The 243,793-nt window shown below is 37.8% G+C and overlaps 1 protein-coding gene and 1 pseudogene across 2 annotated transcripts; both read left to right on the forward strand.

The window, feature by feature from the left end:
* Positions 1 to 31,375: 31,375 nt before the first annotated feature.
* Positions 31,376 to 41,877, forward strand: LOC132376112 (acyl-protein thioesterase 1-like; annotated as a pseudogene).
* A 3,820-nt stretch (positions 41,878 to 45,697) lies between these two features.
* Positions 45,698 to 242,543, forward strand: ME1 (malic enzyme 1). Of its 2 annotated transcripts, XM_059941724.1 has the most exons (14): positions 45,698 to 45,860; positions 84,856 to 84,989; positions 89,153 to 89,302; positions 127,215 to 127,290; positions 129,514 to 129,675; positions 145,844 to 145,947; positions 200,377 to 200,486; positions 212,160 to 212,257; positions 214,016 to 214,129; positions 227,756 to 227,861; positions 229,268 to 229,410; positions 231,173 to 231,346; positions 236,828 to 236,926; positions 240,893 to 242,543. In XM_059941724.1, the coding sequence occupies exons 1-14, from the start codon at positions 45,783 to 45,785 to the stop codon at positions 241,058 to 241,060; spliced, it is 1,716 nt and encodes a 571-aa protein (XP_059797707.1). In that variant the 5' UTR covers positions 45,698 to 45,782; the 3' UTR covers positions 241,061 to 242,543. The 2 variants fall into 2 exon arrangements, with proteins under 2 accessions (XP_059797707.1, XP_059797709.1); XM_059941726.1 differs by lacking the exon at positions 236,828 to 236,926.
* Positions 242,544 to 243,793: the final 1,250 nt, after the last annotated feature.

A 243,793-nucleotide genomic window follows, 5' to 3' on the forward strand; every position in this document is an offset into this window, starting at 1 on the left:
GGAAGAGTTTGAGAAGGATGGGTGTTAGCTCTTCCCTAAATGTTTGATAGAATTCACCTGTGAAGCCATCTGGTCCTGGACTTTTGTTTGTTGGAAGATTTTTAATCACAGTTTCAATTTCATTACTTGTGATTGGTCTGTTCATATTTTCTATTTCTTCCTGGGTCAGGCTTGGAAGGTTATACCTTTCTAAGAATTTGTCCATTTCTTCCAGATTGTCCATTTTATTGGCATAGAGTTGCTTGTAGTAGTCTCTTAGGATGCTTTGTATTTCTGCGGTGTCTGTTGTAACTTCTCCTTTTTCATTTCTAATTTTATAGATTTGAGTCCTCTCCCTCTTCTTCTTGATGAGTCTGGCTAATGGTTTATCAATTTTGTTTATCTTCTCAAAGAACCAGCTTTTAGTTTTATTGATCTTTGCTATTGTTTTCTTTGTTTCTATTTCATTTATTTCTCCTCTGATCTTTATGATTTCTTTCCTTCTGCTAACATTGGGTTTTGTTTGTTCTTCTTTCTCTAGTTCCTTTAGGTGTAAGGTTAGATTGTTTATTTGAGATTTTTCTTGTTTCTTGATGTAGGCTTGTATTGCTATCAACTTCCCTCTTAGAACTGCTTTTGCTGCGTCCCATAGGTTTTGGGTCATTGTGTTTTCATAACCATTTGTCTGTAGGTATATTTTGATTTCATCTTTGATTTCTTCCGTGATCTCTTGGTTATTTAGTAATGTATTGTTTAGCCTCCATGTGTTTGTGGTTTTTACATTTTTTTTCCCTGTAATTGATTTCTAATCTCATAGCATTGTGTCAGAAAAGATGCTTGATATGATTTCAATTTTCTTAAATTTACTGAGGCTTGATTTGTGATCCAAGATGTGATCTATCCTGGAGAATGTTCCATGTGCACTTGAGAAGAAAGTGTAATCTGCTGTTTTTGGATGGAATGTCCTATAAATATCAATTAAATCTATTTGGTCTATTGTGTCATTTAAAGCTTGTGTGTCCTTATTAATTTTCTGTTGGGATGATCTGTCCATTGATATAAGTGAGGTGTTAAAGTCCCCTCTATTTTTGTGTTACTGTTGATTTCCTCTTTTATAGCTGTTAGCAGTTGCCTTATGTATTGAGGTGCTCCTATGTTGGGTGCATATATATTTATAATTGTTATATCTTCTTCTTGGATTGATCCCTTGATCATTATGTAGTGTCCTTCCTTGTCTCTTGTAACATTCTTTATTTTAAAGTGTATTTTATCTGATATGAGTATTGCTACTCCAGCTTCCTTTTGATTTCCATTTGCATGGAATATCTTTTTCCATCCCCTCACTTTCAGTCTGTTTGTTTCCCTAGGTCTGAAGTGGGTCTCTTGTAGACAGCATATATATGGTTCTTGTTTTTGTATCTGTTCAGCGAGCCTGTGTCTTTTGGTTGGAGCATTTAACCCATTCATGTTTAAGGTAATTATCAATATGTATGTTCCTATGACCATCTTCTTAATTGTTTTGGGTTTGTTTTTGTAGGTCCTTTTCTTCTCTTGTGTTTCCCACTTATAGAAGTTCCTTTAGCATTTGTTGTAGAGCTGGTTTGGTGGTGCTGAATTCTCTTAGCTTTTGCTTGTCTGTAAAGCTTTTGATTTCTCCATCGAATCTGAATGAGATCCTTGCCAGGTAGAGTAATCTTGGTTGTAGGTTCTTCCCTTTCATCACTTTAAGTATATCATGCCACTCTCTTCTGACTTGTAGAGTTTCTGCTGAGAAATCAACTGTTAACCTTATGGGAGTTCCCTTGTGTGTTATTTCTCTTTTTTCCTTTGTTGCTTTCAATAATTTTTCTTTGTCTTTAATTTTTGCCACTTTGATTACTATGTGTCTCGGCGTGTTTCTCCTTGGATTTATCCTGCCTGGGACTCTATGCGTTTCCTGGATTTGGGTGGCTATTTCCTTTCCCATGTTAGGGAAGTTTTTGACTATAATCTCTTCAAATATTTTCTCGGGTCCTTTCTCTCTCTCTTCTCCTTCTGGGACCCGTATAATGAGAATGTTGTTGTGTTTAATGTTGTCCCAGAGGTCCCTTAGGCTGTCTTCATTTCTTTTCAGTCTTTTTTCTTTATTCTGTTCTGTGGCAGTGAATTCCACCATTCTGTCTTCCAGGTCACTTATCCATTCTTCTGCCTCATTTATTCTGCTATTGATTCCTTCTAGTGTATTCGTCATTTCAGTTTTTACATTGTTCATCTCTGTTTGTTTGTTCTTTAATTCTTCTAGGTCTTTGTTAAGTTTTTCTTGTATATTTTCGATCTTTGCCTCCATTCTTTTTCCAAGGTCCTGGATCATCTTCACTATCATTTTTCTGAATTCTTTTTCTGGAAGGTTGCCTATCTCCACTTAATTTAGTTTTTTTTCTGGGGTTTTTTCTTGTTCCTTCATCTGGTACATAGCCCTCTGCCTTTTCGTCTTGTCTATCTTTCTGTGAATGTGGTTTTTTTCCCACAGGTTGCAGGATTGTAGTTCTTGCTTCTGCTGTCTGCCCTCTGGTGGGTGAGGGTATCTAAGAGGCTAGTGCAAGTTTCCTGATGGGAGGGACTGGTGGTGGGTAGAGCTGGCTGTTGCTGGTTGGCAGAGCTCAATAAAACTTTAATCTGCTTGTCTGCTGATGGGTGGGGCTGGGTTCCCTCCCTGTTGGTTGTTTGGCCTGAGGCGACCCAACACTGGAACCTACCTGGCTCTTTGGTGGGGCTAATGGTGGACTTTGGGAGGGCTCACACCAAGGAGTGCTTCCCAGAACTTCTGCTGCCAGTGTCCTTGTCCTCACAGTGAGACACAGCCACCCCCTGCCTCTGCAGGAGACCCTCCAACACTAGCAGGTAGGTCTGGTTCAGTTTCCTGTGGGGTCACTGCTGCTTCCCCTGGGTCCTGATGTGCACACTACTTTGTGTGTGCCCTCCAAGTGTGGACTCTCTGTTTCCCCCAGTGCTGTCGAAGTCCTGCAACCCAATCCCACTAGCCTTCAAGGTCTGATTCTCTAGGAATTCCTCCTTCCATTGCCGGACATCCAGGTTGGGAAGCCTGACGTGGGGCTCAGAACCTTCACTCCAGTGGGTGAACTTCTGTGGTATAAGTGTTTTCCAGTTTGTGAGTCACCCACGCAGCAGTTATGGATTTGATTTTATTGTGATTGTGCCCCTCCTACCGTCTCATTGCGGTTTCTCCTTTTTCTTTGGATGTGGGGTATCTTTTTTGGTGAGTTCCAATGTCTTCCTGTTGATGAATGTTCAGCAGTTAGTTGTGATTCCGGTGCTCTTGCAAGAGGGAATAAGCGCACGGTCTTCTACTCCGCCATCTTGAACCAATCTCCAAAACATTTGTCTTTTTAAAAAATTGATCTGTAGGACTATTTACAGTTTTAAATACTAATCCTTTATCAAGTATCTGCCTTATAATAAATGTAGTCATTTTGAGGTTTGTCTTCATTTAATTTATGGTATCTGTTGATGTACAGAAGTTTTAAATCTTAATTTAGCCTAGTTTATGAATCTTATCATTAATGATATGTAGTTGTAAAATCTTGCCTAAAATCATCGTTTCCTAATCCAAGATCATAAAGATATTTTCCTATATTTTCTTCTTAAAATTTTAAAGTTTTTCTGTTCACATTTACATCTTTTATTCACCTGAAATCTGTTCTGGGGAATGATATGAAGCAAAGATTGAAATATAATTTTTCAGTATGGACAACCAGCTCTTCCAGCATCCTGTCCCCAGGAGTCGGTAGTTCCTCTGTTAGATAACAAGCTTCCATATATGTGGATCTATTTATAGACTGTTCATCAGTCTAGTTGCTCTCTCCCTGTACTAACCTACTCTGTCATAAACCACACTGTCCTAATTACAATAGCTTCAAGATATGAGATACATGATTTTTTTTTTAATTTTTAAATTTTTTATTGAACTTTAGTTGATTTACAATGTTGTGTTAACTTCTGGTGTGCAGCAAAATGATTCAGTTATATATATATATTATTTTTTTCTTTTTCATTATGGTTTATTATAGGATATTGAATATAGCTCCCTATGCTATACAGTAGGACCTTGTTGTTTATCTATTTTATATAGAGTAGTGTACATCTACTAATCGAAAACTCCTAATTTGTCCCTTCCCAACCTGCTTTTCCCTTTGGTAATCATAAGTTTGTCTTCTATATCTGTGAGTCTGTTTCTGTTCTGTAAATAAGTTCATTTGTATCATAGTTTAGATGCCACATATAAGTTATATCATAGATTACCTGTCTTTCTCTTTCTGACTTCATTAAGTATAATAATTTTTAGGTCAATCCATGTTGCTGCAAATGGCATTATTTCATTATTTTTCATGGCTGAGTAGTATTCCGGTATATATACTGCAATATATATATATATATCTCCCATCTTCTTTATCCATTCACTTGTCGATGGACACTTAGGTTGCTTCCATGTCCTGAATATTGTAAATAGTGCTGCTTTGAACACTGGGCTGCATGTATCTTTTCAAATTACAGTTTTCTCTTGACATACAAGATGCATGATATTTTTAAAAGTGGGTCCCTTTTGTTCTTCCTAAAAATTATTTTGGCAATTCCTGGCCCTTTGCTCATGTACATGGACTTTAGGGTAATATGGTTTAACTTTCATCAAAAGTAAAAGCCCATTGGGAGAACTGATGTCTTTATGTTATTGAGACTTCCCATGCAAGAACATTTATTTCTTTAATAGCTTTCAACAAGTTTTTCATCTTTCTATTATAAATGTCTTACACACTTGTCAATGATTTGTTTGTAGATAACTTACATGTTTTGTTGCTGTTATAAATGATATCTTTAAATGTTATATTTTTGAACTATTTGTTGCTGGTTTGGGGCATGCAGTTGGTTTGCATAACCATTTACCTGTTGGTTCCTTTGGATATTTTTATGTAGAAAAGCATATAAGTTGAAAATAATGATGGTTTTATGACTTTTTTTCTAATCTTTATATCTCTCTTAGTTACATAACAGCTATATATTATATGTGTATATTACTATATATAATGTAGTATATGGTATACAAATATATAGTATACAGTATATGGTATAGTATACCTATATATATGGTATTACTATAGCAATATTATATAATAATATACTAATTATATATATTATATATAATTATATATACAGACACTATAAGTAGAAAAGGGCTAACTTGTAAAGGGCTATCTGTGATTATTTTTAGTGGTAAGTCCAGGAGCTGGTTTAAGTAACTGTATTCAATAATTTACTATTAGAATTAGACCTGTAAATACATTTCAATATTTGCCTGAAATAAAATTGAATATGCTGTTTATCAGGATCCATTAACTTAGGCTCTGCACTTTAAGTCAGTTTTCCAGAAATGGTAATAAGTTTGTATTGACCCAATACAACTTTGCCACTAAGTGTTCCTGAGGACCAAAGACATAGTATTAGGTACTAAGTATAAAAGTATAATGCAAAGATCTGGTTGCAGGTCCCCCAAATCAGCAGATTCAAAGCATGGACATTATTAAGGGCATACACATCATGTGCATTTACACATTTCACATTAAAATAAAATGTTAAGGCATGCTTTTTAAAAATTATTTTTAACTGCCTTTATTGACCAACTGCTTTTCCCAAGCACGTCAAAAAAAGCATTCGCTTCTACTGCTGACCAGGGCTACATTGGGGTCATAATTAGTACACTATTGATTGACGTAAAGTCTAAGCCGCAGACAAAACTCCAGTCTTCAACATTGTCTCTCTTGTTTGCTTAGCTCAGCAGCCAGCCACCAACATGTATAGAGGAGCTTTGTGCAAGCACCGATTATCAAAAGGCTGTGCTTTCATCCACACCATTAATTTCTGAAGCCAGAAGACAGCATGGTGAGTGCACTGACAAACACTACTACAGAGAATCCCAGGACAAATAATCCTAGGAGAGATCAGCTCCTCTAGGATTGAACGAATCTTCATTCCTTGACCTGGGCACCTGTAGGGTGTGTCAAGTATAGTACGAGGGTAAATACTACTAGTGCTTTAGAGGTAGACACTACCTTTCATCACAGAAGTTCACATTTTTCATTAGATGCTTTCCTTTGTCCTGACAGCACTGCAATGGGGTACATAGTAATTAATTCATGTTTTCATTTTCAAATAGGGACACCACACACAAAAGGAGCCCACTTATTTACGCAGATTTTCCTACGATTCTACAAGTTCCAGTCTTACTTAATCTCCTCCACCAGGCACACGTATTCAGAAAGTTCTGGTGCCGTCAGGTTCACCAGACCCTGCTTGTGACCCTCCACATGTCTGCTGTCTGCTGCTGTCTCTCTGGAGATGATGTTAAACAGACTATTTTGTGTTATCAGCATCATAATGACAAATACATTAAATTGACTAAAAGGACTCTTTGAACTCTAGCCAGAATGGACAAGTTATATGTTACAGGGGGTTCTATGAATTACGTTCATTAGGGTTATTCTCTGTGACTGGTTCCATGGGATTGTCTAAATGAAAATGACTTGGGCTTAGAGCAGCCATAATTAGGAGGGAAAGGAAGTGCTGAGAACTTTCTAAATCAGTGTGAAGACAGTGGTAGAACAAAAGACACTAAGAGCTGGGAGGAACATTGGAATTCATCTAGTCTAAATGCTCGTTTTACAGATTAAGTAATAGCCAACATGTTTCTCATCAGGAACACCACTGGCGTTTGGGCAGGACAGTTCTTTGCTCTGAAGGACCATCCCACACATTGCAGGATGTTTAGTATCCCTGGCACCTGCCCACTAAATGCCAGGAAGCACCAGTCATTATGACAAGCACGATTCCCCTGCCAACTTCCCAGTGGGCCCTCCCAGAGGGAGCGGTACCCTCGCTGTTGAAAACCTCTGAGCCAAATTGCTCAGAGACAACCAGGAAACCCGTGCTAACACAACTGACTCACTGACAGCTCTTCTGAGACTTTACTGTGTGTGAGAATCAACAAGGGATCTTGTTAAAAATGCAGACTCTGACTCAGGAGGTCTGGGATGGAGAGTGAGATTCTGCATTTCTAACCAGCTTGTAGGTGATGCCGAGACTGTGAGTTTGCAGATCCCACTTCGAGTAACAAGGGTCCAAGCATCTAAATCAGAGGACGTCTGAACTGTCTTGGTGTCCTTACCAGTTCATTTACCACCCAGAGTTGTGGCTTCGGAATTCCACAAATGGTACCTGCTCTCTGTACAAGCTTCTCAGGAGATCGGCTCTAGCTTTGTCTTGGGGACTCTGCGTCTGATTCTTCTCCTGGGTGACCTGATGGCAGACTCTGCCTTTACCTCTCTGCACAGCAGGCTTCAGACTATTTTTTTGTTTGTTTCCAGAGCCTGATTTTATGTAAGTCCCTCTCTTGGAGTCTCATACCCTCACCTGTCCAGCCGCAGCTCCTGGAAGCCCAGCTGAGACCAAAACCAAGGCGGCCGCTTGCTAGGTGAGCTGGCGGAGGTGGGTGGGTTCTGGGAGAGCCTAGGAGCTGTCATTTGTCTCAGTGATGGAGCTGCCCAGAGCCTGGGTTTCCTCACTCCTGCTTAGAGATCCTCCCCAGTGGTCCATGTTCTCGTTTCCCTTCTATTCCTGCCATTAAGTGAAACTATGTGTCAGTCGGTATATCTGTTTAACTCACCAGGAAACTGCCACCTACTCTGCTTTAGCAAGAAGGCTCCTCATGGACAAGCTTCCTGGTTGAAGTGCAACGTTGAGAACTCTTGCAACGTAGAACAAATGGTATAATGAGAAGTAAGTTCCCACAGGCATTGTCATTGATTTTTTTTTTCCATTCCTGGAACTTGGAAGTAGCTGATGGGAAGATTTGGAGATGGCTTCATCTCCACTGGTGATAAAACAAAGTTCAATTACTAGTCACAGAAAATCAGCTCTATATTCTCCCTTATCTTTTCTGGTTCCCTGCATCCCTTTTCAGCCAAAGAAACAAGCCAGAAGGCCATCCATGTGGGTGGGTAGGCATTTCATGGGGAGCAAGCTTCTCTGAAAGTCCATAATATCTGTCTTAGCCTGGGTTCCCCTGAAACCAGAGTCTGAGACAGATGTTTGTGTGATGGTAGAGTATTTGAGAATGGAGATTCCATGGAGAAGCAGGGCAGACAGAGGGAGTCAAACAGAAAGTGAGGGGAAGAAAAATAAGGATAATTATCAAGTCAGCCCCTGGTACAGGTGATGGTGCTGGATTCCTCCTGGACCCTATGAAGCGACTTGAGAGCTGTCTAACTAGAGGACAAAAGGAAGAAGCGTTTACCTGTCACTTCCCACTCCCCATTGGCCAAGGGTGGGCCCACAGGTGTTGACTCCCCTGAACTTTCAGGTTTTGCAGGTGTGAGTGCCCAGCAAGTTCCCAGAGGACCTCAGAGCTGGTCAAAGTCTGTGAGGAAACCTAGAGCAGGAGGTGGGGTTGAGTGAAATTTTAAGTGGTGCCTAAGAGGCAATAATCCTTGAGACAATGGAGGATACTAGAAACAGTTCTGGGAGTCCTGGGAAATGGAGGTATCCCCCTCGAAGTGTCTTTGGCAGACCAAGCACTGGCTCTTGTTTTTATATGGGAGCTGTACTTTCTGAAATTCACGCTTCCTACCTGCATTCTGTAACCCTGCATTGTCACAGCAAGGGCCCAAACGGGGAGTCTGGAAATTTTAGAGAATTACAGACAATTTAGACCATTTCCCAAGTGTTGGTTTCTCATCCTCAACTTTGAGTTTGGGAACACCGACCATAAAAACAGCTTTGGAAAACTGGATAGGTACATGCAAAAGAATGAAGTTGGGCCCTACTTACACCATAGACAAAAATTAACTCAAAATTCATCAAAGACCTAAACATCAGAGCAAAAACTATAAAGCTCTTACAAGAAAACAAAGGGGGAAAACTTCTTGACAGTGGATTTGGCAGTTATTTCTTGGAAGTAACACCAAAGACAGGCCAAAAAAAAAAAAAAGTAAAAATAGATAAATTGGACTACATCAAAATTTAAAATTTCTATGTACCAAAGGACTCTCAACACGGAATAGAAGAAAATATTTGTAAATCATATATCTGATAAGGGGTTGGCATCTAGAATATGTAAAGAACTCCTACAACTCAACAACAAAGAAACCAACAACTCAATTTAAAAATGGGCAAAGGACTTGAATAGATACATCTCAAAAGAAGACACATAAATGGCCAAAAAGCACATGGAAAGATGCTCACCATAATTTATTAGGGAAGTGCAAATCAAAACCACAATGAGATGCCACCTTATACCCGTTAGGATGGCTACTGTATTAGTTTGTTATGGCTGCCATAACAAAAGACCACAGGCTGGGTGGCTTAAACAGTAGAACTTTATTTTCTCACAGTTCTGGAGGCTGGAAGTTCCAAGGTGTTGGCAGCTTTGGTTTCTTGTGAGGCCTCTCTCCATGGCTTGCAGATGGCAGCCTTTCACTCTGTCCTCACTTGGACTTTTCTCTGTGTGTGCACATCCTTGGTTTTTCTCTGGATGCCCTAATCTCCTTTTCTTATGAAGACACTAGTCGGATTGGATTAAGGCTCACCCTAATGGCTTCCTTTTAATTTAATTACCTCTTAAAGGCCCTATCGCAAAATATAGTTACATTCAGATAATCATATTGGGACTTCAACATATGAATTTTGAGGGGACGTAATTCAGCCCATAACAGCTGTTTTCAGAAAAACAGGTGTTGGCGAGGGTGTGAAAAAATTGGACCCCTTGTGCATTGTTGGTAGAAATGTAAAGTGATGCAGCTACTGTGGAAAGCAGTAGAGTGGTCTTCAAAAACTTAAAAATAAAATTACCTTGTGATCCAGCAATTCCACTTTTGGGTATATACCCAAAAGAATTGAAAGCAGGGTCTTGAAGAGATTTTTGTACACACATGTTCATAGCAGCATTATTTACAATAACCAAAACGTGGGAGTAACGCAAGTGTCCATTGAGGGATGAATGGATAAACAAAATGTGATATATACGTACAAAGGAGCATTATTCAGCAATAAAGAGGAAAGAAATGCTGACATGTGTTATAACATGGATGAACCTTGAGGACATTATGCTAAGTGAAATAAGCCAGTCACAAAAAGACAAATACTGTATGATTCTACTTATATAACACAGTCAAATTCATAGAGACAGAAAGTAGAATGGTGGGTGCCAGGGGTAGTGGTGGATGGGAGGGCAGGGGATGAATGGGGAATTGTTGTTTAATGGGTGTAGAGTTTCAGATCTGCAAGTTGAAAGAGTTTTGGAGGTTGGTTGTACAATAATATGAATGTACTTAACACCACACTACTGAACTCTATACTTAAAAATGGTTAAGATGGTAAAGTTTATGTTATATATATTTTGCTGAAATTGAAAGTAGATAAAACAAAATAAACAAATAAAAATATCTATGGAGGTGAGAGAGGAGGAAAGCCATCAGAAAATGGGCGGGGAGTTGGATAAACGGATGAACGAACATGAGCAAGTGGAAATTTTTAAGCTCTTATAAAACTGTTTCATTACTAGATGAGGATGATTTAAACTACTGAATTTTGCTGATACAAACATAGCTGTTAAGAAATCTGTTGCAAAGGCAGGAACGAATGCTGTAAATCTTGATCTCTTCCCCAGGCTTTGCTCCTGAGGCCATGCTACACAGTGCTTAGAAGCAGACAATGCACTACAAGGGCAGTGAAAAGAAGCGTCCCTAGGGGTTCAGGGGCCCTCTAGCTACTGCTGCACAACTACAGTGTTCTCTTTAGGCACTGCTGGTGCAGGAGCCTAAAGCACTTTGCCAGTAAATTAGCGATGAGAACAGCATAAAGATGTCAGCTTGCGAGCCATTCAAGCAAATTGAAAAATCTGGAAAGATGGTTACACTGGTGGTAGCTGTTAATGCACAAAGTCATGCCTCTAATGCTAACCTTATGTTACCTAACATACAACATCTTTGACAGCCACCAGAAACCAAAAGTCATTGCTCGTGTAAAGCAGCAGGGAAGTGGGAAAGACAAAACCCTTAAAAAAATTTTTTTTATGTTTTGAACGGACTGATTTTCCATTTGGATTTTGCTGATGTCTCTGTCCTCTGCCATTTGCTCGTAAGATTTTACAGATACTCTGTAATCTTCTCCAAAGATGTAAATAAGATAGTATGTAATTTACTTTAATTACATATTATTAACTTTTAAGTTAATCAATTTTTATAAATAGATAAGTAATGGTTTTTCTGACTGATAAAGTTATTTTATAATATACACAATAAATGTTAGCATTTATGAAGCGTCTAAAAGAGATGACAAAGCTCAGAATGAAGGGAAGAGAAATTCACTAAACACTTCAGTTCCTACTAAACTCAGAGTTGTTACTATGTGTTTTTGTTTAAAGCAGTTATTCCCATTGTTTTAAAAGTTCTTCATGACCTTAGTGTTAGGAAAGATTAATCCCATTTAGCAGAATAAAATTTTTATATAAAATGTAAAATCCAGTTTCGAGCATTGGTTTTTAAGAGACACAAATGTACTTGAGCATGTACAGATAACAGTAACTACGATGGAAGGGTCTAGAATCATTTTATGTGCTAAATGATTAACAAAGCTAGCAATACTAACTTAGAGAAAATTTGAGAGACAGATGTTCATGTTAAAATACTTGAAGAGTTATTGGGTAAAAGATAAATTATATTTCTATGACATCAAAGGTAGAAATATGGCTGCTGGATAGAAATGAGACTAGAGAAACATTTTGGCTATTTTAAAGATAAAAGTTCCTATAGCTAGTAGGAATTTTTTAAGTCACATACTAAGGTCTACAAAATGTAATTTTTTTTTTCTAAGTCTTAACAGATTTTATCACAAGTCCCCAACTGCAGGGGAAAAAAATTCATTTCAAGGCAAATTAGATCAGTTCAAGATTCCTCAGAAAGGGAGCCTTTTTCTTCCTGCAAATGCACCAAGCCGTGCGCCAGAGCACAGAGATCGGTCAGGGAGTCACAGGCTGGCCACGCACAAACCGTAGATGACGGGTCCTCGGGGGCTGGGGCAGTGGTGGCTCCAGATGGGCAGGGCCAGGGAGACTTAAAGTCTTACCCTCTTTCTTTTTCTCCAGCCGCCTCTCCCTTCCCTCACTTCAGAGGATCTTTACATATTCAGGAGATGGGAGGAGGCAAGGTAGGGAGGAATTGGGTCCCTTATTCATCCAGATCCTTCTTGAAGAATTTGATATTTTGAAGTCTTGTTTTGTTTGAAGCCACCCATTTGAGGCAATGGAAGCTTCAGACTGCACTTGTAGTGGCTCCATTGGGTGAGATTCTTGAGGTGAGAGGAGGGAGGAGAGAACCCACCATAAATGGCAATAAAGTTTTCCGCAACTACCATGAGTTGGTGCTCAGTATTGCCAAACATTGTTCTAGGCACTTTGCATTTCATCCCTACAATAGCCCTGCATAAATAAGATAAATATTATTTTATAACCGTAATAATACCCTTATCAATATAAAACAAAGCATCATCACTAACATCACTAACATACAGCCCACAATTAAATTTCCCCTGTTACCCCAAAAGTGATTTTATAACATTTTTTTAAAAAATCCGAGAGCCAGTTAAATTTCCACATGGCATTTGGTGGTTAAATTTTTTTTTAGCCTATGCTGATGATAATCTCTGAATAAATTACTATATTGAAGGTTGCAAAATGCTGATTTTAAAATGATCATTCCTCCTGTACTTATTTGCTATTTAAAAGAATAATCTTCATATTTGTTTTAAGCTATAGAAACAGCACAAAATTTTTTTTTACTTTTTCTAAAATTTATATTTATTTTTGGCTGCACTGGGTCTTCCTTGCTGCGTGCGGGCTTTCTCTAGTTGCGGCGAGCGGGGGCTACTCTTCATTGCAGTGCGCGGGCTTCTCACTGCGGTGGCTTCTTATTGCGGAGCATGGGCTCTAGGCGCGTGGGCTTCAGTAGTTGTGGCGCACGTGCTCAGTAGTTGTGGTGCACGGTCTTAGTTGCTCCACGGCATGTGGGATCTTCTCGGACCAGGGCTCAAGCCCATGTCCCCTGCACTGGCAGGCAGATTCTTAACCTCTGTGCCACCAGGGAAGTCCCTTTCTAACTTTTTTTCAGGTGGTTTTCCCCCGCAGCTTTATTGAGGAATAATTGACACGCAGCATTGTATAGGTTTAAGGTGTAGAACATAATGATTTGACTTACATACATCATGAAATGATTGCAATAGGTTTAGTGAACATCCATTGTCTCATTTAGATACAGCATAAAAGAAATAGAGAGAAATTTTTTTTCCTTGTGATGAGAACTCTTAGGATTTCCTCCCTTAACAACTTTCATTTATAAGGGACAGCGGGCTTCCCTGGTGGCGCAGTGGTTGAGAGTCTGCCTGCCAATGCAGGTGACGCGGGTTCGAGCCCTGGTCTGGGAGGATCCCACATGCCGCGGAGCGACTGGGCCCGTGAGCCACAGTTGCTGGGCCTGCGCGTCTGGAGCCTGTGCCCCTCAACGGGAGGGGCCGCGATGGTGAGAGGCCTGCGCACCGCGATGAGGAGTGGCCCCCGCTTGCCGCAACTGGGGAAAGCCCTCGCAGAGAAACGAAGACCCAACACAGCCAAAAAATAAATAAATAAACAAAGTAAACAATGCCTTAAAAAAAAAAAATTCTTATAAGGGACAGCAGCGGTGATTGTCTTTATCATGTTGTACATGATACCCCTAGTACTTATAACTGGAAGTTTGTATGTTTTGACCACCATGATCTAGTTCTCTTTCCCTCCACTCCCCCTTCTCTCGTAGCCACTAATCTGATCTCTTTTTCTATGAGTTTATTTCTTTGTTTTTGAAGTATAATTGACTTACAACAGGTGACTATTTTAATTGCATTTTACAGATGATGAAAGTGAGGCCTACAAGATTAACATCATCAGTATCACAGCTTTAAAGAAGCAGAACTGGGATCTGAAACTATAACTGCCTCATCCAAAGCTTGTAAGTTAATATTTTTGGTTCTACTCTGTGCCCCTAACTGCTGTATGTACTAGGAATAAATCAGCTTTAAACCACTATGCTCCCTTAGAATAGACTGTGTCAGAGAATTGAAAATTCTTGATCACCAGAGGCATTCAGGCAAGAATAGAAAGCTTTTGGCTGAGATAGTTTCTATTGGACAGTAATCTGTAGCATTCATTTCAAATCAATAAAACATTAAAGCTTGAAGGAAATAATCATTTAATCCAACCACCCACGACTCAGAAGCATAATTTTCCTCACAATTCCATAAAATGCTTATTAGACTTTGGGTGCCTAGTAATATTTATGAAACTGCACTAATACTAAGACTGCCACGGAAACTGGGTATGGTTATACTTCGGCTGAGCACGAAGCCAATGAAAAAGATGCCTTTCCAAATGAACAGCAACAATGTCTGAACAGTGTTGGCTGAATTCTAGAGTTGCTTGACCTGTTGTAGGGTAATATTCAATCTCATAAAAAGGAGAATTTTTCAGAGTATACGAGCCATGGAGATTGGGCGTAAGCAAACCATGGCCGAACTGCCTACTGATTGCGACAGGCCCAGCCTGACACTCTTTGGGGATGTGCCGTGAGAGACTTGCTTCAATTACACAGTAATCATAAATGGCTCGATGTGCCATAGCTTCACATGGGCCATAGGAGCGATTCTACTCCACCCTCCTATCTCCAGAAGTGAGTGACAGCTAAGAGTCACTGCATTTACTACAGTTGCTGCATAATAAGGCAGGAATGCTCCAGGAGATGACTTATACTTCTGCTCTCTGCCTTTGTACTAGTGAGTGTACTGTTTCTATTACTGGCATATGGGGCACTAACTGATTTGAGAAATTGACAAATACTTTTGAAGATTACAACACCATAAAACATAAAACATAATGGCAAGGTCTGTCTCCCTGGCCCCATGATATTTATAAGTGTGACTAAGGGCCCATTTGAAAATACAGCATGTAAAATGCACATATGTAATGCATAATAACAACTACCATTAAATGTAATAAATAACATAGACAACTATATTCCCCTCATCTGCCCATTTGCCTAAAATGTTGCCATTTTGTGTTCTGTGTTCCTTGACTCCTAAAGGTAATGTGTGTAAATATGGTTTATATGTTGATGACTCCCCACTGGACATCTTGAACTTGAACCCTTTCCTGAATTCTAGATTTATACATGCAGGGCCACCTCCCCAAACCTATTTTCCCCTAGAAATATCCCTCAAGCCATAAATCAGTGTCTCCCTTTCCCAACATCTAATCCATTCACAAGTCAGTTCCCCTTTCAAATATATCCTGAATCTGTTCATCTCTATTCAGTCTGTTCATCTCTTCAGTCTTTTCCTTTCTACTGCTACCACCCTAGTACAAGCTTCCATCACATTTTCTCCAGATTTTTCTAATACATTCAAAGCTGCTCTCCTATTTCCACTCTTGTCCCCTACCATTCTTTTTACACAAACAAGCAAAGTGATTAAAGATAGATAGATAGATCATTAGATAGATAGATGATAGATAGAGATTGTCTACTTTGTCTCACCAGCATTTTAGGCTCTTCAAGGTGATGCTATTCCCTATCTATCTATCTATGATGTTCTCACTGCCCTGCTTAAAATCCTTCCCGAGTTTCCACTTCACTTAGAATAAAGCCCTAACTCCTCACCACTGCCTCTAAGGTCCCATGTGACCCGGCTCTCCTTCTCCACATCTCAGCCCACTCCCTGCTAATTCACTGTGCTTCAGTGACTCCTTTCTGTTCTGTAAACTCACCAAAACTATTTCCACATCAAGGCATTTGCACATGTGCCCTCTGTCCAGAATGCTCTTCCCCCAGATCTTTGTATGACCACAGGATCATTCAGGCTCCAACTCAAATGCCTGTTCAAAGAGGTCCCCTGAGCTCTACCCCTAAAGCAGATCCCTCCCGGCCCGTCACACTCTATCATATCACCCTGCTTGGACTAACTTACAGTAATTTTTTATAAAATGTTCTAACATCTTATTTCCTTACTCACTTATTGTCTGTCTCCTACCATTAGAATGTGAGCCCCCTAAAGGCAGAGATCTATCTGTCTCGTTCACCACGTATCCTCTGGGCCTAGAACAGTGCCTAGAACGTGGTGGGCAAACAATGAGTATTTGTTGAATGATTTGGCTTTTCCTTAGAGCACAAAGTGTGTTTCAAGGTAAAATACCTAGGCGGGGTACCGAGTCCATTTGCTTACCTACAATAAAAGATGCAACCCAAAGACAGAGATAGCAGAGGACTCGTCATTTGCTTTTCTAATAAACTCCTTTCTCAGCATCACTCAGTCCACTACTATGAATTAAATTTCTGTCTCTTGGGCATTAGTGATAATAGACATCTCAGTTTCATTGAGACTGACTCTTGCTTTTCACAAAACATAATTCTGGACAATTAGGTATTTTAGAAATAGTGAAAAGTTAACAACTTTCCTTTTATTCTTCAAGGCCTCTTCTTGACTAGGCCTCAACCTTTGCCTCTAAGAAGTGTAACTTTTAGCACACATGGTTTTATCCATCCCTCACACTAAGAGACTTGAACAAACACTAACATAATTTCTATTAGCTCAGGGCTGTGTTCCTAGGATGACAACCCCAGTCCCCTTAAGATGCCATGCCTGGGAAAACTCAATACTGCCTAAAGAATTTATTGTTTGTTCTAGCAAAAACCTGACAATAGGCCCCTGACCGCACTTTTCTTAGAGCACTGACTTTAGAAAACATGCCATTGTAAAAAATCCTTTCTCTGTCTCTTTGAGATTGTATCTTCTACAACCCAGGAATGTCTTTGTCAAGGATCTGGGAGCCATCCCTTTAAAATGCAATCATCAAGCCCAGGGTGCTCGTCTCCCAGACCCCGTGGGAGAATAGGAGCCTACCTTCCATAGATGCCAGTTCGCAGACACAGATGGCCTAATCACATTGACCAAGCCCCCCTAATGTCCTTCAGTAATTCTCCTTTAGCACCTCCAGCATTTAAAAAGCCTCATGCCTTTTGTTTTGCTGAGTTTAGTTCAGTTCTATAGTGAAGTCTCTCTCCCCTACTGCAGTAGCTCACGTAAAATCTTTCTTGCTACTTTTAACCAGAGTCTGGTGAATAATTTCTCTTTAACATCATGAACTAGCTCGTTATTCTGTGTGGTATATTTGGCTCTATTTTAGTGTGGAAGGATTCTCACAGATTGTGTACTTCATCTCGCCAGCATTTTAGGCTCCTCAAGAATGGTTATGAACACTGTTTTCACTGGGCTGGGAGATGGACTCAAGTGAGAAACTAGAGATGAATTTCTATCTAAAAAAAGGAAAATGATTGAGCTACGCCCTGAAGCAATGCCCAGACACCTATGTCCCCAAGCCTCTCTTGAAAATCTAAATTCAAGCCACTCTGCCATTCCTTTTATTATGTCACTTGGGTCTTGCAGTCTTGAATGACTGTGGGGACTCTAAGTCAGCAGACAGTTGGATATAGGGTCTGGGGCTCGGGAGAGAAATTTGGGCTTGGAGACACAGAGTTGAAGCAATGAACTTTCAGATATAAACTGAGTAGATAAAGATTACTCAGCAAGAATGGGTTGACTGAGAAGAGGGCCAATGACAAAACCTCCCAGGAGATATCAATATTTTCAGAAAGGGTGGAGGACTGTGTTTCCCAGCTTTAAACGTATAGGAGCACCCATAGAAAATAGCATCTGTATGGCACAATGCAGGTAAACTGTAAGAGATTTAGGGGTGTCTATATGGACTTGGTGAAATTGTTCATTACTTTCTGTATTGGTTTCCGAGGGCTGCTGTAACGAAGTACCACAAACTGGGTGGCTTAAAAGAACAGAAATTTATTGTCTTACGGTTCTGGAGGCTTTAAGTCCAAAATCAAGGTGTCAGCAGGGCCATGTTCCTTTTGAAACGTGTAAGGGAAATCTTTCCTTACCTCTTTCTTGCTTCCGGTAGTTTGCCAGAAGTTCTTGGCTTTTTTTTTTTTTTTTTTTTTTTTTGTGGCTTGAAACTGCATAACTCGGCTATCTGCCTTCATCATTATCTGTTCTTCCTGTGTATCTCTCTGTCTTCATATGATCATCTTTTTGTAAGAACACCCATCAGATTAGGGCTCCACCCTACTGCGGTATGACCTCATCTTAACTAATTATATCTGCAATGGCTCTGTTTCCAAATAATGTCATATTCTGAGGAAATGGTGGTTAGGACATGAACGTATGTTTTTGTGGAGGGAAAAAGAGTTCAATCCATAATAATAACTTCTTTATATACCATAACTATAATAAGAAGATAAAATTAAAAGTAGTAGGAATGCTAAATATTGAATTTGTAAAATATTTAATATCAGATTTTGTTTGAAATGGATATATTTTCCTTCTAATTATATATGATCTCTTCAATTTTTTTTTTTTTCTCTTCCAAATCCCTTTGAATGAAGCCATGGGCAGTAGAATATACAACATGGCTTGGATACACAACACAGCAGGGCCTAGATAATGAGATAATTTCCCCACATCTTGGGGAAAAGAATGAAATGTACTTCTTTATGAACACTATTTCTAAAATATAAACTCACAACATTCTCCAGGAGCTAGAGCCCAAGAGTTCCCACGGGGGATCCATCATCCATCAGAAGCAGTCTCCAGGGAGGGGTAGGGAGTTTCTCCATGGCCAGGAGAGGCTGCAGTAGCCCCCGCCTTGGCTGGGAATGTGAGGCAGTGACAAGCAGCAATGAGGGAACAGATCGGGTGGCAGCAGTTTGGGGCAGATCTTCAGCATCTTCATCACAAATCCCCGGTAGGATCCAATTGGTGGCCTTGCCAGTGGGGCCAGAGAGGCGGAGGGGGCCTTTTCCTTCATGGAGGCAGAGAATTTGCTTGAAGGGAAAGAGGAGGGGGTGATGAGGAATGGGGGAGGGCATGGGGGCTCACAGAGTCTGCAATCTTGGCGACCTCAGCTGGACCACAGCTGTGGCGTCAGGAGCAGGTTAAACCCGGCCGCTGTGGGCAGGAGGATACGGAGCCCAATCACTGACAGGTTTGGGAAGTTTAGGTTCATATCTGTTGCAAAGTTTCGCTCTACCAGCTTGGCATCCCAGGGACTTGCAGAGCTGGAGTAGCCCTGGCTGGAGGTGCTTTTGTTGCCGCTCCAGGCCAGGGGCCTGCCGCCTTGGAATCCATGGTCCTCCCGTGCAGCACAGCTCTGTGGGAGCTGGACATGGTGGCTCTGTGACTTGTGGCACTTTGGCTTGAGAATCAAAATCAGTGAAGAGGTAGATGGAGGTGTTGCTGGATTTCGGGCCTCTCAGCTGGTACAGGGTAGGATCAGGGCTCTGGATAATACATGCCATTTAGTCTTAAAACAGACATGGTTTCTTTCCTCTGCTCAGGGAATTTGATTCTCATATTCTTTTTATTTTTTTTTAAATAAGTAGATGGCAATTTAAGCTTTTATTTTTTTTTAAATTTATTTATTTTTATTTATTTATGGCTGTGTTGGGTCTTCGTTTCTGTGCGAGGGCTTTCTCTACTTGTGGCAAGCGGGGGCCACTCTTCATCGCGGTGCACGGGCCTGTCACTATTGTGGCCTCTCTTGTTGCGGAGCACAGGCTCCAGACGCGCAGGCTCAGTAATTGTGGCTCACGGGCCCAGTTGCTCCGCGGCATGTGGGATGCTCCCAGACCAGGGCTCGAACCCGTGTCCCCTGCATTGGCAGGCAGATTCTCAACCACTGCGCCACCAGGGAAGCCTGATTCTCATATTCTTGATTATTACCAATGGTGAGAAATGTTCATGCAAATAGGTAATAAAAATTTTTATAACCACTCAAAAATTTATGATGGTTAAAATTATATTGTACATAAAGAATCCATCGGCCCTTCCTTTTTTTTTAAAATATTATTACTTTATTTTTATTTATTTATTTTCATTTGGCTGCGTTGGGTCTTCATTGCTGCGCACGAGCTTTTTCTCGTTGCAGCAGGCGGGGGCTACTCTTTGTTGCGGTGCGTGCTCTCGTTGCGGTGGCTTCTCTTGCTGCTGAGCACAGGCTCTAGGCGTGCAGGCTGCAGTAGTTGCGGTTCACGGGCTCTAGAGCGCAGGCTCAGTAGTTGTGGCGCACGGGCTTAGTTGCTCCGTGGCATGTGGGATCCTCCCAGACCAGGGCTCGAACCCGTGTCCCCTGCATTGGCAGGCAGATTCTCAACCACTGCGCCACCAGGGAAGCCTGATTATTTCTTTTATGTACAGTAGTGTGTATATGTTAATCCCAAACTCTCAATTTATCCCTCCCCCTACCTTTCCCCTTTGGTAACCAGAAGTTTGTTTTCTATGTCTGTGAGTCTATTTCTGTTTTGTATATAAGTTCATTTGTATCATTTCTTTTAGATTCCACTTATAAGTGACATCGTAAGGATATTTGTCTTTCTCTATCTGGCTTACTTCACTTACTATGATAATCTCTATGTCCGTCCATGTTGCTGCAAATGGCATTATTTCATTCTTTTTCATGGCTAATATTCCTTTGTATAAATATACCGCATCTTCTTTATCCATTAATCTGTCGATGGACAGTTAGGTTGCTTAGATGTCTTGGCTCCTGTAAATAGTGCTGCAATGAACATTGGGGTGAATGTATCTTTTCAAATTATGGTTTTCTCTGGATATATGCCCAAGAGTGGGATTGCCAATCACATTTTCTCTTGATGAACAAGCCTGCCTTGTTAGGATGGCCATCCTGCAGCTACCTTGGAGACTTACTAAAAGTGGAGTTGGCACTAATATACCTGAAGATTGAACTTGGTCCTCTGATTGCTGCTCCCGTAAGAAGGAACCCCTCCCTACCTGGCTTCCCCACCACTGCCAGCTATAACTTGAGCTGTGTACTCCCCTCTTTGGGCTGCTAAAGTTGATGTGCAACTTGGCCTTGGAAGTGAGTTCCGTGTCGCCGGGAAGGAGAGAGGCACACTTTCAGATCCATTCTTCTTAGTGGCCTTCATAGGATCACAGAATAAAAATGCTTGTAATGACAGCCATCAGCTAGGGGGTTCTGTACTTCCAGGCACCGTCTGGGTAAAGCAATCAATATCTCTTTGCTTTCTGCCTGTTGGAAAGTTCTGAGGTAGAGGAAGTTAAGTCCTTAAATGGGCAACTAGTTAAGCAAGAGAAAAAACAAAGGAGTGTGGTGTCCCAGAAACCAAGGAGAGTGTAGCCCACAAAGTCAAGTGCTGATGACACTCTTGGAAGGTAAGGACTGAAAGGTTTCCACAAAGAGGTCGTGGGACTACTATACTACTCCTTGGAGGGGGTAGTTTCAGTCAGTGGTAGGAGCCCAAGCATAAACTGCCACAGGTTACAGAGAATGGCAGTGAGCAGTGGGGATGGTAGAGGCAGACATCTCTTCTACAAGCTCTGCTTACTGCTCAGTGTCTCTAAGCCTCCTAGTTTGTTTTGTTTCATTTTTGTAAAGTGGGCAAACATTAAAACCCATTCCCACAGGATTGTTGGGAGATTTGAAAGAATTAACATGAAAGCTTTCTGAAAATTATAAAGCACCGGAAATGTATATCTCTACATTAGCAGGCATCTTTAGTTCTAATGAAAGTTTGTGATTGCTCCATGCCGACCCCTACTCCCACCTCCACCCCCAAAAGCCATCTCTTTTCAAGTCTAGCTTTCTTTTTTTTAAAAAAGGGTGGTGGGCTTCCCTGGTGGCACAGTGGTTAAGAATCCACCTGCCAATGCAGGGGACATGGGTTTGAGTCCTGGTCCAGGAAGATCCCACACGCCACGGAGCAGCTAAGCCCGTGAGCCACAACTACTGAGCCTGCATGCCACAACTGCTGAAGCCTGCGCCTAGAGCCCGTGCTCCACAACAAGAGAAGCCACTGCAATGAGGAGCCCATGCACCACAATGAAGACCCAATACAGCCAAAAATAAAAACAAATTAATTAATTAATTAAAAAAAAAAAAAGGTGGTGAACCAGGAACAAGAGCTGGGTGGTGTCAACATTTCCTGACCCGCCTTTGGTGCCCAGGTGGTAATGGAAGGAAATGCCCTGAGATGTCATGAAGAAAGGAAAGAAAATTCCTTCAAAGAGCTGTCTCTCTCCAAACTATTGGATTTACTCTCTGAAAAGGAAGTGTTTTTGTATTAATAGTGATTCAGATTTGGCAAAATGCTGAGAAGAAGCCAACAGACATGATGATTAATTCCTTGAAATTTGCAGAGAATATAAACTGGAGGAAGGGCTGGGAGTGTAGATTTGGGCTAGAAGTGGCCTTGGCTGGGCCTGAAAATCCTAATGGAAACAGATCACTGGAGGGACCCACCTGAGAAGCCAGCTCCACCATTCCAAGCCTAGGTGGGGCTTACCTTGATGTTCAGCTAGAGAAAGAGTATGTTCCAGAAGAAACTATTCCTAGATCAAAAAGCTTGGCTTCCTTTCCCATTGTGTTTTCATGGTACAGCCGTTAAGCTGGGTAACAGGTCTGTGTAGCATTGAAGCAGTATCAGGCATAGCTACATGTAACTGTAATTCTGTACCCTTCAATCCTGGAATTGTATTTACCTTTGCAATCGAACCATTTCACCTTGTGCACATAACTGTCTGATTGCCTAGGTAGACCATTCAACAGGGGGTTGACCTTAGGAAAAGAATATCAAAACTATTTTCAGTATAAACTAAGACAGTAGTTTGAATGACTATTTTCATTTTCTGAAAACTTCCTTCAGAGCAAAATTGCACCAAAGTTAAACAGGCAAGAAAGACTTTATTCAAGGCTATTGCGTTAGGGAAGAACTAACTCTGAATGTCAGAACTAACTCTGAACCCAGCTTCACTGGAGAAGGGTAGGTTTTTTAAGGGTTGGGGGAGCTGGAGAATGTTAGGGAAAGTCATAGGCCATCTGTGTTTGCTAAGTGGCTTTATCCAAAGGAAGAATAAACTCCTCGTACCTTTATGACAGGAGGTGGTTTTGCAACTTGGAAGAAGGTACCCACTGAATTTAGGCTCCTACCCTCCCAGGGAACTGGGAGATAGAGGTGCTGTCTCCTTTGATGATTACATTTTAAAGAGATAGCTCCCAGGTCATGGAGGAAGATATTTCTGGATTGTGAAACTGGCAAGAGAGTTTTTAAAGGGCATCTCTAAGGGACAGAGAAATAATTTACAAGTTTTCTAAAGACAGTGATCTAAGAAAAGGGAGGACGGGGACCCGAGAATGAGGAAGAAGCCTATCTAAAGTTTAGTCTGGCTGAAGGAGATGTTAAGGCTACCTTAGTCCCTGGTCACATGATAAATGATCATTGAGCAAAAATTATTTCACTATTAAATCTAATTACTCAATTGTATATCAAGTCCACTTTTGTTTTCTCCAGTAAAATTGCCATCTGTTCTAATTGTTGCAAGCCTCCAATTAGCACTGTCCAATAGAACAATCCGCAATGATGGAAATGTTCTGTAGTCTGCACTGTCCAACTCAGTAGCCACTAGCCACATGTGGCTACTGAGCACTTGAAATGTGGTTAGTGTGACCGTGGAATTGAATTTTTAATTTTAACTGATTTAAATTTAAATAATCACACGTGGCTAGTGGCTGCCATATTGGGCAATGTAGCCTCCAAATCTATCTCACCCTCATCTTATCAGCAGAAAAAAATGCTATCAAATGTAACATCTATGACTGTATCATTCTTCAAGGAAGAATTATCAGTGGAGTATAGGGATACTTATACTCACTTTGCAGGATGCTGGTAAGAATGAAGCCAGGTACTGTATGTAAAAGTGCCTAGCAAAATGCTTAGTGTAAACTAGGTACCCAGCAATCTTAGTTTCCTTTTCAGTCTCCTTCAGGGGGCATGTAATGAATCGCCGCAGGGTCTTCACCATTTAGAACATAGTGGTAGGGCCTTGATTGTGTGGGTGTTACAGGAGCAGGTGTGTTATTGTTCGTCACCGTTACAAGGCACAGATGCTCTTGCTGTTTTGTGATCTACAAGATGTTACTTAATCTTGGAACCAATCTCCTCTTTTTATTGCCGCAAATAAAAATGCCAAAGCTTAAAATTAGAAATTGCAAGCATTTGTTCTTCTCTTTCTGAAATACCGTATGCACATATATATGGAATCTAAAAAAAAAAAAAAAAAATGGTTCTTAAGAACCTAGGGGCAGGACAGAAATAAAGACGCAGACGTAGAGAATGGACTTGAGGACACGGGGAGGGGGAAGGGTAAGCTGGGACGAAGTGAGAGAGTGGCGTGGACATAGATACACTAGCAAATGTAAAATAGATAGCTGGTGGGAAGCAGCCTAGCAAATGTAAAATAGATAGCTGGTGGGAAGCAGCCGCAAGGCACAGGGAGGTCAGCTCAGTGCTTTGCGAACACCTAGAGGGGTGGGATAAGGAGGGTGGGAGGGAGACGCAAGAGGGAGGAGATATGGGGATATATGTATATATATAGCTGATTCACTTTGTTATAAAGCAGAAACTAACACACCATTGTAAAGAAATTACACTCCAATAAAGATGTTAAAAAAAAAGTGCTAAATTCCTTAACTTGAAAAAAAGAAAAAGAAATTGCAAGCATTTGAGCTACTCTCAAGACATTTAATATTATCTATTATTGCACAATGTTATTGATGCACTCTTTTCCTCAGAAGAATTAAAGCAAACAAAAACTAGAAAAATACTATATCAGAACATCTGTACTCTGAAGATTCCTCTGGTGTAAAAACATGATTTTACATATTATATGTTTTTAAAAGAACTTATCTCTTCTATGGAGAGTGAGTTATATAATTAAGAATGTGGGATACACAGAGGAGGAAAGGAGTAGCATGTATAATGGGGGAAAGAGAATGCTTTTGGCAAATCTTGGCATAATGCAATTAGCCTTAGTCTGAAGTGAAGATGCTCTAGGCCCCGCCATCAGGAACTCCACATTATTAAGCTATGGTCACACAGCTGGTTTCTCCCACATACTATGTTCTCGCCTATGTCTGAGCTGGCTTTTTCTCCACTGTTAATTACTGTCGTGTATTTTCACTTGTTTTCAATAGTTCCATCTTAATTTTCTCTTGGGAACTGTACAGTGGTAAGTGGCCTCAAGAGGTGGTAAAATTTTTATAACTTGACCAGGGTGTTTATATGAAAAGTAATTATTTTGAATGACCTACCCTTACTCTTTTTAATTCAAGACTGGAGTGTTGTATTCAACAAAAAGTAGAATAGTGGAACCCCTTTCTCAGATCCCATCACATTGCCACTTAAGAATAAATGAATTGTAGCAGTTTATTTCATAATTGGTTTGAATAGGGAGGTGTCATATACTGCCTTTTTATTCTGAATCTTATGCCAAGAAGATATGACCCATTTCTCAACAGCTAAAAATGTGTACTGCAAGCAAAATGTTCTTAAAACAACTCAGATTTACACAATGTAGAAATGATAAGGTTATAACTTGTTAACAAATAATATTAAAGCAGATCCCAATAATCCAGTTAAGATATTTAGTGTATACAATTTCAACTTACACTTTTCAGAGTCATGTCTATAGTGTAATGTAAGACACAACTATTCAACTATGTTTCCTTTGCCAGAAGTTGAACATATAATACAAAGCAAGGAAGGAAACTAACATTTGCCAGGCAACTTCTATATGCCAGGTGCGCATATGAAAAGGACTTTTAAAATCCAGTTTTGTAAACCCATTTTTAGTTCTCATCTACCTGACCTCTCTCCTCTACTGAATTCACTTGACTTTTTCACTTTGAACCATTGCATGATTCCTTTGGATACCACAGGTCACCTTTATGTTGGAATGATAGACTAAACAGGCCAATATTCTATATTCTGCAAATACATTATAACTTGCTTTCACTCAATTTTTTATATCAGTTAAGAAGCATATTAATTTCACATGAATAGCTGCTGAAATCACCATAACCTTTTAAGAAAATTAACTGGGAATATCCTTATCTACGAGCATTAAAAAGCTAAACCAAAAAGAATTAGCAAAAAATTGGGAGGTTGGGAAGTGCTTAAGATTTCTGAAAAAGATCTCTCACAAAGTTAGTCACTTATGATCTTTCTAGAGGCCATGATTTATTGTTTTATCTCTGCATCATAACTAATCTCTTTTCAGAATATCTTTTGTCCACAAATCCAAAAGTAACTCCTTTCAAACATCTGAGGCAAACATTTCTGATTAATGAAATATTCATCAGACATTGACACCTTAAAAAACTTTAGTACTTGATTAAAAAAAAAACCATGATTCTTAATATATTCAAGGTATAAGGTAATAGTATCAGCTAATCCTATTAATGCTAATACTGTAACAGGTAGACTTATTCTTTCCAAGAATGACTCCTGGGACATTTCCAATGTCTGTTTCCTTTTTTCCATTGTTTGACTCCTTTTCAGAGTTCATTATATAAGCTCTGATTAGACATTCACCCTGAACAATTTATGAGATTACTACACAGTTTTCTTACTTTACTGAAAACTTTCCATTTTATAGTTTCAAAGATTTGGGGTTTTTTTTCCTAAGGAATTATCACATTTGAAACACAAATATATTTCACGTTCCACACCATCCAGCTAGGAATAAAGGATAATGTCTCAGTAATTGTGTAAATTCACATTCTTGGGTTCCAAGCAACACTTTCAGAAAAGGTTAACGTTCTCTTTTGTTATTTCCAAAAGAAAGAAATCCTGTTGTAGAATAATTTCCCATCATGAATTACATCATGGAATCAGACTCTTACAGTTGGATCGAATCCAATATCCCACCCAATGAAAGAATCCATTATTTAGTATAACTTAGCACCCTGATGGATGGTCATCTAACCTTGACTTAAAGTCCACCTGTGATGGGAAACTCATCATAAAAACCTTGTTCTGTTTATGGTATAGTATAAAGCCCACTGGTTTTGCAAACAGACAGGCTGGATTACAATCCCAGTTCTAGCAACATGAGGTGGGGCAAAGTTACTTAGCTTCTCTGAGCCATGTCTTTGCCTATTTCTGGCATATAAGTGCTCAAAAAATAGCTAATGACAAACTATAAAGACAAAACTGGTTAATGTAAAGTATGCTCAGTGATTGATCCCCACAGAAAAAAAATTTTTTTTCTTCTGTTAAGCCCAAATCTGCTTCTCTGTAAATTAATTCATTCAATAAATATTTATAGGAACACTGTTCAAGCTACAGTATCTAACTGTGAACAAAGCTGAAGGGACCTTATTCTCAGGGAAATTATATTCTAGTGGGAAAAAACGGACAAACAGACAAAAATTAAATGAACTAAGTTTACAGGGGAAAAATTAAATAATAGATAATGATACCTGTTATACTGAAAATTAAAATAGGGTTACATACGTGGTACTGGGTGGCTACATCAGGCAAAGTGTTGCTGAGGAAGTGTCACTTAAGCTGAAATCTGAATGACAATTCTTCTACTCCTTGTCCTAATTATGCTTTCTGGAACAGTCCAGAAGAAAACCTTTCAAATTGTTGAAGGCAGCTAACTTGTCCTCCATTAGATTTTTCTTCTCCAAGCTGAATATCACCAGTCCCTCCAACTATTCCTTATATAACATGATTTCAACAAAAAATTTCAACTGGGAAGACTCCGATTTTATCAACGTTGTCTTTAAATGTGTGCCTAGAATGAAAACAATACTCCAGATGTAGCCCAAACGACATGGAATACAGAGACAGCATCTCTTCCCTTCACCTGGATTCTGTACTTCACTCCTGGGACATAAATTTGCATTATCTTTTTTTGTAGTGACTATAACCCAATACTAAGTTGTCATCAACTAGAAGGACTTGGTCTTTTCCACAGGAACTCCCCTCTGGACACCTTGTGCCCTTCCTATGCTACACAGTTTTTTCTGTACTAGAGCTCTGCGGTTTACCTTTGCTATCTTGTTAGTTTCAACTAATTCTTCCTGCCTCTGGAGAGGTTTTTGCTTGTTTGTTTTCGGATTTTTTTTTTAATTAATTAATTAATTAATTTATTTATTTTTAGCTGTGTTGGGTCTTTGTTTCTGTGCGAGGGCTTTCTCTAGTTGCGGCGAGCGGGGGCCCCTCTTCATCGCGGTGCACGGGCCTCTCACTATCGCGGCCTCTCTTGTTGCGGAGCACAGGCTCCAGACGGGCAGGCTCAGTAGTTGTGGCTCACGGGCCTAGTTGCTCTGCGGCATGTGGGATCTTCCCAGACCAGGGCTCGAACCCGTGTCCCCTGCATTGGCAGGCAGATTCTCAACCACTGCGCCACCAGGGAAGCCCTGTTTTCGAATTTTTTAATTGAGGTATAGTTGATGTTCAATATTGTGGAGAGGTTTTGAATCTTAATTCTCTCCTCTACTATCTTAGTTATGCTTCCAATCTCCATGTCATTCATAAATTTAGTTAATATGTTGCTAGGCCTATAAAATGGGCATCCAGCAAACACAAAAAAATTTCAGAGCCATGCTAATTTGTTCAAGAAATATAATTTGCCCATGAGAAAGAAAAGTCACACCACAATGGATGATTTCCTCCATCATCCATGTTTTCTAAATTATCTCTATTAGGCATGAACTATTATTATAATTTAAAGACATTATAAAAAATATATTTTACATTACTTTTTTAAAAGGTATGCCTGCTACAGTTTCATCTAAAAAGTTGAAGAGTGTTAAAGAAAAAAGACAATGACAGAGCACTGTGTCATTCTATTAGAGAGTTCTGTCCTGGCTGATACAGGGCAGTTAATTTATTATTAGGACTGTTAATATAAACCCAACTCTTCCTGGGCCATAGTAACATATTACTAATTGTATTAATACAGTAAGGTAGCAACAAAATGAGGATGCAGGCCTTTGATTCCATGTCCTCATATCTGTTATATTCTCAAAAAAATGAGATTATCTGGTGGAATTTCTACTTCTTAGATTAAAAGTAATTTTCTCAAGAATTCATGGAAATAATGATTAACTGTTTGAATCAAACAAAAAAATGTTCTTTTGTGCTATAATGTATACTTCAAAAACTAAACAAAAGAGTTTAGAATTAAAACTTTGAAACTTGGCATAAAATGAATACTTGGAGGACCAAGAATGCATTTCTGAGTGTGGGAAAGCATTTGCCTTTGACAAAAATTTAGAATAAAAAAAAATTTGCTGGGTGAGAATTCATCCTTATTCAGAGAGAAATGGTTACATGATGTTAATAATTGTTTTGATACAGTGTACACATTGACCTTGAGAAGTTCAGTTTGATTTGAATTTTTATCTATCCCTTTATTTCCCTGAAGACCTGACACTTGAATCTGATTCCTGTTTTGGAAAATTTAGTATGTGCCTTTTTTCTAAAACTTGCCAGCGAAGCAGACACGATCAGGTCATTGTTTTAATAACATTATCCTCTTTTCTCCATTTCCCAGGTCACTTGCTGATCTCAGGGCAAGAGCTGAGATAGAATGTGATGGGTGGAGCTGTGCCATTGGCTCGGGTCAGGAAAGGGGGAGAGGACTGAGATGAAGAACTTTTTTTGGTTGATAATACACAGCAATGTGTTTCTAACCAGTTTCCCTAGAAAGAAAGCATATGGTCTTGATGAAGACATTTCTTATGTCATAACAGATCTCATATCAACGACATTCATTGATTTTGACTAAAACCTAAGGGAGGAAAAGTGTCAGTCATTCTGCATGTTACTACTTAAAATAGAAGTTAGAGAAAGTCCTGGGGATGTGCAGTCCCTCTGTCTCTTCAAGTGCAGGTGAACAAACATTTCTTGAACTACCATGCCCCAAGCACTAGGCATTCAAAGATTAATGAAATGTATGTCTTGCTCTCAAAGAGCTCATAATCAAGCAGCAAAGAGATACACTTAAACAGATTTGACTTGGAGGTAAGCACAATAAAGGTATGCCCAGATTACTGTATGATCACAGAGGGGATTCCTAGAGGAGGTGATCCCTCTAAGCCCATAATATAAACTTCTCAGAGAAGCATGTCCATCTCTGTTTCTCCAGCATCTGGCCCAATACGCAGCCCATAGCGAGTGCTGCATAAATATTCGCTGGACTGAACTGAGTGTATTTTACTGATGTTAAAAAGTTTTATGAAAGATCAGAAGGGCTGATTTATGGTGAACTGTATATTTCCATGAAAGCTTGAAAGAATTCAGGAAAAACCTGCTTATTTTCTCCACAACGCTTATCACACCAAATATAGTATACATTACTATTTATTGTCTTCCACCCCCTTACCCTCAGGAATGTGAACTCCCTGAGGATGGGACTTGTATTTCCATTGCCTAGAACTGTGGCTGGCATCTAGTAGACACTCAATAAATATTCGTTGAGTGACTATGGAGCTCAACACTAGTTACAATGAGGAAATGGACAGTTTAAAAGAAAATTCAATAAATTTTGCTTTACTTTTTTGTGTGTTTATATGAAGCAAATTCATGAGACTCTGTATGAGAATTCAGTGCCTAAATTCTTGTTGCCTAGGGCAATGGTTCTTGTTCTTTTGAGAAGCTCATGAATGCTATTAACTCCTTCTACAGAAAATGCACAATCACATCAAGTTTTGACATCTATAAATATACAAAAATATCTGGTTGAGAACTCTTGACCTAGTGAGAAGGGGAAGTTTTTTAAAAGAATTGACTAGACTGTTTTATGGATTTGTTTATTTTTTGGAAACAGTTGTAATGTCCACCTATCATGGCCCTTTATCTTAATTTATTTGTAAAATGAGAGTTATGAATGACAGATGTGTCAAACAAGCTATATTCCATGATATTATCTAGCTCAATACTGAAGCATATTTTGGAAAAATATATTGTTTATTTCATTTTGACTAGCTTTAATTTTGTTTAGTCAAAAAAGTGGTTTTGATATGTCGAATGTTCAGATATAGCATTAATCAGTGAAAACTAGGCAATTATTTTAAAATGCCTATAAGAAATTTCTCCATCCCCCCCCCCCATTTAAAAAATCTTAAAGTACAAAATAGACCACATTTTATTAAAATAAAAACCACTAACCCTTGGAAATTGTTATCCAAAAGTGTTGAGATCTGCAAAAGCTCTGGAATTATAAAGAATTTCCCATATCAGGTGTGGTAGGCAGTCTCTCAAATGGCTCCCAAAGACACCTACCTCCTGGTATTCACACACTTTGTGCAATCTCCTCTCCCTGAGTGTAGACAACCTAGTGATTTGCTTCTAAAGAATCGAATAGAGCAAAAGCGATGGATGTCGCTCCTGAAATTTGGAATCTCATGCTGTGCTCTCTCTCTCTCCGGTTCTTCTTGCTCGTTCTAATGCAGCAAGCCGCTGTAGTTGCCTTGCCCTGTGCGGGGTCCCACACAGCCAGCAAGGCCAACCAGAAACTGAATCCTGCCACCATTCACCTCAGTGAGCTTGGAATCTGATCCTCCCTGGTCGAGTTTTGAGATGAAAGCAGCCCTGGCCATCACCTTGACACAGCCGTGCGAGAGACCCCGAACCAGAGTATCAAGCTAAGCTGCCTTCAGATTCCTGCCCCACAAAAACTGTGAGATAAAAATGTTATTTTAGATCATTCAGTTTTTTGGTAACTTCTTACACATTAATAGACAACAAAATACATCAAGAACTACCTTATCTACTGTCAGGAAGACGCTGATGTTGTAACTAAAATGTTAAAATGGCCTTTAGGGTAGATGTCAATAAATCAGTAGTATTTCATAGTAAGGGGAGCATATTTCCAGCAGAACTATCCTTACTTAGATCTCAGTTCACTCATTTTTTAAAAATTATCTAATTTTATGGTTTTCCAACAACATTTTATCCCCCCTAAGTTTTGTTTGTAGCATTTCACTTCTGTTTCATTTTAATAAGTTGAATAGGTAGAAATATTAGCAACCTATTAGAAAACTAATAGATTTAATTTTTGATGGATTTTTAAAAACATTTATTTTATTGAAGTATAGTTGATTTATCAATACAATGTGTTTCCAGTGTACAGCAAAGTGATTCAGATATATATATATATATATATATATATTCTTTTTCCATCATGGTAGATTACAAGATATTGCATACAGTTCCCTGCGCTATACAGTAGGACCTTGTTGTTTATCCATTCTCTATATAATAGTTTGCATCTGCTAATCCCAAACTCCCAATGCATTTCTCCCCCACCCACCCTCCTCCTTGGCAACCACAGGTCTGTTCTCTATATCTGTGAGTCTGTTTCTGTTTCATTGATAAGTTCATTTGTGTCATATTTTAGATTCCACACATAAATGATATCAAATGATATTTGTCTTTCTCTGTCTGACATTTCACTTAGTATGATAATCTCTAGTTCTATCCATATTGCAGCAAATGACATTATTTCATTCTTTTTTATGGCTGAGTAGTATTCCATTGTATACATGGACCACATCTTCTTTATCCATTCATCTGTTGATGGACATTTAGGTTGTTTCCATGTTTTGGCGATTGTAAACATAGGGGTGCAGGTATCTTTTCAAATTATGGTTTTGTCCAGATATATGCCCAGGAGTGGGATTCCTGGATCATATGGCAATTCTATTTTTAGTTTTTTGAGGACCCTCCATACTGTAAAACTAATAGATTTGATAGTTTCATTAAATGACTGTATAGAAATAAGGAGATACCTGAAAAAAACATGTAACTATTATGTTTATAGATAAATTTACATTTATTGATGGTTTTGAAATAATTGGAGTGTGGTAAATATTTATTTATAAATTTCTAAAAGGAATCTCTCTAAGGAGATTTCAAGTTTAGGCTGGGTTTATTAAGTACTCTAGTTCCTGTAAGAATATTATAGATCATAAAGATTGTCAGGAGTAGAACTGGGAAACAAAAGGAACATAAATTCAAGTAAAATGTATCACTAAGGGAAGAAATAGCTCTTTCCTCTGAGTTTGGTGAAGGTTTTAAAGCAGATAATTTTGAAAAATATTATAAAGCTGTATCTTCCTTAAGATGTGGGAGCTAGGAGTAGGGCATAGGAAAAAGTGGGATCCTTAGGTACAAGAGGTACAAGAAAATTAAAATACTGTGCTTCTCTCTGCTGTTCTTTAACTGTTCAGAAACTACTATAAGGCTTCAAATTTATATGACTTTGTTCTTATGCCCTTTTACTTTTGCTATGTACAGATCTATTATGAAGAATATATACAGATTGGAGGAAGATATTGTGATTAAAAAACTATTTTATTCTCATGAGATAGATTTAATGTCTCTCCAACAGATATTATCAGGAAAATTGCAAGCAAAACTATATATAACAAAGTCCAGTTGATTTAATATTTGTATTTTCTCCTACTATGTATCAGTTTCCCTGTAGACAGGGCTAACAAGTCAAGTACGAATCAACTCTGGGACATGACCTGTACAACTTTCAATCATTTATTCTCTGACAAACGTAGAGCTGTTTCTGAACTTAATTCCAAAAGCTTGAAGGCATTTTGGTATACTCCTTTTAACAGTGATTTGTATCATTTTGCTCTAACTTGGCCTGTGTTCCAGAAGTTTACTCCATTTTTCTGCTCAGCATAGACTTCATTTTTTGCTCCCTGTTTTTTTTTTTTTTTTTTCCCCCATTGCATCAGTAGTGGTTTAGTAAAGCATAAAGAAAGGCAAGGTAAGGGCTGAAGAGGGAGAGTGGGGGATTATTTGTTGTTTTTGTGCAGGTCCAGCTCACCTGATAGAACTTGATTCCTGCCTTGCTATTATTCTCCACCACAGGAAGACAATGGTAAGGGCATAATGGCCTCAGATCTTTCCAAAGCCTAGTTTCACTGCATGACGGAGGCAGGGGAGGAAAGTGCTCTCAGAATCCACCTTTTAACCTCCATTAGCCACAGATGATAAACAGGCTGTCGGGGGCGGTGGGGGGGGGAAGCACAGGGAAGGTGATTGGTTGCTTCCGCCAACTTTTTTGGCGTATGGACCTATCCCCCAAATCTGAATAAGCACAGGGCTGGAAATGCACTATTTCATCTAAGGTTTATATCCCTCCCCCCATCCCTACCTTTCTCCTTTAAGCCTGGTTATTTTCAGAACCCCATAGTGACTTGTGACTTAATAACTCTCCTGCCGAATCTATACGATTTTTTTCTCCTGCCCCCAAATTCCCAATTTTCCTTCAGAAATTAGATCATGTCTTTAGGAAAATGATTTGGTCCTGCTGTTTCCACTGCAGCAAAATTTATTTTAGTACTCCACAGTTCCACCCTGGCCTACGTGCTTTCTCCCAAGTCTCTTCATGTGTCATGAATGAACCTCTTGTGTAACTCTCCTGAGTACAACCTTTCATACACATTTTCTCCCTCTCCCATAAACCAGGAGGTCTGGAGCTCTGCCACGGTATTAGAGCTTCAGCTTAGGACTAGATTTGAAATGCCAGGTTTCTGGTGACATTACAGATTGATAGTTGGTGCCTAAGGCTGGCTTAGTTGTATTTCTGGCAGTCACTGTATGCTAACCGCTAGATACAGCCCACGAGCTTCATGTTAACAAAGTCGATGTGTTTTGAGTTGCTCTCCAAAAACACAGAATATTCTGTCTCTTAAAATTCAAGTTAAATAAGGCAACCAAATAAGGCTAGCCCTTTTATGGGTGTGATTTTTTGATTCATTATTATTATTATTATTTTTTTTAAAGCGGAGATGACTTTTTTTTTTTTTTTAAAGCTTCTTTCTTTCTTTCCTTCTTTCTTTCTTTCTTTCTTTTTGGCTGTGTTGGGTCTTCGTTTCTGTGCGAGGGCTTTCTCTAGTTGCGGCGAGGGGGGGCCACTCTTCATCACGGTGCGCGGGCCCCTCACTATCGCGGCCTCTCTTGTTGCGGAGCACAGGCTCCAGACGCGCAGGCTCAGTAGTTGTGGCTCACGGGCCCAGTTGCTCCGCGGCATGTGGGATCTTCCCAGACCAGGGCTCGAACCCGTGTCCCCTGCATTGGCAGGCAGATTCTCAACCACTGCGCCACCAGGGAAGCCCTGATTCATAATTTTTTATAACATCTGTTTGAGCTATACAGGCGAATAGTTTCACACAGTGTCAGAAATGAACGGCAATTTTCAAGCACTTACTCGCTATTCATTAAAAGGAGAAATTTAAGTGGTTTTTTTGGAAACATTTCTTGTGATTGAAAAACTTTACTTGAAATTCAATCATATTTAATGTGTATTTTCTCTAACTTTAACATCAAGTTTTTCAAAACATGAAGCAGATACTAAGAAGTAAAAAAGCCACATAATATTGTCATTTACAGAACTGCTATTAGCATCATGTTATGTTTGGAAATCAATTATTTGTTAACTAAATTCCACGATAATCTGTTATTTGGGTGAGTCTGCATTAAATGGTAAATTCAATATATAGTGTTATGAAAAATGGTTACATTTCTACACAGTTTTTTAACTTTAAATTTTAATCTTTTTTTTTTTTTTTTGGTTTGTTTTTAGTCCAGCTTTTTCAAAGTTAGAAGAGTAGGGTGGATCCGCACAGGTGTTTGGCAGAGGAGGGTATTATGAAATTTATCCTCCCTGTCTCAGAGTTGCATTATGTAGTTGGCTTCAGTGCCTCCTGGCAAGCAGAGATTTTAGAGTATCCATACTGTAAAGCAGCATATGCCAAATTGTCATCTTAAATTACCTTCAGAACAAAAGAAAAAAATCGAGATTCCTAAATTTTTACAGTATATTTGTTTTGTTTTTTTTTAGTTTTTTTTTTAACATCTTTATTGGAGTATAAGTGCGTTACAATGGTGTGTTAGTTTCTGCTTTATGATTATAGACACCCCTGGGTATGTTCCAAATTTTAAAGTTTTGGTTTTTTCTGAATATAAAAGTAATTATACAAACTTCAAACACTACAGAACTGTAAAATACAACAAGCCATCAACAGTTTGGGAGCAGATTTTTCCAAATTAAAAAAAGAGAAAACTCCATTCGGTATTCAGTGTTCAGTATTACTTTTAATATGGTATTCTTACTAAAACTAAACCAATACGTGGTTCCAACAGGCCCAGATGTCTTTGGTTTCTAATATGTAATTCTTTCACTGCTCCTTGTTAACAGTCTATGAAACTAGACTAATTTAGTAACCTCCTAACTATTTAAGATAATTAAGGTATTGTAGAGTAGTGCATTATGGCTAATTTAATATTCTGGCACTAATATATATATTTTCTATGTACTGTCATTTTTCAAAGTATTAAAAGAAAATATACCTCATTAAATCAGATTGAAAACAACTTAGAAAGCACTTTGAAATCTTGTAATATTCAGAATCATCATCGGTGACTCCAAAACCTGGTACACTGAAGATGTAGTAAAGGTTGGGGGTCTGTATCTAAACTGAATTATAGTTTACCCTCTAGGCTGCTTTTCTAGAATACGTGTTTCTTGTTTCCTTATGCACATTTTTTATTGGTGTGAATACTTTGTGTCAAGTGTACTGCCCACTGCATATTTTAGATGAACTAGTATCTAAAAAACGTGATGGGAACAAACCTTTTAATAGATCTCTTCACACGCCTATGTGGCAGGTTGTATTTTCCAAATGGCTGCAACAAATCTCCTATCACACAAGCTCTTCTTACAGTGTGGCTTTGGCACTCCTCCCATTGAGACAGGCTTTTGTGACTGGATCAAGAGAGTATGGAAAAGTGACAATCTGTGACTTCCAAGGCTAGGTAATCAAAAGCAAAAGCACTTTTTCTACCCTGTTCCCTGGAATACTTGTTCTGGAAGCCTTCAGCCTCCAAGTAAGCAGTTTGACTGCTCTGAGGCTGTCATGCTGTGAGGAACCCAAATTAGCCCACAATGAGAGACCCCATGGAGAGAGCCTGATAGTACTTGAGGTGGGGGGAGAGAGAGAGAGAGAGAGAGAGAGAGAAGTGCCTGGACAGCCTCCAGCTACTCTAAGCTACCCACCTTTTCACTGGTTGTTTAACTGCAACCACGTGAGAGAGGCTGGGCTGGCACTATCCTGCTGAGGCTTCCCAAATTCTCACGTGCAGAAACCATGAGAGAGAATGAAATTGTTATTATTGTTTAAAGCCACTAAATTTGGGGGTAATATGTTACATATCAATAGATAAATGGAATACCCTACAAGCTTTTCCAAATTTCTCATAACATAATTTCCCTGCTTCCCATAGAATCTGAGTAGCTCTACCACTCCTCAATCTAGGAAAGAGGTTTGGACCAGTGCGGGTACAATGGCCAATGAGAGTGGTCACCTGTAGCATGCAACTCAGAAAAAATGGACCGGGATAGAGAAATGATGTGGTATGGAAGCTGTTCTGTGGTGATATCTTGGAAAAACCAACAAATCAGGGGAACTTCCAGGGATTCAACTATATTTTGAAGCAAATTCATCTCCAAATTTAAAAACATGAAATTTAAACAAAAACAAGTGATTTCAAATAATATTTACTTTGTTATGAGAGTAAAAAATACAAGAAGAATCTAGTACATTAGATAAGCCTACAGAATTAATACTCAACACTTGTCAAGTCACTTAATTCTGCTTTCTAATGCCAAAACGTCTAAGTGCTGAAATTCTAACTAAGAATCATATCCTTAGGACACTCCAGTTTCTTCTAGTGATGGTGATGGGTAGCGTTTTCTTTTTAAAAGTTCAAACTAAGTACATAGAGTAGTGTGCCTGATTTATTCATCTTGTTGGTTTTCATTTGATAACTATTCATATAGTGCTTATCACTAGTCAGGCTAAATCATCTGAGGAAACAAGGGGAGGTAAGTAAGTTAACAAGGGCACACAAGTTGGAGATGGCAAAGCTGGAATAGAAGCCCAGGAATTATGGTTCCAGACTCTATATTCTAACCTACTACTTAATCATCAGGGAAATGCAAATCAAAACCATAATGAGATATCACCTCCTACCTGTTCGAATGGCAGTTATCAAAAAGACAACAAATAGCAAGTGTTGGTGAGGCTGTAGAGAAAAGGGAACCCTCGTGCACCGTCGGGAGGAGGGAAATTGGTGCAGCCACTATGGAAAACAGCATGGAGGTGCCTCCAAAAATTAAAAATAAAACTACCATATGCTCCAGCAATTCCACATCTTGCTATTTATCTGAAGGAAACAAAACACTGTCTCAAAAGAATACATGCACCCCACATTCACTGTGGCATTACTTACAATAGCTAAGACATGGAAACAACCTAATTATCCATGGATGGATGAATAGATAAAGAAAGTGTGATCTATATATATATCCACATTATATATATATAATGGAATTATTCAGCCATAAAAAAGGAAGGCAATCTTGCCATTTGCAACAAACTGGATGGACCTTAAGAGTGTGGTACTAAGTGAAGTAGGTCAGACAGAGAAAGACAAATAATGTATGATCTGACTTATATGTGGAATCTTAAAAAAAAAAAAAAAAACGAGCTCATAGATACAGAGAACAGATTGGTGGTTGCCAGAGGAGGGGGGTGGGAGAGGTGGGAGAAATGGGTGAAGTGTTTTCATTTTTTGTTTTAGTTTAAATAAATTGAATTTAAAAAATCATACCAACGAATGACAGAGTTGCTATACTAAAAAGCACTTGGAAGCAATGATACAGATTTATTCATGACAGTGATGGGGGTTGGTTTTTATCTAGATTAATTGATAAAAAGCAAATGTAAGGAAGTAGTAAAATTTCAATTCAATGAAATTGAATAGCAAAAATATTGAACTGGATCTTTTTCATAATAGATGTAACTTTAGGTTTTAAATAATACAAGACATGCTACTAATGAATGGATACTTTATTGACAGTAGATATAATTGTACAGGATGATAAAACATTATACAGTTGTACAATCCAAATGAGTATTCCTTAGAGAACAGCCTCAACCAAATTTATGCCATTCTATAGGAATATAGTAAACGTGAATTTTTCAAGAATGATTTGAAAACTGAGGATTATTTGAAAGGCTATTGTGCCAACCATTGCAACAATGAACTTTCTATCTCCAATTCTGATGGCTCATTAATTATTTCCAGATAGATCTTTTGCCAAAGATGAAGAGATCTATTCCCTTTATGCAGAAGGCTTAAAGGAGACAGTCAAATTAAAAAAATACATGTGAAAGAAATGTGTGTATAAATAAATAGATCATGAAATAAGTTAGAAAAGTTGTTTATGTGGAGTTTTGGAACATGGAAGTGTTGGGTTTTGCAGAAAGGACCAAAAGATATAAAACCTCCACTGCCATGGAGTTGACATGTTAGTGGTCATGGTAGTGAGATGACAAACAAATAATAAGTGAATTGCATTCTATATTTAAATATAAAAAGTTATATGGAGAAAAATTAAGTAAGGAGGAACCATAGAGAGTAAAGAAGGTGGGTGAAGGAAGAATAGCGACTGCTGTATTCCATGGAATGGTTGGTGGAGGCCCCAGATGAAAAATGACATTTGGGCAAAGACTTGAAGGGATTGAGGGAGCCATGTAGATATTTGAGGGACAAGTGCTCCAGAGCAGGAACAGCAAGAGCAAAGGCCATGAGGTAGGACTGTGCTTATCCTATTTGGGGAAAAGTAAGGCAGTCACAGTCAGTTAGAATAGCGGGAGAGGGGGGAGGAAAATAAAGGTAACAAAGCCACAGAGATAAAGGGACTGGGGCAGTTCCTATGGGGCCTTGTAGGCCATGTAATGACTTTGACTTCTATCATGAGTGAGGTGGGTGCCATTGGAGAATTTTGAGCAGAGGACTTAAATTTAGAACTAGTCCTTATTTTTAATTTTAGTATAAAAATGGGAACTATATATTGCATTTGGAAATATTTCTGTGATTTTTTTTTTAAGGCACAGGTTGTATGAATGTCCTTTATTTATGCAGTGAGATAAAACAATTATTATTTCAAACCAGATGTGACTGTAATTGATTCTGCCTTTTAAAGAAAGTGACATAGTTCATATCTATTGAGAAATAAATCTTTATATCGCTCTTCTATTTTCCCAGGGCATACTGAAAGAGAATTCTACTCATGGAGTACCGATTTGGAACTTGTCAGACATTTTATGCAGAAATATGTTTTAAAAACTTCAGGGAAGTACTCTTTTATTCTTTGTATGATATTTCAGCCATTATGTGTTAATGGGCTTTTAAAGGCTACTGTGGAAGCATTTGTTGTATTATTTCTGTGAAAAAAATGCAATATGATTGACTTACATATGATCTTTAGGAACACAATTCATTACCAATATGGAAACTGCCTACACAAACAGGTAGAAACAGGTAGGTAATGTTAATGATCAACCTTCAGTAGACCAAAGAGTCTTAAATTTTTCAAATGGGGAAAAGAAATATATTTGATTTTAATTTAAATATAAAACTCAATTTCATTATGAAAAAACTTTTAAGTATGTTTGCGGCAACTTGGTTATATGCATCTACTACTTCAACTGTAAATTTTATAAAACCTAAGTACAGAAAAAGCACTTCCGATAAAAATTTGGTGTCAAAATTGAGATGCACGGTGTGTATAAAATACACATTAGATTTCAAACACTTAGTACCAATCAAAAAAGTAAAACATCTCATTAGTAATTTTTATATTGATAATATGTTGACATACAAATATTTTGGATATAGTATTAGGTTAAATAAAATATATGATTTAAATGAATTTCACCTGTTTCTTTTACTTTTTAAAAAACTTGGCTACTTGGAAAACTTTACATATGTGGGTCATGTTACATTTCTGTTGGATAGCATTACTCTAGACCAGTGGGTCTCAAAATGTGGTCACTTGACTATCTCCAACAGCATCACCTGGGAACTTGTTAGAAATGCAGATCATGGAGCTCCACCTCCAACTTACTGAATCAGAGACTCTGGGGGTGGGTCCCTGCTTTAATGAGCCCCGCAGCTGATTCTGATGCAAGCAAAAGTGTAAGAACCATTCTTCTAGAACAGGGGTCCAGAATTCTAATTTGGCTGCAAATTAGAATCATCTGGGGACCTTGGGCAGAAAGATTGAAAACCACTGGCCATGATCCATGATTTTTAAACTGTGCTCTTCAGAGGGGCTGTAGCTGGCCGGACCACATTCTCCTTTCAGCTTCCGATGTATCTGCTCGATTTCCTGTCCTGCTCATCCTGGAAAGGCAACTGCTGTGGTGATTTTCCTGGTGGATGGAGAGATACAGGGCTTGGATGGGCAAGAAGGCTTTACAGGTATCAGAAGTTCACATTTCAAATATATCTACCTACATGCGTCAGTTATGCCTGTTACATTAAATGGCTATATTATTGAGCTTTCACCAGATTCACAGGAGGATAAACCTGGAATTAAACAGACAGCAGAAAATGTAAAAGCTTTGATAGCGCAGAGGTGAAGAAGAGTATTCCTTTTAACATTATTATTTTGGGTAGTTTTTTTAGGGAGGAGCTTCGTCTTTGTACACCGCTGTTACCACTCAGCAGTAACGGGCAGACAGCACTGCAATCAGTTGCTGACTCCCACTGGGGGCTTGGATTCCACGGGGTTCTATCAGTGGTGCTAATAGAGATATTTCTACTCTCCAGTACCATGGAGATTACTCCCCTTAAGTTGCCCTAATGGTCGGTTTTCTTGCTGTAGAAAAGCTAAAAACATTGGTAAATCCAGTCAATGTAACCTTCAAAACCCAGTTCATGTCACCAGGAAATGATGGCTATCAAGCAATTCATTGGTAAACTCCCACCTCCAGTTGATTGACATTAAGAGGCCTTGTGGAAAAGTACCCAGCATCATTGTAGTAGAGTATACACTTTTTCCAGTGCCCCATCTTGAAACTTCTAATGTTTGCAGTGTTAAAATGTTTTGCAAATACATACCGTGACACAGACTAAATAATGTCTCTTCATGGAAAATTTATGATCTTTTAAGTTTCTATACATGTATAATATGATCCAGACTATACTAGTATTGAAATAGGAGAAACAGCTAGCTTCTTTTTCCCAAATGTAATTCAGCCAAATACTGCAAGCAGATTTTTTATTACATCATTTGAAAATTATTAGCATGCTTAGTGAAAACTTGTTCAGGTATAAAGGAACAGTTAAATATAAATGATTTATGCATGTTCTGACTTAGTCTGTAGATTTATTCCCAAATGACGAAGTCACCATGCAGTATCTGTATTTTTATATGTTTTCATCTATATTTAATGATTGTAATATATACTAAGAATGAGGTGGTATTACATTATTCCTAATAGTAGAGGTAATGCTCTTAAGGGTTAATAAAGAGAAATACTGCTTACTTTAAAAAAAAAAGATGTGTTCTATAGGGCTCTAGACATTCTGTAGGGTCTCCTAGAGGATGGGGCCTTTGCATAAACTTTTGCTTAAAGAACAGAATAAAATAAGGGTGCGTCTCTGTAAAACATTCTAATGAAATGACCCATGAACCCATTTCACCTGTTACTCTAATACTCAGATACCAATAACTTATAGCTTGGTTCATCAGGGATTCCTTAGAGCCAGGTAAAGCCAGGATATGTCACCCCAAATTATGAGGACCAGAGGAATCTGCAAACAAATCTTATTCCATTAATTTCTTCCCATGTATTTATCTTCCTAGAGTTTGCCGCCCTTGGAAGCTTAAAACTGCTTTCCTTTGTCCTGTTACTTCTCTACCAATTTATTGTTCTTTGTCGAAGATGCTGTATAGATCGCATTTCTAAGCTACTGCTTTGAGCCACTCTTCGTTTTAGGTTTCTCCTGGGTGATGTGCACTGCATGTGTTAGTTCATGAACTCTTTTTCTTTTGTTAATGTGTTATCTTCTTAGCGTCCCAGCTGACAACCTAAAATGGGTAGAGGTAAAGTGTTTCCTCCCCCCCCATTAGTGCTCATTCAACTTGTATCCTCACTGCAGTAGGCAGGCAGAAAGTCAACTCTCGCCAAGGTTGCCAATTACCCTGGGGCTGGCCACCCCAAGGATTCAGCTGCCTACTTCTGATTCTGAACTTTTAGGGTTGGCCACTCTTGTAGGCCTTGTCCTCCCTAATATATTGGACACTGGGATTCTCAAATTAGAACCCCCAAAGGTCAAAGGTCTTTCCTTCATACAGAAACACACCAAGAACCAGGCGTGTTAAGATTTTTAACTAAAAAAAAAAAAAAAATTGGAACTAATTTTACACAGCAATAATGTGTTTTTGTGAGAAGAAATACAAAATCATTTACTTAATATCACAAACGGTCATACAGCTACAGCTTTTTTCTATTAGATTTTTTTGTCATGAAAGTTACATTTGAAATGTTGCATGTGCTATTACGTACTTCCTGAATTTTCTCTGCTTGAAATCTCAATGACCTTAGATAGGAATGCTACAATCATACTTAAATATGATTAGAGTTCATTGTGCATTAAACTTGGGCAAGAAATATCTGATTTTGACCTAGTATTCTCAACTGCGCATCAGAAACTACAGATTCTAGTTCCTTTGTTTGTGAATCACACCCATTCCTAACTTTGTCAATTGTGTATAGAGTGACTGTAGTTTCTCACAAGGGAAATTATAGCAGAAGTTTTTTCTAATGTGTTTGGTATTTTTAATGTGTTTTTTGTTTTTTGTAATAAAGCCTAAACCTACAAATCTTTAAAAAGGATGGAAAAAGTTGGTGTTCTAGCTAACATTTATGTGGAAAAATAGGTTCTTCCCAGTACTCTTGGAACTGCACATGGGTATACAAAATGACTCCCCCAGCTAGGCCTTATCCTGTCATTCAAGAGGATTGGAGCTCTTTTCATGAGAGAAATAAGCGTGGAAGGGAGATGTGAACTTTACCTGCACCGGCAGGATTTTGTAATCCCTCTGTAATGATGGCTTGGGGGAAGAGCCCACACACTCTTTTGGGGCTACTCCCTATATTTACATCAGCCTTTCTATCTGTAAATATTATATCACAGAACTAGGAATAGACAGGTAATGTGTCTAAATTTATGTAATAAAGAGCTGTATTATAATAAGGTTCTGTTGTACTAACATTTTTGTTTCTTCTTCAGCATCTTGTGTTTTGTTTCCCGGCCTGTTGTTAAACTGGTCTTGTCGCCAATAAAATACGCTAATTGTAATGTACCTCAGTTAATTCAAGAGGGTGAGTTTTGTAAAGTATACCCTCTTCTCAGATGTTGTTGGGTTAATTATTGATGGATTATAGAACTCACAGGGAAAAGTGTTACTGGAATGCAAGGAATCTTGAAAGAACTCTGTGATGCAAATAAAATGTTCTCTATTAAAGCAACTGATTCTAGATAATTTAAAGGCTAGCACTAAGAAACTTCAGGATGGCCAAAAAACAAGACCGTAACAAATCTTTCTGATAAGGAAAAGTAACATAATTAGAAATAAAACACTTTGGTTGAATGTCTAGTTTATGGATATATAAAATCAAACGCTCAATCCCAAGCACTACTTTTTGTAAAATCATTAGGTAGTAACAGGGCAGAAACTAGCGATCCTATTAACTGAAGAAGCAATTGGGGCACAGGAAGCTTTTAGGGTGTGCTGTGTCAGACACTCCTTTTGGCTGTGATCTGACTGCTCCAACATTCCTTGAAACTTCAAGTATAAATATCAATAATAATGGAATTCCAGCGCTGGGAGATCATTTATTCCGACCTTCTCGTTTTACCAAAGAAGACACTGAAGCCCTTAAAGACTGAGTTACCCACCATTATTCAGAGAGAGGTTCGTAAACATCTCGGCTTCTAGAACTCTTGGGAACAATATATACGAGATAAATGTGACTGTCCAGTGGGCTCTAACATTTGCACCTTTTCTTTTATATTAATGGCATTAAAATAAAATCCCAGGGATGATCTACAGAGACTCCTGCGGCGTCGCAGCCCGCACTTTCCTCCCTTGCCTGTCTCCCAGTTCTACCCGGGCCTGTTCTTTCTGGGTCAAGGTTGGTTTCCTCCGAACCCCGGCCCTGGCTGCCATCTGGAACTGTGCACAGCGTGTTTGGAAGAGCCTGATAGGAGGCGAGAGATGAAGTGTCGTTCGCATCAGTCAGTTAAGGCCTTTTGCAAACAGCCCCCGGGTCCCCCCTCTGTGTCCGGGCAGCCGTCCTCTCTGCCCGAGGCTCTCCGTTTCCCACCCCATCTCAACCTCCCCGCGGGGTGCGGCTGCGGGGCCGCCTCGGCCAGGGGTGATGGTGCCCACGGGCCGGGCGGGGGGAACCTGACCTTGCTCCCCATTTGGGTCTCTGGAGCAAGGAGGGCACTGCGTGCGCCACACCGAGCCACGTCCCACGCAGGGATGGGCTGGGACGGTTGCGACTCTGAACCGATGGCGAGCGGGGACCCTGGGCGTGGAAGGGAGCGGCACCGCCCGGGCCTCGCCCTTCCTCCTCCTCCTCCTTGCTCGCCGCTCGCCTCTTCTCCAGCCATGACTCAGCGCTTCTCGCAGGCTGCCGGGCTGGGGACACGGGCTCCTCGCCGGCCCCTCCCGCCGCGTCCACCCCCTCTCTCCCACCCACGCCCGCCCTCGGCCGCCGGCCCTTCCCCAGCGCCGCCGCCGCCGCCGCCGCAGTCAGCTCGGGCGTCCCGGCAGCATCAGCCGCCCGAGCCGGCCGGACCCGACCCCGCCGACCCCGCGCGCCGCCCGCCATGCAGCCCCAAGCCCCCGGCCGCCGACACACCCCCCAGCGCGGCTACGCCGTGACCCGGAGCCCCCACCTCAACAAGGTAAGCCCGCCGGCCCCCCCACCCCGGTCTCGGTCAAGGTCACGGGCAGGCCCCCCGGCGGCGCAGCGGACGCCGCTTGGCCCTTCCGCCCGCGCCCCCGGGATGCCGCCCCGCCGGAGCGCCCCCCGAGAGCCTGGGCGCGGGCCGAACGGAGGGGCCGCCCGTGGGGGTCGGTCCCCGGGAGCGTGCTGGGAAGGGGTGTTGCGGCCCCGCGCTTGGGCATCCTGCTCGGGGAACGGAGGAGATGTAACTTGTTTAAATACCGCTTGGCTTCTCCGAAAGCGAGAGCCGAGGCAAAGAAAGTAGTGGCAGCGACGTGCGTGAATGGAGTGCGCCTGTGAAGGTGGCAGGTGGGCTGCCAGCTCGGCCTCGACGTGCCACGCACGTACGGGGCGCACTCAGGGTGCCCATCACTGGAGGCTGCCGTGCAACGAGGTGGCCCTGCTGGCCCAGCTCGGCCAGGAACGTGTTCTGAGCGGGGTCACGTGAGCAACCACAAAGTCAAGGCCTCTTGGTTTCTGGAGGGACGGCGGTTGAGGGGCTGGGAATTCGTGGTGGGCGGCTTCTGCCTCGGGGGCCCTGGCGTGGCCTGGCGCAGAATCCCTGCCCCAGACGTGGGACTGTGGGTAAAGCCCTTCCTGTGTCTTTGAACCTGGCCTTCTGGAAAAAAAAATTTTTTTAAGACTTCTCCTCTTTTTTATGAAAAGGGGAATACAGTGCAAGAGACCCTTTTTCAGATCCTCGTAACATTTCAGTTTTCTTCACTGGTAATGTAAACCTAAGATTTCTCTCAAATGAAAAACACCTGGGAGTGTATCAATTTGCCGACGAGATACTTAGCAGTCACACTTATTTTATCGCCAGGATTTGTCTCTGGATTGTTCCTTTGTTTAAGAGTGTGCTTTCTGACATTTCCTTTAGTACATGGAAAATGCCATCAGTCAGCACAGAGGCCTGTTGGGTCATTTGGGGCTCTCTACCAGACGCTTTTTTTCATCAAGGATTGGACCTCAGCGTCCCCCTCCCCCAACATGGTGCCGGTGATTTGTTAATCATTATTAATGGCTTGAAGACTTGTGATTTCTTTGATTTAATAAACTATAGCTCCTGTGAGTTCTTTTTGATTTTGTGACGACAGGCAACTTTTACTTATCTATGATTATTCAGTATTTCTGGTCATAAAGCATTATGAAATTTTAAATATTTCCTACCTATTTTTTCCTCAGTGATGTTAATTGCTAGTTTGATTTTATTCTTCCTTTTTATTATTCTGCAGGTTGGGCCTATTTTCAGTAGGAAATAAAGGGAAAATTTGATGTGACAAAACAATTTATGACTTTCAGGTGTACCTGCCTGCTGTAATTTATAACCAAATAATGGGTTGCCCCTTAGAAAGGACCACGTGAGTGGTATAGCCTGTTTGAATTTCCTCCAGTCAGGGGCCAGGGTGTCTGTTTCAAGTGGGTTGATGGAATAGGCAATCCCTGAGCAAGAGTCATTATGCCTTTACTGTTTACATCAAGAATTTAAGAGTCCTGTACCACAATGTTCATTGCAGCACTATTTACAATAGCCAGGACATGGAAGCAACCTAAATGTCTATTGACAGATGAATGGATAAAGAAGATGTGGCACATTTATACAATGGAATATTACTCAGCCATAAAAAGAAACGAAATTGAGTTATTTGTAGTGAGGTGGATGGACCTAGAATCTGTCATACGGAGTGAAGCAAGTCAGAAAGAGAAAAACAAATACCGTATGCTAACACATATGTATGGAATCTAAAAAAAAAAAGTGGTTCTGATGAACCTAGGGGCAGGACAGGAATAAAGACGCAGACATAGAGAATGCACATGAAGACACGGGGAGGGGGAAGGGTAAGCTGGGACGAAGTGAGAGTGGCATGGACATGTATACACTACCAAATGTAAAATAGATAGCTAGTGGGAAGCAGCCGCATAGCACAGGGAGATCAGCTCAGTGCTTTGTGACCACCTAGAGGGGTGCGATAGGGAGGGTGGGAGGGAGACACAAGAGTGAGGAGATATGGGGATGTATGTGTATGTATAGCTGATTCACTTTGTTATACAGCAGAAACTAACACAACACTGTAAAGCAATTATACTCCAGTAAAGATGTTAAAAAAAGAAAAGAATTTATGATCTTGAAATCCTTTTAACTCCTGTTCACAAGTAAGGGTTAATTTCCACTTAAGAATAATTATATCACAGAGATCTTCCACCAAAGGCATTAAGGTGTGGTATTTAATGTGTTAAGAACAGGTGTTTTGACTTTGTAACTGAACTTTATTGTCTGCATAGTATCAAATTGGATTTAAAATCCAGGTGGCCAGCTTTGGAGTGATTAATGGAATAAGCTTTACTCTTCTTGTTCAGTCCTAGGACGGTACTGTGGTACCTTGTGGAAGTCACAGAACATCCTCATATGTACCACTGAAACTATAGTTGTGGGATCTTCTTGATGGGCGCTGCTCTGAAGACCTCTGGGCCTTTAAGTTTTCCAGTAGCCCAGAAATTTTTCTTGATGTTTGTGGTAACCTTAGCTGCAAAGAAACTCTAGTAGATCTTCCCGCCTGTAACACCCCAGCCTGTCGCCTGGCTACACTAAGCCTTCTTCAGCCACTGTCACACAGACCTTCATCACCTTACCTTTGGGTAACTGGGACAGTTTTCCTGGTTTTATTTTTAGTATTATAGTCTGTCCTCCATGTAGGTATGGAAGAAATATCTTCATCAATTAGCATTTTCTTCATGTTACTCTTCTGTTATCCAAGTATTTTTAGTATGATATTTCCTGTTACGTTGAATGTAAAATCAATCTGTCAATTAGGTCTACTGTCTTCTCCACATTTATCTCATTAGGTCCCCAATTTAGTCTTCCACTTAAAATAACATTTGCTGAATGTCTTACTTAGTACTTGCCTTTTTGTCTGTGCGTAATTCCTACAATGAAAATGTCATTAGTTGATTTAATAATGGTCTCTTTGGGGAAGACTTTCCTAATATCTTAGTCCTATTAACATTACTTAACACCTCTGTTTTTAATGTATTCAGTTGTAACATGTCATTTGGTATTTACTGCATTGTATTTTTTCTTATTTGATTTAGATTGTCATAGGAATCGTAATCCTTAGTACAGAATTTTGCTCATTTAACATAAAATAAATATTTATTTAATGAAGAAACGAGCCATGTTAAAACATTCTTTTTTTTGGTCTTCCAAACAGAAGTCAGCTTTTAAAGCACGTAGCTTTTAAAGTGGTAGTTTGAGCATTATTCTAAGACATTTCTCCTCTTTAATGTAATTTCTTGAAAGTAAATTCACATTGAAGTCTAAAGCTCAGTTGACTCCATATACCATTATATTGTATAATGGCATATAGTCAGAAAAGGTGGAATTTGGTTTAAGCCTGACCATGCCATGAAATTTTAATTATTTGCTGGATAAGCTTTGGGAGGTGCTTAATCTTGGTACAAATTGAGGTAAACAGTAGATGTGATCTGAATTAAAAAATAAAGAATTTAAGGGAATTCCCTGGCAGTCCAGTGGTTAGGACTCTGTGCTTTCAGTGCTGAGAGCCTGGGTTCAGTCCCTCGTCCCTCATTGGGGAACTAAGATCCCCCAAGCTGCGCGGCACAGCCAAAAATAAATAAATAAAAAATAAAATAAAATAAAGAATTTAAAAAACCTTAGAGAAATAGAATCTTTTTTCATTGGTAATAATTCATGTCTGGTTCTTACTGTTTGTATACTCAAGTATACATCATTGCAGGTAGGATTTCATCATAGCATTTGGAGAAGCATTTCTACTTCACACTTATGAGATTCAGTATCTTTCTGTTCACAGCCCAAATTACTTTTGAGGTGCTTATCTTTGTCTGTGTTATATAAGCTCATTTAATTTAATGTTTATAATTTTCAAGGATACTGTCTGATTTAGATGAGTTGTGTTTCAAATTTTTTCTCAGGAATTTTCAATAATAGACATTAATAATGTGTCATAAATCACTCTTCAAAATGAAAATTCTACATACAAAAGTAATCATACTTATTTTTTTATTTCTCGACTTATTAGTTTGCTTTATTTGTGCAATGGTAGAAAACACTAATTGATACTTTAATCATAATTAAGTTGTGTTTACATGGTTTCTGTATCTTTAAGATGAAATGATAATGTGACCTACAAGTAAATCTCTCAAAGATACCAGTCGTCAACATTTAGGCAGTTAGATCCAGTTTAAGATAGTGATGGTGATTTATCTAAGTCAGTTTTGGTTAGCTTATTAACTTTTAAATGTGAGAAATGAGCTTCTGGGGAAGTGCTTTTGTAGATGTTTGTCTTGATATGTCAAGACCTCGTTAGCTGAATGTGTTGTAGGGAAAAAAGAGAGAAACAAGGCTGATGACTGTGAAGGAAAGTTACCTTAAACCCCCTCTTTTTCTTCAGTGTAAACTATACCAGAAGGAATCATTCAGAAAGTTTTCACCTAGCACAGTTCTCTGGAGTTGCCTCAGCAATATGGTAAACTGATATATTATTTAACGTGGAATCCCACTGATGTGAAGCCCATTGTAATGAAGTGTTCAGCCATACACCTACCTCCATATTTGTCTATTGCCTTGGCAATGCAGGAGAGTACAAAACCAAACAATGCAGTGTTCTAATGAGTAGAAAGATGAATTTGATTTGAGAACTGGTGATGTGGAGTACAGAAAATGTTGAAGAGAGGAATAGGTCTGAGATTTTTCATTTTGTGTTCTGATGTCCTTCAAACTTTCAGGCAGGTGTGGAAAATGCGAAATAATGGAATGAACCCTCTAAGACTTTGTGTCTAGAAGAAATGAGTCCAAGTCCCAATTCTTTTCATTAGCAGTTGTGAGATTTTGAGTGAGATTTTCTTAACTGGCTTCAGTTATTGTCTTTATAAAACAGAGTGATGATTTCATTTATTTATCTCTTTCAAATTTTAACAAATATTCAGAATCCACTATATGCTAGGTAATATTCCGGGTGCAGGGGATATAGCAATGAATAAGATTCCTGCTTTGGATGTACTTACATTTCCATTGTAATATGATTTCTGTTTTACCTCTTTCCTCAGATATTAAAGAGTGCATATTAGTTTTTTCTGACATATTATAAAACAAGTTTTTTATTACTACAACTAATTATTGGTGTGGTAATATTTTTATATAGAGAGTCTGAACTCATAGCTGGAACGGTTATGAAGCACTTATTTTTTTATGTACTTTTTACCCCCTTCTCTCTTGAATTTTTATTTTTTTCTTATTTTTATTTTTGGCTGTGTTGGGTCTTCGTTTCTGTGCGAGGGCTTTCTCTAGTTGCGGCAAGCAGGGGCCACTCTTCATCGCGATGGGCGGGCCTCTCACTATCGCGGCCTCTCTTGTTGTGGAGCACAGGCTCCAGACGCGCAGGCTCAGTAGTTGTGGCTCACGGGCTTAGTCGCTCCGCGGCATGTGGGATCTTCCCAGACCAGGGCTCGAACCCGTGTGCCCTGCATTGGCAGGCAGACTCTCAACCACTGCGCCACCAGGGAAGCCCCTCTCTTGAATTTTTGATTTAACAAATCAAACATGATTGTGTGACCTATTAAATTTATGAGTGTCATAGTAAAAAATACAACTATACTTTCTCTCTGGGAGAGACAGATGGACATTTTACTCTCAGATTCATGTAAGTGAGCCTGACTGACATCACATGACCTTTGCAGTCTTTCATAGATTTTCACAGAATGCCAGGTGTAGGTTAAAAAATGTCTTTGTGAAGAAAAAGAACAAGGAAAGCTTTTTGCTTCTCAGTACTCTGCTCAAAGTGTGTGAAGGCTTGGAAGTGTGAAAGAAAGGTAGAGGTATGCCCTGGGGAGTTAAAATTGCTGAGGTGAGAGCAGTGAAATGCAAAGATACGAAATTTAAAAGTTCCAGTGGTGTGAAACCAGCCTTTAATCTATTTGACTTTGGAAGTAGTCAGTTACTCCGACAAAACAAGTATATGGACCGTTTTCCAATGGCTTTCAAAACTGACATGACCAAATACTGTTACAGACTCCAAGTGGACTGATTTGGTCTATTCATTACATCATTATTTATTTTATGTTACTGAGCCAGCTCAACAAACTTGTTGATAGCGTACGGACCCAGAATTGATTAGCAGACATGTTACAATTCAGTAGGACTAAGCTGGGAATGTTTCTAAGGTAAATTATTAAGAAATTTTCTTAGACATGGGGCCTAAATATAAAGTGTGGTTGGTTGTATTCTTTTTTTTTGTTTTTGTTTTTTTTTGTTTTGTTTTTTAAACATTTTTATTGAAGTATAATTGCCTTACAATGGTGTGTTAGCTTCTGCTTTATAACAAAGTGAATCAGTTATACATATACAATATGTTCCCATTTCTCCTCCATCTTGCATCTCCCTCCCTCCCACCCTCCCCATCCCACCCCTCTAGGTGGTCACAAAGCACCGAGCTGATCTCCCTGTGCTATGCGGCTGCTTCCCACTAGCTATCTATTTTACATTTGGTAGTGTATATATGTCCATGACACTCTCTTACCCTGTCACGTCTTACCCCACCCCCTCCCCATATCCTCAAGTCCATTCTCTAGTAGGTCTGTGTCTTTATTCCCGTCTTGCCACTAGGTTCTTCATGGCCTTTTTTTTTTTTTTTTTTCCTTAGATTCCGTATATATGTGTTAGCATACTGTATTTGTTTTTCTCTTTCTGACTTACTTCACTCTGTATGACAGACTCTAACTCCATCCACCTCATTACAAATACCTCCATTTCATTTCTTTTTATGGCTGAGTAATATTCCATTGTATATATGTGCCACATCTTCTTTATCCATTCATCTGTCGATGGACATTTAGGTTGCTTCCATGTCCTGGCTATTGTAAATAGAGCTGCAATGAACATTTTGGTACATGACTCTTTTTGACCTATGGTTTTCTCAGGGTATATGCCCAGTAGTGGGATTGCTGGATCGTATGGTAGTTCTATTTGTAGTTTTTTAAAGAACCTCCATACTGTTCTCCATAGTGGCTGTATCAATTTACATTCCCACCAACAGTGCAAGAGAGTTCCCTTTCCTCCACACCCTCTCCAGCATTTATTGTTTCTAGATTTTTTGATGATGGCCATTCTGACCGGTGTGAGATGATATCTCATTGTAGTTTTGATTTGCATTTCTCTAATGATTAATGATGTTGAGCATTCTTTCATGTGTCTGTTGGCCATCTGTATATCTTCTTTGGAGAAATGTCTATTTAGGTCTTCTGCCCATTTTTGGATTGGGTTGTTCGTTTTTTTGTTATTGAGCTGCATGAGCTGCTTGTAAATCTTGGAGATTAATCCTTTGTCAGTTGCTTCATTTGCAAATATTTTCTCCCATTCTGATGGTTGTCTTTTGGTCTTGTTTATGGTTTCCTTTGCTGTGCAAAAGCTTTTAAGTTTCATTAGGTCCCATTTGTTTATTTGTGTTCTTATTTCCATTTCTCTGGGAGCTGGGTCAAAAAGAATCTTGCTGTGATGTATGTCATAGAATGTTCTGCCTATGTTTTCCTCTAAGAGTTTGATAGTGTCTGGTCTTACACTTAGGTCTTTAATCCATTTTGAGTTTATTTTTGTGCATGGTGTCAGGGAGTGTTCTAATTTCATACTTTTACATGTATCTGTCCAATTTTCCCAGCACCACTTACTGAAGAGGCTGTCTTTTCTCCACCGTATATGCTTGCCTCCTTTATCAAAGATAAGGTGACCATATGTGCGTGGGTTTATCTCTGGGCTTTCTATCCTGTTCCATTGATCAATATTTCTGTTTTTGTGCCAGTACCAAACTGTCTTGATTACTGTAGCTTTGTAATATAGTCTGAAGTCAGGGAGCCTGATTCCCCCAGCTCCATTTTTCGTTCTCAAGATTGCTTTGGCTATTCGGGGTCTTTTGTGTTTCCATACAAATTGTGAAATTTTTTGTTCTAGTTCTGTGAAAAATGCCAGTGGTAGTTTGATAGGGATTGCATTGAATCTGTAGATTGCTTTGGGTAGTAGAGTCATTTTCACAATGTTGATTCTTCCAATCCAGGAACATGGTATATCTTTCCATCTATTTGTATCATCTTTAATTTCTTTCATCAGTGTCTTATACTTTTCTGCATACAGGTCTTTTGTCTCCTTAGGTAGGTTTATTCCTAGATATTTTATTCTTTTTGTTGCAATGGTAAACGGGAGTGTTTTCTTAATTTCACTTTCAGATTTTTCGTCATTAGTGTATAGAAATGCAAGAGATTTCTGTGCATTAATTTTGTATCCTGCTACTTTACCAAATTCATTGATTAGCTCTAGGAGTTTTCTGGTAGCATCTTTAGGATTCTCTATGTATAGTATCATGTCATCTGCAAACAGTGACAGCTTTACTTCTTCTTTTCCGATTTGGATTCCTTTTATTTCTTTGTCTTCTCTGATTGCTGTGGCTAACACTTCCAAAACTATGTTGAATAATAGTGGTGAGAGTGGGCAACCTTGTCTTGTTCCTGATCTTAGTGGAAATGGTTTCAGTTTTTCACCATTGAGGACAATGTTGGCTGTGGGTTTGTCATATATGGCCTTTATTATGTTGAGGAAAGTTCCCTCTATGCCTACTTTCTGCAGGGCTTTTATCATAAATGGGTGTTGAATTTTGTCGAAAGCTTTCTCTGCATCTATTGAGATGATCATATGGTTTTTCTCCTTCAATTTGTTAATATGGTGTATCACATTGATTGATTTACGTATATTGAAGAATCCTTGCATTCCTGGGATAAACCCCACTTGATCATGGTGTATGATCCTTTTAATGTGCTGTTGGATTCTGTTTGCGAGTATTTTGTTGAGGATTTTTGCATCTATGTTCATCAGTGATATTGGCCTGTAGTTTTCTTTCTTTGTGACATCTTTGTCTGGTTTTGGTATCAGGGTGATGGTGGCCTCGTAGAATGAGTTTGGGAGTGTTCCTCCCTCTGCAATATTTTGGAAGAGTTTGAGAAGGATAGGTGTTAGCTCTTCTCTAAATGTTTGATAGAATTCACCTGTGAAGCCATCTGGTCCTGGGCTTTTGTTTGTTGGAAGGTTTTTAATCACAGTTTCAATTTCAGTGCTTGTGATTGGTCTGTTCATATTTTCTATTTCTTCCTGGTTCAGTCTCGGCAGTTTGTGCATTTCTAAGAATCTGTCCATTTCTTCCAGGTTGTCCATTTTATTGGCATAGAGTTGCTTGTAGTAATCTCTCATGATCTTTTGTATTTCTGCAGTGTCAGTGGTTACTTCTCCTTTTTCATTTCTAATTCTATTGATTTGAGTCTTCTCCCTTTTTCTCTTGATGATTCTGGCTAATGGTTTATCAATTTTGTTTATCTTCTCAAAGAACCAGCTTTTAGTTTTATTGATTTTTGCTATTGTTTCCTTCATTTCTTTTTCATTTATTTCTGACCTGATCTTTATGATTTCTTTCCTTCTGCTAGCTTTGGGATTTTTTTGTTCTTCTTTCTCTAATTGCTTTAGGTGCAAGGTTAGGTTGTTTATTCGAGATGTTTCCTGTTTCTTGAGGTAGGCTTGTATTGCTATAAACTTCCCTCTTAGCACTGCTTTTGCTGCGTCCCATAGGTTTTGGGTCGTCGTATCTCCATCGTCATTTGTTTCTAGGTATTTTTTGATTTCCCCTTTGATTTCTTCAGTGATCACTTCATTATTAAGTAGTGTATTGTGTAGCCTCCATGTGTTTGTATTTTTTACAGATCTTTTCCTGTAATTGATATCTAGTCTCATAGCGTTGTGGTCGGAAAAGATACTTGATACGATTTCAATTTTCTTAAATTTACCAAGGCTTGATTTGTGACCCAAGATATGATCTATCCTGGAGAATGTTCCATGCGCACTTGAGAAAAATGTGTATTCTGTTGTTTTTGGGTGGAATGTCCTATAAATATCAATTAAGTCCATCTTGTTTAATGTATCATTTAAAGCTTGTGTTTCCTTATTTATTTTCATTTTGGATGATCTGTCCATTGATGAAAGTGGGGTGTTAAAGTCCCCTACTATGATTGTGTTGCTGTCAATTTCCCCTTTTAGGGCTGTTAGTATTTGCCTTATGTATTGAGGTGCTCCTATGTTGGGTGCATAAATATTTACAATTGTTATACCTTCCTCTTGGATCGATCCCTTGATCATTATATAGTGTCCTTCTTTGTCTCTTATAATATTCTTTATTTTAAAGTCTATTTTGTCTGATATGAGAATTGCTACTCCAGCTTTCTTTTGATTTCCATTTGCATGGAATATCTTTTTCCATCCCCTCACTTTCAGTCTGTATGTGTCTCTAGGTCTGAAGTGGGTCTCTTGTAGACAGCATATATATGGGTCTTGTTTTTGTATCCATTCAACCAGTCTGTGTCTTTTGGTGGGAGCATTTAATCCATTTACATTCAAGGTAATTATCGATATGTATGTTCCCATTCCCATTTTCTTAAATGTTTTGGGTTTGTTATTGTAGGTGTTTTCCTTCTCTTGTGTTTCTTGCCTAGAGAAGTTCCTTTAGCATTTGTTGTAAAGCTGGTTTGGTGGTGCTGAACTCTCTCAGCTTTTGCTTGTCTGTAAAGGTTTTAATTTCTCCATCAAATCTGAATGAGATCCTTGCTGGGTAGAGTAACCTTGGTTGTAGGTTTTTCTCCTTCATCACTTTAAGTATATCCTGCCACTCCCTTCTGGCTTGCAGAGTTTCTGCTGAAAGATCAGATGTTAACCTTATGGGGATTCCCTTGTGTGTTATTTGTTGTTTTTCCCTTGCTGCTTTTAATATGTTTTCTTTATATTTAATTTTTGACAGTTTGATTAATATGTGTCTTGGCGTGTTTCTCCTTGGGTTTATCCTGTATGGGACTCTCTGTGCTTCCTGGACTTGATTAACTATTTCCTTTCCCATATTAGGGAAGTTTTCAACTATAATCTCTTCAAATATTTTCTCAGTCCCTTTCTTTTTCTCTTTTTCTTCTGGGACCCCTATAATTCGAATGTTGGTGCGTTTAATGTTGTCCCAGAGGTCTCTGAGACTGTCCTCAGTTCTTTTCATTCTTTTTTCTTTATCCTGCTCTGCAGTAGTTATTTCCACCATTTTATCTTCCAGGTCACTTATCCTTTCTTCTGCCTCAGTTATTCTGCTATTGATCCCATCTAGAGTATTTTTAATTTCATTTATTGTGTTTTTCATCGTTGCTTGGTTCCTCTTTAGTTCTTCTACGTCCTTGTTAAATGTTTCTTGCATTTTGTCTATTCTATTTCCAAGATTTTGGATCATCCTTACTATCATTATTCTGAATTCTTTTTCAGGTAGACTACCTATTTCCTCTTCATTTGTTAGGTCTGGTGTGTTTTGACCCTGCTCCTTCATCTGCTGTGTGTTTTTCTGTCATCTCATTTTGCTTATCTTACTGTGTTTGGGGTCTCCTTTTCACAGGCTGCAGGTTCGTAGTTCCCGTTGTTTTTGGTATCTGTCCCCAGTGGGTAAGGTTGGTTCAGTGGGTTGTGTAGGCTTCCTGGTGGAGGGGACTATTGCCTGTGTTCTGGTGGATGAGGTTGAATCTTGTCTTTCTGGTGGGCTCGTCCACGTCTGGTGGTGTGTTTTGGGGTGTCTGTGGCCTTATGATTTTAGGCAGCCTCCCTGCTAATGGATGGGGCTGTGTTCCTGTCTTGCTAGTTGTTTGGCATAGGGTGTCCAGCCCTGTAGCTTGCTGGTCGTTGAGTGAAGCTGTGTCTTGATGTTGAGATGGAGACCTCTGAGAGATTTTTGCCGTTTGGTGTTACGTGGAGCTGGTAGGTCTCATGTGGACCAGTGTCCTGAGGTTGGCTCTCCCACCTCAGAGGCACAGCCCTGATGCCTGGCTGGAGCACCAAGAGCCTTTCATCCACACAGCTCAGAATATAAGGGAGAAAAAAATAGAAAGATAAAAAGAGGATAAAATAAAATAAAATAAAGCTATTATAATAAAAAATAAGAAAAAAAATTATTAAGAGTAAATGTATTCAGAAAAATTTTTTTTAATTTTTAAAAATAGATTTATTAATTTTTTTATAGTAAAAAATAAGAAAAAGATTTTTAAAAAAATATTTTAAAAAAATTTTAATTTTTTAAAATAAAAAATATGAAAAAACTTATTAAAAAATTTTTTTAATTTCTAAAAATAGAAAATACGGAAAAAATTAAGAAAGCATATATTAGGAAAAAAAATTTTTTTTAAGTAAAAAAAAAAAAAAAAAAAATGGACGGACCTAACCCTAGGACTGATGGTGAAAGCAAAGCTATACAGACAAAATCTCACCCAGAAGCATACACATATACACTCACAAAAAAAGGAAAAGGGGAAATTAATATATCCTGCTCCTAAAGTCCACCTTTTGAATTTGGGATGATTCGTTGTCTATTCAGGTATTCAACAGATGCAGGCACATCAAGTTGTTTGTGGAGCTTTAATCCGCTGCTTCTGAGGCTGCTGGGGGAGATTTCCCTTTCTCTTCTTTGTTCGTACAGCTCCCAGCGTTCAGCTTTGGATTTAGACCCGCCTCTGCATGTACGTCGCCTGAGGGCGTCCGTTCCCCGCCCGGACAGAACGGGGTTAAAGGAGCAGCTGCTTCGGGGGCTCTGGCTCACTCAGGCCGGGGGAGGGAGCGGTACGGAGGAGGCGGGGCGAGCCTGCGGCGTCAGAGGCGTCGTGACGTTGCAGCAGCCTGAGGCGCGCTGTGTGTTCTCCCGGGGAAGTTGTCCCTGGATCACGGGAGCCTGGCAGTGGCGAGCTGCACCGGCTCCCGGGAGGGGCGGTGTGGAGAGTGACCTGGGCTCGCACACAGGCTTCTTGGTGGCGGCAGCAGCAGCCTTAGCGTTTCCTACCAGTCTCTGGGGTCCGCGCTGTTAGCCGCGGCTCGCGCCCGCCTCTGGAGTTCGTCTAGGCGGCGCTCTGAATCCCCTCTCCTTGCGCGCCGCGAAACAAAGAGGCAAGAAAAAGTCTCTTGCCTCTTCGGCGGCTGCAGACCTCCTCTCCGGCTCCCTCCCGGCTCGCCGCGGCACGCCAACCCCTTCAGGCTGTGTTCACGCCGCCAACCCCAGTCCTCTCCCTGCGATCCGACCGAAGCCGAGCCTCCGCTCCCAGCCCCGCCCACCCCGGCGGGGGAGCAGACAAGCCTCTCGGGCTGGTGAGCGCTGCTCAGCGCCGAGCCTCTGTGCGGGAGTCTCTCCGTTTTTCCCTCTGCGCCCCTGTTGCTGTGGGATCCGCGCTGTTAGCCGTGGCTCGCGCCCGTCTCTGAAGTTCGTTTAGGCGGCGCTCTGAATCCCCTCTCCTCGCGCACCAGGAAACAGGGAAGAAAAAGTCTCTTGCCTCTTCGGTAGCTGCAGACTTTTTCCCGGACTCCCTCCCGGCTAGCTGTGGTGCGCTAACCCCTTCAGGCTGTGTTCACGCAGCCAACCCCAGTCCTCTCCCTGCGATCCGACCGCAGCCCGAGCCTCAGCTCCCAGCCCCGCCCGCCCCGGCGGGTGAGCAGACAAGCCTCTCGGGCTGGTGAGTGCTGCTCGGCGCCGAGCCTCCGTGCAGGAATCTCTCCGCTTTGCCCTCCGCACCCCTGTGACTGCGCTCTCCTCCGCGGCTCCGAAGCTTCCCCCCTCTGCCACCCGCAGTCTCTGCCCGCGAAGGGGCTTCCTAGTGCGTGGAAATCTTTCCTCCTTCACGGCTCCCTCCCGCTGGTGCAGGTGCCGTCCCTATTCTTTTGTCTCTGTTATTTTTTTTTTCTTTTGCCCTACCCAAGTACGGGGGGAGTTTCTTGCCTTTTGGGAGGTCTGACGTTTTCTGCCAGCGTTCAGTGGGTGTTCTGTAGGAGCAGTTCCACGTGTAGATGTATTTCTACTGCATCTGTGGGAAGGAAGGTGATCTCCGCGTCTTACTCTTCCGCCATCTTCTCTCCTCCCTTAGTAGAATTTACGGAGAATTCCTTGGTGGTCCAGTAGTTAGGACTTGGCGCTTTCACTGCTGTGGCCCGGATTCAATGCCTGGTTGGGGAACTAAGATCCTGCAAGCTGCCCCATCTTCTAATTGGAATTACCAGTACCCAGGATTTCACTTTCTTGGTAACAAGAGACCTGTGACAAGTTTCATGAGCCATTAGAAGGTATTTTCCATCCTCTGCACTATCTTGCGAGTCCTCCCCTTGGCGCTCTGCGGCATAATCACGAGAAAACTCCGAGTTCCTGGCTTCTCCCTGGGGAGGAAAAGAAAAGACTGAAATATTCATGCAACATTCAGACTTTTGGCGAAAGTACCCAAGGGGCTGATTTCTGTCTTCGTTTGTATTCTTAAAGTGCTATTTAAAATATTTTATGGCTTATATATTAATTTTTACCTGTCTGTAGCTTCGTGTATGTAATATAGTACACTTTAAAACAAAGGATTAATGTTGCCTTAAATGAATTTAGAGAATTTAAAACATCAATATTTTTCCTCAGGCCCTGAAGATATATCTAAGTTAGCCATTAACTAAACTGGCTTCAGATACTTGAGGCCTTTGAGATTAAAGACAGGGGAGAGACACTATGGCTTTAAATATCTGTAGTTTAATCTGGTAGTTTGGGAAGTCAATATAGTAATTGATAATGTTCTCTAAAACACGGAAATATAACTATTAGAGTTTCTATGCTAATAAACTCTAGACCTAAAACACTAATTTTTTTTTAAATAAGTAATGGTTGAGTAAGAACATCAGCAAAAGTACTTACATGTTCATAGGAACATGGTTCTATGAATGACATCAGGAATACATTATGAGTATCTCTGCAGTAGTTAAATTCTAAACTGTCTCACTAAGACCTGACGATCTGGAGACTGAAGGAGGCCTAAGACTCCATTAAAATATTAAGGCTGGGCCCCTTAAGCTTGCAGTATATTAAAATACATTTAAGACATCTATTCAGAGTCCTCTAAGATATTTAAAAATTTTTTTGATTGTGAGACAGTGTATATATACATACATAATATATGTGTAAACACATTGTTATGGGCTGAATTGTGTCCTCCCCAAAATCATATGTTGAAGTTCTAACCCCAGTCTCTCTGTATTTAACCATATTTGGAGATAAGGTCTTTAAAGAGGTAATTAAATTAAAATCAGGTCTTTAGGGTGGGCCCTAATCTAATATGACTGATGTCCTTATAAGAAGAGGAGATCAGGACACATACACAGGAAAGTCAGTGTGAAGACAGTGGGAGAAGATAGGCATCTACAAGTCAATGAGAGAAGCCTCGGAATATAAGCAGCCCTGCCCACAGACATGTTGATTGTGAGAAAATGAATTTTGTTGTTTTAGCCACCCAGTGTGGTACTTTGTTATGGCACCTTAGCAAACTAACACATTTATGTAATTGAAACAAAATTTTATAATACAGTACTTGCTGTGTATAGCACACTCTAGTAGTATCCCATTTCAATTTTTTAAAAATGTTGGTTGTGATTCATTAATGAATCACAATCCATTTAATCCATTTTAAAATCTGAGTTAAAAAAAAATCTGCTCTATTGCTTAAGTAGTGCATTTATGTGCCTGGGAAGATTATTGCAGAGTGACTTTCTCTTCTGTGTCTTAGTGTTGTATATGAAGTTTGAGTTTGTCTTGGCAGTACTGGCCCAGTCTCCTTTTGTTTTTCCATCTACCTGTACAAATTGAGGTATCTCTTAAACCAATAATCTTGAAACTATGAGAATGTTATTATTGTAAGTAATATTGGCAGGTCTGGTTAGTAAGCCAAACAGTGTCCTTACTTATGTACCCAGAGCCAATAAGAAATTGAAACTTGGTTAGTGAGCATTTTTATGGGCCTTTAAACTTTTTACTTATTCAAAATCTTGCTTATATTTAATTTTTACGTATGTTAACTATATCATAATAATATGACAGAATTGAGAACAAATTGGTCATTATGAATAAATATGAAAGAAGATTAACTCTAATAAAATTATTTTCAGATTGTTTCACAAAGCACAGGCAAGCTATGCTGAATATGAGATACATTGAGAACAAAATGTTACAGAAAGGCTAAAAATAAAGATATGAGAAAGTGCAAACAGCAAGAAATCAGGGTTATCCTGACATCAGACAATATAGAGTTCATGTCAAAAAGCATTAAATGATCAGGACTTTCCTGGTTGCGCAGTGATTAAGAATCTGCCTACCAATGCAGGGGTCCCGGGTTCGAGCCCTGGTCTGGGAAGATTCCACACGCCACGGAGCAACTAAACCCGTGCACCACAGCTACTGAGCCTGCGCTCTAGAGCCCGCGAGCCACAACTACTGAGCCCACGTGCCTAGAGCCAGTGCTCCACAACAAGAGAAGCCACCACAATGTGAAGCCCGTGCACCACAATGAAGAGTAGCCCCTGCTCGCCTCAATTAGAGAAAGCCCGCGTGCAGAAACGAAGACCTAACGCAGCCAGGAATAAATAAATAAATAAATTTATTTATTTATTTATTTTCAAATTTATAGAGAGAATGTTTTTGCTTATCTCTTTTAAATTTTATTTATTTATTTATTTATGGCTGTGTTGGGTTCTCGCTTCGGCGCGAGGGCTTTCTCCAGTTGTGGCAAGTGGGGGCCACTCTTCATTGCAGTGCGTGGGCCTCTCACTATCGCGGCCTCTCTTGTTGCGGAGCACAGGCTCCAGACGCGCAGGCTCAGTAATTGTGGCTCACGGGCCCAGCTGCTCCGTGGCACGTGGGATCTTCCGGGACCAGGGCTCGAACCTGTGTCCCCTGCATTGGCAGGCGGATTCTTAACCACTGCGCCACCAGGGAAGCCCTAAATTTATTTTTTTTTAAAAAGAAAAAGCATTAAATGAGACAAAATACATAATGCTGAAAGGTACAATTCTGAATGAAGTTATACATGTAATGAATGTCTATGCACCAGATAACACAACAGGTACCTTCATAAAAAAGACAGTATAGGACATGCAAAGAGAAATAAAAAAGATACTAACGCTAGAAGACTTCAACAAAGCTCTCTCAGTGCAGGACACATCATAGGCGGGAAAAACTGTTTCCGTACAGTAATTTCTTCCTCAAATTTCTCAGGAAATTTGTGTTTTTCCAAATCATGAGAAAATTCAGTTGAGAAATTTGGAAAATGAGAAAGCTTCGTAAATAACAGAGATATTACTGATTAGAAAGACCCAATGACAAAAGGAAGAGCTGGAACTTGTAGAGTCAGAGGTTAAGGCTGACATTTCATGGATCTTCACAGCAGTAATGATCTAATCAGTCAGTTTTGCTTGTAGCCGTTGCCAGTTTCTGACAATATCTGTCTTTTAGTTTCTGTGTTTAGACCATTCACACTTCATGTAATTATTAATGTTTGGATTTCTGTCCAGCATTTTATTATTAGGTGTCTGTTTGTTCTCTCTGTTTTTTATTCTTCTGTTTCTCCTTTCCTGCCTTCTTGTGTATTATTTGAATCTTTTTATTATTCCCTTGTAATTTCCCTATTGAGGTTTTTTTTAAAAAAATAAATTTATTTATTTATGACTGTGTTGGGTCTTCGTTGCTGTGTGTGAGCTTTCTCTAGTCGTGGCAAGCAGGGGCTTCTCTTGTTGCGGAGCATGGGCTCTAGGTGTGTGGGCTTCAGTAGTTGTGGCACATGGGCTCAGTAGTTGTGGCTCATGGGCTCTAGAGCACAGGCTCAGTAGTTGTGGCGCACGGGCTTAGTTGCTCCGTGGCATGTGGGATCTTCCTGGACCAGGGCTCGAACCCATGTCCCCTGCATTGGCAGGCAGATTCTTAACCACTGTGCCACCAGCGAAGTCCTCTATTGAGTTTTTGACAATATCTCTTTGTATAGTCTTTTTTATTAGTTGCTATGGAAATTATGATATATATATAACTTTTCACAATCTACTTAAAATGAACATTTTGCCACTTAATTGGAGTGTAGAAATCTTACCATCATATAGGACTCACTATGTTCCTCTGTTTATGTTATAGGTGTTATATGTATTACATCCAATTACATCTTCATACGTGTATTACATAGTATTTTAAAAATTGAGATATAATTGACAGTTGATATAGTTTCAGGTGTAAAACATAATGATTCAGTATTTGTATATATTGTGAAATGATCACAATAGGTCTAGTTAACATCCATCATTGTACGTAGTTGCAAAAATTTTTTTTGTGTGATGAGAACTTTTAAGATCTACTCTCTTAGCGTCCCAATATGCAATACAGTGTTATTAACGATAGTCACCTTGCTGTACATTACATCCCCAGGACTTATTTATTTTATAGCTGGAAGTTTGTACCTTTTGACCCCCTTCACCCATTTTGCCTATTCCTTATTCCCTACCTCTGGCAACCACCAATCTGTTCTCTGTATCTATGAGCTTGTTTCTCTCTCTCTCTCGTTTTTTTTGTTTGTTTGTTTTGTTTTTTGATTTCACATATAAGTGAGATCATACAGTATTTGTCTTTCTCTGTTTGCCTTACTTCACTTTAGCATAATGCCCTCAAGGTCCATCCAGCTTACTGCAAATGGCAAGATTTCTTTCTTTTTATGGCTGAATAATATTCCATTGTAAATATTTACACCACGCTTTCTTTATCCATTCATCCATTGATGGACACTTAGGTTGTTTCCCTATCTTGGCTATCATAAATAATGCCGCACTGAACATGGGGTGCATATATCCTTTTGAGTTAGTCTTTTGTGTCCTTTAGATAAATACCAAGAAGTGGAGTTTCTGCATATGGTAGCTGTATTTTTAATTTGGGGAAGAACCTCCATACTGTTTTCCACAGTGGCTGCACCAATTTCACTTGTACTAACAGTGCACAAGGATTCACTTTTTTCCACATCCTTGCCAACACTTGTTATTTCTTGTCTTTTTGATAATAGCCATTCTAACAGGTGTGAGGTGATATCTCATTGTGGTTTTGATTTTCATTTTCCTGATGATTACGGATACTGAGCACTCTCCTATGTGCCTGTTGGTCATCTGTATATCTTCTTTGGAAAAATGTCTGTTCAGATCTTCTGCCTGTTGTTGTTGTTGTTGTTTTTTTAATCAGATTCTTTGTTGTTTTGCTTTGATTTGTATGAAAAAAATTTTTGATGTAATAATTTAATGTAATGTTTATAACTTTTGATTTTAACTGTGATACATGTTTTAAAGAGTTTAAGAGGGAAAGGACAATCTATTATAGTTACTGAGATATTTACTCTTTCTGTTACTGTTCTTTCATTCCTGATGTTTGAAGTTTTCCTTAGGTATCATTTCCCTTCCACTTAAAGGATTTCCTTTAGCATTTCTTCTGGAGCATCTTGCTGGAGACGAGTTGTCTTCTTTTTCCTTCCTCTGAGAATGCCTTTATTTCATTTTCATTTCTGAAGGATATTTTCTTTTTTTTTAAATTTTTTAATTTTATTTTTTTTATACAGCAGGTGCTTATTAGTTATCTATTTTATACATATTAGTGTATATATGTCAATCCCAATCTCCCAATTCATCCCACCACCACCCCACCACTTTACCCCTTTGGTGTCCATACGTTTGTTCTCTACATATGTGTCTCAATTTCTGCTCTTCAAACTGGTTCATCTGTACCATTTTACTAGGTTCCACATATATGCGTTCATATATGATATTTGTTTTCTCTTTCTGACTTACTTCACTCTGTATGACAGTCTCTAGATCCATCCAGGTCTCCACAAATGACCCAATTTCGTTCCTTTTTATGGCTGAGTAATAGTCCATTGTATATATATGTACCACATCTTCTTTATCCATTCGTCTGTCGATGGGCATTTAGGTTGCTTCCATGTCCTGGCTATTGTAAATAGTGCTGCAGTGAACATTGGGGTGCATGTGTCCTTTTGAATTATGGTTTTCTCTGGGTATATGCCCAGTAGTGGGATGCTGGGTCATATGGTAGTTCTATTTTTAGTTTTTTAAGGAACCTCCATACTGTTCTCCATAGTGGCTGTATCAATTTACATTCCCACCAACAGTGCAAGAGGGTTCCCGTTTCTCCACACCCTCTCCAGCATTTGTTGTTTGTAGATTTTCTGATGATGCCCATTCCGACTGGTGTGAGGTGATACCTCATGGTAGTTTTGATTTGCATTTCTCTAATAATTAGTGATGTTGAGCAGCTTTTCATGTGCTTCTTAGCCATCTGTATGTCTTCTTTGGAGAAATGTCTATTTAGGTCTTCTGCCCATTTTTGGATTGGGTTGTTTGTTTTTTTAATATTGAGCTGCCTGAGCTGTTTATATATTTTGAGATTAATCCTTTGTCCATTGATTCGTTTGCAAATATTTTCTCCCATTCTGAGGGTTGTCTTTTTGTCTTGTTTGTAGTTGCCTTTGCTGTGCAAAAGCTTTTAAGTGGTCCCATTTGTTTATTTTTGTTTTTATTTCCATTTCTCTAGGAGGTGGATCAAAAAAGATATTGCTGTGATTTATGTCAAAGAGTGTTCTTCCTATGTTTTCCTCTAAGAGTTTTACAGTGTCTGGTCTTACATTTAGGTCTCTAATCCATTTTGAGTTTATTTTTGTGTGTGGTGTTAGGAAGTATTCTAATTTCATTCTTTTACATGTAGCTGTCCAGTTTTCCCAGCACCACTTATTGAAGAGACTGTCTTTTCTCCATTGTATATCCTTGCCTCCTTTGTCATAGATTAGTTGACCATAGGTGCGTGGGTTTATCTCTGGGCTTTCTATCCTGTTCCATTGATCTATATTTCTGTTTTTGTGCCAGTACCATATTGTCTTGATTACTGTAGCTTTGTAGTGTAGTCTGAAGTCAGGGAGTCTGATTCCTCCACCTCCGTTTTTTCCCCTCAAGACCGCTTTGGCTATTCAGGGTCTTTTGTGTTTCCATACAAATTTTAAGATTTTTTGTTCTAGTTCTGTAAAAAATGCCACTGGTAATTTGATAGGGATTGCACTGAATCTGTAGATTGCTTTGGGTAGTATAGTCATTTTCACAATATTGATTCTTCCAATGCAAGAACATGGTATATCTCTCCATCTGTTGGTATCATCTTTAATTTCTTCATCAGTGTCTTATAGTTTTCTGCATACAGGTCTTTTTTCTCCCTAGGTAGGTTTATTCCTAGGTATTTTATTCTTTTTGTTGCAGTGGTAAATGGGAGTGTTTCCTTAATTTCTCTTTCAGATTTTTCATCACTAGTGTATAGGAATGCAAGAGATTTCTATGCATTGATTTTGTATCCTGCAACTTTACCAACTTCATTGATTAGCTCTAGTAGTTTTCTGGTGGCATCTTTAGGATTCTCTATGTGTAGTATCATGTCATCTTCAAACAGTGACAGTTTTACTTCTTCTTTTCCAATTTGTATTCCTTTTATTTCTTTTTCTTCTCTGATTGCCGTGGCTAGGACTTCCAAAACTATGTTGAATAATAGTGGTGAGAGTGGACATCCTTGTCTTGTTCCTGATCTTAGAGAAAATGCTTTCAGTTTTTCACCATTGAGAATGATGTTTGCTGTGGATTTGTCATATATGGCCTTTATTATGTTGAGATAGGTTCCCTCTATGCCCACTTTCTGGAGAGTTTTTATCATAAATGGGTGTTGGATTTTGCCAAAAGCTTTTTCTGCATCTACTGAGATGATCATATGGTTTTTCTTCTTCAGTTTGTTAATATGGTGTATCACATTGATTGATTTGCATATATTGAAGAATCCTTGTATCCCTGAGATAAATCCCACTTGCTCATGGTGTATGATCCTTTTAATGTGTTGTTGGATTCTGTTTGCTAGTATTTTGTTGAGGATTTTTGCCTCTATATTCATGAGTGATACTGGTCTGTAATTTTCTTTTTTTGTAGTATCTTTGTCTGGTTTTGGTATCAGGGTGATGGTGGCCTCATAGAATGAGTTTGGGAGTGTTCCTTCCTCTGCAATTGCTTGGAAGAGTTTGAGAAGGATAGGTGTTAGCTCTTCTCTAAATGTTTGATAGAATTCACCTGTGAAGCCATCTGGTCCTGGACTTTTGTTTGTTGGAAGATTTTTTTTTTTTTTTTTTTTTTTTTAATTTTTATTTTTGGCTGTGTTGGGTCTTCGTTTCTGTGCAAGGGCTTTCTCTAGTTGCGGCAAGCGGGGGCCACTCTTCATCGCCGTGTGCGGGCCTCTCTTGTTGCGGAGCACAGGCTCCAGACGCGCAGGCTCAGTAGTTGTGGCTCACGGGCCCAGTTGCACCGCGGCACGTGGGATCTTCCCAGACCAGGGCTCGAACCCGTGTCCCCTGCATTGGCAGGCAGACTCTCAACCACTGCGCCACCAGGGAAGCCCCCTGTTGGAAGATTTTTAATCACAGTTTCAATTTGATTACTTGTGATTGGTCTGTTCATATTTTCTATTTCTTCCTGGTTCAGTCTTGGAAGGTTATACCTTTATAAGAAGTTGTCCATTTCTTCCAGGTTGTCCATTTTATTGGCACAGAGTTGCTTGTAGTAGTCTCTTAGGATGCTTTGTATTTCTGCAGTGTCTGTTGTAACTTCTCCTTTTTCATTTCTAAATTTATTGATTTGAGTCCTCTCCCTCTTTTTCTTGATGAGTCTGGCTAATGGTTTATCAATTTTGTTTATCTTCTCAAAGAACCAGCTGTTAGTTTTATTGATCTTTGCAGTTGTTTTCTTTGTTTCTATTTCATTTATTTCTCCTCTGATCTTTATGATTTCTTTCCTTCTACTAACTTTGAGTTTTGTTTGTTCTTGTTTCTCAAGTTCCTTTAGGTGTAAGGTTAGATTGTTAATTTGATATGTTGTTGTTTCTTGAGGTAGGATTGTATTGCTATAAACTTCCCTCTTAGAACTGCTTTTGCTGCATCCCATAGGTTTTGGATCATTGTGTTTTCATTGTCATTTGTTTCTAGGTATTTTTTGATTTTCTCTTTGATTTCCTCAGTGATCTCTTGGTTATTTAGTGACGTATTGTTTAGCCTCCATGTGTTTGTGTTTTTTACGTTTCTTTTGCTGTAATTGATTTCTAATCTCATAGCGTTGTGGTCAGAAAAGATGCTTGATATGATTTCAGTTTTCTTAAATTTACTGAGGCTTGATTTATGACCCAAGATGTGATCTATCCTGGAGAATGCTCCGTGTGTACTTGAGAAGAAAGTGTAATCTGCCGTTTTTGGATGGAATGTCCTATAAATATCAATTAAATCTATCTGGTCTATTGTGTCATTTAATGCTTGTGTTTCCTTTTTAATTTTCTGTTTGGATGATCTGTCCATTGGTGTAAGTGAGGTGTTAAAGTCCCCCACTATTATTGTATTACTGTCGATTTCCTCTTTTATAGCTGTTAGCAGTTGCCTTATGTATTGAGGTGCTCCTGTGTTGGGTGCATATATATTTATAATTGTTATATCTTCTTGGATTGATCCCTTGATCATTATGTAGTGTCCTTCCTTGTCTCTTGTAACATTCTTTATTTTAAAGTCTATTTTATGTGATATGAGTATTGCTACTCCAGCTTTCTTCAGATTTCCATTTTCATGGAATATCCTTTTCCATCCCCTCACTTTCAGTCTGCATGTGTACCTAGGTCTGAAGTGGGTCTCTTGTAGACAGCATATATATGTCTCTTGTTTTTGTATCCATTCAGCAAGACTGTGTCTTTTGGTTGGAGTATTTAATCCATTCACATTTAAGGTAATTATCAATATGTATGTTCCTATTACCATTTTCTTAATTGTTTTGGGTTTGTTTTTGTAGGTTCTTTTCTTCTCTTGTGTTTCCCACTTAGAGAAGTTCCTTTAGCATTTGTTGTAGAGCTGGTTTGGTGTTGCTGAATTCTTTTAGCTTTTGCTTGTCTGTAGAGCTTTTGATTTCTCCATCGAATCTGAATGAGATCCTTGCCGGGTAGAGTAATCTTGGTTGTAGGTTCTTCCCTTTCATCACGTTAAATATTTCATGCCCCTCCCTTCTGGCTTGTAGAGTTTCTGGTGAGAAATCAGCTGTTAACCTTATGGGAGTTCCCTTGTATGTTATTTGTCGTTTTTCCCTTGCTGCTTTCAATAATTTTTCTTTGCCTTTAATTTTTGCCAGTTTGATTACTATGTGTCTCGGCGTGTTTCTGCTTGGATTTATCCTGTATGGGACTGTCTGCACTTCCTTGATTTGGGTGTCTGTGTCCTTTCCCATTTTAGGGAAGTTTTTGACTATAATCTCTTCAGATATTTTCTCGGGTCCTTTCTCTTTCTCTTCTCCTTCTGGGACCACTATGATGTGAATTTTGTTGCATTTAATGTTGTCCCAGTGGTCTCTTAGGCTGTCTTCATTTCTTTTCATTCTTTATTCTGTTCCGCAGCAGTGAATTCCACCATTCTGTCTTTCAGGTCACTTATCTGGTCTTCTACCTCAGTTATTCTGCTATTGATTCCGTCTAGTGTAGTTTTCATTTCAGTTACTGTATTGTTCATCTCTGTTTGTTTGTTCTTTAATTCTTCTAGGTCTTTGTTAAGTACTTCTTGCATATTTTCGATCTTTGCCTCCATTCTTTTTCCGAGGTCCTGGATCATCTTCACTATCATTATTCTGAATTCTTTTTCTGGAAAGTTGCCTATCCCCACTTCATTTAGTTGTTTTTCTGGGGTTTTATCTTGTTCCTTCATCTGGCACATAGCCCTTTGCCTTTTCATCTTGTCTATCTTTCTGTGAATGTGGTTTTTGTTCCACAGGCTGCAGGATTGTAGTTCTTCTTGCTTCTGCTGTCTGCCCTCTGGTGGGTGAAGGTATCTAAGAGGCTTGTGCAAGTTTCATGATGGGAGGGACTGGTGCTGGGTAGAGCTGACTGTTGCTCTGGTGGGCAGAGCTCAGTAAAAGTTTAATCCGCTTGTCTGCTGTTGGGTGTGGCTGGGTTCCTTCCCTGTTGGTTGTTTGGCATGAGGAGACCTAACACTGGATCGTACCCAGGCTCTTTGGTGGGGCTAATGGCTGACTCTGGGAAGGTTCATGCCAAGGAGTACTTCCCAGAACTTCTGCTGCCAGTGTCCTTGTCCTCACAGTGAGACACAGCCACCCCCTGCCTCTGCAGGAGACCCTCCAACACTAGCAGGTAGGTCTGGTTCAGTCTCCTATGCGGTCACTGCTCCTTCCCCTGAGTCTCAGTGCGTACACTATTTGTGTGTGCCTTCCAAGAATGGAGTCTCTGTTTCCCTCAGTCCTGTTGAAGTCCTACAATCAAATCCTGCTAGCCTTCAAAGTCTGATTCTCTAGGGATTCCTCCTCCCCTTGCCGGACCTCCACGTTGGGAAGCCTGACGTGGGGCTCAGAACCTTCACTCCAGTGGTTGGACTTCTGTGGTATAAGTGTTCTCCAGTTTGTGAGTCACTCACCCAGCAGTTATGGGATTTGATTTTACTGTGCTTGCGTCCCTCCTACCATCTCACTGTGGCTTCTCTTTTGTCTTTGGATGTGGGGTATCTTTTTTGGTGAGTTCCAGTGTCTTCCTGTTGATGATTGTTCAGCAGTTAGTTGTGATTCCGGTGCTCTTGCAAGAGGGAATAAGCGCACATTCTTCTACTCTGCCCTCTTGAACGAATTCTAGGTTGACAGTTGTTTTCCTTCAACGCTTTAATAATGCCATTTCTCTTCCTCTTGGCCTCCCTTATTTCTGATGAGAAATCTGCCATCATTTGAAATGTCATATGTATGTGATGTCATTTTTCTTTGGCTCATTTAAAGATGTTTTCTTTTAGTTTTCAGCAACTTGAATATAATTTTTCTGGGTTTGGATTTCTTTATCTTCTTGGGATTTGCTGAGCTTCTTGAGTTTGTCAGTTTATGTCTTGTGCTAAAATTTATAAGTTTTTAGCCATTATTTCTCCAAATATTTTTTCTTTTTCCTCTTCTTTTGGATTCTGTTGAAATAAATATTAGGCCTTTTGGTATTGTCCCACAGGTCCCTGAGGCTCTGGCTGTTTTTTCAGTCTTTTTTTTCTTTTTCCTTTTCAGATTGTTAATTTCTAATTATCTATCTTTAAGTTAATTGACTCTCTGCTTTATACCTCGTTTCTGTTCTTGAGCCCATCCAATGAATATTTTATTTCACTTATTGTATTTTTCAGTTCTAAAATTTCCATTTGGTTTTTTATAGCTTTTCTTTCTTGGCCAGGACTTTTTATCTTTCCATTTGTTTCAAAATGTTTGGCCCTTATGGTTTGCGGCATAGTTGCAATAGCATTGTAAGTCTTCATGTGATAATTCCATTGTATGTGTCATCTCAGGACTGGCGTTTGTTGATTTTTTTTCCTTTGAGAATTAACACTTTCCTGTTTCTTTAGTTGCTGAGTAATTTTTGCATGTATTCTGGATATTTGCATATTAGGAGGGTCTAGGTTTTGGTTAAATCCTCAAGGGAATGCTGTTCTTTTTAGTTTTTTGCAGCCACTCAACCTGGTTAGGTCAGTTTGAAAGTTGGACTCACCTTCTATGGGTTGTGGTTCCAGTATCAATTATGTTTTCAAAGCCTACTTTGTAGTTCTGCTTGGATCTGTTCATCATGTGTACTGCTTAGTGGCTAGTGTAGGATCTATGCAGTGGTTTACTCTATAGTTTAGTTCTGAGATCCTTTGTTATGTTGTTTAAGATCAGACCTATACATGCATAGCTCAGAGGTGACCTCAGGAGTTTATATACAACTTTATGAGATTACTTTCTTGAGTTCCCTTTTCTCTGTGATCTTTGTGCTACTTTCTCTGTGATACTTTCTGTCTTCTTGAGGTCCCCCCTTTCCAGCCCAGTAGCCAGAAAACTGGGCCTTTAGTTTCCCCGCTGTGCTATGTGTTTCCTCTAGGTGCGTTTGTATCTGGGGCCAAGTTTTACTGGAAGACAGAGAAAAATGCAACAGACATTTGACCGATGATCTTGGGACCATTGCTCCTTTGGTTAAAAAGAATGATTTTCCTCCCTCAGAATTTTAGATATCTGCAGTGGCTCCTGTCACCCACTATGGGATTGCCTGGGGGTTGGGACTGGAGAGAATGGAAAATAATAGCGAATTTCCCTCCTCTCTGACCTTTAAAAGAGTCAGAAAAAAAAAAAACCTTTTCTGATTCTTGGACCAGAAAGAGAAATCTTCTCTTGGCACTCTTTTTGCCTGCACTCAGTTGCACTCCCAGCTTTTGTGCTGCTTTTTGAGTCAAGGCCAGTTGATTACAGAGGGATATGAAAAAAAAAAAGCCAGGTCATACTGGAGGGCAAACTCCAAGAAATGTCACTGATGCTTTGGTGGTACCTTGGATTCTGGTCTTCTTCCCCAGTTCTTCTCCTACCATTTACTTTTCAGAGTTTTCACATGGCTGCTCAGTGCATTGTATGCAAGGTCTATAGTTGGATTTAGTGGGAGAGACAAGAAAAAGTATGCTTATACCATTTTGCACAGGACCAGATCCCTTAGATTGTTATTTTAAAGGTGTGACTGTGTGAAACTAAGTCTAACTTGATTTTAAGTTTCAGGGGAAAAAAAATCGGGGAATCAGCTCTCAAATGTTTATTCACATTTTTTTTGCCCATTTTACTGGGGACATATTTTCTATAGCCAAATAAATATTAGTAATAAAGGTTATTCTGTGGAAAATGGTTCATTTCTATGTAGAGTTCTGTGGAAATATTTCTGTATTCTAAGAATTTAGAAAGATGATTTTTTTTTTTTAACATCTATATAGTACTTCACTTCTGTTCCTCTTCATGTTATGATGAAAAAAATACTACAGAAATTACAAGATTCAGAGTTCCTTGGTGGAGGTGGGTTGGAGGGTGGTTATGCTGGTTTGTATTATAGCTTCATCTTTGAACATAGTTGCTCATAGGCCCTGGGATATAGTTAAGAATTCTGCAAAAAAAAGTTTATTGAAGGGATAAATGAGGGATCATTCTTGAAGTCATTCTTATAGCTCTGTTCTACCTTTCAGATGTGGCCATAACCTCTCCACAGGTCACATGCCACTTGGGGGATGTTTATGCTGTTGGGTGTGTGTTGGAGAATCTCTTCCCTTTAGTGAGTATAAGGATGACCAGTGTATCGTTTAGAATTGGACTTTACTACATATAACAAACAAAAACCAACAAAACAGCAGTGCCTCACTTAAGACCTAGCTTATTTCTCTTTCACACAGGAAGGAACTTAGAGGTAGACAGTCTGGGGCTGTTTGGTGGGTCCACAGCGTTGCCAGGGATGTTGCTGCTCTACCGTCTTCAAGAGCACTTCTTGGTCCTAACCAACTATAGGTTTATAGACATCATATACTCTTTCCAAGCTGGCTGCTGGAAGGAATGAGAGGAACACAAGAAGGCCTCCTTTCCAGTGGAGTCAGCTTTCTTTAAGGAGCCTTTCCCACAATGCACACAACACTTCTGCTTCCATATCATTGCTCAGGACTTTGTCACATGACCGCATCTCACTCCAGGGGAGTCTGGAATGGTAGTCTTTCACCTGATACATGACCACCCTACATAATATTAGGATTTTCTTGCTGAGGAGGAAAGGGAGAACAGATGTTACAGTAGGCAACTGGCCGTGTCTGCCCAAGCCAGAGCTGCCGGAAACATAAGGATAGCGATTTAACCAATGTAAATAAGAAATACGATCATCATATTCTTGGAAAATGAGATAAATGGTTCTTAATATGTTTTAATATCCTTACAGGTTCACTGTATAAAAATAAATACACAAAAATATGACAAGTCTGTTTCCCTCCTATTTCTCTGCCCCGGCTAGCTGTTTTCCCTTCCTGGAGGCAATTGCTGCTTCAGGTGACCAGGGTTTCCATTATAGACTAGAAATATTCTACAAAGTGTGTTTTAAAATATTGTTTGAAGTTAATTTTCATATGTTAAGTTGTCAGTGATGTAGGGTATGAATCCCTTAGTGTGGTGGAGAGGAGGTGGTGGTATACAGAGAACGGGTGCAGTTGGGAGGATGTGTGTGAATCAGACGGAGATGCGGAAAACAGGGAGTCGTGGTCCCCGGCTGAGTCCTTTGGTAGCTGCCTGGTACTCTGAAACCGGCTCTGAAGCACGGCTTTTTCTTTCTTCACTGAGCCACCTTGAGTATCAGGATTCCTCAGTGTAGGAGTCACAGATACTGTGTGGTGAGTGCTGCCAGCTCCCTGGTAGCATTTTCATGAAATGGCATAACTCACCAGGAAAACAACAACGACAACTAGATTTAAGGTTTAAAACTTTACCTAGTCAACAGAGCTTGCCTCTTTCATCATTCTTCCCACAGCTGTTGTTTCCTTCGCTCTGCTCTCTCCAAGAAGCCACGCTTTTCTGCATCGGGGTTTGTGCCTCTGTTTCCGGCATTACCACCTCCAGCGTTTCAGCTGGTCAACCCCTCCTCTTCTACTTGTCCTTAGGTCTCAGTTGAACCTCACTGCTCAGTGAGCTCTTCCTTTTTAACCCTCTAGATGAACTTAGATCTTAAGTTTTGCCTTTTCTTTCCCCCGTACTTATCACATTGTTATTTTAGAGTTATTTGTGTAGCTATTCCTATAATATCCTGTTAAGCTCTCTGGACTGCAAACTTCATGAAGCTTTGAACCACATTTAGCATGTCAGTGTTCCATTGGTTTAGTGCCTATAAGCATTGTGAGCATTCACTCAACAAATACTTGTTGAAAAATATTTGGTGAGCATGGTGATTGATTTTGTATCAACTTGACCGGGCCACTGGGTGCCCAGATGTTTGGTCAGATATTATTTGGGGTGTGTCTAGGAGGGTGTCTCTGGATGAGATTAATATTTGAATTGGTAGACTGAGTGAGGCACACTTCCCTCCCTCATGTGGGTGGGCCTCATTCAATCAGTTGAAGGCCTGGATAGAACAAAAGGGCTGACCCTCCTGTGAGTAAGAGGGAACCCCTCTTGCTGGACTGCCTACAGGCTGGGACATCAGTTTTTTCCTACCTTTGGACCTGAACTGAATCTTTGGCTCTTCCTGGGTATTGAACCTACTGGCCTTCACACTAGAACCATACTATTGGCACTCCTGGTTTCTCCAGTCGTTGAACTTGGACTAGACCTACACCATTGGCTCTCGGAGTCTCCAGCCTGCCGACTTCAGATCTGGAGACTTGTCAGCTTGCATAATTGCAATGCCTTATAGTAAATTTCTCCATATGTATGATGTATATTCATACACCCTACTGGCTCTGTTTCTCTGGAGAACCCTGACTAATACAGTGAGCTTCATAGTCTTCCATAAAATAACTCTGAGAGGAGACAAAATGTTTCTGAAAATCTCAACTGTGGATCTGAAGTAAGAAAGCCATCTTGTGGTATTTCTGGGAATATCATGTGAAGTATATATCCCTTAGGACACTGCAGCATAATTCTCTGCAATAGTTCTTAACATATTTTTTGCCAAAGTCCCCTTTGGAAATTTGGTGAAGTCTGTGACTCCTGAAATCACTGGTTTAAATAAATAGTGTTTTAAATAGATAGTGTTACAAAAGAAACCGATTATATTGAAATATAGATATCAGAATATTGAAAAAATAAAGGTGGGATATTATAAGATATATTCCTCTTTATCAAAGACTTAAATAGCAAGACAATATATTTAAATATGGGCAATTTAAAATAAATTTTTATTTTGTAAAGAGGTCAGTATGAAGGTCGTCGATATGACTAGACTGTATGCCTGTTCATGTTGTAAAACAACCATATTTTGGGTCTAAAACTACTGTAATTTCAAAGTAATGATAAACATAAATGATATTTCAAGATATATGGCACAGATGTAATGTGATATGAAAATATTTGTTATTTCTATTTATGACATAATCACAGGAACTACTACTATTTCTCTTGTCTTCTTCCTTCTTTTATAATGGAAGGAAACACTAAATTTCATACAGTTAGTGAGAAAAGATGTCCACATTTAAAGATTCCTGAATTATACCCACTGATTCCTTGAGGGTCTGTGATTATTAGGTCCTTGGACCTTAGGTTCAGAACCTTTGGTAGGGATCTAAATTGGATCTTCACAAAAAGTACTGACAGGGTCTCTAAAAACTGATTCTTAAATTCAGGAGTTTTCTGACAATACCAAGAATGTGAAGAATAAAAGTCAGTATTTACTTAGCTCTTGTATATTCATGGTTTTGTTTTAAAAGTTATTATTAGTAACTCAAGCATTTTTATCAATATAATACTTTATAATTCACATAGGATGCAAAAATATCTGGTCTCATTTTATCCTCTCAACAACCAAACGAGACACACATAACATGCACATATACTGTGTGTTCCATATGTTTGATTACTCCTATTTAGTAGATGCAAAAGTTGAGGCGAGTCTGCATTTAACCCCAAGCACTTTAAGTACCTGCTCAAAATCATAGTGTTAAATAATATCTACTTGTGAATCAAACTTGGGTCTAAATCCAGATAGTATGCTCTTTAGACTTATATTGCCACGAATTCATATTTGCTAGTGAATTATGTGTGTAAATTTAAAGTGTATGGATTAATGGAACCTATAATATATTCAAAATGTACTAGACAGCTGCCTACAACAAAGAATTATCTAGCCCAAAATGTCAGTAGTGCTGAGGTTGAGAAACCCTTGTTTAGATGAAGGTACTTAAAAAAAAATCCTCACAAGCTCTAACACTTAGGCTGACAGGTAGAAATGTCTTTTTGTCATACCAAGTTGATCTTGAATGCCTGGTTCAAAGTCATTTTAAAAAGCTGTTACAAGTGGATTAATTTAATTAAATAATCTAATGTATGTGTGGAAAGCGCAGTTGTTATTTGAGAGATTTCAAATCATGAGCACTCTGTATTAGTGCACATATTAAAAAATTTTAGTTTGAATTTGAATTGGGTGTGTTGGTTATTCAAAATAGAGCTACAGAGAACTGAACTACATGAAACTGAAACGTTGTTTCAGATCCATATATTTATTTATCCATTTGTTTATTTAAAATTGATTGAGGCACTGCTCCATCCTGATGTTGGATTAGATGCTGTCACACAGATATGACTAGCATAGTGCCTGCCCCTCAGAAGCACCTAGATCTCTGGGTGAAATAGTAGTTAAACAGAAATAATGAAATATGGGAAGTTCCATGATAGAAGTACGTGGTGCTGTAGGAGAACATTGGAGGACACCTCCCTAACCCAGAGAGAAGGAGGAAGGCCACCATTCAGGAATCCGCAAGGGTCATTTACAAATTCATGTGTAATTTAATTGGTAACTCAGTGTATTGAATTGCTGTCTACTTTGAGGCTGTAGATTCTTCTACTACCTCAAAGAGGGAGGAAATCAAATGAAGGCACAATAGACAGTTATCTTATGGTCTTGATCTTTCTGGTTCACTGTCTTGAGTATTCGCTTTACATATATTATCATAGGCATATTTAGAGGGTTTTGTCTGAGTCACATGTATAATATATTTGTTAGAATAGCGTAAATGTCCATGTGATTACTAGAGACTCTTCTGGCGATGGGTATTACCCATTTGGTTTGGATTATTCATATACATTTCAATCCGTGATCTTAAACTTGTTTTTATTGTTTGTGTACATTGGTAGTTTCAATAGTTTATTAAGAATTACCAGTCTGCTTACTTAACAGGGGCTTTTCTCTACTGTGAAATTTGCCTTAAAACTTCTTTGAGAACAATAGAACTCCATCCTGCTGAAAGGATTTTGAAACCTTATTAATGATTTTAAGAGTTATGTTTGGAAAATGTAGTGTTGACATTGATGGTTAACAATTTCTCAGCCTTATAAGGAATCTGTAAAGTTCTGACTTTTAAGTAAGAAATACTTAAACTAATTAAACATCTCATCTGATATTTTAAAAATCCTTTTGCTCTCTTAGGTAGAGGTGTTCTTTCTTTTTTAAAATTGGGCAAACATCACTTAAACTACAATGTAGTTATACTTGCTTATATCCTGTAATACCTAGATGAAATAAGTTTGGGTTGTTGTACAATTATGATATTTTCTTATAAGTTTTAGGGTATCTAGGGCCAAGTGTATTTTAGATATATTTTTATAATCATTACTTATATCAGTTTAAATTACTTTATATCAGATATCTGTAAGAATTGCTATGTAATAAAGCCAAATATTTTTTCTTAAAGATGTTAATATATTATTGATTTTAAATAATTGATTTTTCTGTCTTTTAAAAGAGACTATTACCAGAGAACTTGATTGCACAGCTGAATGCATTCAAAATAATCATATGATTATTTTTCTGATGTAAACTTAACCTTGGAAATGTATATTCCATCTGGCTGATGGTTTTTTGAAGAAATGAGATTGTATACCGCCAGGAAAAGTTTAAAAGTTATTATCTATGTTGTCAATTAGAATTTTTAAAAAATCAATTTCAAAGAACAATTTTTGGCAATCTGGAAGACTTGAGGGAAGGAACCATTCAGTAGAATGTGTCCAGGGCAAATGTCCAATATCTCTTCTCATTCTATAGATATGAAATATGCACATAAACTATGTTAATACATTTGAAATTATTATATTTAAAACTAAAGCTCAATTTGATCTCTTTATTTCAGAACAATAAATAATAAAAATGTAAAGGTCTCTCCTTTCATACTTTTACATATAAATAATTTCTCCCCAAAATTACTGTCAACAAAATTCTAAAACATTTTTTCATAAGACCTTTTAGGACAGATATGCCATATTATCTGTAATGTCACATTTATCAAATCTGTATGTAGTTCAGTCAAAATCATAAATTATGAAAAAAATTTGGTAAAGAAATCGAAGACAAATTACCTTTTAAAAAAGGTATTTTAAAATTTGGAATGTGAAATACATCCATAATTTCCTAAGCAAACTTTTAGTCATTTTAATTATATTCTTTTCAAATAAGGAGCAAATTACCTGCTGAATTGATTTTTTTATAGAACCTAATAAAATTTAGCACAGTGAAATTCACTCTTTCTGGTGTATACTTCTCTTAGTTTCGACAAGTGTACAATGTTGTGTAACCAGTGCCACAATCAAGAAAAGTTCCACCACCTCGAAAATATTCTCTCGTGCTGCCCCTTTGTAGTCAACTCTTCTCTCCACTCCCCGACCCGAGAACTGATCTTTTTCATCCTTATAATTTTGCTGCTTCCAGAATGTCAAATAAATGAAACCATGCAGTATGTAACCTTTTTTTTAAAATTTTATAGCTACTTTTATTTTTATTTATTTATTTATTTTTGGCTGTGCTGGGTCTTCGGTTCGCGCGAGGGCTTTCTCCAGTCGCGGCAAGTGGGGGCCACTCTTCATCGCGGTGCGGGGACCGCTCTTCATCGAGGTGCGCGGGCCTTTCACTATCGCGGCCCCTCCCGTTGCGGGGCACAGGCTCCAGACGCGCAGGCTCAGTAGTCGTGGCTCACGGGCCCAGCTGCTCCGCGGCACGTGGGATCCTCCCAGACCAGGGCTCGAACCCGTGTCCCCTGCATTAGCAGGCAGATTCTCAACCACTGCGCCACCAGGGAAGCCCAGTATGTAACCTTTTGAGTCTGGCTTCTTTCATTAGCGTAATGCATTTGCAGTTCATCTATGTTTCTTGTTTCAGTAGTTTTTCTTTTTTACTATTGAGTAATATTCTTGTGTACCAATGTAGCTTAGTTGTCTCAGGTTTTTTGCAATTATTACTTTCCACTGTCTTTTCTACTTCTTTAAACCTTCTTTCTTCACTTTTCTGCTTTGTCTTCTCCGAAACATATAATAGCAACTGTATAGTTATAGCAAATCAGTAATTGATTAATGATTTATTAATGGTTAATGTGTTAATCCAACACATTTTTTGTTGATCACCTACAAAGTGACGGGTATTATTCTGGACACTAGGGATTCACTGGTTGAATAAAACATACAAAAATCTCTGCCCTAATATGATTATGGCTTCAAACATTAAAATTAATGAATTCTATTATCATAATGCATTACCATACGTGTAGAGATTATCTTAAAGATTTCTGTGATTTACTTAATGTTTTCCTTTTTGCCATTCAGCTTGATTATTTTTAGTCATTATACAGGGAAAAAAGAAAAACTACTGAAGTTCATTGGAAACATTAAAGACTGTTAGTGTGGAATATAGATCCTATTTGTTCTGTTTTTATGGCAGTAGTTTCTAATAAATTACTCAGGACAAAGTTTCTTTCTCAGTTATGTTTGCTCTGTGCAAACATGGTTTCTAATATAAGTCTCCTGTTATGCCAGGAATTTTGTTTTCATTTTTGCTTGAGAGTCTCAGTTTTCTCAAGAAGATATACGTAGATTAATTAGTAGAGTCTAGAAGAATAGTTGTCCTGTTTGTTGCCCTCAGCAGTGAAACAACATACCATTCTGCTGTCTAGGGATCTAGTCCAAAAGGTTTTTTTAAGGAGGAAGGAAAGTAAAAGAAAGAAAAAGAGAAAAACAGGGTTGAACCTAGAGTGTATGAGAATACTTTTAGGTAATTAGAATTATATGTGATCTGGAAACCTAATATATGTATAGCCAAGCTTTTCAGCTACATAAAAGACTTAGTAGACGTCATTTGAAAGTTAGAACCTGCATGTGTACTTTGGATACACTGTCCTTTGTTGGATAGGCCCTGCAGGAGAAGAACCCTAAGATAAAAATTCTTTGAAACAGGTATATGTTACCTCAACTTTTTTTTTTTTTTTTTAAGATTTTAATTTTTTTTAATTTTTATTTTTTTTTAATATTTCTGGCTGTGTTGGGTCTTCATTTCTGTGCGAGGGCTTTCTCCAGTTGCGGCAAGTGGGGGCCACTCTTCATCGCGGTGCGCGGGCCTCTCACTATCGGGGCCTCTCTTGTTGCGGAGCACAGGCTCCAGAAGCGCAGGCTCAGTAATTGTGGCTCACGGGCCTAGTTGCTCCGCGGCATGTGGGATCCTCCCAGACCAGGGCTCGAACCCGTGTCTCCTGCATTGGCAGGCGGATTCTTAACCACTGTGCCACAAGGGAAGCCCACCTCAACTTTTTAATAAGGAGAATGTATTAAGCTAGCCTGTCACTGTCAAGTTTTAGACATAACTGACCTGTTTATAAATTTCTGCAAAATATATCTCTATTAATATGTCTCTGTTAGTATGAAAAAATGCAATAGAGAGCCGGGATTATTACATTGTTCAAAATTCAACTTATTGTTTCTCTGAATGCTTTTTGGGAAGCTGCTGGTTGGTAGGAATCACACTGATGTGTCATTCTTAAAACTGCCGTATATATTTAAAATTTTTCAGGGCTTTTAAGATTTAAGTTTACATATTCATTGATTTTTTAAAAATTCACAAAGAGTAGTAATAGGATATGAATCCAGTCATAGGACTTTAACTCTTTAACTTGGCCCAGTTCTTCAGATTTCTAAGCCCTAGTGGTTTGTTTGTTTTTGTTTAAGAGTTGAATTGGTACTTTAGTGCATGTTGGAAAATTTGGCTAACAGCCTATGGGAGTTTGTAGTTACTAAACATCAAAGAATATAGCAAGAGATATCCAGGTGGTGTTATCATTTATGTGGCATAAGGTATGGTAAACCTGTTAGACTGAGGAATTGTTTCAGACCAAACATTGGAAAATTCATGTAAAAAGACTGGCTAATGACACCAGTAAATGAGTTAATGCCATTATAAAGTGAAAGAACGAGCATATGTTAGTACTTCCGATAATGAGCCTTATTCTCAGAATATCGATATTTTGATTATTATTTTTACAGGCAGATTTTCAAGGGCATAACATTCAAAAGTTTGCTGCTTCTTCACATATATTCATATGTTTTTGAGACTTTAACTTCAGCCTAGCTTTTTTCCCATTTTTAATTTCCAAGTTTTCATTTCAAGCTAGAGAAAAGTCTATTGTCTTCTTTTTGAAATACATTATTTCTAGGAAGCAGACATTTTACATTATATCTTTATATTTTAAAGTATTTTACTTTATGTCCTTATAAAAAGTTTTACTTTATATCTTTATAACAAGTTGTATCTTTAGCAGGTAAAGTATGCCTTCCATTTTGTAGATTCCTTTTTCACAAAAACATCCCTTTCTGGTTACTTTAAATTTTAAATGTAATTTTACCAGGCTTAATAGGCGAATCAGTTTCCTGAGCAGCAGTTTTAATGTTTTTAAAATTTTAATGTAAGCCTCTAAAATATTTAAAACTTTCTATTTTGTTTATCTTGCACATTACTGAGGTCTAATTATGTCAGTTACTGTTCTGAGCACTAGGGGTAAAGCAGTGAAAAAAAAAACAGACAAAATTCCCTGACCTCATGGAATTTGCATTCTGGTGGGGACACAAACCACAAATGAAAAAGAAAATGGCGTGGAAGGGTTCTAGCAACACCGCAGTGTCTCCTGGTGCGGACGGGGACTCCAGGGAGAGGATAGAGAGACTGCGCTGGTCCGCTGTGCTCCAGGCATCTGGGAGGGGGTGATGGCACCAGGCACGGCTGGGCACCCTGGATTATCCTCTCGGAGGGGGACCATCCTGCTGCTGTCCACGTGTATTAGAACTCCGGAGGATCCCCCGCTGGGCATGTAATGGGGCTTTTGTAGTGAAGGAATGGCTGCTGGTGGAGCAAAACATCTTGGAAACGGGCCCCAGCCGTGCCCATAGCAGTGGAGCAAACCCGCCCATCATCACGTTGGGGCCAGACCCAAAGCAGTTAGTCTAATCGAAGAAGCCTCTTGGGCTTCAGTATCTCCAGGGAGATCCTAATCTTCCAGATGAATGACTACTGGGTTTATCTGCTATTACTTCCCCTCGTATTATATCCTGGCCAGTCTCCTAGGTCCATTCTGGGTTTTTGTAGGCACTCATCAGTTCTATTTTGTTTGCTTGTTTTTGAGCCTCATAGTTTGTAATGCTGTTGTTTTGTACAGTCAGTGTTCATGTAAACAGATGATGTAGGTATAATAATAAGGCTCGAATGGGCTTGCTGGGTGAGTCTGGAAAGGCTTTAGAGAGGAGGGAGCGTTTGAGGTATGGCTTGAAAGGAGAGGAGCAGGGAAGGAAGACATTCTTGACTGTGGTATAGTGCAAGAAGAAAGGGGTGCGGCATGTCCAGGCAATGGTGAGAAGTTTTGTGTAACTAGGAGTGTATAATTAGTGGGAGATAGCTTGGGAGAGGAGTGTTGGAAAAGGTACCTCGGAATCCTAGATAAGGCGTCTCCTGACCTATTTTATACATAGAAACACAGCAGGGGACTTCCCTGGTGGTCCAGGGGTTAAGAATCGGTCTTGCGATGCAGGGGACACTGGTTTGACCCTTGGTCGGGGAACTAAGATCACACGTGTCGCAGGGCAACTAAGCCTGTGCGCCGCAACTACTGAGCCCACACGCTCTGCAGCCTGTGCGCCACATCTAGAGAGGAGCCCGCGAACTGCAACAAAGAGCCCACACGCCACAACGAAAGATTCCGTGTGCCGCAACTAAGATCTGATGCAATCAATCAATCAATCAATCAATCAATAATAAAAAGAAAATGAAACACAGCAGGTCGTAAGTGACCTACTCATGTTCATCATTTAAAAACCTTTTGTAACAACTACTATTCATTTTTAAATTTAATGATACTAATACTGATAATTAGATCTTATTTCATTTGCGTGGCTTCAGATAATTTCCTCCTATCCATTGCCTGATTTTATCCTAACATTATCTAGGTGACACAGATCTGAAAATATTATCCTAATATTTAAAGGTGAGGAAAGTGAGGTGTGGAGAGATTACATGGTTTGCTCAGTCGCATGGCCACGCTTGGAGGGATGCCAGTTCTTCTGATTTTCAATTCCATATACTTGTTGGATTTATTGGTGTGTAGATATGCGTTTTGTCCTTTTCCCCCCTTGAGTTATCGTGTTTTCCTTTTCTCCATAGGACTTGGCTTTTACCCTGGAAGAGAGACAGCAATTGAACATTCATGGATTGTTGCCACCTTGCTTCATCAGCCAGGATATCCAGGTCCTTAGAGTAATTAAGAATTTCGAGCATCTGAACTCTGATTTTGACAGGTAACATGTTCCTGAAGGTGATTTTTATATGTCTCGTAGGCAACTGTCTAGTTTATTTTTTATCAGATGAGAAAGTTTAAATATTTAGTGCTTTGGAAAGAGTAGCCAACTTTGAGGAGGATTTGCCTGTAAATACAATGATGTTTTGTAAAAAATTTACCCTCTGTAGGAACATCTGAACAAATTAAAATTTTCTAAACTATATCCTCAGAAAGACAACTTTTCTCATGTGATAAAGTTGTTGCTATGAAGGTGAATTACCAGGAAATGCCCTTCCAAACTAGGTGAAAGTGGCTTTGAGTCAGACACTAAGTACTTTGTAGGTGAAAGTGCACTTTTTCATCTTCCAAGTGTGGTTCCGACACTTTTGTGAATTTAGGTCACTTACTTTGTTTAGAACCTGGTTTCCATGTTTGTACAAAAAGATAAAGGTAACCGTGGGAATTAGCTAGCCCTAAGTTGAAATTCTGGCTGTATCTCACTAGAGCAAACCACTACACCCACTGCCATGACCATTGCATGTGCCTTGCCCTCTGCTTTTGATGCTGCCTTTTCATATTAAGGTGTTAGACCTACCTACACCTCAGTTTTTCCATTTGTGGGTTGAAGAGAATAATAGTTATTTGAAAATATTATTGCGAAGGTTAGAAGAGAGAGCTAACCCAGTACCTAGTAAGTCTTCGTATTAGGCAGGGTTCTCCAGAGAAATAGAACAGATAGGATGTGTGTGTGTGTGTGTGTGTGTGCGTGTGCGTGTGTGTGTACACATACACATAATGAGAGGGAGGGAGAGGGAGGAAGAGGGAGGGAGAGGGAGGGAGAGGGAGGGAGGGGTTTATTGATTGATTGATTTTGATTTCAAAGAATTGGCTCAAGTGATTATGGAGGCTTGGTCAGTCCTAAATCTCCAGTTGGAGCCCCAGGGAAGAGTTGCAGTTCAAGTCCAAAGGCAGTCTGCTGGCAGAATTCTTTTTTTGCTCTGGCGTTGGAGGGAAGGCCAGTCTTTGTTCTATTAAGGTTTTCAATTGATTGGATGAGGCTCACACACATTATAGAGGGTAATGTGCTTTATTCAAAGTACACCAATTTAAATGTGAATCGCATACAAAAACCGCCTTCACAGAAACATCCAGAATAGTGGACCAAATATCTGGGTGCTGTGTCCTAGCCAAGTTGACACATAAAATTAACCACTCCTTTTCAACTTGGCACCCATGCACATCTCCTTAAACCAAACTGAATATCTGCATAAAGACAATAAAAAGTCCTACCTCTGCCTAACATGATAGAACTATCCCAGGTACAACCAAAAACACACTAACTCTTTCCCCAAAAGAGGATGTAAAGCCCTTGGTGATATTCACCTTTCTCCTTGATGTCTCTTGACTTTAATACTGTGATGTAAAGTTAACTATACAGTTGACCCTTGGGGACTTCCCTGGTGGCGCAGTGGTTAAGAATCCAGCTGCCAATGCAGGGGACACAGGTTCAAACCCTGGTCTGGGAAGATCCCACATGCCTCAGAGCAGCTAAGCCTGTGCACCACAACTACTGAGCCTAAGCTCTAGAGCCCACGAGCCACAACTACTGAGCCCGCATGCCACAACTACTGAAGCCCGAGTGCCTAGAACCCGTGCTCCACAACAAGAGAAGCCACCACAATGAGAAGCCCGCGTACCGCAACGAAGAGTAGCCCCCGCTCGCTGCAGCTGGAGAGAGCCTGCATGCAGCAATGAAAAAAAGACCTAATGCAGCCAAAAATAAATATAAATACATAAATAAATATATTTTTAAAAAAAAGTACAGTTGACTCTTGAACAACATGGGTTTGAACTGTGCAGGTCCACTTATAGGTGGATTTTTTCGATAAATACATCCTACAGGACTACATAATCTGTAGTTGACTGTATCCTTAAATGAGGAACCACAGATATGGAGGGCCAACTATAAGGTTATATGTGGATTTTTGACTATGTGGGGGTCGGCACCCCAATCTCCACATTGTTCAGGGTCAACTGTATTTAAATACTATGATATAAACTCAGTACATCTTAGGTTACATGATAAAAGGATAAGAGAGGGAAAAATTATATTTGTTTACATATATTTGTATATATATATTACAAATATATATGTATTTATATACACATACACGCAAACATATTCATAACAAAATAAGGAAGAATACACATGGTAATTAGAGTCCTCACTTCTGTAACTGGTCACGTGATCAGAGCTGGTATTTATGACTACCTTCTGCCCCTACCCATTTCACGCTTCCTTTGCCTTCAGCCGGTACCTCAGCCAGTCTTGACTCCTTACCTGGTAGAGTGAGCCAAATCTTTAATTCTGGTGGGTCTGGGCCGTTAGTAGTCCTGTCTGAATTGGGTTGTTGTAGTTTCCCATTGACTTTAATCATGGGGACCCCCTAATGGGATCTCTTGTATTCCAGACACCCTCTTCTTTACCTCCATTATGGAGCGGGAGTCTGATTTCCCCTTGAAGTCAGGATTGGTCACCCCAGCCAGCACAGTAACTCCCTTCTTTGCCTGTTACTTCGGAGGCACGTGGTGCCCCAGGTGGCCAGTGGCAGTCTTAACTTCCAGTTCAGTGGAATCATTGTATCCTGGTGGAAACATTCCTTCCTTTGGAATGAACACTTCTAGGCCAGCGGAGCATAACGTCACAAGGACTGGAAGCAGGCATTTTGCTGGCGAGTCACTGGGGGATAATGGTGAGTGGTGCCGCTTCCATTTCCACCCCTGTGATTCTGGGACCTGTGAATGCTGGCTATGGGAGAAATAGAACCATATACTGGATTCTGATTCAGAGCATGTATAACCTCCAGCTTTACAAGGTGTTGCCACCCAGCTGGTGCTGTAACTGAGTCTTCAGAAGGCCGTTCCACCATTCTGTCAAGCCAGCTGCTTCAGGATGGTGGGAACATGATAAGACCAGTGGATTCCAATGAGCAAGGGCCCATTGCCTCACTTCATTTGCTGTGGAGTGAGTTCCTTGATCAGGAGTCATGCTGGGTGGAATTCAGTGGATGAGGCATTTTGTAAGTCCATGGAGGGTAGCTTTGGCAGAAGCATTGTGTGCAGGGAAGGTAAGTCTTCATACAGAGTAAGTGTCTCTTCCAGTAAGAACCAGTGCCGTTCCTTCCGTGATGGAAGCTGTCCAGTGTAATCCACCTGCCACCAGGTAGCTCGCTGATCACGCAATGGGGTGGCGGCGTATCAGGGGCTCAGCATCGGTCCCTGCTGCTGGCGGATGGGACTCTCAGCAGTGTCTGTGGCCAGGTCCGCCTTGGTGCGTGGAAGTCCCTGTTGCTGAGCCCGTGGGTACCCTCCATCCCTGCCATGGCCACTTCTTTTATGAGCCTATAAGTGATGATGGGGCAGCTGAGGAAAGAGGCTGACTCAGTTTATTCAACATGTATATTTGCTTCTTAAATTCCTTCACCATCCCTTTCACGTATTTCTTAAGTCCTTCCTTCAGCCTCTTCCATTTTTACTTTATATTCTTTTCCTGGGCCATTTTATCAGCTGCCTCCTTGGAGCTAATGATTTTCATATTTTTAGCACAGACTGTCCCTCAGAGATTTTTGTTTAATTAATTAATTATTTTTGGGCTGCGTGTGTCTTTGTTGCTGTGCGTGGGCTTTCTCTAGTTGTGGCGAGCGGGGGCTACTCTCCGTTGCGGTGAGCAGGCTTCTCATTGCGGTGGCTTCTCTTGTTGCGGAGCTCGGGCTCTAGGCACGCGGGCTTCAGTGGTTGTGGCACGTGGGCTCAGTAGTTGTGGCTCCCGGGCTCTAGAGCGCAGGCTCATTAGTTGTGGTGCACGGGCTTAGTTGCTCCGCGGCATGTGGGATCTTCCCGGACCAGGGCTCGAACCTGTGTCTCCTGCATTGGCAGGCAGATTCTTAACCCCTGCGCCACCAGGGAAGCCCCTCAGCACTGATTTTAACGTTCTGAATGACACTAGCTCAGGTTTATGGTACTTCATTTTTTGAGATGCTTAGGAATACTTCCAAAGTCTTTTGATAAGATGTTTCCTGTGTGACCTACTGTATACTTTGTTGAGAAATGTTTAGTTAGATTTCTAACAACTATTTTACAACTTTGTTGGAACGTAGATCTAATTATGTCCAATTTCCACAGGTATCTTCTCTTAATGGATCTTCAAGATAGAAATGAAAAGCTCTTTTATAGAGTGCTAACGTCTGACATTGAGAAATTCATGCCTATCGTTTATACGCCCACTGTGGGTCTGGCTTGCCAACAATATAGTTTAGCCTTTCGGAGGCCAAGGTATGTAAACTCTTAAGTACAATTTGTGTCTTTCTTTATTTTTTTGTAAAGTGTTTGCAATAATTAAAAAGAATTATGGAATGGAATTGAAGTTTGCAAAAATCTAAAACAAACTTCATTTAAAAGAACATTTAAAAATATAGTGTTTTATTTCTTTTTTTTTTTTTTTTTTTTATTCTTTTTGTTGCAATGGTAAATGGGAGTGTTTCCATAATTTCTCTTTCAGATTTTTCATCATTAGTGTATAAGAATGCAAGAGATTTCTGTGCATTAATTTTGTATCCTGCAACTTTACCATATTCATTAATTAGCTCTAGCAGTTTTCTGGTGGCAGTTTTAGGATTCTCTATGTATAGTATCATGTCATCCGCAAACAGTGACAGTTTTACTTCTTCTTTTCCAATTTGTATTCCTTTTATTTCTTTTTCTTCTCTGATTGCCGTGGCTAGGACTTCCAAAACTATGTTGAATAATAGTGGTGAGAGTGGACATCCTTGTCTCGTTCCTGATCTTAGAGGAAATGCTTTCAGTTTTTCACCATTGAGAATGATGTTTGCTGTGGGTTTGTCATATATGGCCTTTATTATGTTGAGGTAGGTTCCCTCTATGCCCACTTTCTGGAGAGTTTTTATCAGAAATGGGTGTTGAATTTTGTCAAAAGCTTTTTCTGCATCTATTGAGATGATCATATGGTTTTTATTCTTCAATTTGTTAATATGGTGTATCACATTGATTGATTTGCGTATATTGAAGAATCCTTGCATCCCTGGGATAAATCCCACTTGATCGTGGTGTATGATCCTTTTAATGTGTTGTTGGATTCTGTTTGCTAGTATTTTGTTGAGGATTTTTGCATCTATATTCATCAGTGATATTGGTCTGTAATTTTCTTTTTTTTGTAGTGTCTTTGTCTGGTTTTGGTATCAGGGTGATGGTGGCCTCATAGAATGAGTTTGGGAGTGTTCCTTCCTCTGCAATTTTTTGGAAGAGTTTGAGAAGGATGGGTGTTAGCTCTTCTCTAAATGTTTGATAGAATTCACCTGTGAAGCCATCTGGTCCTGGACTTTTGTTTGTTGGAAGATTTTTAATCACAGTTTCAATTTCATTACTTGTGATTGGTCTGTTCATATTTTCTATTTCTTCCTGGTTCAGTCTTGGAAGGTTATACCTTTCTAAGAATTTGTCCATTTCTTCCAGGTTGTCCATTTTATTGGCATAAAGTTGCTTGTAGTAGTCTCTTAGGATGCTTTGTATTTCTGCAGTGTCTGTTGTAACTTCTCCTTTTTCATTTCTGATTTTATTGATTTGAGTCCTCTCCCTCTTTTTCTTGATGAGTCTGGCTAATGGTTTATCAATTTTGTTTATCTTCTCAAAGAACCAACTTTTAGTTTTATTGATCTTTGCTATTGTTTTCTTTGTTTCTATTTCATTTATTTCTGCTCTGATCTTTATGATTTCTTTCCTTCTGCTAACTTTGGGTTTTGTTTGTTCTTCTTTCTCTAGTTTCTTTAAGTGTAAGGTTAGATTGTTTACTTGAGCTTTTTCTTGTTTCTTTAGGTAGGCTTGTATAGCTATAAACTTCCCTCTTAGAACTGCTTTTGCTGCATCCCATAGGTTTTGGGTCGTCGTGTTTTCATTGTCATTTGTCTCTAGGTATTTTTTGAATTCCTCTTTGATTTCTTCAGTGATCTCTTGGTTATTTAGTAACGTATTGTTTAGCCTCCATGTGTTTGTCCTTTTTACGTTTTTTTCCCTGTAATTCATTTCTAATCTCATAGCGTTGTGGTCAGAAAAGATGCTTGATATGATTTCAATTTTCTTAAATTTACTGAGGCTTGATTTGTGACCCAAGATGTGATCTATCTTGGAGAATGTTCCGTGCGCACTTGAGAAGAACGTGTAATCTGCTGTTTTTGGATGGAATGTCCGATATATATCAATTAAATCTATCTGGTCTATTGTGTCATTTAAAGCTTCTGTTTCCTTATTTATTTTCATTTTGGATGATCTGTCCATTGGTGTAAGTGAGGTGTTAAAGTCCCCCACTATTATTGTGTTACTGTCGATTTCCTCTTTTATAGCTGTTAGCAGTTGCCTTATGTATTGAGGTGCTCCTATGTTGGGTGCATATATATTTATAATTGTTATATCTTCTTCTTGGATTGATCCCTGGATCATTATGTAGTGTCCTTCCTTGTCTCTTGTAACATTCTTTAATTTAAAGTCTATTTTATCTGATATGAGTATAGCTACTCCAGCTTTCTTTTGATTTCCATTTGCATGGAATATCTTTTTCCATCCCATCACTTTCAGTCTGTATGTGTCCCTAGGTCTAAAGTGGGTCTCTTGTAGACAGCATATATATGGGTCTTGTTTTTGTATCCATTCAGCCAGTCTATGTCTTTTGGTTGGGGCATTTAATCCATTCACGTTTAAGGTAATTATCGATATGTATGTTCCTATGACCATTTTCTTAATTGTTTTGGGTTTGTTTTTGTAGGTCCTTTTCTTCTCTTGTGTTTCCCACTTAGAGAAGTTCCTTTAGCATTTGTTGTAGAGCTGGTTTGGTGGTGCTGAATTCTCTTAGCTTTTGCTTGTCTGTAAAGCTTTTGATTTCTCCATCAAATCTAAATGAGATCCTTGCCGGGTAGAGTAATCTTGGTTGTAGGTTCTTCCCTTTCATCACTTTAAGTATATCATGCCACTCCCTTCTGGCTTGCAGAGTTTCTGCTGAGAAATCAGCTGTTAACCTTATGGGAGTTCCCTTGTATGTTATTTGTCGTTTTTCCCTTGCTGCTTTCAATAATTTTTCTTTGTCTTTAATTTTTGCCACTTTGATTACTATGTGTCTCGGCGTGTTTCTCCTTGGGTTTATCCTGTATGGGACTCTCTGCGCTTCCTGGACTTGGGTGGCTATTTCCTTTCCCATGTTAGGGAAGTTTTCGACTATAATCTCTTCAAATATTTTCTCTGGTCCTTTCTCTCTCTCTTCTCCTTCTGGGACCCCTATAATGCGAATGTTGTTGCGTTTAATGTTATCCCAGAGGTCTCTTAGGCTGTCTTCATTTCTTTTCATTCTTTTTTCTTTAGTCTGTTCCGCAGCAGTGAATTCCATCATTCTGTCTTCCAGGTCACTTATCCGTTCTTCTGCCTCAGTTATTCTGCTATTGATTCCTTCTAGTGTAGTTTTCATTTCAGTTATTGTATTGGTCATCTCTGTTTGTTTGTTCTTTAATTCTTCTAGGTCTTTGTTAATCATTTCTTGCATCTTCTCAATCTTTGCCTCCATTCTTATTCCAAGGTCCTGGATCATCTTCACTATCATTATTCTGAATTCTTTTTCTGGAAGGTTGCCTATCTCCACTTCATTTAGTTGTTTTTCTGGGGTTTTTTCTTGTTCCTTCATCTGGTACATAGCCCTCTGCCTTTTCATCTTCTCTATCTTTCTGTAACTGTGGTTTTTGGTCCACAGGCTGCAGGATTATAGTTTTTCTTGCTTCTGTTGTCTGCCCTCTGGTGGTTGAGCTAGTGTTTTATTTCTGATTTAAGATCATGGGAAAGTATTTTTTTATAAACCACTTTATGTTTCCTTTTACAGACAATAAATGAGCCTTTTTTTTTTGGGGGGGGGGAAGTAATTGATCATAATTAAGCTTGGTTCTGAGATGGTAATTACCACTATTATGTTACATTTTACAAGTTAAAACAGATTCCCAATTTTCCTGAAAATAAGGAGTATATTGTTTCCTAAATTCAGAGTTGGCATTCAACTGGCTCTTTTGTTGATTTCCTTTAAATGAAATTGTAATCACCTTTAAAGCCGTATAAAATATATAGTATAGTTTTTCTAAAACCAGAGCTTTATTTGTTATATCACTTTAAATACTTTTGCAGCAAGAAACAATTGAAATAAGTATCAGTGCTTTTAACAGCAGCAACAATAAAAGCTCGAGTTGACTGTATTTGTGCTGCTTGTAGTTCTGAATTTAAAGATTAAAAAAGAAATGTTTATAAGTTTATACCACAAAAAAAAAGCCTATTGAAAATACTGTCATTGAAATGAGTATTTTTGAGGTAAGATCTGAAAGTTAGATTGAATATGTAGATCTCTTGAAGGTATATTGATGTGGTGATAATATTTTGCACACTTGTGCCACATTACTTTTTGTATAAAGAAAAGAGTTAGCCACATTATCCCTTGTATAAAGAGAAGAATTATATGTAGATGGTCTGTTAAATTACACTAATAGCACGTATCTATGTTGCATTTATATAATGGCTTTGTTAACACTGAATAAATTTTTTTCATAGAAAAACAAGAGTTAGAATTTAGCTGGTAATTGTATTATGACAGATAATTCTTTTTTGAGTATATCAGTATTTTTTAATCATACAAATAATACATATTCATTATTGAAAGAATGAGAAAATACATATATACGGAAGGAAGAAATATTTTAAAAATACACAGTGTCATCATAGCAAAAATCCCGATACATACAAATACATACTGTTTTCCTTACAGAAGGGATCATTCCCTACAAACTGTTCTTTACCTTACTGTTTCTCTGAGTTACATCATAAAATATATATGTCTGTCCATGTCTATAAAATATATTTCTACATGAAGAAAGACTCTTAATAAAAGTGTAAGTGTATACATCTTAGCTATTTTAAAATGTAATTTAAGCATATTTATTGAAATTCAAAGTTTTCTATGAGATCCTGAGAAGTGCTGACAACTATAAGACATGTAGAAGAGCTTAGCTCAAAGTATTTGGGTTGAAGTTGACATAGAAATCCCAATAGCAATAGTTATTTTTTTGAGCACTTACTAGGTACTAGATGATTTTCTAAGGGCTTGGGATACGTTGGTATATATATAAATCTAAAAGCAGAAGAGACAGGGAAACAAAAAGTAATTGTCTAGAGTGTTGGGAGGCAATAAGTGTTATGGGGAAAGAAAGAGTTGAGCAGGAAAAGGGGGATGCGGAGTGTCATGTGCTTTGGGGGAGGGGCAGTAGCTGTTTTACATAGAGTGGACATTGTAGGTTTCATTGGAAGATGATATTGGAGGGTGAGAGGGGGAGATACAAGGGGAAACGTGTACCAGGCAGGAGGGATGGTCAGTGCCAAGGCCCTAAGTGGGAAAATGCCTGGAGAGCAGGAGTAGCATAGAGACAGGGTGGAGTGAGAGGGGGCCGAGTAGTAGATGAGGTCACAGATGTAGGATAAATAAGAGGGTACAGAACCTATAGCTTCTTGTCGGCTATTTTGAAGAACATTGGCTTTTACCATTAGTTAAATGGGTAGAAGAATCAGGTAGCAGGCTATTGCAGTAAACCTAGTGAGTGATAACAGTGGCTCAGATTAGGAGGGTAGCAATGGAGTTAGGGGTAAGAGTTCAGTTTCTGGATAAAGATAAAGTCACGAGGACTTCCTATTGGATTGGAGGCTTCCTAGAGCAGTGGTTGAAGGTATGGGCTCTGGAGTAGATGGCCTATTTTCACTTACTGGTTTTGCCACTTGTTCTAGCGTTGAATAAATTAGTTAACCTTTCCGTGCTTCAGTTTCCTCCTCTGTAACGTGGGGATAATACTACAGCCCAACATCCTTTATCCACATTTTTTAAATCCCAAACTTTGAAAACCAAAACATTAAAAAAAAAAAAAAATCTCATTTGGGACCAAACCTGATCTATCGGAGCCCATTTGGTGGCAAAATTTGAACTGAATTTATATGGGGATATTTATAGGATTTATGTGACTTAGTGTCATTTCTTTTTCTTTCTTTTTTTTTTTTAAATAAATTTATTTATTTATTTATTTATTTATTTTTGGCTGTGTTGGGTCTTCGTTTCTGTGCGAGGGCTTTCTCTAGTTGCGGCGAGCGGGGGCTACTCTTCATCGCGGTGCGCGGGCTTCTCATTGTTGCAGAGCACAGGCTCTACACGCGCAGGCTCAGTAGTTGTGGCTCACGGGCTTAGTTGCTCCACGGCATGTGGGATCTTCCCAGACCAGGGCTCGAACCCGTGTCCTCTGCATTGGCAGGCAGATTCTTAACCACTGCGCCACCAGGGAAGCCCCATTTCTTTTTCTTTAGAAGTATTAGTGTATTTGATTATGGGGAGCTTTGTCAGAAATAATCTGATAGGTATGTAGATAGATGGATAGATAGGTAGATAGATAGATAAGAAAGAAGGAGAGGAGAGGGAGAGGAAAGGGGAGAGATGGGGCGAGATGTAGCAGGGCATTCATAGCAAAATGCTCACAAATGTTGATTCTAGGTGACATATTCATGGTATTAGTCTATCAACTTTTCTGCAATATTTGAAATTTAAGTAAAGGAATACTTTACTAACAGAGAGAAAGTAAAATTTCCACAAGTGTTTCTAAATGATCTCTTTATGGCGGTTTTCTGTCATGTTGATTTTTAATGCGTATATTTTGTTAAACTTTTGGTGATTTCGAAGTTCTTTTTTATTGAAATAATATTTGGCGTGCAATGTTATGTCATCAGGGAGGACGTCTGTGGTTGTGATATCCCTCCTGTTTGTCGGCCGCCAGCCCGGGCGTGTGGGTCCTGAGTAGACCGTGTCTCCACCTCTTCTACCCGTCTCATTGTGGCTCCTTCTTTATATATCTTTATAGTTGTGGATAATCTTTTCTGCTAGTCTTTAGGTTGTTCTCATAGATAGTTGCTCTGTAAGTGGTTGTCATTTTGGTGCGCCTGTGAAGGAGGTGAGTTTAGAACCATCCTGCTCCGTCATCTTGATCCTGCCCCCCCTTAATTCTTTTTTTTTTTTTTTTAACTTTTTTTTTTTTAATTTTATTTATTTATTTATTTATTTTTGGCTGTGTTGGGTATTCGTTTCTGTGAGAGGGCTTTCTCCAGCTGTGGCAAGCGGGGGCCACTCTTCATCGCGGTGCGCGGGCCCCTCACTATCGCGGCCTCTCTTGTTGAGGAGCACAGGCTCCAGACGCGCAGGCTCAGTAGTTGTGGCTCACGGGCCCAGTTGCTCCGCGGCATGTGGGATCCTCCCAGACCAGGACTCGAACCCGCATCCCCTGCATTGGCAGGCAGACTCCCAACCACTGCGCCACCAGGGAAGCCCGCCCTTAATTCTTTAGTAGAATAATTCTCATGGGTTCTCCCATGATTATAAAAAAAGAAACCTGTTTGAAAATGTGTTATGTGACATATATCTAGATATTATATTTAATTAGAAAGGAAATTGTGATTGTGTTTGAATAATGATGGATCTTTCAGGCATCAGTTAGCATCTAGACTATTTTTTATTTAAGCCAAAATTGACAAATGTCTTTTCAACCTTTCCTACTGCAACAGTAGGTATTCAAAGACATTTAGAAAGTAAACAGGAAGATTATACCTCTTATTATATTTACTTTGTGGGTTTGGTGGTAGCAATTAGGAACATAATTAGTGAAAGTTAAGGGTTAATAGTACAAGTACTGACCTTAGTACAGTTGCAAATAGGTATATCTTTTGATCTTATACTTTTTAATATATCTTAATGACATGATACTTTCCTATGGCTAGATATTTATTTTTCATTTTGAATATGGCATTAAAATCTGGCTAGGCATCCAAAAATAAATTCTTATATGAATAACTCTACTTGTAACATTTTTTTCTTGAGGTATGATGCTGGAATATTCATTTGTTGGTGTTGTGTGGAATTTCTTTTCTCTTTGGCATAGACACATTGTGTGGGTTTTTTCAACATGTCGTGGATAATGATTTTTAAGAATGTTGTTGAGTTTGCTTAGATTATCTTGTTCCCATAACATTCAATTCTTGCAGAATTTTCGGTATTTAGTAGTGCAACATGCTTATGTCAACACGTCTAATTGTGGCTAATTTGTAGATGATAAAGTTGTGATTGTTGGAAGCTAAAGACAATTCTTTTTTATATTTTTGCAGAATGCTGATCCTACTGTGCTACTTAAATTACTTGTATTCTGTGAAACTGTTCTTAAAAGTTTTGTGCAAATTGATAATGCAGGTTTATGTAAAGGACAGCTAAAGCAGATTTATGTAATTTCTTTGGAAATATTTCTGCCTGCTGTATTTTACACTGCATTTTCCAAGAATCATCTCCTTCTCCTATAAGTTCTTATTAGCTACATTACCACTTCACCATGCCTTTGGCAGTTAATCATGTTCCTATTTTTGGTATTTTGAATGTTCTATCAGGTATTCTTGGTCTCTTTTCTTTTTTAATTTAATTTATTTCAGTTTTTAAATTGAGGTATAATCGGCATATTATATTAGTTCCAGGTATATAATGTAACGATTCGATATTTGTACGTACTGTGAAATTATCACCACAAGTCTAGTTAACATCCATCACCATACATAATTACAAAAGAACTTTTTTCTTGTGATGAGAAGTATTAAGATATACTCTCTGAGCAACTTTCAAGTATGTAAAGCAGTATTATTAACTATAATTGCCATGCTGTATATTACATCCCCAGGACTTATTTATTTTATAACTAGAAGTTTGTAACTTTTGACCTTCACTCACTTCTCCCTGTCCCCCTCCCCCTACTTCTGGCAACCAACAGTCTGTTCAATCTGCAAGCTCAGTTTTTCTTTCCCCTCTTGGTTTCTTTTGTTGTCATTTTACTATTCATTTAGTTACAACTAGATTGTAAGCATCTAGAGAGAAAGGATCATATTTTAGAATTTATTCCTGTATTTCCCATGCTGTTTTAAGCTTAGTATCTGGTTTGTGCTGAATGAATATATGCTGTTTGCTACCTCACAGAAATAGTAACTTAATATTCCTCTATTCATCCACATATAAGTGATATCATATTATATTTGTCTTTCTCTTTCTGACTTACTTTACTTAGTACGATAATCTCTAGGTCCATCCATGTTGCTGCAGATGGCATTATTTCATTCTTTGTTATGGCCGAGTGATATTCCATTGTATGTATATATACACCACATTTTCTTTATCCATTCATCTGTCGATGGACATTTAGGTTGCTTCCATGTCCTGACTATTGTAAATAGTGCTTCTGTGAACGTTGGCATGCAGGTATCTTTTCAAATTATAGTTTTGTCCGGATGTAAGCCCAGGAGTGGGATTACAGGATCATATGGCAACTATTTTTAGTTTTTTAAGGAACCTCCATACTGTTTTCCATAGTGGCTGCACCAATTTACATTCCCACCAACAGTGCAGGAGGGTTCCCTTTTCTTCATACTGTCTCCAGCATTTATTGTTTTGCATTTTAATGATGGCCATTCTGAACAGCGTGAGGTGATACCTCATTGTGGTTTCAATTTGCATTTCTCTAATAATCAGTGAAGCTGAGCATCTTTTCTTGTGCCTGTTGGCCATCTGTAGGGACATGTTGAGTTTTAAATGTCTTTGGGACTTCCAAATTGAGGGCGGTGTCTAATAGGCAATTAAATGTATGGACCTGGAACTTAATAGATAATGTATTTAAGGATCCTAGTATTTTAACTCACACATTATATATGCTACATAAAAGGTACATGTTTTGATTTTGGCAATGATGAAGATTATTAACAAGACTAATTGTCAAAGAGAATCAATAAGATGCGGTTTTTTGCTTTATTTTTTCCCAGAAAATTCTTAGAGAAATGCATGGAAGGAAATACTAAGATGAACCAAAACAAAATACTAAGATCGTTTTTCTACATTTATTGTTTATTTGTATACATATTTCCTTTGGAATTCCAAAAAGGACTTGAAGTATAGTATTTGTTTTTTAAATTGTGAGGACCAAGCTTTATTTATTACCTCATGTGCAATTTCATATGAGAATGTCTACCTAGTAATATAGAAATGGTCGTAAACATGACCATGATTAGACCGTGATTATTGTAGTGGAAATATATAGTTTCTGCAGAAGTGCCAAAAGTTCAGCAAATTTTGTAGTCTTATAGGGTGAGGGTGTCGGTTTTAATTGGTATTTGGTTTATGAAAGAGCAGTAAGAAAAAAGCTTAAAAGGAATAAATGTAAAAAGAAACCTTCCCAAAGCTAATACTCCTTTAACCCAAGAATGTTCTCATTATATGCTACAGATTATAATTGGAGTAGCTATCAAATGAATAGTTAATAGGATGAACACTTTTATATTGTATCCTGTTTTATAAATTTTCACATTTTAAATCTATCTGGTTTTCTTAAACAATGTTTTTTTATATGTACTATACAGGTATATGATGGAGATTTTACTTTATTAAACTATAAGTATTTCAATAACTCAGTAATTAATTATAAATAAGGACAGTTTAAGTTGCTTAGGGAAAAGAAACATGATTTCACAGCCAGTTTTAATAGCTGTGAGTTAGGTGTTTAACCCGTAAAGCTGTGGTACTTTGAATAGTTTTATCCTTTGTGATGTGGTCCTTTGTGATCTATTGTGATGTAAACTGCCAAGTGATCCAGTGCCCAGAGTATCTCTTGCTTTCCTAGGTCATCTCACTTTCAGAGCTAAGGGGGTTTCTGGGAAGAGGTCAGAGGAGGTCCTAAACCTCTAAGTAGTCCTGGATACAGAGCTGCCCAGGTGGACCAGGACTGTTTTTTATTGAATTTGGCTTTCTTCAATTAAGCCACTTTAGAATCTTTAGAATAAATATTTAGGAGACTTTTGAGAACCAGGGAATATTTTTGGTTGATAGCTCTGGTTCAGTTTGTAATTTTTATTTTTTATTGTATTGGAATTTTCTGTTTCTACAATTTTATTGTGTTAGAATCTCTAGAAATTGAAATAGTTGGTGTTTAAGAGAGCAGCTAATTTTTTAATGCTTCTAGAAAAGTTATCATTTAAATATTAGATATTAATAAGCTTTTCACCCTTTATCCATGGCAATAAGCCTTTGATTTGGATTTATACTTATTCCAAAATATTCTTTTGTTCATTTCTTTCTTTTCCTGTGACATAGGCCTGATATTTGCATCTACCCCCCCCCCTTTTTTTTTTTAAAAACTACACTACTTGGTAGAATTTTTTTTTTTTCAAAAGTATGAAACAAGTTATTGGAATATTTGGACTAGTTCAAGTTTCTTAACTGTTACCTCAGTTGATTTTTTAGAGATAATTATTTGCAAAAAGTTGATTTTCATTTATTATGGAGATTTAGAGGATGATGATTTGTTGAACTACTAAATAATTCAAATTGACTATTTTTTTCTGAACAGACTAAATGTCATATTTATGAAAATGTATATGTGATTTGTGCTAAATAGGAGTGAGGTAGATTAGCCTATATCTTAAGTTCTGGAAATACAGTGTGTGCCCAGAAGTAGTTTAAAATACCAAACTATCTTCTTTCTTAAGTATTGCCTTAATTAGGAAAAATCTGGAGAATGGAAAAAATGTAGGCATGATTCAAAGAGTGTTCTTTCACATCAGGATCTAAGGATTGTCTCAACGTTTGCATAGACATATAAATCTCTTTTGCAAGGCAGTGAAACTTATCTTTTACTGTAAAAGACCCTTAAAAAGTGTAAAGTAACAGTTCATCGAGTCTCCATATTCAGCTAGAGACTTTAAGTGTGGAAAACTTGAATGGAAATTTAAGTTTAGGATCCAAAAATAACTTTGCTACAATCTGTGTGGTACACCCAGGTGTTTTAAGTTTACACATAGCATATGGAGAATTACGAAAAATTACCAAGTTTTATCTCAGGTGGTCTTTATGAAAGTGTATTAATTTGGGCGTTATTATGTTTTTAAGAAGGACTATAAATGCCAGTCTTCATTACTAAAAATAAAGAATTTTTTTAAAGGGAGGCAATAAATGGTTCTTTACATCACCTTCCCAGATCACATCTGGAATATTGTGTTTAGTTTTGGATTCCATATTTTTGAAGGGACATTGGCAAACTGAGATATAGCCAGAGAAGAGTGACTAAAGCAGTGATAGTTATTGAAAATTTGTAATGTGAGAAAGAGTTGGTGGAAATAGGAATGTGTAGCCTAAAAGATAAGGCTTGAAAGGGACATAGTTAGGTCTTCAATTATTTGGAAGATTTTCATGTGAAAAAAGAGTATACTTGCATGGAATAGCCTCAAAATGTAGAACTAAAATCAGTAGATAGAAGTTATTACAGGGATGCAGATTTACAGTCAGTGTAGATGAAGCTTTTCTGATAATTTATCTGACATTGGAATAGACTTTCCTTATTCTCCATCATTGGAAATATTCATGTGGTTAGATAATCAGTGGTCATACACATTATAAGTGAGATTCTTGCATTGGGTGTGATTGTAAAATAGTTGAATTCTAAGGTCACTTTTAACTAGAAAAGTCTGTGAATTTTTAAAAGAGCAGCCTACGGAAGAATAATTCCAGGTATTTGGAACACCACACAACTAACTCACATCATTTCAAATAACCTTGCTTTCTAATTCAGAAAGTTTTTAGTAGCAGCTTTAAATCACAATTTTAGGATTTATTAAAAATAATAGATTTTCAAAGAAGAAGGATTGTGAACAGATTTCAAGTAATTTGATGACACGTCTCATCAAAATTCGTACTCCTTCCCCCAGACAAACACACAAGCACATGTCAGTTTACACAGCTGTATCCTGGTTATAATGTTTCTGTTTCAACATTTCTCCAGTTTGAATGCATAAAAAGTTTAATGTTGACATTTTCTCATTTGAAGTAATTACATTCTTCTCATCTGATTTTTAAAAATTTCTTTGTAGTTTTTTTAGACTTTGTTTTTCTGTATATACTTGTAAAATGTTGTTTATTTTTATATATTTTCCTTAACTTAGTTACAGTTTTAGCTCGTAGAGAAATTATTAGGAAGAATTTTCCCAGAGGCAGTGCTTCGTCCCTCCCGCTTGCCGACTGCCCCCCCAATCAGTAGTTGAGGAGAAACAGCCAGGCTAGAGCTTGCTTTTATTCTTTCCAGCAAATTTCCTTTGTGCTTCTTAGGTATGCTTCTGAAAATTCAAAGGTCTGTTTTTATGACAAAGTACTCTGTAGTTAATATCATCTAAGAATTATTTTATGTACCTTTAAAAAATGTTGGTTATTTTATACGTAGGTAATTTTATAGTCTGAATTTTAACTCTTTGAAGTAAAGTCATAATTGAAGTTGTCAATTTGAGCTCCTTACTATATATTTTATAATAATATTTTATATTCACTGTAGTAAAATTTATAAAATATTTGATAGAATTCCAAATTATGTAATTATCTACTTAAAATAAATCATGAAAGTTATTGAATTTCCTTTCTAAGCAAGGAAAATTTTCATTTATCAATATAAATTCTAGTCTTACTATGATTGGCGGCTGAATGAATGACATTTATAATAATTTGGAGGGTATCGTATTTTACACATTTTACAAAATTAATGCTGCTTTGTGAAGTAAAACATTTTCACTATGAAATGAGGTAATTTATTTTAAAAGCTGAAAATGGTATGTTATTTCCCTAATGGAAGAAGTTAGTTTTTATTGACAACGTGCCAAATAAATGCCATCTGTTTGATGAATTCAGTATTACCTTAGGATTCTTTCCAGTGTTTTCTGCTGTGGAAAGTACGTTGGATTTTAACTATCAGAACAACACCTATTAATTTGTGCTTAATTAATTGGCATGCTCATACAGTTTTAAAATGAATAAAGAAGAGCTTATCTCATTGTTTTTATGTACATTTTCAGTTCACATTTATTTGGAAACAGTAGTTGAGTGTTAATGGAGTATGTGGAGATGGAGTCATTAACGTTTACTAGTTGTTGGTTTTTAAAATCTATGTATTTTATGATTTAATACAGTCATTCCAAGGAAACTCAGTATCACCAGGTTGTTAAGTACCAGAGTTAGGGCTTGAACTCATTTTTCTACTTTGTACTCCTCTGTATTAGAGTTCTCCAGAGAAGGAGAATCAGTAATGTGTGTGTGTGTGTGTGTGTGTGTGTGTGCGTGTGTGTGTGAGAGAGAGAGATTTATTTTACGGAATTGGCTCACCCAGTTGTGGAGGCTGGCCAGTCCTAAATCCTCAGGGTAGGCTGCCAGGCTGGAGACCCAGGGAAGGGCGGATGCTGCAGTTCACTCCAAAAGTCATCTGCTGGCAGAATTCCCTCTCCCTTGGGGAAGGTCATGTAAGTCTTTTCTAGTAAGCTCTTCAAATGATTGGATGAGGCCCATCCACATAATGGAAGGTAATCTGCTTTATTCAAAGTCTACTGATTTAAATGTTAATCTCATCTAAAAATTACCTTTACAGAAACATCTAGACTAATGTTTGACCAACTATCTGGATACCATGCCTAGCCAAGTTGAGAGACATAAAAAAATTTTTTTTTTTAATTTTATTTATTTTTGGCTGCGTGGGGTCTTCATTGCTGCACACGGACTTTCCCTAGTTGCGGCAAGCGGGGACTACTCTTTGTCACGGTGCGCAGGCTTCTCATCGCGGTGGCTTCTCTTGTTGCGGAGCATGGGCTCTAGGCACGTGGGCTCAGTAGTTGTGGCTCGCGGGCTCTAGAGCGCAGGCTCAGTAGCTGTGGCGCATGGGCTTAGTTGCTCTGCAGCATGTGGGATCTTCCCAGACCAGGGCTCGAACCCGTGTCCCCTGCATTGGCAGGCCGATTCTTAACCACTGCGCCACCAGGGAAGTCCCAACACATAAAATTAACCATGATATCCTCCTAGACTCATGTTGAGTTGTCTTCTTGCATTGATTAGGTTCTATCTTGGATCTGAGTTGTTCAGAGAAGCTACACTCTTAACATGTAGCTTCTTGGGCTTTTCCTCATTGACTAGTATGTGTTCTGATTTTCAAAAGCTAAAATTATATATTGTGTTGTTAATTAAGATTTGTCTCCCAAATAATGGAGTGTTTACATATAAAGAATTTCATCTATTGCTTTCTAGAAGACTTAATTCTAATAGATACTCCATAGGAATATTGTTCAAATATGGTTTCACTTTAAGAAGTTTCTAACACTAATTGATTTAATGACAGTAATTTAACATTTAAACCTAGTTTTAGAAATTGTCAAATAACATTGTTGATCACTCAGTTGTTCTGGAAGTTCCCTGCTTTGTTTTCTTCCCAACTCTGCCACTTCTTCAAAATATTTTGGTTGATTCTCTGTGTTCATGATTTCTTCTCTCCTTCCTTTCTTTAACAGAAATATATTGAGTGTCCACTGTATGCCAGGCACTTTACTAATCTGAATATAGGTAAATAAAAGAAGTATTTCCTGCCTTTGTGGAATTTATAAGTACAGGCATACCTTGGAGATGTTGCAGGTTTGGTTCCAGACCAGCACAGTAAAGTGAATATCACAATAAAGTGAGTCACACAAATTTTTTTTGGTTCCCCAGTGCATATAAAAGTTATGTTTACACTGTACTGTAGTCTGTTAAATTGTGCAATAGCATTTTGTCTACAAAACCAATGTACATACCTTAATTTAAAAGTACTTTACTGGCAAAAAATTCTAACCATCATCTGAGCCTTCAGTGAGTTGTCTTTTTGCAAGAGTAGTATCAAAGATCACTGATCACAGATCACTGTAACAAATATGAAAAGGTTTGAAATATTAGGAGAATTACCAATGTATGACACAGAGACACGAAGTGAGCAGATGCCATTGGAAAAATGGTGCTGATAGACTTGCTCAACGAAGAGTTGCCACAAACCTTCAATTTGTAAAAAAAAAACACAACATCTGTGAAGTGCAATAAAATGAGGCATGCCTGTAATATTCAGGGGAACAAAGAAAGACGTGAGTACAGCTTGGGTTATGAAGGAAATGAACAGAGGAGAGTGATGAGGAATAACAGAGGGATTTCTTTTCATCGTGTAGCCAGGGATGTGTCTCTGAGAAGATAATATTTAAGCTGACACCTGAGGGATGAGGAGTTAGCTTGTGAAAACCAGAAAAAAAAAAATCATTTGAGGCGAAGGAAATAACATGTTCAAAATGTCTGGAAGTGGGGAGGATGGCATGAGACAAGGATTGAGATAGTCAGGAGTCACATGCAGGTCTTGCGGGTCATGGTAGAGTCTCATTGTTATTCTTAATCCATTTGGGGAGCCATTGAGGTATTTGAAGCAGAGGAATGATGACATCCAATTAAAGTTTTAAAAGATTATTCTGGCTGTCAGTGTGGTTAAAAGATTGGAAATGAGGGGCTAGAATGGAAATGGGAGGCCCAGTAAGGAGACTGTGGTGATATGGGCTCCCCTTGCATCAATCCTGCTCACTTTGAGTGGACTTGATCCCCTTAGGATATGGAGTGAGGAAGTCAAGGAAGGCTGTAGTAAGCTAACGCAGTTGCCAATAGCAGCAACCAATTCACATGGGAATAACTCCACAGTCTCTTAGTCCTGGAGTGATGGCTGTAGGTGAGGTGACATGGAAATACGACACCCTAGTGTGTTTACACTGACCCTGAAAACATTAGCAGAGATAAGAAGAGCTGCTGTCCGTAAGAATTTCTCAAGCTTGCAGACTTAGTGCGGTTAATTTTATTTATAGCCCAAGTCCATTCTCCCACGATCTTGTCCTCTGTGCACTGCACAAATCCGTCCTTTCTTCCGCCTCAAGGAAGAGCCAAGTAGACCATGTTTTTACACTGCCCCTACATCCTATTCATTTCCTTCCTGTGCCCCTATTTTTTCAATTCACATGTTGTTAACGTGGGGTTGGAGTTCTGTAACTCTGCCTGCACTGCTCAGCCTCAGCTGGATCTTCTGCTCTACAGGGTTGAGCTCCAGCTGTGTTCCTGGCTCTTCTCACCCTTACGGCTCCAAGAATGTAAACACTCTGCCTGATCCTCCTTATCTCATATATTCCTCTCCATTTCCCCTAGGAATTCATTGGCTTAACATCTTATTTCCATGAACTAAACCTAATCCGTTTCTGCTCTTCAATATATTTCCTTCTTAATCTGTACAGCTAAGTGCAGTGATCGCTCCACCCACTAAAATGTCAGTGCTCCCCACTGTTTTCTTCTAGGTCCTATTTTCTCTTTCTTCTGTTCCTCCCCAGCCTGCCGTTCCAGTCGCCTAGGTTTCTTAACTTTGGGAGGTACAACACCATCCACTCATTCACCTCAACCAGACACCTCAGAGATTTTCAGGATTTTAACCCCCTTTTCCCTTTTTGTGCCTTGTCAATTTTACCTCTTACTTACCTGTTGAATCTCTCTCGTCCATTCAATCCCATTGCCACTCTTTTAGATTAGGCCCTTCTCATTTCAAAAGAGAGTGAGTTTTCAAAACAGGATGCCTATTTAAGTCCCTTTTCTGACTAAAATCCTCCAACGACTTCTCATTTCCCCCATCATAAAAATCCAAACTTCTTAGCATGGCCTTCAAGGATTTTTGTAATCTGGCTCCTTTGTCTACCCTCTGTCCTCATGGTTACCCCTTTCCTCCTCTTCACACCCAGCTCTCCACCCGAAATTGAGTGTCCCCCCAAACCCTGGGTGCTTTCACAGTCTGTATCACACTGACATATAGTAACTGACTTTCTTTTCTGTCTATCTGACTGTTTTTTCTCTAGGGTAGCAATTCTGTATCCTTCACCTCTACCCCAGAACCTAGGTGAAATAGCACAGTCTTTGTTGAGTGGATAGATGGGCAATAGAGCATGGTTAAACGTTGCCAGACTAGTATGAGCTTTGGATCTGAAGAGGCTTGGTATAAATCTCTTTATTGCTTCTTATTGACTGTGTGGTTTCTTGGGTCTGTAACATACATTCTCTGATATTTAGTTTCCTCATCTGTAAGATGAGTATTGTTAATATATTAAAATAAGATTATCTTTCTTAAACCTATCTTTTGACAGGAGACGTACGGCAGAAATTAAAAACTAGTTTATCTGAAGTTCAGATGTTACAGTTCTTAAATATCAAATTCTGAACTTATGAGGTGGAAATTTCTTTTTCTAAGTATTGAAATTAGTTTAACACTGACAACAGTAGTTATAATTGAAACAGTTAAGATGTTGTAGAATGTACTTATTTAGTACAATATAAGAATGGAAAAGGATGGCTTTCATGTGACTCATCAAGTCAAACTATATTTTTAGGATTAGAAGATTTCAAGAAAAATGGTATGCAAATATAAATTATGTATTATAAATATAACTAATGAAGATATTTCTAAGGCACTAGCAAATCAAGACTTGTAAAAAATTACTGAAAACGTGTTTGTAAGTATTCATTGAACACAAAGGAAGTTTATATATTATTCTGCTTCCTGACCAGTATATTATATTTGGTACAACTATTTCTGAAAACAGATGGAAAGTGTTAAATACAAGCAATAATTTAAACTCTGTTAAGTTTTTCAAGGAAGCACTCACCCAGAAAAAAATCTAGTAGTAGTGGGGAGTTCTTCTTTCACATGAGAAGATGAGCTCATTAATTTTTCCAGTAAGACAAACAAGATACTGACATTGCATACTTTTTTTTTGCGAAGATTATTTTTACACCAAATTTAGCTCTAATTTATTATCTTGTAGTTATAAGACATTCCTAACATGTGACTTAAAGTCTTGGACATGGTAATGTGGTTTCTTTTTCCTTTATTACCCTTCATTATTTCTCATGTAACAAAATGGAGCACAAAGTTCACTAAATAATGTGAAAAGTTGTACTAATGAAATACACTTTCTTAGTAATATAAATAAGGAAGTAATTTGAACACAGTGTTTATCAAAGTATGTAACACTAACACGAACAATTCGAAAGGGTGTATATAGATATAGAACAGCTTCCTTCTTGCTTTTATTTAGAAAGAGATACATGCGCCACCCCCAACCCCCCAAAATGAAAACAAAATACTAAACAATCTCCGAGGACAATCATCATTCCTTACCCAGAGAAAACCATCAATGACTATGGTGGGAAGAATTCCTTGTGGTTGGAAAACAGGGATAAATTGCATGAAGTCTCATTTATGTATTAAGCTGCTTGAGTCAGTTTAAGAAAACTTCACATATGAAGGATTTCTATTGTGCAAGTGTTTGCTGACTGCCACCTTGAGTTTGCATAAAACCTGCCCTCCACTCATGTGCCCCACTTAATAGACAAATAATTACTGAGTAGAGAATATACCTCCCAGTTTGATACTTTAACAGTACAGCAAACTATGATCAGTGAAGTTTAGTTTTGATTTATTCAACCTGGTTCGCAGGCATTCATAATTTAATGTTACATTCTGTCTTTCGTAGGGTCCCTATGAGAAAGAAATGCCAAATAGAGAAGGTTCTTCTTTATCTCTTATTAAAACTTCTTTTGGAAAGAATGTCTGATATATTGTTCAGTGTCCTTTATATAAAGACTCATTTGATAAATTCCTCTCAAAATTGAAGAACTGCCTTTTTTTCCTTTCCCAGATACAGTAGTATGTTTCCTTATGTTAGATTTGAGAACTAACTCCATTTTCACTCTTGGACTTTGGCTGTATTTTGTGCTCAATTGCAGTAGTTTTCTTTAGATCACCTTCTTTTTCCTGTCTCCATCCCGCCCCGCACACCACCCAAAGAGTATTAATTCTCTTCAATGAGTATGTCTTGCAAACCCAGGTTTTAGATAGTCATTAGCCCTGGATTTCTTCCCAGGCTAAGTGGAAAGCCCATGTCCTCTTAAAAAAAAAAAAAAAAGTATCTTCTTAGAATTTTACATCTTCTTGCCCCTCCAGGGTGAGATGGCTTCCTGCACTCCAGAGAAAACAGAGTAAAGGCTGCCAGTCCTCTGGGTCCCTGTATTTCCTGACATTTTTCTATGATTTGAATAATTGCATGGTTTCCCTGAATCTATAACTTGTATTGTTTACTGCCTCAAACGTCTATTAATGTAATGAAAACATCAATTTATCTAGTCTAGTTTTATTTTAGTTTTAAAGGAAAAAAAAAAACAAGAACAGAAGCTAAAACCATCATTTCAGTCTTTGTTTTGTTCTAATGCTTTCTAAACACCAATCGCTTTGTTTTCCCAGCTATGAACATGTGACAGAGTTGTTAATTAGCAAGATCTTGAGATCCATAAGGCTTCATACATTTTCTTTCAAGTGATTCTTCACCGACCTATTGCCTCTCCGTTTTAAACTAATTTGTTAGTTAAATATTTGGGAGGTTAAAAGATTATATTCTTTTGATTGCCAATATGCTGCTAAACATTAGGATAAATTTAGATATTTCTGATAACCATATTCTCAAGTCTACAATTCAGTGCTTGAGAGTAACTGTGATAATTTCATCAATGCCAAATGATTTTCTTTCCCCTTTTGGAAGAGACATTCTTGATAGAAACTTAATTTTATTTCTGTTACTTCATGTCATATTTATAAATGTGCCAACGTATAACTACACCATTGAGAGAATTCTGTAGCTATTCACAATGTATGGGAAACACAAATCCTTAATTTAATAAGAACAGTCTAGAAATAGTAAATAAGTTTCAAAATTCATGTTTCATCTTAAATACAGTGAAAACTGTATTTCTTGGATTCTAAAATCATTGTCAGTCCTTTATTGAAGTACATGTATTCTTGGCATGCCACTCAACTGATTTGTTTAAGAATTTTGCTCAGTTTTGCAGCCAGTCACATTCAGGAGTAAATGTTAAATATAACATTGAACTTTTGCATCATTTAGGAAATTAAGATGGCACATCTGTCAACACCAGTGAACACTCAAGATTATGTTTGTTACTGTAGATCAGTGATCATCATACTGTTTTGCTTGTTAACTCTTCAAGAGAATTTTGAAGAACTGCACCCTTCTTAACATCTAAAAACTATCAATCATCATAAGTCTGAATAGTTGCAAGGAATGTAGTGCCTGTATTAAATTCTGGTGTTAGACTTTTAGAAACAATTAGGTAAGAAATATATGTAAATAATAAAAAGTAAATTTATTAACTTTGCTAGACATAATGTTCAAACTTTCTACATATTTAGTGAAAGGTAAAAATACATGTTGCTAAAAATAAATTGGTATGGTGGATAATAACTTTACCTTTTAGATGAAGCTGTAGAAAAATATGCAACATTCCATAAAATAAAATAATGGGATTAACTGTAATAGGAAGAAATATGTCATAAATTTGATAAAATTATAATGTCTAATTAAACGATAGACCTTTTATTTGAATGGAATCATATTAAATTTTAATCTGCAGGTTTCATCCAGTATATCTAGAACTGTTTAACACTTCTGAAAAAAATCATAGGTGGGGCACCTAACCAGACAGAACTGGAATTAGGCACAACTCCCCAAAAGAAGTAGCCTGAGAACCCTATTATAAATCAGGTTAATGCTGTTTAATTTTATCCTTTAATTTCCCCAAAGTCTTACTGATATAATAATAATATAGCTTATGCTTTTAGAAAGCATATTTCTCACTTATGCTTGACTTAAAGGAAATGTGACAGATTTACTGTGATAGTGTAGATTTGAATTTGTAGAGGGATGGTCGAAATGTGAGGGAAAATGGACATTATTTGGTTTATAGAGTAGGATTGGGGGCATCAGTTTCTTAGGCCCCAGCAGTGGCAACCCCCCCTGCAAAATTCTTTGGAAAAGTTGAAACCGAATCTGGCCTCTGTACCCTGACACCGAATTAAATCTCAGAGACAGAGTTTTGGGTGAAGTAGAAAAGAACAGCTTTATTGCTTTGCCAGGCAAAGGGGGCCAGAGCAGGCTCATGCCCTCAGCACTGTGTGTCCTGACCTGGAGCGGGTAGTGAGGAGTTTTATAGTACTGGTTCACAGGGGGCGTGATCAGCTCGTGGACGTTCTTCTGATTGGTTGGTGGTGAGGTAAGTGGGAGTCAGCATCGTCAACCTTCTGGTTCCAACCTGTCTGGGGTCTACGCGCTTGTGGGCAGCGAACTGTTGTTAACCATTAACTTCTCCCACCCAATGGGGGTTTCAGTATCTGCAAAACAGCTCAAACGTATTGCTGTGTGTATCCAGGGGGATTATTGCTGTGTGTATCCAGGGAACCAGGACCCTGCTACAAGGCTGCACTACAGTTTCTTGACTGTTTTTCCCTTGTCCTGCATCCCCTCCCTTCCCTAATTAGCAGTTGTTTGAACTTGTCCGTTGGAACTCAGGGTAAGTCCTGGAGGCTGAATGAAGCCTCTTTCCTGTAATGAAAGAAATGGGGGACACAGGAAGGCTTTTGTGCCCAGGAGCCCCACAGGGCCCTGCTCCCTATCAAAGTGGCCTCACATCAAAGGCATTTATTTGCTTGAACTGTATTTGGCAGTATACCAAGTCTGCCCATGTGGCTTATATTTTTCTACTGATGAATTTTCTTTCTCTGAAAAGGGGGGAAAAAAAAGACTACCCAGGGACAATACCTGTACACATTTTTTTCTTTTAGATTAATAAAGTCTTATTTTTATGATTCTCAGCATATGCGTATAGAACTCTGTTAGTTTTTTTCAGTATTAGAAAAGGAAATGGGACTAAGTGGGTGAATAGTTTGATCACCAGCTTTGGTTTTACATAAACTCCTCTGCAAGAATACAGACTTCCAAAGGAAAGATTAGCAAAAGGAAAGACTTCTGGATAAAGGCCCAGAGTCAAGGCTGTGGGATTTACTTTATTAGCCATTTGAAAGGAAGCTGAAAGCAAAGCTTCATCTAAGAAGCTCTTGCTATCCGAGAATGCTGTTTATCAGAGAAATGAGAATGAAAGAATTAGGATAACTTTAGTCAGTTTATAACAACAACAGCATGATTAATGAAAGTTGTTACATTCATTCATGTCGAGATTCTCTTAAGATTTTGGACATGGGATCATGAGCCTGAGTGGGTAAATTTCATGCAAGTATTGGGACAAATCTTAATGGTCTGAGTAATGTGTTATACATGGAGAAGTAATTGAATTCTTCAGTATCCTTGTTTTCATTGCTGTTTCTTGTCCTTAGTGCCTTTGACTTCTTGCATAAAAAGAAGCGGCTTTATTCTAGGGCATTTCCATCATCGAGCGTCTTTATTATTTCCGCTCTTGAATGCCATTGCATAGTCAGTTTATATTGGCCTTGGATGTGACTCTCATTCCATAGACATCAAGTAACTGAAGGATTTTTGTCCTTCCATTGCCAGTAAATGTTTGATAGGATGTATGCATTTTCCCATAACAGTGAGAAGAAAAGTGCTTTTTTTTTTTTTCCTTTCCTTCATTGCTCCTTTTTGTAATTTTGGAAGGAAACCTGAGATACCAGCTGAGATGTGAGACTAAGTAATTTTTCTGTTCTGATAGAATCTGCTAATTCAAACAGAATGAATCAGACGGATGCTTGGCAAGTAATTGGTCCTAACACAATTGTTCGTTGTGTATAGAAACCTACCATTCTATGACTGTTTCTCCATGTTTGTCTAGTCTCATTTTCGTTTCTGCCTCATAGCTCTGGGTATTTTTAAATTTTCCTCACTATCACGTCATATTTAAAGAATTTTAGACTATCAGATATTTTTGGTGTCTTTGCTACTGCTTTCTTTACTGAAAGGGAGTTTAGAAGAAGAAAATATCACATAAGGGATTAAATACAAGGTAGGTAAGGTTGCCTTTCTTTTTCCTTGCAAAGTTAAATTGCAGAATTTGTTGTACCTTTTCGTCTCACCATACAGTATCTTGGAATAATAGTAGTACAGACTGAGAAAGACCTGGATATGTCAGCTACTTTATTTCCTTAATTTCTAATATCACAGAAAGCCTTAAACACACCTTCTTATGATCTTCCTAAACCTAACCATTTGAATATTTAACAGCCTTTACAAATGCAAACCTGAATCACTTGTATTTTGTCTAAGTTTTTATTCTTAATTGAGATTTTAAAAATAAGGATTCTTATACTCTTTGTAAGAATCCTGTAAATATTTAAAAACTGTTATCTTTTTCTCTTTGTCTTCTCCACTGCATCCTTTGAAAACTTTTCCTTTAGAGGTTTCCTTTTAAAACATGGAATCATCTTTGCTGTCCTTTTAAGATCCTTTAAAAAGTTCTCTGTAATCACTTTAAATCTTATTAATTTGATTGACAATATACAGGAATTTTGTTACAGTGACTGCCAGGTTTTGATCTGAGAAAGAACATGCTCTTTCCTCTCAAATTATTGTAAAAAAAATTGTTTTCTATGACTTTCATTTCTAATAGTAGTAGATATTCTTGCTCTTTCCTGATAATGACATTTTGCAATAAATGAGAATATCCTTCCTGAGGATATTAATAATTGAACTCTTTTTTTCACTGAGCGAGCGTTCAACATAGGATATGTTTGTCTTATTTCTATAAGCTATAGGTAATTAAATATAAGACCCAAATATATATATTGCCTAAATAATAGAGAATAGATAACCTACATTTTATGAAATGACTAAAACAGTGTCATCTATAGAAAGAGCACCAGCCATCTATATCAGTTGGCATGGCCTGTGTAGAAGAACCTATCCTATTCTTTAAAATATTTTTATTCACAATGAATTTGTAATGATCACAATATTATCAATTTGTACTGATGGATTGAACAAAAGGAAAAGTAGTCCATTTGTTACGCTTGATGAAACATGCTTAAAAATTATCACCAATTGTGGTAAAAATACATACTTGTAACATTAATAATAATCAACATTTTTCACCTTAGGAAATAGAAGGGTCATTTTTCTACCAGTCATTCAAAAATGGAAGATATTATCTCCAGCTTAGGAACAAAAATATTTTCTTTATATGATGGCAGCCTTTGTATTTACATAAAAGGGGAAAATAAGGTCATTGACTTGTTGGAAAAACTAAGGAATTGCTTTAAAATAATCTAACCAGCCAAAATCCTCTAAATTAAGGTTATTTTTTAAAGCATGAAACAAACATATCTCAGTTCACTTCAGTAGGTACTTAGAGTGTATACATGTTTGCCTGTGTTTGACGTAGTTTGGTGTCAGGCATAGAAATGAAAGTTCCTATGACGTGTTCTGTTTGGTCTCCTGACAGCTGGATAGGTTTGTGATTTCCCACTTATCATCCCTCATTTTTCTTCTTGTAATGACACACACGATCTGATTCTTTTTTTTAAAATTTATTTATTTATTTATTTTTGGCTGCGTTAGGTCTTCTTTGCTGCGTGCAGGCTTCTAATTGCGGTGGCTTCTCTTGTTGTGGAGCACGGGCTCTAGGCGCACGGGCTTCAGTACTTGTGGCTCCCGGGTTCTAGAGCGCAGGCTCAGTAGTTGTGGTGCGCGGGCTTAGTTGCCCCGTGGCATGTGGGATCTTCCCGGACCAGGGCTTGAACCCACGTCCCCTGCATTGGCAGGCAGATTCTTAACCACTGCGCCACCAGGGAAGCCCCACACGACCTGATTCTTAACGATGTGCCTGAAACTACCAGGAAAAGTGGGGGGGGGGGGAAGTCACAGGAGAAAATTCTATAAAGCATATATCTATTTTTATTTTTTTTTTAAGTCTATTTTCTCTGGAAGAAGAGTTTCTCCATTCAAATTTCCTGTAGTTCTGCTGGTAGCTATATATATATTGCAGAAGAATAAAAAATAAAGTTGGAAAGTTCTTTCTATTGCAGTCTCAGGATTAGAAAAGACAATGTCATAGATGCAGAGACTATTGAGAAACAGCTTACTAATATCATTCTAGACCAAATCTTCTTTCTTATTTGTAAGTTAGTGAGACAAGAAGAGTTAACTGACTGGTCTAGAGTTTCGTAGCTGTGACTAAAACTCCTCTTCCTACCCAGTCCCCTTCTATAATAGGAAGCCAAAAAGTATGATATGGTCCACTCATTAAATGGTCATGTGTGTCAGTTACATAAACTGATGTCCTAAACTGTGAGATCAACATATGTAACTTTATTGTATTTTAATTCATTATAGAAGAATATTTAAGTAACTCCTTTGGAATTGGAGGACTAACTACAACAAAAATTGAAAATGTATAAAGGCCAGAAAAGTAATAGAATTAATAATTAAATATTATTAATGCACAGCACATGAAAATAGTTAATTAGGGAACCAAGCTTATTAATATATTTGTGCAAATCATTAAAATATGGTTTTCATGCCATAGTTCTGCCACTTTAAAGATTTATTCCCTGGCAAGGAGAGAGTGTCAAGCCAAGAGGAACGTCACAGAAAGGACCATTAGTTCCCAAAAGGTCATCACATGATCCGTATCTCTACACCCTCCCATCCACTCTGTTTCTACCTCTCATAACTCTCAGACCTTCTTGTTAGGCAGTTGATTTACTTCCCCAATATTCAACCCTCCTGCTTTGGTCGTTAGTCCATGGCTCTCCTCTTCCATCGTGATGTACGTTGAGCTATTTGTGTTCAGGTTGGCCCCAGACCCCTTACCTGTGAATAGGAAACCCTGACTGCACATAGCCTGGTCACCTGGGCTCTACCTCATGTACTCTCTTGCTGGTCAGCTGGCTGTAGACGCAAATGGTTTATAGTATAGGATAACCCTTTGTACTAGTGGTTAGAAGGAGTTTACATCTCATAGTAAGATGGAAGGACCACTGCTCTAGGTGTCACAAGATCAGAGTTTTTGTTCCACTTCTGCTACTAAGTAGCTGTCGAAGCTTGAAAAAAAAATCACTCATCTTCCTTCTGCGCAAAGAGAAATGTATTTACATTTACTTCACTTTAAAAGATGGGAAATACAATCATTTCTTGAAAAAAGTCAAAATGTAAGAAAATTACAAAGACTAGTTACAAATACCCATGTATCCATCATCTAGAGTTGACATTTGTTAACATTGTATCACATTTGATTTTTTAATTTTTTATTTTTTTAATAGGTCTTTATTGGAGTATAATTGCTTCACAATACTGTGTTAGTTTCTGTTGCACAACAAAGCGAATCAGCCGTATGCATGTACATGTCCCCATATCCCCTTCCTCTTGAGCCTCCCTCCCATCCTCCCTATCCCACCCCCGTAGGTCATCGCAAAGCAGCGAGCTGATCTCCCTGTGCTATGCGGCTGCTTCCCACCAGCCAGCTATTTTACATTCGGTAGTGTATACATGTCGATGCTACTCTCACTTCACCCCAGCTTCACCCTCCCACCCCATTTCCTCAAGTACATTTTCTGTGTCTACCTCTTTATTCCTGCCCTGCAACCAGGTTCATCAGTACCATTTTTTTTTTTGATTCCATATATATTCATTAGCATATGGTATTTGTTTTTCTCTTTCTGACTTACTTCACTCTGTATGACAGACTCTAGGTCCATCCACCTCACTACAAATAACTCAGTTTCGTTTCTTTTTATGGCTGAGAAATATTCCATTGTATATATGTGCCACATTTTCTTTATCCATTCATCTGTCAATGGACATTTAGGTTGATTCCATGTCCTGGCTATTGTAAATAGAGCTGCAATGAACATTATGGTACATACCTCTTTTTGAATTATGGTTTTCTCAGGGTATATGCCCAGTAGTGGGATTGCTGGATTTTTTAAAAAATTAGTGATAACATTGAAGGCGCCTTTGGCCTCCAGCCTTACTCCCGTTACCTTCACCCATCCTGAAGGCAGTTGTTTATTCATTGCCTGCTAACAGCCTTGAAATAAAATATTGTAAAATATCCATAATATAGCATTGGATTAGATGAACAGTAAGTTATAATAACGTAGTTGTTATTATTTCTTAACTTAAAATTTTTTTTCCCAAATATATGGTTCTTTTTTCTGCCCAAATGTTCCTGTTTTCTCACATAGTATCTGAGGACATTACTACACTGTATCTGCGTTCTTTTAAAAGAATACTGCCTGTGCTGCTTCTTGGAATTCTAAAAATTGAATTGTAATAACTAGCATGTTACCACCATTTGGAAGAATATTATCAACCTTAGTACTGAGTCACTTTTAATTTCTGGAAACTACGGACATCTCTGCTAAATAATGCTGTGCATTGGTAATTGGGTCACAGAAGTGACAACAGAGCTATTCAGCTATACGTAGATAGTCCTCTTGTATTTTCGCTGGTGTCTAGCCCTGTGTCATGTCTTTCATAAAATAAATATGAATCTATGATAAATGATGGAATGAGCATCTGAATTTTACTTTTTAATATACACACTATTTACATTAGGGTTGTATTGCTGTGTAACAAGTGAATACAAACTTAGCTGCTTAAGACAACATCTGTTTATTTGCTCGCAGTTCTGAAGGTCAGAATTCTGGCATGGTGTGCTTGAGTCTATGTTTAGGGTATCACAAGGCTAAAATCACAGAATCGGCCAGACTGAGTACTCATCCAGGGGCTTACAGAAAAATCTGCTCCCAAGCTTCTTATTCTTGGCAGAATTCAGTTCCTTGTGATTGTAGGACTGAGGTCTCTGTTTCCTTGCTGGCTGTTCGCCAGGGACGGCTCTCAGCTGCTGGAAGTAGCTCTTATTCTTTGCCACTTGGCGTCCTCTAAGTTCGAAGCAGTGCTTGGAGTCTTTCTCACTCTGAACCTTTGACTTCCCCTTCTGTGACCGGCTGGAGAAATTCTCTGCCTTTAAAGAGTACAAGCCCACCCAGATGACCTTGCTACCTGAGGTCCAACCGTGCTTTCCATCTGTCACCTAAGCAGAGTAAAATCCGTCATGTGCACAGTCCTGGGATGATTCAGGATGTGAACACCAGGGAGACGGGAAATCTTGGGAACATCTTAGAAATCTGCCCACCACACTAATTGTCACTCCTCAGGAGGACTGAGACTAAAAATAGAGCTTTAAATATTTTCTGCAGTAAACAAAACAAATTCACAAGATTATCATTGCAGAGCAAAATCAAATAGTTACCCAAAGAAAAATGTCATGCATGTTAGCAATATTAGGATGTTATGTGGGAAAAAAAACACCTCAAAACCTTACTTTTGGAAGTAGGTGACCAGAGGAAATTGGAAATCTACCTTTCTCTTCTAATCTCAATTAAAAAGTTTTTTACTTGTATAATAAATTGGTGTTCAGTAACAAGGATGTCACCTTCCACTGGCCCCTGACCTTTCCACTGGGTCCCTCCCAACTTATAGACTCTGTCTCTTCCTACGTTTATTTCGAAGCTAAACCAGAATGAAGCCCGAGGCGCTTAAACCACCTTATTTACCTTTCTTCCAAAGCTGATGTGATCTTATATTTGTGATTCTTCCTCAGACCTAGTGGCTCTGAAGCTGTCAGTTGGTTCTCTCATTATTTCTTAAGTCTTTTGCTGTCATTAAAATCCGTTGCCCCCATGTTAACACTAAGATCTCAAATTGCTGATCGCTTAGCCGCAGGTGCTCCAAGTCCTACAACTGGGCGTTGACTCTGGTTCTTGCTATACTTTCCCAGGGCCTTTCCCCATAAATTGCGAATTCTTCGGTCTGGTCCTTGGCCTTGTCATTTTCAGAAGACTTCCGAAATTATATACATCGACCACATAGCACCTGGGTGTTCTCCAGCACAGATTCTTTGCTGTACTGCTTTCCCCACCATTGGGTTAGCTAGTGCCAGAATCATATCTGAACTACCTTCCCCCTTTCTTCTTACTTATATTCTATCACTTCTTTTTTTTTTTTCCTGTGAGAAATGTAGAATTCCTGACTTCAAGAGTTCATAATCTAATAGGACAGACATATAAGAAAGTGAAAAATTATATGACAATATGATGTGTTATGTTACAGAAAAGCAGCAAGGGTCTGTGGGATTACAGAGACATTCCAGCTCAGCTTGAATGTCGGTCAGGAAATATTTCCAAGAGGAGGTAACACTTGCACTGTCGCTGATAAGCAATTAGGAGCTAGCGTAGCAGCGAAGAGCAGCCGGGGGCATTGGAGGGAGGCCTAAAGGAATCCTTTAAAGACCATCCAGCATTGGAAACTAGATCGTTCTCAGGCTGAACTAGTTGAGCAAATGCCAAGAGCAAAGGAAGGGACCAAAAAATGGGAGATAAAGCCAAAAGATAAGATATTCAGCAGAAGCTGAGGCAAAGTGAACCTTGAAAATGAGTCCAAGGGTGGGAGCAAAGCAGGGTCCAGAGGCCTTCACTATGCATGAGAGTGAAAAAGAGAACTGTTTCGGAGCCTGGAGAGTGCCAGCATTTAAGGGTTAAGCAGAAACAGGAGACTGTGAAACAGACCAGGAAGAGGGCAGAGAGTGACAGCAGGAGGACAGAGATACGCTTTATTCACTGATGAATAGTGAACAGTGGAAGGAAGTTTCTAGGTGGAGAGCTGGAAGCTGGAAGTCTCTACTTTGTCTTCCGAGTGAAGAATGGTGTGTGAATCTGATGAGAGTATAGAAGGGTGGGGATGGGGGACAGGGGAGAAAGGAAGTAGCTCTCATGGACAATCTCAGAAAAGCCAATAGAAGGTCCTTGGGGAGGTCATGCTTTGTGAGGACCTGGCTGACAGTGGAGACGCCGCGAGGTTTTAGCGGATCTAACACACCCAGCTGAGTGCCCGTCTCAAGCGGCATTCTGCAGTAGGGCTTGCGGAAAGGAGAAGGCAGGTGGTTTGATTTAGATTTGGAGGTTTTCTGCAAGGGTATGATGGGAAGAGAAAAAGTCAAGGGAGTTAAGAATGGTTGGCAGAACAGATAAAAATCTAGCTGAATAAAGAAGGAAGTTCAATCAGGATAGACTGCTAATTTGGAGGAAAAAAATAAAAGCAGGTACCAAAAGGCAGGAGACATTAATGAGGTCAAAATGTAGTTATATAGTAACATCTTAGAAATCTGCCCACCACACTAATTGTCACTCCTCAGGAGGATTGAGACTAAAAATAGAGCTTTAAACGTTTTCTGCAATAAACAAAAGGAATTCACAAGATTATCATTGCAGTTGTTACAAATGTGAAAGTTGTTACAAGTGTGATATTTGGAAAAGTATGATGTGGGTTAGATCCTCACATCACAGACTATAGTGACATTTCCGATAGATTTAAAGAACTGGATCAAACTTAGAAAAAAAATTAAAATATAGGAACATGATTGATGAGGGAGGACTTTGTATACTTAAAAGAAATGTAAGAAATCTGAAAGGAGAAAAATCAATTCGTTTTACTATAAATAAATGGAAAACAGCAGCAAACAAAAGTGAAAGATGAGAAATTAAGAAACGAATTTGTACCAGTATGATAAGCAAAGGGATAAAAATCCTTCATCTGTAAAGATGGGATCTGGGTTGATATTTCCCCAGTAGCTGTGGATAATTATAGCTTCTTTTTGCACGTCTAGCACCAGTTTTTCTGTGTTCCTCAAAGATAACAGCAGCAGTTAGGCTGCACCCTCTCTGTGTCTCACGCTCGTCCTGTCTCTGATTAAAAGGGCCCGGAGCCCAGCATGGGGTGTTGGAGCCTGGGCGGGTCGAGAACACCTGTGTAGGAGGGCAGCCTGGCTCAGGGGTGAGAGCCAATCAAGGGGAAGGGAGGATCTGGGTAGGAGAGCGGTCCAGAGCCAGGTGTCAGAGCCCCAGCGGGGCAAAGAGGGCATCCGTGTGGGAGGGCTGCCTACTTCAGAGGCTGGAATCTTAGAGGAAGTAAGTGGGGTGTGACACAGCGGGAGGGGACAAGATTGGCTTCACACAGGCAGACCAATCAAGTAAGGAAATATATTAAGCACGATGGGAGGTAGGTTTCTCGCTCTAGGAGAAAGTTGTTACAAATGAGAACAGGGGAGAATAATAGAAGGAACCCTGTGTTGTTGGTGGAATTGGAGGCATTGGTGTGAATTTATGGTTTTCAATATGGGTTGTTTTTTTTTTAATACTTAAATACCATGATTTAATTTACTGGCTTCTTAATCCTGAATTCTCTTAAGTTAAAACAAAACAAAACAAAAAAAACAACCAAAAGTTATAATTAACTGTTAACGTTAATAGATAGATGAATGGATAGTTATAGAAATAAATAGGTATACATAAGATGTGTATATGTGCGTGTACATACCCGTCTGTGTGTACACATGTAGAGTACGTGTGCACACGCATGTATTCTCTAGCTCTGCCCGTTGAGTCGGCTTGGCAGCCACAACACCCCAGTAACAAGGAGCACCGCCAGCACTCAGATCTCAATGCTGCTCTCTGCCAAAAGCAACTGGAACGCCTTAGAGAAATTGCTGATCCCAGGGCTGGGCCAGGGTAAGCAAAAGATGAGCTGGGAACCTGTCATACCAGAAAGCAAGGAGTTGCTTAAAGAATGATGGGGATGTGTCGGAAAGACATAGGAGCCAGCTTGAAGAGGCTCCCTCTGGCCAAATCTGGGACATTGTAAGCACTCAATAAATAATGTTTGCAGCAGATTAGAACCTACTGAGTAAAATAACAAACACAAGCCCACATTGATATGAATAATTTTAGAGTTGAATGGAGGAATAGGTTATTTACAGAGTTTTGAAGAATCGTCCCATAAAATACTTGTTAATTACAAAGGGGAAAAAAGAGCATCTTTGCAGTGAGGAAGCCTGGAAGGCACCACATTAATCAAGTGATCAAAGTGAACATCATCAATAATGGGAGGAAGCAGGAACAGCGCCGCCTGATAGGATGCAAGGAGAAGAAGCCAGCATCACTTCCGTGACCTTCCTGCAAAAGATGTTATCGTCTGAATCGAATCATGAGGAATCACCACCTAAATCCAGATTGAAGGACAGTCTACAAAATCACTGACTTATAACTTCAAAAGTATTAAAGTCGTGGAAGTCAAGGAAAGACTGAGGAAATGTTTTAGGTTGAACAGTACCAAGAAACATGGCAACTAATTACAGTGCAGGATTTTGAACTAGGCTCTTTTGTTATGAAGGACGAATGGTGAAATGTGAAAGGTGTCTGAAGATTATATGATAGTAATGTATCAGTATTAATTTTCTGATTATAATTATAATTATGTAGGAGAATATTTTTGTTTGTAATACACTCAGTTATTTGGTAATGATGAGGCATCATGCTGGCTACTTAGCTCTCAAATAGTTCAGGAAAAAACAATTCTTTTTTTTTTTTAAAGGGGGGGGGTTCTTTTTAATAAATTTATTTATTTTTGGCTGCGTTGGGTCTTCGTTGCTACGCGCGGGCTTTCTCTAGTTGCGGTGAGCGGGGGCTACTCTTTGTTGTGGTGCGCGGGCTTCTCTTGTTGCGGAGCATGGGCTCTAGGCGCATGGGCTTCAGTAGTTGTGGTGCACGGGCTTTGTTGCTCTGCGGCATGTGGGATCTTCTCAGATCAGGGCTCAAACCTGTGTCCCCAGCATTGGCAGGTGGATTCTTAACCACTGCACCACCAGGGAAGTCCCGAAAAAACGATTCTTTGTAATATACTTGGGAGAATTCTTTTAAGCATTTACTGAAGGATAGAATAATATTGATCCATGCCTTTTAAAAAAATTTTTATTGACATATAGTTGATTTACAATGTCGTGTTAATATCTCCTTTACAGTAAAGTGATTCAGTTATATGTAGATACATTCTTTTTCATATTCTTTTCCATTATGATTTGTCACAGGATATTGAATATAGTTCCCTGTGCTCTACAGTAGGACCTTGTTGTGTATCTATTCTATATATAATAGTTTGCATCTGCTAATCCCAAACTCCCAATCGTTCCCTCCCCACTGGCAACCACAAGTCTGTTCTCTATGTCTGTGAGTCTGTTTCTGTTTCATAGATATGTTCATTTGTGTTGTATTTTAGATTCCACATATCAGTGATATCATATGGTATTTGTCTTTCTCTTTCTGACTTATTTTGCTTAGTATGATAATCTCTAGGTCCATCTATGTTGCTGCAAATGGCATTATTTCATTCTTTTTTATGGCTGAGTAATATCCCACTGTATATATGTACCACATCTTCTTTATCCATTCATCTGTCGATGGACATTTAGGTTGTTTCCATGTCTTGGCTCTTATGAATAGTGCTGGTGTGAACATAGGGGTGCATGTATCTTTTCGAATTATAGTTTTGTCTGAATATATGCCCAGGAGTGGGATTGCTGGATCATATGGCAGCTCTACTTTTAGTTTTCTGAAGACCCTCCATAGTGTTTTCCATAGTGGCTGCACCAATTTACATTCCCACCAACAGTGTAGGAGGGTTCGCTTTTCTCCACATCCTCTCCAGCATTTGTTATTTGTAGACTTTATAATGATGGCCATTCTGACTGAGGTGAGGTGGTACCTCATTGTAGTTTTGATTTGTGTTTCTCTAATAATTAGTGATGATGTGCATCTTTTCATGTGCTTTTTGGGCATCTGTATGTCTTCTTGACACATGCCTTCTTAACATTTCCTCCGTTGACTTCCCCTGACTTTAGAAACACTGGTTGTCCTACCTGTTAGATTGTTTTTTTCTCGTGGACTCTTCTTAGTCATCCTATTCTTCTAGTATAGGTACTAATTTGTAATGTTTTCTCCTTGACCTTCTCTTCTTTCTCCTTTAGTAATTTCTTCCATTCCTTTCAACTCTAGGCATATGACTCTTAACTCTGCATCTTTATCCTAGGTTTCTCCTGATCTAGGTTTCTCCTGACTTCCATTTTACCTGAATTTAGCTTTCTTTAGTATGTCTTTTCTCATCAGCCCAGACCTGCTGGTATAACTCAACTTTAGGTTAACTCCTGGAGCTCACTAATGCATACTCAAATTTTGTGAAAAATATGGGGTTTAATTTTCTTCAGTTTCTGCAAGAGAGGATTATTATTGAAAACTGTAGAATGATTGCATTCTCCACTGGGTCAGGAGAGAGTCATGAACCCATTTCCATAAGAAAATATAAGTCTAGTTACAATAGAAAGTTGCATGTTAGAAAATGAACTCTATTTTGATATGAAATGAATTTCATTAGAGATGTTATGTGAGACAACATGAAGTAAGAATATTATCTAACAAATCTGTTTTGAGAGTGGAATATATACAGTGGCAGAGGTTATGAGAAAAGTTTGAACTGCGTATATGAGAAAATGATCCACATTTTAAAATTATCTCAGTTCTAACATGAAATAGACACAAAAGTATGAGTATTTTAATTGGCATGTTTAATATACTTTGAATAAAGATTAAATATTTTAAACAAATTGATCAACAAGAAATTGGACCAAGAAAAGGTTTTTATTGTAATTCCATTCATTTAAAAATATCATTCATAAATAACTTTCTTGTCTAAACTTTTCATTTTATAAATATGTATATATTTAAATATGTTCAGATTAATGTTTCATATCCAATTTTATACCAGGAAGCATGAGTCATTTCTGTGCTGAAACACTTTTGGATATCTCATTAGATTTCTGATCAAGGAGACATTCCAGGAAGTTTTAGAAATTATTCTATCAAAATGCTTGACTTTGGTGGAACATTACAGATTCTTCATTTTATTGAGCTCTCTCCAAGAGTAAGCACTTTTGTACAAATGAATCTGCTGAATGCAAGAGATTACAGGTGTCCAAATGGCTCTCCAACTGAAGTTGTACTCATATATTTGTTTAATAAACTTTGGCACTTAATTGATGCAAATTTTAGTAAATTCATTGTCCGTCTTGTTTAAAAAGAATGATACTATTTCCTGAGACCAGTGTTACTTGGAAAACCTTGGCTAACTAACAAGTTCCCAAGGAACATTATTTAATGGTATATTGCCAAGAACATCTTAGATAATTCAACAAAATTGCCTTCTTTAAAAAGTCCAACCATATTTCATTTAAATTTGACATTTATTGAGATCTTAAATGTTGATTGCATAGTTGGGTATGACAGGGATCCAAAAGAAATATATAACTTACAAAGAGCTTATAGTCATTTTGGAGAAACAAAATAACTTCATATGAAACAGCAAAAAATAAACAGGAAAGGATACAATTTAGTGCCAACTTGGTAAATTAATGTTTTTGTTGAATCAGACAGTCATCAGTAGTCTGCCTGTGGTACTTACTATCATACTATAATTTTTGGTTACTTAATAAGTCATAATAAGTCTGGGTTTACTTCATGTTTTCAGTACTTAAAACCTTTTTTTGAATATGGAAGGCTTATTTTTTCAGCACCGAAGTCAGCACATATTGTTGGACAGATACTATGTGCCAGCACACTTACAGGCATTGAGCTTACAAATGTGAGCAAAATAGTCACTGTACGTAAGGAACTTGCTGCTTTGCGTGTATATGTGTCCTGGGGGGCGGTGGCAGGGAGGAGACAGACAGCCAACATATGAGAAAATAGTTAAGGGGATTTCAGATGCTTTATACATATAATGACACTGGGGAAAATATTAGGGTGGAGGTGCTTGGACTGCTGTTATCAGAGAAGGCCTGTCTGAGGAGCTCAGGTTTGAGTTGAGGCCTGAATGATGAGAGGGATTAGGCATGTAGTTAGATTTACAGTTTGGAGCTCAAGGGAGTGGTCTCGGTTGAAGATAGAAGTTTGAAAATCCTCATTGTGGAACTGACACTGAAAGCCATGTCAATCACAGTTGGGACATTGAGTAGGGTGAGAGTTGAGAGCTGACCTTTGACTTTATCAGATGTCAGTCAGCAGTGACTTTGGGAAGAGCTGTTTTCGTGGAGAAGTGAGGAGGAAAGGCCTAATTAACAGGGTGAAGAGAGAATGGGAGGTAAGGTTATAAAGGCAGTAAGAATACACAAGTCTTTGAAGCGTTTTGCTGTGAAGGAGAGAGAGTAGAAGGGTGGTGGCCGTAAACAGTGCTTTCGGCTGTACATTTGTCGTGTGTGGTGCTCTGCATTTGAGTCGTATTTAACGATACTAAGGCAAAACTTTTAAGTGAGGTTAAGACATCTACAAATTTCTTATTTTAATTTTTAAAGTTCCTTGTTAAGCTTTCATAGGAAATGCAGGGCTGTCAGAGAGCAGTGTTAAAGACTGAGAGTTAAAGTTGAGAGTCTGAAGAACAGAGTTGCAAACAACTGAGACCACAAATCGAAGAATCAAGTGAAACCGAACTCTGCCATTGGGGAGTTTGCAGCAAAGTAAGGGCTTATTGCAGGGTGCCAAGCAAGGAGGTGGGAGACAAGCCTGGTCTTTGAGTTGTAGGTTTTTAAAGGGGGAAGAACATAGAGGCTGGGCTTTTGATCATTGTCTTGTGACATTTCTTAATCGTAGTTTTGGGAGTCAGGATGCTTCTGGTTTAGGGTTCTCTGGCCAGGTGGTCCGTGGCTTGGAGGTCTGTTAGCTCATCTTGCCCCGGAGAAACAGTTTGTATTGTTTGTATGTTAATAATGATATCTATAATAACAGTTTTAGTACATCAACTATGTTATCAACAACATGAATTTTAGCACCTGACTCTGGTTGATTGGTGTTCAGTTAGCACAGGATTGAGGTTAGAGGGGACAAGAAAAGAATAAAGTTTTGGCTAGAGAGATTAATCATAAACTTGGTAAGGGAACTTCTTTTTGGGGGGGCTCGGTTTCAGGGTTTCCCAAGTAACTTCCACATGAAAGGACTGCTCAGCGTGTGTCTTTCACTTCAGTCCTCCCCATAGGGGTCTTGTCTTCACACTGTGAATACGTAATAATGGAATATACACTGAAAATGCCTATGTATATATGCTTCATGCTGTTTTTCAAAGTGCTTTTACATGTATTATCTTATTTAATGAAGACCGTGAATAAATCTACGTGTGGAAATGATAATGCTATTTAAATTCTCTGTGTATAAAAATAGTGAATATTTCTTTAATTAAAAAGTATTTAGGAATATGTAATATAAAAATGAAGCTACCTTTATTGTAGATGTTGATATACCATTTAAAATAATTTCTCCCTTATTTATAAGATTCTTGCCCCATATGTGTTTAAGGAAATAATTTTCACTAGTTTGATAAAAATGGAGATATATTACATGGATTTGAAAATTAAAAAAAAAAAGTTCGTGGTAGTGTGACAAGTCTGAAGTAAATTGAAATTACTCCTTTTTTTTCCTGTCAGAGGTCTCTTCATTAGTATCCATGATCGAGGGCATATTGCTTCTGTTCTTAATGCATGGCCAGAAGATGTCATCAAGGTAAGTTATCACATTTTCCCACTGTGGCACATTTGTTCTTTTTCCTGTCCCATAACAGGCTGACACTTTTCACCATACGATGTAGCATTCACCAGCTTTTCTATTTATATCCCTTTGATTTTTGCATAGTGGATTAATTTTATTCTGATACCATTTGGATTCTAAGTTTCACCATTATTTCCATCAGATTTCTTAGTATTTCTTTATTCACTGTAAGTTATGATAAGTGTTGAAAAAATGTTGAAGTAGTGTCTGAATTTCTTTGAGCAAACTCCTTTTTCTTTTGTGTTTAATCATTCACTAAGAGGAATCAAGGTAGGCAAAAATCTTAATCCATTTCCTTTATCGTGGTGACCTGAAGTATCTAACCTGACTCCCCTCTGGGAGTGAGCTAATGAAAATAGAATAGTAATAGTATCTGCCATTTGGTAGTTTTCTGAGTGAGCCACTTTACCTGGATTAACTCATGTAGTATCATGATAATTCCATGAGGAAAGGAAGGCTCAGTTGGGTTACATAGTAGTGCATGGTGGTGGTGGGAATTGAATGCAGGTGTCTCAAGTTGCCTTCTCCAAAACAGCCTAACATATTGACCCTTTTCAATGAGACATGGAAAATTTGACAAAGATCAACTTTATGGAATATGCAAAAATAATGTTCACCCACTTTTGGGTGAAATGTATATATGTACTTGTAAGTTAGTTAAAAGTGCATATATACATGTACATATTTACTTTTAAGGCAGGTCTTTAAGAGCTGCATAATATAGGTGAACAGAAAACTAAATGAAAAGCCCTCAAACTTTTAAAATATATGTTCTGCATTATATTGTGGTAGAAAAACACTGCACTAGGAGTTAACACACTCAGGTCCTGGTTCTTTGATATTAACGAGGTAACTCACCGGAGGCAAATTATTTCAGTTCTCTTATCTTCGGTTTCCTAATCTGTAAGAGGGATAGACTGAATGTACTCCAAATTCCCCTTTGCTTCTAAAATGCTATGACTCTGTACATTAGTCCTTTTATTAGAAAGGACTATTTATTATTTTATTTATTATTATTAGATAATAATAGTACTAATATCTATAATTTTTTTGAGAATTCTAATGTACCAGGTAATGTGGTAAGTTCTTTGTTTATCATGATTTCATTGTATTGAATCATAGATTTATTCAGTTAATTAATGTTTTTGATTGTTTACTCTGTGCCAAATGCTGTGCTAGATGTTGGTGTACAGTAGTGAGCACAACAGAGTTGGCTCCTAATTTTTTGCAGCCACTCTGGAAAGTACATTTATCATTCGCATTTTTATAAATAAGAAACAGAAGCTTTAATTCATCAGTTTATCTAAGGTCAAATAACCGACATTTTTTCTAGGCTCCATGGATATGACAAGTGTAGCAGTTTGTAGAAAATCTAATAAATTGTGTTTCACAAAATTGGTTTTGCTTAAATTCATGTAATGGCCATGAATCACAGAACAAAGATGATAGATGCATTAATTTCAATAAAGATAACAAAGTACTTAGCATTAAAATCTCCACATGATTAAAATGTATGCTTTGTAGATATTCAAGATGATTAGAAATAAACTAAACAAAATTCATTGTCTAGTGGTACTCTACTATCAGGTAAGAGTAGTAATAGACTGTGCTTGGCATATTTCAAAGATGGTAGAACAGTATCCAGTGTTATAGGAGTTAAAGAGGATGGATCACAACATTGTTGTGAAATTAGGAGGATGCATAAACTAAAGATCAGAGCACCGGGGACTCCTGAGCGATGATTTAACCATGGACTCTCCCCTAATGGTACTCAAAGTGGATGTGACTAGTTTCAAAGCTGTTCTAAGGTTCACTTTAGTTCCCAGTTTGAGCTCTTATTTACCTGTACTCTGCCCACTTACTCCTCCTGATTGAAGACTGAGTTATTTGAGTTGTTTGAATCTTTATGGGCATACCTTGTCTTCTTTTTTCAACAACCAAACAATCATATATATGTATTTTAAAAATACATTTAAAATGCATATATCAAATTTATTTATTCTCCCCAGTCTTCCACACTTAATGATCACATAAAATCTTTTCCATGTATATTCAATTTATGCTTTTTGACAGCTTAGTATTTCATTGCATAAATATTAACTTCAGAAACAGAGAGTAGGAACTATGCCCCGGAATTTGCAAACATCTATTAATAGATATTTTTTCTTTTTCTTTGAGGCTATTGTGGTGACTGATGGAGAGCGTATTCTTGGCCTGGGAGACCTTGGCTGCAATGGGATGGGCATCCCCGTGGGTAAACTGGCTCTGTATACAGCTTGTGGAGGGATGAATCCTCAACAATGTCTGCCTGTCATGCTGGATGTGGGAACAGAAAATGAGGTAAACAATTTAAGTCTATAACACAGCTATACACCTTAAAAAATAGTACCATATTTCTGCATTTTGAGATTATTTCAGGAACTTAATGAAATTCATCTTTTTTGTTTGGTTCTTTCTCTCTCCTCAAACCCATCCCCCAACTCTTATAAAGAAATTATTCTTTCGCTTTTCCTTTCCCATTCCCCTTTTCTGTAATGTGATTAATTTTTTAGCAGCTTCTTTAGTGTTTTGGTATCCTTTGATGAGCACTTACACCATTATTCTGTAGAGTATATGTTTTACTTTAGGATATCCTCATTACTTTTAAAAAAATTATTATTTTTATACTAGGCAGGAACTAATCCCAAAGAATTTATTAAGTTTAGTCAGTCTGAAATCTTGTTCTAAAAATCTGTATTGAGTCTGTGGTAGATGTTTTGGAGTTTAGCATTTCTCCTTCCTGCATCGATATTTTAGAATCTTAAAGTTATATATCAAGTAGTACATATTTTTGCTCATCTGTAATTGCTAATATTTGGATTAGTTGTGAGTGATAGATACTATAAATTAAAGGTAGAATTTTATGAAATAGAAATGAAAAATAATGGTCAGTTAAGATAGACTTTTCAAAAGTTGCATGCAAATATCAAACCTAGGTCTAGAATGTCATTGTCAAATAAGATCTTTATCATGTTGAGGTGTATTCTCTCTGTACCCACTTTTTGATAGTTTTTATGATAAATGGATGTTGAATTTTGTAAAAAGTCTTTTTGGCATCTGTTGAGATGATCATATGATTTCTTTTTTTAAAAATAAATAAATTTATTTATTTATTTATTTTTGCCTGTGTTGGGTCTTCATTGCTGTGCACGGGCTTTCTCTAGTTGCAGCGAGGGGGGCGCTACTCTTCAGTGCAGTGTGAGGGCTTCTCCTTGTGGTGGCTTCTCTTGTTGCGGAGCACGGGCTCTAGGCCTGCAAGCTTCAGTAGCTGTGGCACACAGGCTCAGTAGTTGTGGCTCGCGGGCTCTAGAGTGCAGGCTCAGTAGTTGTGGTGCGTGGGCTTAGTTGCTCTGCGGCATGGGATCTTCCCGGACAAGGGCTTGAACCCATGTCCCCTGCATTGGCAGGCGGATTCTTAACCACTGTGCCACCAGGGAAGTCCCGATCATATGATTTTTTTATTGTTCAATTTGTTAATGTGGTATCTCACATTAATGTGTTACATCACATTGGTTTGCAGATATTGAACCATACTTGCATTCCTGGGATAAATCCCACTTGATCATGGTGTTTGATCCTTTTAATGTATTGTTGAATTTGTTTTGCTAATATTTAGTTTAGGATTTTTGCTTCTATGTTCTTCAGTGATATTGGCCTGTAATTTCCTTTTTTTGTGAGTGACATCCTTGTCTGAATTTTATATCAGGGTGATAGTGGCCTTGTAGAATGAGCTTGGAAGCATTCCTTTCTTTTCAACTTTTTGGAATAGTTTGAGATGGATAGGTGTTATCTCTTCTTTAAATGTTTTATAGAATTTTCCTGTGAAGGCTTATGGTCCTGGACTTCCGTTTGTTGGGACTTTTATTATTATTATTATTGATTTAATTTCATTACTTGTAATAAGTCTTTTCGTATTTTATATTTCTTCCTGATTCAGTTTTTGGGAGACGTAAATTTCTAGGAATTTATCCATTTCTAATAGGTTGTCCATTTTATTGGCATGTGATTGTTCATGTAATCTCTTAATGATCCTTTGTATTTCCATGGTGTCTGTTGTAACTTCTCATCTTTCATTTCTGATTTTATATATTTGGGCCCTTTCTCTTTTTTTCTTGATGAGTCTGGGTAAAGGTTTATTAATTTTGTTTATCTTTACAAAGGACCTTATTTTCATTGGTCTTTTCTATTTTTTTTTAGTCTCAATTTCATTTATTTCTGCTCTGATCTTTATGATTTCTTTCCTTCTACTAACTTTGGGTTTTGTTCTTTCTTCTTTCTATAGTTCCTTGATGTGTAAGGTTAGATGGTTTATTTGAGATTTTTCTTGTTTCCTGAGGTAGGCATGTATAGCTATAAACTTTCCCCTTAGAAATGGTTTTGCTGGGTACCATAGGGTTTCTTTTTTATTTTTGTTTTAATTGAGGTATAGTTGATTTACAATATTATATAAGCTTCAGGTGTACAGCATAGTAATTCACAGTTTTTAAAGGTTATATCCCATTTACAGTTATTATAAAATATTGGCTATAGTCACTGTGTTGTACAATATGTCCTTGTAGCTTATTTATTTTATACATAGTAGTTTTGAACTCTTAAGCTCCTACCCCTCTCTTGTCCCTCACCCCTTCTCTCTCCTCACTGATAACCACTAGTTTGTTCTCTATGATTCTGTTTCTTTTATATTCACTAGTTTGTTTTATTTTTGAGATTCCACATATAAATGATATACAGTATTTGTCTTTCTCTGTCAAACTTATTTCACTTAGCATAATACCCTCCAAGTCCGTCCACGTTGTTATAAAAGGCAAAAGTTCATTCTTCTTATGGCTGAGTAGTATTCCATTGTATATATATATATATGCCACATCTTTATCCATTCATCTGTTGATGGATACTTAGGTTGCTTCCATATCTTGGCAATCGTAAATAATGCTGCTATGAACATTGGGGTGCATGTATTTTTTCGAATTAGTGTTTTTGTTTTCTTCGGATATATACCCAGGAGTGGAATTGCTGGGTCATTTGGTAGTTTTGTTTTTAGTCTTTTGAGAAACCTCCATTGTGTTTTCCACAGTGACTGCACCAATTTACACTCCCACCAAAAGTGTACGAGGCTTCCCTCTTCTCCACATCCTCACCAACATTTGTTGTTTGTGGTCTTTTTGATGATAGCCATTCTGACAGGTGTGAAGTGATATCCCATTGTGGCTTTAATTTGCATTTCTCTGATGATTAGTGATGTTAAGCATCTTTTCATGTGTCTGTTGTCCATCTCTATGTCTTCTTTGGAAAAATGTCTAGTCATTTCTTCTGCCCATTTTTTAATCGGGTTGTTTTTTTAATATGAGCTGTGTATATATTTTGGATATTAACCTTTTATTGGTTATATCATTTGCAAATATTTTCTTCCATTCATTAGGTCGTCTTTTTGTTTTGTTGATGATTTTCTTTCCTGAGCAAAAGCTTTTAAGTTTAATTAGGTCCCATTTGTTTGTTTTTGCTTTTGTTTCCTTTAGGAGACAAACTCAAAAAAATCTTGCTATAATTTATGTCAAAGAGTGTTTCACCTACATTTTCTTTTAGGAGTTTTATGGTTTCTGGCGTTACATTTAGGTCTTGAATCCATTTTTTTTTTTTAATTAATTAATTTGTTTATTTATGGCTGTGTTGAGTCTTTGTTTCTGTGCGAGGGCTTTCTCTAGTTGTGGCAAGCGGAGGCCACTCTTCATCGTGGTGCGCCGGTCTCTCACTATCGTGGCCTCTCGTTGCGGAGCACAGGCTCCAGACGTGCAGGCTCAGTAATTGTGGCTCATGGGCCCAGTTGCTCCGCGGCATGTGGAATCTTCCCAGACCAGGGCTCAAACCCGTGTCCCCTGCACTGGCAGGCAGATTCTCAACCATTGCACCACCAGGGAAGCCCTTGAATCCATTTTGATTTTAGTATTGTGTATGATATTAGAGAATGTTTTAATTTCATTCTTGTCCATGTAGCTGTTCAGTTTTCCCAGCACCACTTATTGAGCAGACTGTCTTTTCTCCATTTCATATTCTTGCCTCCTTTGTCATAGATTAATTGACCACAAGTGTGTGGGTTTATTTCTGAGCTCTCTAGTCTGTTCCATTGATTTATGCATCTGTTTTTGTGCCAGTATCATACTGTTTTGATTATTGTAGCTTTTAATATAATCTGAGGTCAGGGAGCCTGATTCCTTCAGCTCTGTTCTTTCTCAAGATTGTGTTGGCTATTTGAGGTCTTTTGTGTTGCCATACAAATTTTAAAAATTATATTAATTCTTCCAATCCATGAACACGTTATATCTTTCCATCTGTTTGTGTCATCTTCAATTTCTTTCATCAGTGTCTGATAGCTTTCTGAGTACAGGTCTTTTACCTCCTTAGGTAGGTTTATTCCTAGGTATTTTATTCTTTTTGATGTGATGGTAAATGGAATTGTTCCCTTAATTTCTCTTTATGATCTTCTGTTGTTAGTGTATAGGAATGCAAGAGATTTCTGTGTATTAGTTTTGTATCCTGCAACTTTACCAAATTCATTGATGAGCTCTAGTAATTTTCTGGTAGCATCTTTAGGATTTTCTATGTGTAGTATCATGTCATCTGCAAACAGTGACAATTTTACTTCTTCTTTTCCAATTTGGATTCCTTTTATTTCTTTTTCTTCTCTGATTGCCGTGGCTAGGACTTCCAAAACTATGTTGAATAAAAGTGGCGACAGTGGGCATCCTTGTCTTGTTCCTGATCTTAAGAGGGAATGCTTTCAGCTTTTCACCACTGAGAATGATGTTAGCTGTGGGTTTGTCATATATGGCCTTTATTATGTTGAGGTAAGTTCCCTGTATGCCCATTTTTGGAGAGTTTTTTTTTTTATCATAAATAGGTGTTGAATTTTGTCAAAAGCTTTTTCTGCATCTATTGAGATGATTATATGGTCTTTATTCTTCAGTTTGGTAATGTGATGTATCACACTGATTGATTTGCGAATATTGAAGAATCCTTGCATCCCTGGGATAAATCCCACTTGATCATGGTGTATGATCCTTTTACTGTATTGTTGGGTTCGGTTTGATAGCATTTTGTTGAGGATTTTTGCTTCTGTGTTCATCAGTGACATTGGCCTGTAATTTTCTTTTTTGTGATGTCTTCATCTGATTTTGGTATCAGGCTGATGCTGGCCTTGTAGATGGAGTTTGGAGGTGTTCCTTCCTCTGCAGTTTTTTGGAATAGTTTGAGAAGGAATGGTGTTCAGTCTTTTCTAAATGTTTGATAGAATTCATTGTTGAAGCCATTTGATCTTGGTGGGAGTTTTAAAATTACTGATTCAATTTCATTACTGGTAATAGGTCTGTTTACATTTTCTACTTCTTCCTGGTTTAGTCTTGGGGGATTGTGCATTTCTAGGAATTTGTTCATTTCTTCTAGGATGTCCATTTTATTTGTTTGTCATAGTCTCTTATGATCCTCTGTATTTCTGCGGTGTTGGTTGTAATTTCTCCTTTTTCATTTCTGATTTTATTGATTTGGGCCTTCTCCCTTTTTTTTCTTGAGGAATCTGGCTAAAGGTTTATCAATTTTGTTTATCTTTTCGAAGAACCAGTTCTTAGTTTCATTGATCTCTTCTTTTCTTTCTTTCTTTCTTTTTTAAGTTTCTATTTTATTTATTTCTGCTCTGACCTTTATGATTTCTTTCCTCCTAACTTTGAGTTTTGTTTGTGCTTTTCTAGCTCCTTTGGTTGTAAATTTGGGTTGTTTGTTTGAGATTTTTCTTGTTTCCTGAGGGAAGCTTATATCAATATAAACTTCCATCTGAGAACTGCTTTTCTGCATCCCATAGATTTTGGATCATTGTGTTTTCATTTTCATTTGTCTCCAGGTATTTTCTGGTTTCCTGTTTGATTTCTTCAGTGATCCATTGGTTGTTTAGTAGCATATTGTTTAGCCTCCATGCGTTTGTGGTTTTTGCTCTTTTTTTCCTTGTGGTTGATTCCTGGTCTCATAGCATTGTGGTTAGAAAATATGCTTGATATGATTTCAGTTTTTAAAAATTTACTGAGGCTTGTTTTGTGGCCTAACATGTGATCTGTCCTGAGAATGTTCCATGTGCACTTGTAAAGAATGTGTATTATGCTGGTTTTGGATGGAATGTTTTATAAATCTATTAAGTCCATCTGGTCTAATGTGTCATTTAAGGCCAGTGTTTCCTTCTTGTTTTTCTGTGTAGATGATATGTCCATTAATGTAAGTGGGGTGTTAAAGTGCCTTACCATTATTGTATTACTGTCACTTTCTCCCTTTATGTTGTTAATACTTGCTTTATGTATTTAAGTGCCCTTATGTTGGGTCATATATATTTTTAATTGTTATATATTCATCTTTGATTGATCCCTTTATCATTATGTAATATGCTTTGTGTCTTGTTATAGTCTTTAAGTCTATTTTGTCTTATATAATTGTTGCTATCCAAGCTTTTTCATAGAATTCTTTTTTTCATCCCATCCCTTACAGTCTGTCTGTCTTTTGATCTGTAGTGAGTCTGTTTTAGGCAGCATATATATGGTTCTTTTTTTAAAAAAATCTATTCAGCCACTTTATGTCTTTGATTGGAGCATTTAATTCATTTACCTTGACAGTAATTGTTGATAGGTATATACTTATTGGCATTTTAAAATGCCAATGCTTTTTGGTTGTTTTTATAGTTTTTCTGTGTTCCTTTTTTTTTCTCTTGTGATTTGTTGAGTATCTTTAATGTTAAGTTTGGATTCCTTTCTCTTTATTTTTATTTTATTCGTGTATCTATTATAGTTTTTTGTTTGTGGTTATATGAGTTTCATATATAGCAACCTTCCATATAGGTGTCTGTCTTAAGTTGATGATCTCTTAAGTTTGAATGCATTCTAACAGCCCTGCATTTTTACTCATCCCTTCCCCCACCATTTATGTCTGATGTCATATTTTACATCTTTTTATTTTGTGTATTCCTTAACTACTTATGTTAGATATAGATGATTTTACTACTTTTTTCTTTTAACCTTTCTACTAGCTGTATAAGTAGTTGGTCCATTACCTTTGCTGTATGTTTGCCTTTACCAGTGAGATTATTCTTTTTGTAATTTCCATATTTCTAGTTGTAGCTTATTCTTTTTCACTTAGAGAAGTCCCTTTAACATTTTTTGTATAGCCAGTTTAGTGGTGCTGAACTCTTTTATCTTGTGCTTGTCTGTAAAACTTTTTATCACTCCTTCAAATCTGAATGGTAACCTTGCTGGGTAGAGTGTTCTCGGTTGTAGGGTTTTTCCTTTCAACACTTTGAACGTATTGTGCCACTCCCTCTGACCTATAGAGTTTCTACTGAAAAGTCAGCTAATAGTCTTATGGGAGTTCCCTTGTACGTAACAAGTTGCTTTTCTCTAGCTGCTTTTAGGATTCTCTCTTTATCTTTAATTTTTGCCATTTTAATTATAATGTGTCTTGGTGTGGACCTCTTTGGGTTCATCTCCTTTGGGACTCTCTGTGCTTCTTGGACCTGGATGTCTGTTTTCTTCCCAAGGTTAGGATAGTTTTCAGCTATTACTTCTCCAAATAAATTCTCTGCCCCTTTCTCTCTCTTCTTTTGGGACCTCTATAATGTGAATGTTAGTATGCTTCATGTTGTTGCAGAGATCTCTTAATCTATCCTCATTTTTTACAATTCTTTTTTCTTTTTTCTGTTCATCTTGGTTAATTCCACTACTCTCTCTTCCAGTTCGCCAATCCATTGCTCTTTATCATGTAATCTGCTGTTGATTCCTTTAGTGTATTTTTATTTCAGTTATTGTATTCTTCAACTCTGTTTGGTTCTTCTTTATATTTTTATATTTTCTAACTCTGTTGAAATTCTCACTGTATTCATCCATTTTTCTACCAAATTTGGTGAGCATATTTATGATCATCACCTTGAACTATTTATTGGATATATTGCTTATCTCCATTTTATTTAGTTCTTTTTTTGAGGTCATGGCTTATTCTTTCATTTGGAACAAATTCTTCTGTTTCCTTGTTTTGCCTAATTCTTTGGTTTTTTTTCTATGTGGTAGGTAGACTGGTTATGTTTCCCAGTGTTGGAGAAGTGGCCTTATGTAGACGTCCTGTGGGGCCCAGTAGCACTCTCCTCTCTGGTTACCAGAGCCAAATGTTCTAGGGGTACACCCTGTGTGGGCTGTGTACATCCTTCTGTTTTGGCAGGGCCAACTACTGTGGGCATGCTGGTAGGCAGGGCTGGTTTCCTCCTTGGTTGACTGTGAGGCCGTGCCTCCTGAGGTGGCTGTGGGCCAACTAGATGAGAGGGTAGGCCTCCTGTGTGTTTGGCTGTGTGACCCAGGGTGGCGCGGGACTGCTGCCAGTCTGCTGGTGGGTGAGGCTGGGTCCCTGCATGGCTCTTTGTGCAGCTGGGGAGCTTGGGACCGATGCTGGCCTGCTGGAGTATGGGGCCTGGACGCTGGTGCTAATAGGCTAGAGGGAAGATTTCAGAATGGTGCTTTGCTAGAGCCAGTATTATCATGGTAGAATGAGCTCCTCAAAATGGCTGTTGCCACTACTTCTTTCCCCGAGGGTAGTTCCAGTTGCTTCCTGCATCTTTAGGTGGCTCTCTAAGATCAGCAAGCGTGTTGGACCCGGGCCCCTGCCTCTGTGCTGGAAATTGGCGTGTGTGAGATTTTGCTTATGCTTTTTAGGAGCCAAGTCTCTGTTTCCTACAGTCCTCCAGCTCTCCCAAAGAGAAGCCCCACTGGTTTTCAAAGCCAGATATTCTGGGGGCTCATCTTCCCAGTGCAGGACTCCTGGGCTGGGGAGTCTGACGTAGGCTCAGACCCCTCGCTCCTTGGGGAGAACCTCTGATTGTGACATCCCTCCTGTTTGTGGGTGGCTGACCTAAGAGTGTGGATCCTGACTCTATGTCATCTCTGCCTCCCACCCATCTCATTGTGATTTCTTCTTTTTGTCTTTACTTGTGGAAAATCTTTTTGGTTAGTCTTCAGGCCTTTCTCTTAGATACTTGTTCTGTAAGGAGCTGTCATTTTGTTGTGTCTGTGGGAGGAGGTAAGTTTAGGGTCTTCCTACTCCCCCATCTTGGCCACCTCTCGACATTTTATTCTCTTTATGCTTGCACTGCTACTGTACTGAGAAGACAAAAAGAAAACTTAATTCACTGAAATATGACAGAATGATGGGTTTGTGTGACATGTAATGTAGTTTCTATGTTGCCACTCTGTATTCCACTTTCACATGTGCTTGTAGTCAAAAGGACAAGTCACATGTCCTTGTAGTCAAAATATCCTGTAGTCATAATTTTTAATCTCATCCCTTTTGTGAATCTCTGTCCAGTTTTAATACTTCATAATAAAAATACAAAAGCAATTGCTAACAACAGTTCGTTTCTTAGCCAGAATAACTTAGCAAAGCTTCATGAAGGCTAGATCCCTTTTTTATAAATTACAAATGTTTTCCTCTTTTATCATAAATACCTATATTGAGTAGTAATGAAAGTAGAAAAGGAATTAGCAGCTGATTGATAAGACAGTCCTCACTTGCTGTTAAATCACACTTGCCTGCCTTCTTCAATCTCTGCAGCTTACAACTAAAAGAAGTTTAAAGAACAAAGACACTGGAACTGAGCCACAGAAGTGCTTGCCTAAAAAATACTCTTATTCTTTAAGTTAATAATGCAAAACATTTATTTAGGTAGGATGTTTGTGTTTTTATCTTGCGTTTCATCTATTATTTCATAGTCCACGTTTTCTTTAATTTACTTGTGAAGCAGTTGCCATATAAAAGTTATCTTTTACCTGAAGTAAATTGTCTTTGTCTCTTAAGAGTGTTCCATACTTTCTTTTTTTTTCTGTTGTTGCCAAATCTTTTCATAGAAGTTATGTTTATCATATATCTTTTCTTAAGTAAGTGACCAATATCAAAGCTTGATATTTTACTAAAGATGTGAGTAAATGTTCCTTTTGCCCCCTCCAGTCTTAAAAACTGCTACATGTATCACATGGTATGTGTTTGCTTGCACTGCTGTAACAGTACCATAAACTGGGTGGCTTAGCCAATAGAAATTTATTTTTTCACAGTTCTGAAGGCTAGAAGTCCATGATCAAGGTGTCAACAGAGTCAATTTCTTCTAAGGTCTCTATCCTTGGCTTGTCTTCCTTCAGTGGTATTTTGTCTCTGTGCATCTGTGTCCTAATTTTTTCTTAGAAGAGCACCAGTTATGTTGGATTAGGGCCCACCCTAGTGACCCCATTTAATTTAATTACCTTTTTAAAGACCCTGTCTGCAAATACAGTCATATTCTGAAGTACTGGGATTAGGACTTGAACATATGAATTTTGGAGGGGCACAACTGAGCCTGTAACACATGGTCAGTCTTCAAGAGGGCATGGGCAGTATGAGTGGGAGAATATTGTCTTTACATAGTCAGTCTCTGTTTATTAAACTGTTGCTCTGGGTCTCAGCTTTTCTGATTCTAGTTTTATGTTTAGTCTGGGCTTCAGTTCATGTGTACAGTGTATCTAGATCTGGAATCCTTATTGGAACTTAAAGTCACAAAGTTGAAGCCTCTTCCCATTGAGGAGGTTCCCCCTTTTGTTCTAGAAAGTGCTCTTCATGTTTGGCATGAAGCAGCTGTGTTGGGGAGTAACCGAACAAAAGAGAAACCTGATAGATTTTTCTGTCTTATGAACCTGCGATGTATCTTTCAGCACTTGTACAGAAGTCATTGTTGGCACTAGAATGTGACTGGTACTAGGTTTCTATTGCTACCATGACAAATTACTACAAACTTAGTGACTTAAAATAGCACAAATATATTACCTTATAGTTCTATAGGTCACAAGCCTGACACAAGTCTCAACAGGCTAAAATCATAAAAGATGTCAGCAGGGCTGAGTTCCACACCCTTGTCTTTTCCAGCTTCTAGAGAAATGCCTCCAGTCCTTGGTTCATGGTCCCCTTTATCTGTTTTCAAAGCCAGCAATGTAGTGTCTCTCTGACCCTGTTTCTGTCATCCCATCTCTTTCTCTGACTACAGCCAGAAAAGGTTTTTTGCTTTTAAGGACTCACCTTTAATCACATCTGCAAAGTTCCTTATGCCACAAAAGGTAATGTATTTATAGGTTTGCGGGGAGGAGCATGTCATTATTCTGCCTGCCACATGGTCCCAGCTGGGTTGTAAGCATTTCTCCCTCAACCCCCCGCACTTTTTATCTTTGTCCTTTCATATTATGGGGATTGCTTGCCATTTCAGTCAAGTGATCCTGCATTTGAATGAGTACTAATCGTTATATTGTATAGTAAAGCCAGAGGAGAGAAGATAATCCCTCAGTTCCCAGCTTGGTGTGTATTGTCTCATGCTTACTTTTTCATCGTCTCCTCTTACCTCACCCTCTCTAAATTAGGATTATATCAAGGATTTATTCCTCTGTTTTCTGAGGCACAACACCAGTGCCTTGGGAAGGAGAATGGGGTCTACAGTTTGGTTTTATACGCGCTGTAAGTCTCAGGAACTCCTTGAAGTTTGTGATATATTTCAGAAATACCCATTATATAAACGAAAATAGAAAAAAATTTACCTGAGACAGGAACTTTCGGGGAAGTAGAATAATTTTATTTTAACTTAATAATTTAAGGTTGAAATGAGTGGTTCTCAATATACGTTCCATGAACGAAACCAGTTCAGAATTACTGGGGGCATGTGTTAAAAATGCAGAATCCTGGGCTCCACTCCAGACTTACTGAACCACAGTCAAATTTTAATGATTTTTATTTCTACTGCTTGTTAACATTCATGCCAGCTCATATGCCTGCTGACATTTTAAGTATTGCTTGAAACTCTTGGCTGAGCATTGGCAGTTAGATTGCTTAATCATATTGATGACGTGAACCAGCAAAACAGCAAAAAGTTTATATTATTTCTTTACAGAATTTGGTTTTTCATTTGCAAATAATGAGTAAATAGCAGCATAGAGTATGATTATCTGTATATTATAAATATAATTTAAAAGTAAATGCTGAAATGGGAAATATTCATAACATTTATGGCAGATAAAGATTTAAAATGTTCTTAGTATTCAAAGAACAGTTTCAATTCAATGAGAAAATGTTAAATGTGAAATATACAAATTGCCTAAGGACACATGGTCACAGATAATTTAAAAATGAAGAAATGAAAATGGTCAGTAAACTTATGAAAAATGTTTAATGATATTAGAAAAGAAATATAAATGAATACTACTTGATAACATTATATTTAAATATATTTATATATTTTTTACTTTATATTTTATTTATTATATATTTTACATGTATACTTCAGATATACACACACACACACACACACACACACACATATATGTGTGGAAAGATAATACTGTTCCTTTGGTTGCAACAAAATAAACATATTTATTATATGTCACTGGGGGGTGGGGGATTGTTAATTTGTTTGTCCTCTCTAGAAGGGCAGAGTTCCAATACAGATCACAAATTTTAAAAATGTTCATCTAGTGAGTGATGTGAAAACTTTCCACAGTATATTCCTATGTGAAAAGGGGTTATATATAAAACAGTCTATGATATTGTCCCCAATTTGGACAGATAATATCATACATGCATAGATGTAAAGAAAAGGACCTAGAAGAATATGCATCAAGGTGCTAGTGGTGGGGTAGTTCTGAATGGGTAGAGCTTACTGGTTTTCTTTGTTTTTGATTTTACATTTCAGCGCTCTCAAATTTTCTGATAGGAAATACTGCTTTTTGTAATGACTTTTAAAAACTTTAGAATATTGAGAAAATATTTTTTATTTCTCAGAAACTTTAGACTGGAATGGTAGAAATGAGAGATATGAACAAGGTAAAAGTTGATAGTGATTACTATTAACTTCAAATAAAAATTCCCAAGGTTCCAGAGTTGAGACAGTGCTAAGAAGTATGATAATTAATTTTACCAATATATACCCTCCTTATCTCCTTTTTGAAACTCTCTTATGTTTCCATATGCTTTTGTCCTTTACTCTCTTTCAAAGCCTAAGTTTTTTCCTTCTCACATGCTTCTAAGTCTTTGTAAGTCTTCAGTGACAACAAATGCATTGCATGTGACACGTCTTGTTAAAGAAGGTCTAATCTTTTTAAAGTGTTTGCTTAATACCAAGTCTTTCATTTATTTTCCAACAAAGATCTATTAAGTTTTTACTCTTGGCTGTGAGAAGTTTTTAATCTAATGAATTAATGTCACTTCTGTGCCAGGCTACTTGGTCTATGGTGCCATTATCACAACTGGGTAATCTTGTTAAATTGCTTTTTGTAGATGTTATTTTTTTGTCAGCCAGATTTCCAAGAATGCACTCATTATTAAAGCTTTAATTATCATGACATTTTTAAAAAACAGTAATTTTTGACAGAGACATTATGACTGGAAGAATTTTATAACTTCCTGATTTAATTCAAAAGCTTTATCTTGTTCATAAATCTTCATAATTGACTCTTCACTGTAGCAGACTTCTTTATGATATACTTTAATTACTAGCATGGGAAAGAATCAGAGAAAAGAGAAGGGGAAACATGTAACATCTTTTCTCAATTGTGTTCTTTTTCTAATTCACGTTTTAGAAGTCCAGCTATATCCCAGACATGGAGAAAGTATTTAATTCTGGCAGCCATTAGTAGCTCACTGGCACTTTAACATCAGCTGTTCAGAAGCCTGCCAGTAGATTGTTTAAAGTTTTTAGGCCTCAAGGAACAGCTGGGCTTTACAACAGTACTCAGTTTTAGATTTTACATTTCCTGTGAAATACATTTATATGATTTGATATGTTAACTTCCAGCTAGCCAGAAAGCCTTAACTCTTTGTTGTGCAGTACATTATAAGTGGGACGACCACATAATGTATTGGCCAAACCAAGGCGCTTTCACAATGAAAGAGGATACTTAGTAATTACACTAGGATAAGACATGTGAACTGGGCTATAGTTTATGTTGCCTGTAAGCAAATTCCAACTCAGGTGATTCAAATGGTTTAACCTTCTTGACAACATAACCACACCTGCAAAACCATATCATTTATCTATAAACCACCTCCAAACCTAGTGACTTAGAATAATTGCTGTTTTATTAATGTTCTTGATTCCCTGGGATGGCTAGGGAGGCTGGGATGCTTGGGACAGCTTGGCCTTTCTCCATAGAGATTCTCACCCCTCACACATTGTTCACATTCCACATGTAAAATATGCTCATCTCCATCCTAGGTTTCCAAAAATGTCATCCCAGGAAAAACAGCAGGCCCACAGTTCAGGATCCTGTCATCTAAGTCAGGTCTAGATGCAAATGAAGATCCTCGTGTTTTGCTCCTTGGTGTGGCTCCTCCTATATGTTCCCACATACCAAGCATACAGTGGTGAGGCAGGGACAGAATGACCACAGTCAACACTCCCTTTCAGAATGGCAAGAATAGGAGTCATATGGCTCTAAGTGGTTCATAGCAATTCTGAATTCCCAATGGACATATGTTGCCAGGCCACCTACTTGAGGGGCAGGGAATGTTCTTTGAATAAGCCCAGTTCTTTTTCTTCAGAGTGGTTCTGTAGTTCATTGTTCTCCTAGGCTTTTGGTTCTTCTGTCTGGGCTCTTGGCTCTGTCCTCTGAGATAGTCTTCCTTTTCCATAAGAAATGGCCCCATTGCATCAGAATGGCTCTCTCAGTCTGCTTCCTGCCTGTGGAAAGTGGAGGATCCAATGAACTATTTTTGTTTTGAAGTGTCTCTGTGTCAATTAATCCAAGTAGTACAGTACCTTTAAAAATTTCTTTTCGGCTTTCTGTGTATCAGATTATAGTCTACTACATTAGATAAAGGCCCTACTCACAATTCTTTTCAAAATAGGCCTTCTCCCTATTATTGGTTGACATATCAGAGTGCTGTGGTACCAGTTCCACTGAATTAGGCACGATGGTCTCCTAGGCTCCACTTTAAATCTTTCAGAAGCTTTCAAAAGAGTTATTACAACCACACACTTAATTTGATCTTTGACCACAGGCCTTATTTTACTTTGGAAATCTTTTGCAGGCAAGTCTTGTGTCCTCTATATTCTGTTTAAATTTTGCTCACAAGCTGAACATTTCCTTCTTTAGTTCATGTCCATTTTAACCTTAGCACACAGCCAGTTTATGCATTCAGCATTCTGCCTGGAAATCTTCTTAGTCAGATTCACAAGTTCGTTAGGTACATTTTTCTCTATTCTAGGTTACTGAAGGTGGCAGTGTTGTCAATTGTTTCACTATTATGTCAAACAGATTGCCATTTTTCCCCAGGCTGTAAAAAGTTTGTCTTTGTAATTTCTTTCGGCAATATTTTGCGGTTTCCAGTATATAGGCCTTCCACATGTTTTGTTAAATTTTCCCTATGAATTTTATGTTCTGGAATGCTATTGTAAGTGGAGTTGTGTATTTTATTTCATTTTCAACTATTCATTGCTAGTATATAGATATACATTTGATTTGTGTAAATTGACCTTATATCCTACAATCATGTTAAATTCATGTATTATTTCTAGTGAATTTTTTGATAGATTCCTTAGCATTTCCCATGTACATGGTCATGTGTGTACAAATAGAAACAGTTTACTTCTTCCTTTCCAATCCTTATTCCTGTTTTTTTCTTTTTCTTGCCTTATTTTAATGGCTAGAATCTCTAGTATGTATAGTGTTGAACAGAAGTGATGAGACTAGATATCCTTGTCTTGTTTCCAATTTTAGGGGAATAGCATTCAGTCTTTCACTGTTAAATATGTTGTTAGTTGTGGGTTTTTCACAGATGCCCTTTATTAGGTTGAGGAATTTCCTTTCTATTCCTAGTTTACTGGGAGCTTTTGTTATAAATGGGTGCATATTACTGTATATAAATTATACCTCAATTAAAAACTGATTTCATTAAAAAATTACCTATTCTAAAGCTTAAACAGAGTAGTGTTGCCTGATATATATATATATATATATATATAGATATATATATATATCAGTTTTAGAAAAAAATCTAAGAAAGGAATTGCTATCTTTCCATTTCCTAAGCTAATATGATACTTCAAAACTCAATATATTTTTCTTTGTGATGAACTTTGCCTTTTGAATTTTACACAACTGAGAGATTTTAATACCTTTTCTCTCCTCTATTATAAGACATAAGAATAACAATAAAAACATAAGAATGTTTTAAATGTTTAGTAATTATATTTCATATTCTTATTTATAAGCACTGTAGCTATATTATATATAATACTAAATAATAACTCTGTAGGTTAATTCTGAATCAGTATAGCTAGATTTTATTTCCATTTCTATCCTTTTTGTAGAGATGAGAAAACTGAGATTCACTCAGAAAGAGTAAATGACTTGCCTTTAGTTATTTCTATACTTATGGTAACTTTTTTTACAAATAGGAGTTACTTAAAGATCCATTGTACATTGGACTACGGCAGAGAAGAGTGAGAGGTCCTGAATATGACGATTTTTTGGACGAATTCATGGAGGCAGTTTCTTCCAAGTACGTATAATCTTTATTTTATCTATTTTTAAGTTAAATTTCAAAAACTTAAAGATAACCTAACATAATAAACTATAAAAATATCCAAGTATAGTACAGTATGTTTAATAACTAGAAGTGATTTGAATGAAATATATATATCTCCTCATAACTATTGCTGGCCAAATGATAATCTCATGTGTCTACCCCCCCCAAAAGTTGTCTCTGTTTCTATCCCTGAAGATACTTTTTTCTTACAAGAATCTTCAGATTCTGTTGTTTGGGAGGCATGACTATGGTGAATGAGGCAGTGGCTAGTGACTAAATTACCTGAGCAAGCCTTTTCATGATTATTGGCAGTCTGTACTTTGTTTCTGGCTGCTGATAAAATCTGGTCTTCCATCATCTTTGTGGGTGAATCTGACTCTTGTGGTAGGAGAAGCAGAGGAAGAAGTGAGCGTGAGTTAGTACAATCCACAGGGTCCAGAATGGAGCAAGATCCATGAATCTCTGATTAAATCGACTGTATTTGGTTAAGATGCAGTACAATATTTCACCTGGTCTAGGTAGCATTTAATTGTGGACCCAGGGCTACTGTAAAATTTTCCAGTTTTTTTCCTTCAAGGTAGAGAATTCTGCCATAATTTAGTAATATGTTCTGAGAGAATTTTGTCACACTAACAGTCATCCCATTTGTTTCTGTATAGCCACAGAAACCATGTACTGTTTAAAAACATATATGTTGCTTTGGTTTTTCATAGAAATGAACTCATCACTAGAATCAATTGTAACTATAGACATACTTCTCGGTTTTTTTTAATTATAAGGTTTAATTTTAAGAAGTTGAATTCAACAGCAGAAAATGCTTTCATCAGCTTGCACAGTATTTAGAATATTTTGAATCTATTATTACCCAAGATTTTGTGCAGAGTATATTTGCCAGTTAGTATGGACTACTTTTTAAAGACCCATGCCTGATTTATTTATTGTTATTATTTATTAACTTAAACTTATAATAAACTACACTTACTCATAGAAATAGTTGAGAAACTCTACACTTTAAGTTCCAGATTTCATGGTACAGTTAATTGATAGTAGTTTTTCATGTTTAATTTTAAATTCCTTACCCTGTAAAATTTATGTAAGTTTTTGAAATTATGTGTAACTTTGTAGGTAGCAACATTAATCAAGAGATTGTATAGAGAATACTGCAAGGCTATATAAAAGAAAAGGAAATTCTCAACATATTTGTTTTTATTGTCTGTGTAAATAAAATCTATCTTTATATAGGTAACTTAAATATACTTACAAAGAAGCTGTTAAAACAAGTTATGAACTTAGCGTGTATGGCCTGTATACTTAAATGCTGTTGAAATAAAAAGAGAATATTTCCATAATCAATGAAAAGCTTTCCAGATGAAAAGCTAACTTTGAATAAGCTGTGTCAATCTAGAATCAGAAAAGCTGTTTGTTTGTTTTTTTAAATGTTGAATTGAGAGGTTACCTAGGATCTGTAATAAGGAAATGGGGTTTGACAATAGTCAACAATAATTTAAAATGCAGAGACCACCTGTAAATCAGGAATTATACTTCTGGGCTCTTCCCAGAGAAAAATCCCACAGACTTTTCAAAGACACTTCCTGGCAGGACACTACTTTGGGGAAAGTTTTCTAGAAATGAAACCTAGTACTACCAAATTAAATTGGGGAGTAGTCCTCAAGATAAGCCCAAGATTATTTAAAAAGGAAATATAACTTACATTCAAGGTGGAAAATGCCTGTTACAAGTTGGCTTAGCCAGGAATCTGGTTCTGAGATGGAGTTATTAAGGAGTGTGCTTTGAATCAACCCCTTTGGAGGGGGAGGGGACAGAAAAAGAAGTGGATAAAAGAGAAGTTGAGCTGCAACTTCGACCGGCCAACAGTCTTGGGACCACCCCTGCATGCTATTTAGACCCTTAAGGAAGACTAATGTCCATTCCCCACTCCCCAAGCAACATTATGTTGGTTTTATAATTTACTATCTTGTCAGGGTTGGGATGGGGCAGTTGCAACTTCTTCCTCTTGGCTTTCTCTGCAATTATATATCTTACCTCATAGGCCAAAGATTTGATACGGGTGTTGTGGCAGTCGCCAAGTATATGTCTATCCTGGTTCTATAGTTGGGGACTGTGGAAATCACCACCGCCTGGGTCTGTGGTCCCAATGGATCCAGTATGAACTAGACCTTGGCCAGGGCACCGTTGATTACAGGCCTCCATAGGCTTCTAACATGGAGGGACAGCATATTGATGCTTCAGGTCTCCTGGTATCACTGTCAGCTCTGTGCCCTCAAAATGTTTGGGTATTCCCTGTCCCCAGTGCACAGTGGCTTGAATAAAGGGCTATAGGTCCGTTTGGGGAAGGATTGGGGGAATTATTATCTTGTATTCTTGCCATGGTGTTGCAAGTTCCTCCCTTCTGGAGACTAGGCTTCTTCTTCCATCAGTGAGTCCAAAAATTAGCAAAGGTTTGGAAACTGAGCATGTGATTGGGACTTCATTGGGGCAGCTACCCTCAGCTTTGTGGTCATCCGTCTTTGATTTCTTTTGAATGTACCTATTGAATAGTAGCCTCGTTAGCTTCTTATTTTGTCTCTAGGGATGCCATACTCTATGAATTAGATCAATAACTGTGGGTCAGCACCCCCTGCACACCAACCTTGCCACTCTCAGGATAACTGTACCTACCTGGCTTCTGGTGGCTTCTGGTCCTCACCTGGTTCTATTATCCCCATTGCTATTAATGAGCCTGGTTCCATAAAAACCTTTCCTCTGTCACTTCTGACCTTCAGAAGAGAGCCACCACGCAGAACCTAGTAATGTAGATGTCTTCTCACTAGTACATTCCTCATGGCTTTGGTAAGTGGTGCGTTTTCTGGGCCTTCCCAGGGAACATCACCATCCAATGGGATCCTGGCCTTATGTAGCATGTGCACCCCAGAATGCACTCTCTGAGCCTGTACTCCCCTCTTCTGCCATCTGCCCCAGCATTCTTAGCATTTCAGCATTACATGAGCTATTACTTTGCCCCTGTTTTTAGGAACCATCCTAGTAGCCAGTTTGTACCGTCTCCTGAGATTCTTGCTGGTTGTAAATCTTGCATCTCAGCACAGTGCCCTCAAATCAATAAACTCTCCCTTATCTCATCTTAAATGCCAGCCCCTTTGATTAAACACCCTCAGAATTTAATCTTAGATGTACTCTCCTTGCTAATGTAAACTTGCTAGATCTTGCAGTTCCTTTCTCAAATAGCCTCTTTCTTTTTCCTTTATCAGGCCTCTTACGTCCCAGGAGGGTTATATTGTGATATAACCCTAGTTATATAGGCCAAAGTTTCTGGAGAGGAGGTGAGGGTGGACAGATGGGGGGTTACAGAGGCCCAGGTTGTCTTATGGGAGAGAAGCCTCTACCTACATCATCGCCCAAAAAAGAAGGGGCAGGCCACTTTTGTGGGTTCAGAAAGTTCTGGGGAATCTGGGAATTCAGGATTTGGGGAGGCATCAAACGAGACATCTCATCCCATGTGGCAGGATCCTGTTCTTTTCCAGTCAGGATCCTGACTTAGCACATCTTCCATGCCTGGAAGTTAGGGAGTTTCTGACTACTCTGACGATTAATCCCTGTTCCTGGTCGTTACCTTTCTTTGCCCCAAAGCTGCAAGATCTGAGAGCATTTTTGTATCTACCAGAGAGTTCCTCTGGCTTTCATGTTGGTGGTTACTTGCCCTTAGCTTTTTTTTTTTTTCTTCAAATTTGCAAATGCATTCTTTTAAAAACAAAAAATTTATTGGAGTGTAGTTGATTTACAATGTTGTGTTAGTTTCAGGTGTACAGCAAAGTAAATCAGTTATACGTATATTGCCCTTAGCTTTTTATATTCTTTTTCCATTGTCCTTATAGTTTTTATTTCTGCTATGTTTCTCAAACGTCATTGCAGCTAAACTGTTCCCTTTCTGCTGGTATACCATCCCAGCCTACCCCTGGTGAGAGCTTTAACAGCTGGATATCCACCTTGTGCCAGTGGTTCTCTGTGTTCCACTGGGGTTGGGCTCCTCACTGCCAGCCAGGCAGCTAGTGATCTAGCGCCAAAGCCCCATCTTATCACCTGCTTTCTCAGACCACTCCTGGTACCATCTGTCACACATTAGGTTACCTGGGAAACATATGTTGAAACGACCTTTACTATTCAGAGGTTTATAAGAAGTGCCCTAGAGATCAACCCCTGTGGAAGGGGTACACAGGGAGCAGAAATGGGCACAGGGAAAAACTGATCTGGGATGCAGCACAAGACACCTTCCTCTGGCCCCGTGGGGAACTCGGGAACTACAGTGGCTTTTCAGAATTGTCCCCAGTTGGGCTGAGATAGCCAAGCCTTTCTGTTCCTACATCAGTTAGTCATTGGATGTGTGTCACCCTGAGAAAGAGCATGACCTATGGTGAAGCGCTCTCTGTAGCTGAGGCAACCCCTGGGGCAACAGTGGGGGATCTGAGAGCCATAACACAGTGATATTTAGATTAAGATGAAAACTGAGCAGAAAAAAAGTTTTACGGTTTGTAATAAAGGCAGGTGCTAGAATCTGTAGGATGGACCATATTTCTGATAATTCTGTTATAAGTCAGATGATAGACAACTGCTAGCCTCTGCATAATATTTTTGCTTTGGAAACATTGGCCATTGGAGCAAACCATTGAGTTGCCCCAGGCAACTGTGCCCTAACAGAAGCTAGATCTCTCCAGTAAGAATGTCATGTCAATCTATTTTTTCTTTCTCATTGTTTTGATTCATTCATTCATTTGTTGAAAGCCAGGCACTGTGTTTGGTGCTGGGGATATGGGGCTGAATTGGACAGAAATAATCCCTGCCTTTCACATAGCTTCTCTACTAGAGGAGACAGATAATAGACAAGAAAATAAGCAAATAAGCAAATGAAAGAATGAAATTTATAGTGAATGCAATGAAAGAAACAGGAAATTGGACTGAGAATAATAGTGTGACTTAATTTATATAAATCAAATGAGTGTTATAGATACCAGTTACCTCTTCTATGAAGTCCGTTGTCAAAGTCATGATACTTTTTAGTCATGGTACTTTTGTTGAAAATTCATATGAGCTCTTTGATTATAGTTAGGTAAATTCATTAACAGTGGAAAACTGAATTCAGAAAGTATTGATTGATTAGCCTGGATACTAAGTAGCAGCTCCAATGGAGTACCACAGGTCTGTTTCCCTAGTATTTGCCTTTTCAACGATTTTATCCGTTGGTCCTAGTAATTCTACATCTGAGAATATAGGTTAAGAAAATAATCCTGAATAAGAAATAATTTCTATGCCCAGATATGTTCACTGAACATTTTTATTACCTGATTTTCTTCCCTCTGCTTCCAGAATAGCACACCTTCCTCGCTTTCCTTCTACCTCACTGGTTGCTCCTTCACGCTTCCCTTGGCTTCTTTCTTTTCATTCCCTTGACCTCTATACTTTACCGTACTCCAGGGCTTGGAGCTTTCCTCGTTACTGTTTATCCCCACCCCCTTGGTGACCTCATCTGGTCATTCATCTTTATATCTGTGACTCCAAAATCTGTGTTTGGAGTCTGTACCTCTCCTCTGAGCTCCAGGCTCATAGTCTGCTTCCTCCTTGATGTAGATCTGCGCTAGACAGAGCATACGGAGCAGAGCGGGAACTGGACTCCTGACCTCCCACCCACCCCGCCCCGCTCCTGCTGCAGCACTTCCCACTCAGTGAACGGCCGCCCATTCTTCCCGTTCCTGAGATGAAAATCACTGGAGTTATCACTGTACCGTGCTACTTGCAAAACTTGTTAGCTTTAACCTCAACATGTATCCAGAAACTAGCCGTTTCTCATTGTCTGTATTATTACTTCCCTTATCTGAACCTCTTCTCCCTGATTGTTGTTAACAGTCTCCTGACTAGTTTGACTGCTTCCTCCCTTGTTGCCCTTTAGTCTGTTCTCAACACAGAAGCTAAAATGACTGTACGTTAGGTAATTTCTCTGCTCAAAACCCTGCAAGGGCTTATCATTTCATGCAGAATAAAAATAAGTCCTTGCCATAGCAAAAAAGGCCCTGAACCATCTGATTCCTTGTTTGTTATTTTTCTAATTAAAGCCAGGCATGCTAATGCCTCAAGGCTTGTCATTTCTTCTCCTTGGAATCCTCCCACCCTCACCTTGCCCAGTTTTCCACATGGCTAGCTCTCTCCTCCTTTAAAGAGATATTTAAAATTCCTCAAGGGAGTTCCCTGGCGTCCAGTGGTTAGAACTCGGCGCTTTCACTGCTGGGGCCTGGGTTTGATCCGTGGTCGGGGAACTAAGATCCCATGGCTTTGCAAAAAATATAATAATAAAATAAAATAAAATACAATTTCCTCAAACATCTCTTTCTCAATGAGGTCTTCCTTGAGCAACTTATTTACAGTTTTACCCCCAACTCATTTTTCTTCTTCTCTGCATTTATCAGTATCTGACATATTTATATTTATTTATGTTCTGCCTACATCCTTATACTGTAAATTTCATGAGAGCGGGAGTTTACTCTTTCCTTCGCTACCATATTCCTGGTTTCTAAAATATTATCCAGCATGTGATAAGTACTCAGTAAATATTTGTCAGATGAATGATTGAATTTGATTTGTTTTGTTTATATAGCTTAAAATGATAGGTATGAATGGCAGAACTTTGGTATTTTAAATAATTCCTTCTTTTCATGTGATTTAATTTCAGGAAACATTAAAGCTCTTATAATCCTTACATACTGCCAAGTATATATTAAAATCACTACTGGTAGGCACTCCTTAAATATTTGTTTGTTTTTGTGCTTGTACTTCTTGTAGTAGCCTTTGTTTTCCAGAAGCAATTGCCTCTGAAAGTTAATAAGAAAAGTAGTGACAGCTTCAGCTTTGCTGTCTAAAATTCTTTATATCAGAATTTCGTTGATAGTTATTAACTAAATGAGAAAACAGGCAGTACCTCAAGTGAGCTTTAAAAAGCTAGTATTACATTTTTCAGTGAAAGTAATAGAAACTATTCAGCAATGACTGTACTTAATCTTTTTTCCTTTTCCTCTTTAAATGATTAAAATTAAAAATCCCTTGGAAGCACTAAGAATGGCAACAAGGATGATTATTACATTTAGACCTCAACCTTGGCTACCATCACAAATTTTATTATGCTGTGTCACATAACACTTAAGAGAAATAATCTTAGTTTGAAGCCATTCCATCTACCATTTGCCACAAGGTGTGGTAATGGTGTTTTCATAAAATGACGCTTTCTTTACTGATTCAGCATTGAACTAAAGCCTTGACTATGTGCCTGAGACAGGCCAGACTATTTAGAGAAGTTATTAATTTGGTCAAAGTTCTCAAAGGTCACATATCAGATTTCAAAGGTATAAGATATATAGCCCCTGATTATCATGGCCAGATTTACTAAATACATTTTTATTATTATTATTATATCCTCTCTTTCTAAAGATGTCATCAGATATGGAAGTTAACGTGCTCTTCATCCTTACACAGGGCTGCAGTTCCATAATTTCTCCACCATTTTACGTTAAATCTTTGGCTGCCCCGTAGGGAAGGGGCCTTTTCATTGTCCTGTTGTTCTTCTTTCTGCCATTTCTGCTGCAATTAATTTCATGGCTGACTCTCTGTGCTGCCTTCTTCCACCTATTCCAATCATTGCCTTTTATACCTGATCCTTTTTTTAGATGAATGGGTATATTCATAGCTCAGATGATTTTATCTATAAATCTGTGAGTCCCTTTGGATTCCACCTGTCACTTTGGGCAGCATAATTTACTTTGGTTTTCATAAGAAATTTAATAAAAACATATGACTCTATGGGACACCACTGCTCTTCTTCCTTGTGGTCCAAAGGTGACGTAAACCGTTTGAAAAAAAAATCAAGTGGAAAGAATGTCTGTCAATATGAGAAAAATCAGCAACCATGTTACTAAGGAACATGACTCAAATCTAATTTATGACTAGATTTTTTTCCCATTTTTCCATCCAAAGAAAGATCAGATTCACACTTTAACTATAGCCATATTTTTCTTGGAATGCCAGCTATTTCTGTTTATAACTTTCTCTCTACTTTTTTTTTCAAGTGAATGAAAAAGATAGGTCATGTAAGTATTAAAAATCTATAGGTATGCATTGTGTGTGTGTGTGTGTGTGTATGAATATAAATACATTTATATTCCCTAAAAGATTTAAGGTGGATATATACTTCAGTATTTTAATGTTAGTTTTGCATCTTTGCCCGCATTCCAGCCCAGCCTTGGAGGAGCCAATTTGACTTGGAGGAACAAGTGAAATGTATCATCTCTTTCTGAACATAGTTTACAACTCTTTTCTTTCAGATGCTTTTCCTTCCTCATCCTAGTGTATTCTAATCATTAATTCTAATTGTATTAATTCCAGCCTTCCTTTAATATGGGTGTAAATTTTTTTACACTGATTTTATTCTGTTTGTATGAGTCTTGTGTATATATTACTTTACTGTGCCCTATTTTCCTTACTTGAATGTGAGTCTTGTCAGAAAAAGAGCTTTATTATCAAGAGATTACTTTATTTCTCACTGTCCCACGTTATACCGTACTACATAGTGAGAAAAAAATAACTCCCGTTGGAAGCATTACTTAAACGTTGAAGCTAACCGTCATGATGAAACTACTGTGGCACATATCCGAAGGAAAGGTGATTTCCTAACATAAACTAGAGAATCATACGATTTTCCAAATAAAGTGGCTCTGCCTGTAGTAAACTAAAGGTTTGAATTTTAATTACAGAGAGACATTTATGTTTTAGATTTTAAATTTTCTCTAAAGAAGAAAAGTATTTTAATAAATTCCTATTGTATCCATTATTATCTCTCTTTTTCTCTTTGAATCAGCAAACATTGAGATCTATATAGAGGAATCCCTTAATATTTTACTCTGAGTTTATTAAAGCTAAATTATTGTATTTATTAAAGATAATCATTCTGGTTTGACAATTTGTATACCATGCTTCCTCTTTTTCTTCTTTGCCTATTCTCCTGACTCACATTTAGCTAAGTGAAGCACAATTTAAATTTCTTAAAAGCTTGTGTTTCTTGTTGTTTTCCGTCTATATTACCATATGTAATAAATTAGGAAAAATGAATGAGTATATCTGCTCATTAGCAACATTAAAAAAGGAGACTCACTGTAGATTTCCTTAGTTGTACTCATAGATTAATCTAAAAACAAAAGCAAAAAACCACTACCGGTAGCGATGCCTTTTGGGTCAAAATAAGGTCCTTTGTTATGACCTTCTTTCCTGCCCTCCTTAGTTTATATGTATTTATAAACAAAGATAAAGCAGGTATGCACATATGAAAGCAGTTTCGTTTTTATTTTTAGAAACTATCTGTATGGCTGGGTTTGATGGGGAAATAGTGTAACCGTATTTGAACGAGAGAGATATAATTTTATTATTGGAAATTAAAGATGCTGAAAGGAAAAGGGGAATTAAGGAAGCAAAGTCAGAAAGTTGGTTGGGGTAAGGTCAGAAATTAAAGGGACTTTTTTGTTCTCTAGGAAACGTGGAATCTAATTTGCAGTTAGTGTCGTATCTGGACCTAATGTTATTGCTGATGGTCAGAACATTTCAGTTAGTAGAAGCCAGAGCCCCTGTGATGGCCCATCCTGACCTCCCTGGCTTTCTCTGCCAACTCTCTGCCCTGCTTTCCCTGTCACTGGACTCTCAGGGTATATTCCCAATTTGCTCTTGCTCTTCCCTTTCTCTGAAATATGCTCCCTCCTCTACCCTGAAATCTACTTGGTTAACTTGGTTTTTCGGTATTTGTTGAAATCTTACCTTCTTCTGAGGCTTATCCTGATTCTCCCAGATGATACTGAAACAGCCCCACCTTCTCACCACCCCTGGCTCTCCTGATACACTTGCTTTGCTCGACTTTTTCTTATGATACAACTTTATATTATTTACATAGATGATATCATTGTATATGATTCATTTATTACATTTTTTGCTTATTGTGTGTCTCACTCATTAGAATGTACGTTCCCCAAGGACAGGGATCTAGTTTGTTCCTTTTATGAGCAAGTTCCTATATCAATGCCTGACACAGAACAGATACACAATAAATACTTGTTGAACTGAATTGAACTACACTCAAAGGGAGGCCACACAAGAGAATATGAGTGAATTGGTACAAATCTTTTCTGTTACTGGAAAATTAAATTTTAAACATGCCTTACTTTTGATCAGTTACTCGCATCATTTTCACGTGGCAGGAGAGCCATAAAGATGTTGTGAGTGATGAATACCTGATTTTCTCAGGCCTCATGAATAGACTGTTTCTTGAGGGACTAAAAATAAGTGCTGAAGTTGGTATGTTACATAAAATAATAACTACATTTAATGTAAGCTGGTAGTAGATACTTTTTGAGCTGATACATTTCAAAGTTCTATTATATAAAGCTGTAACAAAATTTGTGTAAAATTTGCCCTAATCAAGACATAAGAACAAAATAATCATTCATATTGCCAAGATGATTACATTCTGGCTAACTCAGTTTTCCATCACTTGACTGTTACTTTTATTTCACAAATTATAAAGCAAGCCAGAATTACCATAGCATGCCACAATTTTGATTTAACCATGATGTAGTGATTAATTCTTCAGACTGTTTTTCTTTGTGGTATCCACAGATGGTGACTCATTTATTTTTCACATCTTCAGTCAAAATAATACCACATCCTGCAGTATACGTGAAGACTGCCACATTTGTGAATAGGAAACAAAATAAGCAGCTGTTAAATTTATCATTAGCCAATATGGTGAGATAGGGACTGTAGAAATTCAAATGGAAAAAAGACTTAATCATTCTGAGCACAGGTTGGAGTGGGGTCGCCTGGGGTAGGTTCACAGGCCATTTCTTCAGAGTCCTCACAGGATGACATTTCTTATTTCAGTGAGTTCACAATAGTTTGGATCTGACTCTCAGCTCAGGAAGTTTAGAAGCCCGACTATAAAGCCCACATCTCAGGAACATGTGATATGTAAAACCTTGGCTTTGAAAAGTGCGTGGGCAGACGCACTTTAGTGTATAGATTTCTGTCTTAAGTGAGAGGGTAGATTATAATTAAACATTCTCTGAAGGGTTCCAACTTTAGGATTTTATTAAAGTACTAAAGAAGCTGTATATTGGTTCACAATTCAGGGCTGATCTGTAGCCTAAAACTTAGTGAGTCAGTTGAAAATGTTGATCACATCATATAATTATACTTGACTCAGAGGAATAAACTCATTCAATGTTTTAAACTACTTTGTTTTGCATAAACTTTAGCTTTTCCTTGCTGCCCAAAGATTATTTTAGCAGGAGCTCAAGAGACAGTTGGCAAAGGGATTCATTCAAGGGAAAAAAATTTCACAAAAGGTTTTTTATTTGCATTGCATTATTTTCTCTATGCTGCCTGTTAAATCGTATAGTCAGCTTCAAAGCAAGTTCATGATAAGAATTACTTTCACAATAAAAAATGGTACAGAGAACTAAAACCTGTTGAATTAACTGTGCGAAGATGAAAAATGAGACTTGGGCTTACATAAGCCATTTATGCTAATCAACTAGACCAATTCTTTTTTTTTTTTTTTTAACATCTTTATTAGAGTATAATTGCTTTACAATGGTGTGTTAGTTTCTGCTTTATAACAAAGTGAATCAGTTATACATATACATATATTCCCATATCTCTTCCCTCTTGCATCTCCCTCCCTCCCACCCTCCCCATCCCACCCCTCTAGGGGGTCACAAAGCACCAAGCTGATCTCCCTGTGCTATGTGGCTGCTTCCCACTAGCTACCTATTTTACGTTTGGTAGTGTATATATGTCCATGCCACTCTCTCACTTTGTGCCAGCTTACCCTTCCCCCTCCCCATATCCTCACGTCCATTCTCTAGTAGGTCTGTGTCTGTATTCCCGTCTTACCACTAGGTTCTTCATGACCTTTTTTTTTTTCCCTTAGATTCCATACATACATGTTAGCATACTGTATTTGTTTTTCTCTTTCTGACTTACTTTACTCTGTATGACAGACTCTAACTCCATCCACCTCACTACAAATAACTCAATTTCGTTTCTTCTTATGGCTGAGTAATATTCCACTGTATATATGTGCCACATCTTTATCCATTCATCCGATGATGGACACTTAGGTTGCTTTCATGTCCTGGCTATTGTAAATAGAGCTGCAATGAACATTTTGATACATGACTCTTTTTGAATTATGGTTTTCTCAGGGTATATGCCCAGTAGTGGGATTGCTGGGTCGTATGGTAGTTCTATTTTTAGTTTTTTAAGGAACCTCCATATTGTTCTCCATAGTGGCTGTATCAATTTACATTCCCACCAACAGTGCAAGAGGGTTCCCTTTTCTCCCCACCCTCTCCAGCATTTATTGTTTCTAGATTTTTTGATGATGGCCATTCTGACTGGTGTGAGATGATATCTCATTGTAGTTTTGATTTGCATTTCTCTAATGATTAATGATGTTGAGCATTTTTTCATGTGTTTGTTGGCCATCTGTATATCTTCTTTGGAGAAATGTCTCTTTAGGTCTTCTGCCCATTTTTGGATTGGGTTGTTTGTTTTTTTGTTATTGAGCTGCATGAGCTGCTTGTAAATTTTGGAGATTAAACCTTTGTCAGTTGCTTCATTTGCAAATATTTTCTCCCATTCTGAGGGTTGTCTTTTGGTCTTGTTTATGGTTTCCTTTGCTGTGCAAAAGCTTCTAAGTTTCATTAGGTCCCATTTGTTTATTTTTGTTTTTATTTCCATTTCTCTAGGAGCTGGGTCAAAAAGGATCTTGCTGTGATGTATGTCATAGAGTGTTCTGCCTGTTTTCCTCTAAGAATTTGGTAGTGTCTGGCCTTTTATTTAGGTCTTTAATCCATTTTGAGTTTATTTTTGTGTATGGTGTTAGGGAGTGTTCTCATTTCATACTTTTACATGTACCTGTCCAGTTTTCCCAGCACCACTTATTGAAGAGGCTGTCTTTTCTCCACTGTATATGCTTGCCTCCTTTATCAAAGATAAGGTGGCCATATGTGCGTGGGTTTATCTCTGGGCTTTCTATCCTGTTCCACTGATCTATATTTCTGTTTTTGTGCCAGTACCATACTGTCTTGATTACTGTAGCTTTGTAGTATAGTCTGAATAGACCAGTTCTTGACTTTCTCTCTCTCTCTCTGTTTTTAAAACATCTATATCAGCACCATCTGATTATACCCCGAAGAAGAGACAAATAATTCCTTCCTGAGTAATTCGTTATATCCCATCTGATTATATCCCAAAGCAGAGACAAATAATTTCCTCTTCTTGAGTATCTTCTTTGACCCCCCAGTGTTTTCCTGTGCATTTAACTCAAGGACAGGTCCATTACTAAATCTGTCCGACATTTCCTCTCTTATGTCCTTGATCCATGCCCTGACTCCATTTGCATCACCATAACCCACCTTCCCTAGACCTTGACCACTTTCTATCTTTATCACGTACAGAACCCTCTGGTAACTTTGGTGTCATAGTAATAAGTCTTCGTGCACTTATCTTTACCCCTTTATTAACTCTTTTCACCCTCCACATATAAATTTCTTTCTGATGTGGTCCTCGCACTTGGTCTTTCTCTCTTGCCACCTGCCACCCTCCGTGTATCCTTTGTACAATTCACGAAGAGCTAGTTTTAGTTGCCTGTACATGTACCTGTCTGTCACACCTCTGTCTTTGTACATAATGCTCCTTCTTGCCTCAGTGCTTTTGATTATTTAATTCTTGCTTGTCTTTTATAAACCAGCTTAAATTTGTAGACTATCCCAGTCTAGATAATAGAGGCTTCCTAGATGGTTCCTTAGCATGGATATATCCTAATGACATGTATCACACTGAGTTGTAATTACGTTTATTTATCTGAGTTAGCATTGTCTTGGAAATACTGGAGGTCTAGGACTGGATCTTTTTTTCTTTTCCTTTATAATACCTGTCATAATACGTAAGAGGTGCTCAAAAAATGGTTATTGAATGAGGGCTGAGGTGAAATCTTATACCTCAGAGATGTTGTATCTGAAGATTGTATATAACTTTAAGGAAAAGTATATTGGATGATTACCTGAAATTTGTTCTGAATTCCGTAAAGAAATAGTGTTTCCACTCCCTATGGCTTTATAGTGTAAAACTAACAACTCTCTATAGATGAGCAAAACATCCATAGAGTGATTTATATTTGTTCAATGTTTCTGGACAGACTTCAGTATTTTATATGCATTTCAAGGGTAAAAGGATTTTTACGCATAGGAGGTAAAAGTTTAGCCTTATTTATGTCCCATACTTCTTATGATTTAACCTGCAAGCATTTATGTTGTTTTCTGGTTACAAATGACTAAGGATATAAACAACTAATAATTCTAACCATTTTTAGTTTTACTAACTAAACTCTAGATTACTCTACATTTGGATTACTCCAGATCTAGAGTCTCTGCCCAGTAGAATTTACAACTGTTGAAAATCGTGTGTGCACAGGGAGTATATAAAGAGATGCTACAAGTTAATGCAAGAGAATAATTTAAACATTTAGTTCATTCTAATGGTATTTGTGATAAAAGTGACCCTGGAGAATTTGTATGGTAGAGATGGACTTTGATTTTTGTTTGTTTGTTTGTTTTTTGTTCTTTTTTAAATTGCTTTGAAAGGTTTCACACTCCAGATTTTCTACTACAGTTCTTTATTTTTTATTTTTTTGGGCACGCTGTGCAGGATCTTAGTTCCCCGACCAGGGACTGAACCTGGGCCCTGGAAGTGAAAGCGCGAAGTCCTAACCACTGGACCACCAGGGAATTCCCTAGAGATGGTCTTTGGAAATACCTAGAACGAGGGCAAGTGCAGTGAAACAAGTGACCCAGCAGCAGGCCCAGTATGATAACCCCTTCCTCTCTCTTATCTCAGCCCCCGCTCCAGCCCACATATATACATGGTTGATTTTCCAGGCAAAATTCATTTCTGTTCAGTTTATTTTAGAAAACATTTCTTGTCCAGGTTAAAATGCTAGGCACTAAATCTTCACTTTCAGCAAAACATGCCTAAATAAAATGTTGCCCATAAGAAGTTGTTAGTGTTTGAGTCTCTTCATATGAACTATCTAAAGTAGTCAAAATCATAGGAACAGAAAGTGGAAAGGTGGATGCCAAGGGCTGGGGAAAGAGGGGAGGAGGAATTAGTGTCTAAAGCTTATAGTGTTTGAGTTTTGCAAGATTAAAAAGTTTCTAGAGATCTGTTGCATAGCACTGTAAATATACTTAACTTATTGAACTGTTCACTTAAAAATGGTTAAGATAGGAAATTTAATGTTAGGTGTTTTTTACCACAATAAAAAAGAGAAATTGTTAGTAAAGTTTTTATAGATGAAAAATGTAAGTGAAAAAGCTTTTTAAAGATTAGTAAAATATCATTTAGTGCTAGAGACTAAAATATTTTATTACTTTTATGGTAAATGAAATTTACAGTCCACGTAAAGTGCTTGGAATAGTAAAAGCTCAATAATGTCGTAATTGAATACAGTAACTTTCACTTTTCAATTCAATTTGATGCAATTTGATGTTAATTCATTTTAAACTGCTTTTAATGACAGGATACTGGCATTCTAACTCAAAATGATCTGATATATTTCTGATAAAGGGCTATTTATATAGACAGAACACCTTGAGGCTAAAAGGAAACTTTTAATATAAATACACATTTTTTGGGATAGTTTATGCTTTTTAAATTTCCCCGGAATAGCTACTCTGCTCCTCTGTTTATCACTTGTTTGTATTTTTCTCCTAAATGTTATAAAATACAAAAGAATTTGCTTTTAATATACCTTTTACATACTACTGAACACTCAAAAATATTAGGTATTAAAAGGCATATTTTGAAATTAACACAACATTATAAATCAACTATACTCCAATAAAAATTTTTTTTAAAAGGCATATTTTCTTCTAACTTAGAAATGATCAGAAGGTAACTTGCTTTGAATGTATCGTTTGTTTTCTTGATATTTAAAACTAAATATAAGAATGAATAGTTTTAAAATTTTTTTATTTATTTAATTTTATTTTTGGCTGCGTCGGATATTAGTTGCAGCACGCAGGATCCTCTTTGACATGCGGGATCTTGCGTTGAGGCGCGTGGGCTTCTCTCTAGCTGTGGTGCACGGGCTCTAGACGGCATGAGCTCTGTAGTTTGTGGCACATGGACTCTCTAGTTGAGGCGCATGGGCTTAGTTGCCCCATGGCATGTGGGATCTTAGTTTCCCAACCAGGGATCGAACCTGTGTCCCCTGCATTGGAAGGTGGATTCTTAACCACTGGACCACCAGGGAAGTCCCAAGAATGAATACTTGATATGCATTCAAATATTATAATGGACTAGAATCTTCAAAAGTTAAAGAATGACTTTTACTGGTGCCATTGAGAGAGAACAAAGATTAAAAATTAAGGAATCATAATTTCATCTTATTTTGGTTATGACACATCAAGAAAACCACCAGATGCCTTCCATCATTCTTACTAAAAATAATAACAACTACAACAACAGCTAATATATTTTTAGGGTATATACCAGCCTCTGTTCTCAGTGCTTTAACATTTTTTTTTTTTTTTTTTTTTGGGGCTGCATGCTGGATCTTAGTACCCTGACCAGGGATTGAACCTGTTCCCCCTGCAGTGGAAGCACAGAGTCCTAACCACTGGACCGCCAGGGAATTCCCACTACTTTTACATTCTTTTAATCCTCAGAACAGCCCTATATCATTCTTACAATCATTTATCCCCATTTTTCCGATAAGAAAACAGAGGCACGGAGAGATTGAGTAAATTTCTATAGCTACCCAATTGGAAAGTGACAGGGCTGAGGTTCAAATCCAGACAGTCTGGCTCCAGAGCCCATGCTCTTAATCAGTGTGCTCCATTCCTCTCTGATTTAAAGGAATGTTATCCAAATATGTCAAGTGCAAATAACATGGCATCTGTAGTCCATTCTGAGTTCAGACATCTTATAAATGCAGCTTTTGGTATAATGGTGAAAATAGAAATCACAATAACTCTAAGGTCTAGGCTGAATTTTAAACACGTGGCCACGAAGATAAGCAGGGCCCTAACAACTGTGGGAAAGCAGTTACGGAAAACTAGGTGATTTTGTTTGAAAACTATGCATTTTCCTCTTTCCCCAAACATTATGACTTCCTTAAACATACAGAATAGTTTAATGATATTTTGTGACATTTGAATTATAAACAAATAGGAAATGTGTGTGAATGCAATAGAATTCCATGGGAATTCCAAATCTTGCTATTTCTTATACACTTCAGATATATTCCCACCTTGGATTCTTCGCTTTTGCTGTTCTCTTGAACCTCCAGGCCTTTCTCTCGCCCTTTCTCTCTCCTCCAAGTCTTTACTCACTTGTCACCTTCTCAGTGAAGTTTGCCCTGCATCATTCTGTTTTAAATTGCACCCCCCCACCCCTCCCACCCCACACTGGCTGGCTTTCTCTCCTTTCTCTGCTTTATTTTATTGTAGAGCTGCTTGTCACCTTATAACATGTTATTTAATTTACTTATTTATTATCTGTCTCCTGTAAATACAGTGTAAACTCTATGAGAGCAAGGATTTTTGTCTAATTTGGTTTACTGCTGTATCCCCAGAGCCTGACTCCTAGGAAACACTCAGTAAATGTTTGTTGAATGCATTCAATTTATCTGTGGTTTCTAAATAGTTCACATTAGGATTTAGCTGGTAGTTAACAAGAATGAAAGCTTTCATCTTTTTGTTGCAGGTGAAAGAACAAAATGGCATAAACCCATCCACGTGATTTTGACTGGTCCCTAACACATAAGAAGTTTTCAATAACTGTTAAATACATGTTATACTTCAGTGGTTTAGCTTGTTGTATTAGTCAGTTTTATAATATATTATACTCCCATTCCCAGTTTTTCATTCTTAACATTCTAATGTTAAGAAAAGACAAAACAAGCAACTGTATCCCACAGTTATACATATTAAATTAAATAGATTTATTCTGAAATTATATTCTGCTTTATAAGATTTCATCCAGGTAAAAGCACTGTAAGTCATCACATTTCTTTTGCCTTTTGGTCCTAAAATTAATCTTAATTTCGGTTGACATATATATGTCACCGTGATAAAAATTCATGCATTATTTTTGTAAAAACTGAAAAAGAATAGCAGTCATATTTTATTTTTCTTTAGAATCACTTCATACCCCTACCATGCATTGGTTGTCATTAAATGTTGATGTACAACTATGTATTATTATTCAACGAGCAAGAAAATCATTGAGTGTTTGGAATTTTAAATGTTGGAATGCCAGCCTGGAGAGGTAAGGAATTTTCCCAGGCATCTTTGGAATAGAAAGATAGCCATTTAAATTTGATTGGTTTTAGCAAAACAATGCTGTATGTAGGAAGCATGCCATAGCCAAATAGGACTTAATATGAACTTCAGTGTGGGTTCAAAGTCAAACCAGTATTTTTATAGTTGTCTAAGTTAAACTTTTTCTCTAGGTAAGCTATATTGATACATTGAAAAGCAAATAAATGATAGTGAGGCTAAAGGAAGAAAACAAAATCAAACATTGTTGACTAGTATACAGTGAGAGAAATTAGCTCAGTCTTCTACAGCTATCCCCCATCATACCAAAAGATTTCTGTGAACATAGTCAAAGAAAATATTTAGGGTACCTTGAATTATCTATTTATTCAGCAAACACATCGAGTGCTTATATGTGCCAAGCATTTCTTTTGCTAAATGCTCTTAAGGAAATCAGTGTGGCTGGAGAGAGAGATAAGTAAACAGACATTTTCAATAAGCCCTGTAGTAGAAATGACTTGAGTACCGTAAGAGAATATAGGACACAGTGTACCTAATAAGTAATGTGGGAGACAGGAGTTGTCAGAGAAGACCTGTCCCACTTGTCTCTTCTGGCTTTTGTAGAAAGAATAGTTTAGTATTCACTGTTCTTTTTCTCAAGTGCCAAACCGTGTGAAATTAAAATTAGGGGCAGATTTGCTCACTTTGTTCCTTTTGATTCACCATCATCCCTTGATATTTTGAAAAAGTTATATTAAATTTCCATGAAATTGGCTTTAATCATGGGGTAAGGCTGCCTAAATCTGTGTATGTATCTAGAAAGCTTTCAAAGTGTTTTTTCAAGTGAGTGTTTTGTGTTTAAAGACTTAGACACCCGGCCTCAACACCTTTCAATATGCCAGATGTAAGATCTTTTCCAGGCGTACTCTTAAATACTTCTGCAAAGTTAGATTTCAGAAATGCAAACCAATACAGGAGACTTCATTTTATTTGTGAGATGGTTGTTAAAGCAAGTTGACAAATAATATTTAAGAAATATTGCTCCTCAGCAGGTATCAAATGTTCTTCCTTTTAACATCAGTTCATTTATTCATTCAATAAATAATGGGTATTTGCTATATGCCACGTGTTATTCTAGGTACTGGAGATATATTTTTATTACTAGTATTATCAGACTCTCCTGCTCAGAGGTGTTGTATCAACTATTACACACTTATATGTTCCTGGTGAGGCAAGGGTTATAAAAATTCTGTCACACTTCCAGGTCTTTATCCAATGTGGTTGCTGGATCAGTTCTTTCATTATTGTGGGCAGCTTTTTCTGTTTGTTGAACTTATTCACCGTCTTGCCAAAACATGAGCATCAAAAAGATAGAGCAACTGGAGGAGCCAAAACTTGAAATACATAGAGCTCCAAAAAACACATCTAATATACTACAAGTAAAGGAAGGCCAAGGAGTTAATTAGTATACAAAGAAACAAGTACTGACATACATTCATTTTCTCTCTTCTATTAGTGTATCAATTATACTTCTTTTAAAAAAATTTAGTGGTTGCCCCAGGATTTGTAATACACATTTGAAACTAATACAAGTCCACTTTCAAGTAACTGTATCACGTCATGGGTAGTGTAGGTAGCTTATAACAGAGTATTCCCAGTTCTACCCCCATCCCTTATAACATCACTGTCATTTATTTCACTTGTCCATAATCTCTAGTCACCAAATACGTTGTTACCATTATTATTTTGAACAAACTGTTATCTATTAGTTCAATTAAGATAATGAAAAGAGATTTTATTTTATCTTCACTTATTTCTTCTCTGGAGCTCTTTCTTTATGTAGAGCTGAGTTCTTGACCTATATCATTTTCTTTCTTTCTGAAGAACTTCTTTTTACATTTCTTGGAAGGCAAGTCTACTGGAGATAAAGTCCTTCAATTTTTGTCTGAGAAAGTCTTTATTTCTCCTTCTCTTCTGAAGGATAATTTTGAGGGTTACAGATTGCTAGGTTGGTGGGCTTTTTTCTTTCAACACTTTAAATATTTCACTCCACTTTATTCTTGCTTGCATTGTTTCTGGAGAGAAATCTGATGCAATCCTTAACTTTCTTTGTCTATAGGTAAGGTATTTTTCCTCCTCTGGCTTCTTTCAAAGTTTTCTCTTTGATTTTTGTAGCTTCAATATGGTGTACTTAAGTATAGATTTTTTTGGGGGTATTTATCCTGCCTGGTGTTCTCTGAATTTCCTGGATCTGTGGTTTGGTGTCTGTCATTAATTTTGTAAAATTTTTAGCCATTATTACTTCAAATATTTCCTCTCTTCCATTCTTTCTTCTCCTTCTGGTATATCCATTACATACATGTTATACCTTTTCTAATTGTCCCACACTTCTTTTTTTATTTTTATTGTATTCCACCAGTTTGCTATCTTTGGTGTAAAAGTGTCCCTCTTTTCTTTTCTTTTTTTTTTTTAATTCAAACAGAACGTCACAAAAATTATAATCATCCTCATCAGTTCACTCAGTCCCATGTAATTAATTTTTTTTCATCTTGATCTTTTGTTAGCACTTTTATGAATTCATCAGTTTTCCATTAGAGTTCTGAAAATGCTTATTCATTCAGTTCAGCAGTATAGTCAGTTACCAGAAACCTGTACTTGTCAGAGTCTTATCCATGAATTCCTTGAAGATGAAACCCTTTTGTAGGAACATTTTTGCAGAAACATCAGAGTACACCCAGAACTATCTGTAAATGACAAAAGACTTAAAAATGACCACGGTTAAAGATTTGATGAAACTTCATAATAATGCAATTGACAAGGAAATTTAGTGATTTCTGAGATATACATTTCAAAATTATAACTAGAATTATGACTTATAACATTATACCAGAACATATAAGATTTTTAGGAATTTCATGTAATGTCTGAAACATTTATATTAACATATTTCCATACAAATAACCCAAAGAAAGTTTAGTGTTAGTTTTTTATTTTTTATTTTTTGAATCTCATTTTATTTAATTTTTTATACAGCAGGTTCTTATTAGTCATCAATTTTATACACATCAGTGTATACATGTCAATCCCAGTCGCCCAATTCATCACACCACCATCCCCACCCCCCTGTGACTTTCCCCCCTTGGTGTCCATACGTTTGTTCTCTACATCTGTTTCTCAACCTCTGTCCTGCAAACCGCTTCATCTGTACCATTTTTCTAGGTTCCACATACATGCGTTAATATACGATATTTGTTTTCCTCTTTCTGACTTACTTCACTCTGTATGACAGTCTCTAGATCCATCCACGTCTCAACAAATGACCCAATTTCTTTCCTTTTTATGGCTGAGTAATATGCCATTGTATATATGTACCACATCTTCTTTATCCATTCGTCTGTCGATGGGCATTTAGGTTGCTTCCGTGACCTGGCTATTGTAAATAGTGCTGCAATGAACATTGGGGTGCATGTGTCTTTTTGAATTATGGTTCTCTCTGGGTATATGCCCAGTAGTGGGATTGCTGGATCATATGATAATTCTATTTTTAGTTTTTTAAGCAACCTCCATATTGTTCTCCATGGTGGCTGTATCAATTTACATTCCCACCAACAGTGCAAGAGGGTTCCCGTTTCTCCACACCCTCTCCAGCATTTGTTGTTTGTAGATTTTCTGATGATGCCCATTCTAACTTGTGTGAGGTGGTACCTCATTGTAGTTTTGATTTGCATTTCTCTAATAATTAGTGATGTTGAGCATCTTTTCATGTGCTTCTTGGCCATCTGTATGTCTTCTTTGGAGAAATGTCTATTTAGGTCTTCTGCCCATTTTTGGATTGGGTTGTTGGTTTCTTTAATATTGAGCTGCATGAGCTATTTTTATATTTTGGAGATTAATCCTTTGTCCTTTGATTTGTTTGCAAATATTTTCTCCCATTCTGAGGGTTGTCTTTTGGTCTTGTTTATGGTTTCCTTTGCTGTGCAAAAGCTTTGAAGTTTCATTAGGTCCCATTTGTTTATTTTTGTTTTTATTTCCATTACTCTAGGAGGTGGATCAAAAAACATCTTGCTGTGATTTATGTCAAAGAGTGTTCTTCCTATGTTTTCCTCTATGAGTGTTATAGCGTCCGGTCTTACATTTAGGTCTCTAATCCATATTGAGTTTATTTTTGTGTATGGTGTTAGGGAGTGTTCTAATTTCATTCTTTTACATGTAGCTGTCCACTTTCCCCAGCACCACTTATTGAAGAGACTGTCTTTTCTCCCTTGTATATCCTTGCCTCCTTTGTCATAGATTAGTTGACCATAGGTGCATAGGTTTATCTCTGGGCTTTCTATCTTGTTCCATTGATCTATGTTTCTGTTTTTGTGCCAGTACCATATTGTCTTGATGACTGTAGCTTTATAGTATAGTCTGAAGTCAGGGAGTCTGATTCCTCCTGCTCCGTTTATTTCCCTCAAGACTGCTTTGACTATTTGGGGTCTTTTGTGTCTCCATACAAATTTTAAGATTTTTTGTTCTAGTTCCATAAAAAATGCCATTGGTAATTTGATAGGGGTTGCATTGAATTTGTAGATTGCTTTGGGTAGTGTATTCATTTTCACAATATTGGTTCTTCCAATCCAAGAACATGGTATATCTCTCCATCTGTTGGTATCATCTTTAATTTCTTTCATCAGTGTCTTATAGTTTTCTGCATACAGATCTTTTGTCTCCTTAGGTAGGTTTATTCCTAGGTATTTTATTCTTTTTGTTGCAGTGGTAAATGGCAGTGTTTCCTTAATTTCTCTTTCAAATTTTTCATCATTAGTGTATAGGAATGCAAGAGATTTCTGTGCATTAATTTTGTATCCTGCAACTTTACCAAATTCATTGTTTAGCTCTAGTAGTTTTCTGGTGGCATTTTTAGGATTCTCTATGTACAGTGTCATGTCATCTGCAAACAGTGATAGTTTTACTTCTTCTTTTCCAATTTGTATTCCTTTTATTTCTTTTTCTTCTCTGATTGCCATGGCTAGGACTTCCAAAACTTTGTTGAATAATAGTGGTGAGAGTGGACATCCTTTTCTTGTTCCTGATCTTAGAGGAAATGATTTCAGATTTTCACCATTGAGAATGATGTTTGCTGTGGGTTTGTCGTATATGGCCTTTATTATGTTGAGATAGGTTCCCTCTATGCCCACTTTCTGGAGAGTTTTTATCATAAATGGGTGTTGAATTTTGTTAAAAGCTTTTTCTGCATCTATTAAGATGATCAGATGGTTTTTCTTCTTCAATTTGATAATATGGTGTATCACATTGATTGATTTGCATATATTGAAGAATCCTTGCATCCCTGGGATAAATCCCACTTGATCACAGTGTATGATCCTTTTAATGTGTTGTTGCATTCTGTTTGCTAGTATTGTGTTGAGGATTTTTGCATTTAAATTCATCAGTGATATTGGTCTGTATTTTTCTTTTTTTGTAGTATCTTTGTCTGGTTTTGGTATCAGGGTGATGGTGGCCTCATAGAATGAGTTTGGGAGTGTTCCTTCCTCTGCAATTGCTTGGAACAGTTTGAGAAGGATGGGTGTTAGTTCTCCTCTAAATGTTTGATAGAATTCACCTGTGAAGCCATCTGGTCCTGGACTTTTGTTTGTTGGAAGATTTTTAATCACAATTTCAATTTCATTACTTGTGATTTGTCTGTTCATATTTTCTGTTTCTTCCTGGTTCAGTCTTGGAAGGTTATACCTTTCTAAGAATTTGTCCATTTCCTCCAGGTTGTCCATTTTATTGGCACAGAGTTGCTTGTAGTAGTCTCTTAGGTTGCTTTGTATTTCTGCACTATCTGTTGTAACTTCTCCTTTTTCATTTCTAATTTTATAGATTTGAGTCCTCTCTCTCTTTTTCTTGACGAGTCTGGCTAATGGTTTATCAATTTTGTTTATCTTCTCAAGGAAGCAGCTTTTAGTTTCATTGATCTTTGCAATTGTTTTCTTTGTTTCTATTTCATTTATTTCTCCTCTGATCTTTATGATTTCTTTCCTTATGCTAACTTTGGGTTTTGTTTGTTCTTTCTCTAGTTCCTTTAGGTGTAAGGTTAGATTGTTTATTTGAGATTTTTCTTGTTTCTTGAGGTAGGCTTGTATAGCTATAAACTTTCGTCTTAGAACTGCTTTTGCTGCATCCCATAGGTTTTGTTTTTTTGTTTTTTTTTTTTAATTAATTAATTAATTAATTAATTTATTTATTTTTGGCTCTGTTGGGTCTTCGTTTCTGTGCGAGGGCTTTCTCTAGTTGCGGCAAGCGGGGGCCACGCTTCATCGCGGTGCGTGGGCCTCTCACTATCGCGGCCTCTCTTGTTGCGGAACACAGGTTCCAGACGCGCAGGCTCAGTAGTTGTGGCTCACGGGCCTAGTTGCTCCGCGGCATGTGGGATCTTCCCAGACCAGAGCTCGAACCCGTGTCCCCTGCATTGGCAGGCGGATTCTCAACCACTGCGCCACCAGGGAAGCCCTCCCATAGGTTTTGGATCATCATGTTTTCATTGTCATTTGTCTCTAGGTATTTTTTGATTTCCTCTTTTATTTCTTCACTGATCTCTTGGTTATTTAGTAACGTATTGTTTAGCCTCCATGTGTTTGTGTTTTTTACGTGTTTTTCCCTGTAATTGATTTCTAATCTCATAGCATTGTGGTCAGAAAAGATGCTTGATATGATTTCCATTTTCTGAAATTTACTGAGGCTTGATTTGTGACCCAAGATGTGATCTATCCTGGAGAATGTTCCGTGCGCACTTGAGAAGAAAGTGTCATCTGCTGTTTTTTGGTGGAATGTCCTATAAACATCAATTAAATCTATGTGGTCTATTGTGTCACTTAAAGCTTGTGTTTCCTCATTTATTTTCATTTTGGATGATCTGTCCATTGGTGGAAGTGAGGTGTTAAAGTCCCCCACTATTATTGTGTTAGTGTCGATTTCCTCTTTTATACCTGTTAGCAGTTACCTTATGTATTGAGGTGCTCCTATGTTGGGTGCTTATATATTTATAATTGTTATATCTTTTTCTTGGATTGATCCTTTGAGCATTATGTAGTGTCCTTCCTTGTGTCTTGTAACGTTCTTTATTTTAAAGTCTATTTTATCTGATATGAGTATTGCTACCCCAGCTTTCTTCTGATTTCCATTTGCATGGAATATCTTTTTCCATCCCCTCACTTTCAGTCTGTATGTGTCCCTAGGTCTGAAGTGGGTCTCTTGTAGACAGCATATATATGGGTCTTATTTTTGTATCCATTCAGCAAGCCTGTGTCTTTTGGTTGGAGCATTTAATCCATTCACGTTTAAGGTAATTATCAATATGTATGTTCCTATGACCATTTTCTTAATTGTTATGGGTTTGTTTTTGTAGGTCCTTTTCTTCTCTTGTGTTTCCCACTTAGAGAAGTTCCTTTAGCATTTGTTGTAGAGCTGGTTTGGTGGTGCTGAATTCTCTTAGCTTTTGCTTGTCTGTACAGCTTTTGATTTCTCCATCGAATCTGAATGAGATCCTTGCCAGGTAGAGTACTCTTGGTTGTAGGTTCTTCCCTTTCATCACTTTAAGTATATCATGCCACTCTCTTCTGACTTGTAGAGTTTCTGCTGAGAAATCAGCTGTTAACGTTATGGGAGTTCCCTTGTATGTTATTTGTCATTTTTCCCTTGCTGCTTTCAATAATTTTTCTTTGTGTTTAATTTTTGCCAATTTGATTACTATGTGTCTCGGCGTGTTTCTCCTTGGGTTTATCCTGCCTGGGACTCGCTGCACTTCCGGGACTTGGGTGCCTATTTCCTTTCCCATGTTAGGGAAGTTTTCGACTCTAATCTCTTCAAATATTTTCTCAGGTCCTTTCTCTCTCTCTTCTCCTTCTGGGACCCCTATAATGCGAATGTTGTTGCGTTTAATGTTGTCCCTGAGGTCTCTTAGGCTGTCTTCATTTCTTTTCATTCTTTTTTCTTTATTCTGTTCTGTGGCAGTGAATTCCACCATTCTGTCTTCCAGGTCACGTATCCGTTCTTCTGCCTCAGTTATTCTGCTATTGATTCCTTCTAGTGTATTTTTCATTTCAGTTATTGTATTGTTCATCTCTGTTTGTTTGTTCTTTAATTCTTCTTGGTCTTTGTTAAACATTTCTTGCATCTTCTCAATCTTTGCCTCCATTCTTTTTCCAAAGTCCTGGATCATCTTCACTATCATTATTCTGAATTGTTTTTCTGGAAGATTGCCAATCTCCACTTCATTTAGTTGTTTTTCTGGGGTTTTATCTTGTTCCTTCATCTGGCACATAGCCCTCTGCTTTTTCATCTTGTCTATCTTTCTGTGAATGTGGTTTTTGTTCCACAGGCTGCAGGATTGTAGTTCTTCTTGCTGTTGCTGTCTGCCCTCTGGTGGAAGAGGCTATCTAAGAGGCTTGTGTAAGTTTCCTGATGGGAAGGACTGGTGGTGGGTAGAGCTGACTGTTGCTCTGGTGGGCCGAGCTCAGTAAAACTTTAATCTGCTTGACTGCTGATGGGTGGGGCTGGGTTCCCTCCCTGTTGGTTGTTTGGCCTGAGGCAACCCAACACTGGAGCCTACCTGAGCTCTTTCGTGGGGCTAATGACAGACTCTGGCAGGGCTCACGCCAAGGAGTACTTCCCAGAACTTCTGCTGCCAGTATCCTTGTCCCCACGGTGAGACACAGCCACCCCCCACCCTCTTCAGGAGACCCTCCAACACTAGCAGGTAGGTCTGGTTCAGTCTCCCCGGGGTCACTGCTCCTTCTCCTGGGTCCCGATGCGCACACTACTTTGAGTGTGCCCTCCAAGAGTGGAGTCTCTGTTTCCCCCAGTCCTGTCGAAGTCCTGCAATCAAATCCTGCTAGCCTTCCAAGTCTGATTCTCTAGGAATTCCTCCTTCCGTTGCTGGACCCCCAGGTTGGGAAGCCTTATGTGGGGCTGAGAACCTTCACTCCAGTGGGTGGACTTCTGTGGTATAAGTGTTCTCCAGTCTGTGAGTCACCCACCCAGCAGTTATGGGTTTGATTTTACTGTGCTTGCACCCCTCCTACCATCTCATTGTGGCTTCTCCTTTGTCTTTGAATGTGGGGTATCTTTTTTGGTGAGTTCCAGTGTTTTCTTATCGATGATTGCCCAGGAGCTAGTTGTGATTCTGGTGTTCTCACAAGAGGGAGTGAGAGCACGTCCTTCTACTCCGCCATCTTTGTTCCTCCAGTGTCTGTCCCACACTTGTTGACTATTCTTTTCTTTTTCTCTGTTTGCATTTCAGTTTTGGAAGTTTCTATTGACACTTTTTCATGCTCATGAGTTCTTTCCTCCTGCATATCTAGTTTACTGATGAGCCCATCAAATGCAATCTTCATTTGAATTACTGTGATTTTGATATCAAGGTTTTCTTTAGACCCTTTCCTAGAGTTTCCATCTTTCCACTTACATTACCCATATGTCCTTGCATGTTGTCTGCTTTTTCTATTAGACCCATTAGCATTATTAACTATAGTTGTTTTAGGTTCCTGGTCTGATTATTCCAAAATCCCTACCATAGCTGAATCTCATTCTGATGCTTGCTTTGCATTTTTTACCTTTTATCATACCTTGTAAGTTTTTGTTGAAAGCTGAAAATGATGTTTGGGCTCTAGTTGGAGGGTTGCTCCTGGCCTTCTGTCCCTGGTAGGCTGGGGTTCTCTGTGTTTGCTGGGTTGTAGCTCCAGTTTGCAGGGCAGCAGGATTAGTCTAAGAAGAGTTTTTAATTTTGAGTTTGTTTAGCTTTTTTTTTGTAATGGCTGAAGTGCTGACTTTCAAGCTGTTTGCATGTCAGACTGGAAACCTTGACCCCAGATTCAGAAGCCTGGGATGCAGATGGCAGGAGGTCCAAGAAAAGGAAGCTTTCGGGCACACTAAGTTAAAATTCTAAATCTTATTTTTGTTTTCAGTTTTAGTTTGACAGTCCAGACTATGTCCTTGCCTCATCATGTCCTGTATGAATCCTTTCTCCTTGTATTACCTTAAATTCCATAGTCTTCTAACTGTTCTGCCACAAGCCCAGCTGAGCCTTTGCTAACATACTGTGAGCACTGGTTTTCAGGTGTATTTTCTGCTAATGTAGAATGACTGGTTGATGCTGATTAAAGTGTGGTAGGTAGGCCTGTTGGGAGATTTATACTCAGATTCCAAAAACCATTGAATTTCACCCAGTAATTAAAAAATTGTAGTAGTTAAGTGGTAAGCATTACACATCTTGGCTCTTAGAGTTAGTGAATATAAGAATATAAATATTCTGTTTACAAAAGACAATGTAAATGGCTGGGCTTATTGTAATTATTTAGTTCACAAAATGTATTGAAAGCTGTATTTGAGAGAATGTTTATTGCTGTATTTTCATCTAAAGGAATTCATCTCTTAAGTATTTCTTTGAGGTGGGATTCAGTTTATTTTAAAACAGATGACTCCCTGTCTTAGGACTTAATGCGCTGGAATTCATTCTAAAAATCTTTACTTTCTTAACTGTTTGTTATAGAGCTAAAGAATTGTAGCATGTAAGTTAGACATTTTTAGAATTAGTTTCTTTCCTGTGGCAGTTTGTTAATAGATATCTGCTAATAGGTAGAAGTTTTTGCAGGTAATAAATTAATAAAAATGTACTTTCCATCCTTCTTTTTAATTTAACTGTGGACATGAACACTTAGTACCATAAGAGAAATCAAAATGGCAATTTAAAAAGTCAGGTAATATGCATAAAATAACTTTAGGTTCTTCTTTTCCATATTTCAGTGTTAGCAGAGCATTGGGAAACACCGGTATTTGAGTATTATTAGCACAGTAGAGGAAAGGAGACAGATGCTGGAAAGGTAGCAGTGAGGCTAAGGATAAGCATTACAGGAAAGAGGGGTTAATAGGGCCAAACACAGCAGTGAGTCAAGCAAGGTAAGGATTAAAATTTTTCCACTGAAAATTTCCCTTTTTTTTAATTATAAAAATAGGACACTTGACATGAAGGGATTAGCAGGCATCTAACCAAATGAGTTCACTAGGGCACACATGGGAGTATAGTTAGAAAGCTTTGGCAGAATAAGACTTAACTGAAGCAGCAGAGATGGTATCATATCACTTTCGTTCCATAACACAGAACATGAAGTGGATTCTTGTCAGCAGGCATAATTTTTCTTCCAGAAGTCGTAGTTGATTTTACCTGATTTGGCACTGTAAAATCAATCATCTGAATATTTTAGGATAACTGAGTAGAAGGCAAAATCAAGCTTTTTTTTAACCTCTATCTTTTTTAGGTAAAAAATGCTTCATCATAGAAGGCAAACTTTTTTGCAATCATAGAATGTTGTTTTTGATTGTAGAATAAGACAACTTTTAGGATTTTTGTTGAAAATATAAGTTTTGATTTGAGATGCTTGATTTTTTTATGGCTTTAAAAATATTTTGTTAAAAATTGATAACAATGGAAAACTTGAAGAGCAGTCTTTAAACCAAGGTTCTTATGAATCCAAGCTAGAAAAAAAATGGTATTCCCATATAATGTATTTAGTCACTGTTTATATTTAACTGTGGTTTTGCAAAAGATTAGCTCATAAAAACATTAAAACTTTCTTACTTTATATCTTAAAAGAGATCATTTGAAACTCATTTTAGAAATGAATATTGCAGCTTTATATCTTATCTTTTGTCTTTATTCTGAGGAGCTATTAGTTGCTTTTATAGAATTAGTCTACATCTAAAGACTAATTCTGTAAACAGGTAAATATCAATATAAACTATAGATATATAAAATTATTTGCATATAGATATAGATATGCTAAATATACACCTGCTAAACCTGTCAATAGGGACTGATTCTGTAAATGCCTGATGTATATGTCCTCAGTTTTAGAGAAAAGCTTCATCTTGACTTTAGTTGTATGAATCTAATCCTTGGATTTAGAGAGCTGGCTAGAGTAAGTAGCTGACAGCTTTTCTTTTCCAATTACCCCTGAAAGGTAATTCTGCTGTACCCTACAGCTTCCCCTATACATGGAACCATAGGAATATTTGAAAGCATAATATGTAAGTCTCTCCAACTTTAATCCTGATAACCTTTGTTCCACTTTCTCCTATTTCAGATTGTTTTTAAAAATCGTCATCGTCTTCTGTATTCTACACTAGAATATTGCGTTTAGGTACAATTAAAGTATGTTATACACAGATTATCTTCTATAACATTTGAAATTGATAACATTTTAAAATTTGACACAGCAATGTGAAGTTTAAGGTAGTGCCAGGAAAAAATCCTTCTCTTTGTTAGGATTTCATGGCAATGTTAAGACTTCTTCTATGCCGTTGTTTCAAGAAGTATCAAAGATACTTCATATTCATAACTCCAGGGTCCTTTTAGTCTATCTGATGAGTTGGTTTAAGGATGTCCATGTTTTTAAATGTTGTCCTTACTGCCTATATTCTGATTATGAAGTTGAAATTTTTTACTTAAGGTTATAACCTCTGGTACGCTAACATTCCATGTTGTCTTGACATTTGCTTGGTATGTGGAGAATTTGGAATGTCCCATAGCTGATACTTTGCTTACAACCAGCACTGCTCTGAATCTGTTTTCTCTTTTATTGAAAAATTTCTTCTTAACTTGGGGTTTGAAAATATAAATGTTACCCTTTTTTCTGGATACCACAGAATCCACAAAATGTTACTGTTATCAGCTTATGGGAAAACTAAGTGACTAATCCAGCTCATATGAGCAAGAAGAACAGGGGCTTCTTTACTCCACATATGCTTATGATTTAAGCATTGCCAACTTTCAGAAAACCAATTGCAGCCTCCATGTGACTCAGCTGTAGCCACATTCTCCTTTCTTCCACTAAACTGCTATATACCTCTTTTCTCTTCTGATTTGGTAGAGTCACCCCTGGGAAGAGAAAACTTGGTGCATTCATGAAACTATGTCGACAAATTGTCAGTTGACTTACTTCCTTTAAAAATTTTTATCCCTTTTGAATTTTGTGGAACTTTGTGAAGTTTCTTACTATTTAATAAGCCTAGCTTTGAAAAGAGTTAGAGCTATACCAATAAATAATCTTGAAATAGGAATTTCCACCAATCACGTGCCCATTCCTTCTTAAGACCTTCTTATTTTGTATTACCACAAAGTAAAAGGTCCTTTCCTGAAATTTTGTGTGGGGTCCCTTGTTAGATTTTTTTAAAAAATTTCTTAGCCTAGCCACAACCTTTCCTTCATTTGAAATTAACTCGGTGTTTTGGCATTGATGATGCATATACCTTGTTTGGATTTTTAAAATTTCCGCTCCAAAAAATGGCATCCCTATTCTTTTTACTAGTATAGAACAATAATTAACTCTTACATGTTTTGATCTTTATTATAAACTGTTGAACAACTTGGAAGCTTTCTTATCCTAGTTTAAGAGTTGCATGTGTAGGTCCTTCAGTATTCTTTTCATCTCTTTTTAGGCCATGAAGAGGTATTTTTTTAGTTAATAAATAAGAATGATAAATTTACATATTGAGATTATGCATCTTCTTCTCAGAGATTATTAGTTTATAATAGTATGTTAAAGTTCTGAGAACTCAAGTGCTGAGTGAAGAGACCTGTTTTGTTTTACCTAGTGTTTCTCAAAACCCTAGTGCAAGAATTGCTGTTTTTGCAAACTTCCTATTAACATACTGCAGCACAAGGTTCTGAGAAGCCCAGTTTCTCAGATGTTCCCAATCATTAAAGTAGCGATCACTTTCACAGAAGAAAGTGTAATGGTGAAATGAGATTTGTCCTGCATAAAGATCGAGCTTTTATTTTATTTTGAGGGGATTTTAGGGAGAAGAGGGATTTTGATCACTCACCTGGAAATCTGGAACCTAATCTGTTCTGGAGTTTAGCTAACAACTACAATAAGGAATGAAGAGTGGTGATTTAGAAGATAAGTTATAGTATGTAAGAGCAGATATAGCCTGGTTAAAAGTATATTTTAATAGTACATATGTCTTAGAAAACGCAATAGGAATTTATTATGCAGATCGATCAAAGTATGGTAATATCACTCATTTTACTGACAAGATAGTGCATATCTTTTTCTCTTTCTACCACTTGCTCTAGCATTGTTTTTTGATGCATAATCTTGGCTTTTCATTCCATTGGATGGATAAAGTATGGGATATATGATCTATTTGCACAAATGTATTACAGAGGTCAGTAGGCCTGGACTTCTGGGTATATATTTCATCCAGGGTTTTGGAACAATGCAGGTTTATTTTTCTTGCTCTGGAGAAATACAGAATTTTAGAATGAGACAGAAAAAATATTTCAAAAAGTTAATGGAGACTTTTATTTTTACAAGCATTTACTTATTCAGAAGTTTATATTTGGCCAAACTCCTAGTCTTAAAACCGAAGATAGGGAATAGAATCTCATTACAATAAATGTTTGGCTGGGTCATTCTTAAAGACTTAATGTTCCTCCAAATTCTCATTCTCCTGGTCTCTGAGGACAAGAGTGCAGGAAGAATGCATTAGTTATTACGCTTCTTTCCCGATCTTTCTTCATAGATAGATATCATTTTGACCTTTAATTATTGTAAACGTTAGAAAATTATTGATGAAAAAAGGGGGAACTGGTGTGTATTTCTGGGAAAATAATTTTAGGGGAAAAAAGCCAATCTAAAAAAGAATACCAGCTATTTTGGCTTCTGCATTATCTTGGAAACAATTTATGATATTGTTTAACTGATTCTTAGTATCTCCCCTTAAGTAAACTAATACAACACTCTCAAGATTTGTGGACTATGAAACCCAAATATATGATACTCTTTTATTATAGAGAAGACAATTAATCAAAGCCTCCCAAGATTGTTTCTCAAGTTTTACGGTTTGTATTCTTTAATGTTACTTGTCTGTGTATTTTATTATAAGCAAAAAAAAAAAAAAAAAAAATCAAAACACAAATGGTAGAGGAACAAGTTTTAGAATATAGATTAATCATTGACAAAGAGAATCGGGCTGGAACTATTTATCATCACTGAGTATTTTATCTGAGATGACCCTACCTTTACCCACATGTTAGAATAACACCTGTATAAATATACACACATATCTAAGGAAAGGACCAGTAAATTGTTCCCAGATCGTTGTTTACTAAATCATGGTTTCATATATCCCCAAGCCTAATCACAGCTCTTGTGATAAGTAAGGAAATCACACTTGGTGAACAAAAACTAATATTTAGTGAATGCTTAGTGTGTGTCAGAGATTGTTCCATCCAAGGGCTTATATTAATTTAATCACACCTGTGAGGTAAGTACTATTATTATTCCCATTTTAAAGATGAGGAGGCTGAGGTGTAGGGAAATTGAATAACCTGTCCAACGTCCAGAGGTACTGAGACGTAGAGCTGGGATATAAATTCAAGCCACTTAATTCAGTAGAGGCTTGAGCTCTGATCTACTCCATCAAGATATCAGTTTGAGTTTTCCATAATGCAGTTCCTGAGATGGAGTTGAAATATGAGGAGTATATTGGGGGTAATGCCTATGAAACTGGGAGGGAGAAGGATTGGGCAGGGAAAACCTTCAGACCAGTGCACATCTGGGAAGCAGAACTGGGCAGAGAGCGCCTCGGACTGTGATATATATCTGACAAAGTCTCAGGCAACACAGTGGGAGCTGCAGAGCAGAGATTGCTTGTTCAATGAGTGGAAATGGCCAACCCCTAGTCCTACTGCTGTGCTCTGTCATTGACTGGGGACTCCTCGGGAGAGCATGGCCTGGACGGAATGCTGCGGCCCATCTTAAAGCTGCGGCTGGAGACAGTTATCTGACTGTGCTCCTAGGCAAGTTCTTTCTTGAAGGGCAATCCGAGCAGCACGTTTCCATGGTTGCCCAACATCATCCTGTCACCTCACAGACACCAAATGCCATTTCACATCCATTAGATGGGCAGAAATGTTTAAATCTGACAGTGCCACACGCTTGGGAGGCTGTAGATGAATATGTCTACTGCTTGCAGGAGTGTAAATTCATGAAACACTTTGGCCATATAATATATATGATCATCTGATGATAACCTACTGCAGAGCACTCGCACCCCAGAGAAACTCCTTCATGAGGAGACACGTACAGAAATGTTCACAGCAGCAGCATTTGTAGTGGTGATAAATTGGAAGCAATCTAAATGTCCGTCAACAAGAGGATTGATCATTTGTGCCATATATATACACATATATAGAGAGAGAGTTTGCAATATTGTACAGTACATAAAAATGGGGTGAACCAGTGCTTCGTGTGTCACATGAATATATCTAAGAACCAGAGAATTAAGGAAAAAATTCCAAAAGGAGACATTTTAACTCAGCCTGAGCTCTTAATCACGGTACCCATACTGTCATTTCATAAGGATCAGATACCATTCAACATCCATCAGATTCATATATGGTTATCCATGTACATAAAGTTTAAAAGCAATGTCATGTTTGCTTTTGGATACTATACATTTGTAGTAAAGGCATAGCATGCCTGGGAATGATAAACATCAAATTTAGGCGAGTGGTTACCTGAGGAAAGTAGGATCAAGGAGGGGGCACAGGGAGTTTCAAGTGATGTGTGACCTTTTTGTGGTCTGAAATAAAGATGGCATAATGTTAATATTTCACAGAATTATGTAGTGGAACACGTGGATGTTAGTGAATGTTCTCTAATGCTTTTCTCTGTGGTTAAAATGTTTTGTTAATAGATAGGTGGGTGTTTAGTAGTGAAACTGTAGGTGTGCATCTAAAACTTACTTTCACATGCAGGCATCCTATCTACAGATCCAAATAAAATAATCCATTCAAGGAAGATCCATGCCATTTCACTGAAATCCTTTGTTAAAAAGTTTTATGACATAAAAACATATATCTATTTTTTAAAAATCTTTGCCTGGCAGACTTTTTATAGAAATTAACAAAATGGTTCAAAATGTTTATGGAAATATAAAGGACCTAGAATAGCTAAAACAATTTTGAAAAAAAAGAATAAAGTTGGAGGATTTATACTCCTTGATTCTAAGACTTAAACTACAGTAAACCAAGATAGTGTGATATTGGTATAAGACAATAGAACAATAAAGCAGAATAGATCAGTGGAAAAGAATTTTAAAAATCCAGAGATAGACCCATGTGCAGATGGTTAATTGATTCTAGATAAAGTACCAAAGTAATTCAGTGGGGATAGGATAGTCCTTTCAAGAAATAGTCTTGGAACAATTAGATATCCATAAGGAAAAAAATGAATGTCAACCCTTATCTCATACTTATCCCACAAAAATGAATTCAAAGTGAGTCATAGACCTAAATGTAAAGCTAAAGCTATAAAACTTTTAAAAGAAAATATGGGAGAAAATCTTGGTGCCTTTGGGTTTGGCAAATATTTCTTATAGAAAGCACACGTCATAAAAGGAGAAGGTTTTAAATTGAACTTAAAATTGAAACTGATGCTCTTCAAAAGATGCTGTTCAGGAAATGACAGAGCAAGCCACAGATTGGGGAAAGGAGTTATAATACATGCATCTGATGAATGCCTTCTATCCAGAATATATTTTAAAAAAACCAAAAAACAAAGCTCTTACAGCTCAAGATAAAGAACTCAATTTTTAAAATTGGGCTAAAGATTTGAAACAAGGCTTCGCAATGATCATCAAGCGCATGTAAGCTCCTTAGTCATCAGGGAAATGCAAATTAAAATCAAGTGAGGTGCCATTACATACCCATTAGATGGCTAGAGTTTAAAAGTCTGATGACAACAAGTGTTGGTGAGCATTTGCAACAACTGGCACTCTTATACATTGTTGGTGGGAGTGTAAAATGGAAGAACCACTCTGGAAAACTGTTCAGCAGTTACATTTTTTTATATACCTATCATACTACCAAGGAATTCCATTCCCTGGTATTTTCAAAAGATAAATGAAAACTTTAAAAACTATTCATGGCAGCTTTATTTGTAAGATCCCCAAACTGTGATCAACCCAAATGTCCAGATGTCATAATATACCCAAATTGTGGTATAGCCATATAATGGAATAGTATGAAGGAATAACAGGAACTAACTATCAATTTATGCAATAACATGGATGCATCTCCTAAAATCAAGCTGAGCAATAGAAACCAAATATGAAAGATTTCTTGTATATTATTCCACTTATATGAAATCTGGAGAAGACAAAACTAATCTATAGCAATAGAAAGTAGATCAGTGGTTGTCTGGCGCCACTGTTGGGCTGAAGATTGATTAGAATGGGCTACAAGAGAGCTTTTTGGAATGTTTGAATATTCCATATCTTACTTGTAGAGATGGTTTGATGGGTGTACAGTTATCAAAACTAATCAAATTTTACATCTAAAATGGGTGCTTTTTATCCTATGTCATTGAAGTTGATTTTAAAGAAAACAAGGCACAGAAAAAGTCTTAGTCTGACATAAAACTGTTATAGTACCTCATTTATTGAAGTGACTTTATAGATTTTGTTACTTATTATTCCGTAATTAGATTTTCCAGTCACTTTCAGTATTTTCTTCTTTTCTAAAGAATGTTCTACCTTTTGGCAGTTTCATTGCATAGTAGAAAACCTAAAAGAGTATGAAAAACAAAAAAGAAGAATGCAACATTTGAATTGGCCAGTTAAGGCTGTTTCAGTGAGGAGGGTGTTGAAACTGTTGGTTTATTATAAAAGGTTATCAAATGTCATGTATCTGTGTTACTGTTCTCCAAATATTCTACAGTGGGTTATCCATGGTGAAGTGGAACGCATATATACAATATTTATGTGTATATTTAGAAAGAACGAAGATATGAGAAATTGATTCAGTATTCCCTTGACTTGATCAGTCTACTGTTGCTCAGAAGTAAGAATGGAATTCTAATACTCTTACACATGTGAACTGTAATTATCTTTTTTCAGAGTATTTATGTTTCTTGCACATCTATGAAAAATGGGTGTGTCGAAATACTCCTATCTGGACAATGCAAAATTTATAGGGCTTCCCTGGTGGCGCAGTGGTTGAGAATCTGCCTGCCAATGCAGGGGACACGGGTTCGAGCCCTGGTCTGGGAGGATCCCACATGCCGCGGAGCAACTGGGCCCGTGAGCCACAACTACTGAGCCTGCGCGTCTGGCGCCTGTGCTCCGCAACAAGAGAGGCCGCGACAGTGAGAGGCCCGCGCACCGCGATGAAGAGTGGCCCCCGCTCGCCACAACCAAAGAAAGCCCTCGCACAGAAACGAAGACCCAACACAGCCAAAAATAAATAAATAAATTAATTAAAAAAAAAAATTTATACATCTTGCCATGTACGCCTACCTCATAAGTAGTCATAGTTTTATTCAGAAATCTCTTATCAGAGAGGCTACAGCTGTTCTCCATCTGGACTGCACCGAGAGCAAAATTATCAGATTTTTATTTCCTCACTTTCCACTAATCAGATTGGTAAAAGTCAGACTTTTTCAAAACCTGAATACTGTGCATAGTAATAGGTGGTTTGTGTTGTTAATGACCTCTGTTGAGTATATTTTTTCAATTCTTTTTATTGATTTAGAACTGCAAAAGGAGTTCTCAGAAAGGTAGTGGGAAAACTGAGAATTTGACCCAAAAGACTCAGTTTATGAAGAGGCAGAACTCAAATGCAGGTAGTTAGATTCTAAGACCACGAGATAATTAGCTTCACTTTAAGTGTTGTATTTCAGTAAGTACTGTTTTAGGCACAGAAATACTTTGCCTTGGCTTGTATTTCTCAGTGATACCAGAATACAATTATTAGTTTACAAATGATAAGTTATCATACTTCCATATACCCTTGTCCAAAGTCAGATTTTGGAAATATGTCAGTTTGGCAGAGAAAGAGTTGCATTCTTGAAAACTTAGACTGAAATATTATACTTGTTAATTCAAAAAAGAGTCAGAATCATTTAAAAGTGATTTAATGCAAAAGGAAGTCAAAACAATTCTTCGAACTATGTCAGGTTTTGTCCCTAAGAATTGTTCAGAATTAAGTAGGGACTCTGCAATAGAATTCTAATTTTAGTGTGTTAGATTAAATCACTTCAACTAATTATTGAGCCATTTTAAGGGGAAAAGAAGGCATTGACATACAGGTAAATGTACCCATACAGGTGCCAATAGAAACAATCTTAAAGCAGTTTGGGCTTAAAAGACCTTCAGGACCAATGGAACATATGATGAACTTAGTTCATGAGGTCCCCAGTATGTGGGAAGAAACGAGCTTATTAATAAAGCAGGGAACATGATATTTTTGGCATTTTTATTAGTATTAGGCAATAATACTTCCATAAGAAATACTATTAATATGGAAATATAAATAGACGTAACTTCAGGACACATTACTCGTAGGTGGGTTCTGATTATGGAAAATGGTTAGTGTTCAAACTTTGACATTAGTCCAGACGATTGTGCCAGAGAGGCCTGATTTGTAATTTGTGTTGGATTTGTGCCTTCAGCTATTTCCAAACGTAGAGTTCTCAGATTTTTCTTGAATAATATACATAGATTTCTCTTATTCAGTGGCATAAGAATGGATATCATCTTTCAAAGTTTTTATTTGAAGTAGTGGTACATGCAAAGTCCTTTTTCATTTTTACATTGATTTTGAGGTTTCACTATAGAGTAGCGTGATAGGTTTTTTTTTTTTTTTAAGTTAGATGCGAATGAGTGTTATCTCTTTCTAGGTAATACCCTGGAACTCTGTACAATGATTACTGCCGATGTTCATAGTACTTTTGGAATGCCTCTTTGAATATTGTATTTAGAACCTATAGCAATTCTTTTAAATATCACAATGATGGCATTTAAAGAAAAATCCTTTGAGACTGATAGTGATTCTTGAGAACAGTCAGAATGAGAATATTGATCCAAGTCAGTATTTGGAACTAGTTCTTGTTCTCAAAATATTTCTTCAGATTTTTTTTTTTTTTTTTTTACTGCTAGTTAAGAAAGAGGGAAGGAAATTACCTACAAGATAGAACTATAAAGTAATAAAACTGATTTTTTTTAAAATTTTATTTATTTATTTATTTACTTATGGCTGCGTTGGGTCTTCGTTTCTGTACGAGGGCTTTCTCCAGTTGCGGCAAGCGGGGGCCACTCTTCATCGCGGTGTGCGGGCCTCTCACTATCGTGGCCTCTCTTGTTGCGGAGCACAGGCTCCAGACGCGCAGGCTCAGTAGTTGTGGCTCACGGGCCCAGTTGCTCCGCGGCATGTGGGATCTTCCCAGACCAGGGCTCGAACCCGTGTCCCCTGCATTGGCAGGCAGACTCTCAACCGCTGCGCCACCAGGGAAGCCCTAAAACTGATTTTAAAGTCACTTTGAAAGTAGTTGAGCAGTTTGCAGCACCATTGGATAAATAAATAGTCTGAAAGTGGACACTCTAAAGGATAGTATTCATATTCACTTGAATATATAAATTCTGACAAATGTCTCTGGAAATATTCTGTATTTTATAGTCTGAAATAAGAAGATATTTTCCTACATCAAAAAAGTCTCCTGGTATCATAAGTGGCTGTCGTAGTTGGGGTTCCTGGCTTTTCTCTTAGGTGAAAATACTCACTAGTGTCTGCTCCTGTAATCCAGTCTCCAAGGACCTTTCTAGCTTGAAAGTTTTATGGCTCTGATAATCTGCAGCAAAATCACATACAATTCTCTCTGCTGCTCAAAACCTGATCCCTAGTGTTTTGTGGAAGTTGTTGGCTTTTAAAAATAAACAGTTTGATCTAGTCTAAATTGGGAAGGAGACACAGACAGATTTAGTGATTAAAACTGCAGAAGTAAGTGACATGATTGAGGTTGGAGATAAGGTATTTACTGGAACATGCATTTGAGGAGACTTTTAATTCTCTATAGTAAGTTTGCAGATGGAGTTTATAAAAGCATTTTCTGAATTTCTGTATCCTTTATGTGAAGGCATTCTGGGCATGGGAAATGGTGCAGAGTAGAAATGGAGGATCAAAACACAAATGGCATGTTGAAACAGAGATCCGTCCGTTAGAGCCAAAGCTGCCCTGAGGATTTGAGCCTGTACTGGTGCTGCCTCAACTCACGGACACCAGGATGCAACCTTCCCCCTGCCATAAACCCACCTCCTGGCACTCCATCTTTGCAGTCCATCACGTGGCCTCTGGACATAATTCTTAGAAAGCCTCACTTCATATTATTGTTATATTTGGTCTCCCGTTATAATGTAAAAATAACATCTCATTTGTCTAATTCCATATACCGTTTCACATACTTCATGCCTTTTCATACTTTTATGTTTTGTATTTCCTCTCCCCCAAACCAAACTGCCAACATGCCCTTCCCTCTCAAAACTTTCCACTCTGCCTTTGGAAACCTGTTCCTTAATAAAGGCTCCCTAACTTCCTCACTGGATGGTCCCTTTACCTTCTTGCTTTCCTAGAACATGGCTCTCATTTAAGACCTCCACTGTTCTTGCAGTGCTTTCAAAGAGTGATGCTTGTTGGTCCACACAGTGTTTTAGGGTTGGGAGGTGAGATCAGTGCCTTCTCCCCTCTGTCCATTCAGACTATTAGTCCTTCATCCTTTTTTTAAAAATAAATTTATTTATTTATTTATTTATTTATTTATGGCTGTGTTGGGTCTTCGTTGCTGTGCACAGGCTTTCTCTAGTTGCGGCGAGTGGGACTACTCTTCGTTGCGGTGCATGGGCTTCTCATTGCAGTGGCTTGTCTTTGTTGTGGAGCATGGGCTGTAGGCGTGTGGGCTTCAGTAGTTGTGGCGCAGGGGCTCAGTAGTTGTGGCTCGCGGGCTCTATAGTGCAGGCTCAGTAGTTGTGGCGCACGGGCTTTGTTGCTCCACAGCGTGTGGGTCTTTGGCTCCCGGACCAGGGCTCGAGCCCATGTCCCCTGCATTGGCAGGCGGATTCTTAACCACTGCACCACCAGGGAAGTCCAGTCCTTCATCCTTATGTAAGCCCCTCACCCTGGCATCTTTGGTGTTTATGCCAATTAGGTTTATCTTATCTCTATCTTCTCCCAGTTTCCTAACTACCCTCCTCTAATTCTTACCTGTTTTCAAAGCCTTGCTCCCAACCCACTTTCATTTCCATGTGGATGATGTGTTTTGTTGGCCTTTCTTGTTCTCAGGATCTTCATTTCTAATGGCCTTAGGCCCATACCACTTTAGACACCCACTCATGGCTACCTCATGGGCCTTATCTTCACAGGCAGCTGCTCAAACTCTGACATACTAAAGTCACACACCTTAATTTCTCACGACAGCTTCCTCTGCTTGCATGTCTCTGAGGTTGCTCCAAAGCGGCGTATCCAAAGCAGAACTCATGGTCTTCCTGACCAAACCAGCTTCTTCTCCTGAGATGTCCTATTTTTTTTTTTTTTTTTTAATATACTCCATCCTCTACCAAGTGGCCCAAACTAGAAACTTGGAATTCATCCTTGATTTCTTCTCTCTCATCATCTACTCCTCTTCACTTAATATAGTCCCTTCTGTCTCCTGAATATTTCTCGAATCCGCCCACTTCCCCCTGTGCCCATTCTCATTCCAGGTGCAGGCCTGGGGTTTTGCGGCAGCCTCCTAAGGAAACTTCCTGCATTTGGTCCTCCCCGTCTCTAATCCATTCTTTGCCCTGACCACACAGAGTTAGTCTAAAATGCAAAGTGATCATGTCACACTCCTGTTTAATATCCTATTTTTAGGATCAGATACAAACCCCTCAACACAGGTTAGAGGGCCTGCATAATCTTGCCCTACTTACCTCTCTAGCCTTAATTCTTGTCTCTTCCCCTTCAAACCCTGTGATTCAATCGTATTTAATTTATTTCAGTTCTTGAAATATGCCAGAATTTCAAGTTCTTGAAATATGCCAGAATAAATATGATTTATTGAACCCTGGGCCTTTGAGCATGTTCCCTGTTTCTCACAGATTCTTTCCCTTTCTCTTAACTTGACAAACTCCTACTCGTCCTTCAGGCTTTAGGTTCCTCTAGAAAGCCTTTGTTAATTCTCTTAATTCTGGGTAGGTGCCCCTGCTCTGTTTTGGAATCCTGAATTTCCTGTTACAGCACTTACCACACTGCATTATAATCTCCCACTTACCGTATCCGCCCCAAGACTACAAACTCTGTGAGGGCAGGAATGAACAAATAAGGGAGGAAAGGAAGAATACGGTTTCTTTTTGAGAATAGGGGGAGATAAGTTTATAAGAGCTCACATTACACAAGACCTGCTTTAAAATAGGATGAAAAAATTTTTTACTGTGTAAACTGCTTTCAGTGGGGAAGTAAACACAAGCAAGGAGACTAACTAGGAGATTGCAGTACTATTGCAGTGATGTGGTCCAAAGAGCCTGAACTTGAATTGAGGCACTTGGAATAGAAAGCTTAACAATTACTGTGAAAGGTGTATCATTAAAAGGCATAACAGAACTTGACCACTAGGGTGTAAGGTAGGAGGCAAAATAGAAATTGATTACAGTATTTTGGCATTGGTGGAAATAGGAAGAGTTTGGATAATAAGTTTTGTAAGGAAAAAAGTTCAGAATTTCTAAGAGTTTTATATTCACATATTAAATTAAAATCATTAGAGAAAAGATTTCACTGATTTTGGAGGCAACAAGTAATTTTTCAATGTTCTTTTAGTGAATATACTAAATAGAAATTTTAATTATAAAGGCAGTTTCAGAATTTGTTGAATTTTAAGGAACTTAAATTTTAACAAACTGCTGTCTTTTTTGAGAAGTAGATGACAACCAAAGAAAATGGTTTCATTTTGTTATGTTTCATTGTTTGTCCTTGGTGTAAAAAAGTTGTGAATTTTTTGATACTGTAAATACTTTTGATACTACAAATAACTGAGTAAGAATGGTTAACAATATATTAAAATATTATCTTATAAACATGTATTCCTCATTAAAAAAAGATTCAGAATATAATATGTCTCCACATCTTTCTTACTATCCTTTTGGTTACATAGAGTTGGAGTTTCTTTGAAAGATTAGCAACTATAGATTTAGAAGTTATTCATCTAAAGATGATTACTGAATCCCTAAGAATAGGTGAACTTGATAAAGGAAGATTATAGGAGGAAAAGAAGGAAAGAAAGGATGATTACTGCTGAATGTTTATAATTTCCAGTGTCACAGGGAATAATTAAGAGGTGTCAGCAAAATATAACAGAAAGAATGATAAGAGAAATGAAAGGTATATCTAAGTGTTAGAAAATAATACAGAAGTAAAGTTGTAGGAACTGGAGCCATATTACAGTGGGTTAAGAAATGAGTGAACACATTTCTGTTCTTAATTCTTACTGACAAGGAAGAATTAAACTTGAGTTGTTCTTGGCCAAAGAGAACTTCAGTCAACTTCAAATTACTTATCCTGGCATTCAAGACTATTCATAATCTGAAATTCAACGGCCAATATTGATCTTCTAAAGTTCCTCAAACTATTGTCCTCAGGGTCCTCCAGCACAAACTCTGAGCCCTCTGTGGTTTTTTCCCCCACTCTTTTCCCCATTGGAATCCTACCAAGGGCCCTGTTTAAGCCTCAATCTAATTCATGTTGTCTTCCCTAAATCCTATAGTGATCTCTTTGTGTACCGCTGGTTTTGCTTTTAATTTGAACCTTCTTTAAATTTTCTGCTTGTATCTTTTGTCTTCCCAATGAGACTATAAGCATTTTAAGGGCAAGATCCATGTTTCCTATTTACTGCTCAGTTTGCTCAGTTACATTACTAAAAGTGAGTAATACATTATCGCTAAGGTACCCATCAGAGGTAAAATGCTCTGGATCTTGAATGCTGCATAATGCCATGTATGTAATAAATGCTAAAAAAAAATTTTATTAAATCAAAATGTGCTTGGTCGACCTGATTACAGTGAATTCTTGATAGTTTATAATCAAAGAAAGACTAATGTTTTCACCAACATCTGTCCATATACTTTCTGTTATAAAAATACCTAGTATATGGAATACGTACAAATGCTGTCTTGGTAGTTTTATGGTAAAATTATAACTCCCTTATTTTATCATTACAGTCCTTTTCTTTCTAAACATACTGTTCACTTCATTGATGGCATCATTGGTGCTCTGTGGAAGCCAGTATATAAAGTTGTTAAAACCAGGGACCCTGTGGTTCAGTCCAGGTCCTGCAACTTATTAGCAGTATGAACTCAACCACGGCCCTAATCTCTCTGAGCTCCAGTTTCTTCATCCATAAAATGGGTAATAACTACCTTCCTCACTGGGTTGCTGAGAGTTAAAGGAGATAATCCTTGTAAAGTGTGGAGTACTGTGCCTGGCACTTAGTAAGTGCCGTCACTGTAATAAGGGTTTTGTCTAATTTAACAATGCCACAAGAGAAAGTTCTCTGCAGTTTTTACATGTTAATTTTATGGGTGGTATTTCTGTTAACTTCTAAAACCATTTACACCCACTATTTTATGTGATATTTTGATCATAAAATAATAGGTTCTTTTCATAGTCATGTAGAATCCAATTGGCTAACGTCCTTGTGTTCCACTGCTTATAATTTTATAGTGACAAGGCTGGTTCAATCTGGAACAAAATATCCCTTCCATGGCTTTCTTTTATTATATGATGCAAGATGCTTGTATCACAAAATGAATTCAGGGTGCCTCTCCCTATATCTTTAGGACTCAAATCAGAGTTAATTACCAAGTAGAGAAAATTCATGAAATGAAAACTGATAGGCGGTATTCTCCAGGGGATGATTCTAAAATATCCTTTTGTAAATGATGAGGTATCTTGTGCACCCTTTTACTACCTATGCCTATTCCCAGACTTCACTTAGAAAACATTATAAATTTATAGCCTGACCACATTGTATCCTAAACACTGAAGGCAAGCCATATTGTGAGGATTTCATTTTAACCACAGAGAAATTGTAACCAGCCCCGAACCACGGGACCAAGTAAGTAGTAGGTCCAGGAATAGAACTGAGAAGGCTCTGATTCCTCCTCACATCCTGTAACCACAAGGTTCTGCTGCTTTGGTACATAATAACAGATCATCTGGTGCTGCTGGACCACAGTACATGACACATCAGGAGCAAACCATAGGACACTGTCTGAAAACATGCAGCCTTTACTTTCTAAAGGGCTGCTTAGAAACCAAAGAGGTGGGGAAGGAGCCATGATGAGCACCAGATGATTCTTGACTGATGCTTGTGTTTGGGGTAAGCAGTTGCTACCACAAAGTTTGCCTCTCTGCTAAGTTGTTAAAAAAAAAAAAAAGGTAATGATTTATAACTATGGTGATACTTTTACCCATTCTTAATATTTGAGTTATTTTTAATCAAGATAGCTAAATAGATTCCTAGAATGGCATCGTGTGTATGAGAAGCATAAACATTTTATGTTCCATTCAAGAATTGACCAATTCCCCATTTTACTTTAAAAGTTTTGCTTCTTTGCCTTTAGTTGATTTCCAGAGCACTGACATGGTTGTGTTGAAGTATTTGTCCTGCTGTATTGTTGCTGTGCGGGGAAGAAATTTGCCAACCTCCTCACTCTGTCGTGCCGGAAGTATAGCTTACTTATCGTTATTATTTTATATGGATAAGAGTTACTTGTATTTACTTATATTTTGTTTTGTTATATCACAGACTTTTTTTTCTGGGATTATTTCCTTTCTCTCTGAAATACACCCATTAGTAAAAGTCCTTTAGTAAAAGTCTTGGCTTTTATTTATCTAATGGCGACTTTGTTTCAACCATACTCTTGAAGAATAGCTTTGCCTGATCTTGAATGATATTTATTTTCTCTTAGGCTTTGGAAGGTATTATTTCACTGTTTATGGCTTCTATTGTTACTATTAAGTAATAGAAAATATCTAGTGATTATAGAGTACTTAGTGCCAATCTTTACACATTGAACATTGGCACTTATCGCTTCATTTAATCCTGATAATATACTTTGATAATATGCCATTGTTATTCTTATTTATTCTGATGGAGAAACAGAGGCACAGTGACAGAATTTCATCCCAGGATCTCTGACTCTAGAGCCCATGTTTTTTTTTTTTTAATTGAGGTATAATTGACATATAACATTATTTTAGTTTCAGGTGTACAACGTAATGATTCAGTATTTGTATACATTGTGAAATGATCACCACAGTAGGTCTAGTTAACATCCATCACCATACATAGTTATAAAAAAGTTTTTATCTTTCAAGATCTACTCTCTCAGCAACTTTCAAATATGTAATACGATATTATTAACTATAGTCACCATGCTGTACATTATATTCCCAGGACTTATTTACTTTACACCTTGACGTTTGTAGCCTTTGATCACCTTCACCCATTTCACCCACCCCCCCACCCCCATCTCTGGCAACCACCAAAAAGTTCTCTGTATCTATGAACTTTTTTCTTTCTTCTTGTTTGTTTGTTTTTAGATTCCATATATACGTGAGAGCATATGGTATTTGTCTTTCTCTGTGTTGCTTATTTCACTTAGCATAATGCCCTCAAGGTCCTTCCATGTTGTTATAAGTGGCAAGATTTCATTTCTTTTTTATGCCCAAATAATATTCCATTGTGTATATATGCCATATTTTCTTTATCCATTCATCCATTGATGGACACTTAGGTTGTTTCCGTATCTTGGCTATTGTAAATAATGCTGCAGTGAACATGGGGGTGCAGATATCTTTTTGAATTAATATTTTCATTTTCTTCAAAGAAATACCCAGAAGCAGAATTGCTGGATCATACAGTAGTTCTATTTTTAATGTTTTTTGAGGAACCTCCATACTGTTTTCCATAGTGGCTGCACCAATTTACATTCCCACCAATAGTGCATGAGGGTTCCTTTTTTTTCACATCCTTGCCAACACTTGTTATTTTTATCTTTTTGATAAGAGCCATTCTAACAGATATGAGGTGATATCTCATTGTGGTTTTGATTTGCATTTCTGATGATTAGCGATGATTAGTGATGTTGAGCATCTTTTCATGTACCTATTGGCCATCTGTATGTCTTCTTTGAAAAATGTCTGTTCAGATCTTCTGCCCATTTTTTAATTGGAGGGTTTTGGTTTTTTACTATTGAGTAGAGTCTATGTTTTTAAACTGCTAACACAGCCAAGCAAATACTTACAAAAGAAGAATGAGAGATAAATAATATTACTAAATATTAAAGTCACTTAAAAACTATAGTAGTTAAAATAGAGGCATTTTTCAGTGGATAGAGAGATTAGTAGATTAATCATTACTATTATAGGCTATCATTACCGAGCAGTACCAACATGCTGTGCCTGTTTTCTCATCTATAAAATGAGAATAATAATAGTGCCTGCCTCATAGAGTGGTTGCGAAGAATAAGTGAGTGTACACACACACACACGTGTACACACACATATTATTAAAGGTTAAAAAATATTTCTTGGGCTTCCCTGGTGGCGCAGTGGTTAAGAATCCGCCTGCCAATGCAGGGGACACGGGTTCGAGCCCTGGTCCAGGAAGATCCCACATGCCGCGAAGCAACTAAGCCCATGTGCCACAACTACTGAGCCTGTGCTCTACAGCCCGCAAGCCACAACTACTGAGCCCATGTGCCGCAAGTACTGAGGCCTGCGCGCCTAGAGTCCGTGCTCCGCAACAAGAGAAGCCACCACAGTGGGAAGCCCTCGCACCGCAACGAAGAGTAGCCCCCACTCGCCACAACTAGAGAAAGCCTGTGCACAGCAACGAAGACCCAACACAGCCAAAAAATAAATAAATAAATAAGTAAATAAATAAAAGAAATCAATTAAAAAAAATTTGTTGTCATTAGCCATAGTAGAATAAAAGAGAAAAGCACAGAAAACTGACTCTACTATGTATGAGAATATAGTATCTGATTACAGGTGATGAGGGGAAAAGATAGGCTATTAAGTAGATGGTGCTGGCATAGTTGAGTGAATTATATAGAAGTCAGAAAATTTTATCTATATTTAAAAAAAATCTACATCTAAACAGTGAAAAATAATACCAGCTGTAGAGGTTAATTATTTTCTAAATCCATGATATCACTAGAGGAAATTTTTGATTAATAGTTAAATAAACATGTGTGGAGAAGATTGATGGTAATAAGCATACCATCAAGGGCAGAAGCTGTAAGTAAGAAGATGGAAAGATCTGACTACATAAAAATTTAGAATTCCTTTTGTAAAAACAAACAGGAATGCTGTGTAAATGATTAATGACACAGTATGCTAGAGTAGGGAAGCCACATGCACCATATATAACAGGAAGTTAATATTCTTAATATGTGAAGAACTCTTATGAAATAATAAAGAAAAGACCATAAAAATAGAAAAACAAACCAAAGACCATATAATCTTCCAGGAAGAATTGCAAATGACCAATGGACATAGAAAAAGATGCTAAGGTTCATGAATAATCAAAAAAAAAAAAGAAACAAAAATTCAGAAAACAGTCTTCACCTTGAATTTTACAGTGATTTAAAAAGATAGACTTCAGGGACATAATAATAATATGTAAATAACTGCAATGGAAGAAAAGCAGATGATTTACAAAGTATTTTGTTGGATCAGAAGAAAGAGACCTCATCTATGTTGTGATATCAGAATGTGGTAGTGTGAGACTGTCTTTGAAGTATAGGCTTAATATTAACAAGAAGTGAAAAATGAGGGAAAGTTTGTCAACCTCTCTTCTGAGAGGTTTGGCAGTAGGTGGAAAGAGAGATAAGTAACCATAGCTTTGGCTTTGTCATGGTCAAGAGATATGGTTTTAAAATCAGGGAGTCCTGAGGCTCCTTGGAGACAGGAAGGAACCAGTGGAGAAGGAGAAATTGAAGCTGTTAGTGTAGAGAGGTAGAGTTGAGGCAGTAAGGTCTGTAGAGAGATGAGAAAAAAGGAAGCAAGAATACATCTCGGAAGTGGAAGAAGAAAAGAAGTAAAAGCACACATATTTTTAAATGTGGAGGGGAGCTGAGAAAGTGAAGATTCTTCTCTCTGGATGGCATTCATCTCAGTGAAGTTGTGGCTGGTAAGAGATGGAATGCTTGTGGGACAAGGGGAGTAAAAAATGGTTTGCAGAAGCTGCTCTGGGATCATGCTATGGACCAGTAAGCAATAGAAAACAAATATTGCAGAACTTGATTGAGGTCCTAGCTGAGACTCCATAGCATGGACTTGTGTGCTATCTAAGTGGAATGAGGGAGAGCAAGGGGCTAGGGGCGCCTAGTGTTGCTGAAAATTCGTGCACCAGTGGTGAATCGAATCTCAGAGACAGAGTTTTGGGTAAAGAAGGAAAGAATAGCTTTATTGCTTTGCCAGGCAAAGGGGGACACAGAGGGCTCATGACCCTCAAAAACTGTGTCCCAACCCAGGAGGATTTGGTGAGGAGTTTTATAGCAATGGTTCAAGGGTTGGGTGGCTGATAAAGATCAGAGTGTGTGCAGGGCCTGCACTCCTTTAATCTGGTCTCATGTCGTCTCTTGATGAGCTTCTCTGGTTCCTTTAATCTGGCCTCAGGCAGTCTTCTCTGGAATGAAGGATGCTAGCATCTTCCATTTGTTGGGGGTTTTAGTTCTGTAAAGAGTTTAAAGATATTGTCATGTGTATCCCTTGAGGGGGAACCAGGACCCTGCCCCAAGACTGCACTATTGTTTCTTGGCTGCTCCTCCCTTGTCTCTGCCTGCCCTCCCTTCCCTGATTAGCAACTGTTTGGACCTTGCCCTTTGGAACTCAGGGAAGGTCGTGGAGACTGATGACTATCCCGTACAAGAATAGGGAGGACAGAATTGGGGGACAGAAAGTCTTCTATGCCCAGGAGCCCCACAGGGTCCTGCTCAGTTTCACTAGGGGGATGGCCAGTGCATGGCTGGAGTAACTGTCTTCAGGATACAGAGGTGAAGCTGGGAAGAATGAACTCGGAGGAAAGGAAGGACCAAATGAAGAGTGGGTAGTGTGCTGGGGAAGGAGTTGGTGGAAGAGAGGGAAGACAGGACTAGGGGCAGAGAAGGAGAGTATTAGAGAATTTAAGATATTGGCAGTAGAACTTTTACACCATTAACTTCTTATTAATTCATATTTTATTAGTCTTTTTGCTCATATGGGAATTTTCTAATGCTGCTTGTTTGAATTAAAATATTACTTTTTTTAAAGGCCTAAAGGACTACTGTAGAAAGTCTTCTAAACAAATAATATTTCCAAAATGACTTTGATAGAAAAGAGAAGAGGAAAGTATACGGGAAAGAATTTTAAAATGCTGATGGAAAAAATAGCAGTTTCATAGGAATTTGTTTTCTTAGGTAACTGTAGAAAATATTTTCAAAGGAGGGGCAAATAAATATGAATAAAGATTATAAGAATAACTGTGATTTACATGATTTAAATTCCTGTTTGTATTTGGGAATTCAACCAAAAGAGAAAAATGTGTTAACGTCTTATAGTACTAAATGAGTGTTTTGAAAAATCTTGGTTTGACTAGGCTAACCTTTTTACCTCTGTTAATAGAAACTATTGATATTGAAAACTTCTATAACCTACTTAGTGCCAGCTCTTTAAAAACTAACATGAAACGAACTTGATTTTGTTTCTTGCTAAATAATAGAGAAATTCTAGAATAAAAGTCATGTCTATTTAAATAATAGAAAGATTATACTTTTTTTTGAACTAGTATGAAAAATGCAAAACAGTAGAACTTCTGGAATTGGGGCAAATAAAGGGAAATACCTACTCTGATGCAACTCATTCAAAGCAACTGATAGTCATAGTATTCGGCAGTACAGATTATTAAGTGACCAATTATTCTTATTGAATGAAATAAATTTGTGCTTACATATTATATTCACTTGATCTTCTCTGTGCTGAAGTAGTACTATCTGAAAGAGTTTTAAGTCTCTCAGGAACCTTTTGATCTAGTTGATGAGACATCTACATGCTAGTAGTTTTAGACCCCTCGTAAGTGGTATAGAAAATATTTGCCGATTCAAGAGTGACGGTGATTTGCAATGGCAGTGCATTAATAAAGACATGGGAAGGAGACGGACGTGGCGTGTTTGAGAGAGGAGAGAAGTGGTTCAGTGGGGAAGGGACTTACCCTGGAATATAGGGAGAGATAAGGCAATTGAAAAGATAACGTGATTATAGATCCTTGAATTTAAGGAATTTGAGCGTCATCATCAGAGCAATCCACTCTGTGAATTTTGAGCAAAGGAGTAGCTGGTGGAAGTTGTTGTTTACAAAACATTGGTGGCTCTGTGTCATATGTTTGAGGGAGACAAGGAGAAGCAGAGACCAGTAGACTTTTTGCAGTCCTAGCAGGAGCAAGACTGATTTCTTTGGCTGTGATAATATTTAAATAGTAGAAATGATAGAAAATGGTAATTAACTGAATATGATGGGTTAAAAAGGAAATAGTAAAATAACAGCTTCAGTCCTTTGGTCTCTGAGACATGGAAAGCACCATAGAAAAAAAATTATTGAAGTTGAGAGTCAAGAGCCTACTTGACTTTGGAAATGTTCTGTGAAGATGATTGAGTTTCAGTAAGCAATTTAGGTTGGAAATACAGAATAGATAATCTATAAGAAGGTGTTGGTTTAAGTCTTGAGGAGACAGACTTCACCATGAAGAGGTAGGACCATCATAAATGTTAAACAACCCAACCTATGCTTAACAGCTTTCTATTAACTGTTGGTTTGCAACAAAACGTAGCCCCTAAAGACTAGTCAGTCTTTTCACTAGTTTATTATTCTGATTAAATTTTACAAAACTTTTCTGTTATAGAGCTGCTTATTTTTAGTTTTAGAACTCAGCGTTGTTCAAAGGTATATACTTAAAGGTATATATAATAACCTACAGGATAACAGAAAGGAATCAATCATAAACTTAAAGCTTAGCTTAAACGTCAGGCTCTACCACATCATCAGGCAGACTTGAGTGCAGATCTCCCCTCCCCAGCTTACCTGGTGCCCAAGGCTATCCCCATCTATAAAATTGTACCCTGAGATTAAATGAGAAAATATCTGTAAATTACATTCATCCAACAAATATTTGCTGAGCACTTATGGGTATTATGGAAATGTAATGAGTTTAATTTTGGACTTTTCAACTTGAGGTACGTTCAAGTGAAATTATCCAGCTGGTCATGAGATTTACAAGTCTGGAGTTCACAGGAGTAGAGTAGAAACATACCTTTGGGAGTCACTGTATATAATTGGTGATTAAAACTATGAGTGGGATCGAGATTCTGTCAGGACGGACGGACGCACACACATGCACACACACGCATGTGCACACGCACACACACACACCATGTAGTAGACCAAGGACAGAGTCATGGGAAACACCAATGTTTAAGTGCTAAGAACTCCCTAAGGGAGAAAGAAGAAGAAATGATCAGTAGTTTAGGAGAAGGCACAGAAAAGCGTGATATCACAGAAGCCTAGGGAATAGAGTTTCAAGGGAAAAAGATAAACAGAATTAGTGGCAATGCAGCAAAGAGCTCTGGTAAATTAGGGATGGGAAACAGTGTTTCTTGGATTTTTAGTTCGGAAACATTCTAATTTTAGAGCAGCAGTTTTAGCAGAGTCGTGAGGACAGAAGGTAAATGACAGGGGATGGAGAAATAATGTAAACTGTGAACTAATATTTCAGATACATTAAATGGAAAGGATAGGAAAAACATGGGGTTGAGAAAGAACTTTTTCCCTCTAATGAGAAGCTCCAAGTCAGTTATCAAAAAAGAGGAAGGAACTTGTCCAGAAGAAGGAGTTGTAAATAGGAGAGAGGGAGCTAATTAAGAAGGAAGTGGTGGGAACGTGGGCAGCAGCGGTGAGTTACCTTAAGCAGGAAGAGGAACATCTTGTTGACTGATGCCTGCAGGGTAGCGCTATAAAGATAGAGATGGGGGATGCGGTGGGAGGAGAATAGTTGAAGGAGATCACACATTATGCCCTCACTATGCCAGGAAGTAGGAGACAGGTGAAGAGGTCAAGATTTAAAAGGATTGGCGAAGATTAGGAATAGCCTTTGGGTGCAATAGCAGTGGAAGCTGACCAAGGACAAAGAAAAGGAATCATAATATGGCAGCAGTGGGAGTCTAGCCGAGGTTGGAGACCATACATCTCTAAATCACCTGGCAAGGATGGCCATGGCTATAAGGCTTTCTCTGGTAACTCTCAGATACTTGGGGTATCAGGGGTGTTAATTTCCCTCGTCTTGGATGTACAGGCCATAGATGATCATAAGAATAAAGGGTCAAACCAGTAAGTTAATTTCAGGAATAAAAATCTGTGCTGTATACTTCAAAGCTCAAAGCTTTTCAGTGTTTGGTCATGGCTATAGAACAAACACCAGAATCCTAGGCTAGAATTTTTAAGGTTTCCGACATAAAATTCTGACCTTGTCTTTCACTACACCCTTACATGTACCATACACGACATTTTGGCCAAATGGGGCTTCTTTCTGTTTTTTGAATGATTTTTTTTCTCTCCTAACTTTCACTTCAGTTACTTTGCTTCTGCTGTTTACTCAGCTTGTAGAACCTTACATCTCTACTTTTGAAATCATGACGTGATTAAAACTCAGTTCATTTGTTACCTGGTTTGTAACCCCAGTCAGGAGTGATATCTGTCTTCTCAACATCTGTTATCCCTTGTTTGTACCACTTTTATATTACTTTTCATGCACTTTTCATTTATTTCAAAATAAGTTCTGCTAACTTTTAAATTACTTGACTGCAGGGTACCAGTCATCTTTGTAGTATTTCACAGTGCCAATGCAATGCTTTTTTCTGTAGTAAGCATGTAGTAAATATTTGCTGAACAGACGTATTATATATTTATACTAAGTAGCAAGATAGGACCTTTAAAAGAAAATAATGTTTTGCCTTTTTTATAGTCTAATGTTCAAGGTTTATTTTTAAATGTTATTTCATTAACCTCTTCTAATGTGAATATTTTGTCCCATAGGTATGGCATGAATTGCCTTATTCAGTTTGAAGATTTTGCCAATATAAATGCATTTCGGCTCCTGAAAAAGTATCAAAACCAGTATTGCACATTCAACGATGATATTCAAGGTAATCAGATTTTCACTGCATGTGGGTCAAGAACAACATGTCCTGATATTAGTTTGTAATTTTATAATGATTCAAATTCAGTAAATTTGCACTAGATACCGATTAAATGCCAGGGATTATGCTTGATGATTTCACACATTATTTCTCATTTAATTTTACATATTTGAGAAAAGTACTCTGTGACTTTAGAATGTACCATATTACGCATGAGCTAACGAACAGGTGCCCTAAAATCTGATAAAATCCCCAGTGATTATGGCTAAACAAAGAATAAAATATATGAAAATATATTATTCATTGTTTAAAATGAAGACTGTGTATTTCTCTCTTCAGCCTTCATCTCAGTCAGTTTTCTAAGCTTTCTAAGCTTAGAAATCAGTCACAGTTTCTAAGCTTTACCCCAGCAGAAGCTGCCTTTGTATACAGTGTGTACCGCATTTTCCTGTTTGTCTTTGATTGATTGTACATGCTTGGCTACCTGCTTTTGTCTAAGTTACTTATTTTGTTTCTCACTAAGCCCTTTTTTGCAACTCTCTCTAGATCCACCCCGCCACCAACCCACCTCCCCACATCCGAAACCTTCCAATGAGAATCTTACTTTTCCTGTTTCATGAAGGGCAGGTAGAATAAAAGCGCAGGCAGAGATCCAAAAGAGGAAGGCCACAGTAAATTCTGGCAACCTGAAAGAAGATCACAAATGGCTTCCATTTCACTAATCTCAGTGAACATTTTTCAGTGTTGACCTTCCTTGGATTCTCAGCAGCATTTAACATTGTTGACCCCACTGTCTTCCTTGAAATACTCTCTTCCGTCAACTTCCGTGTCACATGCCCCTGCTGACTTGCTTCCTACCTCTTTGAATTTTCACCCTTTTTTTTTCCAGGTTCATCCTTCTCTGACTAGCTATTAAATGCCAGAACACTGCAACACTCAGTCCCAGGTCCTTTTCTCTTTGTTCTATTATATCTTAGGTATATACTGCAAGGCCACCCATCCCACTAGCAGATTTATATCTTTAGCCCAGACTTCTTTGAATTTCGGGTTCATATACCCATCTGGTTATTTAAAATTTCCCCTGGGATGTCTCAAAGTTATCTCATACTCAACCTCCCCACCATCAAACTCTTATTTCCCCACCAACCTCAACCTTCTTCGTGTGTTCTCCTTCTTCGTGAATTCCTGATGTCTCTCTCTTCTTCATCTCTCCCTGCCAAATACTCTCCATCACTCATCCTCCTGATTTTCTGTTGTAACAGTCTGTCTCTTCCACAGATTCCTCTCCATTAACCTAAGGTAAGTTACCATCATCTCTCCTAAATAATGGGCATTTTCTAAGAAATCTATCCACATTTACTATTGCTTCCCCTTCTTATGTGTTCTCTCCATAGTATGACTACAGTTTGCCAGATGTAGACCTAGGGGCTGAGAATTTTGTGACAAGCCAAAGTTTTCTTTTTGCCGTAGATATCTAGTCATATCATCTGTTCCATAAAATACTTTAATGGTTTTCCATTGCACTTAAGATGAAAGATGAAAGTCATAAATATGGTCCAAAATGCATGGTCTGATCCCTACCTGTCTCTCCAACCTCATTTTTTTTTGCCATTCTAGCCATCACCGTCTTTTTCAGGTCCGAACATAAGCCAGACTTCCTCCTGTCACAGGGTCTATTCAAATGCTGATCCATCCTCCTAGAATACTCTTCCCTCCCCTCTTCAAATCTCTTGTCAATCATGACATTCCTCAGGAAAATCTTCCGGATCCTTGTGCTAAGCCAAATCCACCTATCATAGGCTTGCATAGCCTTACTTATTTTTCCCTTGTTGAACTTATCACAGAAACAGTTCTATATATTTATGTAATTAAAAAAATTAATATCTCCCTCCCCACTAAACTTTAAGCTCTGTGAAGGACAAGAATATGTCTGTTTTGTTCATCACCTTGGCGTTAATACAGTGCCCAGCCCACAGAAGGTCCTTAATGTTAATGGAATGAATGACTGTAACACGTCCAAAGCAGGAGTTAGCAAACTACCGCCTATGGGCCAAACCCAGCCCACTGTCTGTTTTTGTAAAGTTTTCTTGCCACACAGCCATGCCCATTTGTTTATGTATTATTTATGATTGCTTCTGTAAGTCTGGGGCAGACATGATGTGACCGCAAACCCTAAAATACTTACTACCTGGCCATGTACAGAAAGAGTTTGCCAACCTCTGGTCTAAAAAGAGTTGGTGAGAGTCGAACTAAGGAATTAGGTTGGCTAAGATAGGTGTGCATTTTGGAGAGATCCCTTTCATTGTTTTCAGTGTAGAGACTAGATTCATTGGGAGCAAACTTAAAGGCTGTTGCTGTAGTCCAAGTGCATGATGATGGTGCCTGGTTCTGGGAAAATGCCAGTCAAGACTAAGAAGTAGACAGATGATTAGTTGTTGATGATGAGGGTGAGGAAATAGCCAAGGATAGAGCCTAGGTGTTTGCCTTGAAGAACTGGTAGAATGGGAAGACAGTAACTGAGAATGAGAAAATGAGAGGCATTATAACATATAGATGTTAAGAACTCTGGGGTCAGACTGACTTGCTTTGCTCCTTCTTCATTAGCTGTGGACTTTGATCAATTGACTTCACCTCTCTGAGTTTTAATTTCTCATCTATGGCAGGAAGTTACATAATAGCTTCTATTTTCTTCTTTGGAAATGAGAGGATTAGAAGTTTGATGAGGGTAAAGGGAATTTGAAAGAACTGCTGTAGAGGACTAGAGAGCCATCTGACCATGAAACACAAAAGGATTCAGTAGTGGGTGCTGAGTGTCCACTGAAGTTGAAAACCACGAACATACCATGACCCCAGGCTGAGCAGCTTGAGTGCAAGAGCTTAGGAGTAGGCAAGGCCAGGATGGTCAGTTGGGTCTGTCTATGCTGGGTATTTTCCTGTATTTGTGCAGAGAAAGGACAATGGGATAAGAGTTAAGGTTAGCACTAAGACCATAGCACTAAGTTGGATAGAGATGGAAGTGAAGATATAAGGATGGGTAGGTAGGGCCAAAGGGCTAGATTCCCATGAAGTTAAACAATAGGTATAATGGGGATAACTGAGTAAAGAACTGGAAAGGTAGGAGATTGCAACCATGATGAGTGAGGTATTCCAATGTAGTTCTTCCAAGAAGGATTAGTTCTGAGAGATGAACCAAGGTGAAACTTAGGAGGAATGTAGCCAAAGTGGAGTAAGATGAATGCCATTGGAAATGAGGTGGTCAAAGAAAAGTTTAAATGTAAAATGAGGATGATAATATTTCTCTCGTAGAGTTTATATTGTGGACAAAATAGTTATTTGTGAAAATACTCTATCAACTGAAATATACTTTATAATTTTTAAAATTGACTATGCTTAAGTTCTTTAGTATAACATAGCTATGTAAATATAGTGTGTTTAAAGATAATGAGTCTCTTTTTACATTTTGAGGCACACTAACGTAATTGGTCTACTCTTTCTTTTCCTAAAATCCTTTGTGATGTTAATTACATTATTACTTTATTGCCATCTTCATGACAAAGATCCTTACGTTATTGCAACTTCATTTTCTTCTTTTTGTATTCCTTTTTTTGAGTGTTTATTTATAAGAAGTGAATATGTGGAGGATTTCAGAAAGGAAATGAAGACAGTCTAATTTTAATGTGCTATAACCCTAACTTGAAGATATAATATATAATGATAGAGTGCCTTTGACGCCACAGACATAGGCTTTGTAGATCAGTGTCTATAAGTCACCTACCAGTTCATTTTGTAGTAGCCTCTAAAGTAGCCACCAGTTAACTGTTGAACAAAACTGTCCTGTCCTTTCTTTAATATTCTATATCTTTTGATTTTGTGGGTCTCACAGAAATGTCTGTATAGACGTTAAAGACCGGTATTGCATAATTTTGAATCATTTTATAGAATAAATAGGTATCAGATTTCAGTTTAAGAAAAAGAATGCTAAATCCAAATCATCAAACAAAATGAGCAATTAGGAATTAGGGTCAGCATTTCTGTCAACTGTGGCCAAGAACTTAGGGGTCAAGGCTTGGGCTGCATCAGAATTAAAGTCAGGAGCACAGGAAATCTGAGGCAGATGCCAGGCCAAGCCAAGAGCACTGCATGTGGAGCTGCCCTGAGAATCCACAGCAGAACATTTCCCCCAGCAGATCACCCCTATGGAGCATTAAATAACTAGTTTTCACCTCAACTAATCTGCCTAAAATATAATCTGCACACACACAGTCTAGATATTTCCACATTTTAGTGTCCTACTGCCTTAGCCAACCGAAAGTTAACATTTGAGAAAAACGAGTCTAATCTCTAACTAGACAAAACTTTTGGCAAGTTATTGGAGTTCTGACTAGAAATGACCAAACTATTTTGTGCTTTCTCCATACCAAAATAGTGTCCTTAGTGACACATCTTCCCCATATGTTTCTATTTTACCTTTTTAACCTTATGTTTTTACTATTTTGCCCACAGATGTCATACTTTCCTCACTGTGGGCATAGAAATTGTGTTCTAGCGCCAAAAAAAATAATTCCGTAACTATTACAGCCTTACCATGTAAATAAATGCTTTTACACTGGACCTTTGGGGGAACTTTTTTTTTTTAAACAGATGTGTTATTTAAATTTATTAGCATTTTATGAAAAGTATTTGATTTTTAAAAATACTTAAATTCTACTATATTAATGATCTAAAATAATCTTAAATGATAGAGATTTGGGTTCAAAATTTATTTAGACCTTAATGCATTCTAATTATAAATTATTGCTAACTACAAAAAGTGTGCAAATTAGCTATTAAGAAATGGAAATTACGGGACTTCCCTGGCAGTCCAGTGGTTAAGACTTCACCTTCCAATGCAGGGGGTGCGGGTTCAATCCCACATGCCTCACGACCAAAAACCCAAAACATAAAACAGAAGCAATATTGTAACAAATGCAATAAAGACTTTAAAAATGGTCCACATCAAAAAAAAAAAAAATCTTTAAAAAAAAAAAAGAAAAAAGAAATGGAGATTTAATAATATAATCTGGAGACCATCAGAATTCAACAAATTCAGATCAAAAGAATAAGGTCTCATCCTTTGGTCACTTAAAATCAGCTGCAAAAAGAGATTTTTCTTCCCATAATACCCTCTCTGGAATAGATATTCTCTAACTTGACATTCTAAGTATTTTACATAGAAATTTTTGCCATAATGAACTAGCTTGTTAGGATTTTAAAAATAAGGTAAATGTAGCCTAATCTTATACCGAATGCTTTGATAATTGAAAAGATCAAAATCAGACATGGTAGAACAGACATTTCACAAATGAAGGAATACCATTGGCCTGAAAACATGTTTTAAAGTTTAACCACACCAAGTTTTAAAAAGCGTATCGAACAGCAGATGACAAACTCTTTCTGTATCAAACTGGCAAAGATTTTTATTGTAATCCCAACTGTTAATGATGCTATAAGAAAATGAACACTCTTGTACATTGATGTTGGGAATATAAATTGGTACAACTCTTGGGGTGGCAATACGTGTCACAAATCTTAATATTATGCAGATCTTTGATCCAAGAATTCTGTTTTTAGAAATTTATCCTCTGCAGACGAAGGTGTGCAAAACAAATATACAAGGATATTTAGCTAGTTAGTTTAAATATTTATTTATTTTCAAAATGAGATGTAATTGACATATAACACTGTATTAATTTTAGGTGTACAACTTAATGGTTTGATACATGTATGTATTGCTAAATGATCACCACAATAAGTTTAGTTAACATCCATCACCACACATAGTTACAAATTCATTTTTTCTTGTGATAAGAACTTTGAAGATCTACTCTTGTGCCAACTTTCAATGTACAATATAGTATTATTAACTTAGTCACCATGCTGTACATTACACCCCCAGAACTTATTTATCTTCTAACTGGAAGTCTGTGCCTTTTGACTCCCTGTACCCATTTTGTACAACTGCCACCAGTCTGTTCCCTGTATCTATGTGTTTGTTTTTTGTTTTAGATTCCACATATAAGGGAGATACAGTATTTGTCTTTCTCTGTCTGACTTGTTTCACTTAGCATAATGCCCTCAAGGTTCATCCCTGTTGTCACAAAACATAGAATTTCCTTCCTTTTAGTGGTTGAATAATATTCATATATATATCTACTTCACATTTTCTTTACCCATTCATTTGTCATTGGACACTTGGGTTGTTTCCACATCTTGGCAATTGTAAATAATGCTGCAGTGAACATAGGGGTGCATGTATCTTTTCAAGACGGTGATTTCGTTTCCTGCAGAGAAATACCCAGAAGTGGAATTGCTGGGTCATATAGTAATTCTAGTTTTAATTTTTTGAGGAACCTTCATACTGTTTTCCATAGAGGCTGCACCAATTTACATTCCCACCAACAGTGCACCAGGGTTCTTTTTTTTCTACATCCTTGACAACATGTGTTATTTTTTGTCTTTTTTTTTTTAATACCAGAAATTAAGTTTATTCAGGAAGAGCAGAGGAATTGCAATTTGGGAAATGCATCCTGTAGCAAATTACAGGAGAGTCCCTTGTCTTTTTGATAATAGCCATTCAAACAGGTGTGAGGTAATATCCCATGCTGGTTTTGAACGGCATTTCCCTGATGATTAGTGAGGTGGAGCACCGTTTCATGGACCTGTGGCCCATTTGTATGTCTTCTCTGGAAAAATGTCTATTCAGATAAGGGTATTTATTGTGATGTAATGTTTAATGGCAAAAATCAGAAGGCCTCTAAATACCCAAAGATACAGGTTTGGTTAAATAAATTATCACAGGTTCATCCTATAGGATATTATAACTCTACAAAATAATATTTTAAAATATATTATTGATATGGTGAGATAGTCACAAAATATTTTTAAGTGATAAAAATATGTTAAATAAGTATGTTAAAATAATAAGCATGGCATGAGATTTTTTAAAAATTAATTTTTATTGGAGTATAGTTGATTTACAATGTTGTGTTGGTTTCAGATGTACAGCAAAATGAATCAGTTATACATATACATATATCCACTCTTTTTTAGAGTCTATTGCCATGAAATATTTTTCTATAAATTAAAATTTTCTTGAATTTGCATATATCAGGTAGAGTAAGAACTTGTAAGAATGTACATCAGAATGTTGAAAATTACAGTACCTAGACAATGGGATTATAGGTGACTTATTTATTATTCCTGCCAGTATCAACTTTCTGCCAGTATTCTTCAAGCCAAGTAGGGAAAGAATAAACTTTCATTTAATCTTCTTATTTTGAGTATGGTACCCTTGCACCATTATCCCTGGAAACTTACAATTATGTCTGGTGCCTTACAGTCCAGAGACCCTCTTTAGAAACTAAACCTCTAGTTTCTTTCTAAACCTCCAGGGTGTGGGAGAGTCAACTGTGTGCCGACAGGAGAGGGAAATGGATCTGGGTTCAAACAACTTCTTAACAGATTTTTGAGCAGCTTCCTGTGTGTAGCCTGTCTTTTATCCCCACTTCCAGAGCTACTTGGTGCCTCCTACACTCGGGCCTTTTGAGAGTTCTGCTGTGTCAATCCCACTGCCTCTTAGTATCCCCCGTGGCTGGCCGTGAATTCAGCTTGCTCAAGTCTACTGAGTCAGTTGCCATTTGCCCATCTGCCTTCCCGCTTCTAAAAGTGTCTTGCTGTCCTCTTCTGCTGGTCTCTTTGATTTTTTTAAGATCTTCTTTCTGTTGTTTTAGTAGAGTTTGTTGCGGGCAAGGAAAAGTAAATTATATGTTCAGCCCTGATTTTTCACAGTCACCCCTGCCTCGCTGTCTCTGCACTTGCTCTTCTTGCACAGCGTATTCTCCTGCCTGAGGTCCTGGACCTCTCAGATTCACCCCTCAGGACCGGGGTAGGTACCCTGGACCTCTCACACTCACCCCTCAGGACCAGGGTAGGTACCCTGGACCTCTCACATTCACCCCTCAGGACCGGGGTAGGTACCCTGGACCTCTCACACTCACCCCTCAGGACTGGGTCAGGTACCCTGGACCTCTCACATTCACCCCTCAGGACCAGGGTAGGTACCCTGGACCTCTCACACTCACCCCTCAGGACCAGGGTAGGTACCCTAAATGCTTAAACACATTTATTCAACCTCCTCCTGCTTCTAGTTCTTGTACTTCACCTGATCTATTTATTTAGTAAAGCACTGTAATAATTTGATTATACATAAGTCTTCTCTACTGGTTTTATATAGTAAGTCTAATCAGATTTAACAAATGAATTGCATTAGTAGAAGTGATTCTTTGATAAAAGGTAAGACTGATATTTAATAACCACAGCAAAGGGACAGCATAACTGGTGACTTAATGTTAAAGTTGTAATGTACACAAAGACGAATAGAAGTTTCTACACTTTTAAGATTGACTCTTTAGTATCTCGCTAACAGTGTTAAATATTAAGTACTCTTTAAAAGTGATAGTACAAAGATAAACTTTAACCTGTCTTTGATTTCCAAAAAGTTTAGTTTTCAATCTCAAAGCAGAAGTTCCTTTGGAACAATTTAATGTGGAGACTCACATTTTTATGTAATATCAACTTGCCACATTTACTCCCTTGATTGCAATGAAATTTAAATCAAGGCAGTATCAGGTGGTAGGACCAGGTTATGTAGAAGAATCACGTTCAAGTTCACCTTTTGGTAGTGCTAAATATTTCTAATTTTGTTAATTCTGTAAAGAGAAGTTTAGATGTTTCATTATGTTCTCAGGAAATATTATAAAATATACTTAAAAAAATAAATTTATTTATTTTTGGCAGCGTTGGGTCTTCGTTGCTGTGCACAGGTTTTCTCTAGTTGCAGCGAGCGGGGGCTTCTCTTGTTGCGGAGCACGGGCTCTAGGCGCACAGGCTTCAGTACTTGTGGCACGTGGGCTCCATAGTTGTGGCACGTGGGCTCTAGAGTGCAAGCTCAGTAGTTGTGGCGCACAGGCTTAGTTGCTCCGCAGCATGTGGGATCTTCCCGGACCAGGGCTCGAACCCGTGTCCCTGCGTTGGCAGGTGGATTCTTAACCACTGCACCACCAGGGAATCCCCATAAAATATACTTTTAAATATAAGGCTCTGATATCCAGTGTAGATAGAGACTTATTTTGCCTTATTTGGGGTAATATGTCTGAACTTAAAACATTTTGAGTTTTAGTGCAGAGTGATGTAGCATAACCGTATAAAAATGTCACACATTATAGCTAGTATCTTTTGGAATATTTTATTCTGTCTATCCTTAAATGCCCAATTCTATTTAAAAATCAAAACAATAGTACAAACACAGTGATTGTTGATGATATTTCAACTTTGACTCTTCAACTGGTTAAATCTTGGGGTGCTGGTAGAATCTGTAGAGACCCTTAAAGTTACAGAATCTCAGAGTTGGAAGGGAGCTTAGAGTCCCTTAAATCCAAACTTGTGGCCAATATAGAGACAGCTTGAGATGCTATTTGTGAATAAGTGTTCATCTAGTGGCTGGATAGCTGTACCTCGCTAATTAAAATTCTCTTTTCATCTGTTTAACAACTCTAGTCAATCTATCTTGATGTATGAGGCAAATACCATTCTAAACCTGCCACGGTATCTTTCTTACGTAGATCAGCCTTATTTTTACACAGGCTTTCATCGTAAATCATATATAGAAGAGTGGCCTTTGTGTGATGTGTGACTTACTGCAACTCATAATGTGTTGCATGGCGGCTCAAAATTGCAAGCATTTTATATTTGTGTTCCTAAATAAAAAACATGTAAGAGACACACAGGTCTTCAATAATTAATCATTTATTGTGATCTTATTTGTGACTACCAAATTCTATAAGAAAGAAGCAAACAACCAAAAGATTCAAAAGAACAAATCTACTGATGGTGAAGTGTTTAATGCATCTCTGGTACTTGGCATACATAACACTTCATCATTGTGTCACTCTTCAAACCTATTCTAATCTATGTTTTTTGGTTTATTTTTGTTTTTTTTAACTAAATGAGGGTGTTTAAAGTTTCACTAGGCTTTACTACCCAGCTGAGTGATCTAGGAATCATAGGTAGAATGTTACTTTAGAGGAGTAAATTGTAGATACAACAGGGAGGTACTGCAGGAAGCTTCAGAGTTATATTTCAGACGTGAACCATGAAGAAATTGAGCCATGTAATTATGTTCAAAGCAAAAGAACCACTCTGTGATCTGTGAAAGTTTATATGGCAAAGTAATAAAATTAGAACTGGTGAAGTTTCTGCTACCATGAGGCATGATGAGGAAAGCTCAGTTTTTATCCTAAATAATTTTTACATTAATTTTGTCCAGCGTCTTTGGGATTCACCAGTGATTTATCATAGGTAGGAAGCTGATTAAAGACTGCACCAACATCAGCTTTTCGTTGCTATTAACTGTTAATTTTTCCAGTTGAAAATTAAAACATTTAAATTTTCTAATAGCACTTAGTATTTTTTGATCTCATATAATACAGTGATTTTACAGCTGAGCAAACTGATGGACACAATGATTTCTCTAAATTCATTCAGCTAGTAAACAGGTTGAGCTGGAAATCCACCTAAGAATCCAAACCCCATGTTCGTATTTATTTATTTATTTATTTATTTATCTATTTATTTATTTATTTTAAAATTGAAGTATAGTTGATTTACAATGTTGTGTTAACTACTGCTGTACAGAAAAGTGATTCAGTTTGAATATATATACATTCTTTTTTTAAATATTCTTTTCCATGATGGTTTATCGTAGGATATTGAATATAGTTCTCTGTGCTGTACAGTAGAACCTTGTTGTTTATCCATTCTATATATAAAAGCTTACATCTGCTAAACCCAACCTCCCACTCCTAATTTATCCCTCCCCCTCCATCTTTCCCCCCTGGGAACCATAAGTTTGTTTTCTACATCCGTGACTCTATTTCTGTTTTGTAAATAAGTTCATTTGTATCATTTTTTTAGATTCCACATATAAGTGATGTCATATGATATTTGTCTTCCAGCATCCATGTTGCTGCAAATGGCATTATTTCATTCTTTTTTGTGGCCGAGTAATATTCCATTGTATATATATATATACCACACCTTCTTTATCCATTCTTCTGTCAGTGGACATTTAGATTGTTTCTATGTCTTGGCTATTGTGAATAGTGCTGCTAGGAACGTAGGGGTGCATGAATCTTTTTGAATTATAGTTTTTTCTGGATATATGCCCAGGAGTGGGATTGCTGGATCCTATGGTAGCTCTATTTTTAGTTTTCTGAGGAACCTCCATACTGTTTTCCACAGTGGCTGCACCAACTTACATTCCCACCAACAGTGCAGGAGGGTTCCCTCTTCTCCACACCCTCTCCAGCAGGTTCTTAGTCACTGCATCAGCAAATTCAGCCACGGAACCTTCTTTTTTGGAAAGTTTTCAACAGTCGTAAGTTGCTATCTTAAAAGACAGATGTCAGTAGCCTGAGAATTTCACGTCAAATGCAAGCGTGGGGTCGGACAACCGCAGGTTCCTTTTCTGCACCAGTTAACCTGTTGTGTGATGATTTCAAGACATGAGTATCAGTTTGAGGCTTGGGATTCGGGATACAGCAGCGCCCATGTGAGGATTGCTCAACTTGTTTCCTGTTGCAGGAACGGCATCCGTTGCAGTCGCTGGCATCCTTGCAGCCCTTCGAATAACCAAGAATAAGCTCTCTGATCAAACCGTACTATTCCAAGGAGCTGGAGAGGTACCTGCCTTATGTAGTGCTTACGTTCTCCTACACTAGTGAACATGACATTCATTCTGATTACTCATGAATTTGAAGTTTGAGGTAGTCTCTCAAATTTTTAGTTTCAGTAAAACCTATAGTTTCAATAAAGATTCTTCAAATTAAATATTGAGGCATATTAATTGTTCACAGGAGACTTTAGAGGCATAGAGATATTTTCACAGTTTTCAATTTGTAAGATTATCAAATGTTGCCGTGGGTTTTTGTTCGGCATATTTAAGGTGCCATGCAGGAACCAAACAAGTTTCCAATGTACGGCTAATTATATATAGAAACCTTTAAGTATTTAAGCTATTATAGCTGATGCTAACTTTTAGTATCCTCCAGTGTCACATACCAAAATTTTCTTTAACTTGACTCACAATTCAATGTGCACTTACATAACTATATAGAAGTTTTTTAGAAAAAATATTTTGAATTGGAGATTCATCATGCAGTATAACCATTCACACGCAAAAGAACTAAAACATTTAAAATTGTTGGAAAGAGATGGCAGGAATACAAAATAATGCTGTTTCCTGTTGTCTTTTTCTATGAATTAATCATTTGAAAGAGGAAAATTAGACTCCAGTTATAATAATTCACCCCCAAAATAGAAATTAAAATGTCAGCTTAGTTTGAGCTTCTTGTGAGAAAACTGCCAAAATCTTTTTAGAATTATAGAATGTAATAAATGGGGAAATACTTTGTGGCTATACATATTTTAAGAAGCCTTAAATTTTCAAATTTAATATGATTATGAATAAATGTATTACACTGGAAGAAACTGTGTATACTGCGTTGGGTTTGATTTTACTTGTTCTTAAAATAAAGCAAAATACATGAAGCTAAAACTTACATGCCAAGATATAAACATGTGAAAATATTCAGGGTGTAAGTCACAAATTTATTTTCACATCAGAATAAAAATCAAGGTTAAATTACAGCTCATTAAAATTTGAGGTTTTTTTTATTTCTGTGAATTGTTACATGCTGTACTTAATTTTAGTAAACTTCTTTAAATTTCCAAAGGGTTTTGTTGAATGCCACAGGCCAGTTCTTGGCACTCAGCAGGAGAGAGGTATTCATGGTTGGATGATTCAAAACTGGCCCTTGTTTGTCCCTGAAAAGGTTTTGGAAATTTCACAGATCATCACCAAATTTATCATATACCAAAGGAGTTGATTCCTTTAATCTTGCAAGAAATCTCACAGTACTTTCTTTGTCCAAATTAAGAGAGTAAATAAATGCTTGGGAACACATATTTTAAGTGTTCCATTTTATTGCCTAATTGGTCAAGTTCTCATTCCAAATGACCGGGCTTCATTCTTCCAATTCAGTTAGCAGAGCTTGAACTGAACAATAAGCAATACAGTCTCATAAGCAAGGTTGAGCAGTTCATTATTTTAAATTCAGTATTTTCGTATTAGAGGAAATCTTAATTGTATGAACAGGGTTAAAGACGCTGACAACCAAGGATATCACTGGTTTATCTGTGGCTCAGTATAAAGCAGCATAATAGTGATTCTGTTGTAATAAAAAGAGTAAATAATTGTCATTTAGCGGAACCCAAATATGACAAAAATACTTCACTCCCAGTACAAGTGAAGAATATAGCTCTTTTGGTCAATAGATTGAGCCATTTTGTACTTCCTTGTTAACAATGATGAAATGAGGTAAAATGTAACTCTTGATAAGGGATTATGTGGAACAACTTGAAACATTTTTGTTTTTCAGGCTGCCTTAGGGATTGCACACTTGATTGTTATGGCCATGGAGAAAGAAGGTTTACCAAAGGAGAAAGCCATGAAGAAGATATGGTTGGTGGACTCAAAAGGATTAATAGTTAAGGTAAGAATTTGTCATTTTTAACCAGATACAGTATTTTAATCAATATCCCATTCTGGATGCCCATCTCAAAGACAACTACTGTTTCCACCTACCTCACCTCCAACACTGTGTTAAAAGAGTAGCCATTGCACACGAATGACCATGTCATACAATAATGCGGATACTCTTCTGCATAAAGAAGAAAACTATGGCTCGGCTATCGTACCCATCTGTGATGTGAGTAGGCTTTTTACAGCTCCATCGGTTGTCTGCCCACGTGAATTAGTTTAGTTTCCAAGTGAGGTAGTTTGAGACTGATAGGGGTGAAACACTTAGGTCCAGCTCCTTTCACTAAGGGCTGTCTGTCAAATTGCACACTGGCTGGAAAGAAAGAAGGGAAAAAAATGAAACAGCTACTCTTTTCCCAGCTACTTTCTCTTAACCAGAGTCTTGAGAGTTTTAATGGTAATTCCTGAGAAGAACTTTAATAAATGGGCTGTTTCAGTGTTAACTTCCTTGAGGTTGTCTCCCAGCTTTAATAGAGACAATAGTATCCACTTTATAGGGTTATTGTGAGAAGCTAAATAAGAGTAGGAAGGTGACCATGACACAGTTGTAAGGCATTATTATTATCCTGCCACTCGTGTACATCCCTCACTCTTCCTTAAACTGCTAGAGAAAATATACTTGTAAATCCCCCTTCCACATGAAGGTGAATTTTTTAAAAATACACTGCGATAAGCAGTGTATCCAGGAATTTAATATAGAAACAAATGTGAATGTGTGCTGACTTTCTGGAAAGCTATTTTATGTGTATCCAGAGTCTTTAAAAGTTTATGCTTCTGATCCAACAGTTTCCATTCTAAGAATCTTTACCATAGAGATAGAGATGTGTACAGTGTTTTATGTGTGAGGGTGTTATCACAGCACTATTTACATTAGTGAAACGTTTCATCATACATTAATTATAATAGTGATATGTTATACTTACCTAAATAAAGGATAATTGTGACATGAATTGGGGAATAGCCCCTGTAATATATAGGCTTAAAGTTATTTTCAAAGAACTATAAATAACATTAAAGGATTCATAACATAATGTTAGGTGAAAATAGGAAAACACTATATTATATGTAACTATTTTGCTTTAAAAATTGAGTTATATATGAAAGAGAAAGAAATGCATCAAATACATATTACTTTAAAACTTATTTTTAGTGCCTTTCTCCATATTCCAAATTCTCCTTAATAATTGTGTTTCTTTAAAGCTAGAAGAATGTTCATTTTTAAAAAGATATAGATCAAGAAATTTTGCTTTAAATGAAGAAAAAGTATATGCATAACTGTTTGTAGAACATGAGTATCTATAAAACCATGAAACAAAACAGAAAGTACCTTTATAACATCTCCTGGGACCAAATAATGATAATTTTATTAATTTTATTAACAATAAATAATAACAGTGTAATTGTTTATAGTATATAAGAAGTAAAGTTTTAAGTTTGTTGGCTTAAAAATTCCTATTGCTTTAAAGAATCAGCATAACTATAAAAAATTGTACACTGTGGCCACATGACGTATACTGTCATGAAATAAGAACGTTTACTGAGTGAAATCATCTGTGGCTCAGGCATTATACTTGTGGGGACACAGTAAGGTCCTTGATCTCAGGAGGCTCCCAGCCTAGTGGGAAAAACTCAAACAAGCCAAGATTTACAACTCCACGTGACAATGTTATAGAAATATGTCCTTGGTGCCAGGGGCGCACAGGACATGGTGCTTCCACTGCACTAAAGAGAAGAACAGGGAGGCTGAGGACGGTTCCAAGACAAGGTGTCTCTCCAGCTGAGTTCGAAAGGAAGAGTTGGGAGTTGAGCTCGAGTCTCCATAGACATCTTAAACTTCTTAATATGCAAAACTGAAATAAGGGAAGTTGAATGGCAAGTTCACTCTGAGATCTTTTTTTTTTTTTTTTAATTATTTATTATTTATTTATTTATTTATATATGGCTGTGCTGGGTCTTCGTTTCTGTGCGAGGGCTTTCTCCAGTTGCGGCAAGTGGGGGCCACTCTTCATCACGATGCGCAGGCCTCTCACTATCACGGCTTCTCTTGTTGCGGAGCACAGGCTCCAGACGCGCAGGTTCAGTAATTGTGGCTCACGGGCCTAGCTGCTCTGCAGCATGTGGGATCTTCCCAGACCAGGGCTCGAACCCGTGTCCCCTGCATTGGCAGGCAGATTCTCAACCACTGCGCCACAAGGGAAGCCCTCACTCTGAGGTCTTGATTGAAGCTACGGATCGTGTCTTCTACCTCTCTATCTTCAAAGCCCTACTAGTGTCTAGTAATTGACAATAAATATGTTGTTAATAAATGAATTAATGAATGAGTGCCTTCCGGGCAGAAGAACAGCATTTGCAAAAGAAAATGTTATGCCAGAAGAGACATTTAGGGATTAGGATTGAAAGGAATCGAGTGACAGGTGATGAAGGCTCTTCTAAATCCTGAACGTGAGCAGTTTTCAGGCTCTTGTCACTCTGATGGACTTGTGGAGGATGGACTGAAATGAGGTGAAGCTAAGAAACTAGTTACAAAGCTGTTGCAGTAGTACAGATCAAAGTTAATTAAGGCCTGAAATAAAGCAGTGACTAAGAGGGTCAGTGAAAGATGTTTGATTCAGTAGATATTTAGGATATAGGATTGGCATACTTAGTAACCGATTAAATACGGAAGGAGGAGTAGAGCAAAGGAAGGAATCTAGCAATACTCCTTGGGTGTCTAGGTAAGTGATGTAGCCATTAATGTTAAAAAAAAAAAAAAAAAGGAATAAAGAATAGGCCAGTTCAAGGGAAAGATAATGAGATCAGTTTCGGACATGGCAAGTTTAAGGTGCCCGTGGAGACCTCAGATAGAGATGTCCCTTTGGCAGTTGGAGAGACAAGACTGATGCTCAGGAAAAGGATCTGAGCTCCCAGAGGTGGAGAGGATCATCATGTGTATATAGTGGGAGCCATGGAAAAAACTGTACAAACTGTGCTGTACTTAGGGATGTAATACATGCAAGAATCAAAACGGTGAAAGCCCACGATTGTGGTTTTCTTTCGTGATTTCTCATGACATTTCAACGGGACATCTTCATAAAAATACATAGATTTTAGCATCTCAAGCACTTTTAACATAGATTGACTGAACTGAGACTCCAAATTCCATGGATTACAACACTTGGAATGACATGGATTACAGCATGACTAGTATTTGGAATAACTGTGAAATTGTTGCCTAGACCTCATCAGTCACTCTTACTTCATGTCTTCTACTTGCCAAAATAAAGAGCTGCATATATTCTGCTTGCCAAGATAGATAAAGTTATGTTTTAAAAGATTCTTATATATTGAATAGTTTTTGTGCTATTTAATGCAAGAGAGACATATGAAACTTCAATTCACCACTTTTTCTTTCATGTTTTTAAACCGTCAAAATTATAATGTTGATTTTTGTGGCAGAACTAATAAATCTCAGAGTAACTACTAAATTGGTATAATCTTGCTTTCAGCTTTACATGATTTTTTGGTGCTTGTTATCCTTTATTCTTAGTATTTTTTACAACCTCTCTTGAAAACCAATAATAATCATTTTATTAATTTCATTAACTTACATGCAGTTGTTTATAATGTGTAAAAAATATCTTAAAGTTCTAAATAAAATTTTTTATTAGTCGAACTCCTTCAGTCTTTAAACACATAAAACCAAAACTATAAAGTAACACTGTGAGGTTAGTGCATTTGTGGAGTTATGTAATCATCAGACTGGATAATTATTATTCTAATGTGTTGTCTGTTTTCGTTTTCAACTCCACATCTGTAGCATTTTCTATCATTTACCTCATATCCATATGTACTATAATTATCAATATTTTAAATAATTCATCAGTATCAGTAAGGTTGATTGAAATGGATTATTTGGTCACTGCTAATACTCAAATATCATAGTTTAGTGTCTTACAGCAAGAAACAGTTGACATACTATTTAGCCCACTAAGATTAGTACGGTTTAATATAAACAAACTAATACTTGGTTTAAAAGAAATCCTTCCAAAATAAAAATTAGAGGGAGAATAAATACAGTAAAGAAAGGATAAAAAAGGAGCACTTCCAGCATGACTAGTATTTGCATTTCACAGTGATAATTTGGAGCATTTTTAGGGAGAACAAGAAGCCACAAAATAAACCAATCCAGACTTCATCTTTTTCTTAAATAAATATATCTTGGCTTTCACTAATAAACCAAGTGAATGCTAATGCAGAAAACTCCAAAATAAAAAGTAGGGTATTAGTAGCTATCATGAAGGATAGACTTCATCTAACACAGAATAGGACTATAGTATTTTATTTTATTTTTATTTTATTTTGTTCTGCTTTGCACAGTTCTGTTTTCAATTATTAAAAAAGTTTTTTGCTTTACAGTTATAGTTAAATGTGTGGTTCCTGCGAGAAAGAGATAGTAAATAAAAGTATTTTATATGTTGTAAGGGTAGTTGTTTCCTTCCTAAGAGTTTAATCTTTAGGTCTAGGGCTTGAAACTCCATGCTGTAAGGAAAAGGTTTTCCTTTCCCCTGTGATATTATCAGAATTTTAGCCAGTGATACTGTCACCACCTTGAATGATGGTTAATACATTGCGTACACTGTGGTTTAAAAAAAAAAATTCTGATTCCTAAGAAACTTTGAAGCTTGGTGAAAAGTATCTGGCTTGCTTTTTTTCCTCCCTCTTTTCCATTTCTTACTGAGCATGATCACTATATATGTAGGTACTAAAAAGCGCAGAGGCAGAAGATTATATACACGAGTCTTTTAGAAAATTATGGACATTGATTTTTAGCAAATACAAAATTAAATACTGATGGAGTTAACCACCTGTCATCTTCAGTTACGACCACTCTGCACCCCTTTGTTATGCTGTAACGTGGAAAACACTTTTGTCACATCGTTCATCTTCTTTTAATATGTCCTTGAGATGGTGAAACTGAGCTCTGAGCTCTTTAGCAAGCACACGCACTCGCGCTGCAAGTGAAACATTATTGACTGACAGGTTCTGTCTTCAGATAAAGAGGGGCCAGATTCAACTCTGATAAACTATCGACATGACAACAAAAACAGGCCAGTAAAATGGGGCAGGTTGTCCAAGCAGGCATGGATTCCAGAGTTCTTCTAGTACCTGTGTGTAGGGAGGAATGCATAGTTATCAGTGGCAGTGCACAGTTAATTTTTTTATACCTCTCCTGGGTCATCAAATGCTAACTTAAAATCTTGACAGTCTTTGCCACCTTCCTCCCCAACCCCAGCAGAGCAAATGTTGCTTTTGAGAAAGGTAATAGTTCAGTATGGTTGTATCTTCTGCACTAAGAATCAGCACAAAACAAGGGGTGGCGGGGGGAAAGCCAAAGAAATAATAATATTCAGAAGAAACTCCCAGCTATTTGTAGTACATTTGGTGTAATTAGAGACTCTTAAAAAAAGAAACACCATAGAATTTGGGGTTTCTGAGATAAAAAGTGCCCATGTGCACATTGCCAAATGAAGGCACAGTTTCAGCAAGGGATCCTGAATAGGGAGACTGAACTGATAAGAAATCTATATCCACATTCAGCTGAAGTGATGGGCGTAAAGAAGGTAGATTCCAAATTGGATTTTGAAAAGAGGAGAAAAGTGAGCCATTGGCACAGAAAATAGAAGTCCAGAGGTAAAGACATTTGCCTGAATATTACAGATCCAGAGAATGTCACATCCCAATAGTTTTTCATCTAAACCAGGTCATCACATCAACTTTGAAAAGGGTATAGAAAATACTTGGGAGACCTTTATTTTTGTCTTTTGATTCTTCTGTTTTTGGCAAGTAGAGCCCTTGAGTGATGCTGGTTTGCATGATTCCTGGCCTTCTTTCAGTACTTACTCTCCCTGCGTTCCTAAGTCACCACCCAGAATTAAGCCTTCGGGGCTGAGGCTGTAGGTAATTTATGTTTCTTGCTCGATGGATGTCTTCTGGCCAAGTTCTGGCTTTAGTGGCTAGGAGCTGCCAGTGCTGTCACTATGATTAATAAAGTAAGATGTTCATGATAAAAGCATGCATCTTTTCATATAATGTTTATCTGCCTTCTTGATGATTTGCTGCTCATTCTAGTAAACTTAGGTGGCTTAAACACATTAAATACTTTTCATTATATCTCAGGTTGCCAGCCAAAAGAGCACTACTAGAAATCTGTGCTTTTGCACTATTCTGTAGCTTTCCTTCTTTAGAACTCATCATTTTATACTTTTTTGAAAACAGATCACGTACCTTTTAAATATGCTTCTGGTAGAGATCTGATAAATCCTTTAGTGCAGTGATTCTAAAAACTGGCTAATCACTTGAATCATCTGAGAAGCTTTTTAAAAAATACAGATTCCAGGGCCTCATCCTGGATTTGAATTAAAATATCTGGCAGCAGGGCTCAGGAATCTATTTTTCCTCAGGTGAGTCTGGCACTCAGTTGGCTTTGGAAAGTCCAAATCAGGTTCATTTTTATTACACTGTCATCATCACCAATCCAAACCGTTTTCTAGATGGAGAAGCCAACATCTGTAGAAGTATCAAAGGACTTGCCCAAGGCCATGAGTGAATGGAAGGGCCTAAGGACTTCTCCATCCTGATCCTGAGTCCCACGTTCAATCCCCAACATTTGTAGATGGCATTTATTGTGTCTAATTGGGGAGCTTTTCTTTAATTTGTTATATATCATTAAAGGTTTTCAGAAGTAACATAAATGTATTTGCTGTTTGCTATTAGCATGTATTCTGCTACTAGTTATTTATTCATGTCCCTAAGCCAACAAAATTTATCACAATTTATATCAATTTATCTTGACCACAATCAACAGTCATGAGGACAACATTGTAAAATACATTTTTAAATGTTTAATTTGCTGTTTGGGATAATCTGGGACAGTGAGCTCAGGAAAATATTTTGAATTATTGAACTAAGAAAACAAGGATTATGTCTCTCCCACCTTCAGATTATTCAACATCTTTTAAATTCATTTCACATTATGGATTTGTAGGTCCACATTCAATATAAACAGACTAGACCCTCTTCTCTCATTTACATGCTACTTGTAGCAGCTGTTCAATTCATATTATACAAGGTTGAATTTGGTTATTTCAGCTGCTAGTAAAACTTTTCTAAGACTTTTACTCTCATGCTAGTTTTATTTATTTATTTAATTAATTTATTTATTTATTTATTTTTGGCTGCATTGGGTCTTCGTTGCTGCGCGCAGGTTTTCTCTAGTTGCGCCAAGCAGGGGCTACTCTTTGTTGCGGTGCTTGGGCATCTCGCTGCAGTGACTTCTCTTTTTGCGGAGCATGGGCTCTAGGTGCACGGGCTTCAGTAGTTGTGGCACATGGGCTCAGTAGTTGTGGCTCGCGGGCTCTAGAGTGCAGGCTCAGTAGTCGTGGCGCATGGGCTTAGTTGCTCCGCGGCATGTGGGATCTTCCCAGACCAGGGCTCGAACCCGTGTCCCCTGCATTGGCAGGCAGATTCTTAACCACTGTGCCACCAGGGAAGCCCTCATGCTAGTTTTATTTTCTCATATGGGAGGCTACTTCTTGGCTTGGTAATATAATAAAAATGAATAGATTTCCATTTTTATGGAGATCATATGCAAGTTTATTTAAAACTGTATACCAGAAGCAGTTTAGATATATTGTCATTGGCGTGTTGTTTGTCAGTAGCTAAATGGTCAAGAATGGGTTGTTTCCTCAGACTGGGGACACCCAGATGCTTTCAGCAAGCCTTCACTGTGAGCTACTAATTCTTCTGTTTCTTACTGTGAGCCACAGTGCTTTCCCATGGATTGTGTGGAATCTATTGTTTTGTGAGCCCAAACATTTTCTAAAATAAACAAATCTGTGGCATATTTCCTCTTAAACTATTTTTAGTACTTCCAATTCTTATTCTGTTAACAACCCTGAAAATCTTATAAATGTCCTTTTTGCTCACAGCCCTTTCAGTGGGGTTTCTGCTTTCTATTTCAAAGTAAACCACAGATAAAAAAAGATTAATTATAATATTTTACTGTTATTAAAGAAGAAAACTTGATACTAGAATACATTAATATAACATTGAAAGAAAGATCTAAGACATATGGTAATTCCTTGACCATATTCAGCATTGGTTATTCCTTTGATGGAATGTATTTGCATAATACTTAAACTTTGTCAGGTGGAAACCAAAAGACCAAGAGGCAAAACCCAGTGATTCATTCAGTCTTCTCTAAGAGATACGCATTTTATCAGCAGCTCTCAAGATTACATTACATTGCATTGAGATGACTATAGTTGGTTTGGAGTAGGTGAATAGTTATCCTGAGATAGTTTTTCTTTGTTAGACAACCTAGCAGAGGTTCTAGCATTAGATACCCTGAAAAGCAAATCTCTAAACCTTTGAAGAAGTAAGCACCAGGCTGAAGTTTGAGGAATAGTTCCTGTAACACAAATCTGCATTAGCAAGGGAGCTGCTGTTCCTGCCCATTTGAGAATCAGGGTCTCGGCCACAAACAAGAAAGTTGCCAGATATGTAGCTGCCACCCACTGTTACTTAGCACCCACCTGTTGGTGGTGGGCTAGAAACTAGAGACTGGAAACACAGCTGCCTGGAAACAAACACCACCACCACGAGCTTCCAGAAGAGCCATATGACTACCACTTCATGATGTGCATTTCTCCTTCAGGGTCCTGTGAAGGCGCATTAGCTTGGTGAGTGCTGTGTTTAAAGCAGAAACCCTAGCTGCAAGGGAGTCTGGGGCCTATAATTTAGCCCTTTAGGCTCCATTGTACTGGAAGTAGTGCTAGAAGCAATTTGCATTTCTGCAGTATTTGCCATGTAGGACCTTAGTGAGATTTTAGTGTAGTTACTTGCCTTTATACCTGCAATTGAGTATATGTGTTTCTGGGAAAGAGTAACAAGCCAAAACTATGTTAGCTTAGAATTCTGGAAGCTGAAGGTTATTATTCCCGGGAAATATATCTCCCCAAGCTGCACCTTTATTTAGTACGTGTCCTAGAAATTGCCTCGTTGTGAGAATGAAAATAGTCATGAATTTTAGTTTATACTGCTTCCAGAGAGAGCTCAGAAATAATTTAGATAAATACTGTAACTGTCAACCTGCTCCAGATTCTTACCCTATCCATGACCAGAATTTCTCTTTTTTCTAATAATGTAGGATTATTTTTTGCCAAATAACTAAGCAGTAATAAGGGCATTGAGGTAGCAGGTGGATTGCAGAAGTGTTTTCATCAAATCATTTCGGGGAAAGGAACCTCTTTTTTTATTTTATTTTTTTAATTTTTATTTTTTATTGGAGTGTAGTTGATTAACAATGTTGTGTTAGTTTCAGGTGTGAAGCAAAGTGATTGTTACACATACACATTTTTTTTTCAAATTCTTTTCCCATTTAGGTTATTACAGAGTATTGAACAGAGTTCCCTGTGCTGTACAGTAGGTCCTTGTTGGTAATCTATTTTAAATATAGCAGTGTGTACATGTCAATCCCAAACTCCCAATCTATCCCTTCCCCCCTTGGTAACCATAAGTTCGTTCTCTAAGTCTGTGAGTCTGTTTCTGTTTTGTAAATAAGTTCGTTTGTATCATTGTTTTTAGATTCCGCACATGAGCAATATCATATGATATTTGTCTTTCTCTGTCTGACTTACTTCACTGAGGAACTTCTTATTTTCAAAGCAACAGATAGGAATAACCTTGGGTAAAAAGAAACAGTGGAATATGTAATCACAATTAAAATCATCCCGAAATAGATAACCAACAAGGACCTACTGTATAGCACAGGGAACTATACTCAATATTTTGTAATAGCCTATAAGGAAAAAAAAGAATCTGAAAAAGAATATATAACTGAATCACTTTGCTGTACACCTGAAACTAACACAACATTGTAATTCAACTGTACTTCAATAAAAAAATAAAATAATAAAAAAAAAGAAAAACAAATTAAAATCATCCCCTGTATCAGTCAGCTATTCCTGTGTTATCGAAAGCCACAAAGTCTCAGTGACGTGCAAACAATAATTCTTTATTTTCTCACATGCCTGTGGGTCAGGGGGAGTGGCTGTGATGGCGCTACTGGGTGGTTCTGAGCTACAGGTTGGGTCCAGGTCTGCTTCTCAAGGCTCATCGTCCGTGGACCAGCAGGCTGGTTTGTACTTCCAAAGCAGTGGTGACGGTACAAGAGAGCAAGCAGAAACAGCAATTTACTCTTAAGGCCTAAGCTTGGAACTGGCGCACTGTCACTTCAGCCCACATTTTATGGACCAGAGCAAGCCTCGTGTTCAAATCCAAAGGCAAGGGGTAGGAAAGTATACGCTGCCTTTTGTAAAAGGAACTGTAAAGTGTCATGGCAAAATCACTGACACAGGAAAGAGATGATGAGGAACTGGGGCCTAAATCAAAGTCTGAACTATCAAAACTTTTGGGGGAGGATTCTTGTGGCACGCAGATACCTACCTCTGCTTTCTTATTTGTGACTAATTATCATTAAGCCTAGCTGCTTTTTACATGCTAGGATGATGCTTAATTAATCTCTGTGATTGAGATATGTAAATGAAATGAATTTCCCAGCTGTGAAGCTAAGAGAGAGGAGGATGGGGGCACCAGGTAGCCTCACCCCCCCCCCCCCCCCATTTAGTGCGAATTGTAAAGATTTCGGTATTGTAATAATTTTTTATATTATTAAAAGGCAATTTAAAAATCTTATAAATACAAAAGAATGGTTTGAGAATATTTAGTGGTTACTCACAAAATCAGTCTAGGTTTACATCAACTATTTGTGTTAGACCTATGACAAGTTGTAAAAAGGTGATGATAATAGGTTTTATGGAACGATTTGATGCTTCCTGATGAAAGTATAGCAACTGAATTTATCTGATTCTCTTGACTGATTTTTTCTTTAATAAACATGATGAACAAGAATATAGACTAACAATATTTGAGTTAATGTTACTAGAGCCTAGAATGTTCTCTCCTGAAGTGAATATGAAACAGGAAACCAAATTTGATTTGGAATGAATTAAATGAGGTTTTTTAAAAATTGAGATATAATTGACATATAAAGTTATATTAGTTTCAGGTGTACAACATAATTATTCAACATTTGTATATATTGTGAAATGATTACCACGATAACTCTAGTTCACATCCATCATCACACATAGTTACAAATGTTTTTTTCTTGTGATGAGAACTTTTAATGTCTACTCTCTTAGCGACTTTCAATATACAGTATTATTAACTATTATCAGCGTGCTGTACATTACACCCGCAGGACCTATTTATCTTATAGCTGGAAGTTTGTACCTTTTTACCCCCTTCACCCATTTTTGCCTCCCCAGCCTCTGGCAACCACCAATCTGTTCTCTCTATCTATGAGTTTGTTGTTTGTTTGTTTGCTTTTTGTTTTTTGTTTTTTCAGTTTCCACATATAAGTGAGATCATATAGTATTTGTCTTTCTTTGATTTACTTCACTTAGCATAATACCCTCAAGGTCTATCCATGTTGTCACAAATGGCAAGATTTCCTTTTTTGTATGGCTGAATAATATTCCTATGTGTGTGCATGTGTATTTTCTTTGTCCATTCATCCATTGATGGACACTTAGGTTGCTTCCACTTCTTGGCTATTGTGAATAATGAGGCAGTGAACATGAGGATACATATATCGTTTCCAGTTAGTGTTAAATAAGAAGATTTTTCAGTTTCTCAGATGTAGTATATTTTGATGTGCAAGGAAGAAAAGGTAAGATACAACTTTTTAGAACCCAGCAGTGAGTAATGGTGAATTTCGTTATTAGGATGCTGTTAGCTCTGAAGTCATGCTCATGACAGAAAACAGTGGTACAGAAATAGCACTTTACAGCAGACTACAAAAAAAGGTACTAGAGTTATAAGTGCTAGAACTATGGTTTTTTCTTCTTCACAAAAATTTTAATTATAACAACTAACTTTGAGTTCTTGTTAAAAACTGGGCACAGTCCTAAGTGCTTTAGATGTATTATTTAATTTGCTAAAAAGCTGATGAGGTAGAAATTCTAATTATTCTTATTTTATAGATGAAACGAGTGCAAAGAGGTTCATATGTTTCAAGTTATCTGTAATTCACATGTATTACTTTTAAAAACAAAAATAAAATGATAACCTTTTTATAAAAATTTTTGCTTTGTATTGGAGCATAGTTGATTTACAACGTTGTGTTAGTGTCAGGTGTATAGCAGAGTGATTCAGTTATACGTATGCATATACCTATACTTTTTCAGATTCTTTTCCCATTTAGGCTGATAATAACCTTTTAAAGCAAGAATATTGTACCATCTTCAGGATTAACAATTTGCATACAAGTTGACGTATACCATTTGTAAAGTGTTTTCTCCAGAGCTGTACTGTGCTGTATTACTGGAAAGACTGATTTCTAGCACCTGTCTTGGGCAAGTTGCTTGATATCTCAGAGCCTCTGTTTCCTCATGCAAAAACCTAATTGTATTTGCCCTACTTTTCAAATTGTTGAGGGAATCAAACGAAATATGTGAAAACAACTTATAAGCTATAAAGTACCATATAAAGTTAGGTAGTGATTTATTATGTAGTCAAAATCTTAAAAATTTGTAGGTAGAATATTATTATTGTTATTATTATTTTTTTTTTAATAATTTAAAAGTCAAGTTTAATAAGTAGTTCACTTAATTTAGCTATTGCTTCCTGGGGACAAAAAGCTATTGTATCACTCATTCTTTGATGAAAGCTTCAATGAAGTAAGGAGATTGAATAATAGATGAATGAGGAGAATTCTAATTTGAGCAGATTTTTATTCCTGGTCGTAGAAGTGTGGATGAGAATTTCATCTTCAGATCTACTAATCATGTGGAAAGATACAATACTGAAAGAGCAGAAGAGAAAAAAAAGGAAGGACCAGATTTTCAGCTAACACTCCTCACCCCCATCCTACGTTCTTTTTTGTAGCTAGGATATTAAATTACATGTTTCCTAGATAATAATACATGGTACAATTATAATCAAAACATTACAAAATAAAAACATATAAAGCTAGTAATTATGTAGAACATCAAAGTATGATATAAATGTGGCATCAAGTTCCATTCTTAGTGAGTAGTCCATAAATTATTTGTGCAGCCGCTAAAGGCAACTTTGCACACTCTAAGACACTGCTTTATCAACAGAAATCATGTCTAGTAAACAATATCTTTATTTAAATGATGTTTTTCATTGCTATTTGTTAATGCCAGTTTCTCATAAATGTCTGTAGAGTTAGGATTTTAAATATTAAATAATAATTAAATAAGGGAAAGGCTTTATTTTGTTCACTGTTATATCCCCATTGCCTAGAACATTGTCTGAGACATAAATCATTGTTGCAAGAGTGAATGAAATAATACTCTGGTAATTGGAAAGGAGACTTTAAGAACAGCTGGAAGACATAATACATAAAAATGTTAAGCATCAATATGGGTAATATGCGTAATATTCTGAAATTTCTTTGACTCTCACATGTTTGGCAGATTTATCATTCCTTTTTATTTGCTGTACTTAGGGACGTGCTGCCTTAACACAAGAGAAAGAGGAATTTGCCCATGAACATGAAGAAATGAAGAACCTAGAAGCCATTGTTCGAGATATAAAACCAACCACCCTCATCGGTGAGCTTTGGCTTCTTCCCCCCTGCCATAAACCCTACCTCAAGCCCACGTGGGCCTGATTTGTTTTCTTACTGCTGAATTTTGAGACCTAATTTAGCTTTTTGAAATTCTAACCTTTGGCGTTCACAAACAAAATTACGCCTTCCCTGAAGCAACAGTACCCCCCAGACGCCTAGATTTGTAAATTCAGTGCCGTCTTCTTCATCTTACTGATGATCCCAGCTGAAGCGTGCGGTTCCCTTTGCTCACTCAGTCAACCTGCCAATACCTGGCATATCCAGCACTTTGCCAGGCTTGATTATTCCACATAGACAGTGGTTCTAAAAGGGGGGTGGTTTGGCCCCGAAAGGCAACACTTGGCAATGTCTGGAGACATTCTTTGGTGGTCACAGCTGGAGGAAGAAGGGGTGGTCAGAGCTACTGACGTTAGTGGGTAGAGACTAAGGATGCTGGTCCGCAGCCTCCAATGCCCAGCAGAGCCCCCCCCCCCCCCCACCGCCGGTAAGGAATTGTCCATCCCAAAACGTGAATGGGGCCAAGGTTGAGAAAGACTGAACTAGACCCTCCTTGAAAACAGGGACCGTATTTCATGTCTTTATGTTCCTCATAGTAGATAACTCAGTGTGTTACACACTGCATGTGCACAGTAAGATGTTTACTATGGACACATTTGTTGTGGTTGAAAAAAACTCAAAGAAAGTTTTGAAACTTTATATCCTTTATTTTGTGTGTATATAATGCCAACCCTTACTTGGTATTATACTCCATTTCTAGAAGCTTCTGTGAAACAGATGACAATATTGAGAATAATAATGAGAACCATAATAAAAACAAATACTTACTCCACGACAGGAGTTAATGGGTAGTAGTAAGCCTTTATTGTTGTTTTTTATAAACTATGTTCCATCAGGAATCTTACTTTTTACATTTTCATTATGCTAATAGCTTTGTTCTTCTCTTCAAGTTTTTTCAGTGAGTCATACTTCAGTTTTATCATTGAATCGGATGATTGTCTTAAGTGTTAGCACTGGATTATAAAACATGATTGCTTTATAGCCTGAGAGACTGAAATATACTTCTAGAATTGTTTACAGAGAGATAGTATATATTAGACACATTTATTTCCTGATAAAATTGCCTGTAATCAGAATTCCTAGTGATTGGTCACTAAATTTATTAATGAGTCAAATGTTAAAGCTGTGATTTTTTTCATAGATACTTGTAGATTAGTAACCTTAAAAGTTGTTGGCATTAACGAACATCTCTTTTTTGTCACTTTAATACAGATATTCTATATTTTGTTTAGGGGGTATTACAAAATGACCTGACATGTCTCATTGTTTTGGGGGCACTGGATTAATTAACCAATGATAGTCCTATTCACTGGTTTCTTGTTTCTACATTAGGAGTTGCTGCGATTAGAGGTGCATTCTCAGAGCAAATTCTCGAAGACATGGCAACCTTCAATGAACGGCCTATTATTTTTGCTTTGAGTAATCCAACTAGCAAAGCAGAATGTACCGCAGAGCAGTGCTATAAACTGACCAAGGTAAAGCGAAAATGGAATAGTCAAATTGTGATTCTTTATAAGGGAGCCCAGGGTATCTAAGGTGCTTACCGGTTAACCTTTAAAAATTTTATAACCAAGACTGAAAGAACAGTGAACAGGTCAGGAAGGATAAGAACCATATCCTTTTTTAGAATCTTGTATAAATCCTGTTCTTCAATAAAACAAAATAAACTTTGTAATGTTTTATTGATAATTTTCCTCAAGTGCTTGGGAAGTATCTAAGATTTAAACATAAAAGTTAAAAAGGAAAAAGCTTGATCCTAGATACTGATGCAAATAGCTTTTCACTAGCTATTCTCAAACATTGAAGCACACAGTATAAAACCACAGTCTTATTTCTGCTTTGCTAACTCCTGCTGGGTTTGGATTTTGATGGCATGGGTGGAGCATTTGGGCAATTATTTTGACATCCAGCCTGGTTGGGATAGGAGTCCTCAAAGCTTCAATACTTTACTGTTTCCAAAAAAGTGACTTATTTTATACTGTGCTTGTATTAATATATATTTGACCAATATGTTGACAAGAGCCCTTTTTTTCCTTAAAAGACTTGAAAATGTCATTACAACAAAACAGAAGTTGAGTCACATATATCTAACACTTTTATTTTGGAAAGAAATCTAAAATGAACTGGAAAAGATAAACCAGACAGAGTTATGTCACTCTGCATAAACAAAACCTAATTTTGTGCAAGACATAACAGTGTCTGATAAACACCTAGATGAGAATTTCTATTTTTTTCTCATCTATTTTCCTCTTTTTATATCCTGAATAAGGTTGAATCATATTATACTTTACCTTTATAGAAAAGGTATAGTATGACATTTGTTAAAAATGAATAAGTTAATATTATTAATATCATAATGGATTTAGACTCAAGGTATAAGAAGGATGAAATTTATAACCCAATCTATTACCATTTAAACTATGCTTTGGGGATTTAGTGCTTTTTTAGACTTTTCAAATGCATTTCTTAGATTGTAGTGCTTTATTTGTTGAGGGTTTCCTATCCCTGTTTTAGAAGCCTGAACGCTTCCATCTGTATCACCTCCCAGATCAGACAGACGCCCCCCTTTTGACTGGCAGTATGGAATACAGCACCTGAAAGGCCCTAAGTTCATGCCGTCTTAAAGCCTGTAATACATGAGGTTCCTCAGAAATATTATGATGAAATAGTAAGACCAGGAAAAAAATAAAGACAGTTTTAGACACTTTTTGATAATTTAATCTTATTCTTATCTGCTAACCCCATTTGTGCTAATGAATTTTTTTCCTATATGACTTTTCAGATAATTCTTTACAATACAGAAATATATAAAATTTGTCCCAGTGATTACATTGGGAGCCTGTTGACCTCTAAACTGTAACCTAAAATGTCATCCTTTCCAAGATTCAACATATTTAACATATGCTTTTTGTCTTCAGAAGCCTGTAAGTGGAAGTCTGTAGTCTAGAGATGGTTGATGGGCCCGTGGGTTGGACCACTGCCAGCAACAGGATGGTGGTCTTGGGGTCTCCTGTGCTTTGCATGCTTCTCCTAGGAGTAGAGAGGAAGATAGAGAACAGAAATAATCACTCACTCCAGAACTTACTGCCAGCATCATGATAGCTTGCTCACACTTACTAGGAAGTCAATGAAAAATCAGACTTCTTTCTAACTACTCAGTACTTGAATTACTCTCTTACGATCCATTTGTTTGAAGATAGCCTGCCTCCTTTTTACAGTTGTGTGTCTGTGTTGCAGGGTCGTGCCATTTTTGCCAGTGGCAGTCCTTTTGACCCTGTCACTCTGCCAAGTGGACAGACCCTATATCCTGGCCAAGGCAACAATTCCTATGTGTTTCCTGGAGTTGCTCTTGGTGTGGTGGCGTGTGGACTGAGGCATATCATGGATAAGATTTTTCTCACCATTGCTGAGGTATTGTAAAATACTCTACGTTTGCCAAGGATGTAAAATCTCAGATCAGCTCATTGTAGGTTGTCTACTGTTTTATTTATTTAGTATCCCAGCTCACTCCCTAGAAGGTGTAAAGTCCAAAGAAGATCAAATCTTTCCCAGTAGAGAGTAAGGGATGGGTAGTAAGTTCACATTGAGTCACTAGTAAAGAGTGTTCTTCAGTAGCCAGCAGAAAGACTATGTTCTGATTTCTTAAAAGAGGGCTTTTTTTAAATTGCAGTACAGTTGATGTACAATATTATATTAGTTACAGGTGTACAGCATAGTGATGCACAATTTTCAAAGGTTATACTCCATCTATAGCTATTATAAAATATTGGCTGTATTCCCCGTGCTGTACAATATGTCCTTGTAGCTTATTTTATACCTAAAAGTTTGTACCTTTTACTCCCCTACCCCTATATTGCCCCTCCCCCCTTTCCTCTCCCCACTGGTAACCACTAGTTTGTTCTCTATATCTGTGAGTCTGCTTCTTCTTTGTCATATTCACTAGTTTGTTGTATTTTTTAGATTCCACATATAAGTGACATCAGACAGTACTTGTCTTTCTCTGTCTGACTTATTTCACTTAGCATAATGCCCTCCAAGTCCATCCATGTTGCTGCAAATGGCAACATTTCATTCTTTTTTATGGCTGAGTAGTATTTCATTGTACATATATACCACATCTTATTTATCCATTCACTTGTTAATGGACACTTAGGTTGCTTCCATATCTTGGCAATTGTAAACGATGTTGCTCTGAACATAGGGGTGCAAGTATCTTTTCAAATTATAGTTTTGTCTGGATATATACCCAGGAGTGGAATTGCTGGGTCATGTGGTAGTTCTACTTTTCGTTTTTTGAGGAACCTCCATACTGTTTTCCACAGTGGCTACATCAATTTACATTCCCATCAACAGGGTATGAGAAAACAAACCTTTTTTTTTTTTTTTTTTTTAAATCTTCACACTTTCTATTATGTTCTGTGACAGTAATGAGACAATAAAAATTTTGTTTCCAAATTATGGAGGAAGTGGTAAATATTTCTCCATGGAGAACCTACCTAGATGATGGCATTTTTTTGTTTGTTTTTTTTTTGGCCACACTGCGTGGCTTGCGGGATCTTAGTTCCCCAACCAGGGGTTGAACCTGGGCCCCAGCAGTGAAAGCACCGAATCCTAACCACTGGACTGCCAGGGAATTCCCGATGATGGCATTTTGAAGATTTAAAATGACAGTCTGTTAGAGAACGAACTTATGGTTACTGGGGTGGGAAGGGTGGGGGGAGGGATAGTTAGGGAGTTTGGGATTGACATGTCACTGCTGTATTTAAAATGGATAACCAACAAGTACCTACTGTATAGCACAGGAAACTCTGCTCAATATTCTGTAACAACCTAACTGGGAAAAGAATTTGAAAAAGAATAGATACATGTATATGTATAGCTGAATCACTTTTTTGTACACCTGAAACTAACACAACATTGTTAATCAACTATGCTCCAATATAGAATAAAAAGTTAAAAAAAAGAACATACCTCCAATATCTATCTATCTACATATCTATCTAATAATCTTTGTAGTACTGTACTAATATAAGCATTATGGGGAAAAAAATGACAGTCTGATTTGGTATAGTGAAGTGTTTATTATTCAGGGTGCAGTGCAGAATACAGAAACCACTCTAGTGTTTCAAGCAGAGAAGAAATTAAAACAGAGAATTCGGTGTTTGTAAAGTCATTAAAAGGACGGAAGTGGGCTCTTCTGTGGGCCTTCAGGAAGGATTCACAGAACAGCACAGAGCAGAGCCAGTAGGGATGCTCTATTAAGCTGCTGTTTAGAACTGTGAAGGGTCTGAAATTTCACCTTACCTGCAGGCTAGCAAGTCAGCCTGCCACAGATTCATAGATGCTGGCAAAAGACACAAAACTCTTAGGTCAGAGACAAAGGCACAGGAGGTACTCTGAACCTAAGGCTCGCATCAGTTCCCCTTGCCTCCCAAACCTCAGGGGGGTGATACAGTGGTTGGACCGATATTTGTAAAATCATGAGCTTTGGATAATTGGAATATTCACCTGGTTGACACGTCTGAGGAGGATGCAATTCATGAAAGAGAAATTTGAGTGAATTTCTTCTCTCAAAATTAAACCACTGTACAACACGCTAACTAAACCCAACCAAATAAAACCTGATTAATGTTCACATATTTTCATCATGCAAACAGGCTATTCTTGGCGTTGTGAAAGATTTTTATGTTATTGGTGTGATCTCAAGGAGCCTAAACCCGGGGTTTCGCGCCTTGGTGTCATTCTGTGAGAACAGAGGTCGGCCAGCTCTAATGCTCCTTTCTTTTTCTTCACTGCATTAAAAGCATGACGGCTGGTGTCTTAGAGCTTCTTTGACTCAAGAAATCTTGTAAAGCCAAGTAGATGTCTAATTACTTCGGAGGGCTTTTCAAAGTTGTTCTTACATTAAGGGAAATGTAGTCATTGTCTTTTATAGCAGACACATCAGAAGAAAGATGATCTTTTTACTCGTGGAAGCCAGTGTTTTCTTTCCTAAATAACTCCAGCACCCTCTAGTGACAAATTTCATGAAAAAAAAGTCTTTCCAGTATATCTACCCAGGGAAAGTAATAATCACTCTCAAACACCTTTGAAGGAAAACAGTAAGACGTGGTGAGGTTACTGGTGTTATTCTTATCATAGCCAGCTATCTCTCTGGCTGAATCTTGGCCTTTCCACCGTTCTCCTCTTAGGCTTCAACACGATATTCTTGTTTTTCATGCCACCTCATTGTTTTCTTTGTCTCCCTTTCAAGTCCACCCACCCCCTTTTTTTTTAAGATTTTTTTGATGTGGACCATTTTTTTAAAAGTCTTTATTGAACCTGTCACAACACTGCTTCTGTTCTATGTTTTGGGCCTCTGGCCGCAAGGCATGTGGGATCACAGCTCCCTGACCAGGGATCGAACCCCTACCCCTGCATTGGAAGGCAAAGTCTTAACCGCTGGACCGCCAGGGAAGTCCCTCAAGTTCCTTTCGACTAAGCTTCTTCCTAGTATTCATTTTTTTGTCCTCACTTTTCTCTTTCCTTTTAAAGTCTACTTTCAGAGATCTCACGCATTCTCTTATTTCCATTCTCGTCATCCTAAAAGGGACCAAATCTGTGTATCCCTATTCTTATCTTTCACCACATCTCCAGTGACCTGATGGGTATTTCCACCAAAATGCCCTGTTATTTCCTTAAATACAGATGTGGAAAACCATTTCTTATCTCCCCTCGCCCTCAATATCCCCATTTCTGTTCGTGACACCCCCTTTCTAAGCAGGCACCGAAGCTTAGAAACCTGATGTTCTTTTTATCCGCCCTCAGCCCAAAGCCTTTAAACACACCAGGCATGTGAACACCCATATGTAACTGCCCTGTGTATCATCCTGCCTGGAAAACCCCGAGACTCACTCCCCACCTGTCTAAGCCTGTCTTCAGGTCGCGGCTTAAGTCCCACCTCGTCCTTGGGTCCTTTTGTGGCCTCTCTGACTCACTTTGATCTTTCTCCTTAGCCATGGCTGTCTTTAGCAAACACTTCATTTGATTCCTAGTTGTATTATGCTGTCGAGAGTTTCACGTATTAAACAATCAAGTCTTGCCTTATATTTAAATTGTATGTTATCTTCTCTAAAGACGGAAGGTCTCCCATATACTTCTTTCAAAACACCAGTAGCACTAGTGCAATACTAAAGCACGTAGCAGAAACTTAGTAAATACTTATTTAATTAAATAGAACTAGTAGTCAGTAGTATTTATCAGTGAGAATAAATACAAACTACCACAGACAGAGCTCTAGAGGGGGCAAAAAGAAGAAAGTTCTTGTCTAGATTATATTTTGTAGTTAACAAAAGTAGCATGTAAGAGATCTAGCTGAATGTTCTGTTTGCCCACCCCAAATCTAGTAGCTGTTAGGATTATTGTCAAAGTACTAATTGGATCTCTTATGGAGCTAGTAATCTCATGGATTGGACCAATCTCAAAGACTATTCCTGCACATTTTTATATCACAAAGAGATTTTTGGATTTCTCGGTCCTCTGGACAGTCCCTTGGACCTCTGATGCTCCCTGGGGTCAGCCCTGCTGGCCCTGAGCGGTCTGTACGCAGCCTGGAACACTGTCCGCTCCCTCCTGTTCACATCTGGGAGGCAAACCTGGGCCTCCTACCCTCACACCCTCCTCCTAAGTCACCTGCTCTGTGTTCTCGCATTCTCCTCACCCCACCCTTTCTGCTATCTGCCCAGAGGGCTCTAGAGAGATCCCCACTGACAACGGCATCTGGAGGAAACCGATTCATGTAAGTCACTGGGTAACTGAAAACCCAGGTAACTTTAACGTTGATATAATACTATTATCTAATGTACAATCCAAATTCAAATTTGCCAGTTATCCATAAAAAGGACCTTTATAGCCTCTAGACTACTCTTTTCATCTGCAAGAGCATTTCAGCCTTTCTGTTTCTTTTGTGGCAATGACATTCTGAAGAGTACAGGCCAGTTGTTTTTTTTACAATGTTCCTCATGATTTAGTTTAAGTTGTATGGTTATAGGGTTTGGTTTAGGTTTCCCTAATAATTGAATCCTTCTCAGTGAATCACATCAGGAAGCACATAATGTCAATTTGCCTCATGTTTTTAAGCTACTTTATTGAGGTGTGATTGACATAAGAAAAAGCCGTATATCTTACAACTTGATGAATTTAGAGATGAGTAAGTATACACCTTTGAAACCATCACCACAATCCATGCCATAAACAAATCTATCACCTCCAGAAGTTTTTTCCCACCCTCTTTATTATTATGAATGTGTGTGTGATAAGAATATTTAACATAAGATCTACCCTTGTAGCCCATTTTCATGTCTACACTGTTTCCTTTAGAGATAGGGAGTGGCTTGGGGACAGCCAAGGCTGAGGCTAGTTAGGTGATTTGGATAATCCAGAATCTGTATCCTGCTTGCCATGTGAGTCAGAAGTAGCTCTCTCAGCCTCCTGCTCTGCCTCCCGTGCAGGAGTATGTGAGCTGGGAGCAAGGCCTGACCAGCCTCTCCTCCTCTTGTTTTCAGGGTCCGTTTCCATCACTTTTCTCATCCTCCTCTGCCTTCCTTACCCTTCTTCTCCCGTCCCTCTAGTGCATCAAACAAGAAAGCTGCCAGCATTTCATGGTACCATAGAAAAGGAACTGGGTTAAGAGGAAACCCAGATGCTCATCCCCATCTATTTCACTATTTGTCTTCTCCCACCGGTCACCAAGCCTCTCTGAGCTCAGTTTTTCCATTGAGAAAGGGAGAGATGCAATTGGGTGATGGCGTTAATGGGATCTTCTTTTATCCACGACCGTTCACCATTATCCTCACAACTACCACATTCTATGGTATGAAGTATTTTTTTGTCTTTTTTTTTTTTTTTTTTAAGGTTATAGCTCAGCAAGTATCAGATAAACACTTGGAAGAGGGCCGGCTTTATCCTCCTTTGGACACCATTAGAGATGTTTCTCTGAAAATTGCAGAAAAGGTAAAACCACTCTTGTTGAAGCCTCATTATTTTCCCTTCCACCTGTGGCTGAATGTGCATGTTTAGGTATTAAAAATCCACTTCCTTGAAATATCTGTATCAACTTATTATGTCAGAAGTCAGAGAAATGAGGCCTGGTGCTTCGGCAGAGCTTAGGAACTATGTTTGATCCTTAGAAATGGGTTGAATCATTAATTTCCCCGTCCTTTTTCTCTCCCATAATTCAGATAATTCATCAGGGTTTCATTTCAGCTAAGCCTCCTCCACTTGGCCTTTTTTTTGGTTGGTGTCTTCCATATGACACTGAGATAGTCACCACAGTATTGCACATATGGTAGAGTGACAGACCTTGAACCACCTGCCTTATCCATGTCTCTGTGGATGTGTGGCACCTTGAAAATCACAGTTGATTATACTGGGCAGAAAGCGAAACAGTGAGAACAGAGAACTCAAAGCTGGCTAGGGTGGCGGGTGAGCTCTTCAAGGAACTAGCCAATTAGAACCTACATTTTCTACAACTAAGACGAGAGAGAAACTGACTCTTTTTGCAGCCTAGTTGTATTCATTTACTAAGGCTGCCATAACAAACTGCCACAAACTGGGTGACTTAGATAACAGAAATTTATTTTCTCACGGTGGCTAGAGATCTAAGACGAACGGGTTGGCAGGTCTGGTTTCTTTGGAGGCCTCTCCTTGGCTTGTCGATGACCACCTTCTTGCTGGGTCCTCGTGTGGCCTTTCCTCTGTGTTTGCATGTCCCTGGGGTCTCTTTGTGTGTCCAAGTTTTCCGTTCTTATAAGGACACCAGTCAACTTGGGTTAGAGCCCGCTGGAATAGCGTCATTTTAACTTAATTGTCTGTTTAAAGGTCCTATCTCCAAATACAGCCCCACTCTGAGGTACTAGAGGTTAAGGCATCAACATTTTCAGGTGACGTATTTCAGCCCACGATAGTCGTCATATGTTGAAACTAGGGTTTCTCAGCCTCAACTCTCCGCACATGTGTCTGGGTAACTCTTTGTCACGGGGGCTGTCTTGGGCATTGTCGGATGTTTAGCAGCATCCGTGGCCCTTATTCACCAGATGCCAGTAGCCTCTGCAACAGGTGTGACAACCGAAAATGTCTCCAGACATTGCCAGATGTCCCCTTGGAGGCAAATTTGCTCCTGGCTGAAAACCAAAGCTATTAGCAAGTGTATCAGAACAACACCATTTAGATTTCATATGTCATGATTTATTTTGTTGATTCAGGGTAGATGCTTCAAAAACCAAGTACTCCTTCAAAAAAAAAACTTCAGATAATCTGCTTGGTTATCTATTTAGGAAAGAGTATGCTTATGTTTTCTCCTAATTTGTATCTACTAGTTTTAAACTAGTTTGAATTATTAATACACTGAACATCACATTATCACTTTAAGTTCATTTTGAAGGTTTCAGTGCAAAGGAGTAGCATATGATCAGAGAGGTAAGTAAGAAGACGAGGGACAGCAGGAGAGTATGAAAAACTCAGATATGACAACTAGAAAGAGGAACGAACGCTGAGTGGATAAACAGAAATTGGGAAACCTAGACAAAGAATCAGCTTCAGGAAGGAAGGTGATATAAGTAGACTGCAGGTTTGTGGTATCCGTGGCAGCGGGTTGGCCAAAAGGTTCGTTCTGGTTTTTCGTAACGTCTTACAGAAAAACCCGAATGAACTTTTGGGCCAATCCAATACGTTCAAATGTACAATTCTAACAAGTAGATGGTGATGACTGAAACTTAAAGAGAGGCTGGATATACAGGTGGGGGATCATCTACATGTGGTAACAGGTGAAGCTCTCATCTTCCAGAGAGTCTGGCATTGACGAGAAGGAGAGAGTGAAGATTTCACTGAGAGAGAGCATTGTTAATACGGTGTGTCCTGGGAGCAGAAAGAGGAATGGATTTCTGCAGAGTCCGTCAGGAATGAAACAGAACATTTTATTATAAAAGTGATACAGCCTTTGCAAAAGAGGCACAGGGGAACTTTTTGGGGTGATGGAAATGTTCTGAAACTGGATGTGGTAACAGTTGCCCAACTCTGAATTTATAGAAATAATTGGATTATACGTTAAAACTGTTGAATTTTGTGGTCAGTGAATTGTAACTCAAGAATATCTGTTAAAAACATAGTAATACCACATCGTAGGCACTCTGAAAAATAGAAAAGAGGAAAATACCTGATATTCTACTTTTCTAAAACAAGCATTGTCATCATTTTGGCGTGTGTGTTTGCTTGCAGTCTGTTTTCATTTGTTTGCTTTCTTTTCTAACACTGTTGTAATAACATGTAAGGGTGTATTCACATACTTTTGATCATGCTTTTTTCATAAACACTTTTCCATAATACAGCACAGTCTTTATAACTTTAATTTTTTCATAAATGCATAATTTTACATTGAGAAGAGATACTTAATCATTCTGATATTCTTCAAAATCACGCTTATTCAAATAAGTCTGTCATACAAGTAGCTCCTTAATGATTGCTTTCTTAAAAACTGGAGTGAATTAAAGAGCACATATGGAGTGATTAATTTTGACAACAGGGAGAATCCATTCTTCAACGAAAGCAGGGGAAGAGAATGTTTGAAGATATGGAGGAGACAGTTTGAGTTGAGGAAAAGAGAAATTGAGATCGTTCTCTTTGATCAGTTGGAATTTTCTCAGCAGAGTGATGAGAGTCAAATGGAGACTTGACACGGGAAGGTTTGAAATTGACTTTGGGGAAATTGATTTGAGACAAAGTTTTTTTAGTTCGTTTTTGATTTTTAAAGGGTAAAAGCATAATGTACAACCACATGGGCCCAAGTAAGTTTAGGGAAAGAATGACATGGCAGGAGACAGCTCTGAAAGGAGAAAGCCAGCACTGAGCGTTCCCCACAAAGACGTGGAGACAAGGTTCTGTGATACCAGTAAGGCACAGAGCATGGAGACTGGCTCCAGAGCCCCGCTGATTAGAATCAGGAGACCCTGGGATAGAGAAAGAGGTTCCGTAGGAGGCCGTGGTCGGAATCGGGATTGCTGAAACTGCAGGGTATCTGAGTTCAAACTTAGCAGGGATTTTAAGGTATTTAGTTCAGTTAATTATCAGTCAAGTCATTTCAAGGCTGTTAAGACTGACTTATCTGAGAAATTTTGGTAGGATCACCCATGAGTAAATCTGTACTATTCACACTTTCCTTTCTTGCTGATATCGTAGTCTACTCTTGTTACATGATTTATAATTGCATTTTCACTTTATATCTTCTTTGTGATTATGTGTTCTTATTATAATACACTTAATTTTTTGGAAACAGACAAGATATAAATTAGAACTTAATTTTTTGATACATAAAAAACTTCTTTTTTTTTAAATTGAGGTATAGTTGATTTACAATGTTGTGTTAATTTCTGCTGTATAACAAAGTGATTCAGTTAAACATATATATATCTATATACACATTCTTTTTTTTTCATACTCTTTTCCATTTTGGTTTATCATAGGATGTTGAATATAGTTCTCTGTGCTATACAATATGACCTTGTTGTTTATCCATTCTATATATAATAGTTTGCATCTGCTAATCCCAATCCATCTCTCCCTGGCCCCTCATTCCCCCTTGGCAACCACAAGTCTGTTCTCTATGTCCGTAATTCTGTTTCTGTTTTGTAGATAAGTTCATTTGTGTCATATTTTAGATTCCACATATAAGTGATATCATATGGTATTTGTCTTTCTCTTTCTGACTTACTTCACTTAGTATGGTCATCTCTAGGTCCATCCATGTTGCTGAAAATGGCATTATTTTGTTCTTTTTTATGACTGAGTAGTATTCCATTATATATATATATGTACCATACCTTCTTTATCCATTCATCTGTTGATGAAACAGATAAAAAATTTCTGACATGTGCTGACCATCATCTCTATCCATTAAAATAATTAATATTCTTTTCTTATTTCTAGATTGTGAAAGATGCATACCAAGAAAAGACAGCCACAGTTTATCCTGAACCCCAAAACAAGGAAGCATTTGTCTACTCTCTGATGTATAGCACTGATTATGAGCAGATTCTACCCGATTGTTATTCTTGGCCTGAAGAGGCCCAGAAAATACAGACCAAACTTGACTAGTAGCTTAATAGCTGATATTTCTAACTCCATTAATGAGGTCTTGAAATCTTTCATAATTTTCAAAGATTGGAATCTTTTATAATGATTCATAATATACTAGAGTAAGATAATTTTACTTTAACAATCTAAAAATTTATGGAAGAATATTAATATACTTTAGGGTAAACATCTCACTAGACAATTTTGCTTCATTTACTTTATGGTTATTTATGGTTTCTATCTTAATTATTTTGCCCAAGTTCTGTTTAAAAGCTATTGTAACTACTACTGAGAAACCCATCATTTTTATATAGGGAGCTAAGGGGAAGGCTAAAATTAGTAATAAATTGATATCAGTATTAAAACCCATAATTCTTTTGTTGTTCATTTTATTAAAAATCTACTTTGTAAAAAAAAGATCAAAATGAATTTAGGCATAGACGAACTTTTGCTAAAAACAGAAACGACACTTACTCTGTTGCCTAGAGAAAAACAACTCCTCAGGTATTTTTATTCCAATCCTAGATTATACCTGTTCTTTTTGTGCAGCTGAATTCTAACATATCTAAGAAAGACCACTGCTGTTTACAATGCCTTGTGCAGCCTTAGATTTTAATGTTCTTTCGACATTGTTCCATCTCCTTATCACCTTGGTCCTCAGTCAGAAATCCCTTCGTAAAAGCACCTTTCTTTCCCCCTGACCAAATACCCTGTCTCAGCTCCACACCGTTGCTGCTGGGCCTTTGTGGACCATGGCCCTATCCTGAGGTTGGTGCCTTCAGCTGAGCACAGCCTGAGAAGTGGGCAGAGCTGAGAAGAGTGGGTGAGCTCCTTGAGAAAGGGCTGCCTGTGGAGTTGACGTCTTCAGACAAACATCCCCAGAGGCAAGGCAAGCTGGGTTCCCAACTGAGTGACCTGGCCTAAAGTCCCCTTGATTAGCTCAGGTAATTAAGAGCTCATTGTGTTACAGCAAAGTCACTTTCCTCTGGGTTTGAAGAAAGTTTTGTAACCACTTCCCCAATATCAGAAATTATCTTTACATCAGATATTAAAATATTCTAATTACTATCAGTAGTTACAGCCCAGAAATGAATGTTAATTTCAGGTTTTACTTTTGAAGTTAATAATTGAACCAATGGAAACAACTGTAAATTCTTAAGCTCAGGTGCAGTAACATTTACTATTTATTTATAGAATTATATGGAGACTTTTTTGTTTTTGAAGTAATGCTTTTAAAGAGTGTAAGAAGGTGTTCAAGGTAAACTATAGTAGTACATGATTTCATTAAAAGTTGAAGGTTACACAAGTTGTTTTAGGTGTCAGTAGAAGGGGTAGGGGTATTTCTGACGGTAACGTTTAGTCAAGGGTTTCCTCAATATAGTTATTTTGAAAAGATCCGGAATGCCTATTTCTCGTCTAGTTTCCATGTTGTCTTGTAGCTCTAACTAAATGTATTTACTTATGCAAAGATTTATTAAAGCATAGAAACAGTGAATGAATAAAATTATAAAATAATTGTCTTTTTTTCTTAAAATATTGTTACACATAAAAATGACAATGCTGGGTCTTGGCAGTCATATGATAGGGAATTTGGAATTTTAAAAATATTTCAGTAGCGAATTTCACTATGAAATTCGTGCATTTAATATATGTGTAGTCATATTTGCTGTATACTGTTATGAATGAGCCACTTCCTTGTCCTCAGAGAAAGATAATGAAACGAACGTTGGATGATTACTTAACCAGGTACCAGGCAGTCTATATACCTTATCCTATTTAATGTAGTCCCCGCAGTTCCCTTAGGAAGTAGATAGTTTAAGTAATGTGCCAAGTCCACAGAGCTCATAAGTGAAGGAGGAGGACTCTAAATCCGTGTTTACCTTTCTCCGTAGTCTGTTCTCTATTCACTAGAGTACAGTTAGAACAGCACTGTCGAAGCGGAAGAAAACAAAGTGAGTCACATGAGTAATTCCTGTGGCCTCATAAAAAGAAGAAACAGGTGGAATTCATGTTAATATATTTTATTTAAACCAACATATCCAGAATATTATAAAAAGTATTGAGATATTTTTACATCATTTTGTTCATACTAAGCCTCCAGCTTTTTCACATTTACATCAAAGATGTTTGCATATACATCAAAGTCATGAGAACATATAGAATAATGGAATAGAACAGCTCACAGATAGACCCCCTGAATATATCAGTTACAGAATTAGCACAAAAATCAACTCATAAAGAATAGTGTTTAGTAACAGGATTGGGACAGCTGACCTACCTCCTGGACCTGCCACCTCACCCTATATAAAAAGCAAGACTTTAGATGGATTAAAGACCTAAATACGAATGGTAAAAATGTAAAGTTAATAAAAACTAATGTAGCAAAATATCTTTGGGACCCCCAAAACACAAACATGAAGTAAAAAATGGATGTGTTGCATTATCTAAGGATAGGAAGGTTTTGGCTGATAAGTGGGTGCTGCCACATAACAGTATAAAGTGAGGAAATCCAGGACTGTGGAATAGGTTGGTTGCTTCTACAGAGATGGATTCATAAAGAAAGAGATAGTTTAGGTTCAAAGGCTTAAATTCTCAGCTCAAGTCACCGTATAAACACTAGAAAAAAATGCCTCTACTTTTGCTAAAAGAGTCTCTTCTCCCTTACTCGCTATAAGGCTGAAGTAACAGAAACCCAAGGTCATACTTCATCCTGCTGGTTGCCAGATTTTAACAGGAGTTGCATTCATAGCCTCA

Source organism: Balaenoptera ricei, chromosome 12 (genome assembly GCF_028023285.1).
Source record: "Balaenoptera ricei isolate mBalRic1 chromosome 12, mBalRic1.hap2, whole genome shotgun sequence".
NCBI classification, from domain to species: domain Eukaryota; kingdom Metazoa; phylum Chordata; class Mammalia; order Artiodactyla; family Balaenopteridae; genus Balaenoptera; species Balaenoptera ricei.

Coding starts and splice junctions, on each gene's coding strand:
- ME1 (XM_059941724.1), top strand. CDS start 45,783: ATGCAGCCCCAAGCCCCCGGCCGCCGACACACCCCCCAGCGCGGCTAC. Junction 45,861..84,855: donor GGAGCCCCCACCTCAACAAG/GTAAGCCCGCCG, acceptor TTTTCTCCATAG/GACTTGGCTTTTACCCTGGA. Junction 127,291..129,513: donor GGCCAGAAGATGTCATCAAG/GTAAGTTATCAC, acceptor TTTTTCTTTGAG/GCTATTGTGGTGACTGATGG.